At 54.2% G+C, this 264,636-nt stretch overlaps 19 protein-coding genes and 1 non-coding gene across 31 annotated transcripts; 10 read left to right on the top strand and 10 right to left on the bottom strand.

Annotated features, from left to right (window-relative positions):
• Window positions 1-35,209: 35,209 nt before the first annotated feature.
• LOC104326426 (uncharacterized) lies at window positions 35,210-35,542 on the bottom strand. Its single transcript, XM_009931207.2, has one exon. It carries the CDS (start codon window positions 35,540-35,542, stop codon window positions 35,210-35,212), a length of 333 nt encoding a protein of 110 aa, XP_009929509.2.
• A 38,717-nt stretch (window positions 35,543-74,259) lies between these two features.
• Window positions 74,260-86,099, top strand: LOC142365043 (uncharacterized). The gene is made up of 6 exons (XM_075445449.1): window positions 74,260-74,507; window positions 74,571-74,687; window positions 74,778-75,283; window positions 75,317-75,538; window positions 75,623-75,733; window positions 86,008-86,099. The coding sequence occupies exons 1-6, from the start codon at window positions 74,260-74,262 to the stop codon at window positions 86,097-86,099; spliced, it is 1,296 nt and encodes a 431-aa protein (XP_075301564.1).
• A 22,020-nt stretch (window positions 86,100-108,119) lies between these two features.
• Window positions 108,120-109,007, top strand: LOC142365034 (uncharacterized). Its single transcript, XM_075445438.1, has one exon. It carries the CDS (start codon window positions 108,120-108,122, stop codon window positions 109,005-109,007), a length of 888 nt encoding a protein of 295 aa, XP_075301553.1.
• Window positions 109,008-123,720: 14,713 nt separating this feature from the next.
• Window positions 123,721-124,524, top strand: LOC104326417 (uncharacterized). The gene has a single exon (XM_009931198.2). It carries the CDS (start codon window positions 123,721-123,723, stop codon window positions 124,522-124,524), a length of 804 nt encoding a protein of 267 aa, XP_009929500.2.
• Window positions 124,525-145,610: 21,086 nt separating this feature from the next.
• Window positions 145,611-147,404, bottom strand: LOC104326419 (protein MRP-126). The gene is made up of 3 exons (XM_075445248.1): window positions 147,359-147,404; window positions 146,584-146,742; window positions 145,611-145,940 (listed from the first exon to the last, which is right to left on the bottom strand). The coding sequence occupies exons 1-3, from the start codon at window positions 147,365-147,367 to the stop codon at window positions 145,755-145,757; spliced, it is 354 nt and encodes a 117-aa protein (XP_075301363.1). The 5' UTR covers window positions 147,368-147,404; the 3' UTR covers window positions 145,611-145,754.
• Window positions 147,405-150,814: 3,410 nt separating this feature from the next.
• LOC142364970 (protein S100-A8-like) lies at window positions 150,815-151,616 on the bottom strand. Its single transcript, XM_075445282.1, has 2 exons — window positions 151,413-151,616; window positions 150,815-150,979 (listed from the first exon to the last, which is right to left on the bottom strand). The coding sequence occupies exons 1-2, from the start codon at window positions 151,614-151,616 to the stop codon at window positions 150,815-150,817; spliced, it is 369 nt and encodes a 122-aa protein (XP_075301397.1).
• Window positions 151,617-154,726: 3,110 nt separating this feature from the next.
• Window positions 154,727-155,310, bottom strand: LOC104326415 (protein S100-A12-like). The gene is made up of 2 exons (XM_009931197.1): window positions 155,158-155,310; window positions 154,727-154,918 (listed from the first exon to the last, which is right to left on the bottom strand). The coding sequence occupies exons 1-2, from the start codon at window positions 155,308-155,310 to the stop codon at window positions 154,727-154,729; spliced, it is 345 nt and encodes a 114-aa protein (XP_009929499.1).
• A 5,144-nt stretch (window positions 155,311-160,454) lies between these two features.
• On the bottom strand, window positions 160,455-161,545 carry LOC104326414 (protein S100-A4). Its single transcript, XM_075445161.1, has 3 exons — window positions 161,456-161,545; window positions 160,813-160,967; window positions 160,455-160,713 (listed from the first exon to the last, which is right to left on the bottom strand). Exons 2-3 carry the CDS (start codon window positions 160,948-160,950, stop codon window positions 160,549-160,551), a joined length of 303 nt encoding a protein of 100 aa, XP_075301276.1. The 5' UTR covers window positions 160,951-160,967; window positions 161,456-161,545; the 3' UTR covers window positions 160,455-160,548.
• Window positions 161,546-163,273: 1,728 nt separating this feature from the next.
• On the bottom strand, window positions 163,274-164,441 carry LOC104326413 (protein S100-A4). The gene is made up of 3 exons (XM_009931195.2): window positions 164,426-164,441; window positions 164,039-164,189; window positions 163,274-163,438 (listed from the first exon to the last, which is right to left on the bottom strand). Exons 2-3 carry the CDS (start codon window positions 164,177-164,179, stop codon window positions 163,274-163,276), a joined length of 306 nt encoding a protein of 101 aa, XP_009929497.2. The 5' UTR covers window positions 164,180-164,189; window positions 164,426-164,441.
• A 3,302-nt stretch (window positions 164,442-167,743) lies between these two features.
• S100A16 (S100 calcium binding protein A16) lies at window positions 167,744-169,458 on the bottom strand. 2 transcript variants are annotated; one of them, XM_075445264.1, is made up of 3 exons: window positions 169,348-169,458; window positions 168,632-168,793; window positions 167,744-168,517 (listed from the first exon to the last, which is right to left on the bottom strand). In XM_075445264.1, exons 2-3 carry the CDS (start codon window positions 168,785-168,787, stop codon window positions 168,353-168,355), a joined length of 321 nt encoding a protein of 106 aa, XP_075301379.1. In that variant the 5' UTR covers window positions 168,788-168,793; window positions 169,348-169,458; the 3' UTR covers window positions 167,744-168,352. The 2 variants fall into 2 exon arrangements, with proteins under 2 accessions (XP_075301379.1, XP_075301380.1); XM_075445265.1 differs by lacking the exon at window positions 169,348-169,458 and adding an exon at window positions 169,227-169,329.
• Window positions 169,459-174,109: 4,651 nt separating this feature from the next.
• Window positions 174,110-177,069, bottom strand: S100A14 (S100 calcium binding protein A14). The gene is made up of 4 exons (XM_075445359.1): window positions 176,781-177,069; window positions 176,423-176,531; window positions 174,940-175,086; window positions 174,110-174,832 (listed from the first exon to the last, which is right to left on the bottom strand). Exons 2-4 carry the CDS (start codon window positions 176,453-176,455, stop codon window positions 174,713-174,715), a joined length of 300 nt encoding a protein of 99 aa, XP_075301474.1. The 5' UTR covers window positions 176,456-176,531; window positions 176,781-177,069; the 3' UTR covers window positions 174,110-174,712.
• Window positions 177,070-177,790: 721 nt separating this feature from the next.
• On the bottom strand, window positions 177,791-178,857 carry S100A13 (S100 calcium binding protein A13). Of its 3 annotated transcripts, none has more exons than XM_075445321.1 (3): window positions 178,793-178,857; window positions 178,145-178,325; window positions 177,791-177,962 (listed from the first exon to the last, which is right to left on the bottom strand). In XM_075445321.1, the coding sequence occupies exons 2-3, from the start codon at window positions 178,295-178,297 to the stop codon at window positions 177,828-177,830; spliced, it is 288 nt and encodes a 95-aa protein (XP_075301436.1). In that variant the 5' UTR covers window positions 178,298-178,325; window positions 178,793-178,857; the 3' UTR covers window positions 177,791-177,827. The 3 variants fall into 3 exon arrangements, with proteins under 3 accessions (XP_075301436.1, XP_075301434.1, XP_075301435.1); XM_075445319.1 differs by having other exon boundaries at window positions 178,733-178,814; XM_075445320.1 differs by having other exon boundaries at window positions 178,145-178,340; window positions 178,733-178,797.
• A 2,378-nt stretch (window positions 178,858-181,235) lies between these two features.
• S100A1 (S100 calcium binding protein A1) lies at window positions 181,236-183,696 on the top strand. Of its 2 annotated transcripts, none has more exons than XM_075445062.1 (3): window positions 181,236-181,398; window positions 183,137-183,285; window positions 183,416-183,696. In XM_075445062.1, the coding sequence occupies exons 2-3, from the start codon at window positions 183,145-183,147 to the stop codon at window positions 183,557-183,559; spliced, it is 285 nt and encodes a 94-aa protein (XP_075301177.1). In that variant the 5' UTR covers window positions 181,236-181,398; window positions 183,137-183,144; the 3' UTR covers window positions 183,560-183,696. The 2 variants fall into 2 exon arrangements, with proteins under 2 accessions (XP_075301177.1, XP_075301178.1); XM_075445063.1 differs by lacking the exon at window positions 181,236-181,398 and adding an exon at window positions 182,612-182,847.
• A 936-nt stretch (window positions 183,697-184,632) lies between these two features.
• On the top strand, window positions 184,633-193,024 carry CHTOP (chromatin target of PRMT1). 3 transcript variants are annotated; one of them, XM_075445060.1, is made up of 6 exons: window positions 184,633-184,811; window positions 186,034-186,115; window positions 187,582-187,735; window positions 190,627-190,810; window positions 190,927-191,064; window positions 192,169-193,024. In XM_075445060.1, exons 2-6 carry the CDS (start codon window positions 186,051-186,053, stop codon window positions 192,369-192,371), a joined length of 744 nt encoding a protein of 247 aa, XP_075301175.1. In that variant the 5' UTR covers window positions 184,633-184,811; window positions 186,034-186,050; the 3' UTR covers window positions 192,372-193,024. The 3 variants fall into 3 exon arrangements, with proteins under 3 accessions (XP_075301175.1, XP_075301174.1, XP_075301176.1); XM_075445059.1 differs by having other exon boundaries at window positions 190,624-190,810; XM_075445061.1 differs by lacking the exon at window positions 184,633-184,811 and having other exon boundaries at window positions 186,033-186,115; window positions 186,940-187,735; window positions 190,624-190,810.
• Window positions 193,025-196,080: 3,056 nt separating this feature from the next.
• Window positions 196,081-201,382, top strand: LOC142364915 (mothers against decapentaplegic homolog 4-like). Of its 2 annotated transcripts, XM_075445156.1 has the most exons (11): window positions 196,081-196,332; window positions 197,575-197,749; window positions 197,855-197,875; window positions 197,990-198,193; window positions 198,296-198,427; window positions 198,525-198,653; window positions 198,739-198,792; window positions 198,880-199,063; window positions 200,035-200,203; window positions 200,936-201,074; window positions 201,168-201,382. In XM_075445156.1, the coding sequence occupies exons 1-11, from the start codon at window positions 196,096-196,098 to the stop codon at window positions 201,377-201,379; spliced, it is 1,656 nt and encodes a 551-aa protein (XP_075301271.1). In that variant the 5' UTR covers window positions 196,081-196,095; the 3' UTR covers window positions 201,380-201,382. The 2 variants fall into 2 exon arrangements, with proteins under 2 accessions (XP_075301271.1, XP_075301270.1); XM_075445155.1 differs by lacking the exons at window positions 197,855-197,875; window positions 197,990-198,193 and having other exon boundaries at window positions 196,096-196,332.
• A 328-nt stretch (window positions 201,383-201,710) lies between these two features.
• Window positions 201,711-203,239, top strand: SNAPIN (SNAP associated protein). Its single transcript, XM_075444990.1, has 4 exons — window positions 201,711-201,841; window positions 202,197-202,243; window positions 202,355-202,473; window positions 202,584-203,239. Exons 1-4 carry the CDS (start codon window positions 201,732-201,734, stop codon window positions 202,686-202,688), a joined length of 381 nt encoding a protein of 126 aa, XP_075301105.1. The 5' UTR covers window positions 201,711-201,731; the 3' UTR covers window positions 202,689-203,239.
• On the bottom strand, window positions 203,223-208,176 carry ILF2 (interleukin enhancer binding factor 2). Of its 4 annotated transcripts, none has more exons than XM_075444986.1 (15): window positions 208,094-208,176; window positions 207,629-207,688; window positions 207,158-207,200; window positions 206,104-206,208; window positions 205,716-205,793; window positions 205,431-205,533; window positions 205,284-205,349; window positions 204,977-205,093; window positions 204,769-204,847; window positions 204,536-204,623; window positions 204,360-204,421; window positions 204,037-204,151; window positions 203,874-203,964; window positions 203,472-203,641; window positions 203,223-203,366 (listed from the first exon to the last, which is right to left on the bottom strand). In XM_075444986.1, exons 1-14 carry the CDS (start codon window positions 208,096-208,098, stop codon window positions 203,481-203,483), a joined length of 1,173 nt encoding a protein of 390 aa, XP_075301101.1. In that variant the 5' UTR covers window positions 208,099-208,176; the 3' UTR covers window positions 203,223-203,366; window positions 203,472-203,480. The 4 variants fall into 4 exon arrangements, with proteins under 4 accessions (XP_075301101.1, XP_075301102.1, XP_075301104.1 ...); XM_075444987.1 differs by having other exon boundaries at window positions 207,158-207,202; window positions 207,649-207,688; XM_075444989.1 differs by lacking the exon at window positions 208,094-208,176 and having other exon boundaries at window positions 207,158-207,201; window positions 207,647-207,685.
• Window positions 208,177-208,477: 301 nt separating this feature from the next.
• On the top strand, window positions 208,478-208,549 carry TRNAM-CAU (transfer RNA methionine (anticodon CAU)). The gene has a single exon. It is a non-coding gene; the product is annotated as a tRNA-Met (tRNA).
• A 755-nt stretch (window positions 208,550-209,304) lies between these two features.
• On the top strand, window positions 209,305-220,657 carry NPR1 (natriuretic peptide receptor 1). 2 transcript variants are annotated; one of them, XM_075444985.1, is made up of 21 exons: window positions 209,305-210,010; window positions 211,409-211,608; window positions 213,310-213,423; window positions 214,081-214,216; window positions 214,362-214,453; window positions 214,550-214,685; window positions 214,776-214,860; window positions 214,976-215,096; window positions 215,176-215,250; window positions 215,360-215,437; window positions 215,546-215,650; window positions 215,844-215,915; window positions 216,015-216,174; window positions 216,267-216,422; window positions 216,808-216,976; window positions 217,059-217,205; window positions 217,929-218,046; window positions 218,166-218,340; window positions 219,395-219,493; window positions 219,568-219,659; window positions 220,333-220,657. In XM_075444985.1, exons 1-21 carry the CDS (start codon window positions 209,332-209,334, stop codon window positions 220,393-220,395), a joined length of 3,072 nt encoding a protein of 1,023 aa, XP_075301100.1. In that variant the 5' UTR covers window positions 209,305-209,331; the 3' UTR covers window positions 220,396-220,657. The 2 variants fall into 2 exon arrangements, with proteins under 2 accessions (XP_075301100.1, XP_075301099.1); XM_075444984.1 differs by having other exon boundaries at window positions 217,854-218,046.
• Window positions 220,658-221,650: 993 nt separating this feature from the next.
• INTS3 (integrator complex subunit 3) lies at window positions 221,651-263,440 on the top strand. Its single transcript, XM_075445331.1, has 29 exons — window positions 221,651-222,247; window positions 226,139-226,222; window positions 227,351-227,434; window positions 232,657-232,770; window positions 233,014-233,098; window positions 234,654-234,720; window positions 238,200-238,344; window positions 239,289-239,418; window positions 242,701-242,798; window positions 243,509-243,700; window positions 244,328-244,415; window positions 244,917-244,996; window positions 246,247-246,338; window positions 246,935-247,041; window positions 248,397-248,516; window positions 249,905-250,034; window positions 250,820-250,874; window positions 252,051-252,154; window positions 252,720-252,764; window positions 253,215-253,334; window positions 253,482-253,635; window positions 255,685-255,753; window positions 257,359-257,434; window positions 259,022-259,135; window positions 259,221-259,269; window positions 260,252-260,419; window positions 262,485-262,585; window positions 263,197-263,268; window positions 263,351-263,440. Exons 1-28 carry the CDS (start codon window positions 222,152-222,154, stop codon window positions 263,265-263,267), a joined length of 2,838 nt encoding a protein of 945 aa, XP_075301446.1. The 5' UTR covers window positions 221,651-222,151; the 3' UTR covers window position 263,268; window positions 263,351-263,440.
• The last annotated feature ends 1,196 nt before the right edge of the window (window positions 263,441-264,636 follow it).

The raw sequence follows: 264,636 nt of genomic DNA, 5'->3' as shown, positions 1-264,636 counted from the left end.
AATAGTCACTTCAAAAGTACATGTTCAGATGTTTGAATATATGCTTTAGTCAGAATGTGGTTTTATAGCCTTCAAAGTTTTTATTCAAATGTGGGCCTGTACAAACAACCCTGACAAACCCTACAATTAGTTACTTTACCTTCTCATCCCAGAAATTTAGATTTCTTTCTAGTCTAATCTTAAGATTTTCTGGAACAAACATAAATGTGTGTGTGAATCCACAAATTTCTAACACTTTCTCTTAACTAGATCTCCTATTAAAGCAGCTAGGTCCATAAACAGTCTGAAGAACTACTGAGATATTAGCAATTATTTTAAGATAGCATTGCCTCTTACTTGTGCACTCTGAGATATGTAATACTTTCCAGTTTTTACTTAGTAACTGATGCATAACTTTCCATATTGTATTTAATAGATTTAGCTAATGAAAAATTTAAATTATGACCAGTTCCAGCTGAACGTATAGACCTTAATGCCAAGGTACAGATTGAACAGCGACTTGCACTGTCCTTCTGCGGGAAACGTCCGGCACAGAGGTCAGGGAGTGCTTTCCTAGGAGCAAAGCTCCTCGGAAGCCATGTGAAAGCTCCATCCAGAAAGCTGCTGGAAGTGTAACCCACAGCTTTACTTGCAAAGGTTTTCAGTGAATTTTGTACTCCTATTTTTTGTTGCAGCACAGTTGAGCTCTGTTCCCCTTGTGAGACTGCCCTCAGATTGCTGCTGTGTATGTTCAAAGGACAGCAATCACATTCACAATAAAGGTTCTAGGGTTTAATAGGGTTTTCAAAGCGCTTCACCAGCTGTTTTAAGCCTAGACAGTGTTACAGCATCATACTATTAAGAGGTTACTACTGCTGCCAGTTATGTACTCCAGTCATGAATAATAGAGTCACTTCGGACTTGCGTCAAGGGATCTCACCCTAATAATAACTGTGTGACTGTGCCGCCTGGGAACTTCACGTCATTTCTTTGTCAGTCAAATGGAGCCTTGCAGTAACATTTGCAAACACTTGTCCTTACCAACACTTAATAAGGTGAACAGAAAATTTGCATTTTTCTGCTCTGTAACAGATCAGGTCTCTAAATCCAGAAAGCGTCCCAGACACTGCCAGCACAAAAGCACTTAAGAAAGTGATTTTATTCCAGCTCCTTGGCTTACTCTCTAGCTAAAGGCAGTTTTCCTGCAGACAGTCTGTGCATTTACAAATCACTAATATGTGGTGCTCTTACGTCCAATGTCTGCACATGCACTGTGATGGCTAAAGCAAATTTAAAAGCATACTTCCAAATCCTTCCTAGGAAAATCCAGAATGGGTGACTTCATTTTCTGAGATACTACCAGGTTACTAGTTTGCAAAATGTGTGCTCAGGCTCAGCTGACAGTCATAAAAGCTCCAGGGTGCAGTACATCTCCGTGAAACATATCAAGCAGGGGACAAAAATCTGTGTACATCCAAGTCAGAAAAAGAAAAACAGGGACATGTAATGATGCTATAACATTTTTAATAAGAATAAAGCACACAGTCACAATCTAAAATCATACAGAAAGAAGAAGCAGAAAGAAAGCATACAGAGGTTAATTTATATCTGTAGAAAATCTCCCAGCTTCATTGGTACCATTTTTGCTGCTACAGGTGTAGCATTTGACTATCATTTTCCATTTTCAAACTTTTCCACTTGTTTTAAGTCTGATGACACCAATCAGGTCGTATGATTTACTCTTTCTTTGGTATAGCTTCAAAAGCAGTTAAGAAACATATCCATAGGAAGGCTAGTACAGGTGCACTCTAGATTTCATTAATGTTAGCAGGGAAAGATATAAATGAGTTAAGAAGTTATTTACCCATGTTAACCCATGTTAAGCCCAGCTTCATTTACACCACCAAACCCATGTAGGGTTAAGAAGCTGGTAGGGAAAAAGGAAGGCAAAACATTTTGGAAGAACGTTGAGGAAGTTTTACAGAAACACTGAGCTCTCCAAGAGACTACGGCTTTCAGTTGCAGTCCTGGTCTCAGAACACCTGCAAACCCTCCCCTTGACAGCAGCCGTGAAGTCGGTAATTAATTCTCAGTCCTTTTTTGCCACTAAATCCATCTGGATTTAGCAGGGGTAGCAGCTCCCATAGCTGTATCTACGGGTGTAGCGAGAAGAGTAGGGGTAGCAGTAGCGGGAGCTGTAGGAGGGGTAGCAGTCGCGATAACCGTAGCCCCAGTAGCCGCAGGGGCTCCTGCAGTCGTAGCTCTGGTATCTACACACAGTGCCGTAGTTGCAGGGAGAGTAGCAGGGATCCTCACACTGGTTCTGGTAGTAGTAAGTCATCTTGGTGCGACGGAGCGAGGCAAGCCTAAAATATCGCAGGGAAGAGAAAGCCGATCAAAAAATGCTCCCAACAACAAGCAAATCTCAAATAAATGTTGCAGTCATGCAGGGAGGGAACATAGAGCCAGCAGACCCAGGCACACTGCCTGAAGTCGTCTGTGCTCATTGACTGTTCTGTCCTGATTTTTAGTGCTGGGTCTTCCCCCTAATCCTCCATCCTGACCAGCCTTTCTGAGCTTTCTTGCCCAGCCCCACTAGCTGCAACCATGCATCATGATGGGAGATTGTGAACCGTGATGCCTGTGTCAAAAGGGAGCTGTCCGGAAATAAACAGGAAAATCCTTCAAAGCAATACTGAGATAGACTTTAAAGGAAAGGAGGGATATACACAGCACTAACACAGTTTCAAACACTCAAATATTAGTGAACATCGAGGAAGGGAAGAATATCTTACACATAAATAATTCTCAATCAAATCACAACCTTAATTGCCAACGCATTAATCTACAATATCTGTAGATTAGTAACTGGAAATGAAGGGAAAGAGGAGGAAAATAGTATCAAACACATCTCTTCATTATTCAACAGATTTTCTAAATCTATTCCAACTTACCCACTTCTGCAACGAGGATAAAGCAGGAGAAGCGAATGCTTTATTCTTTGCAGCGTGGGTTTTTATAGAGCACCCAGTCCCGCCCAGTGTGTGAAATGCATGTGTCTGCCCTGGGTCAGCTCCAATTAACAAACGCGTTTTGCTTCCCTCATGACTCCTTCTCATTGATATACCGGTTCTGCCCAAGGTTTCTGGTTATTGGTCCGGCACTCTGACATAGAGATACACCCTCCAGGTTTCTTTCATCTCAGAACTATATTGGGGCAATTAAGCCTTGGTATCATTTTGCTGAATTCACTTCTTCAGTATATTAACAAGTGAAAGAATATGCAAAGACGTAAGACTTAACAAGCACGTCGTTGTTGGAAGAACAAATTCACCATGCACGTTGGTCCATGCACTTTCTTGTACATTTTTTTCTGAAATATCTGTGGAAGGGGTAGCCTCTCCGATTCATGAATTGCGTAATTTTAGTGACACGTGAAACAGGGCGTTCTTACCAATCCCTTCCAACATTTTCCCTGAACAGCAAAGCAGGAAAGATCATTTCTATGATTTGATGCTACCAAGAAATAGAATATTGCTGTGCTGACAGATTCAGCTAGACAATTGGAATATAAGCATTAAAACGGTTTGTACGTGACGTATTTCTGGAGAAAAAACTTCCAGAGACCCAATGCTGAAGCCATAAATCACAACCTCAATAAAGCACAGAAACAGGATAACCCAATACACGTTTTTAGAAACTGTGTTACCTGGAATTGAGGCGTTTTCCAGTAACGTCGCATTAAGAGACAAATAATAAATCACGTTGTACAGGGAAATCTTTAATAAGTGTTAATGAAGGCTTTGACATTCAAAATTTAGAGAACGGCCCGGCACCTCTGACATGCCTGTTATTATCCTCCCAGCAGCTGCCAGTAAACAGCAATGTTTGGAGGTGAAGGTCACAAGGGAAGATGCTGCTGCTCACCAACTCACATCCACAGCGCTCAGCATTATTCACCCTCATTAACAACATTAAGCCAAACACCTCAACAACATTAAGAAGATGGCACCTTAAACTCTGTTTAGCATTTGGGAAACTTCTCAGGAAACTGCAGTTACGACAGAGAGAAGTTCACGTTTCTTTTATCTTGCTCCTTGCCATGAATCCCTGAGTGAATCATTTTCTAATCCAAGTGTAAACAATCACTACGGAGATCTCTTTGGATCCAACGCCTCTGGCCTCGCTTGCGCTGGCTCTCCTGAAGACTGAGTTTGTAAGTTTGTGTCATATACGGAGCAAAGCCTGGAAATTTCAAATCTCGTTATTTCCGCTTGAGAGCCTTTAGATTTATTACCCATTGCTACCTGCTGTACTATTCTCCAAAACTCTGGTCACTGACTCCTTACCCGATTCCAAACTCTTTCCACTCTTCTTACACCAGAAAGCACCCCAGTTTCCTCCCGTGTACACTTAGGAGGTGGCTGTTCACGTTTGCTAGCAGTAGTTGATAGAGCACACCACACAAGTACACTGGATGTTCTACAGCACGACTTTCTTGTGCCCGCTCACAGCATGCAATGAACACCTCCAGGCATATCTGACTGCAGCAAGGTATAGACCGGACTTCTCCTCTAATCCAAATACCTTTCTTGGACTTTTGCTTTTGAGCTGGAAATCATACTAACAAAGTGATTAAAAGAAAAACATCGTGCAAATATTCTTACCTGAAAATGACATTTTCAAATAAAAACAAAAAAAAACAGCAAGATATGCTTTCTAGGGTTTAGTAGTGGTGCAAAATAATTTGAAATTCTTCTCCCTCCAACCAATCCAGAGTCATCGCAGGCTTCGTGTACCGAAATGTGTCCATTCCTCCAAAATTGCCATTCTGAATGTCAATCAGTTCTGCTCTCAGTGTCCTGCCTTCCCTTTCCTCTTGTAATTCCGATTTCAGCACATGACTTCTACAACGATAATTGACCCAGGAAGTTCAAACATGAAAGAAACCCGCACTGCAATGTCACGCTTTTGGAAGCCAAGAACTGACTAATGATCACAAAACAAGAAAAACCATTACTTCAACTGAAGGAATGACATGCAGAAGAACATTGGGTTTGTGACAAATAGGACTTTGAAACACAGTACGCATGGTCACACAGACGTATAAAAGGGAGAGAAACTCAGGGCACTCTACTCGCATCTTCGGACTTACATTCTCACCGAACTTGGTAAGTCAGACGTACTACAGTGTCTTCGTGCTGTGTAGATGTTCTGGTTTGGCCATATTGTTATACAGACGGCAGTTCTATTTTAACAGCAAAGGCTCTGATTTCACAGCCATGCAAATACAATTCCTTTGTGTTAAAAATGGGATATCAGGATTTCTACCACGGCGTCTTCTCTCAATGCCAAAATCTGGCCGGGTCCCTGAACTGGTGTCTCTTCACTCAGGGTCTCTAGAGGAACATCGGACACGGATACAGACAACATAATCCTAACAATGTCCTCTCTAAAATACTGTCTAAACCTAGAATGACAGTTCTGAGCAATGGCAATAAGCAAAGCAGCATAAAATGCCTCTATGGAGAAAAGAAGGGGATAAAACAGAAAGGAGTGAGCTGGGCGAGAAGGAGACCGAGATGTTCGGTTGGTTCCCATGGTCGCCCTTCTCCTCTCTTTTTGCCCATGCTTACACGGCGGTTACTAGAAGAAGCAAGCTGCCGCTTGGTCACTAGGACAGACCTCATGTTCTTCTCTCCTCCTGTGTTTTAGGCTCGCCTCCCTCCATCGCACCAAGATGACTTACTGCTACCAGAACCAGTGTGAGGAACCCTGCTACTCTCCCTGCAACTACGGCACTGTGTGCAAGTACCAGAGCTACGACTGCAGGAGGCCCTGCGGCTACTGGGGCTACGGTTATCGCAACTGCTACCCCTACTCCTCTTGCTACACCCGTAAATACAGCTATGGCAGCTGCTACCCCTGCTACCCCTGCTACCCGTGGTAAACCCAGCCAGATGACCACCAGATCGGAAACCAAAGGCAAAATAGCGACTGATGGCTCCTTCTGAATTTCACCTTTGCTAAGCTCCCGTGACAGCCACTGCGCTCAGGAATCGTCCTGCGTGCTCAGCACCTCTCTTCAATGCCTGCAGCTATCTCAAATAACCTGCTCTTAGGGTCAGCTCTTCCTCCATAGCCTTTGGTGGGGGATATACTCTCTATTTTGATGTGTAGCTGTGCAATGGGAGATGCAGACCGGAGCACACATCTCGTCTTGCCGTATGCTGTGCCAACACCTCTGCTCTTCACCAAACACCACCATGGGCCCAAATGCATCTGCCATCAAATGTAGTAACTCTCTCTCTAAGGAACGGATCAATCTCTGCATGCTCTAGTCTGTACTACTACAAGCTGTAACTGTTGTCTGCAGTGCTTCTCACTCTCATTAAAAGATCTGGCATCGCACTACTGCTTTCTGTCATTTTGTTACGGTTTTATTCTTCCATATTGGACTTCACTAATTCTTTACCTGACACATGGCATAAAGGGACCCCCTAGCTTTTCCATGGGCAATTCCAAGCATCCTCTAGAGGCTGAGGTGACTGAGGACATATTGAACACTTCCATCTCCGTCTCCTCCAAGACAGCCCTGAAAACTCACTTCTGCCCTGTCTCAACTCTGCCCCTCAGCCACCACACACCCCCAATCACTGCTGCTTTCCAAAACACTAGCTTAGCAATGGCAAGATTGAAGAATTTAACCAGTATTTGCTGACTACATGCCAGCCCAAGATGTGCCACACTTGAGGATCCAAAATGCGCTGACACACAGAATGCCAAACTGCCTCAGCTTTCTGCAGCTCTCAGACAGATACCTGGGAAGAACACGGGGGAGCTCACGCTCACCTCTTCCCAACGTCTATCAACCTTTAACTATTGCCCTTTCTCCACCACACATTGCTTTGGGCAGCTGGCGTCCTGTGCGGGAGCTGTGAGCTCAGTCCTTCCTGGCACTGCCTGAGCCAGGATGGCTTATGGGCACGCGTCCTGCAAGCAGCTGCCAGCCCTCGCCATCACGAAGAAAAGCTTTACAAAGGAAGATGAGATGTATGCAGATTCCAGATAAGGTGAGGCTGCAAGGAGGAGCCGCTGCTTCCCCATCATTAAGAGGAGGGCACGTGACAGGGAGGGAGGAGAGCTGCTGCAAATAACACTGGCAGCTTGATGACAAAGGGATGAACCTGCTGCTTGGTTCCCAGGACGGACCCATCTAGAGACACAAAAATAATTGAGTTGTGGAAGGCATTTCCAGAGGGACATGCTTCTCCTCCCAGTCTGCACAAGCTTCAGCTCTCCAGAAAACTCCCCCAAAAAAATCTAAACTTCTATGAAATACCCTTCATTATGTGAAAAAAAAAGTTTACTAGAATATTTTTCAATAAATAGTGTCAGTCGTAGCATGTTGTCAGAGAAAACAGGGAAAAGTGGATCACATCTCAGGAAATTGTCGGGTTTTTTATGCACACACACAAACACACACTAATAGGTCTTCTATGTGTTTAGTACTACATGTCTTATTTCTATATCACCTAATTACTGACAGGACAGGAGACAAAGTGACTATGCACTTGATCAAATAAAAGTCCAAGAGAAAACAGGAACAACCATCTCGAGAGAATATATCATCATTCTTCATTAACCTTTTCAGAACGTCATTTTAATAAACACTTTTCCAATACTCATGTTAGTTCTGACACAAACTCCACCACGGCACAGCTGGAAAAATACATCAAATGAAGCAACAGCATCGGAAAAATCCTTTGACAAATGAAGACGAAAAAAAGCCACTGAAATCTTACAGGGATTGACACGCTTCAACCTGCAACATTCTCCCGAGTCAGGGCTCTTCACTAAATGTCTGCAGCTATTTTCCTCGGTCAATTTGACTCCCTCTTCCTATAACTAACAAGATCTGTTCTATCTTCTAGTTCCAGTGAGTGACTAAACGCTGCTAGGTGTCTTGAAGCCCAGTGAGAACTCTTCCCTGTGCTACTTTTGTCTGCAGGTACAGAAGTACGGGCATGACTGAGCTCACGCTGCCCAAGCTCAAGTTCTGATCTTCAGCTTTGGAGACATCAAAACCTTCCATCAATCTGGAGCAGTTGGGTAACTTCGAAAAATTGCATCCATGTGTTTGATTGATTCAGCGAGAAAATTGACCAAAAGCATTAAAATGGTTTGTACGTGATGTATTTTTGGAGAAAAAACTTCCAGAGACCCAATGCTGAAGCCATAAATCACAACCTCAATAAAGCACAGAAACAGGATAACCCAATACACGTTTTTAGAAACTGTGTTACCTGGAATTGAGGCGTTTTCCAGTAACGTCGTATTAATAGTCAAATAATAAATCACGTTGTACAGGGAAATCTTTAATAAGTGTTAATGAAGGCTTTGACATTCAACATTTAGAGAACGGCCCGGCACCTCTGACATGCCTGTTATTATCCTCCCGGCAGCTGCCAGTAAACAGCAATGTTTGGAGGTGAAGGTCACAAGGGAAGATGCTGCTGCTCACCAACTCACATCCACAGCGCTCAGCATTATTCACCCTCATTAACAACATTAAGCCAAACACCTCAACAACATTAAGAAGATGGCACCTTAAATTCTGTTTAGCATTTGGGAAACTTCTCAGGAAACTGCAGTTACGACAGAGAGAAGTTCACGTTTCTTTTATCTTGCTCCTTGCCATGAATCCCTGAGTGAATCATTTTCTGATCCAAGTGTAAACAATCACTACGGAGATCTCTTTGGATCCAACGCCTCTGGCCTCGCTTGCGCTGGCTCTCCTGAAGACTGAGTTTGTAAGTTTGTGTCATATACGGAGCAAAGCCTGGAAATTTCAAATCTCGTTATTTCCGCTTGAGAGCCTTTAGATTTATTACCCATTGCTACCTGCTGTACTATTCTCCAAAACTCTGGTCACCGACTCCTTACCCGATTCCAAACTCTTTCCACTCTTCTTACACCAGAAAGCACCCCAGTTTCCTCCCGTGTACACTTAGGAGGTGGCTGTTCACATTTGCTAGCAGTAGTTGATAGAGCACACCACGCAAGTACACTGGATGTTCTACAGAACGACTTTCTTGTGCCAGCTCACAGCATGCGATGAACACCTCCAGGCATATCTGACTGCAGCAAGGTATAGACCAGACTTCTCCTCTAATCCAAATACCTTTCTTGGACTTCTGCTTTTGAGCTGGAAATCATACTAACAAAGTCATTAAAAGAAAAACATCGTGCAAATATTCTTACCTGAAAATGCAATTTTCAAATAAAAACAAACAAAACAAACAAAACAAACACGACATTCTTTCTAGGGTTTATTGCTGTTGCAAAATAATTTGAAATTCTTCTCCCTCCAACCAATCCAGAGTCATCGCAGGCTTCGTGTACCGAAATGTGTCCATTCCTCCAAAATTGCCATTCTGAACGTCAATCGGTTCTGCTCTCAGTGTCCTGCCTTCCCTTTCCTCTTGTAATTCCGATTTCAGCACATGACTTCTACAACGATAATTGACCCAGGAAGTCCAAACATGAAAGAAACCCGCACTGCAATGTCACGCTTTTGGAAGCCAAGAACTGACTAATGATCACAAAACAAGAAAAACCATTACTTCAACTGAAGGAATGACGTGCAGGACAACATTGGGTTTGTGACGAATAGGACTTTGAAACACAGTACGCATGGTCACACAGACGTATAAAAGGGAGAGAAACTCAGGGCACTCTACTCGCATCTTCGGACTTACATTCTTACCGAACTTGGTAAGTCAGACGTACTACAGTGTCTTCGTGCTGTGTAGATGTTCTGGTTTGGCCATATTGTTGTACAGATGGCAGTTCTACTTTAACAGCAAAGGCTCTGATTTCACAGCCATGCAAATACAATTCCTTTGTGTTAAAAATGGGATATCAGGATTTCCACCACGGCGTCTTCTCTCAATGCCAAAATCTGGCCGGGTCCCTGAACTGGTGTCTCTTCACTCAGGGTCTCTAGAGGAACATCGGACACGGGTACAGACAACATAATCCTAACAATGTCCTCTCTAAAATACTGTCTGAACCTAGAATGACAGTTCTGAGCAATGGCAATAAGAAAAGCAGCATAAAATGCCTCTATGGAGAAAAGAAGGGGATAAAACAGAAAGGAGTGAGCTGGGCGAGAAGGAGACCGAGATGTTCGGTTGGTTCCCATGGTCGCCCTTCTCCTCTCTTTTTCCCCATGCTTACACGGGGGTTGCTAGAAGCACCAAGCTGCCGCTTGGTCGCTGCGACAGACCTCATGTTCTTCTCTCCTCCTGTGTTTTAGGCTCGCCTCCCTCCATCGCACCAAGATGACTTACTGCTACCAGAACCAGTGTGAGGAACCCTGCTACTCTCCCTGCAACTACGGCACTGTGTGCAAGTACCAGAGCTACGACTGCAGGAGGCCCTGCGGCTACTGGGGCTACGGTTATCGCAACTGCTACCCCTACTCCTCTTGCTACACCCGTAAATACAGCTATGGCAGCTGCTACCCCTGCTACCCCTGCTACCCGTGGTAAACCCAGCCAGATGACCACCAGATCGGAAACCAAAGGCAAAATAGCGACTGATGGCTCCTTCTGAATTTCACCTTTGCTAAGCTCCCGTGACAGCCACTGCGCTCAGGAATCGTCCTGCGTGCTCAGCACCTCTCTTCAATGCCTGCAGCTATCTCAAATAACCTGCTCTTAGGGTCAGCTCTTCCTCCATAGCCTTTGGTGGGGGATATACTCTCTATTTTGATGTGTAGCTGTGCAATGGGAGATGCAGACCGGAGCACACATCTCGTCTTGCCGTATGCTGTGCCAACACCTCTGCTCTTCACCAAACACCACCATGGGCCCAAATGCATCTGCCATCAAATGTAGTAACTCTCTCTCTAAGGAACGGATCAATCTCTGCATGCTCTAGTCTGTACTACTACAAGCTGTAACTGTTGTCTGCAGTGCTTCTCACTCTCATTAAAAGATCTGGCATCGCACTACTGCTTTCTGTCATTTTGTTACGGTTTTATTCTTCCATATTGGACTTCACTAATTCTTTACCTGACACATGGCATAAAGGGACCCCCTAGCTTTTCCATGGGCAATTCCAAGCATCCTCTAGAGGCTGAGGTGACTGAGGACATATTGAACACTTCCATCTCCGTCTCCTCCAAGACAGCCCTGAAAACTCACTTCTGCCCTGTCTCAACTCTGCCCCTCAGCCACCACACACCCCCAATCACTGCTGCTTTCCAAAACACTAGCTTAGCAATGGCAAGATTGAAGAAAATTTAACCAGTATTTGCTGACTACATGCCAGCCCAAGATGTGCCACACTTGAGGATCCAAAATGCGCTGACACACAGAATGCCAAACTGCCTCAGCTTTCTGCAGCTCTCAGACAGATACCTGGGAAGAACACGGGGGAGCTCACGCTCACCTCTTCCCAACGTCTACCAACCTTTAACTATTGCCCTTTCTCCACCACACATTGCTTTGGGCAGCTGGCGTCCTGTGCGGGAGCTGTGAGCTCAGTCCTTCCTGGCGCTGCCCGAGCCAGGATGGCTTATGGGCACGCATCCTGCAAGCAGCTGCCAGCCCTCGCCATCACGAAGAAAAGCTTTACAAAGGAAGATGAGATGTATGCAGATTCCAGATAAGGTGAGGCTGCAAGGAGGAGCCGCTGCTTCCCCATCATTAAGAGGAGGGCACGTGACAGGGAGGGAGGAGAGCTGCTGCAAATAACACTGGCAGCTTGATGACAAAGGGATGAACCTTCTGCTTGGTTCCCAGGACGGACCCATCTAGAGATGCAAAAATAATTGAGTTGTGGAAGGCATTTCCAAAGGGAAATGCTTCTCCTCCCAGTCTGCACAAGCTTCAGCTCTCCAGCAAACGCGGAGCTGCATCTAGCAGGCAGCATTATGGACCTCGGCGCTGATGTTTCCCTGCTGGGCAGACCATCAGCGAAGAGATCACTCTCAGGTTTCTTGCCTCATCCCAGAAGTGTCAGGCGCGACCAAGTCCCGGCAGAAGTGAGCTTCAGGTGAATTTGCATCCACGTACAAGCAGCGCATAGAAGCGAAGCAGAACCTAGAGTGAACATGTTATTTCAAGAGCTTGGCGGAGGAGACAGCAGAAAAGAAATATGAAGAAAACAAGCCTACGAGTCCCTGGGTGAGCTGCCAAAAACATCCAGCAAACCCCGCTTTCAAAATTCACCTTTCTGGTCTACAGTAACACACTTGGTACCGCTGGAAAAATAATTTGGGCTAATTGCCTACTAACATGGCCTTTTCATGTTCGCCGTGCCGAATTGTTACGCCGATTTCCTTTTACTGAAAATGTTCTCCTCTGATATAACAGTCTAAAAACAGGTAAATCAGTGTTTCCCTCAACTGGTCATGAAGTGCAAATTCACTGTCTGAAGGCATTCATTTCGTGTTTAAAAGTAGCTCTGCTTTATGCATAATTTTGTTTTCAAAGTATAAGGACAGTGATCAGCTGATGCAGTACATCATAGACCTTCCTATTTCAGAAGAACATAAAGAACTTGGAAATGCTTTGACGTGTCATTAGTACAGGCTGGTTGTTCACTTGTTCAGAATGTTCAGATCTAAATGTTGTACATGATGCAAAAAACACAATTAAAATATTGCAACTTTCATGAAAGATCCTTCATTACTTCAAAAAAAATTTGCTAGGATTTTCATCAATAAATATGGTCGGTCGTAGCACGTTGTCAGAAGAAACAGGGAAAAGTGGATCACATCTCAGGAAATTATCGGGTTTTTTATATACACACACAAACACACACTAATAGGTCTTCTATGTGTTTAGTACTACATGTCTTATTTCTACATAACCTTATTACTGACAGGACAGGAGACAAAGTAACCATGCACTTCACCAAATAAAAGTTCAAGAGAAAACCGAAACAGCCATCTCGAGAGAATATATCATTATTCTTCATTAACCTTTTCAGAACGTCATTTTAATAAACACTTTTCCAATACTCATGTTAGTTCTGACACAAACTCCACCACGGCACAGCTGGAAAAATACATCAAATGAAGCAACAGCATCAGAAAAATCCTTTGACAAATGAAGATGAAAAAAAGTCACTGAAATCTTACAGGGATTGACACGCTTCAACCTGCAACATTCTCCTGAGTCAGGGCTCTTCACTAAACGTCTGCAGCTATTTTCCTCGGTCAATTTGACTCCCTTTTCCTATAACTAACAAGATCTGTTCTGTCTTCTAGTTCCAGTGAGTGACTAAACGCTGCTGGGTGTCTTGAAGCCCAGTCAGACCTCTTCCCTGTGCTACTTTAGTCTGCAGGTACAGAAGTACGGGCATGACTGAGCTCACGCTGCCCAAGCTCAAGTTCTGATCTTCAGCTTTGGAGACATCAAAACCTTCCATTAATCTGGAGCAGTTGGGTAACTTCGAAAAATTGCGTCCACGTGTTTGATTGATTCAGCGAGAAAATTGCCCCATAAGCATTAAAAATGTTTGTACGTGACGTATTTTGAGAGAAAAAACTTCCAGAGACCCAATGCTGAAGCCATAAATCACAACCTCAATAAAGCACAGAAACAGGATAGCCTGATACACATTTTTAGAAACTGTGTTACCTGGAATTGAGGCGTTTTCCAGTAACGTCGTATTAATAGACAATAATAAATCGCGTTGTACAGGGAAATCTTTAATAAGTGTTAATGAAGGCTTTGACATTCAACATTTAGAGAACGGCCCGGCACCTCTGACATGCCTGTTATTATCCTCCCAGCAGCTGCCAGTAAACAGCAATGTTTGGAGGTGAAGGTCACAAGGGAAGATGCTGCTGCTCACCAACTCACATCCACAGCGCTCAGCATTATTCACCCTCATTAACAACATTAAGCCAAACACCTCAACAACATTAAGAAGATGGCACCTTAAACTCTGTTTAGCATTTGGGGAACTTCTCAGGAAACTGCAGTTATGACAGAGAGAAGTTCACGTTTCTTTTATCTTGCTCCTTGCCATGAATCCCTGAGTGAATCATTTTCTGATCCAAGTGTAAACAATCACTACAGAGATCTCTTTGGATCCAACTCCTCCCACCTCCTTTGGGTTGGCTCTCCTGAACACTGAGTTTGCAACTTTATGTCATATATGGAGCAAAGCCTGGAAATTTCAAATCTCGTTGTTTCCGCTTGAGAGCCTTTAGATTTATTACCCATTGCTACCTGCTGTACAATTCTCCAAAACTCTGGTCACCGACTCCTTACCCGATTCCAAACTCTTTCCACTCTTCTTACACCAGAAAGCACCCCAGTTTCCCCCCGTGTACACTTAGGAGGTGGCTGTTCACGTTTGCTAGCAGTAGTTGATAGAGCACACCACGCAAGTACACTGGATGTTCTACAGCACGACTTTCTTGTGCCAGCTCACAGCATGCGATGAACACCTCCAGGCATATCTGACTGCAGCAAGGTATAGACCGGACTTCTCCTCTAATCCAAATACCTTTCTTGGACTTCTGCTTTTGAGCTGGAAATCATACTAACAAAGTCATTAAAAGAAAAACATCGTGCAAATATTCTTACCTGAAAATGCAATTTTCAAATAAAAACAAACAAAACAAACAAAACAAACAAAACAAACAAAACCAGCAAGACATGCTTTCTAGGGTTTAGTATTGGTGTAAAATAATTTGAAATTCTTCTCCTTCAAACCAATCCAGAGTCATCGCAGGCTTCGTATAACGAAATGTGTCCATTCCTCCAAAATTGCCATTCTGAACGTCAATCGGTTCTGCTCTCAGTGTCCTGCCTTCCCTTTCCTCTTGTAATTCCGATTTCAGCACATGACTTCTACAACGATAATTGACCCAGGAAGTCCGAACATGAAAGAAACCCGCACTGCAATGTCACGCTTTTGGAAGCCAAGAACTGACTAATGATCACAAAACAAGAAAAACCATTACTTCAACTGAAGGAATGACGTGCAGAAGAACATTGGGTTTGTGACGAATAGGACTTTGAAACACAGTACGCATGGTCACACAGACGTATAAAAGGGAGAGAAACTCAGGGCTCTCCACTCACATCTTCGGACTTACATTCTCACCGAACTTGGTAAGTCAGACGTACTACAGTGTCTTCGTGCTGTGTAGATGTTCTGGTTTGGCCATATTGCTATACAGACGGCAGTTCTACTTTAACAGCAAAGGCTCTGATTTCACAGCCATGCAACTACAATTCGTTTCTGTTAAAAATGGCATATCAGGATTTCCACCACGGCATCTTCTCTCAATGCCAAAATCTGGCCGGGTCCCTGAACTGGTGTCTCTTCACTCAGGGTCTCTAGAGGAACATCGGACACGGACACAGACAACATAATCCTAACGATGTCCTCTCTAAAATACTGTCTGAACCTAGAATGACAGTTCTGAGCAATGGCAATAAGAAAAGCAGCATAAAATGCCTCTATGGAGAAAAGAAGGGGATAAAACAGAAAGGAGTGAGCTGGGCGAGAAGGAGACCGAGATGTTCGGTTGGTTCCCATGGTTGCCCTTCTCCTCTCCTTTTGCCCGTGCTTACACAGGGCTTGCTAGAAGCACCAAGCTGCCGCTTGGTCGCTGCGACAGACCTCATGTTCTTCTCTCCTCCTGTGTTTTAGGCTCGCCTCCCTCCATCGCACCAAGATGACTTACTGCTACCAGAACCAGTGTGAGGAACCCTGCTACTCTCCCTGCAACTACGGCACTGTGTGCAAGTACCAGAGCTACGACTGCAGGAGGCCCTGCGGCTACTGGGGCTACGGTTATCGCAACTGCTACCCCTACTCCTCTTGCTACACCCGTAAATACAGCTATGGCAGCTGCTACCCCTGCTACCCCTGCTACCCGTGGTAAACCCAGCCAGATGACCACCAGATCGGAAACCAAAGGCAAAATAGCGACTGATGGCTCCTTCTGAATTTCACCTTTGCTAAGCTCCCGTGACAGCCACTGTGCTCAGGAATCGTCCTGCGTGCTCAGCACCTCTCTTCAATGCCTGCAGCTATCTCAAATAACCTGCTCTTAGGGTCAGCTCTTCCTCCATAGCCTTTGGTGGGGGATATACTCTCTATTTTGATGTGTAGCTGTGCAATGGGAGATGCAGACCGGAGAACACATCTCGTCTTGCCGTATGCTGTGCCGACACCTCTGCTCTTCACCAAACACCACCATGGGCCCAAAAGCATCTGCCATCAAATGTAGTAACTCTCTCTCTAAGGAACGGATCAGTCTCTGCATGCTCTAGTCTGTACTACTACAAGCTGTAACTGTTGTCTGCAGTGCTTCTCACTCTCATTAAAAGATCTGGCATCGCACTACTGCTTTCTGTCATTTTGTTACGGTTTTATTCTTCCATATTGGACTTCACTAATTCTTTACCTGACACATGGCATAAAGGGAGGCCCTAGCTTTTCCATGGGCAATTCCAAGCATCCTCTAAAGGCTGAGATGACTGAGGACATATTGAACACTTCCATCTCCGTCTCCTCCAAGACAGCCCTGAAAACTCACTTCTACCCTGCTTCAGTTCTGCCCCTCAGCCACCACACACCCCCAATCACTGCTGCTTTCCAAAACACTAGCTTAGCAATGGCAAGATTGAAGAAAATTTAACCAATATTTGCTGACTACATGCCAGCCCAAGATGTGCCACACTTGAGGATCCAAAATGCGCTGACACACAGAATGCCAAACTGCCTCAGCTTTCTGCAGCTCTCAGACAGATACCTGGGAAGAACACGGGGGAGCTCACGCTCACCTCTTCCCAACGTCTATCAACCTTTAACTATTGCCCTTTCTCCACCACACATTGCTTTGGGCAGCTGGCGTCCTGTGCGGGAGCTGTGAGCTCAGTCCTTCCTGGCGCTGCCCGAGCCAGGATGGCTTATGGGCACGCGTCCTGCAAGCAGCTGCCAGCCCTCGCCATCACGAAGAAAAGCTTTACAAAGGAAGATGAGATGTATGCAGATTCCAGATAAGGTGAGGCTGCAAGGAGGAGCCGCTGCTTCCCCATCATTAAGAGGAGGGCACGTGACAGGGAGGGAGGAGAGCTGCTGCAAATAACACTGGAAGCTTGATGACAAAGGGATGAACCTTCTGCTTGGTTCCCAGGACGGACCCATCTAGAGATGCAAAAAAAATTGAGTTGTGAAAGGCATTTCCAAAGGGAAATGCTTCTCCTCCCAGTCTGCACAAACTTCAGCTCTCCAGCAAACGCGGAGCTGCATCTAGCAGGCAGCATTATGGACCTCGGTGCTGATGTTTCCCTGCTGGGCAGACCATCAGCGAAGAGATCACTCTCAGGTTTCTTGCCTCATCCCAGAAGTGTCAGGCGCGACCAAGTCCCGGCAGGAGTGAGCTTCAGGTGAATTTGCATCCACGTACAAGCAGCGCATAGAAGCGAAGCAGAACCTAGACTCAACATGTTATTTCAAGAGCTTGGCGGAGGAGACAGCAGAAAAGAAATATGAAGAAAACAAGCCTACGAGTCCCTGGGTGAGCTGCCAAAAACATCCAGCAAACCCCGCTTTCAAAATTCACCTTTCTGGTCTACATTAACACACTGGGTACCGCTGGAAAAATAATTTGGGCTAATTGCCTACTAACATGGCCTTTTCATGTTCGCCGTGCCGAATTGTTACGCCGATTTCCTTTTACTGAATATGTTCTCCTCTGATATAACAGTCTAAAAACAGGTAAATCAGTGTTTCCCTCAACTGGTCATGAAGTGCAAATTCACTGTCTGAAGGCATTCATTTCGTGTTTAAAAGTAGCTCTGCTTTATGCATAATTTTGTTTTCAAAGTATAAGGACAGTGATCAGCTGATGTAGTACATCATAGACCTTCCTATTTCAGAAGAACACAAAGAACTTGGAAATGCTTTGACGTGTCATTAGTACAGGCTGGTTGTTCACTTGTTCAGAATGTTCAGATCTAAATGTTGTACATGATGCAAAAAACACAATTAAAATATTGCAACTTTCATGAAAGATCCTTCATTACTTCAAAAAAAAATTTGCTAGGATTTTTATCAATAAATATGGTCGGTCGTAGCACGTTGTCAGAAGAAACAGGGAAAAGTGGATCACATCTCAGGAAATTATCGGGTTTTTTATATACACACACAAACACACACTAATAGGTCTTCTATGTGTTTAGTACTACATGTCTTATTTCTACATAACCTTATTACTGACAGGACAGGAGACAAAGTAACCATGCACTTCACCAAATAAAAGTTCAAGAGAAAACCGAAACAGCCATCTCGAGAGAATATATCATCATTCTTCATTAACCTTTTCAGAACGTCATTTTAATAAACACTTTTCCAATACTCATGTTAGTTCTGACACAAACTCCACCACGGCACAGCTGGAAAAATACATCAAATGAAGCAACAGCATCAGAAAAATCCTTTGACAAATGAAGATGAAAAAAAGTCACTGAAATCTTACAGGGATTGACACGCTTCAACCTGCAACGTTCTCCTGAGTCAGGGCTCTTCACTAAACGTCTGCAGCTATTTTCCTCGGTCAATTTGACTCCCTTTTCCTATAACTAACAAGATCTGTTCTATCTTCTAGTTCCAGTGAGTGACTAAACGCTGCTGGGTGTCTTGAAGCCCAGTCAGACCTCTTCCCTGTGCTACTTTAGTCTGCAGGTACAGAAGTACGGGCATGACTGAGCTCACGCTGCCCAAGCTCAAGTTCTGATCTTCAGCTTTGGAGACATCAAAACCTTCCATTAATCTGGAGCAGTTGGGTAACTTCGAAAAATTGCATCCGCGTGTTTGATTGATTCAGCGAGAAAATTGCCCCATAAGCATTAAAAATGTTTGTACGTGACGTATTTTGAGAGAAAAAACTTCCAGAGACCCAATGCTGAAGCCATAAATCACAACCTCAATAAAGCACAGAAACAGGATAACCCGATACACGTTTTTAGAAACTGTGTTACCTGGAATTGAGGCGTTTTCCAGTAACGTCGTATTAATAGACAAATAATAAATCGCGTTGTACAGGGAAATCTTTAATAAGTGTTAATGAAGGCTTTGACATTCAACATTTAGAGAACGGCCCGGCACCTCTGACATGCCTGTTATTATCCTCCCGGCAGCTGCTAGTAAACAGCAATGTTTGGAGGTGAAGGTCACAAGGGAAGATGCTGCTGCTCACCAACTCACATCCACAGCGCTCAGCATTATTCACCCTCATTAACAACATTAAGCCAAACACCTCAACAACATTAAGAAGATAGCACCTTAAACTCTGTTTAGCATTTGGGAAACTTCTCAGGAAACTGCAGTTACGACAGAGAGAAGTTCACGTTTCTTTTATCTTGCTCCTTGCCATGAATCCCTGAGTGAATCATTTTCTAATCCAAGTGTAAACAATCACTACAGAGATCTCTTTGGATCCAACGCCTCTGGCCTCGCTTGCGCTGGCTCTCCTGAAGACTGAGTTTGTAAGTTTGTGTCATATACGGAGCAAAGCCTGGATATTTCAAATCTCATTATTTCCGCTTGAGAGCCTTCAGATTTATTACCCATTGCTACCTGCTGTACAATTCTCCAAAACTCTGGTCACTGACTCCTTACCCGATTCCAAACTCTTTCCACTCTTCTTACACCAGAAAGCACCCCAGTTTCCTCCTGTGTACACTTAGGAGGTGGCTGTTCACGTTTGCTAGCAGTAGTTGATAGAGCACACCACGCAAGTACACTGGATGTTCTACAGCACGACTTTCTTGTGCCAGCTCACAGCATGCGATGAACGCCTCCAGGCATATCTGACTGCAGCAAGGTATAGACCGGACTTCTCCTCTAATCCAAATACCTTTCTTGGACTTCTGCTTTTGAGCTGGAAATCATACTAACAAAGTCATTAAAAGAAAAACATCGTGCAAATATTCTTACCTGAAAATGCAATTTTCAAATAAAAACAAACAAAACAAACAAAACCAGCAAGACATGCTTTCTAGGGTTTAGTATTGGTGCAAAATTTTTTTAAATTCTTCTCCCTCCAACCAATCCAGAGTCATCGCAGGCTTCGTATAACGAAATGTGTCCATTCCTCCAAAATTGCCATTCTGAACGTCAATCGGTTCTGTCTCAGTGTCCTGCCTTCCCTTTCCTCTTGTAATTCCGATTTCAGCACATGACTTCTACAACGATAATTGACCCAGGAAGTCCGAACATGAAAGAAACCTGCACTGCAATGTCACGCTTTTGGAAGCCAAGAACTGACTAATGATCACAAAACAAGAAAAACCATTACTTCATCTGAAGGAATGACGTGCAGGACAACATTGGGTTTGTGACGAATAGGACTTTGAAACACAGTACGCATGGTCACACAGACGTATAAAAGGGAGAGAAACTCAGGGCTCTCTACTCGCATCTTCGGACTTACATTCTCACCGAACTTGGTAAGTCAGACGTACTACAGTGTCTTCGTGCTGTGTAGATGTTCTGGTTTGGCCATATTGCTATACAGACGGCAGTTCTACTTTAACAGCAAAGGCTCTGATTTCACAGCTATGCAAATACAATTCGTTTCTGTTAAAAATGGGATATCAGGATTTCCACCACGGCATCTTCTCTCAATGCCAAAATCTGGCCGGGTCCCTGAACTGGTGTCTCTTCACTCAGGGTCTCTAGAGGAACATCGGGCACGGATACAGACAACATAATCCTAACGATGTCCTCTCTAAAATACTGTCTGAACCTAGAATGACAGTTCTGAGCAATGGCAATAAGAAAAGCAGCATAAAATGCCTCTATGGAGAAAAGAAGGGGATAAAACAGAAAGGAGTGAGCTGGGCGAGAAGGAGACCGAGATGTTCGGTTGGTTCCCATGGTTGCCCTTCTCCTCTCCTTTTGCCCGTGCTTACACAGGGCTTGCTAGAAGCACCAAGCTGCCGCTTGGTCGCTGCGACAGACCTCATGTTCTTCTCTCCTCCTGTGTTTTAGGCTCGCCTCCCTCCATCGCACCAAGATGACTTACTGCTACCAGAACCAGTGTGAGGAACCCTGCTACTCTCCCTGCAACTACGGCACTGTGTGCAAGTACCAGAGCTACGACTGCAGGAGCCCCTGCGGCTACTGGGGCTACGGTTATCGCAACTGCTACCCCTACTCCTCTTGCTACACCCGTAAATACAGCTATGGCAGCTGCTACCCCTGCTACCCCTGCTACCCGTGGTAAACCCAGCCAGATGACCACCAGATCGGAAACCAAAGGCAAAATAGCGACTGATGGCTCCTTCTGAATTTCACCTTTGCTAAGCTCCCGTGACAGCCACTGTGCTCAGGAATCGTCCTGCGTGCTCAGCACCTCTCTTCAATGCCTGCAGCTATCTCAAATAACCTGCTCTTAGGGTCAGCTCTTCCTCCATAGCCTTTGGTGGGGGATATACTCTCTATTTTGATGTGTAGCTGTGCAATGGGAGATGCAGACCGGAGAACACATCTCGTCTTGCCGTATGCTGTGCCGACACCTCTGCTCTTCACCAAACACCACCATGGGCCCAAAAGCATCTGCCATCAAATGTAGTAACTCTCTCTCTAAGGAACGGATCAGTCTCTGCATGCTCTAGTCTGTACTACTACAAGCTGTAACTGTTGTCTGCAGTGCTTCTCACTCTCATTAAAAGATCTGGCATCGCACTACTGCTTTCTGTCATTTTGTTACGGTTTTATTCTTCCATATTGGACTTCACTAATTCTTTACCTGACACATGGCATAAAGGGAGGCCCTAGCTTTTCCATGGGCAATTCCAAGCATCCTCTAAAGGCTGAGATGACTGAGGACATATTGAACACTTCCATCTCCGTCTCCTCCAAGACAGCCCTGAAAACTCACTTCTACCCTGCTTCAGTTCTGCCCCTCAGCCACCACACACCCCCAATCACTGCTGCTTTCCAAAACACTAGCTTAGCAATGGCAAGATTGAAGAAAATTTAACCAGTATTTGCTGACTACATGCCAGCCCAAGATGTGCCACACTTGAGGATCCAAAATGCGCTGACACACAGAATGCCAAACTGCCTCAGCTTTCTGCAGCTCTCAGACAGATACCTGGGAAGAACACGGGGGAGCTCACGCTCACCTCTTCCCAACGTCTATCAACCTTTAACTATTGCCCTTTCTCCACCACACATTGCTTTGGGCAGCTGGCGTCCTGTGCGGGAGCTGTGAGCTCAGTCCTTCCTGGCGCTGCCCGAGCCAGGATGGCTTATGGGCACGCGTCCTGCAAGCAGCTGCCAGCCCTCGCCATCACGAAGAAAAGCTTTACAAAGGAAGATGAGATGTATGCAGATTCCAGATAAGGTGAGGCTGCAAGGAGGAGCCGCTGCTTCCCCATCATTAAGAGGAGGGCACGTGACAGGGAGGGAGGAGAGCTGCTGCAAATAACACTGGCAGCTTGATGACAAAGGGATGAACCTTCTGCTTGGTTCCCAGGACGGACCCATCTAGAGATGCAAAAATAATTGAGTTGTGGAAGGCATTTCCAAAGGGAAATGCTTCTCCTCCCAGTCTGCACAAGCTTCAGCTCTCCAGCAAACGCGGAGCTGCATCTAGCAGGCAGCATTATGGACCTCGGTGCTGATGTTTCCCTGCTGGGCAGACCATCAGCGAAGAGATCACTCTCAGGTTTCTTGCCTCATCCCAGAAGTGTCAGGCGCGACCAAGTCCCGGCAGAAGTGAGCTTCAGGTGAATTTGCATCCACGTACAAGCAGCGCATAGAAGCGAAGCAGAACCTAGACTCAACATGTTATTTCAAGAGCTTGGCGGAGGAGACAGCAGAAAAGAAATATGAAGAAAACAAGCCTACGAGTCCCTGGGTGAGCTGCCAAAAACATCCAGCAAACCCCGCTTTCAAAATTCACCTTTCTGGTCTACATTAACACACTGGGTACCGCTGGAAAAATAATTTGGGCTAATTGCCTACTAACATGGCCTTTTCATGTTCGCCGTGCCGAATTGTTACGCCGATTTCCTTTTACTGAATATGTTCTCCTCTGATATAACAGTCTAAAAACAGGTAAATCAGTGTTTCCCTCAACTGGTCATGAAGTGCAAATTCACTGTCTGAAGGCATTCATTTCGTGTTTAAAAGTAGCTCTGCTTTATGCATAATTTTGTTTTCAAAGTATAAGGACAGTGATCAGCTGATGTAGTACATCATAGACCTTCCTATTTCAGAAGAACACAAAGAACTTGGAAATGCTTTGACGTGTCATTAGTACAGGCTGGTTGTTCACTTGTTCAGAATGTTCAGATCTAAATGTTGTACATGATGCAAAAAACACAATTAAAATATTGCAACTTTCATGAAAGATCCTTCATTACTTCAAAAAAAATTTGCTAGGATTTTCATCAATAAATATGGTCGGTCGTAGCACGTTGTCAGAAGAAACAGGGAAAAGTGGATCACATCTCAGGAAATTATCGGGTTTTTTATATACACACACAAACACACACTAATAGGTCTTCTATGTGTTTAGTACTACATGTCTTATTTCTACATAACCTTATTACTGACAGGACAGGAGACAAAGTAACCATGCACTTCACCAAATAAAAGTTCAAGAGAAAACCGAAACAGCCATCTCGAGAGAATATATCATCATTCTTCATTAACCTTTTCAGAACGTCATTTTAATAAACACTTTTCCAATACTCATGTTAGTTCTGACACAAACTCCACCACGGCACAGCTGGAAAAATACATCAAATGAAGCAACAGCATCAGAAAAATCCTTTGACAAATGAAGATGAAAAAAAGTCACTGAAATCTTACAGGGATTGACACGCTTCAACCTGCAACGTTCTCCTGAGTCAGGGCTCTTCACTAAACGTCTGCAGCTATTTTCCTCGGTCAATTTGACTCCCTTTTCCTATAACTAACAAGATCTGTTCTATCTTCTAGTTCCAGTGAGTGACTAAACGCTGCTGGGTGTCTTGAAGCCCAGTCAGACCTCTTCCCTGTGCTACTTTAGTCTGCAGGTACAGAAGTACGGGCATGACCGAGCTCACGCTGCCCAAGCTCAAGTTCTGATCTTCAGCTTTGGAGACATCAAAACCTTCCATTAATCTGGAGCAGTTGGGTAACTTCGAAAAATTGCATCCGCGTGTTTGATTGATTCAGCGAGAAAATTGCCCCATAAGCATTAAAAATGTTTGTACGTGACGTATTTTGAGAGAAAAAACTTCCAGAGACCCAATGCTGAAGCCATAAATCACAACCTCAATAAAGCACAGAAACAGGATAACCCGATACACGTTTTTAGAAACTGTGTTACCTGGAATTGAGGCGTTTTCCAGTAACGTCGTATTAATAGACAAATAATAAATCGCGTTGTACAGGGAAATCTTTAATAAGTGTTAATGAAGGCTTTGACATTCAACATTTAGAGAACGGCCCGGCACCTCTGACATGCCTGTTATTATCCTCCCGGCAGCTGCTAGTAAACAGCAATGTTTGGAGGTGAAGGTCACAAGGGAAGATGCTGCTGCTCACCAACTCACATCCACAGCGCTCAGCATTATTCACCCTCATTAACAACATTAAGCCAAACACCTCAACAACATTAAGAAGATAGCACCTTAAACTCTGTTTAGCATTTGGGAAACTTCTCAGGAAACTGCAGTTACGACAGAGAGAAGTTCACGTTTCTTTTATCTTGCTCCTTGCCATGAATCCCTGAGTGAATCATTTTCTAATCCAAGTGTAAACAATCACTACAGAGATCTCTTTGGATCCAACGCCTCTGGCCTCGCTTGCGCTGGCTCTCCTGAAGACTGAGTTTGTAAGTTTGTGTCATATACGGAGCAAAGCCTGGATATTTCAAATCTCATTATTTCCGCTTGAGAGCCTTCAGATTTAGTACCCATTGCTACCTGCTGTACAATTCTCCAAAACTCTGGTCACTGACTCCTTACCCGATTCCAAACTCTTTCCACTCTTCTTACACCAGAAAGCACCCCAGTTTCCTCCTGTGTACACTTAGGAGGTGGCTGTTCACGTTTGCTAGCAGTAGTTGATAGAGCACACCACGCAAGTACACTGGATGTTCTACAGCACGACTTTCTTGTGCCAGCTCACAGCATGCGATGAACGCCTCCAGGCATATCTGACTGCAGCAAGGTATAGACCGGACTTCTCCTCTAATCCAAATACCTTTCTTGGACTTCTGCTTTTGAGCTGGAAATCATACTAACAAAGTCATTAAAAGAAAAACATCGTGCAAATATTCTTACCTGAAAATGCAATTTTCAAATAAAAACAAACAAAACAAACAAAACCAGCAAGACATGCTTTCTAGGGTTTAGTATTGGTGCAAAATTTTTTTAAATTCTTCTCCCTCCAACCAATCCAGAGTCATCGCAGGCTTCGTATAACGAAATGTGTCCATTCCTCCAAAATTGCCATTCTGAACGTCAATCGGTTCTGTCTCAGTGTCCTGCCTTCCCTTTCCTCTTGTAATTCCGATTTCAGCACATGACTTCTACAACGATAATTGACCCAGGAAGTCCGAACATGAAAGAAACCTGCACTGCAATGTCACGCTTTTGGAAGCCAAGAACTGACTAATGATCACAAAACAAGAAAAACCATTACTTCATCTGAAGGAATGACGTGCAGGACAACATTGGGTTTGTGACGAATAGGACTTTGAAACACAGTACGCATGGTCACACAGACGTATAAAAGGGAGAGAAACTCAGGGCTCTCTACTCGCATCTTCGGACTTACATTCTCACCGAACTTGGTAAGTCAGACGTACTACAGTGTCTTCGTGCTGTGTAGATGTTCTGGTTTGGCCATATTGCTATACAGACGGCAGTTCTACTTTAACAGCAAAGGCTCTGATTTCACAGCTATGCAAATACAATTCGTTTCTGTTAAAAATGGGATATCAGGATTTCCACCACGGCATCTTCTCTCAATGCCAAAATCTGGCCGGGTCCCTGAACTGGTGTCTCTTCACTCAGGGTCTCTAGAGGAACATCGGGCACGGATACAGACAACATAATCCTAACGATGTCCTCTCTAAAATACTGTCTGAACCTAGAATGACAGTTCTGAGCAATGGCAATAAGAAAAGCAGCATAAAATGCCTCTATGGAGAAAAGAAGGGGATAAAACAGAAAGGAGTGAGCTGGGCGAGAAGGAGACCGAGATGTTCGGTTGGTTCCCATGGTTGCCCTTCTCCTCTCCTTTTGCCCGTGCTTACACAGGGCTTGCTAGAAGCACCAAGCTGCCGCTTGGTCGCTGCGACAGACCTCATGTTCTTCTCTCCTCCTGTGTTTTAGGCTCGCCTCCCTCCATCGCACCAAGATGACTTACTGCTACCAGAACCAGTGTGAGGAACCCTGCTACTCTCCCTGCAACTACGGCACTGTGTGCAAGTACCAGAGCTACGACTGCAGGAGCCCCTGCGGCTACTGGGGCTACGGTTATCGCAACTGCTACCCCTACTCCTCTTGCTACACCCGTAAATACAGCTATGGCAGCTGCTACCCCTGCTACCCCTGCTACCCGTGGTAAACCCAGCCAGATGACCACCAGATCGGAAACCAAAGGCAAAATAGCGACTGATGGCTCCTTCTGAATTTCACCTTTGCTAAGCTCCCGTGACAGCCACTGTGCTCAGGAATCGTCCTGCGTGCTCAGCACCTCTCTTCAATGCCTGCAGCTATCTCAAATAACCTGCTCTTAGGGTCAGCTCTTCCTCCATAGCCTTTGGTGGGGGATATACTCTCTATTTTGATGTGTAGCTGTGCAATGGGAGATGCAGACCGGAGAACACATCTCGTCTTGCCGTATGCTGTGCCGACACCTCTGCTCTTCACCAAACACCACCATGGGCCCAAAAGCATCTGCCATCAAATGTAGTAACTCTCTCTCTAAGGAACGGATCAGTCTCTGCATGCTCTAGTCTGTACTACTACAAGCTGTAACTGTTGTCTGCAGTGCTTCTCACTCTCATTAAAAGATCTGGCATCGCACTACTGCTTTCTGTCATTTTGTTACGGTTTTATTCTTCCATATTGGACTTCACTAATTCTTTACCTGACACATGGCATAAAGATAGGCCCTAGCTTTTCCATGGGCAATTCCAAGCATCCTCTAGAGGCTGAGGTGACTGAGGACATATTGAACACTTCCATCTCCGTCTCCTCCAAGACAGCCCTGAAAACTCACTTCTGCCCTGTCTCAACTCTGCCCCTCAGCCACCACACACCCCCAATCACTGCTGCTTTCCAAAACACTAGCTTAGCAATGGCAAGATTGAAGAAAATTTAACCAATATTTGCTGACTACATGCCAGCCCAAGATGTGCCACACTTGAGGATCCAAGATGCGCCGACACACAGAATGCCAAACTGCCTCAGCTTTCTGCAGCTCTCAGACAGATACCTGGGAAGAACACGGGGGAGCTCACGCTCACCTCTTCCCAACGTCTATCAGCCTTTAACTATTGCCCTTTCTCCACCACTCATTGCTTTGGGCAGCTGGCGTCCTGTGCGGGAGCTGTGAGCTCAGTCCTTCCTGGCGCTGCCCGAGCCAGGATGGCTTATGGGCACGCGTCCTGCAAGCAGCTGCCAGCCCTCGCCATCACGAAGAAAGCTTTACAAAGGAAGATGAGATGTATGCAGATTCCAGATAAGGTGAGGCTGCAAGGAGGAGCCGCTGCTTCCCCATCATTAAGAGGAGGGCACGTGACAGGGAGGGAGGAGAGCTGCTGCAAATAACACTGGCAGCTTGATGACAAAGGGATGAACCTGCTGCTTGGTTCCCAGGACGGACCCATCTAGAGACGCAAAAATAATTGAGCTGTGGAAGGCATTTCCAAAGGTAAATGCTTCTCCTCCCAGTCTGCACAAGCTTCAGCTCTCCAGCAAACGCGGAGCTGCATCTAGCAGGCAGCATTATGGACCTCGGCGCTGATGTTTCCCTGCTGGGCAGACCATCAGCGAAGAGATCACTCTCAGGTTTCTTGCCTCATCCCAGAAATTCCCGGTGCGACCATGTCCCGGCAGAAGTGAGCTTCAGGTGAAGTTGCATTCATGTACAAGCAGCGCATAGAAGTAAAGCAGAACCTAGACTCAACATGTTATTTCAAGAGCTTGGCGGAGGAGACAGCAGAAAAGAAATCTAAAGAAAACAAGTCTATGAGTCCGTGGGTGAGCTGCCAAAAACATCCAGCAAACCCTGCTTTCAAAATTCACCTTTCTGGTCTACAGTATCACACTGGGTACCGCCGGAAAAATAATTTGGGCTAATTGCCTACTAACATGGCCTTTTCATGTTCGCCGTGCCGAATTGTTATGCTAATTTCTTTTTACTGAAAATGTTCTCCTCTGATATAACAGTCTAAAAATATTCATGACTAAAAGCTGCTGCGTGTCTTGAAGTCCAGCTAGGGCACTTCTCTGTATTGCTTTTGTTTGTAGGTACAGAAGTACAGGCATTAGTGAATTCACAGTTCCCAAGTTCACGCTCTGATCTTCAACACCAGAGACATGAAAATATTCTATTAATCTCAAGCAGTTATGTAACTTTGAAAAATCTCACGCATGTGTTTAACTCCCTAGGACAATTATTGGCTATTTCTGTGTTCCTCAGCAGTTTGTGAAGGACCTGGCTTCAGTCGCCATGAAGCAGGTTGCTCGGTCACTCAGAAATGACACTCGTCTGAGCTGCACAAACATCAACATGGCTAAACTTTTTTGCACACGTCACAACTTCAATTAATATAATTGGTTTCTTCAACATCAAGGTTCATTAGCTGGTTCTCATCTCCACGTGACAATGCACTAGTTATGGGTTTCCTTCAGCTTAAAACTTTTTGGGCCATCCTCAGTTTTAATTATCAAACGAAGATACCAGAACAGACGAAAGAATGACAGATACTCAGACTAGAGATGACTGAGAATCAAAATTCATATATTTGGGATATTTTTAACGTATTAAACTTGTATGTAGCCTGAATTGTGTCAGCATGTCATAGAGGGAAAAAAGAACAAAAATATGTACACTTACATATACCTAATATACATTTAAAAATAAAACCAGCAGCTCCTCTTCCTCACAGAATAAAAATTCCTACTGCTAGAGAAGCAGAGGAGATAAAAATATTTTGTGCTACTTTTCTTTGCCTCCTACTTGTGCCTGTAAAGCTGAATTTGGTATTTGAGAAAAAAAAAGTAAATTCACCTCTTCTTCTAAAATACTTTAATTTTATACTGTTAATATTTCCTTTCTGTCTGGTTCACTAACGAAAACCAGGAAATTTATAAAAGTTCAGCATTCATTTGGGTAACTATTACAATCACATACATGTACAAAAAGGAGGGAGGAGAAATTCATCACTTGGTCCATAGCTCGCCACTGCATCTGCTCATACCACAAAAAAATTCTTTCAGAATACCACCAGAGCAAACGTAAATTAAGTTCTATAATACTGACATTAGCAGAATATTTAGAAGCTTAAATCATAAATATTATTTTACTGCTAATCTTATTGATATTTCTTTTCAACCTCATCTAACACTGTCTTCCCAAAGGAAGCAGAGCATAACACAAAGTCTTTTTTTTTGCTCAACAAATATCTCCTTGTGTGACCTTCACTGCAGTGAGCCATGCCTCATTTGCATATTAAATGAGGATAATAACAGACATTCTAGAAGTGCTGAGCCTCATCAGAATTTATGGTATCAATGCTCTTCCAAAACAGTTATTAAAGACTTACTTTAGCAATGTTTGTGTTATTTAAATATTAATGGTTTGTTACTGAATGCTGCCTCAGTGTTGTATAATAAACAACAGAATGGGGAAGGGAACCCCCGGGCTAAGCAATGTTTCTTATTATTAAAATTAAGGCATTACAGTCACCGTCCTCACACGGCGCAGGCTGGCAGAGATACAGCTGTATCTCACTGGGTAACACCACCACGAAAAATCAGAGAAGTGATTTCTCCTTTCCCGACTTGGAAAAGCCCCTTCTGTGGGAGGCAGCTTACAGCACTTCCCCAGCCTTTGGATTCTGCTAAAGCCCACCGCAAAGCAAGAGACTTCGCAGGACGCCTCGCTGCTAGCAAGGTCTCCAGCTGCCCTCCCCAGCCAAAGCTTCCCACCAGTCAGCAATGCATGGTCTCCATCCTTCTGGCTTCCACAGCCTTCCTGGAAGACTGCTCTCCTCCTTCTCTCTACTGCAGTCCCTGTGGTGGATCTACAGGAAGATTTGTTCTGCCCTACCAGATCCTGCAGCAACACTTGCCCCAGTATTATTATATATGTATATATGCATTTCATACATATATTTCATATAAATATATCGTGTGTGTGTGATATCATGAGACATTGATTCCAGTAAGATTTTCTAATAACTTCTTCTAGAAAAGAAAGAGAAAAAAAAAAAAGATAAAGACCATAAACCTTAGACATGTTGCTCAGATGCTCATTTAATTGATCCCGTGCCTTGGCCTGAACATCTCCTAGTGCGTATGCCAAATTATAGACAGTGGAAGGACCCAAAGGAATCAATGGAACGCCTGTCATTAATTGTGACGGACGTGAATCAAAATGGTTGGTAAAAGCCATAAGCACATAGCATAATGCCTGTTTCCGCCTCCAGCATTTCTGTCACCCCTCAATGTCCAGTATCCACCTCCCTTGCAGGGGCAGAACAAAGAAACAGTCTCCTTCTGGCCCAGCTAGGCAGGCAGAGCAGCTAGAACTGTTCTGTGCTTCCTCTAGTTTCACTCCCAGTTGTCCTTTGGGTGAATTCCAAGAAACCCATTTGTCCTGGAAAGTTCCAAGATGAAAGAATCTCTCAGGGTGTAATCACAACGTTTTGCCAGAGGAATTTGAAAATGGTCCTAAATGTGGAGGAAAACAATTATAGCAATTGGATTGGTGATGTACTTCCAAATTTTGTTTTGTGACTAACAGGCAATGGAAGCACACGGAGAATTGCCCTGACTTCCACAGGTCTAAAAAACCGTATAAAAGCATTCGCAGCCCCACACGGCTCACATCGCTCCGGTTGGCTTACTCTCCTCGGTGAACTTGGTGAGTTCAGATCCCATTCTCGCAGAGATTCCTTTACCTTGGGAATAAGTCCTTTAATAGCACGCTCTGAATTGTAACAAAGCTAGAAGTATATTATCCTGTATGCTTTTATTCTGTATAGTAAAAAAAGCGGGGACATTGATGGATAAACATTCAGGTATCCTTGGCAAGATGTGAAGCCTAGTAAGAAGTTTTGTCTTCACATGAAAGAAAGCACTATCTCTACTTCTTTGGCTTTTTAAATGGAACAGAAATTGTCTTTCTTTACTTGGTGATACTTCACACTGAAATTTTGGTTCGTAGATAGAATTGTACATTAAGCAACATGGAAATTACTTTTTAATGGAAAGATGTTGCAATGATGAGTGTGGACAGGTCACACGAATTGCCGTAGTCTCTCTGAGGTCACTGGAGCAGCTCTGATCCGCAGCAAGAAAGGACTGAAACCTTAGCTCTGCCCTGCGCAGCAGAGCATTCTCAGTATCCTTGTCAGAATCGGCACTAATGAGACGTGTGAACCAGTGTTACACAGGGAAAGGAACAGTTTACTTGCCGAGATGAAAACCAGACAAGGAGGCTGACTTTAATGAACTTGTCATGTTTTGTATGAATGCTACCGAGAACTTTTAAAAGCGCTGTGTGGGATTCAGGTCAGACTTTCGAACACTTGGACATGCATGTCCTGAGCTGCAGACCAGCTGTTGGGATTAACCTCAGCTGCCTGTGCTGGGAGCCTCAGCACCAAGCGCTCACCAACACGTAAGTGTGGAAGTACATCTGCAAGCTGAGCCTCCTGTATCCAAAGTTCAAAAATACAGGATATTTATGTTCACTTTTAAGAGGAGAAGCTTAAGAATAGAAACCATGTTTCACAGTCGACTCTAACGAGGAGGGAGCACAGAAAGGGTCTGGGTAAAACAGAAGCCAAAATCACATCCAAAGACTGAGGGATTTGCTCAATGTTACTTTCCAAACCCACCACCTTCACACCACCGCTACTGCTCGCTGAGCCCTTTACTGCTGCTTCCTTTCAGGTTTTCCTGCCTCCCTCCACCACACCAAGATGTCTTGCTGCTACGGGTACCCATGCTACAGCGTGTGCTACACTCCCTGCTACCGGACCACGCGCTGCTCTCGGACCTACAGCTACTACATCCCCTGCAACTACCAGACTCTGTGCAGCTACCGCCGCAGCTACAACTGTGGAGACTGCTGTAACTACGGCACCTGCTGCACGACCCGCTACTACTACCCTTCCTGCTGCAGCTACAGCTGCTGCTACCCTTGTTGCTAAACCCAATGGCAAGATCCCTGCCACAAGAATCAACTCCGACCCAGCAAGCAAAGTTGAACGGTTCATCTCGGAGGCGATGTTCACAGCAGTGTTGAGCCCCTGTGACAGCAACTGAAGTTACTTCAAATGGGGAGCTCGGCTGCTCGCTAAAATGTCTTGACATTTGTATTTTTATTGTTCTTTCTGCCTGCTTCTTCCTGTGTTTCTCAACTAGAGGTTCTCTGTTTATGTTCTCCTGCATTAAAACCCCCTTACACCCCTTCAGCAATAGGAACAGCAACCTGCAGTTGATTTGAAGCTTCTCACAGTTGCTGCAATGGTGCTCAAGAACTTCTGCAAAATTAGCCTTTGTGTCATCTGCATTTTCAATAACTACTTCCAGTAAGGTGCTGCAGTACTGTGTAATGGAGAAGTATTGCGGCTGTCTCTCCTTTGATCTGGATTTACAAGTACCTGAAGTGCAGAAAGGAGTGTTATGGACAGCATAGTGCAGTGACTCATCTTCTGTAGCTCTTTCCAGTGTCCTAAGACTATAATCTTTCTGTATCTGTGCCAACTCCTTTTCTTACTGCATTAAAAGTTTTCTGCATGAAAAAAAATGCATTTCCAGTTGTCTTCTTTCCCCTTTCCCTACTTTACATGAACATACTGCTAGCGGTGGCATCCTGAAGGGACTTTGTCCCTGATGCTGGCAAAGCACTTCATACCCCTCCACGTTCAGAGCAGCTGGTCCCAGTAAATAGACTCTTTTCTTCCCTTCTACCACTCAGAAATATGGTAAATGCCACAATTTCTCCCATTCTTTTACTTAATTGAAACTATTACCAGATTTAAAGTTAAGATATTTCAGCATAATAGGGCTGTAATAGTCTTTATAATAATGTTTTAAAACAGAAAGTAATTAGGGCCTCCATAGAGAGTATATAAAAATGTTCAAGTGAGCAGAATCATAGAATAGAATACAGTTGGGGTCGGAAGGGACCTTTCAAGGCCATCCAGTCTAACTGCCTGCAATGAGCAGGGACATCTTCACCTGGATCAGAGCCCCGTCCAACCTGACCTTGAATGTTTCCAGGGATATTGGCATCGACTACTTCTCTGGGAAACCTGTGCCAGTGTCTCCCCGCCCTCAGCATAAAAAATTTCTTCCTTCTATCCAGTCTTAATCTGCCCTCTTTTAGTTTAAAACCATTATTTTCCTATTCCTGGAAACCAAATTTCAATGTTCTTGCTCCAGTCGTGATTTCCTATCACATTCCAATCCAACAGACAAATTTCATTACCAGACAGCGGAACATAAGGAAAAACTAAAACCTGTATTAAAAGCAACGGGGAAAGCATCAAGGGGGAAGTAGTGTTTGTTCCTGTCTTGATGCTGGCCTGGAGAAACCAAAACACTGCCTTGATCTTCCACACAGACACTAGGTAGAACAAAATCCATTTCTACAGGTGCAGTTACAATAATTCACCAAATCTGGGGATGAAGAGCCAGAAGACAGAGAGAAAAGTGAAAAAATGAGAGGCAAGTAGTCCTTAAAAAAAAAAAAAATACAAGGGAAACAGTACTCAATCTCTCCAGGGCATTGTGACAGCTCTTGTCTGCCAACTGCCCCTGGCCAGGGAAGCGGTGAGAAAGTACTATCATCTTCCTCCTCGTACAACCACAGCCTCTGCCCGTAACATTCACTGGGAGGAAAAAAAAGTCAGTAAAAATTAGTTGTGACTCTGCTTGCTTCCAAAATGCGGGCTCCGAGTACATTTCTCTGACCTGATAGAGAAAAACGTCCCACTGCCGTGCCTCACAGGTGCTGGCCAACAGAAATCCATTTCTCCTCTCAAATTATTTACACTGAACAGGGCAAATTCCTCCGGCTTCTCCATCAGAGAACCCCTAACCTTTCAACCCTGATCTTTCCAGGTTCCTTCCAACATGGGCTGTTTAATGACTCTGTGATAATATATAAAACACAAACTTCTTTCAAAATTTAAAACCTGATGGGTCCACACATGTGCATTTACCTGTGACCTCTTCAATCTCAGGTCACCGCCAGCGACAGATCATGTCCTAATTGCATCACAGTAGCCCAATGGCCGCACTGCAGTATTTTAAATGAACCATTTATTTGGAAGACACCAAGCGAAAGCCCAGGACTGTAGAAACACACATAACCAGAGATACCACTGAAGTTTCCTGCAGCTACAAAAGTCCCCATGTCTCAGCCTGAGGAGGGTAAGTCTCTACAAGCAAATCCTTGAGTACACAAAGTTAATCAATTTGTCACTCAATCTGTGCAATGCTACCAATTTCAAGATATTTAAGAAATGCAAGTGAAAAATAAAACCGGAAATACAGTATGGATGCAGCATAATTTTTAATATAAGTGAAAGGCAGATATACATTGAAAGGCGTACAGAATGGAAAGACTACATTCCCAAGGACACATTACACCCTGCCAACACCATTCATTCCGAGTTCATGTTTTGTACATCATTGCAACAAACATAAAAGCCCGTTTACAAAGAACTGCAGCATCAAGCAGCAAGCCTTTGATCAAGAGAAGAGCCTGAGTGGCAAGAGAGCAAGCAAACACAGAGCAGAATACGGATAACTCATTGCAAGCACTTCAACAGCAGCGCAGAGCACTCCAAGCCTCCACGAAGGGGGGCTGTTGTCACCAGGGCTCTGCACGTCGGGGACCGCTGCGGCCAGAATCCACCGTCAATCCATGCTTGCCAGGCCTAGGTTGATCTTCATTTCAGGGACGTTCCAGGTTGGGTTTAGCACGTGTAGCAACTCCCGTAGCCAAATCTTTGGCCATATCGTGAACTGAAGGGGTAGCCATAGCGGCCAGAGTAAAAGCCTGGGTAGCCATAGCAGTCCCCAGAGCCATAGAAGCCCCTATAGCCGCCATACAGACCCCCATAGCCGTAGCAGTCCCCAGGGCCGTAAATGCCCCGGTAACCATACAGACCGCCACAGCCGTAGCGGTCCCCATAGCCATAGAGGCCCCGGTAGCCGTAGAGGCCCCCATAGCCCCGGTAGCCATACAAGTTCCCGTAATTGCAGGGAAAATAGCAGTCATCTTCGCACTGGCCTGAGAGGAAAGTCATCTTTCTGCGATGGAGGCAAACCTGAAACAGCAGCAGGGAGGAAAGCAAAAGTAACAAATACTTTCAGTTGCAGTAAGAGTTTCAGAGCCCAAAGAGTTCTTCACTGGCCCCCTGAGACCAAGGACAGAAGCCAAACTATGACCAAATTCCTCAGCTCCTTATCACATCCCATTTCTATCCTTATCTCATTTACCCACTGCTTTTAAACAATTTTTATGTCTTTTCTCACTTACTGAGATTGGTGAAAGCACTGACCATGGAATATACCTATTGCAGGTCAAAACCTCCTGACGCTTGTTCACAATTTTTCTTGAAGAATATTGTTAGGCCTTAACAATCCTGAACTTCTTTTAGTATATCAGCTCTATAAAGCTCTACGTTCTCAAATCCTTCCAGACAGTTTAGTTTCTGACGTTTGCCATGATAGCAAACTTCAGCTTTTGGGTCTTGGCTCCGTGTCCTGTTTCAGTAACCTACACCAATTTTGGACTGGCACCTGGAAACCCTGACCGCACACGCAAGAAAATACGGAGTGTTAGCCTAGACGAGAACATCTGCTGTCCTGCCCAACAGACCTGAAGTCCTCCCTTAAACTAAACCAGAAGGTTTATGGAAGAACCCACTGAAACCCTGCTCTAACTCTGCAGGAGGCAGCTCTGCAGATCTCGTAGCCAGCGATCTTTATCTGGTAGCCAGATACCCCAGGCACCAGCAGGACCAGGAAAGTTTCAGCCCCAGCTTTAAAACTTGAACCTGCCAGTAAGTCCAGGTACAAGGTACAGAGAAATCTGACATTTCAGAGAAGTCACAATCCTAACATAAATCATTAAACCGAAATTTCTAACCCTTATGAAGAGACCAAATGGAGAAAAGGCTTACCGAGTTCACCAGAGGAGGAAGGCAAGAGAGCTGATGAGGAGCCTACAGCTCCGAGCCCTTTTTATACTGATCCTTCACCCTCCCGGCTTATCTAAGACGCCCTGTTTATTCAAAACGTTTGTGGCCTCATTGGCTGGAAAACAAATATGTCTGTACACGTCATATCTTCAATTAATATAATTTTCTTCATTGTTTGGGATTATTAGCGTGTTCCTAGCTTCCCATATGTAACATATTACAGGTTTCTTTCATCTTCAAATTTTCTGGGCCAACTGCATTCCTGATACCATTTTATTTTCTTCACTGTCGAAACTAAAGTTTATTTTTTATATAATATAAAAACATTTATAAGTTCACAAAGCCATTGGCGGGAGAGAGGTTTTCAGCAAAAAAGGAAAAACTTTCCCACATGTTTGAAAATATCTGGTTTTCACCAGAAACTCAAACGTGCCACAGTACAGGCTTTCTGTTTAAAGGAAGTTTAAACAGTTTTAGGTATTTTATATGAAACTACATCGCAGCTTCAGGAAACATGACCAGCACAAGCTGCAAATAAATCATAATTGCATTCCTCCAAAGTGTTGATTGCAAATAAAAGTCATGTTGCTGCATGAACAGAAAATGTTTCCAACAGAAATACGACTGCGAGATTGTTTGCAGCTTCGTTCACTGAAGGGCTTGACTGTGAGTTCGGCGCAACAGAGCAGAGAATACACGTACAAACTTAGTCTGGAAAATAATGAATGATAAGGATTTTGTGAGATGTAATAAATGCTGTTTTCCAACGAACCGTGTTAATATTTTCTTCGCAAAGAATCAACCACACGTATCAAATACGGTGCCATAGTGAGGAATGCTGGAGTTTACTGCAGAACTCCTTGTATGACCTTCACCTCATTTCTGGCATTAATTTGAATATAAAATAAGGGTAATAATGAGCAAGCAGGATGTTGAGGCTTCCTCAGAATTTTGAATACCAAAGCACTTCATAAGCACTCATTAATGTTTTCAATTTGCAAAGTGTTGCAGTATTTTAATATTAATAGTTTGTCACCAAAAGACACCTCCAGACTTAATAATATGGTCACTTACAAGACACACCAAGGTGTCTTGTTTCTATGTCCTAATAAGGTTATGCATTGTATGTTCTATAAAAGTCAGAAACTATTAAAAAAACTCTTCTAAAATAGGAACAAATATTTGGGAACATTCATAACATAGGTGAAAAATTTCTTCAAAATCACTGTTGTAGAACACAAGACAAAAAATCCCCAGACCTGCTGGCAATAGATCCCCACCAGTATCACCAGGCGGTACGCACAGGTCATGACAACGCCGAATAGCAGCGCTACTACCTTTCGGCACACCAAAGACAAGCCTACTGCTCTTCTCCCCTGCGCGTTGCACCACAGATGCAAAAGCCAAGCGAATGGAGCACCTACAAGGAGCTTGCACAACCAGTAATGGTCTAAACATCTCCCAAAATTATTCCTATACATCCAGCTCCAAAGAATTCCACACAATTTTACTAGAAATGTGCTGAGACCATTTCTTCTCATTTTAAGATGAAAGAAATTCTAAAGGTATTACATGTGTCATAAGATCAAACTTTGAAAATATGAAAATCACTGACTCCAATTATATCAATTGAAGGAATAATGCACACATGGAGATACGTTGTATAACACCTAAGTTTAAGAAGGTATATATACGGACCTACGACTCCAAAATTTTATTCACTTCTATCAAGCTACTCCTCTCCGTGAACCAGGTAAGTCAATATTGACTCTGTTCTTTTTTATATACATCTATTTGTCTGTATGTATGTCTTTGTATAAATACTTGTGTGTGCGTGCATGGATATATATCTAAAAAAGCACTGGTGTGTACATATATACTACACACAGAGTGTGTGTCTATGTATACGTGCAGACATTCTGTAAGCAATTTTTTGTCATTTTGGAGCTAATCACACAAAGTCCTCTGCAACACCAAAGAACCACTTCACTGGAACTTGTTTGCTCTTCCTGTGCTTATTTCACAGTAGGCTTCAAGGCACTGAAAATCTGAAGTTTACTGCCACAATTTTGAAGTCCTAAGTAATCCTCCATTCCAGATTACTTTTGTTAGGTGTTGGGAATTCAGATCCCTAGATAAAACCTTTATGAAACCTTTACTGCCTTGAGTAGACAATCTGGAAGGAAAATCCTCCATTTCATTGTATGCTTTGGGTTTATCCCATGCTGAGCACGCAGCACTACGGGAGAGCAGGAGATGCAGGTGGTCCATCAGCTGTTGGTCTCATCTGAACTGGCATATTTTTCTTTAATTTAGTCAAATTTCGCTAGCTTCTAGTGTGGAAAAGTTTGGTTCTTGGTTGGTAAAAGCCGTATTTTCTATGTACAGTCACTCATTTTCAAAAGTTGAGGGGAAAAAATAGAAAAGTTGTTTGGGATTCAAGAGTTTAGAAAAATAAACAAGTTAGTTAAGGGGAAAAAGACTGACAGGAGAGAGCAAGTTACATTTCCTCAGCTCGGTCCAAGATTTGAGCCTTTCCTCCTGCTGTCAGCACCCCATTAACTCACCTCGCTTCTGGGTGTGTGTTCCAGGCTTACCTGCACCAAACAACGATGACTTTCTACAGCGATCTCTACGATGATGGAAGCTACTCATCCTTTGGCTATGCCAACCTCTACGGGCTCGGGGGCCTGAATGGCTATCGATTTGGGAGCCCATATGGCTACTACTTGGACCAGTACCAATATGGGAGCCCATATGGCTACAGAAGCTTTGGGAGCCTGTATGGAAACAGAGGCTTGATTGGTTATGGGGGCTACTACGGGTATGGGGACTCATACGGATTTGGGTATGGCTATCCCTTCTTTTCTCGTTTTGGCAACAGATACAGGTATTGAAACTGCTATCCATGCTGAACCAGCAGAAATAGCAACCAAGAAATGAAATGCAGGACACCGATCTGTGGCTAAGGTTGTGGCGCTGAGAAACACCAAGCACCCATGCCTCTGGCTAAGTTCAGTGGGACACGTGGGTGCCAGGCTGCATAAGACTACCCCACACGTAACCCTCTTTAATATCTCCTGTTTCTTCAACTATTACTCTAAAGGGCAACTTGAATTACAGCAAGTACTGAGGCATCTTTACAGCATGTTGATGGAGCAAAGCAAGACTTTCAGGTGTGAGTAAAGTGCCTTTTAAGTTAGTTCGCAGCCAATTTGTATTGCCATAGTAACAAGAGTTTCTGCAACCAGCATGAACAAGTCCACCTAGCTCAGCTATGAACTTCACCAAAGATAACATCTAGTAGAGAGGCTCCTGTTCTATATCCATGCTGTGCCTCAACTGGCAGTGAACACGATTTACAAGCAACGTGTCTGGACTGTCAAACTCCACCATTTCCTCAAGGAGAGAGCATCATCCAGCATTGGACACACTCTGCTTGCTGAAGAGCCTTTTGTAAAACTGCAAACTTCTTTCTGTTACTCACTGTTTCTCTTTTTCATTAAAATTACTCTGCTTAACAGTATCAGATGTTCAGTCTTCTCCTTTTATTTGTGCTCATACGCCACTAAAGGCACGGGCAGCACTGCCATTCTGACCAACCCTACAATGAGAGCGAGGTCTAGACTCCAGACGTTCAAGAGTATCACCACGTGTCCAGCTGCAATGTTCCAGCCCCAACTTGTTTCCCAGACTAGGAAGAAGCTCTACCATATTTTAACTAACGTGTGACCCTGGGTTTACACAAGTACTGCTCCAGAAAAGGGCATCACCTGACTCTGTATTACCAAACACAGACACTCCTGTAGCAAGCTGGGGTTTGTGCCTGAAAAATAACTTTCAAATGCAAGAGAACGAGTGGGAGTTTCATGGTCTGCCAAGGAAACGCAGCAATGACATTCAAGGTCAAAGACACCTAAGAGAAAAGACCACAGGCAGCCAAGCCATGACCATCTGCTGGAGACCTCATCTCCTTTGCAAACTGAACTGCCAGGTTATTCAGGGAGTTCCTGTCAGTCTCTACCATGTCACCTTAGGAGATTGAGTAGTCTTGATTTGGATTTATAATATTAAAGATTATAACCTGGCACGGAAGAAGGTAGTTCAACAAGCACAGCCTAGACAAAACTGCATGGATCCCATATGAGCCCAGTTCTACATCAAAGACACCACCATGAGTCAAAAATCCTGCTGCAGAGGCAACTGTGAGGGGGCACCTCTGGGCAGATATTTAAGAGGCCTCCTACATGGCTAGTCCTTCTCTTCTCACGGTGGCCACCTGCACAAGCATTCTGCACTCCTCAGCTGACGGTGCAGAGTGGAGGAAAGGGTAAAAAAAATTAATAGCAGAGCAGATTGGACTCACACTTTCCTAAACAGAAAGCCAGCCATAGTTAACAGGATAGTCCCCAAGCTGTAAGTGTTATTCCTCCAACATCCATTTCTTTACAACCATGTCATTGCTTTCACTTCTACCATTTGACCTTGAATGGGACTGTAGCAGAAGATGAGCACCACAGGTCCATCTCCTTGTCTGGGAAGGAGAAGCCACAGCCAAGAGATGGGCTTGGTCTGCTGCCTTGTTGCTCAGACCTCCCCTCTTTGTGTCCCAGTTTGAGCAAGACGAAGCCAGATGAGGATGTCCCAGGCAGAGGGCGAGGGCAGCAACCTCCACCCCAGCCTCCCAGCAGGGCACGTCAGCAATAAATCAGTACGGCCCTTTGAAACCGGCAAAGCTGTTAAGACATCTCTTGTAATCCTTCTGCTAGCTGCAGTCAGCAGCAAACAGGGCTGGGTTCCCCGGGGAAAGCATGAAGAAATGTTAAGCGTCTCCCACCACAATAAATTCGGTTTATCTCCCTCGGATGCCCTCTGGCACGCAAGGCTTTTCCTACCTGCGTGTACAGCGCAGAGGGGCTTACAGGTGCACAGGAAAAGAGACAGAATAAAACACAGAAAGCCAAATATTTGGGTGAAATTCTCAGCCTGACCAGGGTCCTTTAGACCCAACTTCACATCAGGTGCCTGTCCACATTTGCTGACGCAGCAATATTTATTTTCTTCCCTTCGCCACATGCCACTTGGTGCATTACCAGAGGCACCATCGCTTCCGACAGCAAGTGACATCACCACCCGGTGCCCAAGGAACACAGCCTACAGGCTATGGTTGCCCACCAACTCCAGACTTCCCAAACCTGCCACTCGCCTCCACCACACTGCTGCCCTTTCGGCTTTGAAGGTGCCACTGCTGCAGTCATGACTCCAGCTCTGCGCACAGCACTGGGGGTGCCCCGCTGCACCCCACTGCTGCCTCCCAACCTCAGCCTTTCCCTTGCTCCCCCCCTGCACCAGGGATCCAGGGCACAGCTGGGATCTCCTGCCCTGCTCCAGATCCACGTTATGCAGATACCAGCACCCAACCACCACACAGGGAGGGAAACAAATTGCTCATCCCAGGTGCCCCCGCCACAGGGCTCTTAGCCTTTAGTTACCAAACAGGGATGGGATCATTTTATTACTTCTTCATTCAAGAACATCAGGGTGATTCAAGAAGTCCCAAGTGACTGCAGGATTGGCATCCAGACCATTCCCCAGCTGCCCAAGCCTCAGTCCATAACACTGATGCTCATTTCCCACAGATCCATCCTAACATCTTGGGAAGCTTGGAGTTTCTCATACACCTACTCCATGGTCTGGAGAGCACTTTCCCCTTTTCATAGGGTTTTATGCCCTAAGGCTTAAGAAAAATGGGATGATTAGAGGAACTTTGTGGCTGCCCATGAGATATTATCATAATAAATGACAGATGGCTTATGCAGCTAACAGAAAACTAGCTCCTGTAATTTCATTTAAACTTCTGAATGCCAGTCTGAAGCAGGATGTATTTACTGCATGCATGTGGGAAAGCACCCATTTAAATGCGCCTTGTGAACAGTCCAGACAGGAGGCACGCTGCAGAACATGCCTCCAGCACAAGGATTCGCTGCAAGAGCAAGAACCATTTTTAGAGAGCAAACTTATCCCACATGATAAATTGGGCCCCTGACTATTGCCCAGGCTGGACTAGAACATTCTTCAAAATATTTCTTGAGTGCAATACTATAAGAAAACCTTTTAAGAGAAGGGAAATTGGACCATGACGTAGGAAAAATGGCCTTACTGGAAGCAATGAGAGAAACAAGAAGCATTGCAAAATTCACCATATTTAGATTAATATTCTTATCCCATAATGCAAGAATAAACCTAAGAGACATTAACAAATGCTTCCACTATCTTAAAAAGACATTGGTAGCTTCTTAGTAAGATACTTGATATCTTTAGTTCTCTGAAAGCCTCAGAGCATTTCACATGGGTAGTTTGTACATCAGAACGAATACATTGGGTATTATAAACAGTTGCATAGAAATCCACTGGCAAATTTTCCTAATTTTACTGACACTTGGTGTTTTGTGGTAACTGCAAGTCTCAAATTATTACAGGGAAAGCACAACTTGAGACACCTCAGCAATAAACTTCTGTTCATTTCCAAATATGCCATTAGCATGACAATAAAGATTCCTTCACCTGGCTGTTGAGGTTTGGGGGATTTCTCTTTTGTATGGAAGGATTTATGTGGTTGGTGAGAATCTGGTTTAATCACCTTGTCTGGGGCTCACCACAGTCAATTACACACTATTACAATGCCTGGTCATCTTTGTTTTCCTTACACATAAGGATAATAATTCTCCAAAGACTGACTGCTATGAAATGATCCAGCAGTCCCACATCAGCTGGTGATTGAATTATACCATTTCTGTAACAAAGCATTAATACGCTACATAACTTTTCAAACCTAAGGCAGCATGGAAAGCTTGTGAAATGTTTATTAGTGATACATTCCTGAAGAAACTCAATATTCCATGAATGAACATCACCACCCATTTCACACGCATAGGTTACATCGATGTAAAACATTGAGCAGAGCAGTGAAGCCAGAAATTTAGTTTTCACCCTCAAAAACAGCTGCTCTTATGCAACACTTGCTTCAGATTCTTCTTTGTAACATCAACTCTCCACACACTGCTGCCTGACGCCTTGTATCACTGCCTCGATGGGGAGCTGAGCCTAAAGACACCAGGTAACGGGTCACACGCACAGCGCCTGAAGAGCCAACGCTTCGGAACGAGCTCCACAGAACTGAGCAAGGCCAGACCAACGAAAGCAAAGATGCAAGCAGCACTTTCATGCAGGGGCAGCTACAGGATAGAAGTTGCTGTGGAAAGGAGATGCACAGACAACCCACTGCCAAATCTCTCGGTGTCGTCATTGTCCGGAAGCAGCCGGACAGCATCAGCGTGGTGCAGCAGGACAAAGGCACCTGAATTCGGAGGAGCAGAGGGGAACACACGCAGAGAGGCCAATAACATGTTGCAATGCCGTGTTTAATGAGAAAGAAGCAGCTCATACAGAGGCAGGATTACATAGTACAGATTACAAATTGCCCGCAGCCTGTGGTTCGATGCAAGATGATTCATGTAATAACTGATGTCGCTTCCCTATGGCAGCTGTGTTGATATACTCAGCCCTGATCATAGCAAGACCCACACAGCACAGAAACAGAGCACAAGCTAGTTGACCCTACAGCCCTTTTTTATGCATCAGTAGCCACAGCAAACCTGCAAAGGGATCTACACCAGATGTCATACCAGATCCCTTTACGTTGCCCCAACAATACCTACAAGCCCCCAAGCAACTGGCAGTATAGTCCATAGCATTGAGAACAGAGTACTTAGACAGGAAGGCATTAGAAAATCAGAAAAGGTAATATGAGAAGGATGCAAATGGATTTTTTCAGGAGACTGGAGCATCTACAGATGCATTTAATGGCAGCCCCAAACGCTTAAACCTTTCCCAAACACTGTGCCCAGGAGCTCAGCCACATATCTACATCCTGCTTGTCATCTCCCAGATCTCCTGGACCTGCTTCTTTCAGCAGCAACTCTCATTAAGTTTAGCATGGTCTACAACTTCCAACTGGGTATCCCCGTCCCCATCTGGCACCACCATAAACATGGGAGCCCCCAGGAGCACGGGCAGCACTAAAGCCAGTTCCAACTTCAGGGGTTCCTGCAGACCCGACGACACTCTGCTGCGGGAAGGTGCTGAGGATGGGTCCAGGGAAAGTCACAACCACTGGTGGAGGGTAGATCACCACCCTGGAGTCGGGACACTGCCGAACACAGGGCTCATTGCAGCTGTCAGCAACGGGCTGGGGCGCAGCCACCCCACACGGGGAAGCACTGCCACCAGCACACGGGTTCACAGAGTGCACCATTCTTCAGGGATGGTGAATCTGAAGCACAAAGGAATAGTGTAAAAACAAGGCATAAATTCTTACAAGTTTCACGATCAAGCATTATAATAAAAGACTGCAAACAGGCTAGAGGGAAAGGCAAAATTGTCGTAGCTTAGTTCCTAGGAGACACCTATAAATCTTGTATTGAACACAACATCAGCAAATGAGTTTTCATGAAAACTTAATTGGAGCTGTTCATCCAGATCTGCATTTACCAAAGCCAACAGCTGAAGAGTCACAAATTTTTTAGTTTACATCAAGAAAACTTCAGATTGGTATCAGAGTATTTGCACAAGATTCACCCTGACTCAAAACTACAGAAGAGGGCTTTGCTAGAAAGAGGAATTCAGATGAGACTTACCTACTTCACAAGAGAAACAAGGCAAGAGAAATGGTCCTACAAGATCTGATGCTAAGCACTTTTATACTTCCCCTTAGACTGCCCAAAGCGTGAATCACCTACACGCATAACATCCTAATCAATTACCAAACACATTTCTTTCAAGGCTTCACTTGGTTAATGAACGCCAATTGTTTGAAATAAATCACTCTTTGTAATTATTAGTTTGTCCTCCTACCCCATCTGACCTGTACTTTATTGCCTTCCAGTCTCTGCTATTTCAAAACTTTATATAGAGGGGACACTCTGCCCCTGCACGTTGGAGAAAGAAGAGGTTTATGTGGCTCATGCTTGATCTCCTCCATGGACTTGTTCCCAGGCAGGTGGCAAATAGCCATTTGCTTGGAAGAAAACGTACCTGACTCAGCCCAGGCAGAGTTGCAAAAGTGAGGGATAAGCCGTGTGCTTGGCCTAGGGGTAGCCAAGTTCATTGCTCTGTGATGAAATCAGGGTAACACGAAGTCTGGTCAAAGCGCTGGCACACTGCGCAAATCCCGAATTTCATAGAGTTATATGTCCACAGAAGTCAGTGCCCTTCTCCCAGTTAGACACCAAGCGCGCATTTCTTTAAAGATGCACGCTTTAAAAATCAAAGAGGAAAAAAGGGTAAGGCTATATTTTATATGATATTAAGTGTCCCATACTGTGAAGCTATAAAGCATGACCTGATTAGGGCAATGGCAAAAAGACAATAAATCGGGTGTGGCTGATGCAACACCTTGTCAGGAATTTTTTCCAGTGCGTTGATTCAATAAAAGGGCACCTAAAGCCATTATAGTAATAACACATGAAGCACCTATAGAAAGAGTGGAAGATGCCTTTTGGAATCTCAGTTGCTGACAAATTGCAACCGCCAGCGTGGGGTTATCACCCACGTTCAACAGCAGCATGAAGAGAAGGCTTTCCAGCTGTAGTCAGCAACAGATGCCAAAGATGGCAACGGCGTGTGCCAGTACAGCCACTCCCACCCAGCCATAGCGGGTAGTAACTTGTCCATTCCGATTTACATGTCATTTTACTTAAAAATAAAGATATTTTGCTGCTTCTGTAGCAATAGAGAGGACAAGTCTGGGCTGTTCTGTTACAGTACACCTCACCTCAAAGCTTGCTCTCTTTCTCCCAGCAGCGGCTTGTTCTTGCAAGAAAAAGCTTTCTTTTGGTGGAGTTAGAGACAAATGTGGTAACACTGCAAAACAAACTTCCCCCCTTCCAAGGAATCTCAGGAAAAACATCTTTATCACCAGAGTGACAGCAAAATGACCTTGAAGGGCAAGACTAGAGCCCATTGCCTTCTATGCTGCTGTGGAGTAGAAACGTCAATCCGGATTTCCACAGCAATGGGAGATGACTGGGATGCTTCCCTGCTTTAATTGCACACTGACATTTATCTTCATAGTGTCATGATATTTGAGGATGACATAAGATATTTGTAATTCCTCTGGAAAATGGGCTCTGCCTTTGCTATAGTTGAAGATAACCGTGTGAATTGCAACATGTGCCTCTGTCTCAGCTTAGATTGGGTAGCAATTTATCCCTACAGTAATTCCTCAGAAACATTGGCATTAAATACTTAATTACTATTTTCAAATTAGCCAGCTGAAGATAAGTCTTATTTTAGAAACATATTAATTCTGTCTCAAAAAGTCAAGATCTTCAGTCCAACACGAGAGGAATCCACTCTGCTGGCCTTTGTTTCCTTCTCTGCTGCAGACTGCTGGGGGTTAAAGCCACCGCAGGCTCCATTTATCTGAACAGAAAGGATGACAACACTTACTAATACTTTCTGAAAGCATTTTCAAAGCACCCCATAAAAGCTCATTAGTGTTCTACACAACTGATGTTGTCATATGCTTTTTTTTTTCAGAGCATTACACCTGCCAGCTCAAGCACTGCCGGAGAAGAGAAGGAAACAAAAGTGATGAGTCAACCAGGGAGCCACAGCCACAACTCAGTACCCGAGGACTGTGTCTGTAAGGAAATAATGCAACCAAACAGTCCACACGTCAGCTGAACTCACCAGTTAAAACAAGCTTAAGAATCAAATTCCATCACATTAAAAACTACAGATACTAAACACAAAAATCCTTATCTTTGTATCCATCGGGAGACAGAAGAACACACGTGAGCTGCAGACCAGCCAGCAACACCTTCGAGCACTCAGAAGGCGCTGACAGGACATTTATTCTGTGTTTAACAGAAATATTAACATTCTTCAAAAGACTTTAACAGTCCTTTGTCCATAAGGATATGCAGGAAAGATGTCTAAAACCTTAAAGGACCAAGCTAGAGCTCACCATCAGAGCAGGGACATCCATTTGATTACACTGTTAGAAGAAGCAGACAGATATCAAGAATCAAATCCATCCCTGAGACCAGCGAAACGTCACAGATTTACGCAGTTTAAAACCCAAAACTGCGTGTGGTTTAGTGCGCACACCACAGCAGGTGAGGCAGAAACCTTAGAAATAATAACATCAATTACATGTTGGCTTTGGCTAATAAGGGCTTCATGCCCAAAAAGGTGTCCTCTCCACCAGGCTGCCTAGGAGCGTATATACAAGGAATTTGAGGTTCAGAGCTTCATCCGTTTCTCTTGGTTTCTTCTCCTCAAACCAGGTACACGTGATCAGCTTAACAGCTTCATAGCTACAGCTGAATAGACTGTAACCTTGAGAGGTTTAGCACGTTTAATTTCATATCAAAGCATACCGATATGAGAAGCCACTGAGGGTCTTCCCACTTTGTCTTCAAGTGAGCAATACCATAGAGCTGTGAAGCGACAACAGTTGCAAGGGGAGCTGAACATATTTGTCACCTTGAAAATGTGGGATGAATAATGTGTATTTTTGAGAAATAAATCCTGCTGAAGCCCTGGTGTTAGTTTATCTTAGTCTGCTGTACTTCAGACAGCAACTGTGTACTCCACTTCTCCCTTGCATTAAAAGATTACATTTTACCGTTACATTTCATGCTTTGTTTCTCTCAAAGGAAAAAAGCTTTCTTACAAACAAGGCTTTAGATATCCCACGAGTAAAAGTCCAGGGCTGTTCTACTTCTGAATGACCCAGCCATGCAGCTTGGTGTCCACTTTCTAAAAAAACAGGAGAGGCTTGGAGGAGCACTGCAAGCTGCCCAAAGACAGCCTTGACGCCTGCTCTCTCCTACCAGATCGGCTCCAAAACTGTTGCCCTATACACTTCAAACCTATCACTTACCACTGGCCCAGCCTCAAACCCTCCAGCATCGCTACATTACTCTGCAGAGAATGATGCTTTCCCATAGCTTAGCCTTCCTTTAGGTGCTTTGAATTTTAGAAGTGTAAACAGCTCCAGAGACAACACGCTTTGAAGAACACCAGCGCCGGGCTCAGCATCACAAAGATCTGTAACTGCTCCCAGTAAATGGGGAATTTCCCACCCAGACATATCCTCCACTACACAGTGCACCACTACGAGGGGCTCAAGTTTTTTTATTAACTGGACCTGAGACTTCTCATTGCCTGTGGGATAGCTCAGGCATAGCATTAAGCCATGAGCCATAAATTCACCAGGAAAAAAAGAAATCTCCATTTTTCCCTTGGCAAGGGTTATTACCTGGCAGCTGAGGCTCTTCATGCTGCCTGATGAGCTACACAACAGAAAGGTGAAGAACAACGATCTGCGACACACTGGTACTAGACCAAGGTCAATGCAGAGACAGAACTGCTGATGAAGGCGCTTGCCTTTGAGCTTTACCTTCAAATTAAACCTAGCTAATTGGACATTGTATTATCTGCATACTCACCAGGAAAAATGTTTTCCCTTGAAGCAGATGGCACTGGCTATCGCTTAACATGTGATATCAAGATGCAGCACTGGCCTTACTGCCTATATGCATCATTTTGTCCCAAAACAAGGAGTTGCAACAAGAGTCAGTATTCATGGTCAGATCTCTATTCCCCTTTATAACATACAAACTTGTATTATATTTACTAGTTATGTAAAATCAGGGAGCTAAACTACTAAAATCTGCTAGCCTCTTTCTAAAGAGATATTCTGAGCTGGAAAAAAAGGAGAAAAATGACAAGAACATTGAACTTCATTGAACCACAGTCACGACTTGTGACAGCTCATCTCAGAGCCTATTCTTGACTCACCCCTCAGCTTTGCTCTACTGATAAATTAAGACAGTCCTTCCTGGTACCACGCTTGTGCAGACCTATGTTTACCTGTACATAAAACAAGAATAGCACTGACAGAAGCTTTTAAATAGCCTCTGCATGACAAGACCTCGTAACACTCCTCACAAACGCTCATTACTGTTTTACAGGAGCAAAGCTCTTCAAATTGGAATCCATTACCATGAACACCAGCACACGCCGAATTTAAAGGAAGCTCTTAAGACATCAAAGGCTGCTAATTGCATCACATGTAGGGAGCAGTTTGCCCTCAGATGGACAAGCAGCAGGCACACACACAGGCAGCACCCACACAGGCGCAGCTGAGGTCTAGGTGCAACCCAACCGTTGCTGGGATGGTCACAGGGTAAGATAATGGGGTCATAAAAGCACTTCCCCCATTGCTGTCACGGGGATGCCATAATCTAGTCCAACCTGGTAATTCCTTGTTTCTCATCCAAGGAACCCAACCAGATGTCACCAGAAATTGCTAATCAAATAAGTGTGCCTGTAGGACCACAGCTGGCTGTACAAAGCACGGCCCTCACAGCCAGCATCTAAATCCTTGGCAAAGCCACCATTCTTCACCAGTCAGCTCACCCAGTTTCCAAGCAGGTTTCAGTCTGCCACGGGACAAGTCCTGGACACAGCCCCGAGAGTTTTACACCCCACCAAAAGGCAGTGTCAGCTTGCCTACACACCGTCCACTGGCCTTGTTTCCAGCCCTAGAGAGCAACCAAATGCAAAGCCTAATAAAACCAGGGTACGACTCAGGCTTGAAGAGCACTGGATCAACTACGGAACGCATAGCTGTGCGCCAAGCTCCGGGTACATCTCTCCCAGCCTCAGTTTGCAAAGCCAGGTTCCTCAATGCTCCCAACCACCCACCCACCCACATTTAAACAAAGGGGAAGATGGAGTAAGGATGCTCATTGCCCGCTCCCCCTTGTTGCTTCCTGACTATCAGTCTGCTAAAAGAAGCTTTAAGAGCAGAGGGACTGATTTTTTTTCCTACATAACTAATGAGGTCAATGGAACAAAAGGCGTCTTTTACTTCTCCCATAAAGATCTAAAATGGAAAGAACCTGCAGGGCACAAGGTGCATTTTATGGTATTTGTGATTATTAGTATATTGTTATCCCCACGTGAGTAAAATTAATTACAGCCAATGAAAATGTTGCATATGAACATATTCTTTCCTGTATCTAATTAGGATTTGATACACAGTCAGTCTAAAAGACCATATAAAAACACACATTTCCAAGCTTTCCATCCAGGTCTTACTCTCCGCTGTGAGCTCGGTAAGTTGTTTGATTATTTCTATTTCTAACTAGCAAAATATCCTTTTGTTGGTATTTTGAACTTGAATCTAGATCCCGCAGAAACAGTCTGACACTGAATTAAGGAGGTTGTTTCTTCTGAAGGATCTTTGGTTGTTTGTTTGTTTTTTACAGGCATCGACATACTTAGGCTTTTAAAGTTGAACCTGATATTTACAGAACCTCACCCAATTTGTTCTGTGTTGTTTCCACCTTGATCTGGCCATTTAGGTACCTGTATCTTTAATTTGCTTTGAAAAAACTGAATTCTAGATTTCTCCTATATTAGAGGCCACTTATTTTAGTAGTTCAAATAACTATTTCTGTTGACAGCTGACCTTTACCATCTTAACCAGAGATTAATGTAGATTATTTCTATTATACCACTTCGGCCAAATTTTGTCTGGAATAACTGAAGGGAAGTTTGTTTTCTGCATACCTGAGACCCTCTTTATGCACATTTGGGGGGGGGATTCTTCTTTACAAGAGCTAATTTTACCTACTCGCTTTCAAAATACAGCAAGAAAACCCCAATTCCATCCCCCCAGCATTTCTCCTCTGCCTGAAGTTAATTGTGAGGTGACATCTTTGTAAACAAATTGGGTTGATCTACAGTAGCTGGGACCTGACATTTGAGAGCTTGTTCTTAGAGCAGTCCTGTATATCTGCAAAAGCAACTGCCACCAAACTGCAAAGTACAGACACCCAAGTGCCATTTGCTACTGCTGAGCAAAGCGGATTTGCAGCCAAATTTCAAATTTTAATTAGGAAACGCCAGGTCTCAGCACTTCTCCACTCTCAGTCACATCTCTGGAATGGACACCTCACGTCTTCCAAGCATGGCGGAGACAGCTCTGACATCCCACATCTCAGCAATGCCATCTCCACGCCCAGAGCAGGTCAGCCCTGGCAGCACAAGGTGCTCCACAGGGGAATTCAGGCAGCTGAGGTGCAGATGTGAGCAGACCCCTCCTGTGATCCGTGCAGCCCTTTGGTCCCCAGCTTCTAGTGGGGCAAACTGAGAGAGAGCGAGACAGCAGAGTACAGAGCAACCAGGAAAGCAGCTACACAGCTGCATGCCGAGATGCAGAGAGCTACCTTTGACTTTTTCGAGTCGCATGGGACACTGGCAACTTGAGCCAGACTTTCAAAAGTCCCTCTGCCCTTCATGAACATTCGGCTTTTAAAAATAGAGCTCTGCCACGTCACCCTGCCAATTACAAAGATAACAATCCTCTGTCCTGCAATTTAAATCAGCATAAAGGGCAATACTTTCTTTTGCTTTACCTAGCACCAGCAGAAAGTAATTCCAGATAGTTCAGTTGAAACTGGAAAACAAATAAATGATAGCCCTCGCCACAAACAGATGAGAACCTCAGCACGCGTCCCAGACGCGCCATCGCCTCACCAGCTGAAGCACGCACGTCACTTCTCAGCTACGCCTGGAACTCCCCTTCTGCTGGGGGCAATCGCTACCTGCTCCACACGACATCTGAAGCTACGAAAGAGATCATTAGTTAACTGCAACGCTGTGCAGTTTCTGCTACGGAGATGGGGGCTGAGAGCCAGGTGCAGTTTCTGCTACGGAGATGGGGGCTGAGAGCCAGAACAGCGAGCTCAAAGATCAGAAAGGCAGCTTGTCAGACACAAGCTGTGGTCTGTAGCAAATTCATTTACCTTTCTCCCCTACTTTGTTTTGTAGGTTCTTCTCCATCCCAGAACTATGGTTTATTATGGGTACCAATACAAGCAGCAGTGCTATGTTCCAGGTGGAGTGAAGTGTGCCACACCAGTCTTCACTCAGTGCCACGGGCCCAGAGCAGTGCGGTGTGTGTCCTGCACACCGTGTGCTTCCAAAGGTGCCAAGACGTGCACTGTGAGGAAGACCATGCAGAGCAGCCCCAAGTGCTCCGCACCATGCTCATCACGGTGTGTTGAGACACACTTTGTGGAAGGCCACTCTTCCTCCTGTAGCCCCAGCTCTCCTCATCCATGCACCATGGCATTCTCTCAGCCCCATCTGCAGAGCAGGGGACATCTCTGGGTGCCACACTGTGGCCAGCCAGGCGTCACAGCATGCCCTCAGATATGCACTCCAGCTCCCACGTGCCAACACAGCTCCTGTCCTTACTCGTACCACTGGTCCAATAGCTACCATTACAACTGTGGGCCATAAGCTCCATGGAGGTGCCCACAGCACAACCAAGCAATGAAGAGCAAGATGCACATCCATAGCTGAGTCCACAGGCACAGCTTTCCGAAGCACAACTCTTCTGCTGCAACCACCGGGGCTCGTGGGCAGCCCGACCCCTTTACAAACCAGCCTTCCTTAACCCTCTCCATGTTATACTCAGCATTAGATTTAAAGGTCTCAAAGCTTCATACCTGCAGTCTCCTATCACCTACGGTGGGCTCAGATCTCGACTGCATGAAGACAAGTTTTCCACGACTGCCAGTGTAAAGGGTATGCGAGTTCTACCACGGACATAATCGCTCACATGGATGGCATTGAATCAAAGTGTCCTCAGCTAGCCCAGTGTCAACAGAACTCAGGTCGTTCCGTGCTAATACTGCTAAGAATATAGATTTCTTCCTCCTTTCAACTTTGTTCCAGAGAAGATTTTGTAAAGAAACTGATTTTTAATCCTGCGCTTCATTCTATATGCAACCAACAGGAAAAAGACAAGTAAATGTGAAATGGTGAAAAACAGGACTGGACTTTCAAGTCAAGGGTGTCTACTGTGTGAAGCAACTCACTCTGGAAGCACTTACTACAATACCCACCCATGATGTACTAGCTGGGAGCCAGACAGTACTTGCTCTATAGTCTGCATTACTTTATTTGCTATGGTATATAACCAACATCTCACATAATAAAGCTTCTACTGCATCAATCTACCCACTTACTATTTTGGTTTTTTTCTCCTTCCATATTCCCACTTGACTCAGCACCAAAAATCCCTAGCTGTACAGCAGCCAAGAAAAGACAAGCAATGCTTCCACCTGTGCTGGTACCAAATACCCACCTCCCCACACTGGAGCTCAAATCAACTTGGAAAAGCTGAGAGCTGCAAGGTGACTAACACAGTGAATTAATAAGCTGTCAGCAGACACTGGAACCACCCAGGCAGTGCTCTAACCCCTAGACCACACAGCTGTATGCAGCAGGATGCTCAGCTACTCAGAAATTGAGGTGCTATGACCCCATCCACCAATAAATCCCAATTAAATTTACCCCAAGTCATTCCTTGTGCTTTTGGAAACCGTACCCCAGCAATTCCTTGCGCTCCACCATGTGGCCAACGGATTCAGGAGCCAGAGCAAGGCGAGCCCCAGGCAGGCACACGCTCCTCTGCAGCGCAGCAGCCCAGAACTCCCAGGCTGCCAAGGCCCCGCAGTACCAGGAGCACCCAGCCATTCAGACTACAGCATCAGTACCAGATCAAGGCAGAACAGAAATTTTGGATTTGCAGTGATATTTTTTTGCTGTTAGCCAAGACATGCATTGAAGCTGACGCTTCCAAATCTGTCATTTGTCACAAGGTTAGTCAGGCTACAGGACTCTGAATTCGGTTTGATTTGCACAGTAAGCAAGCAAAGAATAAAAGGTTTGAAGCCAAAAATACAGCAAGTAGACTGTCGTGGAGCCAGAAAAAAAAAGAATTGTAGACAGCAGCGCTGAAGTGGCACAACTTCCCTGGAGTCAGCAGAGGTGAGGATGACTTGCGTCTGCTCCAGGTCTGCCTACTAGGAGAGAAGTAATAAAGCTGCGCTCCCCACCAAGTAGCCAAAGGGCACACGTCTAATGTGGTCGCATTCAAAGGAGGGCAAAGCTGTTTGGCAATACCCAGCAAGGGGAGCGCTCTCCCATTCCCTCTCCTGGCCCCGACGCCACAGCCTGGGAACGCCGCACATCAGCAGACAGAGCTTACAGCAGCAGCAGGAACCGAGGAGCCTTTCTGCACCTCCTCATGGTTTTTCACCCATACCTTCACATTACACTCAGACTTTCAGAGGTCCTGGGTAGTCAGAGGTTTCAGTACTGCTCATTCATCTGGGGAATTTCTCTATTTAAGAGCTCATTGCCTCAGTCCATCATACTCTCTACACCATTTGCCTGCAAACACTTCCCATTTGGCCAGCTCTGCTGAGCTCCACCACTTCTGGACAATAGTATTGCAACAAAAATGCATGTGATTTGTATTTAAATACATCTGTGCAATACAGCTGTCTGCTCTTGTAACAAGCTGGGCAGCAACTGCCACATTTTTATTATTCCTAATTAAAAACAAAAAGGGTGAGAAATTAGGAAGGCATTTAAAGTGCCTCTGCTATTCAGAAGCCTCTATCACACTTTGAGAACTGCCTACAGAGGCAGACAGATGCATCAATGTGGTTGAATTCAAAATGCTACGCCATCAAGTCAGCCCAGCCCAGGGAGACGGGGAGCACTGGGTCAGAGCTGCACTGCAGGCACCACCGCCCGCTGGTCCAGCACCACCGCCCACCGGTCCAGACAAGGAGCACTGGGTCAGAGCTGCACTGCAGGCACCACCGCCCACTAGCCCAGCACCACCGGCCCAGCAGCAAGGCCAACGCGCCCCGAGCAGCTCAGCCTGGTCTGTGTCAGCCACCCAGCCCTGCCTTTGGGTGCTTGCGGGCTGAAAGCAAACAGCAACTCAGCCACCTAACACAAAATTTGCCCTTGACTATTACACATTAGGTCCCCTATAACTAAAGATTATAGAATTAAAGTGGACTTTCAAAATGAGAGACCTTTCAGCAGTAGCTGATAACCAGCAGTTTTAACTCAACAGCATCACAAAGAATAATTTTAGCGAATACTCCAATAAAAACACTGAAAGTAATTAGTATCAGTCTTTCCAGTTTCAGGTGGAAGGGCTTAGGAACACATTAGGAGCCTTTGTCCTACCCCAGATTTAAGTCTTACTGAGTCTACTTGTCCCCAGCCACTGTCCCACAGGACAACTCCGGGGCTTCTCAGACAACACCAAGCTCCCTGCAAGCATCAGCAGACCCTCCAGCATTTGCAGTCTGAAGCTGACTTCACAGGGTGAATTTGTTCTCTCCCGATCAGCATTTACATATCTACAGTTCAAAATCCAGCAGAAAGAGCAAGAGAAGGGCTACAAAGCAAAGGACAGAAGTGTGATTTAGTGAACAGTGGCATCCTCTCTACCAGGTAGGAGCTGAAGCCACCATGAGCATTTCATAGCCAGGGATTTGCTCTTTAGTCCCTTATTTCTGGTGCAATTCAAAAGCACAGTAGTTGTTGGGTTCACCCCATGCCATAAAAAAAACCTCCTGCCTCCAACATCAGCAGTAAAGCAGCCAAAGCAGCTTCCAGCACGCAGCAGCCAACAATTCACAGGAGAGCAGAGCCACAGGCTCCTCTTCCAGCCTCGATGCGACAGAAAGTGCTTCCCGTGCACATCCAAAGCCATCCGTGGCATCAGCAGGGATCAGAGCAGACATCCACCGGGAAGCAGTTCCCTCCGTGCTCCCCCAGAGCTGCATTCCCTGACCCCAAGCCAGCACCAGCTCCACAGCTGCAGCCCATCTGCTCTCCTCATTGCCTGCACCTGACCAAAGCCAGCCAGCACCTGCTGCCCAAAGCCTTGCACTTCGTACTGTGTCCCACGTGGCAGTCAGAATTTATTACTACTTTTCAAACTTTTTTTTATATTATAGAATCATAGAAAGTTTGGGGTCAGAAGGGACCCCCAGAGGTCATCTAGTCCAACCCCCCCGCAGCAAGCAGGGACACCCCTAACTAGATCAGGTTGCTTAGAGCCCTGTCCAACCTGGTCTTGAATGTTTCCAGGGATGGGGCCTCCCCTACCACTCTGGGCAACCCGTTCCAGTGTTTCACCACCCTCATTGTAAAGAATTTCTTCCTTATATCTAGCCTATACTTGGAGGCAACTTTGTGTCAGCTAACCTTACCAAGCACAGTAGCTGCGGTTATTTCAGGACATTATTTGAAGTGGGAACTCGACATTTAGTAGGATTTCGCTCTAGCTTTAGTTTTAGTCTGTTCTATAGCTCTGCAGCCGTGTCGAGGCCAGGGTTAACCACTGCCAAATGGTCTGCCAGCAAGGACTTGTGTGAGCTCAGATGCAAATCACAAGGACTGCTGCAAGACGGATGAAGGGAAACAGGGGTGGATAAGGACTGATAACTAGGAATTTATGGCCTATAGGGAGCATCCCTCTAGCTGAAACCAGTTTGGGACTCAGCCACAGACAACTCAGGAATTTTGAGCCAAAGGTAAAAAGTACACAGCAAGAAAGACTACAAGCCTTCGCGAGGAGGACTACAAGCCTTCATCCAGAAAACCCCCACAGACGACCACCAGACAACACTGCACAGGCACTGCAAAGGGGCAGAGTATGAGCATGAATCCTTAGAAATAATTATAATCATCACGCCTATTCCCAAGGCTAAGTGTAATAATCCCACCCACTTAGATAAACTTTGTAGTAAATGAGTGCGTGCTTTGTGACTCGGTGTGCAAGTTAGGAGCAGCGATCCCCCTTGCACCCGGCACCGTAATAAACATACCTCCTTTATAACTCTTTGTGAGTTGGGGAGTTTGTTTCTGCATGTCAACCTGGCTGCTCATTATTTTCAAAGTCCAGCTTGCTGCAGACACTAACTTGCACTGGAGCATCTCCCTGACGTGCTCCCAGCTGTCACCTCGTGGGTTCGCATCTGTACTTCACCCACTTGCACTAGAAATCAGGCTGCGGATTTCCAACAGCCCAGAGAGCATCCCAGCTCTCCCAACACATCTGCAGTCGCAGCCCAGTTAACACAGCTTCGCCATCCCCTCCTCTGGGCACTGCCAGTTTACACACAGCTCTTCACAGAGCTCCATCAAATCATATAGAACCCTTAAGGCTGGAAAAGGCCTCTGAGACCATCAAGTCCAACACCACCAACTCCAGCAGCCATGCAGCTCTCCTGCAGCGAGCCACGCTGCCTTTTCTCCTGCAGCCCACCCAGCAGCTCCTTCCCCCTCCACAGGGGTCAGGCCAAGGACACCCCTCAGCGCTGCCAGCCCAGAGCTGAGCAGGGACCCATGGCTGCTCAGCACCCACAGTCCTGGCGATAGAGGACACCAAGCAGAAGGTGCCGTGGCTGGGCCCCTGGCCACCGACAAAGGACTGAGTGGCCCCTCCATCGCCCCCCCCACCCCCGCTGCTGTGGGGAGGAGCCGGGAAAGAAAAGGGCAAAAACTCTTGGGTCGGGGTCAGGGCGGTTTAACAGAGCAGCAAACCAAGCGAACAGTAACAACCACAACACAGATAAGAAGAACATATAAAACAAATGGAAAAAGGCACAGAACAGCGCTCACCGCCCGATGTCCCGCACGCTCCGAGTCTCGACTGCCTGCCCCCCCCGGCCAGGCCCCCCCCCCCCCCCCCCCTCGGGAACGCAGCGTGACGTCCCATAGCACCCAATACCCTGCTTTCTCTGGCCAGTTCGGCTCAGCCCACCCGGCTGCATCCCCTCCTGGCTTCGGGTGAAAGTTAACCCTGTCGTGGCCAGACCCAGGGCAGCAGGTTAAGATGGGGCTCCCCAAAATGTCCGGGAGGTGCTCCGATGCCACGGAGGGGGTGAAGCACGGGTGGAAGCCTCTCCAAGCTGCTCCCGGCTGTCTCTAGCCCGGGTTTCAGGCAGGACCCTGCAAGCCGAGGCTTAAATTCGTTGAGAAACTACAGAGACAGCCACTGGAGAAACACAAGAGCCAGAGCCCCCCCAGGCTACCCCAGCTGGAGAAAGCAGCAGGGAAGCGCAGTCCTGCATAGCAGCCCAGTGGTTAAAACTCGCTCAAACCATTCCTTACCCCAGCTCGTGGTATGGAAGTTAATTACCTGTGGTGGTCTCCGGGCAGGGCTGCAGAGCCAGCTCAAAGCTTGCAGATTCTTCCCTCCGAGATGTTTTGCTGGGACGAGTCTCCCCTTCACTAAGAAAGGCAGCCTGGGGTGGGCTTCAGCAGAGAAGCAGCTCGCAGGTAAATGAGCTGATGCAGACATGGAGTCCTCTCTGGAGAAGGAGTCAAAGCAGAGTTCCCTCCACCAGCCAGCCAATACAATTGCTAGCGCTCTCTCAGTCCATCGCAAAGAGAAACAGAGTAGCAGAAAAGAGTTTGCTGCTGCATGCAGAGCAAGATTTTCTCTCCAGAATCTTCAGATACCTCTGCCAGCTTTATCATGCTTGCTGAAACACAGCACTCTGCTAGCAAGTGACCCCTACACCAACATCTCCCTTAGAAGACCTCCTGCACCAGAGAACAGCAAGGGTTTGGGGGGGACGGTTATATCTAGCGGGTGCCTGGGCCATTGACGAGGAAGCACGGGGCAGCTGTGGGCAATCTGGCCCCAGGCAGGCAGAAAGGGGGCAGGGGCTGGGGCAGCAGCTGGCTTTTTTCATGTCAGTGCGTGGGTGGGCAGCGCTGGAGCAACATCATTTGGTACTATTGGATTTTCTTCTTGAGGGGCTTTACTTTTATGGGTAGACACCCTGCGTAGGTCTTCCTTTTGGCTGTTAAGGTGAGAGGTGCAGTCTGGGTTTAGCAGCTTATTGAGTACATCGGATAGTATTAAACTAGGCCCTGTCAAATCTTTGATGCGCTGGGTTTGAGGAGAGTTCTGCTGCTCGTTTCTCTCTGGCATAGAAGCCTGTTCCCAGCTCCCCCTACTTCAGAAGCTGTTTGCAAATCTAAAACCAAAGCTGAATATGGGGGTCTTTTCTGCTCAAAACTTCTAGCTTCTAGAATGCTCTCATTTTCTATTGGAGTTAACAGTAGGCTTTGTTTTTTCTCCTGTTGTGGTGCATGTACAAAAAAAGGTGGGTGCTTCTGAGCAGGGCTGCTGTGCTTTGAAAGAATCTAAGAAGCAAAAATCTATTGGTTTTGCTAGGTTTGGGAGAAAGGGTAAAAGCTGGCTGAGCGTAGCTTTTGGGGAAAGTCTTTTCCTAAGTTCAAGGAATTATTTTAAATTCTTAATCATTCTAGCAGGTGTGGGAGCTTCTTAACTCTGGGATTGCAGAGGTCCTCCTTTTTGAGAAAAGTGATATAAAACTCTTCTTCAAAGCAAAAAATACGAGCTTAGGATGGTCCTGGAGCACCATCCTGTGGCAGTGCAGGTGCTGAGCTGGAGGAGTGTGCTCCCTCCTGACTCACCACCCCTCATTCCTGGGAGAGCTGCAGGTGCTTCTTGTAATTAGCTGATGCAGAACCAGAGCTCAACTGATCCCCAGCCCAGATCCTGCTGTGGATGCAAACCAGTGAGGAGTGAGACAGGCAGATGAGCCACTTGCACAATACTTGTGGAAGGTCTGGTGTTCTCCAGGGACCTCTGTAGGGCTCAGCCCCTGACTTGTATCAGTAAAAGAGGCGATGTTTGACCTGCAGCTTTGTCAGTTTTGGTTCCGCACCTTGCAGGGAGAATCTGCAATGTTGTGTAAAGTGATTTTGGCAGTTGAAGAATGAATCTGGGTGTGGGAAGGCAAAGCAGCACAGGAATGGTGTGCCTTGCTGTTGAAATTGCGAGCTGCTGCACTGATGACAAACCTCTGGCTGTAAAGTCAGCAATAAAGTGATGCAACACTTGCCAGCAGTGGAGATGTAGGAGAGCAGGTATATAATGCTGGGGACTCTGATGTGGTGGTACTGGCTTGTCTGTGACTCAGTGAAGCGGTGGAGAAATGGGCCAGCTTTAAAAGGAAAGAAGGGGTAAACCTGGCCAATGTTCATATTGGATTACTGTGAGAAACAAAGGGTTTCAGCTGCAAAGGCCAAATTCTAATCCTTCCTTGGCTGTGGTGGTCACAGACCTTTCAAGATCCCTGATCTGAATGGGCCAACTCCTTTCCACTCCTGAGGGCCTTGCTGCCCATACGTGGCTGTCTGTACCATCCGTTTATACGTGTGCCTGTCCTATCATTGCCCTCCTCATATGCTGTGGGGATGTCACCAGCAGCTGGAGGCTTTGAAAGGAGAAAAATCCTGTTTCATTGCTGCACTTGGTTGTGTATATCAAGTCTTCACTGCAGGGAGAAAGAAGGTTTTCTGCAGTCTGAAGAGACTGTATTCCTCCCTCTCCACCCCAACTCCCCGTAGCTTTCTCTGTGTGGTGCTGATAGGATGAGGCTGAGAAGAGTTAGGAGGGTTGACCTGCATGCCGTACAGCTGCTCTGTAGGCATAATTCTAGGAGGAAAATCTGGGGGGGATTGTCCCCCTGAAATGTGAGTCATCAGGAGACCTTCTTCAGGTGTCCCTACCCCAGGGAGAACGTCATGTTTCTGATGTGTCCTACTCTGTTTTATAAAACAGGTCATGGTCTTGCTTGTCCTCTACTGATGTTCTCATGTGAGTAACTAAGAATCAGCTGTTGGTGAAGGGGAAATTCTCCATAATCCTTAAAAATTTTGATGCCCTAGAGCCATGAGGTTTCCCCCTTTTCCCCCTGCTCCAGACTTGTCAGCTTAAAATCGGTGTTGGTTCTGGTGGAACCTGTGTACTAATTCAGGGTAGTTGCATGGTCAGTAAATGCCCAGGTGGGCTGGGGTCATTGGAAGGGGTCCCCTCTGTTGGCAGCATTCCTTTCTCCAACCGTCCTCACCTTACTGTCAGACCAGTTAATCTTGATTTAGTCTAAAACCTCTCTTGTGAAGCCTGTGGGGAGTTCCCAGGCAAATAAATCAACTGTCGGATATGACCACTGATGATAATGAATGGAGCAATTAAGACTTTCCATCTGATGACTGTAATTTTAATGGGCTGGTGCAAACCAGCTGAATAATATGGGAAGGAAGCTGCATCTGTGTCACAGGTAACAACTGGGCAGATGACCCACTAAACAGCTGGGTGGATCATAAAAATAGGAAGCTATGCAGTTAAACTTGCCAGATGATGAGCAGCTCCGGCTTCCCAAGGAGTTTGTCCTGTGCACAGCCATTGTCACCATGGATCCATACTGGACACCAAAATGAGGTTGTCCATGATGCGTTTTGAGTGCTGCTGACGCCCAGGTGACAAATGACATGTTCTTCAAGCAAACTCTCTTGACATCTCAGAAATGCTCCTATTCCCTGTTGGAGAGGAGAGAATAAGAAAAATGCCCACTGCTGAAGAGATTCTGTCGGGGAACAAGGTGCTGAGGCAGCGGTCATCACCTCATCACCACCTCAGTCTCCTGTAACCCAGTCCCATGAGGTGCTGTGCATGGGTTCTGTAACATTCCTGCACGTGAAGATCAAAGGTTTGGTGCAAAGTTGGTTAAAATAAAGACTTGCTCCAATGTTTAGTGTTGCAGATCGTGAAACAAGACAAAACCACGTGAGTTTCATGTCCCCCCTTTGCAGCTGATGCTGTTCCCTCTTGGAAGATCCTGAAATGTTGAGTTAATGAGGGCGTGATCTGCCTGCTTGGACTTACTGGGAGACAGCAGAATTCCCTTCTATGAGGAGAGCCTGCTGTGTAAATAAGTTGTGAACAAATGAAAGGCCTGGCTCTTCTCATGCTGCCACAACTCAGGAACAGCTACATTAGAGCCAAAGGACTTTGAAACATTGCTTATTTCCAATGCCAGCGTGTTGGACAGCAGGCAGGTGCCAGGTGCTTCCCACGAACATCCTGTCACGTGTCCCATTTCCAAAAACATGGATGTTTCTGAGCCACAGCATTAAACTGGATGAATTAGTCATCTCCAGCCTGGATGTCCCATAATTGCCTTGCAAACCACATTTTCCCTTATCGGGGCAGGAAGTCTGGCTTAGGAAGTGATGTCTCTGGGTTCAGCCACCTTGCAGGACTCTGGGGTGGGTGAGGGCTGGTGGTCCCTTCTGTATCTCGCTCCCCATCTGTAAATAGAAGGAAATGGTCGTCTTCCACCTGACAAGATGGTGATGGTCTTGGGGCACTCTCTCTAGCAATCATCCAACATGTGGGAAGTCCAGTGACAGAGATCATGGGCTCATTTGACTGGAACGGGAATTACACAAACGATATGTCCCAAAGATTAATGTTTGAAGGAAGGTAGTGGCTTTTTACTGTGGGATTTGGGTTTCTTTATGCCCAGGCTCTGCTGGGTGCTGTGCGTGCACAAGCAAACCAAGAACAAGCTTTCAGAAACCAGGTGCTTCCTGTGACGCAGGCTCTTGCGTAGGATGCACTGTTGGTTTCCTCATCACTCTCCGCCGTGAAGCTCGTGCCTGGGTCTATCTCACCCCATGGCTGCCGGCACCAGAGCCGTGGAGGGGAAGTGCAACCGTGGTGTTGGAGGGCACCGTGCCTGCAGCACCGCAGTGCCTTTCATCACATTCTGCTTCGTGCTCCAGTCTTTGCTGTCATTACAAAACCTCTCAGTGACGAGACTGTGGGTGTGATAAGAGATCTTCACACCAAATGTAGCAGGGCTGTTGCTCAATTTTGACTTCTACTCCTTTTTGCTTTATCTGCCTGTTGTTATCTTACTTGGTAAGACTTGTCTCTAGGTTGAAGTATGCCAGAGAAAACAGTAAAGACCCATGTATAACTTTTTTTCAAAATGTTCTTCCACTCTTTCAGAAACGTTCGACATTTCAGGTACTTAAAAGTAATCATTTCGGTTTGCCCACGCTGCTGTTTCTTATCACGTTCAGCAAACATTGATTGAAAAAAGTTAAATAACCCAAAAAATGTTTCCCCTCTTTTGTCTGGTAGAGCATTTCTCCAGTGATCTGAATTTGATATAGGTATGAGTCAAAGTGTACCACTTCCATACATAACCTGGAGAGCTAAAATTCCCTGGAGGTGATCAGCTTTCTGGTATCCAGCAGACTCCAGGTGCAGCATCCAAGTGTGTACACCAGCAGGTTTTGTCAGGCATTAAACAGAGCAGTTGGAAACGTTTTGATCTCAAGGTCATTTCTGTGATGTAGCCTCTGTGATACGCTGTGATTTAAAGCCGAAGCTGTGTTAGCGTGAGCTTTGCTTCATGCCATCGCAAAGCTGTGCTGCTGGGCAGGTATTGCTGCTACCCCTAGAGCCGGCCCAAGTCATCCTATTTCATATTTCCCAAATTCCAACTGTAGCACCAATAATTTCCCAACGAGCTTTGGAAGAATGAGGAACTAAGACAGGGGAAAGAAGAAAATCAAAAACAGGGTGTGCCCATGGCTTTCATGTATGTGGCAAACTGCGGGAGCCAGATAAAAGTGAAACCAGGAAAGGAAGCCCCAGGTGGACGACTGACTGTTCAACTGCCAGAACCATTGTATATTAATTACTGAGGAAAGTTGTTCTTGTTCGGGTGCGCAAACCCATCATTACTGCATCCACATTCCTTGGCAAAGAGGTACAAATTATGCCATATTTTGAAATTAGGATAAATACTCACAGAAAGAGCCCTAGCCAAGATCCTTAGTGTTGTAATAAGGGGAAAAGGGCAATTTCTCAGTGGACAGACCTGGGGGAAGAGCTGGCACTGAGGAGAGGAAAGGATTGAAAGCTCTGATCTCCAAAATAGAAGCAGAACCTGAGAGGTGGAGGCAGAAACGTTTCCAGGTTAAAAATAATCTTTCCCTTCAAGTTCCTGCACCCATCTGCCACCAAGGATTAAGCAAGTAGCGAGGTAGGCCGTGCCTTGTCTGAAGAGATGTGGAGTGAGGAAACAAGAGTGAAAAGGAAATAACACTGTGGGAAGAAGAAAGCATGGCGTCAATCCTGGCCACTGATGGGGACCGCCACCCCTCGATGACACACGTTGCACCTCCTGTCTGGGTGTCTGTCATACCCACCAGCAAGTCTTGCATCACCAAGTTGTCTGGCAGCAAGGGCAGGCTGCCTGTCAGGGGAGACAGGGTAGGTCTTGCTTTGGTGGCAGTGAGCTGCTGAAGTGAGAAAGCTGTTCTGAATATGCTTCGTGAGCCACTGCCCTTCTTGAGGACCACTGAGCCCAGTCCCTAAAGGCTCAGAGCAGATGGGGCCGCAAGGGAGGCACCATGCTCCCGTAGCCTTGAGAGTTGCCCAGGGTGCCCTGAGCTCTGTGTCTACCTCGCTGGCACAAGGTTGCCTGTGAACCCCCCAGTGCCTTGATTTATGTCATATGGGGATGGTAGAAGTCACAGGTATTTTGTGCATTATGCCATTTTATTAAATATTTTGCCCTATTAACCTACAGAGGGAGAAACTGAAGTCTTAGGGAGAGACGGCTGACATCAAGGAAAGGAAGATGAACCCCCGCCCCACCAGCCACATTGCCTTTACCTCCCCATCCTTACCCACCAACCTGCAATGTGGAAAAAACCACAGCTGGAATAGAGAATTAAACCTAAAATAATCTGAGGACTTCAGAAACTGGCTAGATCTCCAGCATGCCTTGGTCACACCAACATCCAACCCATCTGCTACCCATCATCCAGCAGAAGCGTGGCTGTCTCCTACAATCGGGACGGATGTGAGGATCACGCCTCTTTCGTAACCCACGCAGAGGATATAATCAGGAGGTATCAAGCAAACGCAGCATGAGAACACGTATGCCTCTGTGGCAATTACACTCCACCCTACTGATACAGCTTTGGTAGCTACAAAATGTGCTTCATAGCGAACAAAAATATTCAGGGCACATGGTGCTCTTTGGGATCTCTGCGTTGCCATCACGTGAAGAAGAGAGAGCTCTGATCCCCAAATGCCAGGGAGCTCTGCCTCTGCAATGTGATTTTGCTTTGGAAGCAGGGCTTTATCTGGGGATGAGGCACTAGGCAGAGATTTTGAAGCTGTGATTTAAGTCCCAGATTTGAGACTTTCCCAAATCACTCTTGCCTGTGCATAAAATGGGGGCATAATTCAGCTTTACCTGATTTCCAGTCTTGTGTACTGAAAGTCTCATTTATAGGTCTGGGAAAATGGACCTTCAGTAGCGGGAAAGAGCAGCTGGTTGGAAGAAAAATACTTGTGTAATTAAGATATGAAAGATCTCAGCTCAGCCTGGACTGAGACCAGCTGTGAAGCTATTTTTATTAATATCAGCATTGAGCTTTGCTGTTGAAACACAGGGATATGGTGTCAAATTTTGATTTTCTTGCTGCCTCTTGACAGTTTGCAAACACTACTCTTTTGCTGCTTGCAATGAGTCCTTTGACATAGGTGCAGCATCTGCTAGTGGCTCCATGTTGCTCTGACCTACCCAACCAAGCCAACGAGCCTCATTTAGAGCAACCGAATCAAGCTGTGTTACACCCCGCACATGCACCTAAAATCCCAGGACTCCTCTTTTACGTGCCAGAACACGCTAAACCACTTACTGCTGCATCCTGACTGCCCTTGATCTTAATAGCAGAGATACACAAGCTGTTCTAGATATGCTAAGCATCTGCTACAACCACAGCCCTTCATTTGGTTTTCAGACAAACAGGGAATGCCTTGACATCTATATTCCCTGCCCTACTTACCTCCCCAGTCCAGGAACACTACAGAGGGGCTTTGACATTACACGTGGTTGTGTCTCCATCACATTAGGAACTGTGTGGTCTCAGCTGGGTGTTTCTAGAGGTAAACATAGCAGTCGTATTTTAGGAAACAGTTCACCAAAACTCAGTGAAAGACCAGGTGGAAAAGGGAGGTGATTTTTATTTAGTCAACTTTATTTGGCTCTACCCACTTGGATACTCATCCGCATATTCTCAAGCAGCCAAGTGTGGATGGGTATCTTGGGCAGGACCACTTGGGAGTGACACAAGGGACACCAGGTACTGCAGTACTGCTTCTGTTGGGGTCCTCTTGATGGTCAGCAATGAACTGTGTTTTGGGAAATCCTTTTATAAAAATTAATAATTTTAAGGGGATATTTTGCTTCAGTCACTCTCCTTGGTTCCTGGACAAGCTTGCAACCTGATGTCCAACTTCCTTATTTTATACGTCATACATTTGCCATCTCTCTCTTTTTTGGGATACAAGATAGGGCAAACACACTAGTGATAAGAATAGTAAAGAGTTCTTGTTTTTAACCCAGAATATGGCTTTGTAAATTGCATGGGATTTAAAACTGTTTGAAAGCTCAGGCTGACTGAGAAATTTCCAAATGTTTTCTAATAAACAATGGAAATATCTTTTTGGACATCTTACAGGCGAAACCTTGCAGCTGTCCCATAAAATCTGTTTCAGATGAGAGCCTTCCACAGAGCACTACATGTTGGGGAGAGGGTCCCTTGTCCTCCAGCACCAATGGTGACGCCTCCTTCCTCCCAGGAGAGTGGCCATGTGGCGGCGGGTTCGGGGAGGCTGATGGGCACGGCCCATGGAGCATCATCTGAGAGGCATGAGTGCGAAGATGAGATAAGGCGCTGAGCAGGTCTCGTGCTCCAGGGCAGGAAACGCACATGGGCAAAGCAAAGAAGGAGGCACTTAGCAGAGCCTGCGAGTGGCACAGCCTACGGCTTTCTGTCAGGAAGGGTGGCTCTAAAATAATAAAGCAAGATATGGTTGCCTCAGCCAGCTATATCGGAGTGAAAGATCCTTCCAGCACTGCTGTCAAAAGCTTGCCTGGAGCTGGAGGGTTTTGTTGAAGGAACTTGCTGCTGCTATTTGTGATAATTCCAGTTTGGCAGAAGAAAGACATGAAAAGTATGAGCAAACTGTATATCCAGAGTGAATCCCCTGCGGCCCTTACAGTTCAGGGATGAGGTGCTATGAGAGGGGAATGGCAAAGATGACCCCTTTTAGCTCTTAACCCATGAGTAAATGCAGCAAAATACTGTGTGCAGCCTGCAAGAGGGGCTTTCCCTATTTTTATACTCTCCTGAGAGGTTTAAAGAGAGCCTATTGCGTGTTTATCTGCCCCTAGGATATAAAACTCTCAGTATTGCCCTGATCTTTTTCCAAAATTCATCCTTTTCTTTCATGTTCACTGCCTATGGCAACGCAGTCAACGCCCAGAGTATCCAAGTATCTCTCACTGCTATCATGTCTAGAACTACCAATGAACATAACAATGAAATAACTTTCGGACTTTCTTTAAAGCTAAAATTATGTCAGCTGTCCATCTCCCCTGGTATGTCAGGCACAGTCTGAGTGAAAACACTGGGATGTACTGATGAAGTTATGACAATCCACCATGATGAGGGCAAAGGCAGCTCTTCCAGTGCCTGCATGGCTGTGAACAACTCCCATGATGTGATGGGGTATAGTGGCCATGCTCTCACAGCGCCTCCAGATCACTGCCATACTTGTCAGGGAGGACATCCGGCCCCTCTGCTCTTGTGATGAGGTCTCTTCAGGCCAGCGTGATTAAAAATAAAAAGGTCACAGTCCCAACCCAGGTGCTCTTATACCACTGCAAGTCTGCATGAAGACCACTTCACTGCTGCTTTGGCTATCTGGGTTTCTTTCCTCCATTTCTCTGTAGGTCAGATCCTCCAAGCCTGTAAATCACATGGAGCCTCCAAGATTTGCACCACTTCAGCCTCTGGCTCTAGAGGTGTGTGTTGTCCGCTGGGGAGCTTAAACTCCTTGGGCCAGAGTCCAATATGTATCCCTACAGCCCCGGGCAATGATGTGGGTGTCATTGGAAACGTATAATACACTCCTACCAATCTGCTGGTTACAACACAATATAATGACATACCAGAGCCATATCTGGGTGTTCAGAAACAATTTCTAGAATGAGAGATAAATTACCTATGTCTATAAAGAGAAAAGTTCTTCTTTACCTGCTCACGTTTCCCCTCTGGAATGTTGGACCCCTCTGTCGGGGGGATGTGAAAGTAAATCCCTTGTTTCTTCTGAAAGTCCAAGAGCATGTCTGCTTTCCCCCATTTTTCCACTCTACTTGTAGTAGGTGGAGCCATCCAACGACTTTCATATAGCTGAAAACAAAGGAGGTGGTGGAAGAGAGATATCAATCAGAAATGACAAGCCCAAGATTATGCCAAGTAAGTGGGTAGTTGTGGCTGGGTTTGGCTGGTAAATAAGTCAATCATTGTTTCTTTCCAAGAGGAGGACTAGATACTATATAAAAGTTCTCACACACCGAGTCTCCTCGCTCCATTTGACTCCTTTCCACCTGTTCGTGCCGTGGGACACGGTAAGATATTTCATGCTACTGATGAAAACTAACTGGGCTGGTTAGCCTTGCAATGCTAAACTGGACAAGGTGGGAGTAAGTAAGGCTTCTGGGTCTCATGGTCCAAAAATTCCTCCTTATTTATAGTCAATTTTTTTTTCTAATGATTCGGTCTGTGGGATTACTTAATCACACAGAAAAGGAGGACAGCTGAGACACAGAAAACATGGTCTTCGGAGTCCCTTTGATTCCTCTGGGCCCAGCACTGTGTGGTACGACTGTCTACAGGTAGCTCCTAAATACTCTTGGAATATAAATCTTCAGAAACAGGACAGAAAAAAGAGGTTTTGCAGGTACTTAGCAAAGACTGGGAAACAAAGGAACTGTTCCAGCCTTTTATCTGTAGTGGAAAGGGTTCTCTTCTGACCACCTTTTTTCCTGGAGGAACCATTTTCTCCGCTGCTATGTTTGGACACCTCAGCCTGCTGACCTGTAGATCCTTTGCATTAGCAGAGCTGTCACTTTCCTGTCAGAGGAATATAAATTACTACTACTAACAGACAGAGATGGGGACTGTGGTGGGGGTGAAGTGCCAAAGAAGTGCTCAGACTTCACAGCATCCCTGTAGGTTTCACGTCAAGCCCTTGCAAGTGGTGACCTAGAGCATTCCGCTGACGTTTTTTGCCTTTCCTTTTTTCTTTTTTTTTTTTACATAGGTGATTTCTTTTCCACTTGTTGTTGCTCTTTCTTCTAATTTTTAAGAAGAAATAAAACAGTCACTCTGCTCTGTTGAAACTGAGACTGATGAATTTCAAAGTGCAATGAAATTACTGTTATGCCAATAATGACCCATGTTCTTTGTTTCTTGTATGACAGGGAATATGAATACCTATCCCTGAGCATTAAAGCTCTTTCAAATTCCCAAACCACATTTGGATAAGGGTAATTCTGGCATACTGTGGCCTTGTGTACGTCTTGCAGTGGCATGCCTCTGTGACAACTTGCTGCAAGAAGGAATTCGTAAGGAATTATTACAGTTACACTGGTCCTAGGACAAGAAGACCAGTTCTATCTGGATAGAGGAGATCCTATAGCAGACCTGATCAAGGGATATGGAATGAGCTGAAAATTTCCCAGGTCATTCCTGGTAATTGTTTTAAATTAGAAATTCCTGAAGTCAACAATAACCATTTGCACTAGCTATCAGAGGTGGATGGAGGGGCAAAAAGGGAACAGAAGACATTTTCATGTATCAGCCTGCCTTTGAAGGGGATGGGGAGGCACAGTAACACAAGCTTTCCTCCCCCTGGGTTTACTAAGGCCTGTTTTCCCTTTCATTTGTAGGACTCCCTGACGCTTGGGATGATGGGTTCCCATCAGCAGAAAGGTGATGGCCAAGGGATCTCTGGGCAGTCTGGTGGATGCCATGGCAGTGGCGGTGGAGGAGGATCCTGCCACAGTAGTGGTGAAGGAGGATCTCTAGGATACCAGATCCAAGGATCATCCTGCCATGGAGGAGGAGGCAGCGGCAGCTGCGGTGGCGGTGGCGGTGGCGGTGGTGTTATTTACCAGACCCACATATCATCGTCCTCCTTTGGAGGAGGAGGGGGTTCAGGCCACCAGAGCCAAGGATCCATCTGTGGCGGCGGCGGAGGTGGAGGAGGTGGTGGTGGGTCAGGCCACCAGGGACAAGGACCCATCTGCATTATTGGAGGAGGAGGAGGTGGTAGTGGAGGCGGTGGTGGTTCGGGCCACCAAAGTCAAGGCCCCATCTGCATTGGAGGCGGCAGCATGGGAGGAGGAGGTGGAGGTGGTTCTGGGCACAAGGGCCAAGGCCCCATCTGTATTGGAGGTGGCAGCATAGGAGGTGGAGGGGGGGGGGGAGGAGGTGGCAGTTCATGTCATCAAAGCCAAGGTCCCATCTGCATTATTGGTGGAGGAAGCGGTGGTGGTGGAGGTGGAGGTGGTTCTGGCCACCAGGGACAAGGTCCCATCTGCATTGGTGGTGGTGGTGGTGGTGGTGGAGGAGGAGGTGGTTCTGGCCACCAGGGCCAAGGTCCCATCTGCATTGGTGGTGGTGGTGGTGGTGGTGGTGGTGGAGGAGGAGGTGGTTCTGGCCACCAGGGCCAAGGCCCCATCTGCATTATTGGTGGAGCAGGAGGTGGCAGTGGAGGAGGAGGTGGTTCCGGCCACCAGGGCCAAGGTCCCATCTGCATTGGTGGTAGTGGTGGTGGTGGAGGAGGAGGTGGTTCTGGCCACCAAGGCCAAGGTCCCATCTGCATTGGTAGTGGTGGTGGTGGAGGAGGAGGAGGTGGCTCCGGCCACCAGAGCCAAGGTCCCATCTGCATTATTGGTGGAGGAGGAGGTGGTGGAGGAGGAGGAGGAGGAGGTGGTTCCGGCCATCAGGGCCAAGGTCCCATCTGCATTATTGGTGGAGGAGGGGGTGGTGGTGGAGGAGGAGGTGGTTCTGGCCACCAGGGACAAGGTCCCATCTGCATTGGTAGTGGTGGTGGTGGTGGAGGAGGAGGTGGTTCTGGCCACCAGGGACAAGGTCCCATCTGCATCATTGGTGGAGGAGGAGGTGGCGGTGGAGGAGGAGGTGGTTCCAGCCACCAGGGCCAAGGTCCCATCTGCATTGGTGGTGGTGGTGGTGGTGGTGGTGGAGGAGGAGGTGGTTCCGGCCATCAGGGCCAAGGTCCCATCTGCATTATTGGTGGAGGAGGGGGTGGTGGTGGAGGAGGAGGTGGTTCTGGCCACCAGGGCCAAGGTCCCATCTGCATTGGTGGTGGTGGTGGTGGTGGAGGAGGTGGTTCCAGCCACCACAGCCAAGGCCCCATCTGCATTGGAGGTGGCAGCATAGGAGGCGGCGGCGGAGGTAGTTCGTCCAGTTCTGGAGGTCTGTCCATTCAACAGCAGACCCAACCAATCTCCTGGCCACCACAGACTAAACACAAGTAGTGTCTGCAGAAGTGTATCTCTGATCAAGAAAGCCCCAGAAATAAACATGCCTCACATTTCTTTCTCTATTAAATTGAAGAATATTTGCGTTATTCCTTTCTCCTCTACCTTGGGATTTTACTGTTCATCTCTCCAGCTGACCTGAACCTCTGATGTTTTGTATCAAGAACATCCAGCTGGAGTTGTTTCCTATATCTGTTATCTGCCTCAATTCTCTAGTGCTTGCACAAGACAATAAAACTTGCAGTTCTAGAGAGCTTCAGTGTTTGAGTGGTTGGATTTTGCTTTATACTATGACATTTGAATTCTTTCCATTATAATGTTTTTATTCTGAGCAGATGGTGTTGTAATAAAGCTCCAGAGCACAAGTGCATTGAAAACTCACCCACAGAAGAGATGCTGGGTTCACTAAGTATTCTTAGGTCATCTTTCAATGTCTGTTGCTACTCATGATCCTGAAGTTTGCCCATCAGATATGGCATCTCATCAAAATGTCACGCAATGCCCCCGGAAGTCTTAAATGGGTTAAGAGAGGCAAGATGCAAAAACTCTAGTACAAAGGATTACAAGGTACTATTACACGTGTGAAGCTGAGGCCCTTGCACATGCGTGGTGCAAGAGCTCTTGGTGCTCACAGCAGCACCAAGCAGCTGTGGAAGAGAAATGTGGGGTCTCTCCAACCCTGACTCCAGCTCTGAGCCTCTAGTGGAACCAGAGGCAGCTGCAGGACTTCAGAAAGCCCCTTCGAAGTGCTGAGGTGTTAAGCCTGGAGTAACCAGGGATCTCCTTGTTCCCACAGAAACTAAACACCGTTCTGGGTATGAGTCTTCAGAGGGAGTTTCCCTATGGGAAATTCTTTCTTTGATGTGGTAAATTCTGGCAATTAGCAGGGAAAGGAAAATTAACCTTTCTGCCTGAACTATTCTATGTGTGGCAGATGACAGATGCCTGGAAGTGTCCCAAAAGAGACAAAAGTGACCTACACCTCTTACGGGTAAAAGAGCTTCACATTTACATGTCCCTTTACCCTCTGTCCTCTCACCCTTGTGTACCCCAGGAATGCAAGCATTCTCAAAACACATCCCGATGAGCTCCTCCAGCCAGTGCTGCCACTGGAATAGCTGAGTTACCTGGGATTTTATTATGGAAAGTCATAGGGTTCTAAAATACCGGTGACTGGGTACTGTCCAACACTGCTGTTGCCTGCATGGTGCTAACAGAAAGCTTCAGGTCTCTCTTCAAGGAGGTGGGATAGTTGCTGTTGAAAGTCCCTGCACCCAAAAATGGTCCAGGACCAAGAAAGTCAGAAGCCAAGTTTCAGAGGCTCTCAGGGTGACAACAGGAGCACAGTGCATCCTCAGATCTTCTTGCTTCTTCCAAAACGCCAGAGCCATCTCCCAAACTGGGATGAAATCATCCTTTTGGTTAATATCCATGAAGATGTTGATACACAGGGTGGGTGCTGGATCTGGTACCCTCTGCCTGCAGTACTTCAACTCCTTTCAAAAATAGGCATCACGCCTCCTCCCAGAGGCAGTGTAAAGCCTGCCTGAACTCCAGACTGTCCATAGTGGTGCACTCAAACAAAAACCATGATCAACATTTCGCTGGTGTAGTGGGGAAGTCCAGGCACGTGAGATCCCTTTGCTGCCCCAGCAACAGCAGTCCTACACAGTGCAGCTCTCTCCGTTGCCCTGGGCTTCTCCATAGTCTGCAACACACAATAAACACGAGTCTCCACGGCCCCTTCTGCTGTCAGCCACCACCCCAGCAACATCTCCCAGCTCACGTGGAGGGTGCTAGCTGGAGTCCCATTACCCTACCTTGAAAGTCAGCTGCGGGACCTGAGTTCACATGTGTTATCTGCATCCAAACCACAGGTAGCCTAGGAAGTGATGCACTAAAGAGACGTTGATCTGATCCGATGAGTCAGGACAAGTGGGCTGAAGGAGGACAGTTTGTTTAGTAAATAAACCTATCACCATTCCTTCGGATGCCTCACTTCCCACTTCGGAAAACTAGGAATGGTATAAAGGCTGCTGTTCTCTCGCAGTGCTTCATTCGCTCAGCTTTGCTCCATTGTACACGTCGTTGGAACCAAGAAGGGTAAGTCCACTTCTGCGAAAGGGAGCGATTCTTCTCTTACTTTCATGCTTGCAAAACATCAATTCATTGGTAAAGTACACCTGATGGGTGGTGGCTTGAAGGGCAGGAAGGTTGCTTTGATGAATTTAAATCTCCTGTGAAAGTCAGCAGAAGCAGGATCATCCCGTGCTACTGAAAGTCAGGTGTTTCATCAGTATAGATATTGAGATGGACCAGCTATGGGATAAAAGACTTTAAATGATGGGTTGATTAACCAGCGATCTGCTAATCTCCTGTTAGCAATGGGCTCTACGTTTGGCTGGGATCCATGGAGCACAAAGTGCTTAGAAGAAAGGAACTTCATTGGTTCTGGAGACTGTCTGCTAGTGCCATGAAGCTGTACACGGATCCTTCTGGTGGGGGGAAATTCTCATGATGGAGGTGGCTGTTCTTGAGTAAAAAGTATGTGGTTTCTTGTAGGGTCACTGCTCGAAGATGTGTTCCAGACAATCCTCCGGAGGCTGCCATGAAACATCTTCCCAGTCCAGCGGATGCCACAGCGGAGGCTCCTGCTGCCACGGGAGCAGCTCCTCCAGCTACCAGACACAGGATTTCTCCTGCTGTGGGGGCTCAGGCTCAGGCAGCTACGGTGGGAGCAGTGGGGGCTCTGGCAAGATCATTGTCAGTTCTGGTGGTGGAGGAGGAGGATATTCCGGATGCTGCAGTGGGGGATCCAGCGGTGGGTCTTCAGGATCAAAGATCATCATTGGAGGTGGAGGTAGTGGAGGTTCTTCTGGATGCTGCAGTGGAGGATCCAGTGGTGGGTCTTCAGGATCAAAGAGCATCATTGGAGGTGGAAGCGGTGGAGGATCATCTGGATCCTGCAGTGGGGGATCCTCAGGCTACAGCATGGGAGGAGGATACAGCAGCAGTGGTGGGGGATCAGGCCAGAAGATCATTATTAGCTCAGGTGGTGGAGGAGGTGGCTCGTCTGGATGCTGCAGTGGAAGATCTAGTGGTGGGTCCTCAGGATCAAAGATCATCATTGCAGGTGGAGGTAGTGGAGGTTCCTCTGGATACTGCAGTGGAGGATCCAGCTATGGCATGGGAGGAGGATCCAGTGGTGGGTCCTCAGGATCAAAGATCATCATTGGAGGTGGAGGTAGTGGAGGTTCCTCTGGATACTGCAGTGGAGGATCCAGCTATGGCATGGGAGGAGGATCCAGTGGTGGATCTTCAGGATCAAAGAGCATCATTGGAGGTGGAGGTAGTGGGGGATCATCTGGATGCTGCAGTGGAGGATCCAGCTATGGTATGGGAGGAGGATCCAGTGGTTGGTCTTCAGGATCAAAGAGCATCATTGGAGGTGGAGGTAGTGGGGGATCCTCTGGATGCTGCAGTGGAGGATCTACCTATGGTATAGGAGGAGGATCCAGTGGTGGGTCTTCAGGAGCAAAGATCATCATTGGAGGTGGAGGTAGTGGAGGATCATCTGGATGCTGCAGTGGGGGATCCAGTGGTGGGTCTTCAGGATCAAAGATTATCATTGGAGGTGGAGGTAGTGGAGGATCATCTGGATGCTGCAGTGGGGGATCCAGTGGTGGGTCTTCAGGATCAAAGATTATCATTGGAGGTGGAGGTAGTGGGGGATCCTCTGGATGCTGCAGTGGAGGATCCAGCTATGGCATAGGAGGAGGATACAGTGGTGGGTCTTCAGGATCAAAGAGCATCATTGGAGGTGGAGGTAGCGGAGGATCATCTGGATGCTGCAGTGGTGGTTCCAGCAGTGGGTCTTCAGGAGGGAAGATCATCATTGGAGGTGGAGGTAGTGGGGGATCATCTGGATGCTGCAGTGGAGGATCCTCAAGCTATGGCATGGGAGGAGGATACAGCAGCAACGGTGGGGGATCAGGCCAGAAGATCATTATTAGCTCAGGTGGTGGAGGAGGTGGCTCATCTGGATGCTGCAGTGGGGGTTCCAGCGGTGGGTCTTCAGGAGGGAAGATCATCATTGGAGGTGGAGGTGGTGCGGGATCTTCTGGATGCTGCAGTGGAGGATCCTCAAGCTATGGCATGGGAGGAGGATACAGCAGCCAGAAGATCAGGCCAGAAGATCATTATTAGCTCAGGTGGTGGAGGAGGTGGCTCATCTGGATGCTGCAGTGGGGGTTCCAGCGGTGGGTCTTCAGGAGGGAAGATCATCATTGGAGGTGGGGGTAGTGGAGGATCCTCTGGATGCTGCAGTGGAGGATCCAGTGGTGGCAGTGGCGGTTCCTCGGGCCATGCAATCATCATCAGCTCTGGAGGGGGCAGCGGAGGATCCCACCAGTCTGCGCAGCAGAAATGCCCCATTGTCATTCCCAACATCGAGCCTCATCAGACCAAGCAGGCCTGCCACTGGCCCCCCTGCCACCAGAAGTAACAGCCACAGCAGGCGCTTGTTTTCATTAAGAACAGCCCTGCCTCTGTCTTCCAAGCTTGCCTGTTTCCTCCCAGCATGTCTCCTTCCCTTCTCTTCCCTTGATGCTGCGTCCCTGTGCTGAGAACTCCAAGATGGCTCTTCTCACCCATCTATGTGAAAGGAAATAAAAAATACCATGTACAGAAAGAACTGGTTTTGTAAGGTTGCTTTTATGCTTTGTCAGTTGCCCTGTTTACTTTCAAAAAGTGAATAATACATCAAATCTGTTCAGCTGTCAACTCTTCTTTAGTCTGTCGAGTTGGAGTACATGAGTGTTAACAGATCTTGCCTGAGAGAGACCTTCTTGCTCAAGCAGATCGTCTGTGTCCCTCTTGCAAAGCATGTCCAGCAAGGCTGCAACTTTAACCTGGGCAAGAGCTCCACCTTGGTTTCCCCTTCCCAGAGAAGGAGAAGACCACAAGCTCTGGCTTTCACTGCAGGGACTTCCAGTGCAGACAGCAGCATCCTTTGGAAATAGAGTTGGGTTTTTATGTGCACCATTTTTCTAGATTTATCACAAGAAAACCATCAGTTATGGTGGGAAATGTTCAGTAGCATTTGTGCTGAAGTCTGCAGCAAGTCCTGTTCAGGACAGGTGTGTTACAGCCTTGCATTTAGTAAATTTTAAGCTAAGAGGCTTTTTTGTCCTTCTCACACACACAGCCAGTAGGCAGGAAAGAAAATCAGGAGCAAGAGGGATCACTGACTGTGCAAACGCTTGAGGGACCATGACTGACCCGCTCCTGCCTTTGGCGGAAAAATTGGAGAGTTCCTTTCACACCAGCAGTATCTTCACCGTGTCCCACACTATCAAAGTCAGTATTGCTGTGCAAGAAGGAAGCTGCTGGACAAAGCGATTGTCAGAAGCAGCCAAGCGTTTTCTCTCTCTCCTAACAATGCACACCTGTGCACCATCCTTTGAGGTCTTTGCAGTGACGAGACTGAAAGAGAACACGAGCTGCCAGCCCATTCTGAGGGCTGCTGTTCTGCAGGGCAGACAGAGCATCATCAAACAGGCACTGTGGCTCGAAGCTGGGGCAGCCTCCACCGTCAAGCCTTTTGTACCCTCCCTTGCCTTTACCCAACATAGGTATTAAAGCTGCTCTTTAACCTGGGAGGCAGTTGTGGCAATGACAACCCCTCCAGTAGCTGCAGTTCCAACCATGCTCTTCTGCCACTTGTGCATGAGCTACAGGTTCAGTGCTTCCAGTCCCTGCAGGGTCCAGCCATGGGATCTCTGCACACCAGTGCTTGCAGGAGCAGCTCTCGCCACCCCTGCTGAATGCCTCCACAGCCTTCCCTCGCACCCTGGGTGTCCTGAGGAGCAGAAAATCCTAGGTGCCCCTTCATGCAAGTCCCTACAGGTTAAATACACGGAGAGGATCAAGGTGTTGCGATGCTCAGTAGCACAACGCCCACACTTCATGGGTGAGAGACAGAATTGCAGTGACACCCTAGATTTGCCTTTGGTGTTGAGAGGGGAGCTTAAGCCACTGGAGGAAGTCCAAAGCAAAATGCAGGAAGCCCCCTGCACCCACGTTGCTGGTGCTGATGGTCCTGTCGTCATACCAGTGGGGTTCCGTGCATGTTCAAAATTACTTTCATGGTGACGGGACTGGGCAGCCTGCCGCTGCTGTCATGCATCCTCTTGGCTAAAAACCCCCAGTTATGCTCACCTCTACTCAGTCTCCCACGAGGGTGGATGCTGTTGTCAACCTCTAAGCATGCAGTGACAGGATGAAGCTGCTGCAAGATACAGCAGCCAGCGCTGTGATAACTGTGCTGACGAACTGTCATTCTCCAGCAAGCAAAATACCCAGAGGCCTCCCCAGCCTCAGGTGTGGGTGCGCTGGCCAGTGAAGCAGGACCTGCAGAAAATAAGCCCTGCTGAGAGACAGGAAATGTTTCATGTCCTAGAGTTCAAGGACAGGTTCTAGGTGGCCTTCAAATGCACCTTCTCAAATAGCAGGATTTCAAGACTTTCCCTGTCACTGCCTGGAGATCAGAAGCCCTGGGAAACTGGAGCTGAGCACAGACTTCTCTGCTCAGTCCAACAGCAGCATCCACCTTGGGCTCCCAAAAGTGTGGGGAAATGGCCCCCATGTCTCTGCCATCCTCATGGGGCCTTCTGAAATGGATCTGGGCTGAGGTGCTCCAAAGTGGTGCGCTGCCCCATCAGCAGTGGTACCTCTGGCCTGCTGAGCAAGTTGCCTTTCCCAGGGAGCTGGACGTGCTCTTGCTTCCCATCCAGCTCCCCGTCTCTCCAGTCCCTGATGAAACCCTCTTTCCCCCAAACTTCCTGGGACTCCCCTCCAGCACACCTTCACCCTTGTCCTTCTGTCATGCTCTAGCCTTAACTCACTCCAGCCTCCGTCCCACAGCATCTGCTCTGTCTCCACTCTCTGCTGAGTATCCGAGAAGATGCAGCCTAGCAGAAATGCATTGGGGAGCCCCCAAGGTAGACCCCCAGAAACGCTGTTCCCCTCAGCGTTTCAGAACAAGACTCTCGGAAGTGAATCATTGTCGCGAATGAGTGGTTACGTCGCAGAAAGAGTCACTGAAAGGTTTTCCAGGAAAATATTTTACTGAAAATTTAGAAAATGTGATCTTACAAAGTTCATTGGCAAGGTTCACTCTATTACTTATCAAATGAATGGAATACAAAATCAAAGGGGGTTTTGGGTGGAAAATGTTTTCTACAGATTTGAAGAGAAGTATAGGGGGATAGGGAGACCCTCTTGTTGAGTCACCAGGCTCAGACTGGACCCCCATTGCTTTCTAAACTACTTCTCAGAGAGGAGCCTGGGTGCAGCTGGATCCGGAACCGGCCTTAGACCACAACAGTTTATGTCTAAGGAATTGGTTTAGCAGCAATTCAGGGTGTGTTCACTGTTTAAAGAGAAAGAGAATCACAGGGATTTAGCAGCTATTAATCACTAGTTAACTTAGCATTTACTGAGTGATTAGAAAGAATTTTCTGTTACAACCACAGTAACAGAATATTATGTTTTGAATAGATTCACACACACGCACGCAATCATAAAAATTGCCCTGAGTTCAGTGAAATACTCACTTCAGATCGAATTATTTCTCAATGGGCAAAGGTCGATTCTCAGCGAGATCAGCCCAGGTAATGTTGACAGAGTTCAAGTTACTCTGAGAAGTGTCCCACTCAGAGGGAGTTACTGGCTGCAGCCCACTGGGGACCAGAATTGCTCAAAGGGCTTCCTTGGTACCGCTGTTTTGTAGGGTCTCCAGATGACTGACTTTAGGCACCAGTAATTTTCCATCCTGGTCCCAATCCACAGGATTCAATCCTGCTATTTAGACAGAAACTATACAATTCCAGTACCACCCAGAATGTACATTTCTGGCATTTACCAGGCAGGTGTGACTCCAGGCACCAGGAGTTTCAGGTGCGGTCAGGGAGTGCCTGATCCGGCCCAACTCACTGCTCTTGTACGAAGGCAACGAAAGTGCCAGGTCGTCCCGATTCACTGCACACCAGCTGGCTATTCCTGCGGTGCAAGCAAGAACACAATGTTGGTTCTGGGATTGCCAGGTGAGGGGGGGGAAAGGGGCTGCACCTTCACATTCGTTAAGTAGAATTAGCAATCGCAGTGCAGAACGTAGTTGATACGTCTCCTTCATATCACCTATCTGCTGCGAGTCAAAGAAGCGGGTAGCAAAAGCAAGGCTCAGTAAATAAATATATCACTGTTCTTTAGGGCGTATCACTTCCCTGGAGAGCACAAAGTACACAATATAAAAGCTCACCTACCCCAAGGTTTGTCATTCACCTGCCGCCAAGCCTTGCAAGCATTTCCAGTTGCGCTGAAGGTAAGGCCGTTGATACAGAAACTTTTGTAACTCCTATGCAGAGAGGTTGCTCCACCATTTGGTCTTTGAGCATGCTTTGAACAAGGGAAATGTGCTGGCTGGACATCAGCTGGGATTCTCTGAAAACCAATTTGGTGTGCTAACAGGACTGCCTTCCTAACAGCAGGGAGTTGTAGCTGATACTCTTAGGGCACACAAATATGGCTGAATTTTCAGCTGAGGTGAGTTCCAGCAGTCTGTAAATCCCAAAGGATCTACAGTGGGAGTAAAGTTTTTAGACTGCTGGCTCTGAGTGTGTTAGAGCACGTGTGTGAATCTCTGGAAGTATTCCCAATGTTCCCGCACACAGAGGTTTTCTGTGACTGTTATGATCTGCAGACCAGTCCCTGGGAGCTCTTCATTGCAGGTCTTTCCTGCTGGTTAACAAGGGTGAGGGAGGTGGTGAAGCTGCCATTCTTGTAGGACAGCAGAAGATGGGGCAGACCAGGTATTTCCTGGGTACTGCTCCATTTTTGGTTTGCTGTGAAGGTTCAGCAGCATCTACAAGGGGCTCCTTTCTGAAAGCACTGTTCCTTACAGGTTCACTGCTCAAAAATGTGCTCCAGACAGACCTGCGGAGGCTGCCATGAAACATGCTGCCAGTCCAGCAGATGTCACAGTGAGGGCTCCTGCTGCCATGGAGGCTGCTCCTTCAGCTGTCACACACAGGGCTCTTCCTGCTGTGGGTGCTCAGGCTCAGGCAGCTACTGCGGTAGCAGTGGGGGCTCTGGCAAGATCATTGTCAGCTGTGGCTGTGGAGGAGGTGGATCCTGCTGCAGTGGAGACTCCTCAAGCTATGGCATGGGAGGAGGATACAGCAGTGGCAGTGGGGGATCAGGCCAGAAGATCATTATTAGCTGTGGCGATGGAGCAGGAGGATATTCCGGATGCTGCAGTGGGGGATGCAGTGGTGGGTCTTCAGGATCAAAGATTATCATTGAAGGCGGAGGTAGTGGAGGTTCCTCTGGATACTGTAGTGGAGGATCCAGCTATGACATAGGAGGAGGATCCAGTGGTGGGTCTTCAGGATCAAATAGCATCACTGCAGGTGGAAGCGGTGGAGGATCATCCGGATCCTGCAGTGGGGGATCCTCAAGCTACAGCATGGGAGGAGGATACAGCAGCAGCAACTGGGAATCAGGCCAGAAGATCGTTATTAACTCAGGTGGTGGTGGAGGTGGCTCATCTGAATGCTGCAGTGGGGGATCCAGTGGTGGGTCTGCAGAAGGGAAGATAGTAATTGGAGGTGGAGGTAGCGCAGGATCATCTGGATGCTGCAGTGGGGGATCCAGTGGAGGGAAGATAATAATTGGAAGTGGAGGCAATGGAGGATCCTCTGGATGCTGCAGTGGAGGATTCAGCTATGGCATGAGAGGAGGATCCAGTGGTGGGTCTTCAGCATCAAAGATCATCATTGGAGGTGGAAGCGGTGGAGGATCATCCGGATCCTGCAGTGGGGAATCCTCAAGCTACAGCATGGGAGGAGGATACAGAAGCAGCAGCTGGGAATCAGGCCAGAAGATCGTTATTAACTCAGGTGGTGGCGGAGGTGGCTCATCTGAATGCTGCAGTGGGGGATCCAGTGGTGGGTCTGCAGAAGGGAAGACAGTCATTGGAGGTGGAGGTAGTGGGGGATCCTCTGGATGCTGCAGTGGGGGATCCAGTGGTGCATCTTCAGGATCAAAGCTCATCATTGGAGGTGGAAGCAGTGGAGGATCATCTGGATCCTGCAGTGGGGGATCCTCAAGCTACAGCATGGAAGGACGATACAGCGGCAGCAGTTGGGAATCAGGCCAGAAGATCGTTATTAGCTCAGGCAGTGGAGGAGCTGGCTCATCTGAATGCTGCAGTGGGGGATCCAGTGGTGGGTCTGCAGAAGGGAAGATAGTAATTGGAGGTGGAGGTAGTGGAGGATCCTCTGGGTGCTGCAGCAGAGGATCCAGCTATGACATGGGAGGAATATCCAGTGGTTGGTCTTCAGGATCAAAGATCGTCATTGAAGGTGGAGGTAGTGGAGGATCCCCTGGATGCTACAGTGGGGGATCCAGTGGTGCATCTTCAGGATCAAAGAGCATCATTGGAGGTGGAAGCAGTGGAGGATCATCTGGATCCTGCAGTGGAGGATCTTCAGGCTACAGCGTGGAAGGAAGATACAGCAGCAGCAGTTGGGAATCAAGCCAGAAGATCGTTATTAGCTCTGGCGGTGGAGGAGTTAGCTCGTCTGGATGCTGCAGTGGGGAATCCAGTGGCGGGTCTTCAGGAGGGAAGATCATCATTGCAGGTGGAGGTAGTGCGGGATCCTCTGGATGCTGCAGTGGAGGATCCAGTGGTGGTTCCTCGGGCCATGCATTCATCATCAACTCTGGAAGGGGCAGCGGAGTATCCTGTCAGTTTGCGCAGCAGAAATGACCCGTTGTCATTCCCAACATCGAGTCCCATCAGACCAAGGAGGCCTGCCACTTGCCCCCTTGCCACCAGAAGAAGTAACTGCCACATTTTGCCCTCGTTTTCATTAAGAACGGCCCTGCCTCTGTCTTCCAAGCTTGCCTGTTTCCTCCCAGCATGTCTCCTTCCCTGCTCTTCCCTTGATGCTGTGTCCCTGTGCTGAGAACTTCAGGTTTCACAGCATTGTGCTCTGCTGCTGGTGTTGGGACACCTTTGATAAGCTTCTGCTTCCTTTCTAAAGAGCATTTTTTATATCTAATAAATGTAATATCTCAAAGCTGCCTTTTTTTATTGGAGCTTGTTTGTTCTCATATTCTCAACAAGCATCTTAAGGTCTTGGAAGCTGGAAATCTATCTGATGAGACATTTCACTCCTCCTCTCTGTAAAGGAGGTGATGGATTCAAGAGTGCATTGCTGTAGATGCAGCTCTAAAGCCATCCAGTTTATAGCCCCAGAGGGTTTGCATCTTCATTCTTACACCTGGGGTCCATGATAGAGTAACAACACAACCTAAAAAGTCAAGCACCCACAGCACTCAGTATCCCTTTGGTGCCTGTTCATGGTGCAGCCGTCCCAGCTCACGGCTCTAAGTCCTCTGAGGCACCAGCACCCAATGACTATGTCTGTGGAGCAACAAAATGCTGCAGGGAGACATGACCAAGCCCATCAGGCTCAGACCTGCAGAGCAGGGACTGGGGCTGAGCCTCAATCGCAGCTGTTGCTGCCTGGGGTGGCAAATAACACCATGCCAACGTCCACATCCCTGCAACCTCACAGCAGCTCTACCCCGAGGGTAAATGTCACACACTGGGTTAGCCAAATCAGCCCTGGGCCAGGCAGAAGGGCTTAAAACCAGCAGCAAGTTCCTCAGGGAGCTCAACGTACTCCAAATGATGCCTCCAGGCCTTAATCCTTCCTTGCCCAACCTTCTGAAATCTGCTTTGGAACGCCGAGGGCAGCACCACCACTCTGTGTTCTGCTTCCTGCCCAGCAGAAGTGGCCTTTTGCCAAAGCTGGGACTCATTGTCCCAGAGGCAAAATTGCTCAGAGCTGAACAGACCTAGTCCAGCCTGCCAGAGCCGCGCTGCGGGGCTGAGCTGGAGCACCACGGGCTGCAGCACGGGTGTCACGCCAGGCAGCGCCGCCAGCACGGCCGCAGCACACATCCCCTGAAGCCCTCCAGATCAGTCTCCCTGGACTCCCTGGTACTTGGTGCTCTTCCCAAGCCGGAGGAAGGACACAGCATATGAAAGTGAAGAAGGAAGGAATTCGGAGGCATAATCCTTCATTAGAGGAGTAATCCAGCCACAGTGGCTTTAAGTGTTCGGACATTCACACCTCCACAATTCTCTCCAGGGCCCCTAAGATGTCCCAGAGCGTCTCTAGCATCCTTGCAAAATACCTGAGCAGGGCGCTTCACTTTTGATAAGCTTCTGGTAAGGATGCAAATGTCTTCTTCAGCAGCTCTCGCACTGGAGGCACCAGTAAGATGCTGGAGGGATCAAAGTGCTGTGTGGCAACTAGATTCTTTCGGAGTGTTCAGGTTCCTTTCTCTCGGGTACCCACTGATCACCCCCACCCTTACAGCGATGCCCTGAGCCACGAGCGCTGCCACACTGCTAAATCGCAGCCTCCCTGCCCTTTTCCTGAGCAGGACCTGGTCACCACCACCCTCTGCCCCACACTCGCTAATCCTCTTGCTCGGCATTTCCCTACACCCACACTCCCACCCACCTCTCCCGGTCTCCCCCAGTGCCGCAACCTCATTGGGGGCTGAAGAGATCCTCCATAGCTCAGGGCAGGAGCACAGGAATAGGATCATTAAGCAGAAGTAGCAATTACCACTGCGTGCAACACAACAAGCAGTGTGAAGGAAAGATATCGATCAGACGTCGTGAGTCAAAGCAAACACTGAAATCAGAGTTAGACTAGTAAATAAATCCTTGCCATTCCTTAGGGTGTCTCACTTCCCATATATGCTAAACGCCATATAAAAGTTCCTGTCTGTTAAAGCTCCTTGTTCAGTCGACTTTTATCTTCTAAATGTGTTTCCAATGGCTGAGGAGGGTAAGTCTGCTCTTTTCTGAGACTTTATTATTTCATATTCATGGCACATAGCTTCCTTTGATATCTTGACATGTGCTGGCAGCTGTACCCATGCTGCCTGAGCTTCCATAGCAAAGTTCTCATGATCTGGACAGTTTCGTGCCATGGTGCTGATCAGATCACTAGGAAGCAAGGGGAAGTCAGGTCACCAGACTGGGAGCTATAGGACTGAGCAGGTTAAAAACCCCAATGTATCTGTAGTGGCACCAGCACGTGGTGACCCTGTAGTCTTTGCAGTTTTGATTGTGTTTTCAGTGTGTGGGACACATTTTTTAATTTAATAACAAGCCTGTGCTGTCCTTCATAATGGTTACATATGTCCATGCCTGTGCCGATTACCTTATGTAAAAGACCTTTGGGGATGCTATGCAACGATGGCAGCAACATCATCTTGCATGGACATTTTGATCCACCGCTCTTGCAGCAGTTTAAAAACTGAAGCGAGGATAATCCTTGCTATTTTTACAGCTCTGTGGTTACGGTCATGATGAGTAGGGAAAACCATGGCAATTATTACAGGTTAAAAGAATATATTTCAGATTTTGATTCTCTGCAGATACATCCTGGAGGTAAGAAAGAGAAAAGCTATCCCAGTAGGAGTCTCTTGCACTCTTGTGTTTGAAGAACTGCTAGGGAGTACCGGGTTTCAAAACCTGGTACTGCCCCAGCCCCTGGCAAAGCTTTTCTGACCACACCATCTGAAGCCTCCCCACCTGCCATGGTGCAAAAATGAAGGAAAATGGTGCAGGTTGAGGGGTTTTTTTCCTCTTTCAGATTTATCGCTATCTCCGAGGGAGATGTGGCCGGCAGAACAGGGGCTACAACAATGAAATCTCCTCACACCATAGAGGATGCGACAGCGGGAGCATATCAAACATCCAGGGACACGGCTCCTTCTTCTGTGGTGGGGATGGCTCGGTCATCTACAGCCGGGGATCTTCATCCTACCAGCCTACGCCAACATCATCCACCTACAGCATTGCAGGGGGGTACAGATGTGGCGGTGATGGATCTGTTGTAATAACCAGCGGTGACAGCGGGGACACATCTGGTTGGGGCATTGCAGGGGGGACAGTCCCAGTCCACAGCACTGGAGGGGGAATGGCTGACTCAGGCCACAACATCACTGGCAGCTCAGGGGGTGGTGGAGGATCCAGCTGCCACAGTGGGAGGTTGGGCATTACTGCAGCAGGAGGATACGGATACAGATACGATGCGGCACCGAGAGAAACGGCCTTAACAGCAGGTGGGGGCAGTGGTGGATCAGGGCATTATCACGGAGGATTGGGCTATGGCGTCATGGGATGCTCAGGCCCAGAGCTCAGCTCTGGAGGCGGTGGGTGCTCCCAAGCCATGCAGCAGAAATGCCCAGTGGTTGTTCCCAGCATCGAGGCTGAACAGAGCAAGCAGACCAGCTACTGGCCCCCCAGCCAGAAGAAGTGACTGACCCAGCAGCCACCCTTGCTCAAGCAAAAGTGCCCTGGCTGTGTCATTATGGTCGGGGAGCTTTGCGGTCCTCGTGTTGGGCTATGCTAGTAGTGCTGCTGTGGGCATCGCTGGGAAAAGTGGTTTGTGCATTGGTGAAGGGAAAAGATTCTTTTCTCCATCTCCTTTTGCTCATGGGTTGGAAAATAAAGCTTCACAGTCTGTGGGAAATTCCAGTATCTGAATGATTTCTTTAATTTCTGGCTCCTTCACTCAAAACACAGATAGATACCCAAGGAGTCTACTTCACAACACAAGATTTATCTTCCAACATTTTTGATATATATTTTGCAAGCAACCTCAAATGCAATATTTCTTTTAACAGAATTAAAATACATAATTTTCAACAGCAAGAGAAGGTTGTCAATTTTTCTCTGTTCCCATCAAACTGAAACACTGAGCCCTGCCGAGACCCTCTGCACGGGTACAGGGCCAGAGTCTGCGAGATGCGTCAAGAAGATACGTGAAACTCCCGGGTGATTTCCGGCTGATGATTATTTACATCGTGACCTTGGGAGTGCAAAGTTATTTACTTGGAAACAATTACACGCCAGGCTCCTGTCCCAGAGATTGCAGGCGATGTTGTAAGCCGGGGCATGTAAACCTTATGCTTGCACCAGTGACATGAGGCAACTCGAACAAGCTCGTTTGCTTCTTAACCTGCTTCATGACATTTTTTGATAGAATTAGGCCCTAAATTAGGCACAGGGAAAAGAGAGTTCCTCTGTGCCGTGCTGATAGGACAGCACGGGGGAGGCTTGAACATCCATTGCTGGTTGTTATATGGTATTTGCCAAATATTTCGTGTCTTAGGACTGTTCTCTGGGGTCTTTAGACTCCTCCAAATATTGGTAACCAAGAAAAAACCCACTCTGTGTCCATTTGAAAGAGAGAGAACAGAACATAAAATTACGTTGTAAAATCTTTTTTATCACTGCTGCTTTCACCCACCTGTGGTGATTTTGACCCTTTCAGCTCAATAAAAATCGAGAAAACTTTACCCTGATGTTTGTAAAACACCAGAGTTTACACAAAACCAAAATCCTCTGAGCTCTGGCCCCGTGTTTGGTGCCACAATAGGTATCTTCTGTCCAGTAAAATGTTGTAAGATTGTGGTGCAGGGAACGTTACACACAAAAGGTTTTGTCACCAGCCATATCAAATTCCATTCTAACACTAGACAGTGTTATCATTTATTTGCATCTAATTGTGTTTCTAAAATCTACCACTTCATTATTGATTTCTGCTATTTTCCCTACTTGATCTGATGGCTTCAAAGGTAACAAAATAACTCAGACATCTCAAACAACTTTGAAGAGACTTCCAGAAAACCGATTAGAGTTTGGAATATTCAAAAACTTCTTGTCTATTCAACTAAAAGACTGAAAAACACACCAGAATTTCAGTCCTCCCCCAAAAAAAAAATCAAATAGAAAGCAGAAAAGACTTTAAAAGTACATTTCTTATTCACTGTCCCACCTGTCTGGTTCTTTGAGGCTTGTATCAAAAAGCACTCCACGAGCTTAGATGTTAAATGAGCCAGATTAAATAATCATATATTACACCCAGCAGAGAAGGAGAATGTTTCTGCATCCAAAGCTTGAAAACGAGGAGCTGGGGCTGCACTCCACTGCCTTTCTCCACAGACTCGAGCGGCTGCAGCTCACCTCCAGCGTGAGCCCAGGGCTGGGCCGAGGCTGGATTTTACACGCGGGCACACGCATGCGCACTTGCACGTGTGGATTTCCTCCCTGCTCGTTGTGCAAGGGGGGAGGAATGAGTCATCCCTCAGCGCGGGTGAACTGTGATAATGCAGGACTCTCGACCAGGAGCATGTCGGTGCTTGCAAAGGCCGTGGCCCCTCGGCTTCGGCTGTTTGCAGGCAGGCAGGCTGAAGGGTAAACATGAAACTGGCTGCGTGATGGAACTCACTAACTGGCACCTCTGGATAGAAACTAAAGAAACGGGTTTAGAGACAGCAAGTGAGGGCCACTCCTCTGCCTCAGGTGCTCAGTCAATCTCTGCCCAACAAAAGCGTGTGACTCCCACGTTTGCAGAGGGAGTTAAGGCACAAAACGAGTAAAAGCACAGAGTGAGCCCTTATGAAATTGCATGGTCGAGAGACTAATGGGAGGGCAACGGAGAAACCGGAGCTGTTGTAAAGCCATGGTTGCACAGCTGGTTGCACCAGGGCCAGCAGTCTGCTGCTTCACACCCGGGGTGCAGCCCTCCCACCCCAGGGAAGAGCTGGCTGAGCTCAAGACGCGTGGTGAGCTCAGGTACACGATCTCTGAGCTAGCACTTTACTCACGGCTTACTCATGAACTCAAGGTTTGCCCAATCGGCTGCTGTACACATGCATTTCCCACTATGGACAATGGCTGCTTCAGAGGCAGGCAAATAAAATAATGAGAAAATCAGGAATTTTAAGAAATCAATTCTGTTCGAGGCTTTTGGTATTGCCCAGAAAAACTGTCAGCAATGAAAATTCGTGGTAACTATGTCAATATCCATGAAATGGCTCTGAAATCAGAGTGAAGTAGATGGACATGGGCAGAAAAACCGCACTACATTTTCGGGGTATTCACAGGTATAAGTCAAAACTTCCAAAAGCGGCCTGTACCACTACCTGGCTTTGACAGGTCACCTTCCTGTCATAGCTCTTGGAGCCTGCCACAGTGGCCACAGGCTTCGTTATCCTGGTTTTATTGTTTTTATTTCTCAATGACACAGTCAGAGAAAGGAGATGAAGAGGGGACGCTTGGCTGCCAAGCTTCTGGCACTTGCAGATGTCTTGCAGGGTGAAGACGACTTTAAAGATGATTTCAGAGGACATGTGATGAGGATTTTCTAAAAACTTGCCATTTTTCATGAAGAGGACCTGAAAATGGTGGCTCTTGTCCACAGCGCAAGACCCTGGCCTGCCAAGAGCAGTTAGAGATGACTGGGCGTCATGACCTCTCCTCCCTGAGACACTTCGGACGAGAGGTTTCAGGAGGATAGAAACTCAAAAAAGCACCACCTTTGCCATCCATTTTGCAATATAAAACTCATCCTAGCATGACGGTGAGACAGTCCAGCCACCCACATGGTTTTCACTCTTCGTGCATTACAACCTGTGTGGGGCTGGGTGGCAATTAAAGCTGTGTAACACAAGGAAGACAATCTACTGTACGACATGTCAATCAAAGAAACCGGGTTGAAAAAGCTTTTGAAGATGATGGATAATGAGAGGTGTGGCTGTTTTGTAAATACCTTGGTCATTTTTCCCCAGGCGTTGATTGCATTTTCAGGAAGAGACTTAGGAACCGTATAAAAGTTCTCGGATGGGAGAGCAGCTCATTCACTCAACTCCTCTCCTTCTCCAGAGCCTTCACAGCCAAGGTAAGTTGCTCCTACGCCACTAATATTTCATTCCTATAAAAATTTGTTGAAGTGAGCTAAGCTATGTTCTTACAAAGACGGGTCTGTCTGCAGGTGCTGGGATTATTGAGAGCCAAGTTCTTGCCTCTGTGGCTGGGGCAATTTTGCACTATTAATACTGGTCTCAAGACTGCCTGTGCTAAGAAGCAGAATTTATTGTTCTTATCACATGTAGATATATTTGGATTACTTCAGTGCTCAAGACCCCTAACTGCCAAAGGACAAACCGGAAATAAAAAAGTAAAGGATGGGATTGGGGAATGAATGGGAGACAGCAGGCAGATCTTTCATAGGAAACCTTGTGTTAGCTGGGAATTTGAATTGCACTTCTGAGCCTGACTCCTTTACCAAGCTCCTTTGAAAAATGTAAATCTTCAGGAGCTGAAAGTATTAAGCTGTTCTTGAAGAAATTTAGGAGAGAACTGAGGAAGCGGGTTCAAACTGTGAGAAGCAGGAGTATCATGAACAGCTTTCAGCTCAGCTAGGCGCATCCTGGATGCCTTCTGCCTCCTTGAAACATCAGCTCTCCTCAGAAGGGGGTTTCATTGTGCACAGAGGATTTTCCTCATGCCTCAGGAAATTGAGGACTGGCCAGCCAAGGGTCTGCAGGGCACGGAAGGAACGGAAGATACGAGAAAGGAAGAAGGCACAGGAGTCTCTTAATTTTGAGCACCTGGCTTTGAAAGCGTATTTTGCCGAGGCTCTGATACCACCAGTCCTGGCTATAAATCCACTAGCTGTGCCAGGGCCCCTCTTGGCTGCAAGCTTTTCAGACCCTTGCCAAGATACCTTGTGTCAGCGCAGCGTAAACTGACAGCTCACAGCGCGTCTGCTGCTCCGTTACACAGACCGGAGATAATCCCAGGGTGTCCTGCATGAGTGGTTGTGGGATGCAGCAAGGAAGAGCAGGGAAACTGCTCATGGAGCCCAGCAGAAATGGAGATGGGGGCTGCTGGGGGGCTCTTGAGGGTGTTCAGGGGGTGCTGGCTGACTCAGCACTGCGGGAACGAAGCCCCAAGCCAGGGAAATGGGATGGGCAGACAGGCAAATCCTGCCGAGCCCTGGCAGGCTGACAAACACATCAAGCAAATCTGAACCCAAAACAGAGTGGGGAAAGCACGCTGCCCTTCATGCATCTAACGACAAAGGTCTCTCCTTCCCAGGTTTCGCCTCACCTACCGAAAAATGTGCTCCCGTGCAGATAGAGGCTGCCACAGCACTGAGAGCTCCTCCTGCCATGACAAGGAGAGGTCCTGCCATGACAAGGAGAGGTCCTGCCATGGCTCCGAGGAGGTCATCTGCCACGAAGTGAGCGCCGTGCAGGATGTGACGCCGGTGGTGGTCCTCCCTCCCCAGGTCCCCGTGGTCACTGTGCCCGGGCAGGTGCCGGTGGTCCCCGCTCCCTGCCAGCAGCAGCAGCAGATCAAGCAGCCAGTGCATTGGCCCCCACAGCAGCAGAAGTGAAGGGGCGAAGACGAGCCGACGGCCAGCGCACAAAGCGGGGCTGCGCCTCTCCCGTCTCCTCCGCAAGATGCAGCCTCAAGCTTGGGCAGGTCCTGCCCCTTCCCTCCAGCACAAATTACCTCTCCCTGCTCCTGACAAGGCAAAGGGGCATTAGCATGGCAGAAACGTGATTTGCCCTCTCATGCGTGAGAATTTGAATCCATTAATTTCTTGCTTCTGTCTGCAGTAGCAAAGATGTGATATTAAAACCTAAAGCTTACAAAACATGCTGGTGTCCTGGTGTTTTTTCACCATTACCCTCATAATTATCTTCAGCACCTTTCCCAAGCACACCTTTATTAACGAGAGCTGCTTTGCACAGCTTCCCCCGCTTCCCATTGCACTTCAACGGCAGCGATGCATTAAGGCTCAGTTCTGCGGTCCCCACACATTGTTCATCTGCCAGACAAATCCAGATGCTGAGTTTGGAAAAGCTGTCTGGGGTTGAAGGTGCAGATCAGCATCTCTCCTTAATCCCACCCCTTGGCTCTGCAACAGCTGGCCCTGAGCCTCAGACCTTCACAGGCACATTTTGAAGGAGCTAAAGGAGAAGCTTTGGCTTTGTAATACATACATGTCTGGTGAGCACAAAAGCAGACTGCATCTAGGAAGTCTGAAAATCACTGATCACCATAAACAAGAGGGTATAAGCAAAGGAAGGACTACGTCATTCTTTATCTTCCTTCTGACCTGTTCTAAACAGAGAATATGGGGTTAGACAGATATTTTGTACAAGGTAAATCTACCTTTGAAAATCCCAGCAAGAGTCCATATTGCCTAGATGAAGTAGTGGCTGATGCAAAATAAAACTGGGTTGAAGTCAGGCCATGGACTGCAGCATGAAGTCCCACTGTGAACTCTATTCCTGTAAACCCCATGTGTGTTTGCAAAACAAGAGAAAAATTGCGAAAGAAAAAAATGTTCCCAGTTCCTACTAAGGTTTAAGCTCACTCTTCTGAGCACAAAGCATGAAAGTTCTGAGCTTCCCTTGTAGATGTAGAAAAGGGGAATATCGAATGGACAGATAGCCACAAAAATTACCAACTGTATTTCCCATTGCACTAGTTGCATTCCCAAGTTCTCCTCCAGTGTCCATCAGCACGGAAGAAAATTGCTGCAGGATTCCCTGCCTCTGTGGGATGAGAGCAGTGTTATGTGTAATGCACTAGATATTTAATTAGCAAAGGATTTGCTCTGAACCTTTGAAAAGAACAAGGAACTTATTATTAGCACTTGTTTTATTATTACTGTTAATTAAAATAACGCGGAGCATCATTCCCATACGCAAGGTACATGATTGCAGGTGCAAGGAATGAACGTCAGGGTCAGAGACTTTCAGCTCTGTGCATGAAGGCATTGCATGGTGCCACCGACGGTCCCTGTTCCCCCAGACACCCCTCTGCCAGCGTCAAACCCATCCTGTGCCCATCAGAAGGTTGAAACCAAGCCAGGCTGGAGGCTCCAGGCTGGATTTGAGCCTGACCGAAAGCGTTTGGGTGAAGGGGAGATAAAATCTCCTATCTTTATTCTTTCTAAGCAGTCCAAGTTTTCACCTACGCGCTTGCTCTCGGCTAAGCTGAAGTGTTGCAGGCTGTGTCATTTGTTTAAGGAGAAACCTAGGAAGAGCCTGAGGAACAGAGACAGCAAATCTCTCCTGAGCTGGAGTTTTGTTATCTCAGCATGCATGTCTGGGAAGTGCAGCAGGAAAGCGGATTGCATAAATTCAGCAGGAAATTGTCCCCACCTTCCCCCTGCCATGAAGGCCACAGCATCAACAATGCCTGTGCTGAGGGCAGCCTCTGCAGAGGACATTTTCTGGACAGTGCCTCAATCAAGTCAGCAGAAGTGGGTGAGAAACAGACTACAAAAAGCATGATAAACCCAAGGCAAACATTCGAAAAGAGAGAGGCAAGGAGGCCCTGCATGCAGAGCACATTTCTCAGCATAAAACAAGTATTGGGCAAGTCTTGGGCTCCTACACAGCACTTCCGACTGTGCCGTTGTGGCTGCATACAATGATGCTGCAACGTGAGAGTCCTGGACCACACCAAGGTGGGGGTCCCAGACATTCTGCTCTCCCATTAATTGTAGCATCCCCCGTAACACCCCTCCGAGCACACCACATAGCTACGGCACGCCCCGCACGCCTCATAGCTGCTCACCAGCTCCCCGGCACAGGGAGAAGACCTGCTTCCCTGGCACTGCGCCAGCTCAGAGCAGACCGAGCGCTGGTAGCCGTAGTGCTGGTAGTCATGGCTGCCCCGGCAGGAGTCTCTGCCATGAGTGCAGCTGGGGCCATAGGCATAGAGGAGAGGTGTGCGCCGAGTGTCCAGCCAGGAGCCTGCCGGGTCATACCAGGTTGAGTTCCAGTTAAAGAAGGATTCCCTCCCAGAAGAGCAAGCCATTTCAGGCAGTGGGGTATCCCTAAAGGAGAGATAGCTTGGTCACGGAAGCAAGGCAATATCTTTTTTCTTCTGCGCTTTGAAATAATCAGTGTCAACCAGAAATTGAGGACTTAACTACAGCAAATTTGGACTTTGTTTTCCCCCCTGTTTTATCATTGTGTATAAGATATCTCCTGGATGACATATTAGATACTATAGTATTCTTCCTGCAAGAGAGATATTTCTTTCAAAACCTAAAGTTTGTTATTTCCAGTATTTAGATATCATTTATCAATGAGCTACAATAAATACTCCATGGAAAGTACCTCTCCCTTGCACTAATTGCAATAAACAGTTTGGATTCAAAGAGAGCCAAGTCAAGTGGGTTAACACAGAGCTACAGTCTACAAAGAAGTTTCCATCAATGTTCCAGACCATCAGTCAGATCACATACCTTGGCCAACAACAGGGGAGCAATAGGAGAAGCAAAGTCAAACTGAAGGGAATGGCCTGAAACAAGGGGATTTTATAGACTGGAGGCTTCAGCAGTGAGGCATCCCTGAAGAACAGGAACTCTGCTCTCTCCTGACCACAGCCAGTTTTCTTTACTGCCCTTGGCTCCTGACACTTACATCTGAGACACTTTTTTTATTTTTACCGTCTCCTCTCTACCACAGCAGATTTACTCCCATACACAATCAAAGATTTCTAAATGCGCTGCCTAACTACGGCCTAAATAAAACTTTACAGTAAAGTATTTATAGGTTCATTTTGTACCTCATGATACTGAAGCACAGATGTGAATGGACCTGTTTGAGGGATCCCGGTGAGTTAGTAGAGCATCACCCAAAATCAAGTGTGCATGACACCTAATCCACAAGGCTATCCCAGTGTTGACACATTCTTGCCTTTTATGGGACAAGAAAATGTAATTGCTGGGTTAGATGGGCATGGCCGGTACACAGACACGGGAAGGAAGACTGAAGTTCCTCTGTGATTCATGGGAAAATCCAGGCTCAGATGCATCTACCTCTACTGTATTACACCATTTTGTTTATTTTTTCTTGAGCTACAGCCCTGTCTAATGCGTATTTCCATAAGAGCTGCAGAGGTGCCGAGGCTGAGTAATGAAAGCAAGGCAGCAACACTAGCGCTCTATTCCAGCTAATAGTCCAAATCTCATCTTCAACATTAGTGTGAAATTAAAGATCTTAAACTTCATTCAGGAGGCAGGCACACGGTCCACCTTCTCAAAACCTCAGCTGCTAAAAATTTCCAGAAATTAAATGAAAGGCAGGTTTTGTTTAAAGTGTTGGGAGCAAAATTAGAAGTACATTAAAGAAGGACAGAGTAAAATAGGAACAGAAAAGAACTACACCTCTGGGAGTGTGAGCAGGACTCAGGCTGGTGGGTTCATCTCAAACCATTCTGCTCCATGGTTTGATATCACTGCCATCGGTACCATATTGCAGAAATAAACTAAAACAGCATCTGTAGCAAGAATAAAGTAAATCCTTGATAGGACACACCACGCAGACGGTTTGAAATAATCAATGAAGGATGTCTTTGGGCTAACTCTGAATCTCTCATTAGAATATCCGGTTCCATTGGGCAATTCAGGTAGAGTATTCCTGTCCTAAACATAATCTGCGTGAGTTAACATTAGTAATCATTTTTCCATCACATGGAGATGGGATCACGTTTAGCTCTTGGTCCACGTGACATCCCGACATAGCTTGAGGACTTGGTATTCCTGAATTACAGACATCTCTTCCGCTTGATACTTGTTGTCCATGACCAGATCCATTAGTTTCTTTGGTATTGGCGTCACTTTGCTTGAAATACCTTCCAATCTCTTTCATAGGGAGGAGAAATTAGAGTGCTATTAATAACCTACAGGACAATTACAACACTAAAAGCACAGTGCATCAAAGGGAAAATGTCGGAAGCTGAATACAGCGGATAGAAATTGGCTGGGATGTGTAATTAGGTTACACTTGCCAAGAGATGTCTCATGTCCCAGATAACCCTTTGGAACAGTATAAAAGCTCTTTCATCCCAGTTTCCTTCATTGGCTTCTCTGCTCCCACAGACCTTCATTCCTGTTGCTAAAGGGGTAAGTCCAATTTCTCTGTTTCTCTTGAGTTTCTTTATGAAACCAGATACTTTCATACAAGCTTTGGTAGAGCTAGAGTAGGATAGTCGCTCCTTTCTTGTGGAGCTCGGTCATATCAGAGACCAGGTTCTTGTTACCCACATGAGCTGTTTTATTAACGTAAATGACAAGTGGGCTATAGGGTTAACAGGCAGAGGCTCAAGACGAACCAAAGCAACAGAAAGACTGGAAAATACAGAGAGGACAGTCAGAGGACTTTATGGAAAAAAGGCTTCAAAGTTTTCAAGTAGAAGGCACTGCAGGGTCTGGGGCTGCATATGAGCAATGGATGTTTGAAGTTATTTTTCTCCGAAAAGCAAATTGCATTCGTAAAAGGTCATGTTTTTAGCGGATGATAGAAATCATCTCCCAATACCTAAGCAGCATTGAAATAAACTTCTTAAGCCTAAAGAACTAGAAATTAGGAAGAAAATGGGGAATTCCAGAGTAAATTAGGAATGAAGGTATGCTCGCGTGCATTGGGGTTGCTGTACCTGTTTGATGGTCTCTCTCTTCCCTACAGCTTTGCTGGTACTCGAGAAAGATGTGCTCCCGCGGTTCTTGCCACAGCCATGAAACCTCCTGCCATGAATCCCGGTCTTCTTGCCACAGATCTGGCTCCTCCTGCCACAACTCGGGGCTCTCCTGCCATTACACTACCCAGAGGCAGCCCCTGTACAACTATGTGCAGCCCTGCTGCCCTCCGGTGCAGGCCTACTGCCCCCCTGTGCAGACCTATTGCCCCCCGGTGCAGCGTTACTGCCCCCAGGTCCCCTACTGTCCCCAGTACACCAAGAACATCTGCCAGCTGCCACCAAAATGCCCCAAGTACTAGGAGCAGGATCCGGCCCCAGACCCGGACTCATCGGCTTGCTTCTTCCTTGGATGCTCTCGAAGCCTAAACCTTGGATCCCTGGGTCTCTTTTCCCAATTCTGGTTTGCGGGAATCCTCAAATATCTCATCTGTGATTAGAATGTTCTTCAAAACATAAATCAGATCTGTTTTATTTAGCATGTAAGACCCAGTTTATGTTCTTTTCCAAAAGACTGGGAATGATTTCTGCTGGTAGCGACTTACATGTGATGTGTCAACCTCCAAAACATGTAGATGAGACAATAAAATTTCATTTCCAAAAACAGCAAAAAAAAGTGTAAGATTTATATATTCTTTGACCTCTTTACTTGAGATTTATCTTTACCTCTGACTTCTTAATCACAGCTTCTCATTCTTTTCTTCTCAAACTTATGACAAAATGTCCATATCCCAAAGTTTCCAAATGAACGAAAGCAAATCATTCTGGATGCATCTTTGCAGCAGAAGAGTGCATTTATGGACAGCATACATGGAGCTCATCTGCACGCTGTTTAGCCTAGGACTGTCTTTCTCAGTTCCCTACTTCAGCAGCACCTCATACTTCATGTGTCACTGACTCAGAATTACAAGCATTTTGATGCGTCTAATAAATGCAAATAGGTACCTAGAGGTTTCCTCTAACCCTCCTTCTTTCACCGAAGTTCATATTACTCTTTTCAATGGAAATTGCACACACTTAAAAATAAATGCTAAGCCTTTCTCGACATTTTACAACCAAAGACTATCCTTATCTCCCCAGGCACCAGCCCATCTAGCTGAGACATCTATTCTAGAACAGGATCACTGGCTTCCTTCTGCCAGTACCTGTTTCTCTGCGTCGGTTTCACAAAGAGCTCAACAATTAGCTTCACCTCAGATTATTAACTCTCAGTATCTAGAAAAAGGTGATATGAGTGCACCCTGCACAAAGGAGAAATAACACAAGGTCCTTCCCCAAAAATACCACTTTATCAACCTAGCTGAACCGTTTCTACATTACTTCTCATGCATAGTGCTTTTTGGAAGACTGCAGGTGAGATTTTCCAAAACAAGGGCTAGCTCTAAAAGACTTTTAAAACCTCTTTTTTTGCTGAATAATGGCCTTGAAAAATAAATAAAAAGAACCCCAACCAGAATATAAAACCATGCTTTCCCAGGATGTATTTTCAAATTCAGAATGATTTAACACCTCACAGAACAGTTGGCAGAGTAGCAAATTTATTTTCCTGTCAAATTTGACATGAAATTAAACCCCGAAAGATGTGAATACCATCTCAACAGGGATAGTCTCTCCCTTCAGAACTCGGTCAGCAACTTTTAGGATCCCCTTGCTCTTGTTGCATCAGGACTGACCCACGAGATGCTCCAGAGGAGTTCTTTCAGCACCTGCCTGGATACAAGCCACAGGAAAGGAACAATTATCCGCTGTCCGAAAGTAAAGTCTGCTGTGAGAGAAACTTGGTAGTAAATAGTGAAGCAATGCAAAGAGTAAAAATCAGAAAACTGCTGAAGTAAGACAGGAACCCAAAGAGATTTGGGATCTGAAAACAGGATGGCAATAAATGATAGCTTCCCAGCACAAATGCTTCCTGCTTAGGAGCTGAAATCCTCTTCTTCCAGAGGGAATGTAAACAGGATAACATCATGGCACAAGGCAACAAGAGATGATGGCTGGTGGACTCACTGACGGAATGAAAAACATTGGAATTGGGGATGTCCTAGCGTCATCTCTGGCGTTGAGGTGTAGAGCTGCATTGGAGCTAGTCAACAGGATTTTCCTCTAAGTAAAGTCCATGTGAGTTGTGGCTGTTAATTACAGTCCCTGGTGTCACGAAAAAAACATATCAATCAAAATGTGAGTCTGCTGTGCGGACCAAGGGGCAGCATGCAGGGTAGGAGTCAACACTTCTGAATCGTATGTTGATGTAATACTGGTTGCCCAATGACAAATCACTTAATGACTCTAGGGTTAGGTTCGTTTTAATATGTAAATATGCAACTGCCTTCAAAATTCCCTTATAAAGCAGATTGGGAAATCCATTGCCTATTAACATGTTAAGGAAAAAGTCATAATTGTTTTTCCTGACTGTGCCATATTGGAAATGCTAAGCACTAGACACAGAAGATAAATATGAACGTGACAATTAATTGTCAACATTGCCAAGAGATGCATAATTTCTCGGACAACCCTTCAGAAACTATAAAAGTTCACCATCCCCTGTTCCTCCTTCATTCAACATCAGCTCTCAGTGCTCTTCCTCTTGCTTGCTCCAACAAAGGGTAAGTTGGATGACACTGATTTATCTACTATTGAGCAGCAGAAGCTCACATAGGATTTCTTGCTAACTTGTTCTATGTTTAGGCCTTGCCTTTGTCTTAGAAATTCCTTATTCTTAGTGATCAGGTGCCTGAACATGTAAGCTATGCCAAGGGTACTCATGTTTTGTTCACAGATGGGATAACAGAAAAATAGGAGTAACTGAAGGACCAGATCTGCAAAAACACAGAATCTTTGGGACCCAGCAAGGAGTTAGTTCCCAAACTAGCTGGTGATGGAGGGAGAGATGTCTCAGGGAAGTCTGCACAGTTTTGGAAGTAAATATTACATTAAAAAGCCAGCAGTAACATCTTGGGAGGGAAATTCGCATCGGAGCTGGACCAGCATAGACTGTCCCTCAAAAGACAAGGCAGCATCAATTTCAGGGTCAAGATATCTCATATATTACAAGACAGAGGAAAACATTTCCCAGACTGCTACAGTAAAAAAGCCAAGGAAAGTGCAGGAGGTTACAGTGGGGCAGACCTGCCAGCTTGACGGTCTCTCTCTCTTCCTTACAGCTTTTCCAGTACTCTGAAAAGATGTGCTCCCGAGGTTCTTGCCACAGCCGTGAAACCTCCTGCCATGAATCCCGGTCTTCCTGCCATGGATCCGGCTCCTCCTGCCACAACTCGGGGCTCTCCTGCCATTACACCACCCAGAGGCAGCCCCTGTACACCTACATGCAGCCCTGCTGTCCTCCCGTGCAGACCTATTGCCCCCCGGTGCAGCGTTACTGCCCCCAGGTCCCCTACTGTCCCCAGTACACCAAGAACATCTGCCAGCTGCCACCAAAATGCCCCAAGTACTAGAAGCAGGATCCAGCACCTGGACCCACCAGCTTGCTCCTCCCTTGGATGCTGTGACCATGGATGGTTTCATCTTTACAGAAATCCCTGGATCTCTGCCACTTGCCTCACCGCTCGTCTGGATGAAGTGTTCCTCTAATTATCATTCAAGGTGTCATTCTTTCTAATTATTCCGGAAATGTCCTTTCTAATTATTCAGTGCATAAGACTGTTGGGAATCTTTCCATGCCATGCACTTGTGTTTCAGACTCATCTGGGTGTGGGAAGCAATAAATCTTACAATTCATGAGACCCACATTGTCTGTCTTTATTCACTTTTTCCTTTAGACTGCTTCACTTTTTTCTGGATTCTTCAAATTTCCTCATATTATCAAAGTGCCCCAACAGTTGGTGGCCAATAACAATTCCCACATTCATTTCGGAAGAAAACAGACACACTAGTAGAGGAAAAAGTTCTCATCTACCAAAAGCCTACATGGACCTAAGGGCGGAGCAGAAAAAAGCTTCCCCTGCTTACACAGAAAATGAGCTAGTCTACACAGATTTTTGTCCCATCATTTTGAAAGCCATGAGATAACAGACATTTGAATGCAAACCCTTTTGTTTTGGAGACAAGCAGAACTCATTAAATGAAAGAGGAGCAAGAAGTTCACAGTTGCTAGTCTTCTCACTCAATACATGCAATCATTTACTGCAAGCTCAGCTTCAGAACTTGTGCATGTAAATATTTTCAAATCTCTGAAGACATCTTTGAAAACAGTAGTCACAAAGTTCTTGTTCATATTCTAGCATTGCTTGTCACTAGTATATACCTCAGAGCAGAGAAGTGGTTTAGCCCAGAGAAGGCCCATCTCATGTAAGACTCTTCTGCGCTCGCACAGCACAGATCTCAACATTGCAATATGTTATTATGGAGAGCTCGTAAACCAAACACTGCTGAATGTAAATGAGCAAGTACCAACCCCCACATCGCTCTAAAAATGACATTTCTTCACTGTAGGTTGGGCTTCCCTTACCTACTCCCCTAAAAGGACTGCAAGCAATGGATAATGAATCCTTAGAGATCATGTTTTCCTTAGCAAGGTCTGAATTTGAAAGACTGAAAAACATTTTTTGAGTGGGTGTAACCTAGGACACCCCACTTTTGGAATACTGTTGAGGAGGTAGAAAGATTTCAGAGGAACATTAGTGTGATGCTCCAGGCCAAAGCATGGAAGAAAGGAGAACTGTCACACAGACACTGGCTTCACCGACTGGGCAGCTGCAGCCTCTCTCGGTTTTGGACACACAACTGAGTCACAAAATATCCCTGAGGAACTCGTGCAATGCTCCCTTGCTACACAAAACTGACCACAAGCAATTATATCACCTCTAACCTTAAGAAAAGCTGTAGGACATCCATACTTTACACAGAGCTTCTCTTTAGCAGTCAGCAAACTGCTCTAATGGGTAGCGTTTTCCAAAGCTGACGAGCCTACAGGCTTCATTTTCTTACCCTTCAAAGACTGAGTTAAACAGGATTATAAATCCAGCTTTAGTGTCTGTAATTTTGCCACTAGTGACAGAACCCTATATTTGCTCAAACTTCAGCTCAAACACTTCCTTGCTCTGAATCCTTTTCTTTCCAGACATCTCTGCAGGTGAGGTCAGGTGAAAAAAAGTATAAGAAATCAGTTGGGCAGAGAGGAACCTGATCAGGTTCAACCAGGGCAAGGGCAGGGTCCTGCACCTGGGGAGGAACAACCCCAGGCACCAGTACAGGCTTGGGGTGGACCTGCTGGAGAGCAGCTCTGCGAAGAGGGACCTGGGTGTTCTGGGGGACGACAGGGTGACTATGAGTCAGCAGTGTGCCCTGGCTGCCAAGAAGGCCAATGGGATCCTGGGGTGCATCAAGAGGATTGTGGCCAGCAGCTGGTCGAGGGAGGTTCTCCTCCTCCTCTGCTCAGCCCTAGTGAGGCCCCATCTGCAGTCCTGTGTCGAGTTCTGGGCTCCCCAGTTCAAGAAAGACAAGGAGCTACTGGAGAGAGTCCAGCAGAGGGCTATGAGGATGAGGGGACTGGAGCATCTCTTCTACGAGGAAAGGCTGAGGGAGCTGGGCTTGTTCAGCCTGGAGAAGAGAAGGCCGAGAGGGGACCTTAGAAATATCTTAAGGGTGGGCGTCAGGAGGATGGGGCCAGACTCTTTCCAGTGGTGCCCAGCGACAGGACAAGGGGCAATGGGCACAAACTGAAGCACAGGAAGCTCCAGCTGAACCCGAGGAAGAAGTTCCTTCCTCTGAGGGTGATGGAGCACTAGAACAGGCTGCCCAGGGAGGTTGGGGATTCTCCTCTGGAGATATTCAAGACCCCCCTGGACACAGTCCTATGCAGCCTGCTCTGGGTGACCCTGCTTCGACAGGGGGTTGGACTAGATGACCCACAGAGGTCCTTTCCAATCCCTAACACATTCTGTGATTCTGTGAAGAGGAAAACTTAACATACTCCTACATTGCACAGAGCTCATCGTCAGAGATTTTTCTCTGATTTTAAGTACTAAATAATATTTGACACACAAGGAACAGTCTAATGGGGTCAACTAAGTCATTTGGCAAGTCAAGGCACATGGGAAGAATCAGAAATATTTTATTTTTTTCCTGACCAGGGAACCAAAGAGATCACCCCAGACTTCCCAGCATCGTGCCATACCCGTGAGTTGCAGCTCGTAATCCCATTTCCTCTTGGCATTCAGCAACATGTAAATTAAAATCCTGAGCTGTCACCTGCACAGAATGGTAGGCCTACCCCAGGAGTCAGCATTTCTGAGACATAAAGATCTTTCTGTCACTGATGCAATCCCGGTTGCCCATTGGCAAGCCAATTAACACCGATGAGATTAGTGTCAGTCTCCAGGAAATGGGAAAGAAGTGCTTTCCAAAATCCTTATAGGAAATGCATTAGGAATTACATATGGGACGAAACACGATGTGTCAAAAAGGAAGCACTAAAAATAGGATAGCGCAAACATCTACGGGATTGCGTGCGGAAATAATTAAATTGTCATTGCAAAGAGGTGTCTCACATCCCAGATAACCTTTTGGAGACGTATAAAAGATCGCTCAGCCCAGCCATCCTCAGTCACTCGCCTGCTCTTCCAGACACTTCTCCCTGTAGCTGAAGAGGGTAAGACCATTTTTACTATTTCTGTTCATGCTGAGAGAGACAAAGCTTCCACTAGAGGTTTTTTCTGCACCTCTTGGTAGCTAGGATTTGGCTAAATGCCTTCTGTTTGCACCCTTGCGGTGCTCTGAGGCAGGCATGGTGAATGGCTGATGGAGGGACGGGGATCACCGGGGAAAGTGCAGCAAAGGCACACGAAGAGATTCTCGGACCACACGAGCTCCACGATGTTCCACAAGGGAGATGGGGTTTGAGAGTGGCTCATGGGACTCATTGCATCAGCTTTCAGGGACCTAGCTTCACACAGCAATTTCCAGAGCAAGCCCTGCAGATTTGGCAGGATTGAGGGTGCATTTGATCTAGATTAGGCAGGCAAAAGAAAGAGAAACAGTTCGCTGGGAAGCTAAAGAAAAATATTATTTAAAAAAAAGGTGGAGGGAATATAAGAAGTGAATCTGGGCCTCCTCTCACCACATTGATCTCTTGCTCCTGACAGCTTTGCCGGTACTCTAGAAAGATGTGCTCCCGCGGTTCTTGCCACAGCCGTGAAACCTCCTGCCATGAATCCCGGTCTTCCTGCCACGGATCCGGCTCCTCCTGCCACGACTCGGGGCTCTCCTGCCATTACACCATCCAGAGGCAGCCTGTGCAGAAGTACACCTACGTGCAGCCCTGCTGCCCTCCCGTGCAGACCTATTGCCCCCCAGTGCAACTTTACTGCCCTCCCGTGCAGACCTATTGCCCGCCTGTGAAGCGCTACTGCCCCCAGGTCCCCTACTGTCCCCAGTACACCAAGAACATCTGCCAGCTGCCACCAAAATGCCCCAAGTACTAGGAGCAGGATCCGGCCCCCGAACCTGGACCCACCAGCTCGCTCCTCACCCAAAGCCTCAAGCTCGTCTCCTTGCTCATCGCTTGCCAGCCATGCTGCCTCTCTGCAAGCAAATGCTTTTAAATTGGTTGGAATGTAGCGTGGTATTAGGATAAGTCTCTCAATTTAACGAGCTTCGTGCTGTTTGCTTTCTTTTTTCAATGCAAAGCACACTGGCTGCTGAGAATAGCTTCTTTCTTGCTTTGCTGCTTCATTCTCCAGCAAGAAAATAAAAATAATATTTCAAGCTTACCTAACAGCTCTGGATGTTTTTAGCCATCACCCTGTCATATCTGCTTGTCTGGCAGCATCTGTTTTTTCTCGTGGTTTTGGAGCCAGGCTTTAATCACTGGTGAAAATGGCTAAAGTAGGAGGAACACCACGCAAACATGAAAGTCAAGGAAAATGCCCGCAGCGCCCACCAGTGATGCCAGGAGCGCTGCACCACATGCGGAGAGCTTGGGGAAACACGTCGGGTTAATTCCTGGTGAAACCGAAGATTTACACTGAGCTCAGCAGATGCGATGGGGGGTTCAGAGTTGCAGCCAGGAGCCTGGCCTGCACATTCATGTTTTTACTGCAGATGCAATCTTGAAAAGCCGCTGCTATATTTGGAAACAAAATGAAGCAAAACCTGCAGGGTTTGGAACCTGCCTTGGAACACCCTCAATTAAACAATTTCTACAGTGTAAAATGAAAGAAGGTTTCCCCAGTGTGAATCACCCATCCCAGGGCAGGCATGGGAAATAGGCTGGATGCGCTGGGCACTGCAAGTACCGAGTAAACGACCAGTTGGTATAGAAGTATTTGGAATTAGTTATTTATAGGTTATGGAGAAAATTGTCATTATAGAGGAACAGCCTGCTAAAAAGGAAAAGTTGCAAACAGGATGCAGAGAGCAATTAATTACTCACATGCATTCACGTTGTTGCCATTGGGAAGAGGTGGCTCATTTTCATGCGACCCTTGGCAGCTACTTTAAAACTCTTTTCCTTCTTCATTCTTTACCCCTCTGCAGCTGGGTATTGAGTCAGTACGGCTTTCTGTCCATAGGAGTGGTTTTGTCTTCAAGTATATGCGTTCACTTTCACTTGCTGCCCCAGGCCTCCAACTTTCCATTCTGTGATTAATTTTCTTTCTTCTTCCTTTTCCAAATCCCACGAAATGCACAAAGCCCCTGAAATGGTTACGCTTTCTGCTATGCTCAGCCATGAAGTTCCCATCACGTGAGGATGAGAAATGGCAGCAATAATGGGGAAGAAAGAACAAAGCTTATTTCATTTCTGTTCTGTTCTATTCTAAGCTTTTGTCAGCCCGTAAGAGGTTTGACACCTGGAACATCAAGGACTAAAGACTTTATGAACTGGTAAGTTTGTTCACTCAAAGCAAAGTTTGATTGGGATCTTCTTTTGGATATAATTTGAATCTTTTCTTTAGTAAAACACCTGTTGTAAAGTTGGTTATGGGTCGCCCAGCTGCCTATGGATCTGCTTCACATACACAGAATCACAGAATGGAAGGGGTTGGAAGGGACCTCTGTGGGTCATTCAGTCCAACCCCCCTGCCCAAGCAGGGTCACCCAGAGCAGGCTGCACAGGACCTTGTCCAGGTGGGTCTTGAATATCTCCAGAGAAGGAGAATCCACAACCTCCCTGGGCAGCCTAGTCCAGGGCTCCGTCACCCTCAGAGGGAAGGAGTTCTTCCTTGGGTTTAGCTGGAGCTTCCTTTGCTTCAGTTTGTGCCCGTTGCCCCTTGTCCTGTCACTGGGCACCACTGGAAAGAGCCTGGCCCCGTCCTCCTGACACACACACCCCCCCCCCCCGCAGATATTGATCAGCATTTCTAAGGTCCCCTCTCAGCCTTCTCTTCTCCAGGCTGAACAAGCCCAGCTCCCTCAGCCTTTCCTCATAGGACAGATGCTCCAGTACCCTCATCTTCCTCGTGGCCCTCCGCTGGACTCTCTCCAGTAGCTCTTCATCTTTCTTGAACTTGGGTCTTTAGAAATTTCTGATGTGCACAGCGGTAACAGCAGCAGTGGGTTTTTTTGACTCAGGGGAACACTGGATGAAGCAACGCACCAGATCTGTACAAAGTCATACAGAAAACCGCCTCATTTTGACCAACATCTCTTACTTGGTCTCCATGCTCAGGGTCCTCCACATTTCCAGTGTTGGTGTCTCCTGTCATTTCTCTGCAGGCTCAGAAATCTCCTCCCAGGTATCTCCCAGGTTGCCATGAGGCTCCTTTATTGTTAGCCCAGATGCAGGTACTCAGCTGGTGTAAATCTCTATCACTAATTAAATTACAGTGTGTGGCAGTGACCTAGTCTAATTGGGTCATTAGCATGAAGCCAAACTCAGTGGGGAGTAAAGCCCATGTTTTAGCGGACAGGAACATTGACCTTGGAAAGAGCTTGCCTGGAGAAGTGATGACTTCACGGTCCTTTGAATTCTTCGAAGCAAGACTGGGTAGCTTTCTAAAAGCTGGGATGTAGCCAAATAAAAACAGTAGCTACCCAGAGAAACTGGGTGCAAATAGGTGCTTTATGCCACCAGAAGTCAAAGTGAAGGTTCACAATGACCTATCCCATCCTCAGCATCTGTCTGTAGGAACAGAAGCAGCCTGAATCTTCTCTCATTCACCTCAGCAGAAGTCAGGACCTCTCCAGTGAAGGTGTATGCTATAGAGAAGGGTGGGCAAGGGTCCTTTGGTGCTCTGCTCCCACAGATGCACATCCCCACAGTTGCTGGAGCAGCCCTCCTCCCCAGTGTGATCTCAGAAAAGAAACATTTAATCACGTCAGTCATGGTCCTAGGTCCCGTGAATTACCTCTGACCGGAGAGAGAGAATTTTTCAAAAAGGCGTAGCTTAATTTGAAATTCTAAATATGCTCAGGGCATCACGTGAGGCCTGCAGGCTTCCATGCAAAATAAATATTAACACCATTAATGAATAATTGCAACATGATCATTAACATCAGCACTAATGACTGCCAATGGGTGACTGAGAGGTGAGCATAGAGTTATTCCAAAAATAACATCCGTAGGTGGATCTTTCATTACTTGAGGGCATATTAGAACTTAAAAAAATGGAATAGGAATTTTGCTCTTCAAGTTATACCAAGCAGAAACAGAATGTAAAAATTCCAGAAAAGTTTTCCATTTTGCTTTTATTTAAAGATGTCAAAAAGGAATTGGAAAAATATGGACTCCAATTTGATCCAAACTCTGTTCCAAATTTCCACGATGAATTTGCACAGTCCTTTGCACCTAAAATTTCTGATATTGGCAAGGCCAAGGGCAGACATTTTTCCATACATAGATGGGGTGAGGCAGCAAGGGATGAGATGACAAGAACTTTCTGTCACTTCTTTGCTCTTCTGATGACCAGAGACCCCAAAGGAATACATTGGGCTTCTCCATTGCTGCATTCAAAAACAAAACACAGGGCCATGGAATTAGACTTACTGGAATTCTGTTTAAAAAATATCATGAAGCGAGTGACGTCCAGAAGGCCTCTGCATGCCTCTGGAATCCACTGCTCCGCAATCTTAGTTATGATTTTTATGTTAATTGAGCACTCACTAGCTCTGAACAAGGCACCTAGCATCTCAATGTAACAGCTTTACCATATGCAAAATAAACAGAAACATACCTTTTAGGCAGTTCACAGGCATAACACAAGAATTAACTTGACATTAAAAAATTGTAAAAAATTCACAGAACATATTGATAATAACACAAAATTGAGGGGTTGGTCAAAAACCATGAGGCAAAGACTAAATAGATGAAGGCACATTCAACAAATAAGTATAGGCTTCATGCGTAAATCGTGAATTGCTGTGGGGTACCTCATTTCCGGCAGGACCATTTCGAGCTAAATAAAAGGTGTCCCTGTCCCTTTGCTCCTCACTCAACTGCACCACTCAGTTAGCACGGTAAGTGGTACCTGTTAGCAGTGTTCCTTGGTAGCAATGGTTCTCCTTCGGATTTGGTCAAGCAATGAATTGAAATGAGTCTTTGCATCTGATCTTTGTAGGGTGTTGGACTAGATGACCTTTAAAGGTCCCTTCCAACCCAAACTATTCTATGATTTTATTATTTTATGATCTCCATGTCTCTCTGAAATCCAGATTTTCCTAACCTGTTGGTCTATTTCTTATTGCAAAAGATGGTAAAGAGAGCACAGTTGAAAATAATCTTCTTGGGGTGGAAATTCAGGTAGCGATCTTCACGAATGAGCACAGGAAAGTTGGTTCCCAGGATAGTACAGAAGATGCACAAATGTCGCTGGGATAGTGCCAGGTGATTTTTGTAAGGAGATTTTTCTGCAACTCAAGACAAAGAAACAAAGCGGTGTGTGATATGGCTATCACCCATGGACCTAAACAGCAGCATTTGTACACCAAAACAAAACACACCTATGTAGTTGGAAAGTTGGGTTGTATCTGAAAGTACGATGTGTTTCAGGTCCTTGCTCCTTCCAGCTTTGACTACACTACAAATAACATGTGCTCTACCGGATGCTGCTCCGTCGTGAAGAGCAAAACGGTGTGCTGCAGCCAGCCGTGCCAGAAGACTGTCTGCTGCGACCCATGCCAGAAGACCGTCTGCTGCAGCCCATGCCAGCAGTCCATCTGCTGCGACCCATGCCAGAAGCCCTGCTGTGACCCATGCCAGCAGTCAGTCTGCTGCGACCCGTGCCAGAAGCCCTGCTGTGACCCATGCCAGCAGTCAGTCTGCTGCAACCCATGCCAGCAGTCGGTCTGCTGCGACCCTTGCCAGAAGCCCTGCTGTGACCCATGCCAGCAGTCAGTCTGCTGCGACCCATGCCAGCAGTCGGTCTGCTGCGACCCATGCCAGAAGCCCTGCTGTGACCCATGCCAGCAGTCAGTCTGCTGTGACCCATGCCAGCAGTCAGTCTGCTGTGACCCATGCCAGCAGTCGGTCTGCTGTGACCCATGCCAGCAGTCGGTCTGTTGTGACCCATGCCAGCAGTCCTGCTGTGACCCGTGCCAGAAGCCCTGCTGCGACCCATGCCAGCAGTCCTGCTGTGACCCATGCCAGAAGCCCTGCTGTGACCCGTGCCAGCAGTCCTGCTGTGACCCATGCCAGAAGCCCTGCTGTGACCCATGCCAGCAGTCCTGCTGTGACCCATGCCAGAAGTCCGTCTGCTGTACCAAGGTGTGCCAGAAGTCCTGCTGCTGCTGTGGCCAGCGCCCCTGCTGCTGCTGTGGCTGCCAGCCCTGCTGCTGTGGATGCCTGTCTTGCTGCTCCTACGTGGTGAAGAAGAAGCCCGTTGTGGTGTGTTGCAGCCCCGTGCAATACTGCTCTCCCATCAGGAAGTATTGCATACCCATCCAGCAGTGCTGCACCTCGATCAAGAAGAGCTGCTGAGCCAATTCCGGGTAGCAAAAGCAGCTCTGCTGGCTCCCATCTCTGGTGTGCAACAAGAACGAGCACAAGCAGGTGAAAACCTGCTCATTCGCTTCTGGTTCACATGATGATGGAGCAAATATCTAGCGATTTTCTTCTAGTTTTCAAATTTAAGCTGTCGTCTTCTTTCTGTCCTTTAATCGTTGAACATCTGCAATGCACTTGAATGTATCACCCCTTGTACAAGGCAAAGAGCTGTTAGATGTTAGTGTGGCTGTTAATTCTCTTCTTGGTGTATGGGACTTGGGACACCTTTGCTGTTAATGTGATCATTCTTCACTTTCTCCTTGACTTGTAGACAATAAAATTTAGCATTAAGCAAAACGCAAAATATCTTGTCTTTTGGTTCTTCTTACCTCACTTTGCCCAGACCATGTCCTCATTCTGGTGTTGTTTTCTGTGCCTTCAGCCAGCATCCTGCTGGCTAAAGGTGTGCTCCTGTGGCACAGCAGAACATTTCAGAGATGAAGAGCTGCCCAACCATACTTCACACTGGCAGAAATTAGGTCGCGTCTAAAGACAGAAAGCAAAGCGGTATGGTCCCTTCTTGCAGCTACTGATCATCTGCCTCAGCTCAATTTTTACTATGAAACTCAATGGTTAAGGTAAATAAAACTCCGAGGACACAGACTGGATGAAGCATGCATAATTGCACCATCTGAAAACACACCACTCCGTAGGAGGTACAAAACTCCATCCCTGATACTGGAGTAGGTATTTCAATAGGTACTGAGAGGAATTCACTACTCACTGAATAGCAGGCGCCATCTTCTTCCACTACCATCTTCAAAAATAAAACTTCAGAAAACAACATAAATTGGTGAATTATTTTTATGCGAGCGGAGATATTCCTATGTGGCGTTCCTGGATTACCAGCGCTGGAATGAAACCCAGGTGTTAGCATACAACTTAAAAGCTTCATTCCTAAAATAGCACACACATGAGTCAACAATACCCTTTCTACTTGGCTGGGACTTCCTTTACTATTTAAATTCAGGCCTCAGCTCTGAATTGCACATCTCAAGAAAATGCCTTGAGCACTCTCTTGATTGCTTCCCTCAGCCGAACCTTCAGAGCATACACAAAGTCTGCACTGGAATGATCTTCTCTACCACCTTAGACTCAGTTGAAAAGAGTATTCAAGTCTTTAGCAGTTTTTGATTAATAGGTAAATCGGGTAAAATACATTGGCGGAAGGATATCCTATACCATACCAGACTATATCAGAAGTGCATTCTGTTAAGGAAATCTTGTGAATATTTATTTCATCGTATGCTCGAAAAGTTGCCAGGACAGATTCCTCCCTGTTCACCAAAGTTCTGCAGCTCTCAAATTCACATAACCACCATGGAAGTTTACAAAGCCATTATGGCTTTAGATGTTATTTCTGATCCAGTTACACATTAAGTGCCAGTATCTCCTCAATACTTGTGTAAGACCCTGATCAACAACAGCCTTGCAGGGTTCACATCCGTTTTCTAAGAAAGACTTGTTGGAGTGGATCCAGAGAATGCTGTGGAAGTGATCTGAGGGCTGGAACACCTCCCTTATGAGGAAAGGCTGAGACTGTTGGGGTTGTTCAGGCTGCAGAAGACAAGGCTTTGAGAAGACGTTGTTGTGGCCTTTCAGTACTTCAGGAAGGCTTATGAGAAAGACGGGGACAGACTTTCTAGCAGGGCCTGGAGCAATAGGACAAGGGGCAATGGCTTTAAACTAAAGGAGGAGAGATTCAAACTAGATATAAGGAAGAGATTTTTTTATGCTGAGGGTGGTGAGACACTGGCACAGGTTGCCCAGAGAGGTGGTCGATGCCAATCCCTGGAAACATTCACGGTCAGATTGAACGAGGCTCTGAATAACCTTATCTAGTGGCAGAAGTCCCTGCTCACTGCAGGGAGGTTTGACTACATGGCCTTTAAAGGTCCCTGCCCATCCAAAACCATTCTATGATTCTAACACAGGGACCATCTTGGCCAGTATAATGACAATAAACTCCGATAAAAAGGCGATGAATGTCTTCTTCAGTGGACGGCATGACTGAGGATTTACACAAGGCCGGCATTACTTCCTGCAGGCAGGTATCTGGCTATTATCACATGACCGAAACAATGCTCCCCTAGGGACAATTCCAGAAGAGACACCCAACGTCATGGGAGGTCATGTTCACATCTTGGGAAGAAATTACGTGTTCCAGCCACGATGGATCACCTGCCTCACATTCAGTGTCTAATGAACATGATGGCAGCCTTTATTTGCCATGAATCGATGCTGCCTCAGCATCTTGGGACTCTCATCTTATATTTGATGTCTCCTCTCATCAGATGAAAACTCCGTCAGCACCTTCTTTTTCTCACGTTGGCCTGCTCTGGCTCTGCACGTGGCCACAATTCCTTCCTCCATCCCCAAGCCTCTTTCGTAACATCTGCCTTGACTCCAACCATCTTATCCATTCCCTCCTGACTGTTCGGTCAAGTTCTGCAGTCACAGCAGCCTTGGCCTTAGCACACTGCAGCCAGAACAACTCTAAGCAATTGCTGGAAAAGTCCTGTGCATCTGTGAACTCAGAGCATCCGTGAGAGACTAGCTGGGTTCCCAAGGTACACAGGACAGGCATGGAGAAATGCACTCAGGATTGGATTTCAAGTCTTGAACCTCACGCTTACCTACAGTGGCACAGAATCAAACGGTTAGTGTGAAACAGTCAAATGTGATATCACAAATACCATTAAATACCAGCTGTCTCAGTCTCACAGACCTTAGAAATAATCTCAGAAAATGGAGAGTATGGAAATGACACAGAAAAAAGCTAATGTGTGCACTACTGCTTTGAAAGCTGCTTAATTTAGACTTCATCCATCCCTTCCATGCATGAAAATGAAAAAAATTCAGAATAGTTTAGCAGAAATAAAAAGCAGGGCATGTGAGGACCAAACACCATGGAGGAAGACCCAAGAACAAGACTGAGAAAGGAGAAACTCTTCAGTCTTAAGTTTGACCACACAACCACTTCTCAGAGGCAGGAAAAAGGATTCACCTTGATCAATAGTTTCCATCAGTCCCCCAAAATCCCAGCCTAGTGCAGAGGGAACACGTGAGCAGCGACATTTCCAAGTTCCAGGCATGGTTCTCCCACTGCTTCAGCACCCGCGTCCCTCGGGCACATTGTGAAGTGTTTCTGTGTCTCAAGGTCGTTCCTTGGGAAGTGGATAGGAATACCTTACAGCTACCTCTGATTCCCATGAATGCAAATTCATTAGAAAACCTGTTGTTTACATGTACAAGTAATTACGGTGCAGAACCGAGGTGGTGAGCAAGCAGAAAGAGGTAAAGATTAAATACCGGAAGACACATGAGAGGCATACACTGGGTGATACACGGTGAAGTCAGAATTGCCAAAGAATGCCTCATTTACAGGGGGGTGGCGTTGAACCATATAAAAGGCTCCCCATCACAGTGGTCTTCATTCGCTCCTTTTGACTTCTCCTTCCTTGTCCTCACCGGTCAACAGGGTAAGTCAGAGCTCACTACTTGCCTTTTCATTTGCACTCTACCGGGCTTCTGTGCGTTCTTGCAGGAAGCCATCTATCATTTCCTGTATTGTCTAGTTGGGGATCAATTTTGAGGGATTGAGTTTGGGATCCACCTGGGTGGCTTCTTTCTGATGGAACCAGTGCTGGACAATACGCCAAATGCACTGGTGGCCAGTGCGAAACTGTGGCGATCTCAGAGACAGGTTTTTATGGGTTTCTGGAGAGTGGGGACTTCCCCAGCCAGTTTGAGATGTACTTTGGGAGAAGCATGCTTTAAGCTGCATAAGCAACTGGGAATTTCACGTAGAGAAACAGACAGACTCTCTCTGTTTCTTCCAGCTTTGCCTACACCACTACCAACAACATGGCCAACGGAGGCTGTGGATGCTGCGGTGGAAATAACAACAACAGCAGCTACACCGTGTGCTGCTACAGCAGCCCAAGAAGCTGCAAGACACCAATGTGCTGCTCGCCCATGCAGTGCTGCTACCCCAGGACCTGCTGCATGCCCATGCAGGCCTGCTGCTACACCATCAGCAGTAACAACAACAACAACAACGGTGGCTGCTGCAACTGCTGCGGCAACTAAACCCACTCAGCAAAGGGCGGGCAGGGCTGCGCTGCCTGCTGCTGCCCTCCTGGCTCCTGCGGTGTTGGATGTGGATATGGATATGGATATGGATATGTATACGGCCCTGAACGCTCCTCCTCTTTTGCTTAGAGACTGTAGATCACCTTTCCTCTTCTTTGTCTGCCTTTAGTTACCAAATACCTGTAATGTGCTGTGAAGTTGCTACCCAACTATCAGTGTGATTTCCCTTAGTAGGCACTAGTACTGCTGTTAATTTTCCTCTTGTTGTGGGGGAGGTTTAATTCTTTTCATCACTGTTTTCCTTCAATCTGTCTGAAAAATCCCAATAAAATCTGTACTTTATAACCCTGCAAAATTTCTGGTGGTTATTTTTGCTAGCTGGTGCATCCAGAGTGCATCATCACACCTGCTACGTTTTCTTTGCATTTTCTTCCAGTGTTGGGATCCTCCTATCTAGAAGGTGCTAACAGGGGAGGTTTGCCTACAAAGAAGATCAGTGCATCCCTGATGCAGCTCTAAGCCTCTACCTGGGTCTGTTCAAACACAAGCAGAGTGTCTGGCATCTCTGAGAGCAACATTTCTGCTCTCATTGTAAAACTACAAAGAAAGAGGAAGAAAATAATACACAAACTTGTAAAGTATGTGGATTTCTTCTGAAACAGTTTGACACAGGCACATCCAGACTAGGAAAGCTCCATGTATTTCAACCAGCTAGAAGTCTACTTCAGCACCTACAGACAGTCCATATAAATAGATTGACATTTATGAGATGGAGATCTTGCCTCTGCTAAAATGTCTGGGTTACCAGATCTCAAGCTGAAGTGTTAGAACAAATGGTGAGAAACCTCCACCATCTTCAGAGCAACTGGGTCAGTGAGAGCTGTCCCAAGACATAACATGCAAGATCAGCACTGCAGGGCTCAGTCTGTGTCTAATGCACTTTACTGACTGTTTCCACACTGTTTCAGTCCCTTCTTTGCATTAGGATCTGTAGCCCGCTCACCAAAGAGCATCTGAGTACTTGGGTTACACAAATGGCTGGACACGACCGTTGTGGGTGGGAAATGCCCACCTAGATCATCACTTCTTCTGACAGCTGCAGGATTTACCGATGAGAACTTCCCCTCTGGAGGCACAAGTGAAGTGTGCGTCTTTGATTCTACCCAATTAATTCCTTATAAATAAATCATTTCTCATGGGAAGGCAAGTGTACGCCTTCTCAGAGGGGACCTGTTGGAAAGGAAATGCCATTCATGTTCTTCTACCCTGTCTGGAGAAGTTGCAATTACATATGTTGCTGCTCCTGCATTTTGCTCAAGGAATTACTCTCATTCCAGGGATTTCTGGAAAGGAGCTGCCTGCATTTACTGCAGGGGCAAAGCAGCATTAAAATCTCAATCAGCTCCCCCTTGCACTGTGCAGAAAGCAAACCAAGGCCCCTGCTAGCATCCTCAGGACTAATAGAGCTCATTTAGGAGCAGCACCCTTTGGAGCACTCCAGGGATTCCAGAGGATGTCAGGCAGCAGGCAAGGAACTTGCCAGGCAGGCTCCGCCATCCTCTTATTAGGCAGCACTCCACTGGGGATAATGTGGCGAGGTCTTCAAACAAGAGCTGCAATTTTAGGCCGTGGAAAAAATTCCTCCCAAATACCCTGTGTTCCCGCCAGCATTCAGCCCCACAGCAAAGTGCATTGGAGGCAGTGGCTGGTGTTCAACAAGTATTCATCCACCCTGGCTCAGTTTCCCAAGGCTCTGCCTTACCTTGACCTTCTTCTCTTCCTCTCTCCCTCCCAGAAAATGGTTCCACCTCAACACCGTCTCTTCCTGCATCACTTTTGAGTCCCTGCCTCCCACTTACCTCCATGACCGCAGTTAAGACCAGTTATCTGGTCGTATCTCTTCCACCTTCAGCCTCCTCTCTCCCTCTCGGTCCATGCCGGGCTCCTCATTTACCACTTCCAACACCCACCAAGAGTCCTGCACAGCCTTCAACTCCACATCCCGCTTCTTCCCTGCTGAGGAGCCAGGCAGGGGTGGTCTGTTCAGTGCTAGGGCTCCAGCACACAAGGGGATTTCACCTGGTCGCAAGGAGAGCTCGCGGGAGGGAGATGTTGACTTGCAATGCATCATACCAGGCCTCAGAGCCATGGCTCCTTGCAGTGCCATTTGCACAGGCACTGCTGCCCCTTAACCTTTTAATTAAAATGCAACATATTCTGAAGTGAGGCAAATTCAATTCAGATGCTTAGGAAAGCAGTCCCAGCAGAGCAGAGCAGGAACTGAAGCACTCTCGTCCATCTAGTGATGGCTGCATGCAAACTTCATCCCTCAGATCCGAGGATTTGTAAACATTTAGGCAAGCCGAAAGACAGAGATGGTTTTGGCATCACGAAGATGCTCTTAGCATGCATGAGGGCAGGATGATCTTGCATGGAGTCACGTGTAGGTGACTGAGACCCAGGAGCAGGCATGACTCCCGACACGTCCCAGACACATGGTCTTCTTGCTCCCTCCTCACGTGCATGTCTTGTGACCGGGAACAAGCATACCTATTTCCTTGAAATTCTCCAAATATTTGTTTCAAACACGAGTCCGACGAAACAGCCCATCACCTGCCCGAAAGAGACAACCCAGGGGTTCAGTTTCGGCTCTTACACTGATTCAGCACCAGCCGCTGCTGAGTAAGTCACTTAGCATCTTTGGCCGTCACTGTCTGCGTTCGTCAAACAGATACGAGGACGCATTTTTTGGCTCCCTGGCAAGATTGCGGAGAGGACGAATTCATTAGTATTCACAGAAGCCCTTTGATTATCTGCAGGTTAAACAATTATGAGGCAAAACAAAGGTAGTGATCACAGGTAATAAGGCAAAGAGTAAATACCAGAAGACACGTATAGCTAAAAAGTATGGGTTTGGGTTAGTAAGCAGTGAAGCACGAATGGTCAATGGCTGTCTCACTTCCATGAGGAAGATGTCTAGGACTATAAAAGGTCTCCAGGCCCAGCTCACTTCATTCGCTCATCCTCTCTTCCCTTCACCTCTCCTCACTCTTCACCAGGGTAAGTGAGAACATTTAAATCTTCCTTCATTTTCACAAAACAAAAAAAAACGCTATGGATACTTTAGAATAGTATCCACATATAACCAAGTATCTGGACTGGGACTTTCACTGACGTTGGGCTTTTATCAACTGTATACTTGGAATTATGGGCACAAGCTATAAGCATAAAAGAATGGAGAGGCTACAGGAGTATCAGGAGGGCCATGCAGAGAAAGGGGACCAAGGACGTTTCAGGAGGGCCCAGACCAAGGGCTGTGTGCACTGTGCTGTGTGATTCTTGCTGAGATATTAGGGATGCCCTGGGACAAGTAGGTGGGCATCTACATTGCAGGAGAAAGACAGAGAGAAGAGTTATGAGCAAGTTCTTCACAAACACCTGGTTTCAACTCCTTGAATCTCCAAATTTAGCACAAACAGAGCTTTGAATTAACTCTGTATTTCCAAATGTCCTGCTCCCAGTCACAGACAGACTCTCTCTGTTCCTTCCAGCTTCGCCTACACCACTACCAACAACATGGCCAACGGAGGCTGTGGATGCTGCGGTGGAAATAACAACAACGGCGGCTACACCGTGTGCTGCTACGGCAGCCCAAAGGGATGCAAGACACCGATGTGCTGCTCGCCCATGCAGTGCTGCTACCCCAGGACCTGCTGCATGCCCATGCAGGCCTGCTGCTACACCATCAGCAGTAACAACAACAACAACGGTGGCTGCTGCAACTGCTGCGGCAACTAAACCTACTCGGCAAAGGGCGGGCAGGGCTGCGCTGCCTGCTGCTGCCCTCCTGGCTCCTGCGGTGTTGGATGTGGATATGGATATGGATATGGATACGGCCCTGAATGCACCTCCTCTTTTGCTTAGAGACTGTAGATCACCTTTCCTCTTCTTTGTATGCCTTTAGTTACCAAATACCTGTAATGTGCTGTGAAGTTGCTACCCAACTATCAGTGTGATTTCCCTTAGTAGGCACTAGTCCTGCTGTTACTTTTCCTCTTGGTGTGGGGGACGTTTAACGCTGTCGATGTATCATACTGCCTTTTCTTGCTTTAATCTCCAATTAATCATGAAAGACAATAAAAGTTGTAAGTTATGACACTGCAGACTTCTGGTAGATGTTTATTCATTTATCTTTGTCTTTTAAACTATAGCTCTTGTCTGGGACTTTTTTATTTCTCAACATAATGAATTTTTCAACTATTACTCATGCTACTGGTGACAGCACCCCAGCTCATACACTGAACTTCTTGGATCAGTCTCTCATCCAGGGAAAGATCGTGCTTGCTAGTGTCAGTACATTATCTAAGCTCCAGGAGTATCCTCTTGGCCATGCATTTTAATGCTGTCTTTCCCCTACCTACTACCTCGAAGGTGCACAGTCTGCAATCGAAGCATCTGTACAGTCGTAAAGGTCTTTTTTGTTAACGGAAATCACAAAAAAGAAAGATAATTTGCTGAACTTTAAAGTAGGCTTCTTAAAAGGCTTGATATCTTGTCAGTAAGATTAAACACACCAGCAAGCATGGTCTTCATGCTGCAGGGAGGGAGAGAGTAATTGAAAGATGTGGAGATACAAGTCTAGCCTGAAGGATTCAGGAATACCATCTAATTTCACCAGGAACTCTATTAAAATGTGCCAAATTTTAAGAGATCAGATTCAGAAATTAAATATTTGCACTTTGCGATTTCTAAAATCCTCCAGAAGGGAAGTGACTCCAAAATATCTCTTCTTACATGAAAAAAAATCAAAACCAGCATAATCCTGGGATTTCGGTAACGAGTCATAAATCTAAAATCCTTGTTGGCCCTTAACAGATACCAAGTTTTTCTTTTTTTCTGTCCTTACATGCAAGTCCTGTGGCTTCCTGCAAGGCAATGAAGTTTTTCCTGTAGCTAAAGAATAAATTACCTCAGCTGCAGCGAAGTCAGGTCCAAGCGCGTGCCCTGGAGTCACACCCCTGAATTCTGCACATGCTTTTCCCAGTGATTCAAACGCAAACGCCACTGCACAAACCTCTGAGCATCCCTACAGAGGTTCTACCACGAAGTGAATGCATGGAAATGCCTTTTGTGCTGACAGCCCCGGGGCTGCTGTGAGGGATACTTTGCTGGTACTTAAAAAATGCCATCACCGTCCACGTAAATGCAAAATGGAGCAGCTACACAGAAAATGAGTCAAAGCAGAAATGTCAGAAAAGTGGATATGGTGCTTGACGAAGCCTGAAATTGTTAGTTCGTGAGATCAGCACACCCCCGTGGCATCCTCATTCCAGATTTGCAGCGCATAAAAGGGCTTTCGGTGTTGTACCCACTCACTCGACCAAGGTCATTTGGAAGGGAATTAATTAATTTAAATAGGGGAATATATATTCCATCCACTGCCTGACGCAGTCCACCCCTGTGCTTGTTGTGCTGGTGTCCGTAGGGACCCTGTACTCAGAGTTCACCTCCTCCAGTCATCCGTACTACACATAGGGCAACATCTGCCATTCATCATGGTCCTGATGTCACCCTTGATTCTCTCACCATCTCACTGACCATCAGCTTTCTCTGGAAGGTGATGAGATCATGTCCAGATATCACAGACCTTCTCTGACAAACCAGGTCCAACCCGCAGCCCCATCCGCGAAGCCAGCTGGAAAACCTCCTGTGATTTCTCACAGAAAATTTCAACTTCCCGCCAGCAAATCAAAAGCCGGATTTTTGTGATGGAAGCTTATGCAAGAAGAAAAAGTCCCTGTTGACTGGTAACATTTTCCATGTCAGAAGATGGCTTTGTTTCGCGGAAATTGCAGTTTTTAAAGAATTGTGCCCTCCACGCTTTTTTAGATTTCTTCTGCAACTTCAGTGCCGAGGTACTCCATGAAGAAAGGTCATCATATCAGGAAAATGTTGTTAATTAAAACCTGAAGTCTGTTTTTAAAGAACAGGAGCATTAAAATCTAAGTTTCAGATGATGCTATTCCTGAACCTTGCTAATCCAGACTTCAGAATATTTCATACATGATAAAAAAAGTCCACTTAGAGTCCAGCTTTATGAAAGAAAAACACAATTTCGCAAAGCTAGCATAATGAAAAGAGGTTTTCCCATTTCTGATTGTATGTAAGTACAAAAGGTAACTGAGTGTAGCCCCTGCTCTATCATCAGTTGCTTCCAGCTGCAGACCATGGTCCATTGGCACAAAGAATGGGCAAGAAGAGGCAGTAAAATCATCTCATCTCTGCTGAGCATCAGGCTGGGCTTCCAGCTGTGCGTAAAACACCAAGAGAGCAATTTGCGGAAAAAAACCCAGCTCCGCGGAACACACCACAAACACAGCAGTTCCTGGTTTAGGGTGGGTCAGGGTCTTGTTAAGCTGAAATAGAGTTCAAAAATCCATCACTTCTGTTGAAAACAGTATCTCACTGTTCTACTAGTTTTTTCTTTTTTAAAAAAAATTACTGTTTATTTCAGCAGGAAGCTTGCTTGCTTTCAATGATAGATTTTTCTCTGTTTTCTTTCAGCCCTATGAAAAACCATTGCCATTTGCACACCTCTGCCTCAACTGCCTGTGTCAAGGAATGAGCCGCTGGGTACCGGGGCATGGGACTGAACACCAGGACTTCTGGGCTTTTCTGTGGTTTTCCCACTGCCTTGACAGACTCCTTTTAGGCACATCACTCAGCATCACGGCATTCCAGGTATCCTTATCCCAGGATCCCATCTGACTAACATTAGGTAATAGCGTATTTGAACATGACCGGTGGGAGAACTAATTCGATAATGGCCGCTGCATATGCAAAGAGCTAAGCTGATATTGCATCAAGAGACATGCTAATTGCAGCTGATTAATCCAATAGCAAGTGCCAGAAAAAATATACGTACAGACGTGGCACTCACTGCTCAGCTATTAATTCCCGTGGCATGCCTCATTTCTAAGAGAGCGCAGCCGCATATAAAAGCTTTCGGCCCCAGCACTGTCCTCAGGATTTGGAATCCCCACACTGCCTGTCTGTCACCGGTCACTGGGTGAGTTGGATTCTCTCAGCTGTCTCGGATTCCTCAATTTTTTTCATAGAAAGAGCGAAAAAAAGAAGTTAGTGGGTTTTTTTCTTTTTCCCAGACTGTTTATCCCCAAGGGCTTGGCCATCTCTGCCACAGGATGCACTACTGTAAAGGCGACAGTGACCAGGACTTGTGCCATGAAGGCTCGGTCTGCGGTGAGAAGGGCTGGACGTGGCACAGTTCCACAGGGTGCTGCCACGAAAGCCCTGTGGACCTTTCCCCTTGCCACGACCCCGGCAGCCTCAGCCGCGACATCGAGGGGTCCTGCCAGAGCGAGCCGCAAGCCTGCCAGCCCATGGAGCCATGCCCACCCCGGAGCTGCTGCCCGCCACAGCAAAGCTGCGATTTCGGCAAGCCCCGGCGGCGGGTGGAGGTGAGCCATGTGCAGCCCGTCTGCCCCCCACCCGTGAAAATCCATCGCCGGCCGCTGCAGCAGTACCGGCCACCCCTGCACTGCGAGGAGCCGGGTTGCTGTGGTAAACCCCGGCAGCGAGTGGACCAGTGCCCCATGGAGGATGTCTGTCCCCCCGTGATGCTGCATCCCCGGCATCTTCAGCATCGCTGCCCCTGCATCCCTTGCTGCTGCCCACCCGTCCAGCGCTGCTGCCCGGCCACTGTGCCCCTGCCGCCGCAGCCCGTTCAGCACCAGCAGAAGCAGGTTCCTCTCTTGCCACCCTGTTTGCAGAAGAAATAAGCACGGGGCCAGCGAGGCGCTGGGACCTCTCCCCAGCATGTGCCCACACGCTGCTCAGAGTGGGAGATGCTTCGCTCCGCTTTCAGCATGATGCAATGCTGCCGTGGCTAAAGGCTCGTTGTTGCTCTTCGCACACTGGATTCAGGGTCCACAGTCCCCTGCTTGACCCCAGCACTGGCACTTTAAATTCCCTGCAAGGGAATAGCCTTTAATCTTCCAAACATGACCTCTCTCTTCCTTAGGGTAGAGCAGCCGCTTCTCCCCTCTTCTGAGAAGATGAGCAGCCTGGGGATGGAGAAACCAAACAGAAAGAGCCTGAGCAAGGACAAGGAATCCACCTACCTTGGATTCACCATGTCCTGTGGGCTCACCCGACTGTGATTTCAAGATTGTTTGAAAACAGAGACAGGACCGTACTGCAAAAAAAGTACACACTGTGACCGCAAGAGCATCAAGGACTCCTGCAATTTTATTTTCTCCCTGTGTATTCAAGAATAAAGTTGAAAAAATTTAGTTGACACTTGGTTCCTGTATTTTTACCCACAAATATATTACCCACGTTACAATAGGAAGATGTTAAAAGTCATTAAAATTCTCACCAGGAATCTTGCAAATTTAAAATCAAAATAAAAGTTCACACATCGGGATTTCAGCTCTGGCTGTAGCAGTTTCACCAGGCTGAACTTCACCCGCGTGCTGGAAAACCCTCTCCACTGTGGTTACCCACCGCAGAATCAACGGATGGATTTCACCATGGTCCATCAGCCAGGATCTGGCTACAAACAGTTTGTTCCATCATGTGTGCCATCACCTTCATCAGCCGGATAGTAACACTGCACCGGGAGGCCATCCGTCATACAAACATTAATCACAGTAATGAGCGTGTGCCCCAGCACGTGAGGTGTGTCTGTGCGTGCCGGGAATGCCTTTTCACTCCGTGCAGGAACGTACAGGCAGGCTCTTCCCCTGCAGCTCCCCGTTGCTTGGCTCTTGCAGGCTCACTGGGAATGAGCTGTTTCTCTCTCAATTTGGAAAAATCCCTCCTTTTGGTGCGTTAAAATACATACTGCTGTTTCTTTGTGTTGCCTAAGCATAGCCCCAGCGTGTCCTCGCAGCCGCTAGCAACCACCAAGGAAAACCAGAAAGAAAAAAACAAATTCATTCTTGTTTCCTTAATGCAGAAAACCACAACAATTTATTTCTCTCACATCCAATTTTAACCAAACAAAAAGTCACTTACTTATGAACTTTAACTGTAGAAATCCCTTATTTTATTAGCTGTTCTCTTCCCAGCCCCTTCTCGCCAAAGCCAGTTCCCAGGCACGGTCCCAGCGTGGTGTCTGAAGGTCTGACCCAGAGCCCACAGACCAAGGCCCAGCTTAGCCCTCACGCCAGCGCTTACAGGTCAGCTTGGGTCCATCTTTTCTTCCCAGATGCTTTTCACCAGCCACCCCAGCCCTCGCATCCCAGTTAGCCCATCCCAGCCACAGGACTATTTTTCCAGCCTGCCCAGGTCCAGTCCTCTGGCAATTTCAGCTGCTCACCTCAATTTGGTGGCACTTGTAGATTTTCCAAGTCCACACCATGATCCGGGGCATTAAGGAAGATGTTAAACAGCTCCCTCGCCAGTATCAGCCAGTTTTTCACCCACCACGTAGTTTACCCACCCAGTCCATACCTCTACCAGTTTAACTACTAGGCTGTCATGGGAGACTGTGCCAAAAGGCTTGCAAAGGTTGAGGTAGCACCATCCATCGCACTCCACTATCTGCGGAGCAAACCTCTTCATCACTGAAACCCGTCAGCACAATTTGCTTTTGGTGACTGAGCTGGGTCTTCTCAATCACCTGTTTGTGCTTCAGGCACCTGGAAATGCTCCTCACGGGTAGCAGAAGGGGAAGGCCAGGACATTACCACTGTGCACATCATGGCTCCTGACTCACAGGTCACCCAGCAGTGTCCACTCAGTGTCTCCGTCCTCTGAAGATGGTGAATAAGCACATTATTACCCGCCTCACGTAGCCAATGTGTGGCTTAAACAGTGCGAATCCTTTATGTGCACCACTCGGTAACTCCATTATAATTAAGAGATGCTTATCAGGAATCATGAGTCAAGCAGAACATGTCAAGTGCTGGGAACAGCATCCAAATGGAGAAGATGTTTTGTCAATAAATAATTTAGTCCTCGTTCCTGCAACGTGTTTCATTTACAAGCGGAACACTTGGAACCATATAAAAGGTCTGCGTCTCTTTGCCTCTCACAATCTGCTCTCCCGGCCAGCATCTGCCTTCCCTCGTGAATTGGGTAAGACACATCCTGGAGCAGCCAGGTTCACTTTTGGATGGGTGTCTGGATTCAGGAGATCACGGACCTTGCACGCTTGCACTGTCCTTCAGGCGATGTCTACACAGAAGGGCTAGAGGACAGTGCGCTAAGCCAAGAAAGAAGCTGTTGGGGGACTTGGGTGTGGGATTTACTGTAGTGTCACTGTGTGTTGCAGTGCCTTATGTCATTTCTGTTCTTGGAGGGGAAAAAAATCACGGGTAAGGTCAAAAAAAGGGTTTGGGCGTAATATGACCAGTACTGGGCAACAGCAAAAATTTCCTTTAGATTCAGGCTTTCAGGATAAGCAAGGTTGACCTCTGAATGGCTCTCTAGAGCAGCTTTATGGGAAATGAGCAGAAAACAGAGGAGATGGAATTGCAAGACTATCTGGCCATGTGTTTTCTAGGTTTCTCCCTACAACTCAAACATGACATACTCTTCTGGAAGAGAATCATACTTCAACTTGAATTCAACCTGGTATGATCCTTCGGGGTCCTGGCTGGACACCCGGCGCACACCCTTCTGCTACGGCTACAACACCTGCTCCTCGGGGTGTGAAGGCGAAGGTGTTGAAGGCATGAGAGGGCACAACTACCGGCATTACGGTTATCGGCAGCCAGTCTGCTCCGAGAGATGCCATGGCTATGCTGCATCTGACTCATGCCATGGAGGCGGGGGCTCAAGCTGTGCCAGGAGGCCCACGTACAGCTATGGGTCATCAGGAGGATGCAACAGCTACGGGAGGTCGGTCTGCTCCGAGAGATGCCATGGGTCCTCAGGTTCATGCTCCGGAGGTGGTTCGAGCTGTGTCAGGAGACCAACATACAGCTATGGGTCATCAGGAGGATGCAACAGCTATGGGAGGTCAGTCTGCTCTGAGAGATGCCATGGGTCCTCAGGTTCTTGCTCTGGAGGTGGTTCAAGCTGTGTCAGGAGACCAACATACAGCTATGGATCATCAGGGGGATGCCACAGCTACGGGAGGTCGGTCTGCTCCGAGACGTGCCACGGATCAGGGTACCAGGGGGGCAAGCCGTGCTACAGCAAGCCAAGACAGCAAATCCCACAGTGCTGCCCGGTCCAGACCTGTCCCCCTCCAGTGCAGAGCTGTCCCCCTCCGGTGCAGACCTGTCCCCCTCCAGTGCAGCAAGGCTGCGTGCCCGTGACAAAGTGCATCCCAAGCCAGCAGCAGAAGCAGGTCTGCAAAGTGCCAGCCCAGAAGATAAAGTAGAGGACATGAGGAGTGGGGAGGAATGACAGAAACTTCTCACTCTTGCCTTGATAGTCAACGCGTCCCATGTTCCTCACAGATCTCCACTCTTCCTGTCCTTTTGCTTGTAATGTGCTTTGAAGGTGTAACCCATTGTCTCTGTGAAATATTAAGTGCTGTTCATCTCCTTATTTCACAGCAGATGTGGAGGCAATAAAAAATTATGGTTCATAATGCACTTGTATCAGTGTTTTCCACTTCATCCCTTCGAATTGCTGCAGTTCCTTCTTGTGGCCAACGCTGGTGTTTGCAGCATCCCCATTCACTCTCACACTGAGGTTCTTGGTTGATTCAACCTGGTGTCTTACTACTCCTACTTCAGACAACTTCCTCACTGAGAAGTAACTAACAGTTTTCACCACGGACTCTTTATACAACGCACCAATTAAATACTAATACACAATGTGAAAAAACCCACACAATTCATCCGGGAGTCATAAATGAGACGGTCTGCTTGACACATCATTTCATCCACTGACGAGGCAATGAGTGCAGTTTGACTTGTATCAGAAGTCTCCAAAACAAGCCCTGGGGAGAAAAGGCAGGAAGAGGATTTGGGAATAGGAATGGGCACAGCTCGTGCAGAGCAAGAGGGGATACCAAAGCTGGTGGAAGAGAAATGAAGGTCTATGGTCCATTAGACCTTCAGAGATCCCAAGTATGACAGATGTTGTCTCACCCCAAGGTAGGCAGCTCCTGCAGGACCTATGTGTCTTCAGCAACTGATACTCAGTGATGCTCAGTGCCATTCTGATGGCTGAGAGGTGTTGGTTAAGACCAGAGAGGGGTGAGACCTCTCAGAGCTGAAGACTTGACCCAGGGAGAAATGGGGATCATCTCACCAGGAATACATTTCAAATGGAAGTTAGAAGTGGGCTTGTAGACATCAGGTGGACATTTGGCTGGATCCGCTGTCTCTAGCAGGGTGAAAGGCCCCTAACTCCTTGTGAGTTTTGGCCTGGTAGGGTTAGAAGAGGAATCACTTGGAAGGATTGTTGCAGCAAAGCAGGGATCTGGAGTCAACGACTCACAGCATCATGTCCCCGGTGGCTCCCCACACCTCACCTAGCCCAGGTGAGAGCCTCCATCACCTCTATCTCCTGGTGTCCTGTCTGGCCCAGCCTGCAGGATGTGACACATCGCAGAACCAGCCACTTTGCAACATTAATGGCGGAGATATCTCCTGCAGCACAGTCTGGATAAGGAAAAGAAGTAACAAGAGGCACAGGGTGCACCTTCCTGGGATGGAGGTTTTATAGGTGGACACACGGGTCTGCCGAGATGCTCTGCCATGACAATGCAGCAAGCCTTCCTTGCCAGCCTCTTCCTCACCCATGTGCAGAGGCCAACGCCGGCGCACATTGCAGAGTACACAGTTCCCATCCCATGCACAGTTCAGTGGGGTGGCCCAGCCCCGGGGCAGCCGAAATGTCCACCCCACAGGCTGTGCAGTGGACTGCAGTGGCTCAGCTACCCCAGTGCATGCAACACCACTTGTGCAAGGTTTGGGGACCTCTGTGGAAAGAAAAATGTCAGCAAAACTATCACAGCAAAGGATGAGGGGATGGCAAAGGCATCCAAATCTGCTTTTGAATCTCTTCTGGAGCTTCCTGAGCTGTGGAAGAGAGGGTTGGAGGACACCTCCAGAGGGCAGCTCCCGCTTCCCACACCCAGCAGCAGGAGTTGTTCTGCTTAAGCTATTTTGACATAGATTTGGCTAACCTCTAACAAGAGGGACTTCACATGAGCAATCTAGCTGAAAAAAAAAAAAAAAAAGGAGAGATCTTATTTGTATTTAAATCAACTATCAGGGATTTGGAGGTTTGAACTTGTACCTGAGGTGTCCCCCAGATCCTTCTATGATCTTGGGTTTCTTCTGTGTTTCATTTATATCCTTCATAAATACGAAATCAATAACTGAGATATGGAAGAATCATGACCACATATCAGCCACCCAGAAACTATGATCCAAACTGGGGAACAAATACTACTTGTATTAGGACAATTCCTTCCAAAAAACTAACAAAATACCCAAAGAAAAAAACAGCCATCCATTCAGAACAGGATCAAGGGATGCAGGGAAGACTATCTCAAAAAGTAGGAGCTTTGCAGGAGATATGCGGGGCTCAGAGACCAGCTGTAGGGTCAGTACGGTCCTGTCTTGAACATGGGTCCAGGTCTCTGACACGTGAGAGCATCCTCCCCACCAGGCCGTGCTCAGGTGGATGTTTCTATCGCAGAGAGAAATGATAAACGTGTTTGTCACCATCCCTGTGATCTGGGGTGTAATTAGTGCATCGTGAATAATAGTTTCACAAGAGTTTTCATTCTTCTGATGTTTGTGAAATATCACCAGACACATTCTGATTTCCTCATGTATCAATTGTTCGAGTGATTCAGCTCCATCGGTTAGCAACAAATCTCCTTGACTCTGAATTTTATTTTAATTTAATCTGTGCTATTATTAATATTATAGTGGCCTCTAGAGTCCTGGATGAGATCAGGCCTGGTGTGCTCAGTGGGCAGAAAGACACTTTTCTCCCCAAAGCAGAGCGATAGATCAGTGGAGACACAGATCCTGATGCCCTACCCAATATAGACATGGGGACAGAGGCACAGACGGAGGAAAGATCTCAAAGAGTCACGACACTTTCTTCCCTACGTTTTTTTCCAATCAAAGCCTGATAAAGGCTATCGATAGCAGATATTAGGAACAGATATTGTGGGAATGGGACACTGTTGGAGACCTTTTGTCCTTCCGAGCTTCCTGCCTGGATGCTCTCTGTCTCCTATAGGGTTTTAAATTTCATCTGTTTGGGTTAAAAGTCTCTTTTTGAGCAAAGAAAGGAGTGACGTGAAATACTGCAATACTCCTTGTAGTGTTTCTTTGCTGCTTTACTCAGAAATAGGTTTCTCTCTGATACTTCTCTTCTGCCATGTCCCACTACCTGCGTTTGCCCACTCCCATCATTCCAACTGAACACGTCCAGCAGGAGTTTGCTTCAAAGTCTCGTGTTGCCGTCTCCCACCTCTAAAACCCAACCCCAAATCTCAGGGACAGATTTAGACCCCAGAGGTGACATGACCCCTTTTGTAACCTACCAGGGCCAAGCCACATCTGCCCGGTGCAGGGCCAGTGCTGGCCCCGGGGCTCAGCAGAGGATGCTCACACTCTTTCTTTTCAGAGCACCCCCCACATAGACCAGCCCCAGGCTCTGTGCTCGGCTTCTGCCGCCCCATTATGTGCTCATACCTGCATCCTTAATTCCTTTCGACTCCTTCGCCCACTCACAACCTAGATTTTTTTTCCCAAGCTGCCCAAATGCATTGATTTTTCTTACTCATCAACACGGCCTTATTTGTTCTCTTTCTTGCCCCTTTTATTTCACGATGCTTTTATTTTCTGGATCACTTTTCAACCCAATCCACCAGCCCACCCCACGCTCCCACTTTCCCGTCCGCTAATATTTTTGCATTGCCAACTTGGGCTCACGGCTGCTTTGCATTAGGCACAAGAAGCAGGTAGATGCTTTAGTCAAAGGCAGCAAGACCATCCATAAACCTCTCCATCCATGCACATGAACCACACCAGGCGTGGTGGGCAATTAACATTTTTATGGAGTAACGAGAGGAATGGCGATCCCAAAGGCGGGATATTGATCTGCTCATAACACCATGAGTCAAAACAACAGTGTAAAAACTCTCCAATTAACAAAGTGCTCAGGGTGGTGAACAATCAAGTCCCTCCAGTGGGAGCTCATCTTGTTTCCGGAGGAAAAACACTCGGCGCCCTATAAAAGATCTCGCACCTCAGTTCTCCTCATCGTTTCAGCTTCACGTCTCCTCTCGAATTCCTGCTGAACGAGGTGAGTCCAGCTTGATCAAACTTTTTCACTTTTAATTAAGACCAGCTTTGTCCTGATCGTGAGGTCTTGACCACTTCTCTTCTACACCTCATCTCTGTGACTGTCTCTGGCCACAGCTGTTCAGTCCTTCTGCCTAGGTTGTCTTCTTCATCCACATCTATACATAAATAGTAGAAAGCAACTTAAAACTTACTGGTTCAAATGTCTGAGGACAGGACTCTTCAGGTTTAGCTTTGGACTCTGTCTGGTCACCACTTCTCACTAATCTCTAAGTGCTTTAACTTCTATCTTACATATTTGCTAAACACAAAAGAGAAATTAAAGACTTGCTCAAAGGAAGAGAGCAGAGTCCTCTGTACAGGTCAAGGACCGCTACAGGCAGATGTGCATTGCTGATTTTTCTCTCTTCTTCAAGAACCTGACTTCTAACGAGAATTTATTCTTTATATATAATCCCATCTAACTAGACATCTATTACTGCTAGCTGACAGACATCACAGTGTCTCTTGCCTTTGCACCCACTCAAAGATGACAGTCTTTCCAGTAGGTCTGCAAAGATGTGCTCCCGCCAAGACAAAGACCAGTGTCACCGGCAAGAACGATCCTCATGCCACAGCAGTGAAGGGTGCCACAGGAGCAGCGGTGGATCTGGATGCCATGGGAGCAGCGGTGGATACGGTTGCCATGGGAGCAGAGGGTCCGGATGCCATGGGAGCAGTGGTGGATCTGGATGCCATGGGAGCAGCGGTGGATACGGTTGCCATGGGAGCAGAGGGTCCGGATGCCATGGGAGCAGCGGTGGATCCGGATGCCATGGGAGCAGCGGTGGATCTGGATGCCATGGGAGCAGTGGTGGATCCTGTCATGGAAAGCCACAGGATTGCCAGCAGCAAATTTATCAAGTATCCTCAAAGATGAAGTGATCAGGACATTATATGCATGTCATACACATGCATGTCCTTGATCTCATGCTGAGTTCAGAAAGCATTGCATGTCTCCCAGCAGTCTCCAAAGAAAATGTCTCCTCTCCCTCCCCTGGTGAATCCTGTACCTCTGCTGAGCTTATCTGTGGGTGCTAAAATAAACTGTGTACATCACATTGGCGCTATTTTCTGTGTGTCAGTCTGTGTCTATACAAGAGCCATTATACAAGAGCCATTACAATTTGGAGTTCGTGAGAGTTTTGTGTTCACAATTTTTCTTTCACCTTGTATTTCACGTCATAGTACAAGACACCTTGTTCTTGTTTAACAGCCCTGAAGTTACCCTGCCCCAACACGGGCAACAGGGGTAGGCACTGCCACAATCTCCCCTCTGGACTCCAAAGGAAAAGAGTGAGAATACAGATTTTTAAATGTTGACATTTTAGGAGGCCACCTGAGGCCTCTGCAGTGCAGGCAGCTCTCCTCCACACCACCTTCCCACAGAGCTGGAGACCCAAACCCCCCGACCAAGCACCCATGGGCTGCACTGCACAAGTCCTCAGGGCTGGCTATGGACACAACCGTGGGGCAGAAAATGTCTTATAGGCAAAGGCAGAACCCCCTTTTTTTGCCATCTGACCCCAAAGCACCATTCTCCAGGTAGGTATCTCCACATGCTTGAGACAAACCCCCCAACAAGCCTTTCTAGAAACCCTCTGCCCAGCATTTCAAGAGCCCTGGGTCAAGCCAGGGGCGATCCAAGATGCTAGCATTACACAATGAACTGATAGATTTCTTCTTGGCTTGTAATTAAAATTAATTGTGTAATTTATTGGTCGGGTATTGCCATTCATGAAATGGAAGTTGTTCTGATAAGATTATTCTCAAGTGTGTCACAATGATCAGAAATATCTGGCATTGCTGAAAAGGGCGCAGGCAGCGGCGAACTCCCTGAACAGGCTGCCTGCTTTCGGTGTAAGAATCGTTTGGAAATGCTGGTTGTGTGTCTGGTATTTGCCTTAAGCCCCCATTTTCAAGGCATGTTAAGGCAGACAGCCACAAAATTTAGAGGTGCCCAGGACTGCTGGTTGGGTGCTGCTGATCTTTAACGAACTCAGAATAATTAAAACACGAGGAACTGAATACAGTGCAATGCTGAGAGCCAAAAAATATTTTAAGTCTTTTTTCGCGGAGCTTACTTCCCACATTTCTTCTGAAGCCAGAACAAAACACAATTAAACAGAAGTGATCAAACCTGGGTACAGTTTGCCCTGATGCTGTTCTAGTTCACAGTGGCAATTAAGCAATACAAAAGAAACATTTAGGTTGCGTACCTGATTCATTAACCCTGCCCTGTCCACCTGCCTTTCCAAAAATCCTCCATGCTTCAGTAACAGCAAATGTGTCAAAAGTTTTTAGGGCTGCGGGAACCCCTCGGGGCTTGCAGAGGCTTTGTGATGGTTCAGGCACAGGCATTCAAAGCAGGAGCTCACCAGAGGCTGTTTAGTTTTCCAGCCACTTCCCCAAGGATACCGGGTCTCTCAAACAGGAATAGCAAAGGCAGGAGGGGGCGAAGCCTTCCTCTCACTGTGGTCTTCATCTGGGAATAGCATAAATACTGCATCAGCGTGAAGAAAGAAAAATGAAAGGCAAGAGAGGTGGACCAAAAACGTCAAATTCTTGAGCATCTCTGTGGGTAAGTGGTATATTTTTCAGCCAGTATTTTCCAAAGACTTTTGCACTGACAAAATCACAGCAGTTCCCTATTTCAGCTAGCAACACTGATTTTAGTCTTTTATTTGCTGCCTGTTTAATTACTGAAATGTCTTTCACAAGTAATGGCAGAAAAGGGCAAAACAAGACCCATGGTCCTAAGCACTTCCTAGCCCATGCAGCAGAGCTACAGGAAAGGTACAGGGAGTCTCTCAAATTACTGCTTGCAATTACCTCTCACTTCCAACGTGGTACCTGGCCTGGCCCGAAGGCTTGTGTGGGTCTGTGCGTTCATCCCAAGAACACCCAGATTTGTTGGCCAATTATGAGCTAATTGGGGAGTAGGGAAAATTGCTCCAAAAAGGATGTTCCCATAAGTTTGGAGAAAGTCCCCGGGGTCTGCCAGCTCCCCGCAGTGTGGCAGCTGCCCCAGGCCACCGTGCGTCACCGAAGGCAGCACCCATGGGAGCCCTTCTCCGCCACATGGCAGCACCGGAACTGCCTCACAACCTGGAAAAAAACCATCGGCACTGCCGCTCCAGCGTCACTCACCGGCTGAAAGTTCACCACATAATTATGTACCTCACTAATCCTGGATTACTACCTAGGGCAGCTCTTCCCCCTTCCAAAAATAAGAATCCCAACTGCTTTTGGTCCTACCAACGACAGCGGGAAACTTTTGACCAAAAAAAGCTTCTTAAGGGCTGTCTTTTCTCTCTCTTCACCACTCCCCTGGATTTCAGCTGGTGTTAAGAGAATCGAGCTGACAGTGGTACCAGTCAAACTGCAGCTAAGGAAGAGTTGTCTACCATGCCAGAGGCGTTATTCGTACTTACAGGCACATCTTGGGGTTTATGGGTATTTGCAGGACTAAAGCACCTCCGGATGTTTCAAAAGGATGGTGTGATTTAGGTATACGACATAATTCCCCCCCCTAAACGCAAAGCACTCTCCGTCTGTGATCAACACCAAAAACAAACTGGCGAAGCTGTGGAAACAGGGGCCACCCACGCTACTCCCCCATTGGAGCTAAACACAGGTAGAGCTGGCAATTAAATGTTTCTGCAGCACGGGAAAGACAACCGATAGCAAGAGGCGATAGCCGGTGCGGATGCAGTGAGTCACGCAAGCAACCTGAAGAGTGGGGAGGCAAAAAAAAACAAAGCCATCATCAAATTAAATGAACAGGTAGACCTCTGCAACAGGGAGGTGCTTCGTTTCCAGATGGGGTGCGCAGAGAGGGTATAAAAGCTCTCCCGTCCCGGAAAGGCTCACTCACTCCTTGCCCCTTCGCTACAAGAGCATCTCGGGTAAGAGCAGCGATGCTGCGGGGCTTTGGAGCTCGGCACAGCTTTGAAACTCTCTGGGAGGTGGATGGGTTTTGAGTGGGCTGAGCCCCGCGTCTTGTACTGGGTTGGGGCTTGTTCTGCAGGCGCTTGCGAGAAGGGAGGTGGGGTAAGGAGGGAGCGCAGAGGATGCCGAAAGAGAGCAGAGAGATTTGGACTTGGAGGGAGGCTCTGGGTTGTTGCTCTCCTCCCTTCGGCAGAAAGATCTCTCTGCTTTGGAAAGCCAGGTGTGGTCAGCCTGCCCAGCTGCTCTGGATGCTCCCAGAGTCTTCGTCTATGGCTTTGGGGGGCCGGTCCCGCGGGTGGTAGGAGAAGCTGGTGCAAGGTTTAAAGATGATTGTGGGATCTTGCACAGACTGGATAAATGTACTTCCAGATTTCTCTTCCCTGGAAGAGAAGAAGAGGGAAAGGAAAGTCCCTGGCAGCTCCTCTCTCTCAGCAGGTCAACCCAACACACGACGATGTGCTCCCGCCAGGACAAGGACCAGTGCCACCGGCAGGAGCGTTACACCCGCCAGAGCAGCGGCGGCTGTCACAGCTCCGGTGGCGGCGGCTGTCACAGCTCCGGCGGCGGCGGCTGTCACGGCTCTGGAGGTGGTGGTGGTTGCCATAGCTCCGGCGGTGGTGGCGGCTGTCACAGCTCTGGCAGCGGTGGTGGCTGTCACAGCTCCGGTGGCTCCAGCTGCCATGGGAAGCCACAGATCCAGTGCCAGCAGCAGCAGCAGCAGCAGCAGCAGGTCCACCAGCTGCCCTCGCAGAAGCTCAAGTGATGGCGTGTCCCGCACTCCCCAGCTCCAGCAGCAAAAGCCACACATGGACCATCTCCTTCTGGCCTCCCCAAAGCTTTGCAAGCCCCGGGGCTGCCCAGCTGCAAACCCTCTCCTCTGCCCTCCAGGACCATCGGTCCCTGGGGAAGGGGCATCACTTGTGCTTCCCTGCTGTCTCCGCCTGATGCACCAGGCTGTGCTTTGGCCCCGTGAGGTGCCCATGAGACAATAAAGCATGAAGTTCCTGAGATCTCTCTTGTGTTGGCATTTCCTTAAACTCCTCGTCCTTATTTTCCACGCACACCGTAGGGGTGCTGCTGGGTGTAGAGGAATATAGGCTCCACACAGTTACTAGCAGGCCATTATCTTAACCAGGGGAAGTCAGCCCTGAGAAAGCGCCCAGCCCTTCAGCGCACGTCCACCAGGAGACCATTCAACATTGCATTTTAGGGAGAATGATGTTTCTGTGTAAAACAGAGCTAGTGGGTTCAGCAAAGTCTTGACTTCTTGTGTTTTCTGAAGCGTCTCATGCATGTGCCAATGGCAGATGAACTCAGCAGGTATCGGCCTCCATGAGCTCCACTATGGGATGCAAAGAGTCAAGGGAAGAGCTGGCAGAGACAGAAGCCAAATCTGTCTCCCTGCACAGCCAGGAGCTGGCAGAGGTTCTGCTGGAAAGACAGGGCGGCAACCAGGGAAGGGGTTTTGCAGCTGGGAGCTGGGAGAAGCCTGGCCCGGATCAGTTACAGCCCTGCACAAAGGCGGAGTGAGGGGAGCCGGGGGTGCAGCCTTACCCTACTCTTAACCCCACTCACCCCAAGAAAAGCCTAGAAGTGATTACTAGCCATATGTTTTGAGATTCTTGCCTTTGCCTCTAAGTTCTTTATTGTTTAAAGATCTATTTATTTCCTGTAACCACAATAAAGAAGGGCAGAGGCTTCTCTGCTTCCATTTTGATGTGGTTTCTGCTTCTAACTGGAAGCTGAACAAACACATCTGAGAGGCTGGGGACTGCAAGAAGAACAATATCCGTTATGAAACTCAGTACATGGTTGGTTGCACTGGAAATACTCCTCTGTCCTTTCTCATTGAATGAATGAGGCCATCACCTGAAAAGCACATCGGCATTAAACTGTCCTGTGCAGAACATCGCCCCTGACCCAGGCAAGACCCAGCTGCTACTAATCTCCTCCTAAGGCAAAAACAGATTGCACAAGACTCTTGCACAGAAATGCCCTTGTCCTTGAGACTTTAGTCACTGGTTATTATTTTGGGTGGTAGGAGGGATGGATATAGCAATAGCAAGGAGCCCCGTGGACATCGCACTCAGCCTGCACAGGAACCAGCCCCCTCTGTGCATGCACGAACTTGCTCCAACAGCCACTTGCATTTTGCCTGCAGCACACACAGCTCGAAGTGGGTGTCTGCCCAGTTCCTCTGCTAATTACAGCGGCAGCCACCGGTTTCTATACGAAATTCTATGACATCAGTGGCAGTCAGCACAGTAAATCCCAGCTGCATTTCGTGCTGGGTGAGCCACAGGTCTGTGAGGCCAGAGGAAAGCTTTGCAATCCTCCCCATCGCTGACCCCTCGGATAAGACAGACAGGCATTGCCACCAGGTGGGAGGCCCATGGTGGACAGTCCAAGTATCCAAAATTTCGGATGATGGGAGCAGCGTGAGCCGCTCATGCCCTGCGGACACCTGTAGCCCCAGGGGAGGTTTCATCCCCTTGTCACCACATCCACCTTCGCTCAAGCTGGGCCATGAGCAGGACAGAGACCCTGGGGCCAGCTCAACTCCCTGCCAACGGGTGTTCACCTGAAGCCAGACAGGAGCCACCCAACAGCTTCCAGGAAAAGCAGGAAGGAGCTAATTTTCAGTGCCACTAGTGGTGCTGAGCAGAAAGAAGTTCTAGTTGACTAGCTGCTATTTTATGTCTTGGGAAGGACACTGGCTTTCAGCTCAAACAGCCCAAGCCCCAGTGCTACCCTCTCCTCCCATAGAGACCTGCAAAAGACCTTGCCATTTTTGGCAACAAGGTGGATCTTGTGTGGCTCCCAACGTTATCTTCCAAGTCTCAGAATTTTTCTTGCCTTTACCTTGAAAATAGTGATCTGTAGCCCTTAGAGGTCGATGCACTCTGTGGGGGGATGAAGTGCTGGGCAGCTTTTCAATCAGGGCAGGGACATGCAGAAGGGCCATCTCTGGAGCTCCAGCTTTGCTCCAGAAGACAGACCGATGAAGCAGGCAGCTCCAGATGGGCTTTTTAATTCCTCCGTCTTCATTTCCTGATCTTTGTCATTAAGAGGATGGAAATAGCTAGTATTTGTCAAGGAAGCACTCAAGGACCTTGCTCAGATATATGTGAACATAGCAGGGCTTGCAAGGCTTTCAGCGGTCCCCAAGACCGTCTTCTGGCTGCTCAGGTGCCTTTTGGGGGGAATTCACACCCTTTAGGTCAAGGAGAGGAGCTAGAAGACCCCTGCTGAAGATGTGAGACTCTTCTCTAGATGAAGCCTGGGAGGAATTTGTCCTTGGCCCGCTGGCTGTCCCCATGGCTGTGGCAGCCCTTTAGGAGCAAACATCAAAGGGAGAAAAGAGCACAACTTTCCACTCCTTTTTACCTGGATTATTTCTGGCTTTATCTGTGTCGGCTCAATAGCAGGGATTAGACTCTGAGAGCAGAGCCTCATGGGATGGGTCTATAATTATGCCTGGATTTAATTTAACAAAACAAACCCCGAACAGACGAGCCTTTGGAAACCCAGGCACCCACGGGTTTTCCTATTAAGAGCAGGTGAGGCTGGCAATTAGATACTTACGTGGTACAGGAAACAGATAAAAAAGGAATGATACCCATCACGAATGAGTCAGGCAAGCGATGTAAACAGGGGGCCATCTGATGGGGATTGGGTATTAAATTAATAGATTGCTATGACAGAGAGCTGTCTCATTTCCGGAGAAAAGGATCTCTATAAAACTGCTTCTGTCCTGGGGACCTTTATTCCCTCTTCTTGATTTCCTCTCAAGCTCAGGTAAGTCTGGCAGCACGGATGGATTTTCCTTCTTTGGGGATGCGCTTCCAAGCAAGGGACGCGGAGCACAGGTTTAATGCAAACCTCACTGCTGGGTTGCGGGAGATGCTCGCAGGGCAGCAGGATCCGTGGAGGCAGGCGAGGACCCGACTCGTGGCTGGGCCAAGACGTGCGGCTACATCCAGCTGATGAAATCAGTGGATGCAGGGCACTGCTCCACACCTGGGGATCTCCTCGGACCCTGCACAGCAGAGATGGGGAGGGGATTGCAAACGGGACAGGCACAGGGGTCCCAGGATCGGGGCGCTGGGGCAATGGAGGCGGTGGGACGTGCAGCAGCCCCCAACAGCTCCTCTCTCTCAGCAGGTCAACCCAACACACGACGATGTGCTCCCGCCAGGACAAGGACCAGTGCCACCGGCAGGAGCGTTACACCCGCCAGAGCAGCGGCGGCTGTCACAGCTCCGGCGGCGGCGGCTGTCACAGCTCTGGAGGTGGTGGTGGTTGCCATAGCTCCGGCGGTGGTGGCGGCTGTCACAGCTCCGGCGGTGGTGGTGGCTGTCACAGCTCCGGCGGTGGTGGCGGCTGTCACAGCTCTGGCAGCGGTGGTGGCTGTCACAGCTCCGGTGGCTCCAGCTGCCATGGGAAGCCACAGATCCAGTGCCAGCAGCAGCAGCAGCAGCAGCAGCAGGTCCACCAGCTGCCCTCGCAGAAGCTCAAGTGATGGAGTGTCCCGCACTCCCCAGCTCCAGCAGCAAAGGCCACGCATGGACCATCTCCTTCCGGCCTCCCCAAAGCTTTGCAAGCCCCGGGGCTGCCCAGCTGCAAACCCTCTCCTCTGCCCTCCAGGACCATCGGTCCCTGGGGAAGGGGCATCACTTGTGCTTCCCTGCTGTCTCCGCCTGATGCACCAGGCTGTGCTTTGGCCCCGTGAGGTGCCCATGAGACAATAAAGCATGAAGTTCCTGAGATCTCTCTTGTGTTGGCATTTCCTTAAACTCCTCGTCCTTATTTTCCACGCACACTGTAGGGGTGCAGCTGGATTAACAAACATGCTCATGCCATATGTGGAGAGCTGGTTTCTTTCTGAACCCTCGTGATGCTCTGTTGAGCAGCCACCGTCGGTGTGGATTATCCCTGAGCGCACACCAGCTCCGTCCTCCTCCATCAGCCAGGACCAACGGGTCCCAGGTCATGAGGAAAGCACAAGAACATCTCCCCATCCTAGAGCATGTCCTGCCTGGGCCTTACACCCGGACTGTGGCACTGGTCCCTGGGTGCCCCCGGCACCCCCAGACCCCCAGGGCTTTGTATTCCTGCCCTGTGCCCTTGGGGTTTCCCCACCACGACAGCTTTTTTTACACAGCTTTGAGCAAGCTCTTACCCAGGGAGGCTACTGGTCATCACCAAGCGACTCACAAAAAGCAGGCAGACATCCTCTTGTGCAGTTTTTATTGCTTTTTATGGTATTACAACCGTTTATGTAAGAAGGAGAAAAATAAGTCCTAAAATAATTCCTTTTGGATATTTACAAAGCAGAAACATCGGATTTAAGACATCTGACGTATTAACCCATTCAGACAGGTAGCAGCTGAAGGACCAGATCCTGCGCTCATTAGCTTGAGAGGCTGCAGAAAACGTCCATCCACGTAGTAAAGCGATCATAAAGCGAATCCTTGTCAGAAACTACTTGTCTTCCCCTGACTTTCCAAAAACTTGCAGATGGGAATATAAATTTTACAGAACCGATAACTATCTGCAATACATTTTTCCAGTGAAACTTGGGGTTTCTACTGTCCCTTCCTTGCTATTAAAACAGCCTTGTTTTTATGGTTTATGTCTCAGGAGCAATGTTTTAACTGACCATGGCTGAGGAAAGCAGTCCTGTTTCCTCGTCCTCTGGCCACTCACTGGCAGTAGTATTTCTTACATAGCTCTGTCCAGGTTAATTACACAAAGACATGAATAAAGGCTTTCCCAAAACAAAAAAGTGAGGGCTAGGCTTCCTTTTTTTTAATAGAAAAGAAAGCCAGCATGCTGCCCCAGCTGCAATTCTTAGACTGAAACGTCCTGAACATGAAGTGTATTTCTGGTCCCCCCCTGTACCCATGGGAATTTTGCCGTTCACTCGAAATGAGCTGGAGATGAACTCCCAGCCACAGACCTTTAATTTTCCCTGAAGAATTGCCACTCTTCATTCATTATTACCGTACAGCCTGAGTCAGCTAATTGTATGGGTCCTTCCAGCCATGTTGACTAGTGATTCTTCACTTTCTACTCATTAAAAGCAAAATGAGCTCATGGAGGAAGGGGTTGATACGTCAGCCATCGCTCTGCCGTTGTGTTTGCAAGAAGAAAACAGCAAATCTGCCCCCACTCACCCACCCCCCTCAGCCTTCAATCTGCATTTGCAAAGCACCCCAAAGAGAGACCCATGGAGTGTTGGGATGAAAAGAGAGACCCGGGGTGATTTTTGCCTCATGGAGGTAATATGTGGAGCGGGGCCGGTCTGCACATCTTCCCCACCACCAGTGCAAGGACAGGCATCGCCTGCAACGGAGGAGCAGAGAGCGCCCAAAAGGTGATCACACTGTGCCCACGTGTTGCCGGTGCTTCTGTCCTTCGCTGACGGGGCAGTTCAGGAATCCTACAGGAGAGGGAAGAAAATCCATGGGGGAGTTCGCCTGCAACCACCCAAAAGCCCTGCTGAAGCTGGCAGGCCCCATCGCCCCCCATCAGCCCCCATTTCCCCACCGCCCACCCTGCTTTGCACTAAGCTTGTGCCCGATTGTGCAATTCTGTTGGAGTTATTAGAGCTGATTAAATACTCTCTGGGTCCCCGCGGAGCTGAAGCTCAGCTCCTGGCTCCTTCCCATCCTCGCTGATGGAGTGGGCTTGCTGGGGCAACCGTGAAGGACAAAGCAGACCTGGGGAGCCATGCACCATCTCAAGGTGACACCAGTCCCGAGGAAGGATCTGTCCCCGCCTAACGAGGCAATGCAAACGCTGTTCGGGAGATTCACCTGAGTGCTGTGCTCCCTGAGCTCTCCCTTACCTCCTGGTCTCTGTGCCCCAGGAGCAGCGGCCGCCGTCCTTCAATACACACAGGGTCTGGCAGAGCCCCGCTCCTTCTTGTTCATGGGCTCGGTGTCCGAATCCGGCAGGCTGGTGATGTATCTGTACTTGCTGGTGGGTGACCTCTGAGAGGACAGGAGCCCATCAGACCTTCCCAAAGGGGCAAGGTGGGGAAGCAAGGGATGGGTCCCCTTCTTGCAAGGGGAGCGCAACAAAGAGAATAGTTGCAGCGGGCAGCGGAGGCTGCGTGGAGTCCGATGCAAAGGTTTCTTAGCATGGTATTACACCCGGATTTGCCCAGGGAGGAAATTGAGGCACAGCAGGACCAGGCACCCCTTCCTCACCCCCCACCTCCCCTTCCCTGCAGGAAAATGCGGACAGTGGGACCAGGAGGGGTGCACAGGAGCTTTGCTGCCTTGCAATATGAACCCAAGGAAAAAGTCCGCAATGCTCAAACCCAGGAAAATCAAAGACTGGGGAAATCCAATTCCAACCCTGGATGTGGTGTGAGTGTTGCAGGACCCCTCATCACCCCTGGCCACCCCTAAATGTCACCCCAGCACCTATCCCACCCATCTTTGTACCCTCAAGCCCATAAAGTTACCTTGACAGGAGCAAACTCCTGCTGGATCAGCTTCTTGAACTCACTTCTACTGAACGGCTCGGATTTCTTTCCCTTCCTGGCATTGCCCTGGTAACTCTCCATCATGTCAGTGATGGCTTTAATGAGCTTAGACATGTCTCCGGTCCTGGAGAGGAGCAAAGTGTGAGGACACAGCAAGTTGGCAGGGGCAGCTCTGCTCGCAGGAAAACCCCGGTGTTCCCTTCCAATAACTCAAAACATATTCAGTTCTGTTTCAGCCTTGCTAAATTTCTTTGCCAGGGGTAAAAAGAAACCTCCCTTTGCTGGATGCTGCAAGCTGGGCTGCCCACCGCCCTGGCTGCTCTCGGGACTTTCACCTTCCTTCGCTTCATTTCTCCACTTTCCCACTCCCTACTTAAATTAAAAGGACGAAGCTCCCTGTAGCCATCTCAGGCACTTGTCGGGTTGAATGAATCAGCTCTTGCAGCTAAGGAAAGTGCCGCGGCTACACATCCACTGCGCTCGGGGCTGGGCGGAGGGAGTCCGGGCAGCTAATCCTGTGCTTGTGTCTTTAGTCCCTGCTGCCCCGAGCCTTGCTGGGAAGAACCAGTTGCAAAATGACCCTGAAAAGATAAAAGCTCATTTCAAGTACAAAAAGAAACGGCGGGAGACTCACCCTGCTCACCTGCATCGACCAGTCGACGGGCGCGGATGGGACTGGTGGGAGCAGCTCCGTGCAAGCTCCTTGCAGGCTGCCGGGGAGTGGGTGGAGGGTAAGGATTTCTTCCGGTCAGTCCTGTTCTCTGGCTGCCTCTCCGCATTGCTGCACTTCCCAGGGAGCCTCCCTCATTACCCTTCTCCGGGGAGGATGTTTACCAGCACGCCTGGGAAAGACGTATGTAGGTCAGCGTGCAGCCCTGCTCTCCACAGGCATTGCTCAGGGACCCGAGCAGGGAGCACGGGGCTTCGCACGGGGGTTTGCACTGGAGACATCTCCTCGGATCACAACAAAAGCTAACCAGAAGTTCTCTTCCTATATGGAAGTTTGCTTTTAGCTTCTTCCAAAAGCATTTTTTTTCTTTGTCACTGAGGTGATTTTTGAGTTTGTCAGGTGTTGTGATGCCAAAGCTTAGAAAATGTCGTAGACAAAATAACTTCCTGTAGAAAAGGTAGGTTTAATCTTATATTTGAGGCTGTTCCACATGTCCCATACAGCCTGCCACCGAGCCCAGGCTGGATTCACATTTGCCCGGCTTCGACAACGGCAGCAGAGCTGTGGTTTCTTCTGCGAGAAAGGAGAAAGAGCACTGAGCTGCTTTTCGAACAGGGCAGCCTGCTCCCAAGGGTGATGGCAGTGTGGGGATGGCCGGTGACACCAGCTCCGGGTGGTCATGGCCAACGGGGTTGTGAGCTCCCTCCCGTGGGAAGGTCACTTCTTACACATCTCGATGGGACTGGGACAGCCACCGCCCATCCCAGCAGCGTGGCCTGGGTGCCAGGCTGCATTGCAACCCCGACAGAGCACACCGAGCTGCGCATGGGGTTGGGCTGCCCCAGGGCTCCCGGAGAAAGAAGCAGGCACGGGGGCTGTGGGGATGCTGCAGCGAGGCAGCCGGGGCAGGACGCCTGGCTCCGGGCCGATTCTCTGTGTGGTCTCCGAGAAGTCAATGACCCCAGGTTTGCTCACCTGGAAAGGGGGTGTAACGAGCCCTCCCTGCTATGCAGGGTGTGCCAGCTTTCATTAAGGGCTCAGGCACCGTCCCAAGATCGCCAGATACGGTACGAAGCCAGATGAGATCACGCTCCGCATCAACCTTCCCAGGCAGCGCTGGGTTCGTAGCAGCGTATTTGGGAGAGGACGGGTTGCTGGAGCCAACCTGTGCCGCCCACGTACAACTGCTGACACCGTCAGCGCGGCACAAGACAGCCCTGCAATTAAGTGGGTTGTAAATGAGATGCAGACCGTGGTCTGGAGCTAAATTTTACCCTGGCACTGTGAGGCGAGAGGCAGCAAGTCACTGCAGGCTCTCTGCAGCAAGGGCTGCCTGGCACACGGATGCTTTCTACAGAAGCTGGATCAGCCCAGGGGCTGCTTTCACAGCTTATGGTCCCCTGGAGCTGGAGCTTTTGGGAGAGCCCCAGCCCTGGAGGACTCACTTCAGGGCTGTATTTGGGATGACTGGGCAACTGGGCAAGGACGGCCTCACTATTTACCCCGCAGTCTTTTGGGGTACATACTTGTCACGTTGCTTAGCACAGTTCCCGCAGAGAGACCGACCCCCACGATGTCTCTCCCATGAGCTGGAGCACCTGCTGCTCCCGGCCATGCCCTTGATGGAGACACAGGCAAAGGAGTGTTTTCTTACGGGCTGGAGTCCCGCCGATGGCCAAGTGCTCAGGGTTTAAGGCTTTATGTTGGCAGCTGCCTATCTCTGTACGAACGGTCTTGGAAGAGCATCACTCTGCCATGGGGATGGTTCATGTCCAGGCGTGGGAAGGACCCCAGGACCAGGGATGGTGGGGGGTGACCAGGCATGGTGGTGCGGAAGCCACCGCACCGGGCAGGAAGCGTTTGCGGAGGAGAGTGGGATGGCAACGCATGGCAATGGCACCTACAACCGCTGTACTCCTCCCTCTGCTGCTGCCACCTCGATTAGCACACGTCCGCCCAGGGAATGGGGGGAATTAGGGAGAAAATTGCTCTGAATCACTCTGAGCCAGTTCCTTCCGCCGGCTACTCCCTCCGAGCCTGCTGCCACCACGGTGCCATCCCACAGCGGCACGTCCCCGTCCGCAGCGGCGTCAGGCTGGCTTTGCTGGGCTCTGCGCATGGGTTTACCCACAACGGTGGGTCAGTTCCTGGCCATGGGCCTCACCAGCACCCCAGGAATAACCAGTTTCACCCCACTGTGGCTCATCCCTATCAGCACGTCAATGCGCACGGTGCATCAAAGTCCCCAATTGCCACAGCACTGGGTATTGCACAACCCTTCCTCTGCGGACCCTGTGTGGAGGGGTCTGTTGGGGATGAAGGGGGTCTGCAGCAGGTGGAGGAGGTCTTCGGTGGGTGGGGAGGGTCCGTGGTGGGCAGGGGGACCAGGCAGGATGGTGAAGCTGGGGCTGGGCTGGGTCCCAGCTGGGAGGCACAGCTCAGCCCCAGCTGGATCGCATCCCCTCGTTGCAGAGTTGTTCATAAAACCCAGCCCTGGAGGCTTCAGCCTCTTTTCTCCAGCCTGGGAGCACTGGGAGGAGGTCAGCAGCGTGAGGAGCTGGCAGGGCCACCCCAAGGCTCAGGACAGGGTAGCAGATGGGAAGACGTAGTCCTTAGGCTGGGACCCTCGACAGGGTGCAAACGTGTTGGGGGAAATCTCAGGGAGAAGGATGTGGGGAGAAACTCCCCCTGCACAGGGAAAGGAGGTGAGTTTAGGATTTATCTGCATCCATCGTTTTCCTGCTGCTTTGAGCCATACCCTGGAGGAGCTGTGGTGCTTTTCCCTTCTCCTGCTCCCCGAAGGACACAGGTAAGCAGAGCTGATGTGGCAGTGCTGAGAAAGAAAGGAGCTTTTACCAGCAAAAGCGTGTGGTGGCTTAAGCAGAGGTACTAGGGGAGAGGAGGTTCGGTGTTTGCAGATTGGTGCACATCCTGGCGCTGCCAGCTGAGCCCAAAAATTCAGTTTTTGTTCCTGGCACCCAAGTCAGAATAATCCTACTTCTTGCAAACAGCACTGGTGGTGTGGAAATAGGGGAGGTGGTGAGCAGTGGGTCGTGAGTGGGGGTCTGGCTGTGAGCGATGGGCCAGGCTGCAACCCTGGGGAGCAGGGCAGGACTGTGGGGTTCCCCGGGCTGCTCCGGGGCTGGTGGCCAGCCCAGCATCCTCGGTGGCACGTGCCACCAGGTGGCAGCAGGAACCTGTCGCAGACTGCCTGGTCCTCAGCTTCCAAAGGTCCCATCCTGCCTTAGAACCTGGGGGTGAAGGCAGCTGGGGGCTGCCAGCCCTGCTGCTTCGTGCTGCTGGAGAGCTGCTCTTGGGGCAGCAAGGCTGGAGGAACCCAGATGACATCCTCATCCCCAAATGGGCAGCAGAGCACCTTGCCCACCGGCCTGACCGAGCACCCCTCTGTGGCACAGGATGCAGCACGGCTGGGGTGTATCCAGCACCTTCTTGCATTGCTTTGGCTTCTCCTCTGTTTGGGACCTGCGAGTTCTGTTGGGGTGAAAGGATGCGTGTGGGCTTGGGGACTGCTCTGCTGTGACGTGAGGACCTGGCAATCGCATCTGTGTGCTCGTAGCCCTGCATCTGTGTCCTCTCCCTGCTACACTCGGGGTCTGCGGTGGACAATTCTTTGCCACCTTCTATGTGATGGGTCAACAGCCCCGGCGGGTGACACAACAGGAGTCCTGCACCCTGGGTTTCAGGGGAGAGTGAAGTCCTGCTGTGTTGGCAAATATCCTATTGCTTCAGACCTGCAAGCTTCGAGGCTGGTTCCTGCCCAGATCCTGGGTGAAGGTCCCAGGATGGTTTGCGGGTGCCCCCAGCACCCAGATTTGTGTGCTTGGCCCCTGCATAGGGAGACCTCTCTGCTGCAGAGAAGGGCTGACAACCCATCAGCAGGGTGCTGAGCTCCTGGAAAGCTGACCTGTTGCACATGGGACCCAAACCGTGCTTGTCCCAAAAGCTGCCCATCCCTGGGGACCACTGGGTTCTTGGAGGTGATGTGGTTCTGCCCTGGCAGGGTGGTGACAACGAACCAACTCTGCTCTTTCTCCCGGGTGTGGGGCTCTTACCTGCTCCAGAGACCCTGAAGTGCTGTAGGATGGGGTGCATGACCCATGTTGGGGTGCAGGATTGCGTGTTGGGTGCAGGATCTAGCTCCAGAGGGGATCTGCCACCCTGTGCAGGCTCAGAGCTGAGTGGACTCTGGTCCCTGCAGCAGATTTTAGCTCCTAAGAAGGTGTTTGACAATTCAGATGTCAAAACTGACTCCAAAGGAAGCTGAAGCAACCTGGGCAGCAGCGGTGAAGCAAACTTGCGGCAGTCTTGTGTTACCCAGGGGCTTGCTTCAGCGCTGCTGGTTTGGGGAAGCTCGTGGCAGGTTCCTTCACAGAGCAGGGCGATTTCAGGGCTTTGGCTCACCCTTAGGAAATCACAACTGTTCCTTTTTCTCTTGTAAAAGGCACTTGCAAATCAGTAGCCAGTCTCTAAATGGTGGCAGGGTGCTCAGCAGCATGGTAGGCATTTCCAGCCACCCACTCCGGGAAGCAGCTATTGGTCATGGGCACCTTCTCGGTGCAAACTTCGGATGCTCCGAGTGAGAAGTTGGGGTTATTCTCAGTTCTTGTCCACACAAAACCCAGTGGTCAGACCTTGCTGCTGGCTGTAGCACTGATAAACTCACCCAGCCCCATGCCAGGGCCCTGTGGAGAAGTGCCCTAAAAAGGGTGCTGCTGCAGAAGTGCTCATCCCTCCCCATCCTTCCTTCCAGATCTTGCCTACAGCTCAGTCCTAGGAGACATGCAGAGTGTTGTCAGGCCAAGACAGGCTTTTGTTCTAGTTAAAAGTGTAAACACCTGCCCCACTGCAATGAACCCCGCTCTCCCCCCGCACCCACCTCGCCCCTGAGAACCTGCAGCCTGTCTCCAAGCTGAGTTTGCCTGGTTTAAAGCTATGATGAGAGAGCAAGGTGCAGGACTTGCCTCGAGGAAAACCCACGCAGACACACGGGAGAGGTTTGACAGCCTTAAGGCAAATCTTTATTTGGCAGCAAAACCATCAGACTTGAAGGAAGGGAAGGAGGGAGGTGGGCAGGGAGGGATGGAGGGGAGAAAGCCGGGAGCTGTGAGCACTGCCTGGGTGCCTTCGGCTGGGGACCACAGCCCAGCTCAGTGGTGGTGGTGCTGGTGCTTGTGCTGCTGTTGCTGCTGGTCCTCGATGTCATGGAGGCGTTCGTGGGTGGCAATGGTCACACGGGTGACCAGCAACATCATCTCGCAGAAGCTGATCTGCGCGTCCTTGTTGATATCCAGGTCCTTCATGATTTCGTCAATGGTAGCCTTGTTTTTCACGTGCTGCAAAGGAAGGGACAGGATGAGGGCAAAGCCCGGTCATCCACAGCTGAAGCTCCCCCCTCGCCTCTCCGGGACCCTCACAGCTGCCAGGTCCCCAACAGCCTGGCCTTGTGCATGGGTCCGTCCTCTTGCCATCATCACCCACTGCTTTGGGTACAGCAATGATTCACCCACGGTGATGAAGCAATCGGGGAGCCACAGGCTCGCACCACTGGCAGGACACCGTGCAACGTGCAGACTGATGAACGCAGCAGTGTTCTGCAGTCACAAACCTCTCCTTTAATATGTCGGATTAAAAACACTTTACCTTCTGCTTCAGTAAAGTGAGTTACAAAAAATGGGCTTTTTGGCTGAGATTTCTGACATCTTTGCTCCTAGATGACAGAGGAGCGCTTGGGCAACATGATCCTGATTTTTGCAGGTAAGGTGATGAGGCTAAATCTCTGGCTGGAGGTTTACCCAGACCGGGGAGGGTTTTCTTCATCTGCCTTTATGGAGCATGTTTGGAAAGCGGCAGTTGGGCAGAAGGTGTTGGGGCAGGAAAGGAGAATGGGAAGGGAGTGCATCCAGTCCCTGGGGGTATTCAGGCAATGGGGTCCAGCCCAGCTTCTGCCCCATGTGGGTCACAAGCAACTCCACTCACCTTGAGGTAGTTCACAAGCTGCTTCTCAATCAGGAGCTTCAGCTCCTTCTTGGTCAGGGTGTCTCTGTCCCCCTCCTGTCTCGAGTACTGGTGGAAGACATCGATGATGACATCCATGGCCTTCTCCAGCTCGGAGAGCGGTCCCTGGATCTGGGAAGTCTGGAAGAGAAATGGTTACACGGAGTAATGTCAGGAGCCACAATAGATGGGGAAGTCTGATGTAAACCAGCAAGGCTCTGGTACAGCCATCTGCTTCAGACCAGATGAGGACGCAGCTGGCTTTGTTCAGTCATTCTTTCAGGGGGATAAGATTGAGCTGTTTTGAGTTTGCTCTCATCTGCAAGCCAAAGGAGACTTAAGAGGGTTGCAGCCTTTGCCTGCTTCTACTCTGGGATGTGCAACTACAGATAATAGCCAAGAGATGATTTGCCCTCCAAAAAGTGCCTTCTGCAAGTCAAGCACTGTTGCAGCCAGGCTCCCAAAATAGCTGGTGGCACTGCAAAAACCTCTGTGGAGATAGAGTATGAGATCTGATGTCCAGGAGCCCCTTTGGTGGTCCGGTTGTGCTGTGGGGAGCCTCTTCAGGAGGAGACCTTTCTCCTTTTAGGTTGTGCTCAGATGAGCTTGAGCGAAGATGGTTATCCTCTTCCAGCAACTGATGGTAGCTCATATGGCAAGAAGAGGGTCTCCAAGGGTCCTTGCACCTATGATGGCCCAACCGGCACCTGGAAAAGAACATGGAGACCTTAAATGCCCAAGTCACTGCTGAACTTGCCTTGCTCATCTTGACGAAGTAGCGAGATCCACTCAGGCTGGAGCAGGGCTGGTCTCAAGTGTGGCATCTCTTATAGCCCAGCAATCTGCCTGCGCCACTCCACCGGTTGTGAAATGTCTCCGTTTCATCCAATTCCAGTCGATCTTCATGACATACTTCAGCATTGCTTAAGGCTCTGGGGTAGTTGCTTAAAAGGGGTCTCTGCGGCTTTTCCCGCAAGGTTGGTGTGTCGTACTCTGGTTGGGTGGCAGGGAGGTAGCCAGGGCATGGCCATGTCCCTGCAGCTGGGTCCCCTCCACCTGGCTATTTGGGCTGTAATTCTCCATCCACTCTCAACAGAAGTCCGCTCCCCTTGGCTTCTTCGATGTGACCTGTTTCATTCCTCTCCAGGGGTGTCTTTTCATGCCACGAGGCAAAGAGGACCCACAGCATCATGCCTTCACTTCTCCAGTGAGCCAGCACTGCTTGGCCCCATAGCATCCCCATCCTTGCAGACCTGGTGCCTGCAAGCACTATGTGGCCCTGTGCTCCAAAAGCATCCCACTGTTTTATGCAGCCCAGCCCTGACAGCATGGCCAGGGCTGTCTGTGTGACACAGGGACAGAGCTGGTGCTGCGGGCAGTGCCCCAGCACTGGGGAACCATCCCTTACCTGCAGCAAGCCGCTCTTCGTGGAAGGACAATAATACAGGGCAGGTTCCCAGCTGCTGGGACTCCAGGAACTTCAACTTTCAGCTCCTCAGATCAGCAGCTGCCTGTGCCAAGGGTGGTTTCTCCCCACCCAAGGTATGCTCTGAGCTGTGGAGACCAGGTGTGGCTGAGGTGTATTTTTACTTCTTAGGACTGTGTCCTCACTTTGTAGCTGCTTTTTGTCATTGTTTCTCAGTGTCACAGAGACCCAGCGCAGGCGCTGTGACTCAGAGCTGCTGGGATCAGGAGCAAAACAAGATTTTCCAGTGCTGCTTTATTAAAATTCTCTGCCTGATGACTTGTTTGGGGCTTAGTTTAACCTGCCAGACATGATACTAATCTCGGACACAAAGTGGAGGCCAACGCGGGGCCATGGGCAGGCCTCAGGCACGCTCTGGGAGCTCCAGATGAGCTGACATGGGGCAGCATCTTGCAGGGAGCTGCTCGGGGATGCAGCCCTGGTCCACGGGCAGTGGCCACCCGGACCCCAGCCCTCACCATTCAGGGTGCGCTGTGTTTCACAACAGGAGTGCTCTGAAGAACCAAACAGCTGGAGAAGGGCTGGGGCGTTTCACAACTGAGCATCAGGGACCATCCGCTCAGTTGCAGAACTTTGTAGCAACTTCAGGAAACCGTGTCTTTGGTCATTTTATCGTCTTGAAAGTGGGGAAGAGCAAGGACAGGTTACAGGGTGTGGGAAGGGCCAGGGATTTCCAGAGAGGGATGGTGACTAGACCCTCGGATGTGCCCACCAGGCAGCAGGGATGAGACACCAGGTGTCTGGTTCTTAAATGCCAGTGCAGTCATTCAGGTGACCAGGCAGCCTGGGTATCTCTTAGGGTCACAGGAACAAGTGCTAGCACAACTTTTTGCCTGGCTCTGCAGGTTTCCTTGCAGCAGCAGCATCCCCATCCAGCCATGCCTGTAAAGTGGCTGCAGCGAGCTGCAACTCTGGCCCCAAGGTCACCAGGGTTGAGCAAGGAAGGAGCGGGAAGCAGCCCGATAGCCACGGCGAGTGAAAGACCTGGTCTGAAGTGACAGGAGCTGGTTGTGCCCTGAGGAGCTGAGCCCTGTCAGGGCAGCCCATGCCTGACAGCGGTTGCAAAACTCTTTCAAAATAGACTTTTACGAGCAAGCGGGTGGCTGATGCGGGAAGAAGGCATGGCAGGGTTCATCACTGTGTGGTTTGCTGTGTTTCGCAGCAGGTTTTAGCCCGGGATCAGGGTAAGAGACATGTTCTGGTTCCTAGATGTGGTTTTAGCTTGGGGAAATGAGGGGATGCACTCCAAGCCCTGGCTCCTGAGCACCTTTGAGCAGCATCAGACCAGCGATGCTTCAGCTGTGGCCTTGCGCAAGCAGGAAGCTGCTTACAGGTTTTCCCATTCTGGAGCCACAGGGCAAAGGATTTCCCAGTCCTTTAGCTCGAGCCAAAAGCATTCATCAATCTCAGCCATATCAAACAGCTACAAACTCAGCTGCTTGGTAGGCACCATCTTGGTCCAGCCCAACGGGAGCTGAGAGCCAGCTCTGCTGCTGGCACAGGCATGGTGCGACTGCTCCGGGGTGCTGGACCCTCCTCGAGCCCTCCTGGAGCTATGGCAGGTTGCAGAGCTGGATCTGGTCATTGCACTTGCCCTTCCTGCCTGTGCTGCAACATGCAAGGTGTTGCTCTTGCGCTGGGGCAGCTGCCCGCTCGACCCCGTGGGGTGGTTGTATCCGAGCGTTCGGTGAGGAAAAGGGCTGGATCACAGCATGTTTGGCACTCAGAAACTGGCTTGGTTGTGCTGCAAGGCATCTCCCAGAGGGCTCAACCAGGGACAAGACCCTTGTGCACTGCTGGAGGCTGTCAGGATTTTGAGGAGAATATTTTACTGGTGGAAAGCTCCAAGATGGAAACCATCTGGGCGTTTCATCTTGGCCGGGTAGCAAGTGATTCAACATGGTTGGAAGGGAGTGTTCCAGATGGCTTGGCTGTGTGGGAAACCTCTGAATTTTGAGATTTCATTGAGTTTTAGGAAGAAAATTTTAAATCTCAGAATTTTCCATGGACTAGAAGCTATATATACACAGATAGTGACCTCTGTGTGTCTTTTTTTCCCTAAAAGCGCCCTGGATTGTTATCATGGTAAAGGCTGGGGTCTGTTGTGAACCACTGTTGTCATGGGTATTAATGCGTTTTTCCTGCTCATGGCTGATTCTGCATCCAGTGGATGCACTTGGCATGGCCAAGGGGAAAAAGCTGGATGAGGATGGGCAAAACAGGAGGTACTTCCCTGAGCTGGGCTGGCTGTGCTCTTCCCAGTCTGTGCAGAAAACTTCCTCTGCCAGGAGAAAAACCTCGAACACAGCTGCAGTGTGGTGCAGCTCATGGCTAAACTCCACCCGAGCTCAGGCAGTGTCTTGCACTGGTCTTCTGGTCAATAGTGCCCTCCTAGCCCACCAGTCCAGCCCTCTCAGCTTGGGCCAGACATTGAGCAATACAGCTCTTCCCACTCACTACATCATGATCAGAAGCTTTTTTTATGGGTTTTTTAGGCAAACCTTTACCCCATGGCTCTGGCAGGACCACGCACTCGGTGCAGCTGGTGCCTGCCCTCCCCATCTGAGAGGTGGATGCACAAGGAAGTGCTGAGATGAAGACTTAATGAACTTCAAGTGATGCTTTATTGTCTCACAAGCACAAATGATCCAAGCAGATAGAAAGCAGCCAGAGCCCAACTCCTGTAAGCAACCCCCTCCGAGATTTTCACGGGGAAGCATGGAGATTTCAATCCTTGTCTGGTCCGCAGCGGTCTTCGTTGTGGCTGATGTGATGGGCGTCGTTGGTAATCTTGGACAATACAGTGGTGAACTCCTCGAAAGACAGATCGTGGTCCTTATTTACATCCGTCTCTCTGAAGAGGTTCTGCAGGTAGCCTGGACGGTACCTTTCCTACAGTGGGGGGACAGGACATGTGTCAGCGTGCCCCCCTCCCTAGGCTGCACAGCCACAGGTGGAAACTGAGCCAGCTTTATTCTTGCATACCCTGGGAAGGGTTTGGAAGCTGCAGGACTGTTGTGACCCTCTTTTACCTTGCAGTTGGCCCCTAGTTAAAACCCCAGATGAGGAGGCTCTTGTCCCAAGTCCCCTTGGCTGCTCAGCAGCCCTGCGGTGGTGGGAGGGATGAGTGCAGGTGTCCACACAGCGCATGGACAAGCTGATTCTGATAGCAGAAACCCACTCCGTGAGCCACAGCCCTTGGTGGGGACTGTACCCCATTCCCCTGGGAGCATCCCTGGAGCCAACCTCAGCCTCATCGCACCCACCACCCCCCTGAGGAGACCATCACCCTGGGGAGTACAACAGAGGTCCTGTAAGCACTCACGCAAGCCTTCAGGAAGTTTGGTGCCTGCTCTTTCAGCAGCGTGTTGAAGTCGTTGAAGTTCAGTGAATCAGGCTTGCCCTCCCGGATGCTGTAACGGTGGTAGACATCCACAATGGTTTTCAGGGCCTTCTCCATTGTGCAGTTTCCAGGGAAACCACAAGCAGGCTTGGGAAGGGTGGTTCCAGCCTGGGTGCTTGCAGACATGGCTGAGCTTTTGAAGTACCTGCCGAAAGTGTTTGGAGAAACCTCAAGACCATTAGGTGTATCAAAAGTCAGGCACCCTGTGCCATGCTCTTGGCCCCCATCCCAGGCACCCCAAGGGAGGTTTGCATTGCATTCTCCCCAGCCTAGCAGAAGATCTGCAGCAGGAGCCACATCTTGCTAGGGCTGAGGAGCAAGCCAGCAGCACTGAGTGTGCCCAGGGGCAGTCAGTGGCTCCTCAGGGCTGAGCGGGTAATAAGTAGTTTTAGGAAAATCATCGTTTTACAGCATCACCCAACCGCCTCTAATTTTAGCTTCACCCAAGAAGTGGCTTGTTCTTACGGACCTGGAGGCATTTGCCAGGCAAGTTAGACAAACCCTTGAGGCTGCGGCTGTGTATCTGTACTGTGCCACAGACAGCAAGGATGAGTGAGGACGGGAGCACAGTTCAGGTACGGGCTTCTCTGCAGCTTCCTCTTTCTGTGAATCTCCCTTGCCTCTTTGGGCTGCAAACCCTTTTTACCACAGTCACTGAGCACAGAGACCCTGCTTTCTGCTGGATGCCATCATGCCGGTGACAACCCCAAAGGGCTCCCTCCTTGCCAGTGGAAACAATTACACCCAGACTACAGATGACACAGAAATACGATGAATTTATACTTGTATTGTTGTAGCCAAAACCAGCCTCCTACCCTGTCCCAAGCAGAAAGCATTACCCTGGAACAAAACAGCCACAGCATGAAGTGCCATATTCAAAATTCTTTCTCCCTCATCTTATTTCCAGTAAGAACCGTTGCAGTGTCACTTACCCTCGTCTCCAAGGAAGGTTTTCGAAGGATCGGTCTGTTGTAGTGATCCAAGAGCCTGGATGGCCCTTTTATACATGTCTGAGGTCCTCTTTCATCAGCGACGGTGACACACCTGCTGCAAGCAACAACTTGAGTTTCCCGTACCTGGAAATTGCAAGGTGGGAACTTCTGAACCCCTCCCGGTGTCATACCTCTACACATAGTTCCTGGTTGCACCCACCAAGCTTTGGAAATGCTGTCCTTCCACCCCACCGTGACCGCTGATGGGGATGAGCTGCTCACACACTGGGCTAAGAATGGCAAAAACGCTGTGTGTACCATCACACCTCAACGTGAGTGTGAAGGGCAAGTCCACCTTGGCAGGACTTGCCAAAAATCCGCAAGTTTTGCAGTGGGCTGAAAATTTTGCATGCTCTCATGCCGGTGTAGAAGAAAGATGGGCTGTTTCAGAGAGACATGAATGACTCATGTCCCTCAGTGGTTTTCAATGTGATCTCTATGTTTTCTACAACATTCACTGGTTGAACACTAGCAAAGATGAAGGCAACATCCACCTCTTAATGAATTCTTTTCCAGAGTATTTTCCATTGCTTTCTATTTTCACATCACTTGTACAAGACCTTTTCTCTTGCTCCAGAAACCTTGTGGAGGCATAAAACAAGAAGAAAATCTGAGGTCGGGGTCTTTGCTGACTGGAGCATTAACTAGCAAGTGTTTTGCAACAGTCACCTCTGTGCCACTTCTCTTGCGTTAGCAGAACAGGTACCAGAAGAATGAAGAGACTATAAGATGTAGTAAAAATCAGACAATAGATTCCAGGAAGAGGGTAGGAACAAAAAATAAAAGGGTAAACTTTCCTGTTTGAGGACGCTTCTTGCACGTCCCAGGAGCAGTATCAAGAACTGTTGCCTGAGCTGTATTCTGGTACCCCTGACTCACTTTGTTGCTTTTTTGTTTCCTGCTCTACTCCTTAGAGACGGGTGACAATCCGAAATTCCATCCTCGTTCCTCAGCTGGCCTTGCACAGCATCAGCAGAGGCTGGCTTTTGACCCGTGTGCTTGTGTAGTCCTCACGCAGACAGACCCGTGGGCTCTGAATTCCAGACTTTCCCAGCCACCCTCCCCAAAACCTGCGGGGCAGGCAGCCCAGCTCTGCAAGGGGAGCGATACCCAAGTGACAACCTGGCAGGGAAGTGAAGAAGATCTGTCTCTGAGGGACAAGGGCTGCTCCCCCACATCAAAATTGTGGAGCCAGAGAGTGATCCTGTGTTATCGACTGCGAGTAACCACGTGATAGCCCCATGCTTCCTTTCATGGCTCGGTTTCACACGGGACGGACCTCTAGTTTCAACTGACATTGGAAATGTTGAATGCTCCTGAGGGTCTGCCCCTCAGTGCACCATCACCAGCAGATGCAGGAGCTCTTTTCCACTCATGTATCCAGTCCCCAGGAGCCCACAATGGCTTGTAAATGTGCTGTGACCTGGGGGGCTGTTGGCCCACTCTAACAAAAACATCTGCCTTTATGGTGCAGAGTTAACACCAGCTTCCCCAGAGCCCCCCAGCCTCGTTCTTTGCTGTCTCGGGGTTTGCAAGATAAGCTCTGGTTGCTTTGCAGATTGCAAACGCATTTTCACGCACCTCCAGGGTGCTGCACCCCAGCTCCAGAGCTGGGTCTCGGTAGCCACCTGGGGAAGCAGCCTGCAGCTGGGCTTCACCCCTGACACGTCTTGGAGCTGGTGCAAAGAGGGGCCAGGAGAACCGGGGCTGAGGATGCTCTTATGCAGCCACCAGCCTCCCCTACCTGGGAACCCCACGAGTGTGAAGGGGTACTACGCACCCCACCGTCTGCTGAGGTGAAGGGTGCTGGGGCCAACCACCCCGTGCAGGGAACCCACCGAGCCTCGGCAAGGCACCAGGGAGGGTGCCAGGGTCTGATGTGCTTCAGAACGGGGAGCCCACACAGCCTGTGCTGCTCAGTTGGGACCCAAGAGCACTGCTGGCCCGGCTCCCCGCTCTGCTGGGAGCAGGGTCCCCCCACGCCGCCTTCCCTTTCCCACTGCTTCTCTGGTGCAACCTGCATTGAACCCCCCCCAGCCATCGGCTGAGTGCATAACGCATCGTCCCTGGACACATAACACAGATGCATTTTGTGCTTCAAGAAAGAAATTTTATTTCAATGCCATGGGCAGAAACAGATGACAGAGCTTTGGATACGGGTTTGTCTGTGCTTGTGGACAACAGGAAGGGATGATGCTGCTGGAGGAGTACAATCCCATGGGCACAGTCACCCTACCAACCACTTCAGTTGCCGTGATCGTGACCATGGTCTTGGCCATGGTCATGGCTCGTGTGACCCTGGTGGGACCTCTTGTGGGCTTCAATGACTATGAGACTCAGGGTGGTCAGGAACTCGGTGAACTTCAGGCGACCGTCACGGTTGTGGTCTGCTTTGGTGAAGAGCTTTCTTATGTAGTCATCAACAGTTGTTTTAGGCTGCAGCAGGACAAACATGAAAGAGTCAGCCTGAAGAACAGTGGGGTTCAGGGTCACCCTGTCAGCCCACAGCTGTGGCATGAGGCTCACCCAGCAAGGACTGCACAGTTTCAGGAAAACCCTAGAAAAATCCTCCCTCCCCCTTGGGAGGCTCTCAGGCACCCCCATGCCCCGAGGAGGTCACCACTCCTGCAAGCTCTCGCCAGTGTTAGGAGAGCTTGGCCATGCTTGGCTCTTACCGGCAGCGTGTTGTGGAGGAAGGGCTGGGCGGTCTCCTTCAGCAGGTCCGAGAACTCGGTCTTGCTCAGGTAGTCATCTATGGGTTTCTTCATGGCATACTGATGGTAGACGTTGACGATGCACTCCAAGGCGAGTTCCAGGTCGGTTTTCATCTTTCTAGGAAGAGACAGACAGCAAAACATTAAACCCCATCAGAGGACTCCCCTGTCCTCCGGGAGCCCCAGCCAGCCTCTGGCTGCCCAGCAAGGTTGGGTTCACTCATCCTAGTGGCAATTTCAGCAGCATGGAGCCTGAAGCCACCATTCGGCAAGGACCTACTTACCTATGAGCAGTTCTGGGGCTGACTTCTGCAGACAGTGGTGCACGGGAGGAGAGGAGCGGGCAGGAGCAGTGAAGGCACGGTGGAGGTGAGGTCTCTTTTATACTCTCCCTTAGCTACGATTTGTGACACCCTAAAATTTCCTTCAGGGCAATAACCCCAGGAATTGTGCAAGGCTACGCAGCACGCCCAGGCGGCAATTTCTTCCTTGGCTCCAGGAACTGGCTGCTCCCACTGTTAACGAGGGAGGGGACGCACAAAACTCGTTAGGGCAAAACAAGGTAACACCAAAAGAGACATTTGCAGGAAGCCAGCATCATAGCTCAGTGACGGTGCAGGGACTTTCCCAGGAGCCAGGACATTCCTGCAGAGTTTGGGGGTCTTTGCAGACATGATGGAAGAGGAACTTTTCCAGATCACACGGAAGGTGCTGGGTGAGCATCCTCAGTGGGGTGAAGCTGTTTTTTCCCAACGGATGGTGCGGTTCATCACTCCTGTATCTGCCCTGATGCTGTTGAATTTGGCTGGAGGTGTGGTGTCTGCGCCCAGAACACTGCTGCACGGGTGCTGGGGGATGGCCCATGCATCCCACCCGTCAGTCACCTCTCCAAAATCACAAGCAGCATTCCTCCTGAATCATTTCTTAACAGCTAGCCAGGGAGCCAAGAAAGATGTTATAAATCCGGGTGCACCAGCGTGCTGGAAACCTGCCAGCCAGTCTTGGGAGGTGGCACTTCCCGGTAGCCATAACTGCTGCCTGATGATAACCAAGGGTATTAGTAATCACTGCCTGTTCCTGGTGTTGGGGGGATGCTGCTCTTTGTGGGAGACCCCATGGTGCTCCAAGTGCCTGGCACTGGCTGCTAAACCCTGCGTGTCTTGGGGCAAAGACAGTCTGGGGGGGCTGGCGAGGAGTCTGTGCCTGAGGATGCCCAAGTGCTTCACCCCAAGTTTGTGCTTGGTGGGACTGGCACAGCAAAAAGCCCATGCTAGCCGTCGAGGCTTCTGGGAGATGGGAAGGACAGCGGTGGTGAAACTTCTCCCCACCAGCCTCCTAATCCAGGAGAATGAGGAACCGGTGTCAGGAAAAGCTAAAATTGCGTAAGAGTGAAACCAAGGGGCGGGTTGTGTGATGGCGGGAGACAGGCGTGTTCTCTCCGGGAAGGGGAGTCACGCAGGGCTGATCAGCGGGACACGGATGTTCCACCGGCGAGACGTGATGGGACACGCGTGGGGAGGTGTGAAGGGATGTGCCTGTACCATGTGGGGAGGTGGGAGGAGATGCGCATGCGCCGTGGGTGCTCATATGCTGCCGTTTGCTGCCCAGTCTGCCATGGAAGCCGTGTACCCGCACGCCGGGAGGTCAGGGCACGTACCCTGCCACGCCGTGGCAGCCCACGCTCCGGTGAAAGAGCCGCTGTGAGCTGTTGGCATCGGCCCCATGACCAAACGCAGCCACGGGGCTGGGAGTACTGGTGCTGCAGCGACTGAGCCAGTACAGCCCCGAGGGCACGGTGGCAGGGCGGTGACAGGGGTGTGGATGGGTGCAGGCAGGCTGGGATGCCTGCGAGTGGCATCACACCAGCTTCAAGTAGTCATGGATCAGGCACAAAAAGGGCAAAGGGCGTGCAGGGAGGTCCCTTTCACCTGCCTCTGGGAGGGCTACGAGGATGATGAGGGGCCTGGAGCATCTCTGCTACGAGGAGAGGCTGAGGGCACTGGGCTTGTTCAGCCTGGAGAAGAGAAGGCTGCGAGGGGACCTTCGAAATGCCGATCAATATCTGCGGGGTGGGGTCAGGAGGACGGGGCCAGGCTCTTTCCAGTGGTGCCCAGCAACAGGACAATGGGCAACGGGCACAAACTGGAGCACAGGAAGCTCCACATGAAGACGAGGGAGAACTTCTTCCCTCTGAGGGTGACGGAGCCCTGGCCCAGGCTGCCCAAGGGAGGCTGTGGAGTCTCCTTCTCTGGAGATATTCCAGCCGCCCTGGCCGCGGTGCTGTGCAGCTCTGGGTGACCCTGCTTGGGCAGGGGGTTGGACTGGGTGACCCACAGAGGGCCCTGCCAACCCCAACCATTCTGTGATTCTGTGATTTGCATTCTTGGGTGTTTCACTGATAGATATTTTCTTTTGCCCCCCCTAATATTGATGCTCAGGTGAGCATTGGATCTCAGAAGCTGGGGTTCATGGAACAACTCCTATGCCCTGCGTTTGGGGTGGAGGGGGATGAGCTTCAACCCCAGTCTCCTGGCAAACCAGCCCTTGCAAACCTGAGGGTGCGGTGCCTGGGTGGGAGTCATAGAATCACAGAATCATGGGTTGGAAAAGACCTCTAAGATCATCAAGTTCAACCATCGTCGGAGTCTCGGGCAGAAGGATGGGCAGAGCATTGCCAGCACCCAACAGGAGCTGTCTGCAGGGACACCAGCACTGGGTGCAGCCCCTCACCAGCTCCCTTCCACCCACCCCCGGCAAGAGAATAAACAGTGCCATGCATGAGGTTTTCATTTATTTAAGGTTCTAAAATGACCAGAAACACAGCAACAAAACTCTAGAATGTGAAACTTCGAAAAAAACTTCACGGCAGGCCCCCAGGACCCCTCACCCCACCGGCTGGCCCAGCTCCACGTTTTGCATTCCTCCAACGCATCGCCGCAGGTCGCGGCCAGGGCCCCCAGGAAGCTGACGCACTCCTAGAAATTCACTTCCTCGTCTTGGTTATGGCTCCGGTCCAGTCCATGCCATGGCTGTGGGCAGCGTGGGGATGGAGGGGATCTCGGGGAGCGACCAGGAGCTGGTGCAGCCTTGGAGCAGGGAGTGAGAGCACCCAGGGCATCGCTCCATCTCCATCCCGGGGGATGCTCTCCAACCCTCCTGCTTGCCCTGGTGCCAGCAGGGCAGGAGGGAGCAAAGCTCCTCCAGACCCAGCTCAGCACAGCCCCCAGGGTCTGTCTCTGAGCGGGCAGGGGGCTGCTCCGCATCCCACCATCATGTCACCCCGGGGCATTACAGAATCACAGAATGGTTGGGGTTGGAAGGGCCCTCTGTGGGTCACCCAGTCCAACCCCCTGCCCAAGCAGGGTCACCCAGAGCAGGCTGCACAGCACCGCGGCCAGGGCGGCTGGAATATCTCCAGAGAAGGAGACTCCACAGCCTCCCTGGGCAGCCTGGGCCAGGGCCCCGTCACCCTCAGAGGGAAGAAGTTCTTCCTCGGGTTCAGCTGGACCTTCCTCTGCTTCAGTTTGTGCCCGTTGTCCCTTGTCCTGTCGCTGGGCACCACTGGAAAGAGTCTGGCCCCGTCCTCCTGACCCCCCCCCTGCAGGTATTGATCGGCATTTCTAAGGTCCCCTCGCAGCCTTCTCTTCTCCAGGCTGAACAAGCCCAGCTCCCTCAGCCTCTCCTCGGAGGAGAGATGCTCCAGTCCCCTCCTCATCCTCGCAGCCCTCCACTGGACTCTCTCCAGTAGCTCTTCATCTTTCTTGAACTGGGGAGCCCAGCACTGGACACAGGACTGCAGATGGGGCCCCACCAGAGTAGAGCAGAGGGGGAGGAGAACCTCCCTCGACCTGCTGGCCGCAATCCTCTTGATGCACCCCAGGATCCCATTGGCCTTCTTGGCAGCCAGGGCACACTGCTGGCTCGTGGTCACCCTGTCGTCCCCCAGCACACCCAGGTCCCTCTCCGCAGAGCTGCTCTCCAGCAGGTCCACCCCGAGCCTGTACTGGTGCCTGGGGTTGTTCCTCCCCAGGTGCAGGACCCTGCCCTTGCCCTTGTTGAACCTCACCAGGTTCCTCTCTGCCCAGCTCTCCAGCCTGTCCAGGTCTCGCTGAATGGCAGCACAGCCTGCCGGTGTGTCCACCACTGCTCCCAGTTTAGTATCATCAGCAAACTTGCTGAGTGTGCACTCTAACTCTTCATCCAGGTCATTGATGAAGAAGTTGAACAAGACTGGGCTGAGTACATTGCGTCAGCTGGGGCCGGCAGCTGCAGGGTGACTCACGGGGTACAGCCCAAAAGCAGCTCCAGGCCATGTCCACACGCAGACCCCGGGGCTGGCAGAGGGGGCATCCTGAGGGGGGAAGCTGGGCCTGGATGAAGCAAAGACTTGGTGGCATCTCCGCTTGCCGGTGCCTCTGGGAGCAGCCCCGAGCTGACTGATGAAGGTCCAGCTCCCGGTGGGGTGGAGGCGGGGGACATCCACATCTGGAAGGGGCATGCTGCACATCTGGAGCCCGGCACGCAAGCCCAGGTTGGCCACAGATGTTCAGCGGGGGGGAAAAGGGGATCGGGGGAGGAAAGGGACCCTTACAGATGTGAGCAGGGCAGGCTCCGGGGAGGGGAAGGGAAGGTTGTGGCCTCGCAGCTCCTCGCATTTGTAGCCGCGGGCCGGGTCCCGCCATGCCGGCTGGCCGGGCGCACGGGCGAAGCCACTCCTCTGCGCGCCGCAACCCCACCTCGAGCAGGAACGCAGCCGGAACCCCGCTCCCCAAGGGTTCGCGTGGGGCGGGGGAGGGACAGGGCTCCTGGGTGACTTCCCGACGCAGCAGGTCCTGCCCCACGGAGCAGCAGGTTGGGGGGCAGATGGTGACCCCGTGTGAGCTGAATAATTACGGCTAAAAAAAGAGTTGTTCACGGTCCCGGTGCCGGATGGAATAGTTAATCCCTGTGAAAGCTCCTGCTTTCCCTTGCACGGCCGCGAAGCAGTTACTGGGGCTACAGGGCAGGGAGCTGCCGGGCAGCGCGCGCCGCTGACTCACGCTAACGTGGCTGGCAGGGATCAGCCCCGCGAGCAGTTTACGAGGGCTCAGGGAACACAATTTCCACGCCGCGGCAGAGCAAACTCCAGCTCGGAAGTGCCCTTGCTCTCCTTCGTTATCCGGTACCCGCAACGCACACGTGGAAGGGAAACGGGGGTCTTCCTCAACGTGGCTGCACCCCTGTCCCTGGGGCGAGAAACCCCCACGGCAAAGCACGCGGAAAACTTTAAAGCAACCTTTATTGAACGAGCACCAGGAAGACAGCGGGAGGGCGGCGGGGGAGGCGATGCAGCCCGGCGTCGGTGCCCCGCGCTCACTTCTTGCGCGGCATCTTCTCGGGGTAGTCCTGGAAGAAGTCGTTGCACATCATGGACATGCAGGCCAGGAAGGTCGCGTACTCTTGGAAATCCACCTCGTTGTCGCTGTTGTAGTCCAGGCTGTTCATGAGCTGCTGTAAACTGGTCTCACTGGTTTGTCCCTGCCCAGGGGAAAGAGCCGGTTAAAACAGGGGTTTGCATCAGTCCCGGAGTCCCAGCAGCACCCACGGGACATGGCACCCCCCCTGCCCCACACTTACGCTGAAGCTGGGCAGCTCCGCTCTGAGCATCTCCCTGAGCTCCTGCCTGTTGAGCTTGTACTTGTCCCCCTCCTTCCCCGAGTACTTGTGGAAGGTGGCGACCATCACTGCCAGCGCCTGCTCCAGCGGAGATGCCATGGCAGATGCCAGCCGGCCTGGAGGCACCGAGAGCACGAGCAGGTGAGGGCAGAGTTCGGCATCCCCGGGGACCCCCACGCCAAGGGGCCAACGGTCTCCCCCGGTGCTCCAGCCCACGCAGGCTGCTCCGGTGTCCGGCCCCACGGATTCCTCCCTGTTTTCACCCTCCCACGAGCAGCCGGGCTGGGTGTTGGCATCCAGTACCGGTGCTGAGCAACCTCTCAAAAAGCCACACCGATGGGGAGAAGGTGGGGGGAGGCAGCAGCCCCCTCCTGCCCAGCCAGGCAGGGAAGGGGCACAGGCGCTTTTCCAGCCCTCGGGGGTGAAATGCAGCCTCGGAGCTCTCGCTGCAGCGGGACCCTCGGGTTCAGCCCCAGGGGGAGAAGCTCTGCAGGGGGACCCCGCTGCGGGATGGGGCGGCCATGCTGTCAGCAACATCTGGAGGGCATCTGGAGGGCCAGAAAGGCAAGAGGGAACAGAGCACCGCAGGAAAAAATCAGCTTACCGACAGCTCAGATGAAACAGCCGAGGACGGGGCAGGGCGGGAGGCAAGCCGGCGTCGGGCTACGGCATTTATAGCCCCGCCTGGGACACCTCCCTCGCTACCCGGGTGGGAAGGCTCCAAGGCTGACCCTGCGCCGATCCGGACATCGGCTGGCGAAGGAGGAGCGGAAATTTTGGGAGCAGCCCAGGCCCCCCCGGACCGTCCTGCTCCTGCGCTGCCAAGGGGGCTGGTTTGGGTTAGAAAGAGCAAAATAAACCCCCGGGGCTGGATGGGGACCGCCTGGTCGAGGAGAATCCCTAGGGACAAGGGGTGGGGACCGCGTCCCACGGCTGCTGGCACGGGCAGGCGACGCCGGTGCGGGGCGAGATGCCACGCGCGGTGGTTTTGGCAGCATCCCCAGGGATATCTGGAGCCGCACGAACCCGAGCGGGGTTTGTCCGTGGCTTTGTCGTGCTGGGGTTTGGGTGAGGGGTTTTTTTTCTGGTTTTAGCTCGACTGCGAGCGATTTCTCTTCCCCAACGGCGAGCGCAGTGCGTCACGACGCCCTGTTGTGTAACGGAGCACTATTTTGGTGTCTGCATGTCCTGGGCGTGTGTCAGGGAGCTGAGAGGGAAAGTTGGGAGCCAGAGTCTGCAATCCCCTGCTGTGGGGCGAGGGCTGACAAGTGGCCCGAGTGTCCCCAAGCCTGGCTGAGACCCTTTGGGACAAAGGCACCCGCTGCTGCGGGGACCGGAGCGAGAAAAACAGGGGATGAAGCCCCTGCTGCTGGCCCCGGGTTGCTCCGACGCCCAGCGGGATGCGAAACCTCCCCAAACACCGCACGGCAGCTCCCCAGGTCAGGGGTTTCTTGAAGGACCATTTTGGCAAAAGAAATCCCCAAGCCTGAGCCTCGTCTCCCTGTTAGCGAATGCAAACTGGTGTTGATTACTGGGAGGGGCCAGCAGCTCATGGGGGATCTTTATAAAGACCCTGGGAAGGGGCAGAGCAAAGCCTGGAGCTGCTGGGGAGATGCTGGGAGGCCCTGAGGGCTTGGGGACAGGCTCTGCCAGGGCTCTGCTCTACCATGCAATGGTATGGATGCTTTGTAAGAGCTTTTTCTGCATCTGGAGTTGTTTCTCCGGGGTTTTGGGGCTGCTGGGGAGCAGCTGCAAACTAGCCCAGACCTGCTGGGAGCCGCTGCGGCTATGGGGAGGTGGAGGGGGGTGAGCCCCAAGCTTCCCAGCCGGTAGCGCAGGTTGATGTGACCGGGGAGCGGCCACTTATCTGCAGCTCTGTGGTAAATGTGGGGGGCTTGTGTTGACTTTCTCCGATGCAGTCCCCTAGCCTGGGCTTGCCCGTGTCCCAAGGGGGCTAAGGGTCTCCTCTGCCTGCTCAGAAACAGCTCCGTGCTGCAGGAACTGGGGACGTGCTCTGGCTTTCGAGCTCTGCACAGACCTCGCGTCTTGCAGCCTGGTTCCTCCAGAGCAGCTCTCTTCTCCAAACCCACTGCAGCTTGTGCCGACCCACGAGCCAAGCTGGACTCGGGGAAGCTCATGTGTTTTGAGCTCAACATGCGCCGAGCCTCCCTGAGCCAGCAAGAAGAGTTCAGGGGAGACGTCCCAGCGCTCGGAGGCGGCGCTGAGCTGTTTTGCTCAGCCCTTTCCAAAAAATGCCTCCGGGCGCTGAGTTGCACAGTGGAAAATCCCACGGAGGTGGAGGAAGGCGTGAGTCAGCCGGCTGCTCCCTAACCCGCGGCGCACAAAACCCTGCCGACGCACAGCCCGGCTTTGGAGAAGCTTTTATTGGAAGCCCCGCGGTGATGCTGGGGTGGGGTGGGGGTCACTTTTTGCGGGGCTGCTTGGAGGGGCTGTCCTTGAAGAACTCGTTGAAGGCCATGGTGATGCAGGCCAGGAAGCAGACGTACTCCTTAAAGTCCACCTCGCTGTCCTTGTCGTGGTCCAGGTCGTTCGTGAGCCTCTTGAACTCCGCTTCGTCCATTTGTTTCTGCAAGAGGGGACAGCGTGGTGGGGGTCAGCGGTTTCGGGGCGCGCGGAGGAGCGAGGTGCTTCCCCATCCAGCCCTGCTTCTTGCGAGGAAGGATGTAAAAAGCCTGGGGGCCCATCTCCCTGCCTTGAAGGAGGGGTTCCTCTTTGCTTTTTGAAGCAGGTGGCCCACAGCAAATAGACCTTGCAGTCACGAAAAAGCTTGGCTAAAAAAATTTCTCCCCCCAATTTAAACCACAAGCCAGAAGGGGAAGTGAGGGTTAAAAAAGGGTTAAAAAGTTGAAATCGGAGCAGGACTTTCTTTGCCAGTCAAAATATTTCTGTGGGTGTAAGAAAGCCAAGTTTCCTTTCGGTCTGAGCATGCTCCAGCTCTCTGGTCCTCCTGCCCTTGTCCCTCCTCCTCCCCAGAGCTTGCCCTGGAGCAGGAGGTCTCAGCGCGTCGCCCCCGGGCCGCATCCGTCGTGCGTGCTTTGGGGAAACTCGGAGACCACCTCAGCTCACCCCGGTTTCCGCTGTGCCGCGTGGAAAGACGCGAGGCTGGTTTGCTCCCGCTCGTGCCGGGGCACCTCTGAAGGACGCAAAGGGACGGGCCCCCACTTACGCTCCCGAAGATGGGCAGCTCCTTGTTCAGCAGCTCCTTCAGCTCCGCTTTGCTGAGCTTGTACTTGTCCCCTTCCTTCCCCGAGTACTTGTGGAAGGTGGCAACGATCACGGCCAGCGCCTGCTCCAGGGGACACGCCATCGCCGGCTCCCTGCGTGCCCGGAGGGCAGAGCACCAGGGATGGGGTCAGGGCAAGCTCAGGGTGGCAACCGGGGTCTGATCCCCCCCCACCCTGCCCAGATCAGTCTGTGATGCTGCGAAGGGGCAGCTGCAGCCCCGGTGCTTCTCGGGGAGGTGTTTTGGGGTGCAGCGACCGCTGGGTGAGTTGCAGCTGGAGAGCGAAGCTGCACAACGGGCGATGCACGGGGAAGGGGAGCAGAGACTCACCGGGGTCGGCACGGATCGGGCAGCAGCGAGGAGTCAGGGTGCTGCAGCCGGAGCACGGTGGCATTTATAGCCTGGCCGGGGTGGCACTGCCCAGCACGCCCCGCGCAGCCCCCTCGCCTCCAGGCTTTCCCAGCAGCTCCATGCAGGCAGTTTCGCCCCCGCCTCATTTTTGCCTAACGAGCTGTGTGATGCCATTAGTGGGAGATGGGTGGGTTTGGGTGCTGCCGGGAGGAGATACCCGTCCTACTGGGGACCAAGGCACAAGTCAAGGGATGGGCGCAGGGACTGGGAAAGGCTGGAGCATCCCTTGGGGCTCCCAGGAGAAAGCTGGTGACCAGTCCACGTCCCCCCCTGCTCCATCACTGCGCTGTCCCCACCACCACCAGCTCTCTGGGTGCCTGCGATCTCCCTGAGACAGATGGTCCCAAGCACTCCCATCCCAGTGACCCCACTGCAAACGAACAGGTCCCACAGCGGGGCTGGGGAGGTGACAGCAGTTTTATTCGAGCTATGGGCTGGGTCTAGATGCCGGCTGGCAGGGCCAGGAGCCTTAGCACACAAGTCATTGCAGAACACACAGAGGCAGCCCAGGAGGACCATGAACTCCTTGAGGTCCATCACGTTGTCCTTTTCCTCCAGGTCCTTCAGCAGCACCCAGAAGCTGCGCCCATCCAGTTGTTCCTGGCACAGAGCATCAGCGGGGCCAAGGACAGCACTCGTCAGCCATGGCACAGGTGGGCATCAAGCGCAACGGGTGGTTTCAGCAGAAGGGGGAACCTGTTTCAGGGAGGAGAAAGCCCCTCCCTAACCCCCACATCTTCCCCAGTGGTGGGGAGAGACATGAGGAGGCTGGTGGGACTCGGTCCTGGGTATCCCCATGCTCAGCTCCATGAAGCTGGGCAGCTCCTTCAGCTCGCCCTTGCTCAGCTGGTACTTGTCATGTGTGGAAGGTGGCAATGCTGGAGGCCAGGGCTTGTTCCAGGTTGGTGGCCATCCTGGAGGAGGGCTGTTCTTGGGGGAGCACCAGAATCAGGGTGGGCACCTGGCTTTTCCCTGCAAATCCCCAGTTATTTTTACATTGCCACCCATCCGCAAAAGCCTGTTTGGTTTGGAGGAGGGAGCCAGGAGAAATCGTTATCTGGCGAAACCCAAGGTGTCCTGGCCTTGAGCATCTCAAGATGGCCAACCCTTCAGTCTCTGGTGACTGCAGAAGCAGCCTGTCTTCCTCCTCCCAGAGACATGGTGGCTGGAGAGACCGTGGGGGAACACGTTTGGGTCATTTTCTGAAATCCTTCAAACCCCGCACGGTGCGGGACCTCGAGGCTGGTGTTGCTGCCAGGGCTGGGTTAGCAGCGGGCGCAGGGCGCCTAGAGCTGACCCCACCAGGGACGCGAGGACAGGAGCGCGGGTTCGAGCTCCCCAAATCGGGGGCCAGCTGCAGAGCCTGGCAGCCCCCATCCCTGTCCCACCGTCCCTCTCCCCGCTTGCCCTACGGTGCCGTGTGAATGGCCCCAGGGCTTTCCAGGAGGAGCACCCAGCGGTGCCGCTGCCGAGCCCACGGGCACACAAACCACCCCTGCCCACGCGGATGCCCATGCAACGTTCTCTCCGACACACCGGTCCCCTGTGCGCTGCAGCAGCCCCTCCTGTGCTCCCCGGGCTCCCCATGCACCCACTTTTGCTCCAAGCAGCTCCGGGGTGGGAAATAACGTGACCAGCACAGAGAGGGTGCGACTGCTCCGAGCCCCAGCCCGGATGCCGGGGTCCGTGCACGAGGAAGGGGAGCTGGGCTTGTTCAGCCTGGAGAAGAGAAGGCTGAGAGGGGACCTTAGAAATGCCAATCAATATCTGCAGGGGGGGTGTCAGGAGGACGGGGCCAGGCTCTTTCCAGTGGTGCCCAGCGACAGGACAAGGGGCAATGGGCACAAACTGAAGCAGAGGAAGCTCCATCTGAACCCGAGGAAGAACTTCTTCCCTCTGAGGGTGACGGAGCCCTGGCCCAGGCTGCCCAGGGAGGCTGTGGAGTCTCCTTCTCTGGAGATATTCAAGACCTCCCTGGACAAGGTCCTCTACAGCCTGCTGTAGGTGACCCTGCTTGGGCAGGAAGGTTGGACTGGGTGACCCACAGAGGGCCCTTCCAACCCCTACTATTCTGTGACGTGCTGAGCTGTTTCCGTGCACTGCAGTCGCTCTGCATCTAGAAAGGAGATGCTGGGGGCTGGTTACCCCTTACCATGAGGGATCCTTCCAGAGAGACCCCGAGACTCTACCCCGGATCCCGCCAGATGGCTGGGATCCCACGCGAGCGGCTGGGTGCAGCGCCCAGCCAAGCCCCGCTCACCCCATAAACAGCGGAGTGAGTCACCAGCCCTGCCCTCACCCGGGAGCGATTCCTCCGCCGTGACTCAGCCCCAGCCCTGCCCCGCTGCCTGTCCCCTACGGGGGTACCCCCGGTTTGCTCGGGACCCCCGGTTTGCTCGGGACCCCCGGTGCTGCAGGGCAGGGCTAGGTGGGCTGCGTGGGCAGGGGGACAGGCGGGAGCCAGCGATGCTCCCGCATCGGGGAGGGGAGCAGCAGGGTCAGCGAGGGGGGGCTGGCTGGAATTGGGTGGGGGTCCCGGCTCCGAGGCGCTGACATCCCCATTGCTGCTGGAGTGGGGGGTCGCGGGGGGCTGCCGCCATGCTGGTGGGCCTGGGGCCAAGTCCCCTCCCAGTGGAAAATCCCCAGCGGGCGCAGGCGCTGCCAGCTTGGGCTGCCAGCCAGCGCCGTGGGCGTCACCGGGCGTCACGAGCCCCGCTCCCCGCCAAGCCCTGGCGGACTGGGGTGTCCCGGCACACGCGGGGCCACCGAGCTTTGCCCCGTCCCCATCCCAGGCTGGGGGCGTGCAACGTGCTGAGATGCAGCCCGGGAATTGGGGGTCCCCCGAGACGCCCCGGGGTTGGGTTGGCCATGTCATTGCGGTGCTCGGATGTGGGGCTCAGGACCCCTGATGGGGACATGGAGAGGGTCTCCTGGGACTTGTGACGGCAGCAGCCGCACCCCACGCCCCAGACAACATCTTGGGGTCCTGCAGGGCCCGTGGGGTGCCGGGAGGCCACGGTGTCTGCTGACACCTCGTGGTGGCTTGGTCAGCCCCAGGGAGACCATCCCTATGGGGCCAGAGGGCTGGGATGGGTATTATCACCCACCCAGGGCCCCCCGCGACGGCGTGGGCGATGGGGAACAGGGCAGACCCCCTCCCTTGGCCCCCCGCGTCCCCTCAGTGCATGCACGCCATGGGGCAGCCCCTCGGGAAGGCAGAGCCTCAGCGTCACCCGCTGCTCCTCCAAACTTTATTGCTGCAATAAATAACCGCGGCGGTGTCGCCCGGCCGGGACCGTGCCGCTCCCCGAGCCCGAGGGACCGGAGCACCAGGCAGCGCAGGCAGGGCGGACCCGTCACCAGCGTGGGCAGGGGGAAAGGCACCCTTTTCCCAAGGAGACCCCTGACTTTGAGGGGGAGTTCCACAGGGAGAGGGGGGCCCCAGTCACGATGGGGTTTCTGCCAGTGGGGCCATGCCCTAGAGGTCTGAGAACGGACAGAATTCGCGTCCCAGGTGAGGAGAAGCCTCTCCTTTTGCTTCTTGCCCAGCAAGGACAGGGCTTGAGGAGGAGGACAAGGTCAGGGATGGCATGGTATGGGGCAAGGAGGAGTTCCCCAAGGCTGTGGATGGTCTCGCACCCCCCAACTCCCACCCACAGGGTCTTCCCGCCACGATCGCACCCTGGCATGGCTCGGTCGGCAAAGCCGTGGGAGACCGGGGTGCCCCGGGGCAAGATGGGGTTTGGGGCAGAGCTCGGCAGCGGGAGAGGCGAGAAGCGGGGAGCTGTGGAGAAGCAGGGGCTGAGCCCGGGGTGCTGAGCCCACGGAGGGTCCGGGTGCAGGCGGCTACTTGGTGTGCTTGACGCTCTGCTCCTGCTGACGGATGATCTGGGCGATGGGGCTGGCGATGCCGCCTATCAAGGTCCAGTACTCCTCGAAGCTGATGCGGCCATCTTTGTTCTCATCCAGGTCGCAGATGAGCTTGTCGGCCGCTCGACGGTTCCCGGTGTCCTGGGGGAGAGAGAGCGGAGCCGCTCACACCGGGACGGTGGGGAAAGCGGGGTGCGGGGTGGGGGGGGACCCCTTGCAAGCGGGAGGAGCTGGTCCCGCGCGCCCCGGCCTCACCGTCAGCATGTGGTTGAGCTCACAGCTCAGCATCTTGCGGAACTCCTTCTTGCTGATGCGCCGCGGCTTCTTGCAGCAGCAGCGGCGGCTCGAGTACTTGTCAAAATTGTTCACCAGCACCTGGACGGCCCATTCCAGCTCCGTGCATTCTGCCATCGCTACCTGCAGGGAGGGGGGGTCAGGGATGGGGGTCGTGGGACCCTCCACATGCCCGTGCTCGAGGACGGGGGGTGGAAGGGCGGGCAGCGTGCCGCCTACGCTCACGGTGCCATCGCTCCGGGCTTGCACGGGGGTCTCCGTCGCCGCCAGCCCTGGGGTCACCGCAAGCCCCCAGGCAGACAGAAAGCAGCCTCCATGGAAAGGCAAAAAGCTGGCACGCGCGGGGTGCTCGTCTCCCCACATCGCTGCTCCTACGGGATCACCCCAAAAATCCTCCGTGCCACCTGCCCCACCTGCCCCCCCGGGGCGGCCGCCCCCGCGCGTGGGACGGGGCAGCAATTATGGCGCTGGGGCCGCGGGGCCGCCGGTTCCCAGGGCTCATTAGGGAGGAATGGGGCTGGGAGCCGCACGGCGACGGGACGAGGGCAGGAATTACCGGCCGGCCCTCCTCTTGCTTCACGGCTCCGGGAACACCCCAGCGCGGCAGGTCTGGACCTGCCTGAGCCCCCCACAAGCCCAGCAAATGGCGTCCCCCGTATCCCAGGGTCTAATCCTGCCTGCTCGGTGTTCGGGGTCCCCTTCCTTTCCCCACGGTCCCGAGGCTGCCCCAAGCCAGGAAGCTCCTTCCTATGGATGGACCCAACAGGATGGTCCCCGTCACGGGGTCCGGCGTCCGCATCCTGGGCAGGACGCAGGCAGGGACGGAAACTGCGTCACCTTGGCCTTGGCTCGTTCCTGCCCCGTCGGTGGCAGGGAGAGGGGCGAGCCGGGGCGTGTTGCTCCCCATCATTTCATCGGAGCCATGCTGATTTACACCGGCCCTGGGTGCAACGCCGACCGCCACGGCAGCAGTGGGTGCGTGGGTCTTGGAGGAAGCCAACAGAGAGGCTTGCGTGGAGCCCAGAGGGGTGGCCCAGCACTGTCCCCCACGCCGGGGGCATCATCCAGGAGGGTGTCCGCAGCCCGGCTGCTCCCGGGGAGCCAGCAGGACCTGCCCGACGCCCCAAACTTGGCTCACATCCCCTCTCTCTTTGCACTAATCCTCCCCAAAGCAGCCCCAGGCCGAGGACGCCGGCACATCAGCGTGGTGACGAGAGACACGAGGCTCAGCCCTGGGCTCCCCGCGCTCTTACGCTTGTCCCTGTGTGCCTCGGCACGGCCGGGTGCCCTCCCGAGCCCTCCTTGTCCCCGCAGGAGCCTTCGCTGTGCCACGAGCCAGGGCCACCCCATCTCGGGACCAGGGACCGTCCTCGGTTTGCAGGGAGCTGAGCACCAGGGTGGCTTCCCACCAGAGTTGCTCACTGGGGACCTGTGGCTCATGCCCTTCCTCATCCTGGGCCATTAATTGCCAACAAAAGGTAATTAGCAGCCCCTGGGCAAAAGCACCCACTGCACGCTCGACCCCGCTGGAGTCCCCACACGCAGACCCCACGCCGGTGTCGCTGGTCCCCTGCCACCAGCACCCAGCCCATCCTCGGGGCATCGCGGCTGCTGCTTCGCCGCTGACTCACGGCACCAGCGCATCCGCAGCAGCGCAGCCCGCACGGCCCCGCCGTCGGCAGCGTCCCGGCCACACCGCGTGTCTCCGGGGCCAGCCTGCGGCACGGGGACGTTGTCACCGCGGTGGGACACGGCTGCGGCAGGGCTGGGCGCCGGGTAGGCGGTGTGGGCAGGACGGGGCTTGCTGGATGCTCCGCTCTTGTCGGCACCGTGCCCCCTCTTCTTTCACCTCTCCCTCTTCTTCCTCACATGCTCACCAGCACCAGTGCCCTCAGCCAGGACGCGCAGCCGGGCGCAGCCCCGGTGCTCCCTGCCCCCAGCCCCAGCATCGCCGCACACAAAGCAGGGGGCAAATTCCCCTTTTCCAGGGCCAGACCCCCCTGGCAACCCCACATGCCGGGCTCCCCATAGGCAGTGGAGGTCGATGGATGGTGCTGAGCCCCGTGACAGACCACCCATCCCCCAGCATCTGGCAAGTCCCCTCCACCCCGGCCCCACGCACGCGGGGGTTTCCACCCCCCAACCTGCCGCCACACGTCCCGGGGCTGCTCACGGTGGAACGTTCACCCCGAGGGTCCCAACGCCGACTTTCCCGTCCCCGGATCAGAGCTCACCTGGCTCCGTCCGGGGGTCCCGCTGTGTCTGTCTGTCTGTCGCCGATTTGGGCAGCACGGGCGGTGGGAGCCGATGACGCCCGCTCTCTTCTCACCTTGCACCCATAGCACCCGGCCCAGCCGGGCTTTTAAAGAGGCTCCCGCCCCTCCTTGACGTCCCCAGGGCGTTCCCGGGCTGGGGCTTACCTGGGAAACGGCTCTCTGCGATTGCAACACCCAGACGGGTCGGCGCGAGCAGGGACCCGCGGCGGGCTCCAGCTCCCGTGCGTGGCTGTGGGGTGATGGAAGGCGTTTGGGGACCACCCCAAAAGACCCCCACTGTCCGGGAGGGGTGGTGGGCTCCCAGCGGTGCTGGTTACCAGGCAGGGTGCAACTCCAGCTTGGTGGCAGGGTTTGCCAACCCTCCGGCATCCAGCCGTGCACCAGCCGAAAGCCTGGCTCCTCCGTCCCGCAGCTCATCCCCGCCACCCACCCTGCTCCAAACCCCCCCACGCACCCACCAGCGGCAAGGCCAGCCAGCCGGGTCCGGTGTGGCACTGGAGCTGCCCGGCAAGGTGGGGGACATCGTTTATTTGAACCAAAACCACTTGTTCTCAAGGGTAAAAGGGGCTGGTGCGGGTCTCTGTGGTCCTGGAAGCACAAGTGGGGCCCCAAGCAGGGCCATACCCAGTTCTCAGCCATCTCTAGACGCACTGGGACAGATAAGGCTCTTCTCAGCTGGTAGCTGGGCTTGTGAAGTCACATCTTTAATTAATCGTCCCAGCAAATTGTACCCCTGTATGTCTAGCAGAGCCATGGTGCAGCGATTTGATGCCAAGATTAGATACAGCCATTACTGGGAGGTGCATAGTTAAAGATGCAAAGTAGGAGGTGATACGCTACAGGCAGGAGCCACCTGCTCGGAGGACCTTCGGGACTCCCGTCCCGGAAAAAAAACGACGTGTGTCATCCCAGTTCTCCACTGGCTCCTTCCTAATCTCGGTTGGGAGGAAGCAAATCCATTCTCGGGCGAGATGCACCAGTGTCGTTGATGCAACATCTCAGGAGGGTGGGAATCCCTCCCCGACCCTGCAGGCAAACAGCTCACCTCTGAATCACGGGCTTTCATTACCCTCCTGTGCCTGGCAGATGTCACAACCACATCCAGGCCCTTATTTTTACAAGGCATCCAGGGTGTGTGCGTGTGCTCGGAGCAGCCACGTACCATCCAAACCTATCACCAGGCAGTTCCCAGCCATTCTGATCGCGCCGATGAGGTTGGTCTCTCCCCCGGTCTCCACCAGCTCCGAGTCTGAAGGACTGGGAGAAGTTTGGCTTCTCATGGACAAGCTCCATGGGACCCTTTGCAGAGGTGGGACGCTGAGCCCCGGCTTTGGGGGTCTTTGGTGACCGCCGTGATGGGTAACCTGGAACAACTGTGATGGGTAACTTGGAGCCACCGTGATGGGTAACCTGGAGCCACCATGACGGGTAACCTGGAGCCACCATGATGGGTAACCTGGAACCTTCCTTCCTGCAAGCAGCGGCCACCCCGGCACGGACAGATGGGTTTCTCGGCGTTTCCACCAGCGCGGTGCCGTGCCCACGTGGTCGGCACTGACTCACCGAGGGGCACCGACCGCCCCGGCGCGGGCTGAGCTGTCCCTGCCACCTCCGAGGACTTTCCAGATACAACAGATACTTATCGAGGGTGGCTCACGCCGCAGGAATTGTCGTCCTCCCGACAGCACACTGTCACGCTGGGGAGCCGGTCACCAAACCAGAAATAGGACGCAGGGATCCCCACTCCCACGGCACATTCCCAGCCTGGGAAGAGGATCCAGGAGCCCTGGCTCCCCTTTCTCCCCCCCATCACCCCAACCATTTGACACATTTCCTGTCTCTAATTAAATGCACACCACACCTTTCTGCTTAATTTCCACGTATTTATTTCCAAGGCAGGAACAATAAATAGTCATTCTCATTGTGAAATCCACCCCAAGGTGAGAGGAGACAGAGGGTGGCCTGTGGCTGAGCCACGGTGTCGGTGCTGCCGCGCCGGCCCGCGAGGACCCGCCACCCTCGCCCGGCCTCGGGTTTCATCACGTTTCTCTGGGGCTTTGTTTGGTTTTGTTCATCTTTTTCCACCGCAGCTCGGAGCCTGGCAAGGTGATGCAGGTGCTGCTGAGGTGCCCACCCCCTCTCCCTCTTTGGGGTCCCCGTCCCCATCGTGACTCTGGGGCTGCCCACGGGCTCCTCCAGGACACGGAGCTCAGCAGGAACGGCTTGGATGGCCGAGGAAAGGTGGGATAACCGGGCTCTGCAGGCACCCTGCACCCTCTCCAGCCCATTTCTTCCCCCTCCACGTGTTCGGTGCCTGAGCTAATTGCTCCATCCCAGCGAGCCACCACTTTGTGGCATTTACTGTTTTCTAATTTGTCGTAATTACTCAGAAATCCCACGGTCTCCAGGCACAGGTGGGATCCTGCTGCCGGCCCCAGCGCTCCCGGGTCTTTCTGAGCCCAGGATTTCGGGGTCTCCTCTGAGCTCCCTCCAGCCCAGTGTGGAGCCACATACCCAAAGCCTGTGGGGTGCCTGGTCCGGAGACACAGCCCTGGCTCTGCTTGTGGGGTCCCCGCAATGGGGACCACCAGGCACGAGCCACCCCGGGAACTGGGCACACGCACAGCCCCGTGCGCACCCTCGGTGCCACGCACACCCACAGCACCCGCACCCGCACCCACAGCACCCCAACCATCGCAGCACCGCACCCACCCACAGCACCGTGCACACTTGCAGCACCCCTTGCAGGCCTGCAGCATCCCTTGCACGCCCGTGCCACCCCTTGCACGCCCACAGCACCCCTTGCACCCTCGTGCTCTGCACTGGGGCCAGCGGGGCTGTGCAGCCCAGCAGCGACTGATGCTCAGAGCCACGACTGCTGCAGCCCCGTCCCTCCCTGTTCCCCACTTTTCCTCTCCCACAAAGGACAAACGAGGTCACCCCCATCCTGGCCGTGTTTTTTTTCCAGTGTTTTCCTTTATTAATTTATACAAAAATGGTTGCAAGTGACGGAAGCTGATAACAACCCGCCACCGTCCCAGCCCCGAGCCCAGCCGCCAGCTGGGGGCCAGCATCCCTGGAGAGGGGCAGGCGGGGGAGCTCCACGCAGCCCGCACACCCTGGCCATAGCACCCCAAAACGTGGCCAGGCACAGGGCACCGAGGTTCCTGCACCGAGAGAAGAGCAGGGAATACGCCCAGGCCATGAACAGCAGCGTCGGGGCCAGCCCGGAGCCCGGGATGCCCCCGAAGGTGCTCGAAGCACGAGGCAGAGCAGTGGCAAAGGGGCTCCCATGGAGTGGCAGGGCATGGGGCTGGGGGGACGAGCCCGCGCATCCAAGGGCTTTTGGGGGAAAGGAGTCGAGTCCCTCTCACTGCGATGCTCCGGGGCTGGGGGACCTGCAACCGGAGGGGTTTTGGGGCCAGAGGTGGGACAGCCCCGGGGTGAAGGCTCTGGAGGAAAGGACGGAGAAAGGCGGCTCCAGAGTCAGGGCCAGGAACCCCCTTGCCACCTCCCTCCCGCCGCGGCGTGGGCCGGAGCTGGGGATGGGAAGAGAGGTTTCCTGACAGGAAGGAGAGACAAGAGAGGGCAGGGATGGAGCCGGGGAGGGGGATCCCTCTGCCCCGGCTGGGGACACAGGGAGGAGACGAGCCCCAACGGGAGCAACGCTGCATTTTCCAGGCACATCCCACCGGGACCAGCAGCCTCTCGCGCTTCTCGGTGCAGAGCCTGAGGCCTCGGGCGCCTTCCCATCCCCCACCACCCTCTACTTCCTCCGACAGCCCTTGGCCGCGTCGCCCATCAGGTCCCAGTACTCTCCGAACTCCAGCTTGGCCTCGTCAGGGTCTCCCATGCATTCGATCTTCTCTTCCAGTGGTCCAACACACTGCAGTGGGGATGGAAAAAAGCATCAGGGTGACGAGGCTGCGGGGTCCCACAGGGAGCTCGTGCCCACCCCAGCTCCTCGTGCCCACCCCCGGGCTCTGCCCTCACCTTCCCCAGGTGGGGCAGCTTCTGCACCACCAGCTCCTGCATCTCGTTGGGCGTCAGGTACTCCTTCTGCCCCTTCACCGCGTAGCAGTGGAACTGGTTGATGACGGTCTCAATGGCCCGCTCCACGTCGGTGAGCTCCTGGCAGTCCTGCGTGGGGGGGAGAGAGGGTGAGCACCGGTGGGACACCTCCCCGGGGGGATGGGACGTCCCTGGATGGACAGGACAAGCCCCTGAGTCAATGGGACAACCCCGAGCAGATGTGCCAGTGCTCCCTGCAGCTGCTCAACCGCTCCGCCATGATGTGATAAACCTCCTTATCAACGTGATACCCCTCCGTACAGACGCAAGACCCCACTCTACAGACAAGAGACCCCCACTCTACAGATCTGAGACCCCACACAGATGTGCGACTACTCCATACAGATGTGCCACCACTCCCTACAGACGCAACCCCCCACCGTACAGATGTGAGAACCCCCCGTACAGATGTTGCAGCCCTCCATACAGGCTCTGCCCGGCTGCAACACCCCCCGACAGCTGCCATACCCCTCCTCCTCGACACGACAGCCCTCCCCACAGGCATGTCACCCCCCGTCTCTGCCTGCCCAGACTTCTCCCTGCCCGGGGCCAGCGAGGCTCAGCCACCCCGGCGTCTCCAGGCGCTACACCCACGGCGCGGGGGCCGCCGCGGCCGTCCGGACTGGTTCTTCCTCTCCTTTGCACAAGCGGAGGATGGCGGCATGAGTCAGTGCCCGGGACGACTCGGGCGCCCGCCGGGATGGGGCTTGGCAACGGCAGAAGCCCCTCTCCCTCCCCGTCAGGGCTGCAGACCCCTTCCCTGGTGAGGTGGGGGGGCAGAGACCAGCCCGACCCACGCGCCCGGCTCCCCGGCCACTGGTGCTGAGCCAAAGCTGCGTTTGAAGGGAAACGACGGTGATTCACTCGGCATCCGCGGTTTCCCCTTGACAGACTGTTCAACCACATCAGGCGATGCCCATTAGGAAGAACCCAGCAACCTTCAGAGCCTCAGCCCCGTGCCCCGGCTCAGCCGGCCGGGGCCAAATCCTCCGCAGGTGCAAAGGGGCGGGGGGTGGGCACCTCCCGGTTGAAAGCCGAGGAAAACAGGAGACTTTCTGCCCGTTGGGCATCCTTGGAGAGGTCGCAAGGAGTGAGTGCAGCTCCTGAAGGTGAGTCCGTGGGAGCTGGAGAAAGCTGCCTGGTTCCCCGAGCTTTCAAGCGGCTCCAAGCCTGCAGCACCAGGTTCCCCTGCCCAGCGCCGGGGCAGCATCGCCGAATCCCGAAACAGCCCCCGAGCTCCTCCTCTGGAGTCTGGCTCCAGGATGGGGCTGGCCCGGTCGTGCTGCTTGGAATCACCCTGTCCCCAGGGCTGTGCTCCGAGGGACGGGGCCGTGTGGGGTCACCCCTTCACCCCGCACCCCGCCGGGGTCCCGGCCATCCCAGTGCCGCGGCGTTGCTCATGGACCTTGCGCTTCTTGCGGCAGTTGCACTGGCCCATGCTGCTCCTCGCCGGGTCTGTAGGTCCTCGGTGGCAGCAGTGGTGGGGCTGTCCTCTCCGATGGGGTCTCGGGGAGCTGGCGAGGGAAGAAAGCCAGGCTCAGCTCTCGGCTTGAGGGGAAGTTTCCCCTCCTTCGGTGCCGGGACCGAGCACAGGGTGAGGAAGGAGCCCTGGGATGCGGTGAGCTGCCGGGACATGTCCCAGCAGTAGAAGCACCCCTGCTCCAGGAGCAAGTCTTGGCAGAGCCGAGTGTGGAAGCAGGAGGGGTGGCGGGACCCCCCCCGGGCACGGACCCCCATCCCACAGTGGCAGATGGGCCACTTACCTGCTCCACGGGCTCTCCTGGGTCTGGGCGGGCTGCGGCGTGCCGGGGTTTTATACGGCGGGGAGGTGTGAGTGGGAGCTCCGACGGCTGCGGTGTGGTGCAAGGCGTCTCATTCCGGAGCCTGGCCCAGGGCCAGCGTGGGGCCGGGAAACGCCTCCTCCCCGGCCACACTGATGGCTCCCCATCCATCCCGGCACGGCACAGCCGCGCGGCACCGCGTGGGAACGGCCGCCTGGGCACCGGGCCCCGGCCGGCTCGGGGGCGGCTCACCCCACGGCGGGGATTTCACCATTTCCCAGCAGCGCCGGGATTTTGGAGCTGAACGCTGGGGATGGGAGCTTGGTTAGGGATGGTGAGCAAGGGATACGCTGTGCCAGTGGATGTGTCCCCCCGTGCATGAGGAAGAACTTCTTCCCTCTGAGGGTGATGGAGCCCTGGCCCAGGCTGCCCAGGGAGGCTGTGGAGTCTCCTTCTCTGGAAATATTCCAACCCCCCTGGCCGCGGTGCTGTGCAGCCTGCTCTGGGTGACCCTGCTTGGGCAGGGGGTTGGGTTGGGTGACCCACAGAGGCCCCTTCCAACCCCGACCATGCTGGGATTCTGTGATTCTGTGCCACCCAAGACCACAGAGAGGATGGGCATTGATGCCACTTAGGTGGTGGCCACCATGGCGTCACTCCTGGAGATGCTCCTGAGCTACACCCCAGTCCCAGCCACATCCCTGCCACCCATCGGGGTGGCACTAAGCCACCCCACAGCCCGGCAGGAAGGCGTTTGTGGGGTGCAGGGTGGCACCCTGCAAGCCAGACCAACGCAAAGGCGATTTGGGAACGGCCCCAGCCATCACGGGTTCCCCGCAGCAGCCGCCCCAGCGCAGCGCGAGCCCCGACCCACCGCTCGTGGTGCTGGGCTGGTCCCCAGACGCAGGCAGGGGACAAGATGGGCTGCCCAAACTGGGACCCCCCCCCACTCAGAACAGCAGCGATGCTTGGGCTCAGGGAAACCTCTTTTATTAGCTCCACGTCGGCCAAGTCTCCCCACCAGCCCCCTCATTTCTTCCCCGCTTTCTCCCTCCGCATGGCCTTCGCCAGCTCCCCGATCAGCCGCCAGTACTCGCCGAATTTCAGCTCCTCGTCGTTGTTCACATCCAGCTCGCTCATCTTCTCCTCCAGGGAGGGGACGTCCTGCGGGGAGGACAGGGGACGCTCGGCCGCATCCCGGTCCCCAGCAAGCGGGATGGGGATGGGGGGGAGCAGGGGCTGCCGCTCGCTCTTGCTTGCAAATCCCAGGGTATGGGGAGCAGCCCCCCAGCTCGGGGGGACCCACGGGGATCCAGCCGCCCCACACGTGCTGCCCCTCGCCTCACCTTCATCAGGTTCGGCAGCTGGAGCTGGACCAGCTCCTTGAACTCGCTGGCCGTCAGCGTGCCCTTCTTGCCCTCCTTCCCCGCGTAGGTGAAGAAGACGGTGACGATCTTCTCGATGGCCGTCTCCAGCTCGGTCAGCTCGCCCGTGGCCATGGTGCCGGGGCACGGCAGCGACCTGGGGCTGCAGGGAGAGGAGCTGAGAGGAGGTCGGAGGCAGAGGGGTGTCCCGGGGAGGTGATGCCCGGGGTGCATCGGGAGAAGGGGACCCTCTCCCCTTCTCCAGCCCAGGGTGCAGTGAGTCTGCAAGGTCTCAGCTCTGCAGGGCTGAGCAGGGCCCCGGGGCTGGGGGCTGCCCCACTGCTCCCTGGGGACCAAGCGCTTCGACCGGACCCTCCCCGGCCGGCGCGAGGAGGGGGAGCAGAGCCGTTCGGTGACACCGCTGCCATCCGGAGCAGCGTGGCAAAATGCCACGGAGGCAGCCGGGACAGGGGGACGGCGGGGGTCCCCAGCGCTGCTCTCACCCCGCGAGCGCTGGAGAGGCAGTGGCCGGGGTGGGGCCGGCGCTGCGGGCAGCAGTTCCCTACTTACCCCCCTCGCCCGCGGGCAGAGAGCTGCGGGCAGGTCCCGGCCCCCCGGGAGGTTTCGTACCCCGCGTCGCAGGAGGGGAGAGCGCAGCACTTTGTCCCCTGTGCCACGGTGTTGGGTTTCCTGTTGCAGCCGGACGGACGCACAGACACCGCCCGAGCGTGCAGACGTCCTCCTCTCCTCCCTTCCCGTGCGGGCAACGGACCAAATCCTGCGCTCGGCCTCGCTGGTGCAGATCTGCCCCGGCATCCGCGGCACCGCCTGGGCTCTGCGGCCGTGGGGATGCTCCGGTGGGGAGCAGGGTGGGACCACGGGGCAGTGGGGAGCGATGCCGGAGGACAGAGTAGGTTTGCTCCAGCACCCACTGGGCTGGAGCATCCCGTGGGGCTCGAGCATCACCCGGATCTTTTTGGAGGTGCAGGGCAGGTCTCACCCCCGAAAGCATCCCCGCAGGGATGCAGGGGCTCGTCCCAGTCCATGATCCAGCAGCGCTGCGGACCCAGGGCTGGGCTCTACCCGCACCGAGTGAGAGTTGTGACTCAGCCGCCTGCTGACATCATCCCTATTAATAGTGGCCTTTGTAGAAATTAATTAATCCAATTAATTAGGGGGTTGGAACTGCCCAAGCACTCCCCTTTAATCAGCGTGTATTTATAACATGGCAGCCCTGGCAGGTTTCCACCCGGGAGACCGAGCAGCTCCGCGCCACGGCACCGCCGTTCCCGTGGGGCCCCCGAGCCCCATCCCGCGCCCTGGCACCGCGCCTCGGCCCCGAACAAACCCCGCGTGGTGCCCCCGGCACAGCCCCGGGGAGCGGCGGTGGGGCCTCCGCGGGCGGTGGCACGGGATCGGGGTGACGCTGGGGACCGTCTCTGCCCGGACCACGGCAGGGATGTCCCCGATCGCGACCCAACCCATCCCCACGCGCCATGGGGCTGTGTCCCGGCGTCCCCACGGCAGCGTGACACCAGCATGGCAGGGAGCGAGGCGGGGGCGAGCAGCCCCCTCGGGACAGCACATGGCAGTGGGGTCCCAGGGATCCCAGCACAGCCCAGGGACCCCCCATCAGCGGTGTTTTGGGGACCCGGAGCAGGGAGGTCCCCGGCGCAATGCCACCGTCACCAGCCCGGCTTCTGCTGAGCCCTGACACACTCACTCCACCTCTTCGCGGGGATGAGGAGGCTCCGGCCGGCACTGGGGAGCCCGGTCCCCACCCCACACCCATCACACCAGCTCACAGGGGAGGAATTGGCTTCCTGCAGCCCCATCCGGCACGGCTCCCTCCCCGGGGTGACGGGGGGACGGGGACGGGACTTCCGCCGAGCCCCACGTCAGGGGACCGAGATCGTCTCTTGGGAAACCACTGGAGCGCGTCACGCTCGGCAGGGACAGGGACAGGTTCGGGGTGAATCACCGGCCTCGAGAGCCAGGCGGGCCCGTGACTCGCCGCCCCTGGAATTCGGGGTGCCGGGACGGGGCGAGGAGGCAGCAGGCACTGCAGCGGGCCCGCGACAGGATGCGGCCAAATCACAGGTGGCAGGAGAAACGGCACCTCCCCGTCCAGCCCGGGATTCCTGCTCGGGGCCATCCCCGCGGACAGGGAGCTGTGACCCGGCCCCGGGGACGCCGGCGCTGCGGGGAGGTGGCAGAGCATCGCAGGACCCCGTGCGCCGGCGCGAGAGCTCGGGGTGCCGGTGCGTCGCAGGGGGTCGGTGCCCACTGCCGTGTCCTGGTGTTGTCCCCAACCTCTCGTGGCTCTACCAGGGACAGTCGCTGCGGCCACCACGTGTGCCGGCCCGGCAGTGGCCCCCGCCAGCCCACCGCGCCCGGCCGGGCTCGCCGGAGGGGAGCGTGGTCACCCGAGGCTGCGCAACCGGGCGCCCAGTGCCATCGCAATGCCCCCAGCCCTCGCACGGCGGGCGCCCGGCAGCTCCTCCTCCAAATCCCAGCGACGGGGAATCCTCTTCCATGCTCCAGCAATGGGATGGAGAGACAAGATCGGCCCAGCCCCAGTACCGGCAACTGGAGCAACTGGTTTAACTGGGTCGGAGTGGAGCATGGGGAGTCGCAGTGGCTGAAACCTGTTCCAAGCTGCATGTAAACCTCCTGGCATGTCCCTCACTGCTCCCAGTTTGGTAAGAGCTTGTCCTGGGGATCTGCCAGCGTGGACACGCCAGGCGTGCTCTCCCCACGGCCGGCACCGCAGCGGCAGCGAGCGGGGCCGTGGCACCCAGGGCCGAGCCCTCCGGCACCCAGGGTTCACCCCTGGGCAGCTGACTCCGGCCAGTTCCATCTCTCGGGAATGCCTGGCCAAATCCTGATCTCCGGGGAGGTTTGGGCTTTAACAGGAGCAGGGCACAGCCCCTCGGAGCCCTTGGGGAGCTCGGCACAGCCGGGCTGTTGGACACGTCGGCTGTGCCGGTGCCCGGGGCACGGCAGCGCCAGCTCCGTGCCCACTGCAGGGACCGGGGTCGGGTTATTTTTAAGCCCAGGACTGGGTGGCGATGCCTGTTCCCGTCACGGGCAGCTGCTGCCCAGCTGGGCAGGCGACACGGCCCCGGGGCCAGGCTTTCCCGGAAGGGGCGGCCGATCCTGCCCGCTGCTGAGCCGCACCGGGGACGGGGGCACAGGGGCTGCGCCGCCGCCAGCCCCCGCGCAGACGCCGCCGAGTGAGTGCCACCGGGGTCCCTTCCCGTGTCCCCCTGTCCCCTGGCTTTGGATGCTTACCAGCCCCAGGCCCCCCCTCCCCAAAAACGGGAGCTGTGTCCCACTGGGAAGCAGCTCCTGAGCCTCCATCGGGGACCCCCACTTCCATTTGGGACCCCCACCTCCAGCCAGAGCCCCCCTCCGCAGCCACCTCCGCGGCCCCAGGCGCAGGACAGGGGCTGGGCCCCCAAGACGCTGCACCGCACCCCACGGGGTCGGGGGACCGGGTGGCAGGGGGGTTTTGGGGTCCCCAGGCAGGGGGGTGCTGCGCAGTCGCGACGATTCCCAACCGCGGGGACAGGAAGTGCGGGAGATGGAAGCGGAGGGAGCAGGATATAATTAGCCCCAAATTAGGACTGGAATCCGGGATAAAGAGCCCGGCACCACCCGGCTCTTGCGAAAAGCCACCACGCCGGCAGCTCCCGGCAGCCCCCCTGCACCCTTGGCGGGGGGATCCCAAAAAGGAGGGGACGACGGTGCCCGCCTGAGTCGGGGGGCTCAGCACCGGGGATGGCGAAGCCGCGGCGGGCTCGGCCCCACGCTGCTCCGGCTGCGGGGCCGTAACGAGAGCCGCAGCGGGGCCGGGATTATCAGCATCGGCGATGCCAGCTCGGGAATCCGGTTTCTTGGCCGAGGCGTTGCTGGAGCAACCTCCGGCCTGGGATTGTGGGGCTTTTTTTTTAATTTGACAAGAGGCCTTTCTGTGCGCGGGGAGCAGGCGGCCCCGGGGGGCTGGAGCGGAGTCACCCGATAGGCCCCCCCGGACCCCCCCGGCCCCGGCTGGCTCCCGTTGCGAGGCCGAGGACACCGGATACCCGCGCCTTATCAGCCCAGGGGAGGAGGGCTGGGGATGGATCCGGCACGGCCCCGCGGTGCTGACAGATGGGGGATGCCGGCGGGCGCCGAGCCGGTGACGCCGCAGGGTCAGACCCTGGGCGCCGCGGTGCCGCGGGGGCCACGGTTGCGAGCAGAGCAGGGGCCCGGCACAGGATCCGACCCAGGGCCCACCCCACACATCCCCGTGCCCCATGGGGGCAGCTCCAGCCACGGCGGTGGCAAGGGACCCCCGAGCTTTAGCCCGGGGAAGGCCACAGAGCCCCCCAGAGCGACTCTGACCATCGCTGCCCACCCCTCCCCAGCCCACCGCCACGCCGTGAGCACCAGTGGGGCTGGGAAGGCTCCTCCACGGCATCCCCGAGCCGGAGCGGGGCAGCGTGGCTGTGCCAGATCGGGCTCCCCGCACCCCGGCCCCTGTGACGGTGGCACGGGGTGGCCCGGCGGTGCCAGCCGGGCTGTCCAGCCCCGGTATCGGATCCTCCCGGAGGGAGGGGGCTTGGAGCTTATTTAACATCCCCGGGCGGCCCAGCGCGGCACACCGGAGCGGCGGGCGGGCAGCACGGCGGGGAGCTCAGGTGAGCGCACGGCCCGGCCGGGATGCGGGTGCCCTGCGAGGGGGCAGGGGGCCGGGACCCCCTCCCGCAGCAGCACCCCATCCAGTGCCGGGGTGCCCCAAAGCCCCCCGCAGCCCCGCTGCCGGCTCTCTGCCAAGCGTTTGGACCAGAGGCCCACGGCACGCAACGCTCCCCAGAGAGCAATGGCGCAGGGGGTGGCTGCGATTTGGGGGCTGCCCCTCATGGGGGGGGGGGGGGGGGGCTGGAGGCTTCCCCCCCACCCTGTAACGCAGCGGGTGCCTCCCCGCAGCCGGAGCCATGGCGTCGCAGCTGGAAGGGGCGATGGAGACGCTCATCAACGTCTTCCACCACTACTCGGGCAAAGAGGGGGACAAGTACAAGCTGAGCAAGAAGGAGCTGAAGGAGCTGCTGCAGAGCGAGCTGGGCTGCTTCCTGGAGGTAGGGACCAGCCGTGCTGGGGTGCGGGGGCTGGGGGGTCCCCCCTTTCCTCCACGCCCGGGGGCAGCAGCGTCCCAGCTCGCTGCCGAGCCCCGGGGCTCACCCTGTCACACCCCCCCCACACACACAGACCCAGAAGGACGCGGGTGCCGTGGAGAAGATCATGCAGGACCTGGATGAGAACGGCGACGGGGAGGTGGACTTCCAGGAGTACGTGGTCCTGGTGGCCGCCCTCACCGTGGCCTGCAACACCTTCTTCTGGGAGAACGCCTGACCCAGGCCGGTCCCCACCCCGCAGCACCCAAGACGCAGAGCCCCTCACCATCTCCCCAGCTCACCCTCCGCTCCCCAGCACGCCCGGGGGATCCCACCGGGATCCAGCTCCACAATAAAGGCACGGACCCAGCCGGAGGCGTGTTGGCAGCTCCTTCATTTCCAGGGCTGGGGTTTCTGCCCCGTCCCCCTCCTTCTGCCCCCGGGGACATCAGGGAGCCTTCCCTCTCCCGAGCCATGGGGTCACGGGGAAGAGCCACCCCGGGTCACCCCAAGCGCCTGGAGACATCCCCGTCCCCACCCGGCTCCTGCTCCTCCATCGCACCCTGCGCCCCGCCCTGCCCCGGAGCCTGGCATCACCCCGGGGCACGGCACAGCTGGGGGGTGACCCCGGCCTGCGCCGGGGTGCCGGGCACGGGGGTGTGACCGTGGCGGGATGAGGGTCCGGGGAGGGGGGCGGCCGCCGGCCGGGACTCGCCGCCCCTCCTGCCCGAGGCGCGGGCACCGAGCCCCGCGGGGCTGGAGGAACCGGTTCTTATCTGCTGGCCCAGCGGGCCTCCAGCCAGCAGCCGCCATGCTGCGGCCCGGCCCGGCGCGCAGCCGCCAGCGCCATCGTCTGCCGGGGCTGGGGCCGGCCCCGGTGCTCCCTGCGCACCGCTCCGGGCCCTCAGCCCGCCCCACACCGGCGGCTGCCCCGGCAGAAAGCGGGGACACATCGGACACGGCCCGGCCCGGCCGCGGGGGGACCGGAGGCCCCTTGAGGCCTTCCTCAGGCCTTCGAGGCCTCCACCCCGGCCCAGGCCAGGCCCCACCGGGCGGCCCCGGCGGGATCGGCCTCCGCCGCGGGGCTCACGCCGATCGCGGGGGCGACCGGGGCCCGGGGCCCGGCGCCGCTGGAGCGCGGCCAGCCCGCGCCGGGCCCTCATCCGCCCCCCTCCCGCCCACAGCCCGGCCCCGCCCACCCCGCCTCGGCGCGCCAATGGCCGAAGGAGCGACGGCTGCGTCAGGGCTGCCCCGCCCAATAGGGGGAGCGTGGTGACGTCTGAGCTCTGCGCCTGCGCCCTGCTCGCCGCCGCCATTTTGGCTGGCTCGGCGCGGTCGGTGGGAGGAGGAAGGGTGTCTGCGGGTGCTGCCGCCATTTTGTCGCGGGTGTTTGAGTGCAGCGGGAGCGGGCGGAGGGCGCTGGAGCCGGTCCCACACCCCGCGCCATCCGCCAGCCATCCCCACCGGAGACCTGGCGACCGTCTGCTTCGGTGAGAGCGGTGGGCCCTGGCCGCAGGGCTGCGAGGGGGGCGCGGAGGGAGGCCGGGGGGTCCCCTCAGGAGGCCGGGGGGAGCTGATCGTTGCCCTTTGAGGGGGGGGAGTGCGGTGTTTGCCCCTGCCCGGGCTTTGCGCGCATAGGGCCGGGCTTTCCCCCCCCCGGTCTCGTAGGGCGGCTGTCGGACGGGGCTGGATCGGCGGCCCGAGCCTGGCCTGGCCTGGCCTTCCTCCCCGTCCGGCTTTCTGGGAGCGGGGCTTCCTCTGCGAGCTGCGCTGCGGTTGGTGTTGAGGAGAAACGCTTTTTAAGAACACTTTTAATTTAAAAAAATGGAGTGCGGCTGCCTGTTAGCTCGATTTCTAGCTGATGGACTGTAAAACCTTGTAAAGGAAGCGTTTTAGTCAGGGTATTTTGAGGGTGAGTACTTTCCAGCAGTCATTTAAGCGTTTAATTTAATACTGATTATCAAAAAAAAAAGAGAAATCGATCTGCATAGTTAGTGGGTTTGAGCTTCGCATGTTTTAGTAGTATTCATCACCGCCAAAGCACTCGGGCTTGAGCTGTGCTCCAAAGATCAGTAACAGCTGGGTTTAAATCCCTGTGCCGCTTTCGAGGGGCGTGTGGCAGGCTCTCATGTTGGAGAACCGCGTTAGGACTGCGGGTGAGCTGCCTGCCAGGGTATTGGATATTAAAAAGCCGAAGTGGCTGCTCCCTTACAGTTCATCTCCGTCCAAGTGGTAGCAGCCGCAATGGGGGGATGGAACCTAAATATTTTTGAAGTATATGGGACTTCTGTGGAGTGACGTTGGAATTTTATTGCCAAGTATATGGTATGTGCCTGTTTAAAACAACTGGGGGTTTCCATGTTGCTGATATTAAAAGCTTAGGAAGTGTGGCAGCATCACTAGGTGCTGTATTAAGGAAGATATTTGGGTTCCATCTTGACTGCTGACGGGCTGTGCGTTTATAGCATTACTCCTGGCAATGGTAAAATTTTCACTTTCGGAAAAGGCAGCTTCTTGGTAAGGATGAGTTAGCATAACGTGCTGATTTAGTAATCCTGCTGTATCATGGCAGTGGCAATACGTGAGTAGAATAGCCGTTACCTGCCCCGTTCTTGATTCTCTCCGCCAAAGGAGTGCAGGTTTTTTAATGTTTAGTCAAGTAAGCACAAGATCTCCAGGCTGTTTGTTCAATCTGGTTCTCGTGTTTTGCAGATTCTCTTGATCTGAAGATGGCTGCACAGTCAGCACCGAAGGTTGTGCTAAAGAGCACCACCAAGATGTCTCTGAACGAGCGGTGAGGAAGCCAACAGCAGCTTCAGCTCATAAGAAATTTTTTTACTTAATTATCACTGTCCGGTGTCCAAAAACCAACCTGGTTTCTGCCCTCTTTTAACCTCACTAAAACAAGCAGATGGCTATGCACCTCTGTCTTAAGCTGCAACAAATGTGGTACGCAAGGTTAAAAGGGCAAATGTTTTGGAGAAATTTATCCATAGCAGTTAATATTAAACTGTTCAACACATAAATATGGTGGGATGTGTTATAACAAAAGAGAGAAACCTCGCACCCTCCCTTTTTCTTCCACATGTTTTTACATTTATATAGTTAACGCTGCAGCATGGTAGCATGTTACCTAAGCTGCAGCAGGCTTGCTGCTTTGTCCGAGGCAGACACACGTGCATGTGGTCCAGCCTGTAAGAGGCATGCAGCAGGCCACTGGACAAGCCCGAAGGCCCCTTAACAATGTTTTGGGCCTTGTAAGAGGCAAATGCTTTGCTTCATCTCCATCTCTCTCTTTTTCTTGATTTCTTTCTTTCTTCTGTTGAGTATTCTTCTGTTTTCCCATGCCATTGAGCTTTTGTGGTTCTGCAGTTACGTTTCACTTCCTTACTAATCGCTCCTGGATTAACTGCGTTAGTATCGTTGAGCCAGGGATAACCGGAGCCCTTTGCACGCAGTTCCTGCCCTAGCAAGTGCTGCAGCAGCAGCGTCGCCCGAGCCGGTGCTCGGAGCTTACCCAGCGCAGACGAGTGGTGAGGTGCTCTGCAGGGACGGCTTGCTGGCCTCTTTCATTTCGGTCAGTCCACATTGCTCATCTGTAAATGTTTGCTTTTGCAGTCTTGTGTAGCTCCCAGGACACAGTAGAAAGCTGATGGCTTGCCGCTAAGGAGGCTTACCGCTCTGCTGTATGGTCTGCTCCTACCCAGCTCTTAAGGACAGAAGATTGTGCACCGAAGAAATTGCCAAGTGAACTTTTTATAAGTGAGCGCGCTTGGGTGGTGGCATTTCTTACGGCACCAGTTCCCTGGTGCGCCAGAGGCACACCGGTCTGTTCTCAGGGCAGTGCCTTTTGTAAAGCTGCCTTCTGGCATCGAGTTTTTCAACAGTTTTCTCAGATCTTTGAGGGTGAACTTGGCTTTTGCAGTCAGATTTCAGTTTGCTTTTCTGTTTCTGTGGTGTCTTCTCCCATCTGTCATGATCATCTCTGCTTATTGCTTGTTTTCATTCCTTCTGCCATTTCTAAAATCAGTAACCTAAAGCTTTATCACTTCTGAATTAATATACAGCATCATTTCTGAGTTTCCAGTTCTTGCACGCTTGTGGAAAACAAGGAACACGTAATCACATATGACGTGACCTAAGTACCACTCTTTGCATAAGGTTCATGGGATCTGGAGATCCAGTCTTGAGAACCATGAAATGCCAATAAATGTATGTAATAAAGCTTTATTTAAACACCCGTTTTATTCGACCTTGAAGCTTTACTAACATGCTGAAGAACAAACAGCCGATGCCAGTGAATATTCGGGCTACCATGCAGCAGCAGCAGCAGCTAGCCAGTGCCAGAAACAGAAGACTGGCCCAGCAGATGGAGAATAGACCTTCTGTCCAGGCTGCTTTGAAGCTCAAACAGGTGAGAGAAAGGGGCGTATTCTGGGGCGGCCCGTTGCTGCCTGTCAGCAGCAGATGGCTTTTCAGGACACGGTGGAATTTGAAAAATGCTCCTTAAAGTTTGAAGTGGGAGCCCTGGAAGGGACTTGCAGAAAATCCCCCTTTTTGCTTCAAATAAGTAATGCTTTGTAACTTCCTGGTTAATACGATTGAGTTGGATTTTTTTTTTTTTTTGTATTGGCTGTTCATATCTCCTCTCTGTTTTTTCAGAGAAATGCTCCCATTCTGGCTTTCTGGATCTGCCGAGTGCTTCATCTCGCAATCTAGTTGCAGTTACTATTGCTGCAGATTGTTTCCAGTCCTTGCTACCCAGTTGAGACTGGTTGCTCCCATCCCCACCTCCGCCCTCTGTGCGCTCCCTTGATAGGAACTGGCTGTGAGGAACAGATGAACAAGCTGATTTTTTGGGTTGCTTGCGAATGCTAGAATGCGGGCCTGGGTTTGAGGCATAGTGTTGCATGCTCCTTATGTAAAGACTCACTATCGTTCACATTTCCGTGCTGAGTTGTTCCTCAAATTGCCTTCTCTCGGTAGAGCAGAAGACTTGAGCAAATGTGCTAGATTTTTGTTTCTCTCCTGCCGTCAGTGTGCTTCTCCATAACTCTGGACTTGCAGAAACGGCAGGGGATGAAGTCTCGCTACGACAGAAACCTCAATAGCATACGGAGAAGAGCTATTTGTCTAGGGTCTGCTCATTGTCAGACTCTAGGGGGTTTTGCAAGTTTTCAAACTTATGTTTTAATGGGAAGGCTGGTAAGATCAGCTTAAAATGTACGTGTAGGGCACAAATTGAAGTGCCTGAGGGGTAGCACCTCACTGCTGTGCAGTGAGTTCAAATAGCGGCACTGCATGACTTAGTGTACAGAATTACATTTGACTAATTCTGTAGTCATCTTGCACACAAGGAGAAAGCCCTGGAAATTTCTTAGCTGAAGCTGCTGCACCAAATAGCTGGAATGCTTAAACCTGCCACACATGCTCGTATTCAGGGCTCACTCTCTGATAAACAGGAACGCAGCTGCTTTTTAAGATCTCTTGAGACTTCTGTTGTGAACACAGACTGGTGCCAGTTAGCCGTACAGAGCTTGTAAACAGAAGCTCTGGAAATGGCAGCCTGGATTACTTTCTGCTTGGGGAAAAAAAAAAAAGTTTGAAAAGCTATGAATTTCACAAGTGGTAAGTGAAACTGAGTTGAAAGCATGAAGTTTCTGCTTGCTGAGTTAAGGTGCAGCAGAGGAGCAGGGAAGAGCTAATCTTGGGGCTTAGCTCTTAAACCTGTTTGATTTTTGTGTTTGGCATAGGGGTACTTTCACAGTCTTCTGGAATTAAAGGCTCCAAGGGAGGGCCACAGAAGGGAACTTGGGTTATGTTGGGTTGCTCTTTGGAGATTGCAGGTTGCTCTGGAAGTTGATGTGGTGATTGGATTTTCACAAGCGCTGTGCTTGGTCTTACCAGGAGCTTTTCCGATCCTTCTGGACGTGCTCTGTCCAGACGTGCTGGGGAGCATTGATCCCAGTGATGGGTCACCCGTGCTTCAGAGGGGACTTCCCTGAACTCCTGCGGAGCGCTGCTTGTGCTAGATTGATGGGTTTGTGTTTTGCATCCTCTGTATCTGAGTGCGCAGAGATTACGTAAACCTGTGGTTGTTTTAATGTAAAAACATTTGTACTGACTCTGGTTCTAGACGTGCGTTTACTCAGTAGCTGGAGCAGACCAAGGTGCTGCCGCTCTGAGGTTGAGCAGAAGGGCGAGCACCCTTGGGCTGTTTCAGTGCAAAGTCCAGCAGCTTATCTTAAACTCTGGTGGTAAGTGACATAAACGAGTAGTTGGATGTGGAGTATACACGTGCTTTCTCATTCTTTTCTGCCAGGGAGGCTGGGCAGAAGGGAGAGGCTGACATTTTAGACTGCTACAGCTGTTGGAAAAGTTCATGACTGTCTAAACTCTGGGGCAGCAAAACTTTAAATGTTACTGCAGCTACAGAAGAGACTGATCTTAGAGGAACGAATTCAGCTGGCCACAGGTTTAGGTCGGGTAGACCTGTGAAGCTGACAAGCAATAAATTTAAGCAACTGTTGGAACCTGTAATAAAGTACAGCGTTTAGGCCTGCTTCCAGCACCTTACTTCAGGGCTGAGAGCTCTTGCTCTTAAGACAAGAGTGAAGGTTCCTGCTGTTGCTTCTTAGCTCCTTGTAGGGTTCGGCAGTGCCTGCAGAAGCTGTAGCCTGCTCTGTGGAGACCAAGTTGGTACCAGTGTGTGTTAACAATACTGGAATGTAAACTGGCAGTTCAGCTGCTGCTCCGTGAGCGGTTGAGCCATCGCTGCAGCACTTCTGGTGTTGGCATTTGAGGGCAGGAGACGCTGCAGCTGTCCCCAGGGAAGCCAGCTCTGTCTGCGAAGTGGAGTCTGGTGGCTGAGCGTGCATGACATGAGGTGGGGGGGGGGAAGCACAACCAAAAAACCCACTTCTAAAGCCAGATACACAAAGATGACTGTTCTGTTGCTGCCTGGTGGTTTAAGTGTCTGGTTTGGACAGAGCAGCGCTGCTAAAAATGGGAGAAAAATATTTCTTTTCAAACCTGCAAGCTTTCTTCTCTGTACAAACACTTGCTTCCCATAAAGGTCTCTGTTCTCTGTTTAACCTGCACAAATTACCCCTCCCAGAGCAGAATGGATTGTCGTCTTTTGAAGCTTGATTATATATTGAAGAGAGCTGGTGACCCTCTGTTTATTTTTTTAAAAAAAACCAGCACACCACTTTCCTTGGTGGGCAACTGCTGTGCTGTTTGTGTTGCACGTCTGAGATTGCTACATGAATTTCTTGTTTCTTAAAAAATCTTTTATTCCAGAAGAGCTTAAAGCAACGCCTCGGTAAAAGTAACATTCAGGCACGATTAGGCCGGCCGGTGGGAGCCCTTGCTCGCGGAGCCATGGGAGGAAGAGGACTGTCCATGGGGCAGAGAGGCTTGCCCCGAGGAGCCATGCGTGGTGGCCGGGGAGCGAGAGCTCTGCTGAGAGGAGGAATCCCACTCAGAGGTCAGCACCGGGGCTGCTCACACGTCGGCAGCGCGGTCTGTTTGACGGCGTGACTCTGGTTGTGTTGCTCGGTCTGAACATTTCTTTCTGGTTTGAATTCCCTTTCTCTGTTGAAGGTCAGAGCCTGCTTCGTGGAGGACGAGGGATGTCCCCCAGGATGGGCCTGAGAAGAGGTGGCATTCGAGGTCGCGGCGGCCCTGGACGGGGTGGTCTGGGCAGAGGCGCCATGGGCCGCGGAGGGCTTGGTGGCAGAGGTGAGTGCACACAGACTTCGGGAGCGACACATCGCTGCTGGATAATTCTTTAATTCTTTTTTGTGTTTAAAGCTAGCATGTGGAAGTACATGCAGCCACAAACCCTCTCTAGTCTCGAACTTGTGCACAGCGTAGTGCTAAATGAAGGCTTCCTTCCATGAAACGCTGTGCCAGGCCTTACGCCTCGCCAAGGGCCTCGGCTGTGTCAGTGTCGCTAGAAGGGTTCTGGGGGCTGTCAGCGAAGTTGTCCGGGCTGTTGAGGAAGACTGCGCTGTCTCCTCGCACTTGAGAAGGAAGTGATGCAGAGCCTCTGTAAACCGAGAGACTCTTAGAATAATTAGTGAAGGGAAAACTTGAACGGAAGAGAGCCTGAGCCCCTGCCACAAGTCTGAAGCTGAATCGAGTCTTGGGTAAATGAACTCTGGTGTTTCCAACAACAAATCAGAGCGGGAGTGCAAGAGGAAATACAGGAGACAGCTGTTGATGGTAGGGTTGTTAATGGTGCAGACAGATGTTTGGTTGGAACGCCAGCCAGACGCGCTCTCATGTTACTTTGGGATGGGCCCAGGGTTTGTAGGAGTCGGAGCAGACAGTTATCGGGAAGCTGCCCGTCTCCTGACAGCTTTGGCTTGTAGCTTTAGCCTGACAAACACACACTGATCGATGCGGGCTCTTGCGTATCCTACTTGTGAAGTAGTCTGAAAACCTCTCCGTTTGAAGCACTTCCCCGTAGGAAAAATTCGCTTGTAAGTGATGATGGCGCTGCCCAAAGCTTCAGCCCGTCCCAGGATCTCGGGGGAGGCTCCACGGGAGAGGCGCGTGCGGCGCGTCGGTGGGACTGGAGCACGGCAGGGAGACGGGAGCGAAGGGCGTAGCGCTGCGGCGCGGATCGGATGGCTGCCTGGGCTTCTGCACCGAGACGGAAGCGGCGCGGGGAGCTGACGCAGCGCGGCAGAACCCGACGTTGTGCGGGGGCTGGAGGCAGGCTGAGGGGTGGCTGCGGCGGTGACGCTGCGGGACTTGGTGGTGGAGAGGCAGTGGCTCTGCCAGACCCCCAGGCTGGCTCTGGTGGGGTGCGTAACCGTCATCTTGTCTCACTGCAAGGTCGTGGCATGGCGGGCCGGGGCCGAGGGGGCTTCGGAGGTCGCGGCAGAGGACGGGGACGAGGAAGAGGATCGGCGCGGCCTGCGTTGACCAAGGAGCAGCTGGACAACCAGTTGGACGCCTACATGTCTAAAACGAAAGGACACCTCGACGCCGAGCTGGATGCTTACATGGCTCAGACAGACCCGGAGACAAACGACTGAAGCTGGTTCCGAGAGACTGGGGCTGAGGTTGCCGTGTTGTGTCGATGCCCGTAAGCCGAAAACGGAAACCCTGATGGATGCCGGAAGGACCCGCGGGAATAGGGAGCGGCCCCGCTCTGCCCAGAGCTCAGACTGTAGTGTGTTCCTTTAACGTTTTGATACTATCTGTCCTATGAAACCTTTTCTGTTTTTTGGATTGTTTGTTTGTATCTCTTCTTTTCTTCCTTTCCCCGGGTACTCCCAACGTGAATGTGTCGGGTTCAATCCGCTGGCAGCTCGCCGTGCGGCGCAGCGTGGCGTCCGCGCTGCCCACCCTGCGTCGGCCGGAGGGCTCGGCGCTGCTGACGTCGCGTCTTTGGGTGCCTCTTGAGCTCCGTGGCTGCGATTTGGGATCCACCCGTGTCCCCAAGCGTGACCGGAGGGCCGACTTCCGCCCGCGGTGCCGTTTAACCCATCCGAAGCAAAAAAACAACCCCCTCCCAGCAGGGCGGACAGGCCGGGTTTCGTTGTCGCTCTCCTTGTAGACGCGCCGATCTCCTCGTTTCGCACCCAAAATTCCTCTGTTCGTGCCCGGCGCAGAGCACTTCCCAGGCTGAAAACTTCCTCGCCTTGTATTTTTTTTGTTGGTGTCGTTAGATAAAAGTTTGAATTTCTTTTGCCTTGTGTTTGAACCGCTGGCGCCCGTGGCTTCTGTATCTGCAAGAAAAGCGCTGTTGGTTTGGAGGAATTGGAGCGGGGACATAAAGTGACGGCTGTGACGGCAGAGCGGGGGTGCCACTGTCTCTTTTAAAACACGGGGTCCCCAAAACCGTGCCCTCGGGTCAGCCCCCCTGCCCACGCAGACCCCGAGGGGCCTGGGGAGGGGTCTGCTCCTCCCCACACCCCGAGTTCTGGGTTCAGCTGTTCCGTGCCTGTTGGGGGGCCCCCGGCCCCTCGTATTGCGGGTGGGGGTGATGGGAGGGACCCTCAGAAAAGCGCTTCCTCCTTGTTTCCTGGAAATCAGCGTTTTCCGTTCCCGTTCTGCCGGGCTCGGGGGTCGATTTCCTTCGCGTGGGGGCAGAAGGAAGCCGGGGGGGGAGGTGGGGAGGGGGTGTCCTGCCCCTCCAGAGGAGTCCGGCCGGGCCCGGGGGATGCTCCCCCGTGGGAGCGGTTGCGGGGGGGGGGTCGCAGCTTCTCTGTGCGGTACAGCGGCCTGGGGCTGGGGGGGGGGGGGTTGCTGCGGCTGCTCCCGCCTGCGTGCCCGTCCCCGCCTCTGTGCCCGGCCCCCCTGGGCTCTGCCCCTCCCCGGGGGCTGCCCCGGTCGCGGGTGGCCGTGGGGACCCCGGCAGCGGGGCGGGAGCCGGCGCCGGGCGGGCTGCGGAGGGGGGGGGGGGCGGGAGCCGGCTGGGCGCAGGCAGCCGCCCCGCCCGCCGTGAAAGCGCGGCCGCTATTGGTCGGCGGAGCGACAGCCGCTTGTCACGGCGCCTGCTATTGGCTGCGGCGCGGCTGCCCCTGACGCGCGGCCGGCTTCTCCTTTTGTTATTGTGGCGGAGAAGTTGGGAAGCGGCGGCGGGAGCGGGGCCCCGGGGGGAGCCGGGCCCCGGGGAGCAGAGCCCGGCGGTGGAGGTGAGTAGCCAGCCCGGCCCCGCGGCCCCACCTCGAAACCCTGCCCGTGTCCCCCTCCCCGGGGGGCTCGGGGACCCCCACCCGCTCCGGCAGCACCCTCTGAGCTGGGGGGGGTGGGCCGCTGCCCCACGAAGCCCCGGGAGCTGGGACTTTGGGGGGGGGTTGGCACCCGCTTTTCCAGGGGGTCCCTCCCGCTGCCCCCCCCCCCCGCCCTGAGCCAAGGCTTCCAGCGCGGGGAGCAGCCCCCTCCCCAGCCCGGGGGGCCAGAGCCCGGCTGGCAACCGGGAGTGAAGCCCCCCAGCCCGGCACCCCTCGATCCCTGCGGCCCCCCCCCGCCCGCCCTGGGGATTATCAGGGAGCAGAGGCAGCGGACGGGGAGGTGAGGCCGGGGCCGGGGTCCGTGCAGGGCTGGCATCCCCCGCCCCGCACCGCTCGTCCCCCTCCTGAGCCGGGGGACCAGGCCGGCTCGGCTCTGGGGCTGGGGCCGGAGCGCTGCGGGGTGGGCAGGGGGCAGAGCTCGACCCCCCCGACCTGACGCGGGAGAAGCCCCGGCGGGTTTGTGACAACCCCCAGCCGCGTCCCCTCGGCCGGGACGAGAGGCTGGCGCGGGATGGAGCGGGGCGAGGAGCCACCTCGTCACCCCCGGCTTCGCTCAGACATCGGGGCAGGGGGCTTTCGGGGCGCGCTCTGCCCGCCGTGCCGACGGGGACAGCCGTCCTCTCCCGGAGCCGGCCAGCGCGCCCGGCCGCCGCGTCGTGGGGGGAGCTGGAGCCAGGGAGAAGCCGTCTCTGGCCCCCGCTCACCCCCCGTTTCCCCCAGACCAGACTGGGCTGAGCTGCGGACGGGGCTGGAGACCACCCTGGCCCCGCGGGTCTCACCCGGAGCAGCCGGCGTTGGCCTTGGGGTCCGGCCACCGGAGCTGGGGGGAACCGGGACCAACGCTCAGGCTTCAGGGCGATCCTGGACGGCCCCTGCTCACAGGGAGTCCCCGCCACCCGCTTTCACCGCTTTTGGCCTCAAAATTGAGCCTTGAGGCAGCACGTGCCAGGCCGGCGGGGTCCCTGGGAACGGGCGGGCTGGCAGAGAGCAGGCGGGAGCGCGGCATCGGGGCAGCTCCGGGCACCCCGGGACGCGCGTTAGCACCCATGGGGTGACCCCCACGTTGCGAGGGGCTCGGCGGGACCCCTCCGGCGTCCCCGCGGCCGACAGCACCCAGCTCGTCTCAAGCTGGAGGAGCCCGGCCAGCGGCATCGCTGCGGCGAAGAGGGGGGCCGCGGCCGCGCGCCCGCGCCGGGGTGGGCGAGCGGGCAGGGCGCTGGCGGGACACCCTGGCTCCCGCCCCGCGGAGCAGCGGCCGACGGTTTGTTGTGTCTGCCGCCGGCCCAAGGCTCTTTTCCCAGGCCCCGGAGCGTCACGCCGAGCCGGGACCCCGCTGCGGCGGCACCACGGCGGGCGCAGAGCCCCGGCACGGTGCCGGCTGGCGAGGGGGGGATGCTCGGGGGGCCCCTGGCGCGTGTGTGCGTGCGGCTCCTGGCATCTGCGCGGTCTGGCAGGAAGGGGAGAAGCTCGGCAGCAAGCGAGGGGTTAAGGAGCGGCGCCGAGCCCGGCTCTGTTTAGTCTGGGCGATGGGACCAGGCAGCGCCGAGCGTGGGTCCGTCACCCCGGCTGGCACGGCCGCGCGCTCCCTGCGGTGACACGGACGGGGTCCCCGTACCCGTGCGCGCTGCCGAGCGTGACGCCGCGGCCCAGCTCCGGCTCTGCTGCCGTCGGAGCCGGGGACGGCGGGGGGCTGGGGGCACCCCGAGCGTCGCGGCGTCGCGCTAACCCCCTGTGCCTCTTCGCAGCGTGGAACCCAGGCGGCCGGGCTGTCCCCCGCGCTTGGAGGTGACGGACGGCTCTGTCCCACGTCCCCTTCGCCTCCCACGTGCCGCTTCGGGGGGGGCTGCTGCGTCCCCGGTGCCACGCTGGGGCCGCGTCCCCCTCTTGCTGGCACCCCGCACGGTGCTCGGCTCCCGGCTCGGTGGCCGCGGCTGCCGCGAGGGCAGGGGGACAGCGGGTCCCCTGCGGCGGGGTGACAGGCAGGGCCGTGCCGTGCCGTGCCTTGCAGGGGAGCAGCGCCATGTCCCTCGGCGCGCCCAGCAGCAGCGACGCGTGCCTGAGCATCGTGCACAGCCTGATGTGCCACCGGCAGGGCGGGGAGAACGAGACCTTCGCCAAGCGGGCCATCGAGAGCCTCGTCAGGAAGCTCAAGGAGAAGAAGGACGAGCTCGACTCGCTCATCGCCGCCGTCACCACCAACGGCGCCCACCCCAGCAAGTGTGTCACCATCCAGCGCACCTTGGACGGGCGGCTCCAGGTAATCCCCCCCCCCCCCCCCGCCACGTCTCCGGGGGCCTCAGCAGCCCCCCGCCAGCCTGGCAGCCCCCCCGTGCACCCCACGACCCTCCCCAAGCTGGGGGGACCTGCGTGTTGGGGTGCCCCGGGACCCCATAACCCTCCCGGAGCTGGGGGGGACCCAGCTGCTCCATGACACCCCATGCAAGCCCTCCCCAAGCTTGGGGAATGGGGGTGTTGGGATGTCCCGAGACCCCCCTGGCACTCCCCAAGCTGGGGGACCCAAACATCCCAGTGCTCCAAGACCCCCGCAGCACTCCCCAAGGGGACCCAAGCATCCTGGTGCCCAGAGACCCCCCCAGCCCTCCCCAGGGGGACCCGAGCATCCTGGTGCCCAGAGACCCCCCCAGCCCTCCCCAAGGGGACCCAAGCATCCTGGTGCCCAGAGACCCCCCCAGCCCTCCCCAGGGGGACCCGAGCATCCTGGTGCCCAGAGACCCCCCCAGCCCTCCCCAAGGGGACCCAGGCGTCCTGCTGCCCTGAGACCCCCCCCAAGCCCTCCCCAAGGGGTCCCAGGTGTCCTGCTATGCCGAGACCCCCCGCCAACCCCCCCCCGACCCGGGGGGACCTGCGCATCCTGGTACCCTGAGACCCCCCCAGCCCTCCCCGAGCTGGAGGGACCCAGGCATCCGGGCAGCAAGGGGCCCGGTGGAGGAGACCCCCCCCCCCAGGGAGGGGCACGCAGGGGGACCCCCACCGCGTCGAGCCTGCGGCTCTGGGCTGGGAGCCACGCTGACTTCAGCGTCTGGGCTTGCGCCCACCCACCCGCAGCCGCGACTGCCCCAGAGATGGGGGGACGGGGACAGGGTGGGGGTGTCCCCACCCCCAGTCCGGACAGGGGCAGCCGTAGGCAGCGTAGCCCCCTGCCCGCATTCCGCCCCCACCCCCCCCCAGCGCTGGCATCCCCCGGCGTCTCGGCCCCCCTTTCCAGCATGAGTCAGTGTCTGGCAGGCTGTGAGCCCGGGGGGGGGGCAGCGGGGGGGGTTGTTATGTCTGGAGCCGGGGAGGCGCAGGGGGAGCCCCCCTCCCGTAGGAGGGGGGGTCCCGGCCTGGCGCCAGCCCCCGCCCGGGGGGGGGGGATGCTGGGGGGGGTCCAGCATCCTGGCTTGGATGCAGTCAGCCATGGGGGGGGGGGGGGACACACACCCCATCCCTGCCCCCCCCCCTCCATGAGGTGTGTCCCCCCCCGTGTGTCCCCCCCCAGGTGGCCGGCAGGAAGGGGTTCCCCCACGTCATCTACGCCCGGCTCTGGCGCTGGCCCGACCTGCACAAAAACGAGCTGAAACCCGTCAAATTCTGCCAATTCGCCTTCGACCTCAAGTGCGACAGCGTCTGTGTCAACCCCTACCACTACGAGCGCGTGGTGGCCCCCGCCATCGGTGAGCCGGGACCCCCGGGACGGGGGGGGGGCACCCCGCTTCTGCCCCCGCCACCCAGCAAACCCCACCCCCCCACCCCGCTCCCCACCCGTCTCTCCCCGACAGGTCTGAGCATCCAGAGCCCAGGTGAGACCCCGGCACGGGGCCGGCGGGGAGCCCCCCCGGAGCCAGCACCCCCCCCCCGCAGCGGGTCCCCGTGCCCCCCATGGTCTCCGGTGTGTGTCCCCCCGCCTTCCCCAGTGCCCCCCACGCGCCTGGTGAAGGAGGAGTTTGTCCATGCCTGTGTGCAGATGGAGGTGCCGCCCGGCCGGGAGCAGGGGGTCAAGCGGGCGTCGCGGCTGCCCCCCCCCGAACCCCACCACCAGCCGCTGCCCCCCCTGCGGCTCCCCGAGTCCCCCCGCGTCCCCGGGAGCCTCTACCCCACGCTGCCCATGTCACCCCCAGGTGAGACCCCCACTCACCCCCCCCACCCACCCCCGGGGAAGGGTTTGGGTGATGCTGAGCCCCCCCCCACCCCATCTCGTCTGTCTGTGTCCCCCCCCGCAGTGGCCCCCGGAGGGTCCCTGCTCTCGCTGCCCCACGGCGAGGGGCTGCTGCGGATCGCCTGCCCCACGTCCCCCCCGGCCGCCCCGGCGCAGCCCCCCCCGCACAACGGCTGCCCCAAGCCGCCCTACCACAGTGAGTACCGGGGACTCCCCCTGTCCCCCCCAGCTCGGCCGGGGTCCCATCCATGCGGGGACACCCCCCCCCCCGGCCACCCTCTCTCTTGCCCCAGGTTCGCCAGCGAGCTGGACCAGCACGGCCATCTACGCCCCGAGTCTGGGGGGGCCGCAGCCCACCCCTCCGCCGCAGCCCGGCAGCCGCAGCCACCCGCAGCCCCCGCTCCACCACCCCAACCACTACTGTAAGTTTGGGGGGGCTTGGGGGGGGGCTCATCAGCAAGGTCCCGGTCCCTTCGCAGCGTGACCCCATCTCTGTCTCCTCCCCAGGGCCCCCACACCATAGCTCCGGGCCGTACCAGCAACCGGTGTCCACCCACCCCGGTAAGTGCCCCCCACCCTAATTAGCACCCTCGCTAAGCCATGGGTGTCCTGATCCCCCCGTGTCCCTATGTCCCCCCCCCTGCCCAGGGCCGGAGTTTTGGTGCTCCATCGCCTACTTCGAGATGGACGTGCAGGTGGGGGAGATCTTCAAGGTGCCGTCCAGCTGCCCCGTGGTCGTCGTGGACGGTTACGTGGACCCCTCGGGGGGGGACCGCTTCTGCCTGGGGCAGCTCTCCAACGTGCACCGCACCGACGCCAGCGAGCGGGCCCGGTGGGGCGGGGGGCGAGGGGGGGATGGGGTTGGGGGGGGAGTAGCTGGGGGTAGAGGTGTCAGTGGGGGATGAAGGAATGGATGGGGTAAATGGGGGGGCATGGGGGGTGAGGCAGTGGGCAGAAGGGGGGGATAGGGGGGCAGGGGTGATATATGGGGCAGAACAGGGATATAGGGGGGCAAATGGGGCATGTACGGGGCAGAATGGGGACATGGGGGGCAAATGGGGGATGTACAGGGCAGAATGGGGATATAGGGGGGAAAATGGGGGATGTATGGGGCAGAATGGGGACATGGGGGGCAGATGGGGGATGTACAGGGCAGGATGGGGATATAGGGGGGCAAATGGGGGATTGTACGGGGCAGAATGGGGCTATGGGGGGTAAATGGGAGATGTACGGGGCAGAATAGAGAAATAGGGGTGTAAGTGGGAGATATATGGGACAGAATGGGGATATAGGGGGCAAATGGGGGATGTATGGGGCAGAATAGGGACATGGGGGGGCAAATGGAGGATGTACAGGGCAGGATGGGGATATAGGAGGGCAAATGGGGGTTGCACGGGGCAGAACAGGGATGTAGAGGGGCAAATGGGGGCTATATGGGACAGAATGGGGATATGAGGGGGCAAATGGGGGGTAAATGGGGCAGTGGGGAATATGGGGGGGCAAATGGGGGATAAACAGGACAGAACGGGGATATGGGGGGCAAACGGGGGATGTATGGAGCAGAATGGGAATATTGGAGGGAAAATGGGGGATATGTGGGGTGGAAAGGGGGGTGTAGGACCCAGCTGGGGGGTGATGTGGCAGACTGGGGACGTAGGGACAGAAATGGGCAATGCACAGGACAGAGGGGATATGGGGGGCAAATGAGGGATGTGTGGGGCAGGTGGGGGGGGATTCGGGGGGCTTTTGGGGCAGGCGGGGCTGCTCGGGGGGGAACCGGTGCTGAGGGTCTCTGCGGGACAGGCTGCACATCGGGAAGGGGGTGCAGCTGGAGTGCCGGGGCGAGGGCGACGTGTGGATGCGGTGCCTGAGCGACCACGCCGTCTTCGTGCAGAGCTACTACCTGGACCGGGAGGCCGGGAGAGCCCCCGGCGACGCCGTCCACAAGATCTACCCCGGCGCCTACATCAAGGTGGGGGTCCCCGAGGGGACGGGGGATCCCGCATCCCCGGGAGGGAGGGGTGCCATGGGTGGAGGGACCGCCGTGCCCGTGTTGCAAGGGGTCAGGGGGAAAGGGTCCCCAATTCTGAGGGGCAATAGAGGGGTCCCAGGGATGGAGGGACCCCCGTGCCCAAGTTAAAGCGGGTGCTGGGGACAGGGTGACCCAATCTGGGGGGGAATACAGGGACCCCAGGGATGGAGGGACCCCCGTGCCCACGTTAAAGGGGGTCCTGGGCAATGGGTCACCCATGCTAGGGGGCAATGGAGGGACCTCAGGGTTGGAGGGAGCTGTATGTCCACGTTAAAGGGGGTCCTGGGTAAGGGGTCACCCGGGCTGGGGGGAATAGAGGAGCCAGAGGTGGAGGGACCCCCGTGCCCACATTAAAGGGAGTCCCTGGGCAATGGGTCACCCATGCTAGGGGGCAATGGGGGGACCTCAGGGATGGAGGGAGCCCCACATTCATGTTCAAAGGGGTCCTGGGCAAAGGGTCCTCAATGCTGGGGAGCAATGGAGGGACCTCAGAGTTGGAGGAAGCCCCACATCCACGTTAAAGGGGGTCCTGGGCAAGGGGTCACCCATGCTGCGGGGGAATGGAGGGACCAGGGATGGAGGGAGCCCTGTGCCCGTGCTGAGGGGGGTCCCCAGGACATCCACCACCCCCCGATGCCACCCGGCTGAGGGGTCCCTCTGCCTTGCCCCCAGGTATTTGACCTGCGCCAGTGCCACCGCCAGATGCAGCAGCAAGCGGCCACGGCCCAGGCTGCGGCCGCCGCTCAGGCAGCCGCCGTGGCCGGCAACATCCCGGGTCCCGGCTCGGTGGGAGGCATCGCGCCCGCCATGGGTGAGTGAGCCCCCGGGGCTGCGACCAGGGGGACACACGGGACCCCCCTGGCCATGGGGATCCCCCCACCCACGGCCATCCCATCCGGTGCAGGGCTGTCGGCGGCGGCGGGGATCGGCGTGGACGACCTGCGGCGGTTGTGTATCCTGCGGCTGAGCTTCGTCAAGGGCTGGGGGCCCGACTACCCCCGGCAGAGCATCAAGCACACGCCGTGCTGGATCGAGGTGCACCTCCACCGCGCCCTGCAGCTGCTGGACGAGGTCCTGCACGCCATGCCCGCCGCCGAGCCGGGCCCCCTGCGCTAACCCCCGCCTAATTTAATTATTTTTTTTGTAAGAAAAAGCCAAAAAAAAAAAAGGCAAAAAGTACCAAAAACGCGTGGCAGAGGGGGCTGGATTTAACCGTTATTTAATGAACGGGGGGGGGGGGTGGTTGCCTGGCTCTGTCTGCGCCTTCCGCGGGTGCTCGGTGCTGCGGAGGGCCGGGGCCGCGCCTCCAGCTGCGCACCCAGCTGCGCCCACCGCTGGGGTCACCGGACTACATTTCCCAGCATCCCCCGCGGCGCGGGGCGGAAGTTGCCGTCCCCGCCCGCCCGCACTCCGTTTCCCGGCATCCTCCGCGCTGCCGCCATTTCCCGGCGGCCCCCGCGGCGCCAAGATGGCGGCGGGGAGCGGCGGCCCGGCGGCGCGGGAGCTGTTCGCCGAGGGGCTGCTGCAGTTCCTGCGGCCGGCGGTGCGGCAGCTCGACGAGCACGTCCACGCCGTCAGGTCCGGGAACCGGGAGCGGGGACCGGGAGGAGGGAGGAGGGCCCGGGGCGGGGGAGGAGGGCCCGGGGCGCCTGAGGGGAGCGGCGGGCGCGGGGCTGAGGGGAGCAGCTACGGCGGCGGGAGCAGGGCTGAGAGACTGGTACGCCCGGGGGAGGAATTTTGGGGGGTGAAGGGCTTCAGGAGCACCCGGCGGGGGGGCTTAGGGGTGCCTGGGTGGGGAATTGAGGGGTTGGTGGCTGGGCTGGGGGGGGGCAGAGTCCCGGGGGCGCAGGCTCCTGGTCGGGCTGGGGTTGGGGCCGGGCTGGGGGGTTTTGTCGCGGCCATCGAGCCGTGTGTGTCCGTCCCCCCCTCGCAGGGAGAGCCAGGTGGAGCTGCGGGAGCACATCGACAGCCTGGCCACAGGTGAGATGCGGCGGGGGTCCCCTCGTGGGGGGGCGCGGCGGGGTTCGCCCCACGTCCCCCGGGGGTCCGTGGCTCCCTGGGCCCGCTCCCACCCCCCTGCCCTCTCCCCAGAGCTCTGCCGCATCAACGAGGATCAGAAAGTGGCACTGGACCTCGACCCCTACGTCAAGAAGCTGCTGAACGCCCGGCGCAGGGTGGTGCTGGTCAACAACATCCTGCAGAACGCCCAGGTCAGCGCGGGGACCCCAGGGCTTTGGGGGCCGCAGTGTTTGGGGGGGGGGGGGGGATCCAAGCTTTCTGCCCCTCCCCGAGTCCTGACGACTGCCGCTGCCCCGCGCAGGAGCGGCTGCGGAGGCTGAACCACAGCGTGGCCAAGGAGACCGTGCGGAGGAAGGCCATGCTGGAGGCGGCGGGCGGCTACCCCCAGGGCCTGCCCGGCAAGTGAGGCCGCGGCGGCAGCGCTGGGCCGGATCCCCCTTGCACCACGGCCGCGCCGACAGCACGGGGAGTGGGGCCGGAGCAGGAGCAGCACCGGTGACGGGCGCGATGCCGTAAGGACACGGACCGGAGCGGGCCGCTGGCACGGGGAGCAGGTATCCCCGTTTGTGGCAGCGCTCTGCTGAGCACCCACAGCGCGGGAGGGGTCCCAAGTCCTGCACAGTGAGGCCGCAGCTCTGCAGCTGAAGGAAGCGGGGAACCCCGAGTTGTGTTTCCAGGTTTGTAGGTGCCGTAATAAAAGCGACCGTGGGGTGTTTATGGGCCGGTGAAGCCGCGTGAGTCTGTAACGGTGCCTTGGCGCGGCCGCAGCCTTACGTTGGTGGGCCTTGGGGACTGCAGAACCAGGCAGCTGCTGCTGCCAGCGACAGGTTCAGCATCCTCAGGTGGGGTCTTTTAAGTTCTGGAAACCACCCTCCCGCTGTTCGGCTTCTTTCTAGCCCTTCTATAACATGCATCTTCTACCTAAAAAAGCAGGACGCGCTCAAAAGGAGGGGAACACTTTAATGTGCAACTTATAAAAACACACACAAGGGATGGGTCACGGCCGGTGGCTGCGGGCGCCGAGGACGGGCTCAGTCCTCTGCTGGGTTCTTCACGTCCTTCCGCCCGGCGGTGGGGAGTCTCGCTGCGGGGGGAGACGGGGGCTGCTGCAGGGGGAGCAGGCAGCCCGAGCCGCCCCCTCCCCTGCCCCGAGCTGCCTGCTCCAGGCAGCAGCACCGCCGGGCTTTACCTGGGCAAGTCACTCCTGCGTCTCCATGCTTTCCTCCTCCTCGCCTGCAGCAGGTTCTTCCTGATTCTCCTCTTCCTCTTCTCCTTCTTTCTTCTCTGGAGGCTTCTCGTAAGCCTTCTCGGAAGGCGTCACTATCACTCCGTCCCACGTGGACATTTCTGAAGCCAGGTCTGCAAAACCAGACGGGGGGGGTGACCCTCAGCAGCACGGACAAGCCCTGTCCCCAGGCCAGGCAGGGGTAGCGTGACCCCCTGTCCCCCCACCGCTGCGGGGTTTAGCAAGTTGCCTCTCCTTGGAGCCCTGAACTTTCTCCAGCAACGCAGAGAACCGGTCCCATTCCCCCACCGAGACGCTGACAGCCTGAGTGGAGGACGACCCACGCGTCGCACCGACCCCACTTACAGCTGGCGTCGCCCTCTTGGCCGAGGATTTTCCTGTAGCCTCCGTGAGAGAGAATTCGGACGAGCGTCTGCGCGGTGTAGCACACCATGTCCTGCCGGACAGGGAAGAGTTAGAGCGCGGCCGGGTGCCGGCCCCTTCCCCCGTGGCAGAGGAGGCAGCTCACCTGCTGCTCGAGGGTCATAACCGTGTGGACTCTGAAGTTGCCGCTCTCGCAGGGATCCGTGATGCCAACGGAGCCGGGGAGGAAGAGCCCCGCGGCCAGGATCTGCAGGCAGCGCCTACGGGACAAGATTTTGAGTTAGAAACTAGACAATTCTAGCACAGAAACGCAGCCAGAAAGTCTGCGATAAGCACATCTACGCGAGGAGTCTGCTTCGTCTCCAGTTCGGGTCCCATCAAGCCCCGAGATGCCGCCGGTTTTATTCAGAATGTTCAAAACCGAGACAGTAACAGGAATTTCTAGGGCTGAAGCAAATGGCGACAGACCTGTAGGCGATGTTGAGAGCCAGGGGCTGCCTGGTGGGGTTGTTCATCACGGCGTAGTGCCCCTGGGGAGGTGAGAAAGGGAAGAGGGAGGTGGGATGAGAGCACAAGAATCCGGGAGCTACCCGTTGGCTGCGGCACGCCTGGCACGGCATCAGCGTTCCGCCTCATGCGCTCACCAGCAGGTCCAGAATCCAGGGCGTGAGGGGCTCGAAGCCAGGGAATCGAATTCTCAGGTCTTTCAGCAGGCGGATTAAGACCTTCACCCTGGAGAAGACAGCAAGAGGAGGGTTCGTGAGGCGTCGCGCGCCTTCCCGCTGCAGGAGTGGCTCTCCTTGCTTTCCCCCTGTTCTGTGAAAGATTATTTTGACCCGGGCTCCGAGCGGCGGCTCCCGTTTGAGGCCAAACTCACGTGGACTGTGAGGCGTTCTCCTCGAACCAGCGAGCATGCCTGATGGCAGCCAGGGCGCTCTGCAGCACTTTGATGTCCACTGAAAGAAGCAGCAGAAACGCCCGTTTTTTCAACCAAAAGGTGAGCCGGTGCAGGCCAGGGGAGGCAGCTGGCTCCCCTCCACCCCGGCGAAGGTTCATGTGCAGGGCAGAGCAAGCTGAGCCCTTACGGTGTAGTTCAGGGTCCAGCTTGCGGAGATTGGGCGGCACCGTGGTGATGAGGATCTTCACCGTTGCGTCGGCCGAGCTGATCTCAAAGCCGGTCTCGTTGGTCAGCATGGTCAGGACTGGGGAGAAAGAACAAGAATTCCTCACGGAGGGGCTGCAAGACCTTACTGGGAACGCGAGACAGACCACGGAGCTCGGCAGCGGTGCTGCGGCACCCGGCCGGGCACCGACCCCTTCAGCCGAAGCTCAAGCTGCCTCGCAGCAGCCTGTGTCCGCAACAACCCCATCTGACCCGGGAGAGCGTCCCACCTTCGCTGGGGTCCTGCGCCCTCAGGCTTTCCACGACTTTGTTTCCCAAGGCTGCCACAGCTTCCACTGGGGAGAAGAAGCAGAGGAGGGGGTCGGAGCGGGGCCAAGCGCCACGGTGCAGTCAGCAGCCGCGCAGCTGATACTCACGGGTGGGTAAGATTTTCAGAATCACCACCAGATCAGCCACGTTGTGCCCCGTCGTCATGGTGCCCTTCTTGTAGGAGCCCACCTGGCGAACCTCCTCGATTTGCTGTTTGAAGGAGCAAAGCAAAAATCAGTGGATTTAACACGCGTGCGACGTTTCTGGGCGTCAGCACAACTCTTTAGTCCACTTTGAGCCAGGTTTGGTCACTAGAATGCCAGCATCCCTCATGCCGAAGCATCTGCCCCCATCGCTTTTTCCCCCCCCAGGCTCACCACTTTTGGACTCACCACTTCAAACGTTCCTGGTGCTACAATTAAATTGTCGATCACGTTGTTTATTTTGGTCACCAGCGAAAGAATGGAAGCCTGAAAAGGGATTGGAGAGGGATGGTGTTACCAGTCGGTTGTCCGGTATGACCTGAAATAATCTGATCTTGCACAGCGTAACGCAGACGGCCCCGATGCAGGATATACAATAAACAGATTTAAAAATCACTGTCCAAGAAAGGCCACCCATATTTCTACTGCAATGCTTATTTCAGAGAGAAGTAATTAATGTTAAGGCCAGTAATGGCTACTGCTAGCTGTGCTCTCTGAAGGACAGTCTGGCATTGCGTTCTCTAACGCTGCAGTTAACATTCAGCTGAAGAATTTAAGGTCATTTTCGCTACAAAACCTGTTCGGCAGCAGTCGGGGCAAGATCCTGGTTTCTCTTCAGCAAGGCTTCACTGAACGCAGTCTCATCGGCGGCAGGCTTTACGCGGGGGAAAGCCATTTCGCACTGAAACGGGATCAGATATCAGACTGCAATGCCCGAGAGAAGGATTTTGGCTCAACCCACATCAGCAAAATTTACTCCGGGTGGTTTTTCTTTCATTCTCCAGTGCTTGTTTCCTTTGCGTTTCCCCATCGTGCTTTTATTTCACCTTCAGGTTATCCTAAGGGAGGGAGCGCAGCTGCCTACTGCCTGTACGCTCTCACCGCGCTCCGGCAGGAAAAGAGATCCGGCTCTTCGGAAATGGCAGAGAAGCCACCAGCGCGCAGCTACAAGGGGTGAGACAGGGCGGATCTCATTAACAGGTCTGCCGAGAGGGTTTCTCCGGGCTGTTTTACAGTCCTTTAAGAGTAACACCCTCTGTCTGCAGATGGCTGGAGCTTTGCAGTTGCTGCGACGGGACTCGCAGCCACAGGGCCTGGGAAGGCAAGAGCAAGTGAATTTGTTTGCCTTGGAATTCACATGTCTGTAACACGCAGCTGCTCAGCAGAAGCAGGAGGAAATTATTTTCTCCTATAAAAGCTGGGAAACATGCATTGCTGTTGGTCCTTGTGAGGACCCACATGGCAAAGGAGCCCGGAGGAAGGAGGACAGGGGAGGGACCACTGTCGAAGCAACCCCCGAGGCTTGTGTTGGAGAGCTGACAGGACTGGGGGTCCGGGCGAGTGGGGTGCCTCAAAAAGCAGGAAAACCTCGATCAAGGCATTTATTTGTTGTGATTATTACTCAACTGCATCCCGTGTGACCCAAGTACTCCGAACGGAGACAGTAAGAAGATCTATTTCGGGTTAGTTACTGAACCAACAGCATTTTCAGTGAACTCCTTTACTCCAGCTACGCTAAAAGAAGTCAAACCATCAAAGTCAGCACAGAGGGTTTTTAAGATGCTTCTTTAAACAAGGAAAAGTCCCGCAGCTGTTGCCTGCAAACAGCTCCGTAGGAGAGGGTTACTCACGACATAGAAATCAAAGGGGATGTGCGGCACAAAGGGCCGGAACCTAAAGGGGGAAAGAAAAAAACAACTTTATTCTCCGTAGGGATGTCCGCCCGCTCGCCGCAGTGTTTGTCGCCGCCGAACACCCCCCCACCCATCACCACACGTGGAGATTTGTTCCCGAGAAGCGAGAAAGGCCCTACAGAAATAGGAAAGATTTCTTCATAATCCCCCCTGACGCTAACTACCCCCCGCCCCGGTGCCAGCGGGCAGTGGCCGTCACACCTAGGGCTTCCCCGCCACGCCGAGACCCGGCCCGCAGAGGCCAGCACCCCCCTCCCCGGCCTATGCCTCACCGCTCTCCTGCGCTACGCTGCAAGCTGGAGCCCCGCTCCCTGCGCCCCGGCGGCTCGCCCCGGGGGGCGGCCGAGCCCACCCCCTAGGCCTGACAGGCTGGAGGAGCCACCCTCGCTAAAGCAGAAACCAACTCGCCCACTGCCAGGGCCTCCCCTGGAACCAAAGCGTCCGCCACGGCCTCTGCCTCGATCGCCCCTGCGGAAGAGAGAAGGGAAACGGTGTGAGGGGAGCGGGGAGAGATGGCGGGGGGCTTTGCTGATCCCGGCCCGGGGGATCCCGGCACCCCCTCAGGGATCCCGGCCCGGCCCGGGGGATCCCGGCCTCCCCCCCTCAGGGATCCCGGCCCGACCCGGGGGATCCCGGCCTCCCCCCCTCAGGGATCCCGGCCCGGCCCGGGGGATCCCGGCCTCCCCCCCTCAGGGATCCCGGCCCGGCCCGGGGGATCCCGGCCTCCCCTCCTTAGGGATCCAGGCCCGCGCCCTCCCCGAGGGGCCCCCCAGGCGTCGGCCTCGCCCCAGGGATGCCCGGGCGTCCCCTCCCGCCCTCCCCGGGGACGGGGACGGGGACCAGGACCAGGACCAGGACCGGGCCCTCACTCACCTCATGGTTCCGCCGCTCCGAACAATGAACACCGCCGCTGTGGAGACCCCGCCGGCTCTGCGCTCCCCCAGAACCCCGCAACAATCTGTCCGCTCATTGGTTCCCGCCAGCCGCGAGTCTGCCCACTGGTCGCATTTCGCTGCGTGCCATTGGCTTAGACAACCATCAATCCAAGGCGGAGGAGGGGGTGGGAGGGATGAAAGCGGCCAGTCGCGGCGCAAGGCCGTGCGCGCGCACCGGGCGGCGGGCGGCCGCTGGAGGGGGCACGGAGTTCATGAATGGAGGAGGTGGCACGGAGTTCATGAATGGAGCTGTAGGCGTGCGTGGCGCGCATGCGCACAGGTGAATAGGTATGTACAGTGCCGATACAATGTTTCTACAGACAGCAGAGTGGCGCAGCGGAAGCGTGCTGGGCCCATAACCCAGAGGTCGATGGATCGAAACCATCCTCTGCTAGTTACAATTTTTTAGACCTTTTCCCACTGGTGTTTTTTTCCCCTTCATTAGCACCTTAATTAATCACATTAATTTTTGCCGCGGCCTCTGGCCCTAACGCGCCTCCCTGCCAAGACTGGCTGGGTGGAGCCCTTGGTGTGTCGGAGCGTCTCAGGCCAGCCAGGGTCACGCGTGTCCCCCAGCGCTGAGCCTGTCCCTAGAAGCCTCTCACCTCTCCTGGCTTAACCTCTCCCCCCGTTCCCCCACGCCTCCCGTGACCGCGACACGGAGCTCCCACGGAAGGAGGGGGAGTGGGAGAGGTGCCCGAGCCCCCCACGAACCCCCACCCCGGGGCGAGCACCCCGCCGGGACGGAGTCTGCGAGTGCGCGTTGTTCCCTACCCACTCATGAGTTTGTCAGGGCTCAGCTCACCCCATGGGTGGTCATGTCGTGGGTGGGTGCAGCGGCAGAACATGGGTGGTTGGGGTCCCCGTGGTGCGGCAGGAGACGCCGTACGGCCGTACCACGTGTCCCCCCGCGCCACGGGGACCCCAACCACCCATCACCAGTATCCCCCCCACCCACACCACAACCCACGAGTGGGGATTTCCCCACCCACCACCGGGCGGCCCCATCGTCCCTCGGCTTCTTCCGTGGGGGGTCGGGAAGGAAGGAGTTAAGCTCGGCGTGGATGATAACGGCCCTTTGTGTCACGGGAGGGAGGGGTGGGGGGAAAGGAAGGGCTTCGGAGTGGGGGGGGAGGAAAGCCACTCAACGCCACTCAACGCCACTCTCCGTGGGCGATGCTGGCGGTGCTGGCCGTGCTCTGCGGCGCGGTGACGGCGGCGGCGGCGGGACCGACGGCGCTGACTCTCGCCGTGGTCTTACCCGAACGCAACCTCACCTACCCGTGGGCTTGGCCACGAGTGGGGCCGGCGGTTCGTTTGGCCGTCGCCGCCGTCAACGCCCGTCGCGATTTATTACCGGGTTTTCATCTCCGGTGGGTTTTCGGGAGCAGCGAGGATCGACACGGCGTTTGTTCGGAAATGGCCGCACCGTTGGCCGCCGTCGACCTCCGGCTCGCTCATCACCCCGCCGCTTTTTTGGGACCCGGTTGTGTTTACACGGCAGCGCCGGTCGCCCGCTTCACCAGCCACTGGCGGCTGCCACTGGTGACGGCGGGCGCCGAAGCCCACGGCTTCGACGACAAGCAGGAGCAATTCGGTTTGACCACCCGCGCCGGTCCCAGCCACCGCAAACTGGGCGAACTGGGCGTGCAGCTGCACCGTCATTTCAACTGGACCCGGCGGGCTTTACTGGTTTACTGGGACGAGAAGGTGGACGACCGGCCGTACTTCTTCGCCGCCGAGGGGCTGTACGTCCAGCTGCCCACCCTGCGCAACCTCACCGTCATGGACATCGTCTTCCGCGACAGCGGCAACTTCTCCTTCATCATCCAGGAGATCAAGCAGAAGGGACGCGGTGAGTGCCGGGGGGACACGCACCGGCGACGGCGGGGGGACGGCCGTGCAGAGGGGACGGGGTGGCGGGGGGTGCCAGTGCCGGGCACGGCTCTACACGGCCGGGCACGGGTGCTCACGGCAGCACACGGGCGTGTGCAGCCATGCCCAGGTGAGCACATGCGTGTGCAATTCTACACGAGTGTGCGGCTGTGCATGGCTCTGCCCCACTGTACGCGGCTCTACCCGAGGGAGCGTGGGCGTGCATGGCTCCGCACGGCTCCACACGGGTGTGCACGGGTGTGCGGGGCAGGACACAGCTCCACACGGGTGTGCACGGGTGTGCGGGGCAGGACACGGCTCCACACGGGTGTGCACGGGTGTGTGGGGCAGGACACGGCTCCACACGGGTGTGCACGGGTGTGTGGGGCAGGACACGGCTCCACACGGGTGTGCACGGGTGTGCGGGGCAGGACACGGCTCCACACGGGTGTGCATGGGTGTGCGGGGCAGGACACGGCTCCACACGGGTGTGCACGGGTGTGCGGGGCAGGACACGGCTCCACACGGGTGTGCACAAGCATTTGGGGTAGCACATGGGGGAACACGGGTGTGCACGGGTGTGCAGGGCAGCACACGGGAGAACACGGCTGTGCACAGCTCTGCACAGCCGGACACGGGCATGCCGTGTGACCGCACACGCGTGTGCTGCCCCAGCACCGCACCCTGACCCCCCCGGACTCCCACCCTGCGTCGTGCCCCTCCATGAGCTGCTGAGCACGGCCGCCCACCCCGCTCCCCTCCGTCTCGGTGACCCAAGCTGGCTCCATCCCCGTCCCCGTCCCCGTCCCCGTCCCTGCCAGCGGCTCCGCTCGGAGCCATCGCGGGTGGCACCCGGGAGCGGGTGCCGGCGGGGCTGGCACTGGGTGGGTGGCATCCGGCCGTCCCCGGCCTCGCCATCTTGCCGCGTGCCCTCGGCGGGTGCTGTTTCGGGGCACCACGGTGCTGGTGGGCGGCAGAGCCGTGCCCCGTGCCAGGCGGCACCCCGGGGTCTCGCCAGCACCGCGACCCGGTGCCGACGGGACGGTGGCGGTGGGGCAGACGGCACCGGGGTGGCCACGCCGCCCAGAATCAATCTCTGCCGGCGATCTGGGCCGCGGGGAGGAGGAAACGGAGCTGGGAAAACAGGAAACCTCTGCCCGGCGCCCGCGGCCAAGGGCAGAGGCTGGCAGGGCACGGGGGGGGGCAGGCAGCGGGGTTCGGGACCCCCCGCTCCCCGGCACCCCGCTCGGCAGCACGACCCAGCGCCCACCCCCTCCCGCATCACGCCTTAACCGGGGCCCCCCCGGGACGCTGGGTCTTGGGGTCCCTCGGGGAGCGGGGCGTCTCGGGGTGCCACGAGCCGTCTCGCCCCGCGCAGTCGTCTACGTCTGCTGCGCCCCGGAGACGCTGCGGGAGCTGATGCTGCAGGCGGGGCGCGAGGGGCTGACCCGCGGCGACTACGCCTTCTTCTACATCGACATCTTCGGCGCCAGCCTGCAGGGCAGCCGCTTCCCCGAGCCCCAGCGGCCCTGGAAGCGGGGGGACCAGCACGACGCCAGCGCCCGGCAAGCCTTCGAGGTGAGCACGGGGCTCCGCACGGCACCCACCGAGGACGCGTGGGCACGGGCACCCACCCATGTGTCGATGTCCACAGGCACCCACCCACGTGGGCATGGGCATGAGCACCCACCCACGTGTCGATGGTCATGGCACCCAACCATGTGTGCACACCCTTGGGCACCCACCCATGTGTTGATATCCATGGGCACCAACCCACGTGGGCATGCCCTTGGGCACCCCCAGATGTTCACGGGCACCCACCCACGTGTATGTATGCATGGGCACCCACTCATGTGGGCATGGGCATGAGCACCCACCCACGTGTCGATGGTCATGGCACCCACCCACATGTGTATGTCCTTGGGCACCCACCCATGTGTTGATGTCCACGGGCACCAACCCACGTGGGCATGTCCTTGGGCACCCCCAGATGTCCATAGGCACCCACCCACGTGTATGTATGCATGGGCACCCACTCATGTGGGCATGGGCATGAGCACCCACCCACGTGTCGATGGTCATGGCACCCACCCACATGTGTATGTCCTTGGGCACCCACCCATGTGTTGATGTCCACGGGCACCAACCCACGTGGGCATGTCCTTGGGCACCCCCAGATGTCCATGGGCACCCACCCACGTGTATGTATGCATGGGCACCCACTCATGTGGGCATGGGCATGAGCACCCACCCACGTGTCGATGGTCATGGCACCCACCCACATGTGCATGTCCTTGGGCACCCACCCATGTGTTGATGTCCACGGGCACCTACCCATGTGAGCATGTCCTTGGGCACCCCCAGATGTCCATGGGCACCCACCCACGTGTATGTATGCATGGGCACCCACCCACGTGTCGATGGTCATGGCACCCACCCACATGTGCATGTCCTTGGGCACCCACCCATGTGTTGATGTCCACGGGCACCTACCCATGTGAGCATGTCCTTGGGCACCCCCAGATGTTCATGGGCACCCACCCATGTGTACGTATCCATGGGCACCCACCCATGTGGGTACGTCCTTGTCCACCCACCCACGTGTTGAGGTCCATGGGCACCCACCCACATGTGCACAGGCATGGACACCCACCACCGTGTGCAAGTCCATGGGCACCCACCCATGTGTGCATGTCCTTGGCCACCCACCCATGCGTTGATGTCCACGGTCACCTACCCATGTGTGCACATCCTTAGGCACCCCTAGATGTGCATGGGCACCCACCCACACATCGATGGCCATGGACACACACCCATGGCACGTTCTTGTCCACACACCCACCTGTCGAGGTCCATGGGCACCCACCCGCATGTGCATGTTCATGAGCACCCACCACACGCGCACAGGCGTGGGCACCCACCCATGCGTCGATGGCCATGGGCATCCACCCACGTGTGTATGACCTTGGGCACCCACTCACGTGTTGATGTCCATGGGCATCCCCCCATGTGCCCACCCCGGCATGGGGAGCGGGGCCACGGCGGGTGCCGGGGCTGGCGGAGGAGCCCCCGTCTGCCCCTGCTCGCTCCCCGCTGCTGGCAGCCACCGCGGAGGAAGGAGACGAGATTAACGGCCCCGGGTCGCAGCTCCGGCGCTGCCTGGAGCCGAGGGCCCTGCAGCCCCTGCCCGCGAGCCCCGGCCCCCAGGGGAGCGGGCAGGGTCCCCAGCCCCGGTGGGGTCCCACCGACCCTGCTGCCAGCCGCTCTCCTTCATCCCAGGCCGTCACCATCATCACCTACAAGGAGCCTGAGAACCCTGAGTACCGGCCCTTCCTGGCACGGCTGAAGGAGGAGGCACTCGCCCACTTCAACTTCTCCATGAAGGATGGCTTGGTGGGACACGGGGGGATGGAGCTGGGAAAACTGGGGGGCACGGGGGGAGCTGGGGCTGCCGAGGGATGTGGGATGGAGCTGGGGACATGGGATGGAGCTGGGGACAAGGGATGGAGCTGGAGCTGCTGAGGGACAGGGGATGGAGCTGGGGAGAATGGGACATGGGATGGAGCTGGAGCTGCTGAGGGACAGGGGATGGAGTTGGAGCTGCTGAGGGACAAGGGGGCAGAGCTGGGGACAAGGGGACGTGGGATGGGGCTGGAGCTGCTGAGGGACATGGGATGGAGCTGGGGACAAGAGATGGAGATGGAGCTGCTGAGGGACATGGGATGGGGCTGGAGCTGCTGAGGGACAGGGGATGGAGTTGGAGCTGCTGAGGGACAAGGGACAGAGCTGGGGACGAGGGGACGTGGGATGGGGCTGGAGCTGCTGAGGGACATGGGATGGAGCTGGGGACAAGAGATGGATGGAGATGGAGCTGCTGAGGGACATGGGATGGGGCTGGAGCTGCTGGGGGTCAGGGCATGAAGCTGAGAACAAAGGAACAAGGGGGGACGGGATGGAGCCAGGGACACAGGACTGAGCGGAGGCTGCTGGGGACGAGGGGACAGACACTCCTGGGGGTGCCCCATCCCCGAGCCACCTCCGCACCCCCAGATGAACTTCATCGCGGCCGCCTTCCACGACGGGGTGCTGCTCTACGCCCAGGCGGTCAACGAGACGCTGGAGCGGGGCGGCTCCATCGCCAACGCCTCCGCCATCACCCGCCAGATGTGGAACCGCACCTTCTACGGTGAGCCCCGTCCCCGTCCCAGCTGGGTGCTGCCTGCCAGGCGCCCACCTGCCCCACTCCCAGGATGACACTTTGGGATCAGAGCCCCCACCCGTGGGCTGGGGTCTCCAGTGCCCTCCCTCAGCCCCTCACCCTCTGTCCCCAGGCGTCACCGGCTTCCTGAAGATCGACGAGAACGGGGACCGGGAGAGCGACTACTCCCTGTGGGACATGGACCCCGTGCGGGGGGACTTCCAGGTGAGCCCCGGCGCAGGGGCAGCCGGTCCCGTGGGGCGGCCGGGGGCCTCCTCCCACCCATTTCTCGCCCCCCCCCCCCCCCCCCCCCCCCCCAAGATCGTGGCCAACTACAACGGCACCACCAAGAAGATCCAGATGGTGCCGGGGCGCGAGATCCATTGGCCGGGGAACACGGTCCCCTCCGACGTCCCGCCCTGCGGCTTCGACAACAGCAACCCCCTGTGCCGCAAAGGTGAGCGGTGTCGGGGGGGGGGGACACAAAACACGAGACCCCCACCCCGGGCACCCGCCAGCCCCTCACCGCCCTCCTCTCGCTGCGCAGCCAGCCTGTCCATCCTGGAGGTCCTGTCCCTCGTGGTCAGCCTGATCCTCCTGGCCATCACCGTCATCTCCTTCTTCATCTACAGGTAGGGGGGTCGGGGAGGGGGACCCCGAGGCTGCGCCGCTGTCCCTGGAGGTGGCGAGGCCGGAGGGGGGGGGGCACACACACATGGGGGGTCTCGCCCTGCCCTCCCGGCGCAGGAAGCTGCAGCTGGAGAAGGAGCTGGCGGCTGAGCTGTGGCGGGTCCGCTGGGAGGACGTGCAGATGAGCAGCTTGGAGAAACACCTCCGGACCGCCGGCAGCAAGCTCACCCTCTCCCTGGTGAGCACCCGTCCCGTCCCCAGCTCTGCCCCGGGGACGGGGACCGGGTACCGGGCTCACCCCACGTCCCTTCCCGCAGAGGGGCTCCAACTACGGCTCGCTGATGACCATGGAGGGGCAGTTCCAGGTCTACGCCAAGACGGCGTATTACAAGGTATGAGGATGCAGGAGCAGCGATGGGAACCCACCACCCCACCAGGCACCCACCACCCCACCGCGCCCCCATCACCCCACCAGGCACCCATCACCCCATGTCTCCCCAGGGCAACCTCGTGGCCGTGAAGCACCTCAACCGTAAGCGCATCGAGCTGACGCGCAAGGTCTTGTTTGAGCTGAAGCACGTAGGTGGACCCCGGCTCAGCGTGGTGGGAGGGGGATGCCCAGCCCAGTGTCCCCTGGGTAGGGTGGGACGTGGCGTGAGCCTGGTCCCACACCCTGCCCCACCGTAGATGCGGGATGTCCAAAACGAGCATCTGACCCGCTTCATCGGTGCCTGCACCGACTCCCCGAACATCTGCATCCTGACCGAGTACTGCCCGCGCGGGAGCCTCCAGGTACCGGCCAGGTCCCGGCGCCCCAGCAGCCATCCAGGGCTGGGACCTCTCCCTCCAGCGCCCATCACCCAGCGTCGGGGCTGCCCAGAGCCCGGGGTGGGAGGGAGATGACCACCACCGGCAGATGGATGCGATCCCCCATCCTGGGACCACCCGTGGTGGGGGGACAGCAACGTGGCTCTGATGTCCCCAGGACATCCTGGAGAACGAGAGCATCACACTGGACTGGATGTTCCGCTATTCCCTCACCCATGACATCGTTAAGGTAACGAGTTGGTTCCCACGGGGCACCCAGTTCCCGTCAGGGTCCCTCATTCCCATGGAGGAGGGGACAACAAGGTCTGACCGCTCTCTGCCCTGCCAGGGGATGCAGTTCCTGCACAACGGGGTGATCATCTCCCACGGGAACCTGAAGTCCTCCAACTGCGTGGTGGACAGCCGCTTCGTGCTGAAGATCACAGACTACGGGCTGGAGAGCTTCCGCGTGGCCTCCGACGCCGAGGACTCCCACGCGCTCTTCGCCAGTGAGCGCCCAGCCCGTCCTCAGCCCCCAACCCTGGGAGCAGCCCCAGCCTGGGGTCCCTGTCCAACCTGAGCCCCCTCCCTGGTGCCACAGAGAAGCTGTGGACGGCGCCCGAGCTGCTGCGGATGGAGTCGCCGCCAGCCCGCGGCACGCAGAAGGGCGACGTTTACAGCTTCGGCATCATCCTGCAAGAGATCGCCCTGCGCAACGGCGTCTTCTATGTGGAGGGGCTGGACCTGAGCCCCAAAGGTGAGCAGGAGAGCTGGGGAGATGGTGCCAGGGACCAACTGGTGGGTGCTTGGACCAGCTGATGGGTTGTTGGCCTCATTAATGGGTGCTTGGACCTGCTGATGGGTTGTTGGACCAGCTGATGGGTTGTTGGCCTCATTAATGGGTGCTTGGACCTGCTGATGGGTTGTTGGACCAGCTGATGGGTTGTTGGCCTTGTTGATGGGTGCTTGGACCTGCTGATGGGTTGTTGGCCTCACTTGATGGGTGCTTGGACATGCTGTGATGGGTGCTTAGCCCTGCCTTTGCATGGTTTGGACCAGCTGATGGGTGTTTGGACCAGCTGATGGGTGGTTGGACCTGCTGATGGGTGCTTGGACCCGCTGACGGGCGCTTGGCTCCGCAGAGATCATCGAGCGGGTGAAGAGCGGGGAGCGCCCCAGCTTCCGCCCTTCAGCCAACGTGGGGTGCCACATGGAGGAGCTGGGCCAGCTGATGCAGCACTGCTGGGCCGAGGACGTCCTGGAGCGCCCCGACTTCAACCAGATCAAGGTCCAGCTCCGCAAGTTCAACAGGTACCTCTGCCTCCCCCAGTCCCGTGGGTGATGGGTGACCCCGAAACGGGTCCCCAGGTGGGTGCTCACCCCTTGCCCGCAGGGAGAGCAGCAGCAACATCCTGGACAACCTGCTGCTGCGCATGGAGCAGTACGCCAACAACCTGGAGGAGCTGGTGGAGGAGCGAACCCAAGCCTACCTGGAGGAGAAACGCAAGGCCGAGGCTCTCCTCTACCAGATCCTGCCCCAGTGAGCACCGGGGAGGCCCCCACCCTCTGTGCACCCCCCCACTGCTGGGGACCCCAGGGCACCACTCTGGCATCCCCTGCCCGCCCTGACCTGGGGTCCCCCATGGATGCCCTGCATGGCTGGGGGTGCTTGGAGGTGCTGGGGACACCAAAGACCCCCCATGTGGCTTGGGGCTGGGGGTGCCTGGAGGGGCTGGGGACCCCCTGGGGACCCCAAGGATCCCCACATGGCTTGGGGCTGGGGGTGCCTGGAGGGGCTGGGGACCCCCTGGGGACCCCAAGGACCCCCACGTGGCTTGGGGCTGGGGGTGCCTGGAGGGGCTGGGGACCCCCTGGGGACCCCAAGGACCCCCACGTGGCTTGGGGCTGGGGATGCTTGGAGGAACTGGGGGACCCCCCAAGACTGCTGCATGGCTTAGGGTGCTTAAAGGGACCGGGGACCGCAAGGACCCCCCTGACGTTGTTCGGGGCTGGGGGTGCTTGGAGGGCTGGAGACCCCAAGGACCCCCTGCTATAGCTCTTTGGGGCTTGGGGTACCTAAAGGGACCAAGGATGACCCTGGACCCCCAGCATGGCTCAGGGCTGGGGACGCCGTGCCCCTGGGGAGGGGTTGGGGGGGCTGTGCCCCCCCCTCATACCCCCCCCTCAGCTCGGTGGCGGAGCAGCTGAAGCGAGGGGAGACGGTGCAGGCGGAGGCCTTCGACAGCGTCACCATCTACTTCAGCGACATCGTGGGGTTCACGGCGCTGTCGGCCGAGAGCACCCCCATGCAGGTGGTGACGCTGCTCAACGACCTCTACACCTGCTTCGACGCCATCATCGACAACTTCGACGTCTACAAGGTGAGGACACGCGCGCACACGCGTGAACACGCGCGCACCGCGGGTCACGGCAGCCATCCCAGAGCCGGCGTCGCACCCACGGCGCGTCCCCGCCGCCGGCGTCCCACCCACCCACCCAGGTGGAGACGATCGGGGACGCCTACATGGTGGTGTCGGGGCTGCCGGTGCGCAACGGGAAGCTGCACGCCCGCGAGGTTGCCCGCATGGCGCTGGCGCTGCTGGACGCCGTCCGCTCCTTCCGCATCCGCCACCGGCCGCAGCAGCAGCTCAAGCTGCGCATCGGCATCCACACCGGTCAGCGGGGACGGGGACGGGGCACCCGTACGGGTCGGCGGGGTGGGGACAGGGACGGGGACATGGCACCCATACAGGTTGGTAGGGACAGGGACAGGGACGTGGCACCCCGTGGGTCAGTGGGCATGCGTCAGGGACATGGCAGCCCATGGTTTAGCAGGGATGGAGACCTGGCACCCATAGAGGTCAGTGGGGACAGGGATGGGGACATGGCACCCACGTGGGTCGGTGTGGATGGGGACAGGGACATGGCGTCAACATGGGTTAGCAAGGATGAGGATGGGGACCTGGCACCCATGTGGGTCAATGGGGATGGGGAGATGGCACCTACATGGGTCAGCAGGGATGGGGACGGAGACTTGGAACCCCTACAGACCAGTGGGGACAGGGATGGGGACATGGCACCCATGTGGGCCAGCAGGGATGGGGACAGGGGACATGCCTCCACACGGGTTAACAGGGATGGGGATGGGGACATGGCACCCATGTGGGTCAATGGGGATGGGGAGATGGCACCTACATGGGTCAGGAGGGACATGGATGGAGACCTGGCACCCCTACAGACCACTGGGGACAGGGATGGGGACTTGGCACCCATGTGGGTCAGTGGGGACAGAGACATGGCACCCACATGGGTTACCAGGGATGGGGACATGGCACCCCGTTGGATCAGCGGGGCTGGGGACAGGGACATCGCACCCCGTGGGTTAGCAGGGATGGGGACAGGAACATGGCATCCACAGGGGATGGGGATGGGGACATGGCACCCATAGAGGTCAGTGGGGACAGGGACGGGGACATGGCGCCCGCGTGGGTCAGTGGGGATGGGGACATGGCACCCACATGAGCTCATGGGTCGGGGGGACATGGCACCCCACGGGTCTGTGGGGCGGGGGGACACGGCACCCACAGGGACCAGCAGGGATGGGTGGACAGGACACCCAGCCCTCCCAGGGACCGGGGAGGGGACACCGGCACCTGGTGGGACAGCAGGGCTGGGTTGGGACCCAGGTCTGCCGGGAAGGTGGGGGGGGACTCACTGGGGGTCCCACAGGACCCGTCTGCGCCGGCGTCGTGGGTCTCAAAATGCCCCGGTACTGCCTCTTCGGGGACACGGTGAACACGGCCTCGCGCATGGAGTCCAACGGGGAAGGTGAGGGGCCGGGCACCCATGGGTGCTGACAGGGACGGGCACCCATGGGTGCTGACGGGGCTGCCCCCCCCTAGCCCTGAAGATCCACATCTCGGAGGTGACCAAGGCCGTGCTGGAGGAGTTCGGCTGCTTCGAGCTGGAGCTGCGGGGTGACGTGGAGATGAAGGTGCGCCCCGGCCCCCCAACGGCCCCAGACCCCCCCCCCCCGATGGCTGCCCCGGGGGGGGTCCCGGCTCTGCATCCTCGTCCTGCAGCCCCACTGGGGCAGTGGGCCCCCCCTGCACCCCAACCCTTCAGGCAATGCCCCCCCTGTACCCCAAACCCCCTGGGGCAATGGGCCCCCCCTGCACCCCAACCCTTCAGGCAATGCCCCCCCTGTACCCCAAACCCCCTGGGGCAATGGGCCCCCCCTGCACCCCAACCCTTCAGGCAGTGGATCCCCCCTGCACCCCAAGCCCCCTGGGGCAACTTGCCCCTCCTGCACCCCAGCTGCTGGGGCAATGGGCTCCCCCTGCACCCCAAACCCCCTGGGGCAACGGACCCCCTCCTGCACTTCAAGCCCTGGAGCAATGGACCCCCCCCCCCGCACCCCGACCCTTGGGGCAGTCACCCCCCCCCCCAATCCCTTGGGCAATGGCCCCCCCCCGCATCCGAAAGCCCCTGGGGCAATGGGCCCCCCCTGCATCCCAACCCTTTGGGCAATGGGTTCCCCCCTGCACCCCGACCCTTCAGGCAGTGCCCCCCCCTGCACCCCAAACCCCCTGGGGCAATGGGCCCCCCCTGCACCTCAACCCCCGGGGCACCAGGCCCCCCGGCAGCCCACCCCCCTCTCTCCGCAGGGCAAGGGCAAGGTGCGGACGTACTGGTTGCTGGGGGAGCGCGGGAGCAGCACCCGGGGCTGACACCCCCCCACCCAACCCCCCCGCAGCACCCGGGACCCTGCACCTCCCAGAGCCCCCCCGGACCGGGGGGGGGGCTGGGCGCGATCCCCAAGCTGAACCCCGACTGCTCCCGGGGGGGGGGGGACCCTGGCCCCGAGCACCCCCCGTGGCCCGATCCGGGGAGCAGCGGGGCCCGGGGGGGGGAGGGGGGCCGGGGACACCCCCAGACCCCAGGTGGGGGGGGGGGGTCACGAGAGCTCTAATTTTTATAATAAAGCTGGTGTGGACACATTCGCCGCGGGTCTCAATGGGGTCCCCCTGCGCCCCCCCCCCCCCCCGCACCCCACAGCGGGTGGCCTCGTGCACCCCGGTCCCACGGAGCATTGGGTGGTCCCGGGGGGCGGGAGGGGGGGGCTGTGGGGCGTCTCCCCGAGCAGCACCCCGACAGCGGCGCAAGCCCCCTGCAAGGGCTCCGGGGGGGCTTTGCAAGGGGGGCACCCCTGGGGGGTCTTATGGGGGGGGGCTCTGCGGGGCCGGGGGAGCCAGGACGGGGCGGCTGTGAGGGGCAGGGGGCTGGGGGGGGTCCCGAGGGCACGGGACTGGGGGGGCTGCCCAAGGGGGAGGCTTGAGGGGGGGGGGGGGGGTCCCGAAGTTCCCGAAGGGGGGTCCGGGAGACTCCTGCGTGCCCGGTCGTGCCCGCCCAGGGCGGGGTCCGGGGGGTCCCGGCCGTGCCCGTCCCGGGGCGGTCCCGGAGGGGTCCCGGCCGTGCCCGTCCCGGGGGGGTCCCGGAGGGGTCCCGAGGCTCCCGGCGGGTCCCGAGGCTCCCGGGGGGTCCCGGCCGCACGCGTCGGCCCCGGGAGCGGGAGGGCGGAGCGTCCTCCCAGGGCAGGCCCCGCCCCCGCCGCTCCATTGGCCGAGCAGCTCGTGGTGGCCTCGCTCCCCCCCGGCCGGCTAGTCGCGCTGTCACTCCGAGCCGTATCGCTACTGCCATTGGCCAGCGGACGGGAGGGGCGGCAGCTTCCGGCCGTCCTGCGCTTCCTCTTCCCCCCGGGCCCTGCCGTCCCTCTCCCAGTGACTTCCGGTCGGCGGCGCTGGGCGGGGGGTGCGGAGCTGCCGCTCCCCTCCCCCCGGCACCGAGACCCCCCCCCGCCGCCCGGCCGAACCCCCCCCGCCCCGGCGGCAGCCGCCGCGCCCGGCCCGCCCCGCGGGACCTGTCACCCCCCCCCACGCCGCGGAGGGCCCCCTCCCCACCCGGGACCCCGCTTCCCGCACCGGGGGCCTCTCCCGGGGGCTTCCCCCCCCCCATCCCCCCGCAGGCCTCCTCTGGCACGGCCGGCGGGGACCCGCGGCCCTTCCCCGCAGCCCCCCCGGGATCCCTCCGCACCCCCCGCCCGCCCTCCAGCGCCCTCCCCGAGGGCCCCCCCGTGGCACGGCCCCTCCGGCCCGGCGCAGGCCGCAGGCCCTAGGCCTGCCCTAGTCGAAGAGCAGCCCTTCCACCCCCCCGTACTCCCCCCCGGGCCGGGGTGAGGCCCCTGAGGAGCAGCCGGGGGTCCCCCCGTCCCCTCCACCCCATCGCTTCCCATTGCAGGAGCGGAGGAGAGGGGGTGCTCCCGAGGGGGGGGGGGGTGTCCGCTAAACACCCCCTCCCCATCCCCCCAGGAGGAGGAGCTGGGTGGGGGGGATCGCCAGGCAAGAAGGGGGAGCTCCTGTCAGGCCAAGCCCCCCGGGTAGGGGCTGCTCTCCCCCCCTCTCCCTTCCCCCCCCCTCCCCCCCGGCCATGGAGATGCAGAAGGGGAAGGGGGGAGCAGCAGGAGGAGGAGGAGGGAAGTTGCTGGTTTCCACTCTTCTGGATGCCAAGGATGAGTTGGAGGAGGTAGGTGCCTGGGGCTCAGGGTAGGGGGGTTCCGGGGGAGTAGGGGTCTCAGCCCCCGCGGGGTGCGGGCAGAGCAGCGCCCGCTGCTCCCCTTGCCCGTCCCTGTGCGAGGAGGGGGCTCGCTCGCAGCAGAAACCCCCTCCCAGCCGGGGTCTGCCTGGCGATGGTTTCGGAGCGGGGTTCCGAAGCTTCCCTCGTGCCCAGGACCACTGGGACTCATCTTCCCGGCGTCTGGGAGACTTCCTGACCTGCGTTGGCCAGGCCCCGAGTCACGCAGCGCTGTCCTGCTTCCCACCGAGCTCTTCCACCTGCGCTGGGGAAAGGGAGCTGGTTCCTTTACAGATGGGGAAGGTTTGGGGTCTCCCCAGGACGACTGGGATCTGTTCCTGGTGCGGAAGAGCCGGTGGCGCGGGGGCCCGGGCGAGGCGGACGCATCGCTCAGGCCCTGGTTTACCCCGGGCTCGCAGGGGCAGCTCGGCCATCGCACGGGGGTCTTCCTAAATCGGGGAACCCAGCTTTGACCCCGGACGCGGGGCCGGCTTCGCTGGTGCCGCGCGAGCGGCGACGCTCTCGTGAGCTGCTGGACTTGTGGGAGCGACTGGTTATTTATTGCGTGATGGAAACGAGCGTATTTGGGGCTCGTGAAACAGTGCAGGCGAGGAGGGGGGGGAAAAAATCATGTTGGATTTCCATTGTGGGAGAAAAACAGGGTGGTAACTGGAATAGCTGGGTCTCAAGGTCTGGAAGCTGTCCTTTGCCATTTGGAGCGTATTTATATTCCTTCAAAGCACTCGTCGGTCCCCGTGTGTGTTTTGGGTCCTGTCCAGGTCTGGACAGAACGTTCCCAGCTTCGGGCCCGTGCCGCTCTGCGAGCCCGCCATGGCCGGGAGCTGCAGTTGGGCTTGGAAATGGGCTCCAGGCCGCCGAAGCGGATCTGCTGGGCGCCGGGTCGCTCTCACCCGCATCTTCCCCCGAGAGCGTCGGATCCGGGAAGGAGCTGCCGCGAGTCAGTGAGCGCGGTGGAGCTCGGGTTTGGTGATGGTGACACATCCAGGCAACCGCGGGTCCCAGAAGGAGAAGACTTTCTGGAGCCAAGCCTTCCTCCCGTCCCTCCTGAGCCCCTGGAACGCAGCGCTTTCGGCTGAAAGCCCAGGCAGCTGGGAGAAGCTGGTTGGGCGGCAGTTACGCTCCTGAGCGCTGATGGATGGACTGACACAAGTTTTGTGTTTCTTGGTTAAAGACTCCAGCAAACAGGAACCGGAGCGTACGTAGGAAAACCCACGCGTGATCGATGCGCGTCGAGTTTCCGCAGCAAAGAGGCTGCCGTGTTTAGGGAGAAACCTCCTCCAGTCTCTCCCATCGGCAGTCGTCGGAGCTGCTGGTGGCAGTGAGTTGAACACGTCTGTTTTGGGGAGGAAGAGGTGGTCGGAAGGACTAGAGCGCGTAAAAATACATCTCGTGCCAGGTGTTAACACAAGGAAACCATCGTCTCGATCCGCTGGGGGTTTTGGTGGAGGCAGCGGAGCTTTTTATGGGAATGTGAACCATTAAACTTGCTCAAAGGTAGAAACGCCGTTTGCCGACAGCCCGTGTGCCCGACAGTGCGGGTGCGTCGCCCGCTCGTCCCGGGAAGGGAATCCAAACCCCGATCCTGCAAGTCCGTCGGCAGGTCTCGGCTCGAAGACGGCGTCTGACGCCGAGCTTCCTTGCAGGGCTCTTCTGGTGGGTCCTTGGCTGCATTATCTGCCAGCAGGTTGTCTCATTTCTCTCTGGGAATTTTCACACTCTGTTTTCCAGCCACAGGATCTCGTCCTCCCTTTCAAATAATTCACCTGCTTTGGATTTGGGATTTTCATGGGTTTTGCCCCATTGCGCTTCCGTAACGCCGGAGCTTGGCCGGGAGCAGAGCCGGTTTCACCAAGGCGTTACCTCTGCGTTACTGACCGGTGCGTCTGCTTTCATGGTGACCTCTTTCTCAATAGCTTCTTCACTGCAGCCCCTTTGAGGAGTCGCTAATCAGTTCCATTATCGGTGGGATGCATTTGCATTTTAATCAAGAAGGGACTGTGTAGAAATAACCTTCTTGTAACCTGCTTATTGCCTGCCTTAGGCTGTGTTTGCCGCTTTTCCCTGGTGCAGAGGGGTCACTGCTCCGTTAGCTGTAGGCTCCAGGGAAACTCCAGGCAAGCGAGACCTCGTTTGCTGGCTGCCGGTGACCCTCGAGTCGCTGCCGTGGTCGAAATGATCCAGCCGGCTCCGCAGCTCTGGCGTGGAAGCGGTGGCACCGGCAAAGGAGGCAGGGCACGTCGCCTTCGCGTGGCACCACGGCTGCTGATGGAGGAGTTTAGTGGAGAAGAAGGTCTCACCGTGCGCGTCGTAGCGCGAGAGCCAGACCTCGGCGTGTGAGGAGCCCTGCAGTTGAGCGTGTGGTGAGTCTGTGAGGCCACGCAGCCCTTCTGTCACCGTCCCCGAGACGGCACCGCGAGGTGGGGAGGGGATGGGCCCGGAGCCACGCAGCTCTGCTCACGCTATCCCCGCACCGCAGGCAGCCATCGGCTGACAGCGTCGCCCAGCCCGCCGGACAGGAGAAACCGTTTCTGCTTCGTGCCTGACGTGAAAATGGGGCAACTCTGAATTCTCTCGAGTGGAAGCCTTTGCCATTTGCTTCTCCAGTATTTTCATGCCTGCGCTCTTATATCTTACCCGTTCTGACTTTGTGGCTCTTCCCATCACTTCATCCCTCGGGGTGCTTGCGTGCAAACATCTGCTCCTGCCCTTCGTTCTCGGCCAGAAGTTGCTCAGATGTGAAGTGATGAGAACAGAAGGTTTCCAGGCTGCTGCCCCGCAGCCCGGGGTTCCCACACGCCCGGGAGCGGTGGGTCTCGCGCTGTGGAGCTGCTGGGTGACGGGCTCCGGCTTCCCTGCGCTGGGGGCCGGGGACACCTCATCACCTCGGGGTGCGGCTCCGCTCTCGGAGCAAGGATTGACAACCCTGCCTCAAATTCAGCCTTTGCACGGCTGCGTCCTGGCCTCGTATCGAAGTGACGTCAGTATTGGTATCGCTGGATAATCACACATTTACTTTTTGGCTCTTCGAGCAGTGACAGCAGTGTTTGAAACCCAAACCTGTGAATAAATGAGCATTGGTGAAGCGGTAGCTTCTCCGGCTGGCGGGAGGTTCGGAGCCTTGACGCGAGCCAGGAACGGCTGTGGCGTCGCTGGCCGTTTGTCTGTCTGTTCGGGTGTTTGGGTGGGGGGCAGAGCAGCCTCGGCTGTGTCTGGTGTCGGCGAGGACGCGTACCTGTTCTCCTCCCCCTCTGCTCTGCCCTGGGGAGGCCCCATCTGCAGTGCTGGGTCCAGTGCTGGGCTCCCCAGTTCAAGAAAGATGAGGAGCTACTGGAGAGAGTCCAGCGCAGGGCTGCGAGGATGAGGAGGGGACTGGAGCATCTCTGCTGCGAGGAGAGGCTGAGGGAGCTGGGCTTGTTCAGCCTGGAGAAAAGAAGGCTGAGAGGGGACCTAATAAATGCTTACAAATATCTGCAGGGTGGGTGTCAGGAGGATGGGGCCAAACTCTTTCCAGTGGTGCCCAGCGACAGGACAAGGGGCAACGGGCACAAACTGGAGCAGAGGAAGCTCCAGCTGAAGATGAGGAAGAACTTCTTCCCTCCGAGGGTGACGGAGCCCTGGCCCAGGCTGCCCAGGGAGGCTGTGGAGTCTCCTTCTCTGGAGATATTCCAGCCCCGCCTGGACAAGGTCCTCTACAACCTACTGTAGGTGACCCTGCTTGGGCAGGGGGTTGGACTAGATGACCCACAGAGGGCCCTGCCAACCCCGACCATTCTGTGATTCTGTGATTCCAAGCTTGTGATGTTTGGCTTTTCTCTGTTTCAGAGGCTGGAGAGGTGCGTGGGCATCGTGACGTCGCTAACCAACGGGCTGTCGGAGAGAGAAGCTAACGATGCCCTCAATGCCCACGTAAGTGTCATCTCCTTCAGAGACAAGAAATCCTGCCTGGATGGAAGAATTCGTGGTCCGTTGTACCCGCGCGGGTCTTTGTCTGAGGGAGCGGGTGTGCAAGCTGGGAGCAAGGCACAAAGACCGGGACGATACGAAGAGGCTGGGGAGCGGAGCCCGCTGTGCGCTCGCTGCTCTCAGCCTATCGAGGATTCTCGGAGCTATTACAGTGAAAAGACAAAGCAGCCTCGTGGCTTTAATCCTGGTTTAATCCCCTTTTTGGAAGCTGACCCGCAGTGTGGTTTCTTGCTGAAATCTGGCTGGGTGCGCTCCCGGCGCGTGCGTGCTGTGCACAGGAGCACCCGCGCAGGAGTCCGGCACCGGGCGTCTGCTGCTGGTGTTTGCGTTTCTCCTGTATTTTTGTACTCCTGTGCTGCTCAGATCAGCTTCTTCCTGGCCTCCAAACAGCCAGAGCACTGGAAAGGGCAGGTTCAGCCTTTCTATTGAGGGATGGAGCATTTATTTCTAACTCTGCAGACTCTGAAAATGCTTGCCAGCAAGCTGCAGATGTTACCGTATAAGGAAAACCGCTGTGTGAGATGTTAATGGGTTCTCGGGCGTGTTGGTTGTGTTTTTTCCTCCCCAGAACACCTTGGGCTGTCGGGCTCAGTGGTACAGAGTTGCCTTCCCTTAACGGGAAAAGGTCGGCGACCCGGGCTGGGTTTCAGGGCTCTGAAGCTCGCGAAAGGCCTGCCCGCTCGGCTGAGCCGGTCGTAGAGCAGGCTGTAAGGAGAGCCTGGGCAGGTCCCCAGCTGCAGGGCAGGGCACAGGGGGCTGCTGCCGCCCTTCTCTGGGGCTTGGTTGCGAGATACCCCGAAATGGTCCACCTAAAGCCACGGGAAAGCGCTTGGTTCTGAGAGATTGCACCAGCGTTAACTTTGCGACGCGGTACAAATGTTGGCGAGACCCTGTGTGTGTTCTGTGTTCCCCCGTGATCCTGCTTTGAATTCCTCGCGGGCTGCTGGGTGCTCTGCCGACCGCCCGTTGGGTGGGCTTGAGGGGGGGTTCCTCCCCCTGTGGCTGTGCTGCCCTTCCTCTGCCCTCCCGGCGCCCCTGCTCACCGGTGGCACTTGCGTTTTTCTCCCTCAGATATGCAAAGGAACCCCCCAGCACGAGGAGATCTGCCTGGGTCTCTTCACTCTGGTCTTGACGGAACCTGCCCAGGCGCAGAAGGTAAGGCCTGCGCCCGTCGGCGAGCGCGGAAAGTTTGTCCTCGAGAGATTTTTGCTTTCCAGGCAGCCGGCAGCTCGGAGCTGTGGAAGTTTCGGGTCTCGTGCAGGCGTCGGAAGGCGCCTGGGCGGAACCCTCGGCGCTGAGCAGTGTTTGTTGTAGCCGGGCAGTGGCTTCGCTTGGACCATTCCTGGTGGTGTTGCGTCCGCGCGGCACCGGGGCTGCAGCAGCTGCTGCTCCGGGGAAGGGAGCTCGGCTGGGTTCTCTCACAGCCCTGGGATTAATTGTTTCTCGCTGTGGGAGGTGGGTACTCATTCTTCAAGAAACTGTAAGGCCTTTCCCAGTTTCTGTCTTGTCTTTGGAGGTCCAGAATGGATTTGCGTGCTGGGAGCCACGTGTAGATGCCTACAGAAATAATCACCAGGACTCTAGAGGAGGAACATGTTCAGTTCCTGGAGAAAATTGCCTTTTGGCAGTCCACCTCTATTAATTTCACGGACTGGATTTAATTTTTAAATAACTCTCTTGAACGCTGCTGTAAAGCATGATTTTTAAAATTGCGGTTACGTACGGGAGGATGGATGTTTTGTGTTCTGAACATCTTGGATCTGGATTTGTTGCTGTTGCTACAGAGTGGGGGTGCTCGGGGAGGGAGCCGAAAATGGTGTTTTGTTATAGAAACCAGACCTATTTGTAGCAGCTACAAGGAGAAACAAAAGCACGGTGGAAGGGCCGTGCGTGGCGAGCGGTACCCGGGGGGGCTTGTTTGGATGCGTCTCGGTTAAGAGGTGTTGCTTGGGATCTGAAAGGGTTGAAGTGGCCTCTTGAAGGCGGCTGAGCGGCGTGCCGTTAGGGATGCTCTGTAAATCCTGGCGCTGCTGTGCTGGACCGAAGGTGACTCATGCAATATTTCCTCTTGATTTAATCACTGCTACGAGGCCAGAGCTCTCTCCACCAAAACAATAGATGCACATTAGCTCCCGGAACTCAGAGCTGCCTTGGCCTTGCTAGATGAGACAGTCCTTGTCGATGAAGGCACGGCTCCGTTCTCCAGAAATTGCCTCCTGGAAGCAAAACGCGCTTCTCCTGGGAGCCTTCATCCCTGATTGCTTACGGTGCTGGTGCGAGTCGGGTTTCTCTTCGGTTGGGTGGCTGGGTTTTATTCTGTCTGCTTGGCTAAAGGCCTTCCCAAACCCTGACCGCAGAGTCCCCAGCCCCGCTGTCCTTAGGCTCTGCCCTGATTCTGCCGTGTGCTCTGAGCACAAGAACGGTAAAGGTGGAGAGGCTGAATCCAGCTGAGGCTCGGAGCACCGCTGGACACATCCTTGTTTCAAAGACACTGCGGGAGCCAAAGAGTATTTCCAGTTGCAGCGCTCTACGGGATGGTCTTCCAAAGGCGAACCTCCTCCACGTCAAACAGAACGCTCTGCTCCCCTCTAGGGTGTGGGGGACCACAGCTGGGATGCGGTGGGGAGCATCCAGACGGCGTGAGCTGAGCGTGAAGCTTCTGGGCTGGGTGCTTCCATACGCTGGAAGCGAAGCTTGAGCGAGTCCGGCGTGCTCCAGCTTTCCATCTGGACGGCACTCGCTGGGCGTGCCCCTGCAAGGGGCCGGGATAAACCAGCCTGGCACGTTCCCCTCCGTGGTCTCCTCTGGCAAAGGGGAGCTGGGGGGTGAGCGGCCGGTCCGGGTCCCTTGCGACCGAGCCGCTGACAGGCACTGACGCCGTCCCTCCGAGCTTGGCTGCTCATGGTCGCCTTAATTAGAGGCGGCTGGTGGTCCTGCTCTTGTCAGATCTGCTCTTGGGAGCACGTTACTTTTCTTAGGGAGTAATTGGATCTGCCAGTCTGCGGGGCTCTGATGTCATCTGTTGCTGCCACCTGCCCTGTGTCCAGACAGCAAGGACAGGAAGCCAGGCGGTGATTTTCTGCCAGGCCTTGGCGGGGAGTTACTCCTTGCCTTTGCTCCCTGCCTGTGAAGAGGGGCTAGCGCTTTCCTGACTTTGAAGAGCCTCGCAAGATGCCTCATCAGAGCTCTGAGGTCGTCACACGGAGGGGCAGAGCTCTGTTCGTCCTCCAGCGAGAAGCCCACGGGTCCAGGATGCTCGGTGCAGCCAGCCCCGGTCGTCTGCAATGACCGTTCCCACATCTGGTCACGGGTGGAGAGTCGCAACCTCGGACGTCGGCGTGGGAGTGTTGTGTCGGAGAGGTTGGTGTGGAGGTGGTGCTGCTCTGAACCAAGCATGCCCCATGAGGCTTCACCACCCTCCTGGGACCCGAAAAAAGGGGATATTGTAGCTGGCCGTGTTTGCAGTCAAGGGTATTTTAGTGCCTGTAGCCCTGAAAGCCAGGCAGGGGGTTGCTGCGGTCCCAGCACGCTGGCAGAGGCATCTCACGCCGTCTGCTCGGTCACCTCGTGTGTCTTCGGTCGATGTCCGTCCCCGGCGCGCGGATCCGGCTCGTCTCGCACCGTGCCCTGGCTGTCCCCCACCTGCATCTGCTGGTGCGCGGAGGGGAGGCGGAGGTACCCCCGCTCCCTCCCGGAGAGGCTGTTTAAAACACATCTCCCTCCCTTTTTGGGAGAGGGCTTGAGCTGCGCCGTGCCCTGGCTGAGCGGTTAAGGAACGGTGGCACAGCCCTCCCCTCGCTGCGGGGAGACTGGGCTGCAGCACGCGGGTCCCCTCCTGCCGCTTTGCTGCCTCGGCACTCCGGCCAGGAGAGATTAGCTGTGCTGAGCTCGTCCAGCTGCGAGGAGGGACACTTGACCACCTTCAAATATCAAAATGACAGCAGCTGATCTGTCAGATCTCCCTCCTCCGCCCGGCACCTCTCACTTTAATTAACGCCCTGCTCCGGGATCAGAGTGCACGGAGCCCTCCCCGCAGATGAGCCCAGCGCTTCCCTGACATCTCCTCCGGCGTCTGCCCGCCGTGTGCCTCTTCTGCCCCGCCGCCGGGCCGGAGGGGGCCTCTCTCCTCCACTCGATGGCTGTTTTCTATTTTGTTTGTTTTTATTTTTTCTTCTCCCCTCATTTAAAGCGAACATTTGTCATTTGTTCCTTCCTGTTAATTAAACGGCCTGTGCGAGCAGCGGCTCCAATCTGCCGAGCAGGGAGGAGACGATGGATTGTTTGCAGCCTTGGCAATAATCAAGAAATTCAGGTTTTCTCCCCACCCCCCAGCTGCTGGAGCCCTGAGGATTTGCTCCAGGCACCTTCCCTTGGATTATTGCTGTCCTCCTTGTGCCGGAGGCTGTCGGGCAGGGGTCTGCTGTGACCGGTGAAAGCAGCCGGTCGGTGACGCGCCGTACTCCCGTGACCCTGGTGGAATGGGGCTGGTTCTCCTCTGGCCGGTTGTACTTCGGGCCGAGGATCAGCGACGTCGTAGCCGCGGTTTGAGTTCTGGTTTTCTGCAGTGTTTGCTTCTGGGGTTTGAGGAGGTGTGCGGTGAGCAAGGTGAAGAGCTGCCGGACTTCCCTAGGTGAGAGGATTACGGTGTCCTGCCTGCTGGGACTTCAGTGCTCAGCCAGAATGAAATCCCTCAGAGCGTCCCTTCTAGCTGTTTGTCCCAGCCCTTCTCCTGAGGGTGCTGCCAGAAGCAGCCCGGCTGGTCGGGAGCTAATCCGCACCGTCGGGGCCGGATCGCAGGGCCTCTCGGTGGCCTGAAATGGAGACGTGGACACCGCACCTCGCACAAATCCGGCAGAAAACCAAAGCCTGGCTGTTTCACCCAGGAAAGCATGAGTTTTCTGAACACAGAGGAAGCTACTGGCCACCAAGGAAAGCTTCTAAGATGAAAGACGTTCATCTCGTGGCTGCTCCTGAGGGTGCAGAAATGCTCCCTCCTCTGAGGGAAGTGCCAGGGGCGATGACCATGGGTGGTCGTGATGCTGTCATCAAGCGCAGGAGGTGGGATCCGGGCAGGGCAGGGACCTGATGACACCAGCATTTTCCAAACGAAGCAGAAGCTCCATCCGAGTCCGGGCAGACCGCAGGGGAGCTGGCATCCCGCGTGCTCCCTGGCCGGCGTGTCCTGCGCCAGCTTTGTCCCCTGCGTTCTCCCATCGCTGTGACGTACGCGTTTCTTTTTCAAAACCGATGCATCCGAGGGAGAAGTTGTGCATTCCTGGCCGGGTTGTTGTCTGTGTGGAGGCTTTGAGTCTGGCTCTGCTTTGTGGGTGTTCATTTAGCATTTCAAAAGCAATTAAAGGCCCCAAAGACTCTCCACCTCTTGGATTCTGGCTTTTCGTTTGGGATTTTTTTCCATACGTGTTTCAACGCAGTGCTGTATGAAAAAGGGAGGGAGAAAGCCTGAGCACAGGGAGTCTAATCAAAGAGGTCTTTGGAGGCCTCATTAACTCTCTACAGGAGGATGCAGAGACCAGACCCCTGCTCTCTGGAATATCATGACATTTACTGGCACAAATTAACATTTGTGCAGAACCACTTAGCAAATTACTTCCTAATCACCCTCCACCCCCTGCTGCCCTGACCAGAGGGGAAGGGAGAGCCAGCACCTTTGCTCTCCGGCCAGCGTTTTATTTGGCTGTTGGTAGCAGATGGGAGTGGAGAGAGTCCTTCCTTTCCCCGTGGTAGTTCCCTCTTCCCACAGCACAGCCCCATCGACTCTGCCGGTGTGTGGATTGCCAACGTGGTAGCGTGGTTTTGAGCCAGTCTCCAAATTCAGCTCTGTCTGAGCTCGGAAGTCTGGTGTGAGCATGGGGACGATCTGCCTCCGCTCCTGCATCTCCGTGGAGCTCCCGTGGTATCGATCCCCCATCACATCGCAGCGACCCCAAGTTCTGCAGGCGTCTTCGCTGCGGTTCCAGTTGTCACTGGTGCCAGGGAGACTGGCACAGTGGGGGCTCAGCTGACCTGCATGTGACTGTTCATTAACGGATCCTTCCTGAAGGACTGTTCTCTGTCTTTCCTCTCTAGCGTCGGTCTCTCCGGAGCCGTGGCAGGGTGCAGGGCAGGCTGGGATGAGGGCACAGGGACACCCAGCAGTGTCCGTTCTGCAGCAAGAAACCTCTGGTGCCTGGGGCTAAATCCAGTGAATCCAGCTGTCAATTTATAACACCCCAGAGGGATGGGGAGTCTGCCTGCCTTGGTGATCTTTCTCTGAGATTTGCTTATCTGCTGTTATCTGGTCAGGTTTGATAAAACCGTTGTCTATTTTCCGTTATGGTGCTTCATCTGTAACCGTCTCCCGCTCTTCTCTGCTGCAGTGCTACCGGGACTTGGCACTGGTGAGCCGAGATGGCATGAACATCGTTCTCAACAAGATCAACCATATTCTCATGGAAAAATACTTGAAGCTGCAGGACACCTGTCGGACCCAGGTGAGGAGAAAGGAGGTCTTCTCCCCGGCATCGCTCCTGCCACACCAACCCGGCAGAGGACGTTTCGGTGCGGAGGGCTTGGGGAGCAGTCGGCACTGGTGGAGCTCCGTTGCTCCGTGTGAAGGACTCGCTTTTGGAAGGGAAACGTGGCGGCGTTCGCCAGCGGAGGCTGCCACGGTGTTGGGGAGCGGTGTCAGGGGGGAGGCCGTGGCGAAAGCTGCCCTGATCTCTCCCTCTGCCCAGCTGGTGTGGTTGCTGCGGGAGCTGGTGAAGAGCGGGGTGCTCGGTGCGGACGGCGTCTGCATGACCTTCATGAAGCAGATTGCAGGTGAGTGATGCCATGGGAGCGAGGTGATGGCTGCCTGCATCCCGCCCCTGCTCGTGCCAGCAGGCTGGGCACTGCCGGTGCCGTGCCAGGGCTGCCGGTGCCGTGCCAGGGCTGCCGGTGCCATTCCGACTTCCCGAGTGCCTCTGCACGCAGCTGCCAGGCAGGAGCAGGGCTCACTGGCAGGTACCAAGCCTGTCCCAACCTGTCTGGTGAGGAAATCTCTCCAGGGAGGATGGAGCAGAGGATAAGCTTTCGGGAGTCAGTTGCTCCCAACAGCCTCTACGAGGGGCGAATCGCAGAGAGAGCCAGGAGGCTTCTGGCAAACGCTGGAACAGCCAGGAAGCGTATTGGTTCCTGTTGCTGCCAGCTTTCACCTCGTAGCTTTGCGCAAGAGCACCAGGATCATCCCTCATCCCTGCTCTGACCTCTGGGATGGCAGAGGTGATTCATCAGAGACAGCGGAGGCTGCTTCACCCCACGTGAAGGCGGTAGCTCCTCCGGGGAGCTGGCCCAGCGGTAGCCTGTAGTGTGTTCCCCCAGCCCTCGGTGTGAGCACCCCACCGCCGCGCACACACGCCTTTCCGGCTCCACAGGAACGGTGCCTCTTCCGTGTTCTCTGCTCGGCGCTGGTGCCGGCCGCTGACGTCCACGGAGGAGGAATTAATGTCCCACCGTAAAACCTGACACTGTGTTTTTATTGTCTGTGCCTGTGACACGGGGCTGGGCAGCCTGGTTTGGAAATTGCCGTGTCTGCTCTTCAGGGGAGGAAGAATGAGGAGGGAGGGGACGGAGTCCTGAGCACGAGCCAAGCTGCCTTGGCCCTGTTGTCACAGTGTAAACACAGAACATTTTAAAAAACACTGGTGAAGGCATCCCCTGTTTCCCCTCGGTTGCACCTCCCCGTCCAGGGCCCCTTCTGTTCTGGAAGGACGCCGCTGTCTCACTTCTCGCCACTTTTACGATGCCTTAATTGTTATGATCCCATTGTTTTGGCTTGCCTGCTTTAGGCGTTTTCTGTGCCCCTGCGAGCAGGAGTCCCGCTCTGCTCCCAGCGACGTCAGCCAAAGGCTCCGGCTCCGTGCCGGCAGCCCATGCTGAGGGCGTGAGACGCAACTTTGACACCTGGTCTTTATTTCAGAGTTTGGGCATTCTTTGCAGATGCTGTTTCTCCTCTGTGGGCTCAGCAGCTGCAAATGTTTTCTCTTTTCCAGCTACTGAATCTCATCGCTTTCTGGCTTCTTTGCTTTCCAGAAGGATAATTACTGACTCTGTACAATCACAGTTTTTTTGCAAGAATGCTGTTGCAGCAAAGACCTCCCTGATCCCCTAGCAGAAAGGCACTTGTACCTAGAAATGTGCTGTACCTAGGAACAGCCAAGCACGTGCAGCAGGCAGAGCGGGACCACGGGGGAGCCTGACAGCGAGCGACCGTCTTCGTTAGCTTTGCCTTGCTGGGGACGCAGGGGTCGAAGCGGTCGGTGGTTCAGTTGAGCCTGGCGGCAGAGCCGCACCCGTCCGTCTGACTGGCTTTTCCCTGTTGCTCTTCCGCTTTCAGGTGGGGATGTGACGGCGAAGAACATCTGGCTGGCCGAGAACGTCCTGGAGATACTGACTGAGCAAAGGTACGGCTGGTCGGGAGGCGCAGGCGAAGGCTGGTGCAGTCGGAAGAGAGCGGCAGCCGGGCACGGCGCGAGGGAGAGCGCTCGGCTGCCTGCGGAGCGGGTGGTCGTCCTGCTCACGGCAAGAGAGGCGGATTTCGGGGCGCTGTGCTTGCGTGGATGGGGTTTCCTGCACAAAAACACTCTGTGTTCCCTAACCGAGCGTATTTTCAAGCCGTGGCATAAATTCCTGCCTCTCGGAGCCCTCCTGCTGCAGGCTGTGTGTGGGAGAGTGCCCCGGAGTCCCTCCGTTGGCAAAGCTCCGCTGCGGGGTTCGCAGCGGGGCCGCGCGGCGCCTCGGATGAGATGGGCTGCGCGGACTGGTGCCTCTCCCCGCGCCGCGTGCGAGGACACGGCGATTCCTGAGCATCGGGCACCCCGGGGGTGGGCGGCCCGCGCTCCGGGCAGCGGGGTGGCGTCGCCTCGCGTGGCTCCGGAGCCGCGTCCCGGGAATATTTTCTTCCCGCGTTTCCCGAGCTGCGGGGGAGGTGTTCCTTTCGGAGGAGGAGGACAGAGTTAATTGCCCAAAAAGCTTCCTGTGTTTAAACAGCTCCTGCTTCATCAGGGCTGCAACTTTAATTTGTTGTGGACAGGCCATCTGGGAAGTATTGTCCCATGGGCTCGGCATTGTCCTTTGTTGGCAAAGCAGCCGCTAATTGATGATAAGCAGAATTCCTAACCGCAGCCTTTGGCCGGGCAGAGTCGTTATTTTTAAATAGCCTCGAGCTTGTCTCCGAGCGCTGTCTATAACAGCAGCGATTCTCCTAAAATGACTGCAGTTAACAATCAAGTTGTTACAGCGTTTATTTGGCCGCAGCTGACAGTCCTAGCGATCTTTATTCCAGGAATAGCTGTGCGGGTGTGCGCTGCTGCGAGTGCCATCCGGTGCCGCCCCGCGCGCGGGAAGGAGAGACCCGCGGAGATCTTCTGCGCGTGGCCGGCCTTGGGTTCTTCGCAGCATCGCCTCGGCTGCCTTTGTGCTAAGCTCAACTCTCCCGTTCCCAGCCGTATTTGAGCCCCTACCAGTTCCTTCATGTGGTCTTGCTGTGTGCTGGTGGTGCTCGCCGCTGCCAGCCCGCGCCTCGGAGCGTCTCGGAAGTGCTCCTCAGCTCACCAAAGCACGTTGCAGCTCTTGTCGTGCGAACAAAGAACGGCAAACAGCTGGACTGTGGGAGGAACAGCAGCTTCTCAGCGGTGATCCAAAGCCACATCTGGCCGCGGGTCTGCAGGAGAAAGCTCCGTGCACTGAGTTAACAGCTGAGCTGTTGTCACTTGAGGAGTTTGTCAGAGGAGCAGATGTGAGAGGAAAAGGCTTGGCCCCTGTTGAAGGTATTGCTGGAGCGTCGATGGTACGGGCTGCAGCAGCAGCAGAAACTGAGCACGAGCAGAGCTGAGGGTTGGAAGCGAGCCCGAGGGAGAACCTGCGGCTCTTTGCTGGGATTTATGTGCTTTGATTAGGGGAAAGCCAGAGCTTTAATTAAAGCCACGCGTGTGAAGATCTGATGCCACGTTCAGAGCGTGGAGTGCTTGGTTTAATTAAAAACAGTGACAGCAAAGCTGCTCAAGCACTGCCTGCCTCGGTGAGGAGGCAAGTCCGCTGCCTCTCAAGCGCTGGGTACTAATTTAGCCTCTCGCTGCTAATGGCGGCACGAGCGCGACGCTTCCTCCGAGCGTTTGCATTTTCTCTGCTTGTCGGATCGATGAATCCTGTGGCTGTGGGCGGCTTTTGCCCCCCCACCCCCCTTTGACAGCATTTTTATTTTCTGCACAGCCCTCACTGGGAAAAGGGGGAGATGCTGACCTGCCAGCCCCCAGGGATCCCGACCTTAATTACTCCCACATCCTCCCTAGCGTAACCTCCGCTCAGCGCCGTGTGCTGCCGGGCCAGCCCGCCCAGCCGACTAATTAACCTGCTCCTAGCATCCAGCGAAACGCAGGGAGAAGAGCCTGGGAAAGCAAACACTCGTCACATCTTCCCAGGTTCCCCTCCGGTGATTTAGGGCGGCTGGCTCGCTCGCCGCTGGGCCGGTGGCCCTTCGGGTGGCCACGGCGGTGGCACTTCCCCGGGGCTGCTGATTTACAGCTCGCTGAACCAGGGGATGCCGTGGGCGATCAATCACGCTGGAGGCACCGAGACGGCCTGGCCCGTTCTTGGCATCCAGCGCAAATAACCGAGCTGACGAGGTCCTTTTTATGGACCGGGAATATTTATTGTGGCGCTTAGATAAGGGAGGTTGAGAACGCGGCACGCCCGGCAGACAGGGCAGCGCGGGCAGGAGGCAGCGGCGGAGCAGCCGCTGGAAACGCTTTGCCGGTGGGCTCCGCCGCTGCGAGGGAGCAGGGCAGAGCTGAAGCACCTGCCCACGCTCAGGACACGAAGCTGAGAAATAAATCTCGCTTCCAGAAAGCCGGTGCTGGGTATGGAGCCCCTGCACTGAGCAGAGCGCTGCTTGCCCCTGCCCTTCCCCGGGGCAGGAGAGATTCCGGCCGTGCCCACGATGGGGCTGCCATGTTTCTCCCACCGCAGACCCTCTCTATGCAGCTGCCCTCTCGCAAATCTCCCTCGTGTTTGATCTCAAGCACGTCTGTTTTGGCCCAGATTTTGCCATTCAGCGCGTCCAGCTTCCTGAGAGTCAGGGCTGCTCTTTTCCTTCTGCCCCACGCCCCGTTCCCTGGCCACGCCGGGGCAGTTCTTCTTCTGCCCCCAGTGCTGTGGGAGCTGCTTCCCAGCCCAGCGCAGGGCTCGGGAGCCGCGGCGTCTCGTTAAGAGGCCCTGCGTGACCTGCTGCTCAGGATGCCACCGATTTTGCTGGATTAATCCACTCAGCAGGCTGGTGGCCGGGGAGCACGAAGACACCGCTTGCATGGTTCTGTGTGAGAGCGTTTGGGGCGCGATCGTGCGGGAGGGTCCTTCGTAGCTCGTCCTGGTGCGTTGTCTCTTGCTCGGTGCTCTCCTGGCTATGGAGACCAGCGAAGAGGCTCCAGTGGTGGTCAGTGTTAGCATCAAACTCAAGTCTGTTCACGGAGCGGCTGCTCCCCGCGCTCGCTCCCGAGCGCTTCGTTGCTTGCAGTTGCAAATACCTTGGATTGCTGTGGCGGCGAACGTCTCTGTGGCCCTGGAAATCCAGGCAGGGCTGTGCATGAGCACGTCTGCCGCCCTGCCAGAGAGCCTGGGGTGCGAGCACCCGGCCGGCAGACGGTGACGGGACTGTCCTGGGGGAGCAGGAGGTGGGCCAAAGCGTAGCAAGCAGCTGGAGCAGGGAGTGGTCCGTGGATGAACGTTCTCCGTGCTGGCACAGCCGGCTGGAGTCCCTGTCCTTGCTGTTTCCTTTGTCCCTCGGTTTCCTCTGTCCTGAGTCCCCACGTTTGTATCACTTCTGGCTGTGGTTGCCTCCTCGCTCGGGTTGCTGAAGGTGTTTCTCTTTTTTTTCCTCCCATTACAGAGAGTGGGTGCTGAAAAGCAGCCTCTTGATAGCCATGGCGGTGTACACGTACCTGCGGCTCATCGTGGACCACCACGGCACGTCCCAGCTCCAGGTGCTTCGTCAAAAGGAGGTGGATTTCTGCATCTCCCTCCTCCGTGAACGGGTGAGCAAATCGGGGGACTCGGGGGGTGGCTGGGGAGAGAGACCTGCCGCTCTGGGGACTCTGTCTGCGCGCGGTGGCGTGGCCCGTGTTCCTCGGGCAGCTGGAAGCGTGGGACGCGCTGGGTCCTCAGAGGCAGCCCCCAGCTTGCACTGGGCAGGCAGCAGCGTGTGGTTTGTTGCCAGCGCAGGCTCTGAATGGCTTTTGAACCATTTACACCAGCTGTCCCGTCGAACTCCAGGCCGCAGGGAGGGGAGAGCAGCTGTTTTGGTGGGGCTGCCTCATTGCAGTCTCTTTTATTCCGGCCACAAGGGTTGAACACCATTCTCTTGGTGCTGGTGGCTTACCATACCTGCAAGGACATCAGTTCGTCCCTTAGGGAGGCAGCCAGTGTCCTGGCAGGCTTTGAGAGAACACGACAGCCAGCTCTAGGCCGCTCTTTGGCTCATGTCACGCAGGAGAAGCCACCAAAGCTGGGTGTAGCCAGAAACCCTTGCGTCTGGTGTCCTAGCCCTGCGTGCCACGCCGGCTCTGCAGCTCCCTGCTGCTGGTCTGAGTGCTGCCCGCTCTCCCCTTCCTCCTTGCTGGGCGGGAAGGACCGAGTGTCAAGTCCTATCTTCAGAGCCTGGCTGCAGTCCTGGAGAGAAAATGTGAGATTTATGGGCCGATTGTTTGCTTTACAAGAGAGAGAACATTTTAAAATAGCTGCTGACCTTCCCGCCTGTCACCCTGCCTCTCACAACCTGCTAGCTTCAAAAGAGGGGCAGGCTGCCAGGGCCAGGAGTGTAGAGATTGTACAAAGAGTGAATCATCTGGAGCCGGCCGTAAGGTTGAAGGACTGACTGTTCCTCCCTTCCCCTCCTGCCCCCCCGGTGCCTTCTCCCTTCCCCCTGCTCAGCAGCAGGTAAACAGTAAATGAGGTTTGTTATTTCCTCTCCTTTCCCCAGTTCATGGACTGCTTCATGATCGGCCGGGACCTTGTGCGGCTGCTGCAAAACGTTGCAAGGATACCCGAGTTTGAGCAGCTCTGGAAGGACATCATCCACAACCCGCAGGTCCTCAGCGCGCAGTTCACAGGTAGGCAGGGCCGGGGCCGCAGGGGCAGCCAGCTCCATCCTGCCCTGCCCGCCCGCAGGGAGAGCTTCTGCCGCAGCCCCGCTGGCCGCAGGCAGCCCCCTCCTGCCTTCGCACGCCCTTGTGGCAAGGCTGCCCTGACTGTCAGGCCCATTCTGGGGAGAGCTGGAGCAAAAATCCCGCACAGGAGCTGTTTTTCACTCTTCACACCCCATCTGGCCCAGGTCTCAGGACCGTGCTGGAGCCAACGGGCTCTATTACAGCCCCAGAACGCTGGGCGTGGGGCTCCTTCCAGCTGCTGTCTTAGGTGAGAGCATGCAGAGAGAGCTATGATTGCACCGTGTGATCCCACCTCCACCAGCGTCGGGGCCCGCGTGGCTGCTGCCAGAGCCCCTCTCGTCACTACCTGGAAGGAGATGCCTCCAAGAGCAGTTTTCTGCTGGCTGCAGGGAGCTTAGGAACAGGGGCAGGCCCTGGACCAGTCTCCCATGGTCAGCTCTAGTGCTTGGCAGCTTTTGCCATTTTTTTTAAACGCTGCAGAGGCCTTGTAGGTGTTTGGGCTTTAAACCATCCTGAAAAACGGAGACTTCAGGCTGCTGTAACGACAGATTGTGAGAATGCAGCTGGGCCACGACAAGGGTCATTAAATTCTGTTGCTTGTTCTGGATTTAACGCTTCCATAATTGTAGTTGTTGCTTCTTTTAATTAAGCTGAGATGAAGTTGGAGCCCAAAGATATAAAGTCTCCAAGTCCTTCAGACTCACCAGAAAAGAGCCTGATGAAGCAAGAAGTCCAGAAGATGCAGCAACTGACACTTTCTAAATGGGAGTTAATTTCTCCCGGTAGCCTTGCACGCTTGGTGCGGCAGACACTCAGCTGTGGAGCTCCTCTGCACAGTCTGGGTCAAAACAGACATGATGGAGAGAGTGTTATATTTATAATTTTTATTGATATAAATTATTCACTTCTCTAGGGGCTGTCACATCATTATCTGTCTGCAGCAATTCTAGTGAGTCTTTGGAAATGGAGCTTTAAAGTGTTCTCCCCCCACCCCCAGTGCCTGTTCTTCTCTCAGGGGCCATGTTAATGTCACTTTAAAGATCTCAGATTATGCTCGGGGAAACTCATGGCACATCATTTGATTAAATGCTCCTTAAGCTCTGTGATCTCTGGCTTCTTCTCCATCTCCAGAACTTGTCTCCTGTCATTGCTGGTCTCTGCTGAGACCAGCTGAAGGGCCGCAGCGACGCAGTTCCCCTCCCTGGGTACCAGAGTTAGCCTGTGGGGCTTGCGGAGGCAGAGGAGTCTCAGCCCTACGCCTGAGGAAGGCTCACGGTTCACATTTCCAGGGCTCAGCCCTGCCTCTTCCTGCAGCTCGACGTTCACCAGAAGCATTTCTTAGCTCTGTCTGGATCTTCCCAGCTGAGTGCTGAGCTTTCACGTCCGTGCTTGGAGCATCCTGGGGCACCTAACAAATGTCCTGCTTGAGTCCCACACCGGTAGGGGCAGCTGCTCAGGGTCATTTCCTGCTTTGCTGCCAGTTTTAGCCAAATAACCCAGCAAAACGATACCTAAATTGGGGCTAACGTTGGTGCTCCTGACTCCTTCTCTTCTGACAGCTAGCAAACTCCCTATGGCTTTTGCCCTTTCTCCTTTGATTCCCTTTTTTTTGACACCACAACCAGTGGCCCATGGCGTTGCCCAATGGTTCGTAGAGGTGAGACGGTGCCTGGGGAAGTGTCCGCACACACGAGCACGTTTCTCCTCGCCGTTTCGGCTTTCTCCTCGCCATATGAGCTGCAAAGCGTTGGAGCAGGCAGAGTTCACACGCGTCCCCGACCCCAGCACAGGCAGCTGGGCAGCCCTCGGGGCAGCAGGGAGAGGTGGGCTGTGTCTGGCAGAGCACCAGGAGCCTGCCCTGGGTCTGTCACTCCTCCCTGCTCTGGGTCTGTCACTCCTCCTGCTCTGGGTCTGCCACTCCTCCCTGTCCCGCAGAGGACTCCGCAGCTGGCTCTGGGAGCCGGATGGGAGGATTCTGAGCAGAAGCAGATCTGTCCAGGGGTGCCTTCATTCGTACTTCTTGCTCGTGTGGAGCCTGGAAGGTCCCCTCCCGACAATAATTTCCCCTGCAGTTGGTCATAAGGCTTTTTCTTTGCCCTCTTGCCTGCTGTTGAGAGCCTGTAATAATTGCTCTTCGAGGTGGCTGTTGTCTCTAGCAGCTACCGGTCCACGTGCTCTTGGGTTTGTACCACTCTGTAACCCCCGATCTGAGCCGGTCTTGCTGAGCTCCACTCCTGCGACCAGGGCCAGAGCTCAGCAGCACCGAGCGTGCGGGGAGGTGGCCGCAGCAGATGGCTGTGGGCGCAGGACCCAGCCCTCCCTCTGAGCAGCTGGGGGCTCTTAACAAGCGAGGGGCTTTTGTGGCTCTCTGCCCGTGACGTGCAGCTCGCTGCGCCCTTGCTCTGAGCTCCGCAGGAGCTGGCATCTGCTCTTTCTGCTTTGAAGCTTCCGTCCTCCAGCCATCCCCCAGGTGTGACCCTGGGGCTGCGCGGCAGAAGGACGAGCTTCCATCCGGCAAGAGAGCGAAGCGCAGCCCCGTGTGCGCAGCGTCGCTGGCGCCTGCCTGTCTGCGTCGGAGCTGGCTGCCCTGCAAATCCTTCAGGTCTTGTCAAGCAGCAGCGAAACCTCTCCGCTTGGGTCGTAAATTCCTCATCCTGCAGCTGTCTGGGAACGAGAGCGGATTTGCAGCCTCCCCTTCTCCTTCCCATCCTCTGTTCTCCACGGGCGCGTGCACCCACGGGTTTTCTCTGATGTCTGGTCTTCGTTGTCAGAGCTGGGTACCTTTACTGCGGGGGAGGGGTTGGACTTCGCGTGCTGGCACGGCCCAGATGGGCGCTCTCTGTGCCAGCTCTGCTTTTTGGTGCCCAGGCCGCGGCGTGGGAGACGGGGATCGTGCTCTGTTGGTTACGGCTTGGGACTTGGCGTCTGGACTGGCTCATTTCTCCTCCAGATCTTGTCCCAGCCCTGCTGTGCATCCTCGCTCCATTTCTCCACGCTCCCCTTCCTGGTATCCTCGTTAGTGATCTCGGACAAAAGCTTGCTCCAGACGGGAGATGTTTTAGGAGACCTTTTCCAGACAAAATCTTGATCCCTTTCCCCTGCCTGTAGCCTTGGGGAAACAGAGCTTAATGCTCCGAACTCAGCTCGCTGCAGATGTTGGCAGATCCCTTCCCGGATCCCGTTCGTGCCGTGCGAGCGCAGACCGACCTCTCTGTCTCTCCCCAGGTGTCCTGCAGCTCCTCCAGTCGAGGACTTCTCGCAAATTCCTGGCGTGTCGCCTCACTCCCGACATGGAAACCAAGCTGCTCTTCATGACCTCACGGGTAATTCCCTCCGGCTCGCCGGGGGTCCTGTGCCAGCGCGGAGGAGGAGGGCACTCGTCCCTGCCCGGTTCACGCTGCACCAGTCCCGTTCCCACGCTGGCACTGGGCACGAGGAGGGAGGGCAGAGCTTTACTGGTGCGAGCGTTTGTTGCTTCTGGCATCTGCTGGAGGAGAGGCTGCCCAGCAGGAGCTGATGTAGATGGGCCTGAGACATCCCTGGTATTCATTAAAAGGCCCCAAGCAGCTTTGCAGAGGAACGTTGCTCCTGGCTGGCCGCTTTCCAAGGCAAGCGCTTGCTCTGAACGGCCGCGCTGCGGTGGGTTATCGGAGCTCCGACAACAGCAGCCGTGTTCAGGAGAGGCCAGGAGCTGCGCGGTGACAGCACCGGGCTTAACTGTTATCTGTGTTCACACACCAGGCAGAGCTGGCTTCCCCCTCGCCCTGCCCCCGGCGCGGGGCTGTGCTGTGCCGCACGCCCGGGGCGTGTGGTCCGGCCGCTCGGCTGGAGACGGGCCCCGCGTGAGAACGCTGCACGGGGGCCTTTTTGCTTCCTCGGTCTCTCTGAAGGCGCTGCCAGCGCGGCGCTGACGGGGAGCAGGCAACGAAGCGGAGTTTGCTGGAAGAGGCAGCGTGGGGGATGGCAGACGGTGGTTCCAGCAGGCTTTCCCTCGAGCCTCGAGCAAAACCTGCGTCTTTCCCTTCCCCTCCAGGTCCGGTTCGGCCAGCAGAAGCGGTACCAGGACTGGTTTCAGCGGCAGTACCTGTCCACCCCAGACAGCCAGTCCCTGCGCTGCGACCTCATACGCTACATCTGTGGCGTGGTGCACCCCTCCAACGAGGTGCTCAGCTCCGACATCCTCCCGCGCTGGGCCATCATTGGGTGGCTGCTTACCACCTGCACGGTGAGTTGCGAGGGACAGACCCGAAGGCGAGCCACGTCGTCGCCGGGGATCTCTTCCCTTGCGGGGAAGGGGGTCACCTGCTGCTGCTGGCAGCTGCTGGGGACGTTGGGGTTAGGTGTTTGTGGGCTGGGCTGAAGGAGAGGGTTCTAGAGCTGTGGTCAGGACGTTGGCCTGTGTTCCATGCCCTGGATCTGCCGCATGCCGGATCCTTTGGGAAGCTGCCGAGCTGCTGTCGCTGTGCCCATGAACGCGTAGCAGATAACGCCAAGAGATGCGCGGGGCCCCGTTAGACAGGGTTCAGGGTTGTAGCCAGGCTGCGCCTCGCAGAGCTCCTGGCTGGTATCTGCGGGTCGTGGGGCTGCCTCGGCCTCTGCCGCTCCGCGTGCCGCCCTGGCTAGAGCCGCTCTCAAAGCGGGCAGGTTTGCTCAAGGATCTCCCACCTTCTCTGAAGAAAGAGCAGCAGTGGGTGCCCGGGGCGAGTTCTGCCAGCTCTGCCTTATCCTGCTGGTGGGAAGAGCGTGGCCAGCCCCCGCCTCGCAGCAGCAGGGCCCGGCACGTCAGGCGTGCAGAGAGGATGGGGGCTCAGCGCTGTATTCATCAATTTGTATTTTTTTTTCTTTCCTCTAGTCCAACGTTGCTGCTTCAAATGCCAAACTGGCCCTGTTCTATGACTGGCTCTTCTTCAACCCCGAGAAGGACAGCATCATGAATATAGGTACTCCACGGGGGGTCTCTCTGAACGGGCAGGGGTCGAAGAAGGGGTTAATGCCTTCCAGAGCTGGGTGGGGTAGGGGGATCTGGTGGGGAAAGCCCAACAGGTTATCTCCAAAGGGCATCAGTTCCCTCCCCTGCCCTGAACTCCTGGGATTTGCTGGATTGCAGGAGAGCTCCTTTGGTGGAGCTGCTTCAAACTGGGGCTTCCCGATCCCTGGTAGCAGCCCCCTGCGTGGTGACAGAGCTCCTGCCTGCAGGGCGGTGGTTCTGGGCCGTTGTTTGAAGCCTGGGTGTTACCGAGGAGCTGGGTGAGGGCAAGGGTGTGTACACGCCAAAAGGGGGTTCCCTCTGCGCCCCAGGGGCAGAAGGCTGGGTCTGCAGGAACTGAGGAGGGGGCCCTGGGGGCATGGGTGCCTGGGTCTGCAGGAACTGAGGAGGGGGCCCTGGGGGCATGGGTGCCTCCGGAGCTCTCGGCACAGGGCTCGCTGCTCTCTCCTTCCAGAGCCTGCCATTCTGGTGATGCATCACTCCATGAAGCCTCACCCTGCCATCACCGCCACGCTGCTGGATTTCATGTGCCGGGTGAGCTGCCCCTCGCTCTCCGGGGAGTTACCTGCCTTGCTTAATGAGTTGCCTGAGGCGGGGTTGAGTGATGAGGGCTGTGAAAGCAACCACTGGGGTCCACGCAGTCCCTCTGCCATCAGTGGGACAGAGACTGCTCAGGAGCATCCACAGAGGAGAGCGTAGAGGGAAAGAGCCGCTCTCTCCTCTGCTTCCACCAGCCAGCTCTGCGGAGGTCACGCTCCAAAGAGGAAAAAACCAAACAAAACCCAAACCAAAACAAAAAAGCTGTTCCCCCGTTTTTTTTTCCCCGTTCCTCAGTGCATCAACTGGTTTGTTCTGCCCGGAGCCTCTTGATTGCGAAACAGCCTGCAGAGTAGCTGGGTGTCTGCTGGCAGCCCTCTTGACCTCCCCTTACCTACGCGAAGTGAAGGAGGGATTTTCCCCTGGCTGATCTGGTGGGAGCACAGTCAGGCACAGTGCCGGATTATTTGCCTCTTCAACCCAGCCACCAGAGGCTTTGGTGAATCCCTGTGGTCTTTTGGTCAATCCTGGGCGGTTCCTGGAGGTCGGAGCGCTGGGCCCATGCGTTGCTCCTTAATGAGAATGCCACTGTGGGAAAGCATCTAAGACTTCCCAGCTCTGCAAATAAATCCTTCCCGAATGATGAGCCTTAGTAGGAAAAAGGCTTCTGAAGTGTTCCTTGTGCCCAGCACACTCTGGTTGCTCCTGGGCTGCCCAAGTCCAAAAGCAGCTGCTGGCTTCTGGCAGAGGAACTGGGTGGAACGTTCCCGGGATGACCCAGATCTCCGGGAGGAGTCCTCTGCCTCCTTCCAGAAGCAAAGGACTGTGTGTGGACAGAGCTGAATGTTGTTTCGGGTGCCCTGCTCGTATTCCCCCCGCTCCTGCAGCATTCGCTGCTGCTTGGAGCACGGCCCTGGCAAGCCCCAGGGCTTCTCGCAGCTCACGAGGCAACATCTGTGTGGTTTTTCTCATCCCTGGGAGATGCACCGCTGGCCCTCCGGGCTGGAAAAGCTGGAGGCATGGGCTGATCCCCCTTCTGTGCCCTGTCCCTGAGATGCTGCCCTCGGAGGGCTCTCCTGCTGCCCCTCTTGGCCAAGAGCAGCTGGGATGTGGGGCTTGAGTCGAGGTCAACCCAAGAAGCTGACGCGTGGCTGTCGCTGGTCCTGGCTGGGTCCTGCTGGCTGACGCAGGCCCGATGGTAGGCAGAAGGGTTCATAATGCTCATGTGGTCGTTCTCCTGTTTTCAGATCATTCCCAACTTCTACCCACCGCTGGAGGCTCACGTCCGGCAAGGCGTGTTCAACTCTCTCACCCACATTGTGGAGAAGCGAGTCCTTGCGTAAGACAGCCCTGAATTTTCCTACGTTTACACGACTGCGGTGCGCCGGTTTTCCTGGGTCTGTGAGCTGAAACGACCTCCAGGCTCTACGAGAGCTGCGGAGGGCATTTGTGTTGTGTATGGAGCGTGGAAGAAGCCATAATTGTGTCTTTATGGGGCTGAGGCTTGTCCTGAGAGCTGTTCCTTGAAGCAAGGGGATGGGTGGGTTAAGAAAGCCATCGGCACGCCGCGTCGGATGAGTAGAAATGTCCCCGGCCCTTTCTGGTCCCCGAGCTGAGAGGAGCAGCCTCGCTCATGGTGCTCCAGCTTGCAGCCAGCTCCTGCATCAGCCGGGTTCCCCTCCCAGGAGGTAGGACCTCTTCTCCCCTTCCCACGGGTCTTCTGGTGACACGAGTCCCATCAGTGGCAAAGTGAGGGAACCCTGGGTGAGCTGCAGGAAGGAAGGCTGGACCTTGTAGCTTGTGGTCCGTAACACAAACCAAAGCCCTGAGCTAAGGGAGGAGATCCCCTTGCACGGCCACCGAGGTGAAGCTACGCGGCGGGGCACTGTGGCCCGTCTCTTTCTCATCCCTTTCCCTTCCTCCCCTCCGACACAGACATCTGGCCCCTCTCTTCGACAACCCCAAGCTGGACAAAGAGCTCCGCGCCATGTTGAGGGAGAAATTCCCGGAGTTCTGCAGTTCGCCCTCGCCCCCCATGGAAGGTAGGGAGCGAGGGCAGAGGGAGGCTGCGGCGGGCGCTGCCTTCCCGGGGACGGGGCTCTCCCCGCTCTCCTGCAGCAGCAGCCACCGCCGTTCGGAGGGTCGGACTGGGACCCCGGGGAGAGGAGGGCTCTGGGTATTTGTGGGTGCTTGTGGTCTCTCTTCGTCACAGAATCCCAGCATGGGAGGGTTGGAAGGGACTTCTGTGGGTCATCCAGCCCAACCCCCTGCTGAAGCAGGGTCACCCAGAGCTGCCCAGCACGGCGTCCAGGGGGGCTGGAATATCTCCAGAGAAGGAGACTCCACAGCCTCCCTGGGCAGCCTGGGCCAGGGCTCTGTCACCCTCAGAGGGAAGAAGTTCTTCCTCGGGTTCAGACGTCGCGGCCCCGCTGTACGCTGAAGATGCACACTACCTGTTTCTGCTACTTAGCCTTCGTTCTCCATCAGCTAATTGATGGACATAATTAGTTTAAACATTTCTAACCTGTATTTAATGTGTGAGTGCTGCTGCTCTGCCAGATCTGCCGAAGGACCCTGCCTGTAAGCCGGTCTGGTTTTCCTGTTGCCACAGCTGCTGCGGCTGAAGGGACCGAGCTCAGCACCAAACCCTGCTGCCCCGAGCTTCTCGGCCTCGCGGCGCTGGCAAAGCTGTTGCTCTGCTCAGGGACTTGGGCTCGGCCATTGGCCTGGGTAAGGGCTGAAGCACGGAGGGTGCTGGGCAGCCAAGGTGGAGACCTAATAAATGCTTATAAATATCTGAAGGCTGGGTGTTAGGAGGATGGGGCCGAACTCTTTCCAGTGGTGCCCAGCGACAGGACAAGGGGCAATGGGCACAAACTGGAGCAGAGGAAGCTCCAGCTGAACCCGAGGAAGAACTTCTTCCCTCTGAGGGTGACGGAGCCCTGGCCCAGGCTGCCCAGGGAGGCTGTGGAGTCTCCTTCTCTGGAGATATGCCAGCCCCACCTGGACGCGGTGCTGTGCAGCTCTGGGTGACCCTGCTTGGGCAGGGGGTTGGGCTGGGTGACCCCAGAGGTCCCTTCCAACCCCGAACATTCCATGACTCTGTGACAACTCTGTGACTCTGTGACAACTCTGTGACTCTGTGACAACTCTGTGACTCTGTGATTCTGAGAATGCCCCAGTCCTGCCGTGCTTGCCACCTGGTCAGGACAGTTCAGTGTAGTCCCTGGAGTGCCCTTCCCCAGCTGGAGTTTTCCAGGGTCCATCACTTGCCTCGACCCTTTCCTCCCTTTTCAGAGGACTTTTCTCTCCATGTCGGAACCTGTTTATTGCTTGAAGCGACTCGGCTGTGCGAGGAGCCATCATAACCTCACTTTCTGCTCTGACCATCTTGCAGTAAAAATTGAGGAACCCGCTTCCATGGAGATAGACAATCATATGTCGGAAAAGGACGATGGTTGCTACGACAACGCCGAGGCCGCATTCAGTGATGATGAAGATGACTTGAACAGCAAAGGTGAGGAATGCAGTAAGCTGAGCACCAAGTGCTTTAAGTCCTGCACCGCCACGATGTGAATCGCTGCCGTTTGTGCCGGACGGCGTTTCCCCGCTGTCTTGCGGGCTCCCTCCTGCGTGGTGGAGGCTCCTCAGACAGCCACCTGGGAGCACAGTTCCCTCAAAGCCGCTCGCTCACGAGCTGCGCTCAGTGCTGACCCCCTTCTTGAGCTCCAGCTTTCCTTCCACAAGCGTGTTGAGGCCGATGCTTCGCTGCTTCCCGGGCCCCGACAGCCGGGCTCAGGAGAGCTGATACAGATCTGCGCTCAGAGGGAAAGGCTGTTGGCCTTTGTCTCCTTGCCTGGTTGTTCCCCAGAGCTCAGACCCTTCCAATGTAGCGCTTTCTCCACCCGTGTGTCCTCCCTAGATGTCTGAGTAGCCTGAAGCCCCGCTGTGCTGCGTGGCTGGGAATCCCTGCGGCAGGTGCTGTGCCGGATGGTTGGTTTGGGAACAGGGCGACTCTGTTCTCAGGCAGCTGCTGATGAGGCTCAGGCTTCTTAATTGCTCGGCCACATGGTTTTTCTTATACTTGCTCCCTCTCGAAGCCAGGAGGCTGTGCACGAGGCTGGAATCCCCTCTGGAGCTCCAGACATCTTGAGCCATTCCTGGCCTTGGTGGTTGGACCCCTGTGGGCTTCCTGCCATGCTGGAGGGTTCCCCCCGCCCTGGGAAGGAGACCAGGCCTGGGAGGGGGGAGAGGACGTGACACTGTGCTGTAGCACTGTCTTCAGTAGCCCCATCGAGCCCCGACAGCGGCCTGGGGCCCTGGGAGGCACACACAGGCTCAAAGGCCATGTGCAGAGAGGGTTTTTGCAAAGGGCATCGGCTACCTTGTCCCATCCCATCCCGTAGCAGCAGCTTCTTGGTGAGCGCTTGTGCCTTGGCCCTGGCTCTTCTGGCCTCTGCTGCAGTTCATTTTTGGGGCCTGGAATGGGCCTGGAGGAGGAGGGTGTGGAAGAGCAGTTGGGGTAGCTCAGTCCCAGAGTCTCGAGCACAAACGTTTGCACCTCGGGTGGAGCGAGCCTTGCGAGCCGGCTCCGTTTGAGCACGTTGAAGGACAGGCAAAGCAGCGGGTTTGGAAACCGGACTGAAGCAGAACCACATTTCTGACCATCTGCTGTGCATGGATCCCATCCCACCTTCCTGCTCCCTGTGACCTGGCCACATCTCCAAAGGGTGAAGGCAAGATCGGGAGCTGGACCGCACGCTGGGAGCATGCTGTTTGTCCAGGGGTGCCGACGGCCCCGCAGCCCCACACGACTCCCGCTGCGAGGGCAGAGATCGCCTCGAACTCCTGAGCCGTGGCTGCTTGGGCAAATGGACTGCTCCACTGCTGCTTTCTTTGGTGCAGGGAAGAAGAGGGAGTTCAGGTTTCATCCAATCAAAGAAAGCTTTGTGGAGGAGCCTGTTGATATCACTCCCTTCCTGGACCAGCTGGATGAGTCACTGAAGGATAAAGTCCTGCAGCTGCAGAAGGGAAGGTTGGTGTCCTTTGGTCGTGTTCCGTTTGGTGTTGGTCTCTTCAGGGCAGCGACACACAAGACCCTTTAGTCCTGTTGGGCAGTGCTGCTCGCTCCAGAGCCCTGCTCTCGGGGCTGATGCGACCGTGTGGCTGGTCTCCCTTCGTCACGGTGAGGTCCTCCCGCACAGCTTGTGCAGGGAACGTCCCAGGTGCTTTGGAAAGCTGCTGGGTTAAGAGCCTCGTAACTTGTCCTTGGAGCAGGCTCAGACCAGGACGGAACAGCCATTTGCTGGGGGCTACAGTGTTTCTCTGAATCAGGGACAGGAAGGCAAAGTGCCCCGAGTTTCATCCTTCTCTGCTGTTGGGTTGATGAGGGGAGGCTGCGTGGCCTTTGGGGCAGTTGCTGCCTGGGGCTTTCAGTGCGTCTCTACATGGGACGCGTTCCCTGCGGACAGAGACGTACCTGTGTCTGCATGTTCGCTGCACTTCCCCACCTCCACTCGCGATTTGCAGTGCCCTTGGAATCTGCTCCATCAAAAGAAGGTTAAAAAAAGCTCTCCCTTTTTAGACCTTGGCGTAGTAGACTGATTTAGTGTAATTTATGGCTTGAAGTGCATTTAATCTTATGCTTTTAGTCGTTTCATTTGCTCGTCTTGCTGCAGACAAGCAGAGCAAAGCAGAGCCTGCCCCACTCTCAGGTCCTGGGGGGCTCCCGAGCAGAGCCAGCTCAGCACAAAGCCCCCTTGTCCCTGCTCTCGGTATCTTCCTATGTAACTTGGATTTCCTCTTGTTTTTGTGCTCCAGCGATACGGAAGCTCAGTGTGAGGTCATGCAGGAAATCGTGGATCAAGTCCTGGAGGTAACGGCACCGACGCGGGGAGCAGCGCTGCCGCCTGACTGCAAAACCAGAGCAACTGGGGTGGTGTGGGCTGGGCAGCTCCCGCCCTGCACGGCTCTGCCCCCAGAGCTGCGCCTCGAGGAGGGACGCTGGAACGCGAAACGAGTTCAGAGTGGCACGACGCAGCTCTATCTGTGGTTGTTAAACACAGCCCCAAGCTGCTGCTTGCTGGAAGGGGAAGGTGTCCCCTTGTCCTGTCCCAGCGACAGGACAAGGGGCAATGGGCACAAACTGAAGCACAGGAAGCTCTGTCTGAACCTGAGGAAGAATTTCTTCCCTCTGAGGGTGACAGGGCACTGGAACAGGCTGCCCAGGGAGGTTGTGGAGTCTCCTTCTCTGGAGATATTCCAACCCCCCTGGCCGCGGTGCTGTGCAGCCTGCTCTGGGTGACCCTGCTTGGGCAGGGGGTTGGGCTGGGTGACCACAGAGGTCCCTGCCAACCCCTACCATTCTGTGATTCTGTGATCGCTCCGTCCGTGCTCTGTGTCCTTACACCCCGTGCCTAAGTGATGGTTGGACTTGGTGATCTTAGAGGTCTTTTCCAACCTTAATGGTTCTGTGATTCTAGCAATGTCCCAGTGCAACAGGGCCTTCGGCGCGTGCCGTGCAGCTGGGATGCTCCCTTGCTTTCGGCCCGGGGCTTTGTGCTCAGGAGAGGCTGCAGCAAGCCCTGCCCAGCAGAAGAGCTGCGGTGGAGAGTTGAAGAGGGGTCGCATCCCCTGCCTTTAATCAACTCCCTTTGGAGTCAAGTGGCCTTTTAGCATCTGAGAGCTGCCTCTGCCCTCAGCGGGAACACGGGGAAAGGGCTTGTCAGGGTGTGAATACCCATTGCCGAGTGCTTTCAGTCCCCCTTAGCCCTTTGCAGAGAGAGAGCCGAGATCAGAGAGTTACTAGCCATTAGAGGAGAAGTGGAGCACAGTGACTGAAGCGCTTCAGAGGTGAACATCGATTCGGGGCTTGGTTTGCTGATGACCAGCTCCTGGTGCTGCAGCAGAGCAGCGAAACGGCTCCTGAGCTGCTTGGGGTCCGTTTGCCGCCGCGGTGACGCTGCTGTGGCCCTTCCAGCCGTACCTGAGCCGGTCAGGCAGGGTCTGAGCTTGTGCTTTCTCCTCTCATTCCTTCCTTTCTCTCTACCAGGAGGACTTCGACTCGGAGCAGCTATCGGTGCTCGCATCCTGCCTCCAGGAGCTATTTAAGGCTCACTTCCGTGGTGAGGTTTTGCCAGAAGAAATCACGGAGGAGTAAGGATCTATTTTTTGTGCGTCTCATCCTTTCGCACTGGGACTTGGGCTTTTCCCAGTGAAATATTCCCCATTTTCAGAAGTCCATGCTGGAGCCAGCAGCTTCCCCGGCGAAGCAGTCCAGGGTTCGCAAGCGGTCGGTGTGGAGCTGGTCAGCAGTTGTCAGCTCCAGGGCTCAGCAGAGACCATCTCCCTCCTCCCCGCAAGCGCAGGGAGAACCTGCTGCCGCAGGGCCTGGTGTCAGAGCTCAGTTTAGGTGATGCTCTGGTGGCTTCTGACCGTCTGGCCGGGTCACCCAGGGTCTGAGATGCTCCCTCTGTCCCTGCTGTACTCGCACAAACCAGCACTCTACACTCTTCCTCCAGGATTTTGTTGGGACAGGGCTCGCAGTCGGAGCTGCTGGGTGCTGTTAGCAGGGCCGTTCCCGTCTCCCCGTTAGCTAGGGCGAACCCCTGGTGGCCCGAGGACCTCCGCGAACAAGGTCCAGGGCTTTTCCCCTGCCGTTGCTGGGGAAGCGCAGAGGGTGGGCGCAGGCAGAGCTCTGACGGTCGCGTTTGTCCCGCAGGTCTCTGGAGGAGTCGGTGGGGAAGCCTCTCTACCTGATCTTTAGGTATGTCTGCTCTGAAATGTTTGAGTAATCTAGGGCTTTCTTGTTTGCTTCCTGACCACCACTGTGGGTGAACCCTGTGTGGGTCTGATCCTGCCACGGCCCTGCTTGCCCCAGGGCTGATCCCAGAATTTATTGCTTCGCTCTACCTGTGCTGCGTTTTGTTCAGTAAAAAGACTTCAAATACAGGAAAGTCGCAGCTTGTTTGGCCCGTTGTGGCAGCCAGGGATCCCCGGTGAAGTCTGCTGGGTCCTGACCCCTTGGTGGCTGCGCGTCCCCTGCGGCAGGGCTGGGAGGTGGCCCCTGCGCCCCGTCCCGAGAGCGGGTGGCCAGGGCTGCCTGGTGCTGGGAGCTGGGTTTCCCTGCAAGCTGCCGGGCCTCGTCGTCAGCAGAGAAGCTCGTGCGTGGTATCCCGTGTTAACGGGGCTGTCTCCCCACCCTCTGCTCCCCAAGGAACCTCTGCCAGATGCAGGAGGACAACAGCGGTTTCTCTCTGCTGCTGGATCTCCTGTCGGAGCTCTATCAGAAGCAGCCCAAGATCGGCTACCACCTCCTGTACTATTTAAAAGCCAGGTAGGCTGTGGGGATGGTGGGGAAGCGTCTGAGCTTCGCCGTGGCTGGTGCTGCCTGCAAGAGCCAGCTCGGTGTCGCACCACCAGACCCCCAGCCCTCGCTGCGGTCCGGGGGGCTCCTCCCTCACCCGGGCACGTCTCCTTCCAGCAAAGCTGCAGCTGGGAAGATGAACCTGTACGAGTCCTTCGCCCAGGCCACGCAGCTGGGGGACCTGCACACGTGTCTGATGATGGACATGAAGGCCTGCCAGGAGGACGACGTGCGGCTGCTCTGCTACCTCACCCCCTCCATTTACACAGAGGTGAGGCCGCCGCCAGGCGCCGGGGACCCCGGTTCGGATGCACAGGGCATCCCCTCACCTTCCTGCGGGGCTGGGCTGGTTTGCTTCGGAGCTTGTCACGCTGCAGCAGAGAAGCCAGAAAGCCTAGAAAAGGCTGTGTCAGGCTGAGCACAACCCGGTCTCCGTCCACCGCCCAGCCCCGTGAAAGCCTGACGCGCTCCGTGGCTGGCGAGGCACTGGGCTTGCTGTCCCGGCTTCGTCTCCTGCACGTGCTTGGCTCCCGGCGCAGCGTTGTCTGTGCTCCCTGGTTAAAGAGGTTTTGCTCTCTGCTGCTTTTCCTCCTGGAGAGCGGCAGGGGAAGGCTCCAAGCAGATGTGTCAAAGTCTGGGGCAAGCAGCACTCGGAACGAGCTCTGCTGCCTGCCCCAGACCCTTGGGTTTAATGAAAGGTTTTATGGCTTTCGGCACTCGGTGCTGAGGCGGAGCCAGCTGGACGTAGCAGAGAGCACGTTTGGAACAGGGAGCCAGGCATCTGCACCAGACAGGTCCCAGCTTGGTCCCAGTTCACCCAGCGTGCCTGGGCCTTGGACGGAGCTGCTGTTCCCTTCCCACTGCCGGGACGTGGGCAAGCTCTCGCAGCCCGGTGCAGGCTGCAGCCTTTTGTCTGAAATGGTTGCAGGGTGGAGGCCGCTTCCAACAAGCACCCAGCGATCGCTGGGCTGCAGGGAGGGGTGCTGGGACTGGCGAGAGGGAGGGTAACGTCGCGCACTCGGAATAGATGGAGGGGTCACAGTTCTGCCTGTACTTTCTCATTCCCTGGGAGGAATGAGCTGGCCCCGCTCCTCCCTCCTTTCTGGCTGGGTCAGCAGGAACATCTGCTGGGCGTTGGGGCCGTCCAGCCCCGTTCCTCGCGAGCGCTTCCCGGGGGCTTCTGTAGGGAAAGGGGCACGGCAACAGCCTGGGGAGGGGAGAAAAACCTGCGCAAGAGCAGGCACCGTGCCACGCAGCAGCGTGGTGCGTGCTCCGGGGGGGGATCCTGGCACAGAGCAGCGGCCGGATCCCCTCCCCGGTCCTTGGGGTTTAACAGCTGCCCCCCCACAAGGGGGTCTGACTGTCGGTGTCCCCGTGGGCGTAGTGACCGGCTGAAGTCAGGCAGAATGTCCTGAGAGCAGCCTGTCTGGCCAGCCGGATCCAAGGGAAGCAGCCATGGCTTGGTGCTGCCGATTTCCCTGGCCTTTTGCCCTGGGTGCTGAGTTTCTGTTGATTTCCTTGCAGCGCTGCGTAGGGCCTGAGGCGCTGGAACGGCGAGCAAAGCTAGCGAGGACAGGGAAAAACGGGGAGCTTGAACCGCCCTGGGCTGGCTGACTCCTGCCACCCGCAGCGGAAGCAGCCTGGCTCCTCGCGCAGCTCCATCCGCTATGGGGATGGGAGATTTTGACCGGCCTCTGCCTCGTGTCCTTTCACAGAGTCCCAGAATCCCAGCATGGCAGGGGTTGGCAGGGCCCTCCATGGGTCACCCAGCCCAACCCCCTGCCCAAGCAGGGTCACCCAGAGCTGCACAGCACCGCGGCCAGGGGGGTTGGAATATCTCCAGAGAAGGAGACTCCACAGCCCCCTGGGCAGCCTGGGCCAGGGCTCCGTCACCCTCAGAGGGAAGAAGTTCTTCCTCGTGTTCAGCTGGAGCTTCCTCTGCTCCAGTTTGTGCCTGTTGCCCCTTGTCCTGTCACTGGGCACCACTGGAAAGAGTCTGGGCCTGTCCTCCTGACCCCCCCCTGCAGATATTGATTGGCATTTCTAAGGTCCCCTCTCAGCCTTCTCTTCTCCAGGCTGAACAAGCCCAGCTCCCTCAGCCTCTCCTTGCAGGAGAGATGCTCCAGTCCCCTCCTCATCCTCGTAGCCCTGCGCTGGACTCTCTCCAGCAGCTCCTCATCTTTCTTGAACTGGGGAGCCCAGCACTGGACCCAGCACTGCAGATGGGGCCTCCCCAGGGCAGAGTAGGGGGGGAGGAGACCCTCCCTCGCCCTGCTGCCTGCACTCTTCTTTCCTGAGCCCTGCTTTTGTACTCTTCCAGTTCCCGGACGAGACCCTGCGAAGCGGCGAGCTGCTGAACATGATTGTAGCTGTCATCGACTCATTCCAGGTGAGGAGGGGAGCGGTGTCTGGGCTGGGAGGCAGCACGTTCTTGAAGCAGCAGCACTCGGCTCCTCCGCTCCCGGGAGGTTTCCACCCGAAATGGCTGATCTGGTTTAGTCCTCCTTGCCCTGGTTCTTGAGTGAGGCATTGAGCTTTGCGAAGAGGAGCCCCAAAACCTCCGGGTATCTCTTTCCCACAAGGAGCTGCGGTGTCCGAACACGGAATCCCAGCTAGTGCTGCCGTGGGCCATCAGTAATAATAATTATGAATAACGACGCCGTTGGCAGGGAGGTGCTTAGTGCTGCTGGGCAGCCACAGAGCTGCGGGCAGCGTCACAACGGGAGGGCGCAGGAAAGGGGCTGGCAGGGCTGAGACGGCGCCCAGCTCTTCCCTTCCTGGTGGGAGATCCGCTGCGGGCTCCGTAGGCTAACGAGCGGAAGGCCAAGCCCTCGTTAGAGCCTCCTGGAAGGAACCTTTCCCCATGGTCACGCTGAGTTGCCATGAGCAACCCAAAAATAGTCGCAGCGAAAGCTGAGGGCGGGGAGGTGGGCACCGGCAAGAATGCTGTCCTGCGTGCTTCTGCTGTCGAGGCTCGTCTGGAGCGTGATCTGCCGATAACCCCTGAACTCGCCCTGTTTATGCTCCATTCCTGGCCAGTCGTGCTTTTCCCAGCTGCGCGGGGGCCAGAACGCCTCGCCGGCAAGTTTTGCTTGGCAGGCTGGAGCCGAAGCTGGGTCCAGGAAGGGTTTGAGTCCTGATGCCCTGACCCCCCCAGCTCAGCCCTGCTCTCACCCCTCTGCTCCCGGGCTCTGCCCCGGGCTGAAATGCGAAGGTTTTGTTTTTCCCAGCAGAGGCCTGTAGCGTTTCCTCTCCCCTCCCTCCTCCAATTCCTTCGTTCCTTCCTGTTATTCTTCATCTGTTTCCCCGCGATGCTCTGGCTGCGTGGCCCCCGTGCCTGGTCCGTGTGGGGTCTGCGAGCAGAGCCGTGGGGCAGAGCCGGGGCGGCTCAGCCTGCATCCAGAGCCTGCGCCCGAGCAGGCTGCACCCAGAGGCCGAGGAGCAGGGAGGAAGGCAGACGAGAGCCAAGGTGCACTCTGTAGCCGAGCCCGTCGACACGGGAGCCGGGAACGGGGCTCCCCAGCTCCTGTCCCCACTCCAGTGCACCCCGGGCAGGCTCCCCGCGTGTCCCGACCTCTCCCAGGGATGCAGGGGGGGAGTCCATGTGGGAAGCACCGTGCGTCTGGGCAGCGTCAGCTCCCGTCCTGCAGACCAGGGACGATCGGGGCCCCGAGCAGAGAGGATCTGCTCTCTGTCCTGCGTGACGCTTGCTCTCCAGCCTGGGTGTTGATGTGTGAAGCCATTCACCTCCCCTTGCTTCTCTGCGTCTGCCGGTCCCTCGCGGCAGCTGCCTCGCCCCCGAGCTGCAGCTCTGATTTGTGAGCCCTTGGGGTTTCTGGGGCTCCCCGCCGGATCCCTGCCTTGCGGAGATGGCCGGTGTGGGCAGGGTGGCAGCTTCCCTGCTGGCTCTCTGGACCTGCCTGGTGGTTCCCCGCCTAAGAGGGCTTCCGGGGAGCCCGAGCACCCCGCTAACCCCATTTTCTCTGCCGCCCAGTTGCAGGAGCTGGTGTGCCACGTGATGATGGGGAACCTCGTCATGTTCCGGAAGGACTCGGTGCTGAACATCCTGAGTGAGTCGCACTCCTTCAGGGACGAGCCCACCTCGGGGAGGGCGGGGGTGAAAGCAGAGTGGTTCCTGGGCATCCCCAAGCCTTCCTGCCCTTTGGGCCCCCGTTTTGCAGCGAGACCCTGATTCCCGGGAAAGGGAGGAGGCTGCAGCCTTCGCCACGGCTTTGCCCTTGCTGCTGGGGAGGGCTGTAGTCCGTGTCGAGCCTCACTGGGTCAGCGATGCCGCACGTGGCCACGCCGCCGTGGGCAGAGCCCTGCGGAAGGTGGCCGAGAGGGGCTCTTGGGCTGGCTGTGTTCTGCCCAGGTCTGGGTTTCCTCATGGCGTTGCTGCTGCTGCTTAAAGGATCCCTGCCCTAAACCGCATTGTTAGGTTTAGCAGCGTGGTCCAAGCTGTGTGCTCTCGTGGCATTTCCAGGCTGGCTTGGGAGCCCTGGCTCTCCGCAGTGCCAGGCAAAGTGTAATCCGGGGCTCCGCACATCTGCAGCCTGCCTGGGCAGAGGGGAAAAAAATAAACCACGAGAAAAAGGAATGTCCTGAGATCTCCCCCAGCTCTGCAGCCTCCCCACGTGGTCCCGGCTGCTGCGTCTCCAGGGATGTGAACTTGTCCTGGTGCAAAGCCGTGGCTGGTGCTGCGCGGTCGGTCGCTCCCCGCCGTGCAGCGGCTGAGCCGGCCGCCTTGCTGGGGACGGCCGTGACCTCTTCTCCCAGTGCAGCAGGGGCAGAGGCAGCTGGAGGCGATGGCAGAAGGGTGGTCAGAAAGGTTGGAATCGGGATTTCCCTTCATTTTCTGTTGACCAAGAGCAAAAAGGCCTTGGCTGCTGTTTAGTCCAGCCCTTGGACCACCCTGAACAGAGAGAGGAAGCCTGGCAGATGGACACCCAGCCCCTTGCCAGGACCACGGTCCCCTTAGCCACTGCGCAGGAGAAGGCTGGTGCCCGTGATCGCTCCCTCGCAGCATTCCTCGCCTTTCCCCCCAGGATCACCAGTGGGTGACCCAGTTCCCCTTGTTGCTTTTTGACTGCACTTCGGCTCGCAGCCGTGCAAGCCGCTGGCTGTCGTGCGGTGGGAAGCGCTGCCTTCTGCCTGCGTCTGCCCCGTGGCTGCAGCCCTCTGGGCCGGGGCGGTTTTGGGCAGAGCCAGCGTGGAGAGCTCGGCGCGCGGGGGCCAGCAGGTCTTTCTGGAGAGAAGCCCCATCGCCCTGATCCGATGGCTGCCTAGATCCAGCTTTGGGGTTACACGAGCTGCGGTCTAAGCCTGTTAATTAACAGAGCTTCATTAATTCTCTTCCTCTGAGCCCCGAGCAGCTGCTTTAGTGACTTTGCAGCTTTGCCACCCGTGCCTCAGCTGGCAGAGCCCACCCCGGTGCCGCCGGCCAAGTCCCGGAGCCCCTGCTCGGCCTCGGACAGCTGCCGGGGCCGCGGTCGAAGCCCGACAGACTCCGCAGGGTTTCGGGCGCTGTGCCCTTCTCCGGTGCCCGGCTCGGGGCTGGGGGGGTGGCTGCGATGCCGAGGGGCTGCGGCAGAGCTGGCCGCGGTGGCTCTGGCTGGTCCCTGCCATTTGTCCCCTCACCGTGCCGTGCTTCCCCCTAGTTCAAAGCCTGGACTGGGAGACCTTTGAGCAGTACTGCACCTGGCAGCTCTTCCTGGCGCACAGCATTCCTCTGGAGACCATCATCCCCATCCTGCAGCACCTCAAATACAAAGGTGAGCTGTCGCCCGCGCGGCAGAGGCACGGCGCTGGGCCGCGGCGGCCGTGAGCGCTGTGCTGAGGATGCCCTTCCCTTTGCAGAGCACCCAGAGGCCTTATCCTGCCTGCTGCTGCAGCTGAGGCGAGAGAAGTAGGTGCTGCGGGGCTGGGCGACGCTCTGCAGAAGGCCCTGTGGCCGCAGGCTTGTGGGGCTGTCCCTGGCACACTGGTGGCTTTCTCGAGCACCGTCGGCATGGCGGGGACCAGGGGATGCCACCGGCTGCGGGAGAAGCGAGGCGTGGGGAGACCCCCTCTCGCTGGCGCTGCCCATCTCGCTCTGGGTGCCAGTCCTGACCCCGGGCCCGTGGGGTGGACACGTGTGACGAGACCCGTAGCACCGTCCCCAGAGGCAGCAGCTCCCCGCTGTGCCCGGGCTTCGGCAGCACCGTTTGCCGAGCGCCAGCTCGCGTAGCCCATGGGCTGTTGGTCCGTCACCTCGCCCGTCCCGGCGCCCACGCCGCGGGGTGCAGTGTTGGAGCTGCCTTGGCGCTGGTCTGCGCTGTCCCTGCCTGCTCGGGCGGCTCGGCCGCGTCCCGCCGCTCCGAGCGAAGAGCGCTCGGTTTGTCTTCATGAGCGCAGCGCGTGAGGCTGGCTCATTGAATCCCGGCTCTGAGCTGCGTTAGCGAAAAGCCCGCGATGACGGCGAGCGCCGGGGCGAGCTCGGGCCGGGAGCGCGCAGCCGTGCTGTCTCCTGGTACGGAGGGAGCGGGGCTGGCGCGAGCGGGCGACGCGGGCTGGGCAGGGAGCACGGTGGGAGCTGGTCCCCGGGAGGATTGCTTGCCAGCAACCTCGGGAAGCAGCGGAGTCCGAACGCTGCCCGCCATCCCAAGCCTGGGAGCCAGCGCTGCTGGGGCTGCCGAGGGGCGTGCGGGGCCCGGGTGCTGTTCGGGGAAGCTCGGTGCCGTCCGAGCTGTGCCGGGGCTCCTGCGCCCGGTCCCCCGCAGCACGGCCGCTCCGCAGAGCTGGTGTCCGGCTCTGAAGCTTCCCGTCGGGCTCGGGTGGGTGGCAGCGGCTGCAGGGGGGGACCCCAGCTCGTCCTTCCCCTCTCACGCGCCCTTCCCCGCCTGCGTCAGGCCCAGCGAGGAGATGGTGAAGATGGTGCTGAGCCGGCCCTGCCTCCCCGGCGACCAGTTCACCACGAGCATCCTGCGGCACTGGTGCATCAAACACGACGACCTCCTGGCCGAGCACATCAAGTCGCTGCTGATCAAGAACAACAGCCTCCCGCGCAAACGCCAGAGGTGAGGGGCTCCCCGAGGCGCCGCGTGCCGTCGGCGCAGCGCGGGCGCGTGCCGCCGTCGTCTCCTCGAGGCCGGGCTGCCCTGCCCGCCAGCGGCACCGCTTTGTGCCGAGCCCGTCGCCCCGGCTGGGTGGGGACGCGCTTTCAGCTGCCGGCGCCGAGCCTGGGTGCTCCCCTGCCGCGGCACCCACCGGGCAGCCCCCGCTGCTCGGCCCCGCGGTGCCCGCCTGGGTGTTCCCAGAGCATCTTTTGGTGCCGGTGGCCTTCCAGGCACGGTTCCTTGAATGTCCGCCTCCGGGGCGGATGGGGTCGGGGTCCGTGAGTGCGGTGGGGCTGAAGGACGCAGCTGGGGCCCGCGGAGGTGAGATCCCAGCTCCCCACGGCCGGGTTCCCTGCGGAGGGAAGGGGCGGGGGGCTTGTTCCCGGGCGCTGTGCGTGGGCAGAGCTCTGGGTGCTGGAGGAGGCAGCTGAACCTCGGCACCGCAGGCTGGGGCAGAGGAGAGGGAGAGGAGAGGGAGAGGGAGAGGAGAGGAGAGGGAGAGGGAGAGGAGAGGAGGGAGAGGAGAGGAAGAGGAAGAGGAGAGAGAGGGAGAGGAAGAGGAGAGGAGAGGGAGAGGGAGAGGAGAGAGAGAAAGAGGAGAGGAGAGGGAGAGGAAGAGGAGAGGAGAGGGAGAGGAAGAGGAGAGGAGAGAGAGGGAGAGGAAAGGGAGAGGAAGAGGAGAGGAGAGAGAGGGAGAGGAGAGGAGAGAGAGGAAGAGGAAAGGGAGAGGAAGAGGAGAGGGGAGAGGAAGAGCAAAGGGAGAGAGGAAGAGGAGGGAGAGGGAGAGGAAGAGGAAGAGGAGAGGAAGAAGAAAAGGAAAGGGAGAGGAAGAGGAGAGGAGAGAGAGGGAGAGGAGAGGAGAGAGAGGGAGAGGAAAGGGAGAGGAAGAGGAGAGGAGAGAGAGGAAGAGGAGAGGGGAGAGGAAGAGCAAAGGGAGAGAGGAAGAGGAGGGAGAGGGAGAGGAAGAGGAAGAGGAGAGGAGAGAGAAGAAAAGGAAAGGGAGAGGAAGAGGAGAGGAGAGAGAGGGAGAGGAGAGGAGAGGAGAGAGGAAGAGGAAAGGGAGAAGAGGAAGAGAGAGAGGGGAGAGGAAGAGGTAGAGGGGAGAGGGAAGAGCAAAGGGAGAGAGGAAGAGGAGGGAGGAGGGAGAGGAAGAGGAAGGGGAGAGGAGAGGGAAGAGGAGAGGGCTGGAGTAGGGCTGGAGTAGGAAGGACATCTAGTGTGCTGGGAAAGCTGAGCAGCACCGCGCTCGCACCGCTGCCAGCGCTGCCTGTCCCCAGGGACCCCCCAGCCAGCACCCGGGGACCCGGCACGACCCCCGGCACCCAGCCGGCTCAGGGACGGGGTCCCGCCGGTGCTCCCAGCCGGGGAAGCCGGCGCCTTCCTCCGCTCCTCGGCGTTAAGGTGTGGCCTTCCCAGCGGGACGGCGCGGCGATGGGCGCTGTGTCCCGCTTCCGGGAGCCATCACCGGGTCTGAGCCCGCTAATTAACGGGCGGCCAAGGCCCCGGCTGCCGGCGCGGTGCTGGCACCGAGCACCATCCGGCGCCGAGGCTCGGCGCGGGGCGTTGGGCGCTCGCCGGAGCTGCGGGGGACCCGAGCAGGATTTATCCCCTCCGTCCCTGGGCTGGAGCAGCACGCGTGGTTGGGGGCCGGGGCCGAAAACAGGTCCTGCGCCGCTCGCCATCACAGAATCCCAGCATGGGGGGTTGGAAGGGACCTCCATGGGTCCCCCAGCCCAACCCCCTGCCCAAGCAGGGTCACCCAGAGCAGGGGGCACAGCACCGCGGCCAGGGGGGCTGGAATATCTCCAGAGAAGGAGACTCCACAGCCTCCCTGGGCAGCCTGGGCCAGGGCTCCGTCACCCTCAGAGGGAAGAAGTTCTTCCTCATAGTTCTTCATCCCCGCTCCGGGGGCTGGGGACACCCTGGGCAGCTCGAGGGGCAGGGTTATCTGTGCCCCACATCTGCTTGGGGGGTTCGGGGGGCAAGGGGGGGGTCACGCTAACGGGCTGCCCTCCTCCGCCCGCAGCCTGCGCAGCTCCAGCAGCAAACTGGCCCAGCTGACCCTGGAGCAGATCCTGGAGCACCTGGACAACCTCCGCCTCAACCTGACCAACACCAAGCAGAACTGTGCGTACCGCCGCGCAGCCGGGACCCCCCGGACCCCCCTCCCCACCCCGCAGCCCCCCAGCTCCATCGCAGCCAGGTGCCCCCAGGGATAGGGACGCTCCGGGGTGCTGGGAGCCCCTCGCAAAGCCTCCTGCGCCCAACGCCCCGGCTGCTGGGGGGTTCCCCTGCTTGGGGGGGGTTCCCCTGCCTCGGGGGGGGCTTCCCCCTGCCTCGAGGGGGGGTTCCCCCTGCCTCGAGGGGGGGTTCTCCAGCCTCGGGGGGGTTTCCCCTGCCCGGTGGGGGGGTTTCTCCAGCCTCGGGGAGGGGTTCCCCTGCCCGAGGGGGGGGGTTCTCCAGCCTCGAGGAGGGGTTCCCCCTGCCTCGGGGGGGGGTTCCCCTGCCTCGGGGGGGGGTTCCCCCTGCCTCAGGGGGGGGTTCTCCAGCTCTCAGGGGGTTTCCCCTGCCAAGGGGGGTTTCCCCTGCCCGGTGGGGGGTTTCTCCAGCCTCGGGGGGGGGGTCCCCTGCCCGAGGGGGGGTTCCCTGCCCGAGGGGGGGTTCCCCCTGCCTTGGGGGGGGTTCTCCAGCCACCTCCGCGGGGCTCTGACTCCCGTTTCTGGCGGTTTTTTTGACAGTTTTCAGCCAGACCCGATCCTGCAGGCGCTGCAGCACGTCCAGGCCAGCTGTGACGAAGCCCACAAGATGAAGTGAGTGGGCGGCCGCCCCCGCGGCTTGGGGACCGCGACGGGGGGGGTGCCCCGACATTGCCTGACCCCCCCCACCTCGCAGGTTCAGCGACCTCTTCTCCCTGGCCGAGGAGTACGAGGACTCGTCCAGCAAACCCCCCAAGAGCCGCCGCAAAGCCACGCTCTCCAGCCCCCGCAGCCGCAAGAACGCGGCCCAGCCGGCCAACACCGAGGAGGAATCGGCTTCCAGCAGCGCCTCGGTGAGCATCACCCCCCCCCCCGGCACCCCGCAGCCCCTCAGCCGCACGCACACCCCGAGGAGCTCCCCCGGGAGCGGGGTGTCCCCCCCCCCACAGGCAGTGACCCCCCATTTTCCCTCTCCTGGCACAGGAGGAGGAAGACACCAAGCCCAAACCGGCAAAGCGGAAGAGAAAAGGCTCCTCGGCCGTGGGCTCGGACAGTGACTGAGGGCTCCGGGGGGGGTCTTGGGGGAGTCCCGGGGGGGTCCTGGGGGGGAGTCGGGGGCCCTGCTGTGACAAAAGCCATTGCTGGGGAGGGAAGGACAGCACGTGGCCCCCAAGATGCCCCAGGGACAGGGCTCCCCCCCCTCCAGCCCACCCTCGCCGCTGGATTTTTTTGCCCCTTTTGCCCAGCAGCCAGGGAGGGCTCGGAGTGTGCCCCCCCCCCCCCCCCCCCCGGGAGGGGCAGCGTGGGTGGGGGTCCGTGAGCAGGGCCTCGGCAGCGGGAAGGGGGGGGCTCGGGGAGGGGGGGTTTTATAGAACGCCATAAACGTTGCGAGCTGGGGGGGATGCTTGGGGGGGGGACGATGACACGCTCTCCCCCTGTCCCCCCCCCGCAAAGAGCATTTCTAAGAGGGGTTTTATTTTAAAAAGCAGAAAAAATCCAACAGTAAAAAAACCTCAGACGTTTTGTACCCGAGGCCCCGCTTTGTGCCGCGGCTCGGGAGGGCCCCCCCGGGCAGCGACCCCCGCCCCGCGAAGGCAGCGGGCTGGGGGCCGGGGGTCCCCCGAGGCGGGGGGAACCGGGGATGGGGAGGGAGGGGGGTCCCACGTGAGGGGATGGGGATTGGGGGGGTGGGAACATGGCGAGGGGACGGGGCTGGGGCTGGGAGGGGGTCGCGGGGGGGTGGGATGGGGACTGGGGTGAAATGGGGGGGCGGTGCGGACAGGATGGGGGTTTGGGGTGGGGGGGCTGGGGGCTGCGGCCGGTGGGGTGGGGATGGGATGGAGGGGGCGGGGGTGCGATGGGGGGGGATGGGGGCGCGGTGGCGGGGGGGCGAACAGGGCTCCGGGTGTGGGGGGGGGGGGCGGGCCCGGGTAGGGCGTTGTCCCGGCGGGGCATGCGCGGCGGGGGCGTGGCTGGGTCTAG

This window comes from Opisthocomus hoazin, chromosome 30, assembly GCF_030867145.1.
Source record: "Opisthocomus hoazin isolate bOpiHoa1 chromosome 30, bOpiHoa1.hap1, whole genome shotgun sequence".
NCBI lineage: Eukaryota > Metazoa > Chordata > Aves > Opisthocomiformes > Opisthocomidae > Opisthocomus > Opisthocomus hoazin.
Note: the sequence above shows the minus strand (reverse complement) of the source record. Positions and strands in the feature narration are given on the sequence as shown.

Bases quoted from the DNA above. Each gene is read 5' to 3' on its own strand.
- LOC104326426 (XM_009931207.2), bottom strand. From the start codon at position 35,542: ATGACTTTCCTCTCAGGCCAGTGCGAAGATGACTGCTATTTTCCCTGC.
- LOC142365043 (XM_075445449.1), top strand. From the start codon at position 74,260: ATGTGTTCCAGACAATCCTCCGGAGGCTGCCATGAAACATCTTCCCAG. The intron at 75,284-75,316 runs GTGGGTCTTCAG...TTATCATTGGAG, and splicing joins CTGCAGTGGGGGATCCAGTG to GTGGAGGTAGTGGAGGATCA. The intron at 75,734-86,007 runs GTGGGGGTTCCA...GGTGCTCCCAAG, and splicing joins TGGCTCATCTGGATGCTGCA to CCATGCAGCAGAAATGCCCA.
- LOC142365034 (XM_075445438.1), top strand. From the start codon at position 108,120: ATGTGCTCTACCGGATGCTGCTCCGTCGTGAAGAGCAAAACGGTGTGC.
- LOC104326417 (XM_009931198.2), top strand. From the start codon at position 123,721: ATGACATACTCTTCTGGAAGAGAATCATACTTCAACTTGAATTCAACC.
- LOC104326419 (XM_075445248.1), bottom strand. The intron at 145,941-146,583 runs GTGAGTGGAGTT...CTTCCTTTGCAG, and splicing joins AGCTTGTGAACTACCTCAAG to CACGTGAAAAACAAGGCTAC.
- LOC142364970 (XM_075445282.1), bottom strand. From the start codon at position 151,616: ATGTCTGCAAGCACCCAGGCTGGAACCACCCTTCCCAAGCCTGCTTGT. The intron at 150,980-151,412 runs GTGAGTGCTTAC...CCCCCACTGTAG, and splicing joins CAAACTTCCTGAAGGCTTGC to GAAAGGTACCGTCCAGGCTA.
- LOC104326415 (XM_009931197.1), bottom strand. From the start codon at position 155,310: ATGAAAACCGACCTGGAACTCGCCTTGGAGTGCATCGTCAACGTCTAC. The intron at 154,919-155,157 runs GTAAGAGCCAAG...GTCCTGCTGCAG, and splicing joins TCCTCCACAACACGCTGCCG to CCTAAAACAACTGTTGATGA.
- LOC104326414 (XM_075445161.1), bottom strand. From the start codon at position 160,950: ATGGCATCTCCGCTGGAGCAGGCGCTGGCAGTGATGGTCGCCACCTTC. The intron at 160,714-160,812 runs GTAAGTGTGGGG...TCCCCTGGGCAG, and splicing joins CGGAGCTGCCCAGCTTCAGC to GGACAAACCAGTGAGACCAG.
- LOC104326413 (XM_009931195.2), bottom strand. From the start codon at position 164,179: ATGGCGTGTCCCCTGGAGCAGGCGCTGGCCGTGATCGTTGCCACCTTC. The intron at 163,439-164,038 runs GTAAGTGGGGGC...CCCCTCTTGCAG, and splicing joins AGCTGCCCATCTTCGGGAGC to AAACAAATGGACGAAGCGGA.
- S100A16 (XM_075445264.1), bottom strand. From the start codon at position 168,787: ATGGCAGAATGCACGGAGCTGGAATGGGCCGTCCAGGTGCTGGTGAAC. The intron at 168,518-168,631 runs GTGAGGCCGGGG...TCTCTCCCCCAG, and splicing joins AGCTCAACCACATGCTGACG to GACACCGGGAACCGTCGAGC.
- S100A14 (XM_075445359.1), bottom strand. From the start codon at position 176,455: ATGGGCCAGTGCAACTGCCGCAAGAAGCGCAAG. The intron at 175,087-176,422 runs GTCCATGAGCAA...CCCCCCACGCAG, and splicing joins ACTGCCGCAAGAAGCGCAAG to GACTGCCAGGAGCTCACCGA. The intron at 174,833-174,939 runs GTGAGGGCAGAG...TCCCCACTGCAG, and splicing joins AGCTGCCCCACCTGGGGAAG to TGTGTTGGACCACTGGAAGA.
- S100A13 (XM_075445321.1), bottom strand. From the start codon at position 178,297: ATGGCCACGGGCGAGCTGACCGAGCTGGAGACGGCCATCGAGAAGATC. The intron at 177,963-178,144 runs GTGAGGCGAGGG...TCCTCCCCGCAG, and splicing joins AGCTGCCGAACCTGATGAAG to GACGTCCCCTCCCTGGAGGA.
- S100A1 (XM_075445062.1), top strand. From the start codon at position 183,145: ATGGCGTCGCAGCTGGAAGGGGCGATGGAGACGCTCATCAACGTCTTC. The intron at 183,286-183,415 runs GTAGGGACCAGC...CCACACACACAG, and splicing joins AGCTGGGCTGCTTCCTGGAG to ACCCAGAAGGACGCGGGTGC.
- CHTOP (XM_075445059.1), top strand. From the start codon at position 186,051: ATGGCTGCACAGTCAGCACCGAAGGTTGTGCTAAAGAGCACCACCAAG. The intron at 190,811-190,926 runs GTCAGCACCGGG...TCTCTGTTGAAG, and splicing joins AGGAGGAATCCCACTCAGAG to GTCAGAGCCTGCTTCGTGGA. The intron at 191,065-192,168 runs GTGAGTGCACAC...TCTCACTGCAAG, and splicing joins CGGAGGGCTTGGTGGCAGAG to GTCGTGGCATGGCGGGCCGG.
- LOC142364915 (XM_075445156.1), top strand. From the start codon at position 196,096: ATGTCCCTCGGCGCGCCCAGCAGCAGCGACGCGTGCCTGAGCATCGTG. The intron at 197,750-197,854 runs GTGAGCCGGGAC...TCTCCCCGACAG, and splicing joins CGTGGTGGCCCCCGCCATCG to GTCTGAGCATCCAGAGCCCA. The intron at 198,793-198,879 runs GTAAGTGCCCCC...CCCCCTGCCCAG, and splicing joins ACCGGTGTCCACCCACCCCG to GGCCGGAGTTTTGGTGCTCC.
- SNAPIN (XM_075444990.1), top strand. From the start codon at position 201,732: ATGGCGGCGGGGAGCGGCGGCCCGGCGGCGCGGGAGCTGTTCGCCGAG. The intron at 202,244-202,354 runs GTGAGATGCGGC...CCCTCTCCCCAG, and splicing joins CATCGACAGCCTGGCCACAG to AGCTCTGCCGCATCAACGAG. The intron at 202,474-202,583 runs GTCAGCGCGGGG...TGCCCCGCGCAG, and splicing joins ACATCCTGCAGAACGCCCAG to GAGCGGCTGCGGAGGCTGAA.
- ILF2 (XM_075444986.1), bottom strand. The intron at 204,624-204,768 runs GTGAGTTTGGCC...TGTCTTCTCCAG, and splicing joins GAGAACGCCTCACAGTCCAC to GGTGAAGGTCTTAATCCGCC. The intron at 203,642-203,873 runs GTAAGTGGGGTC...CTGGTTTTGCAG, and splicing joins CCAAGAGGGCGACGCCAGCT to ACCTGGCTTCAGAAATGTCC.
- NPR1 (XM_075444984.1), top strand. From the start codon at position 209,332: ATGCTGGCGGTGCTGGCCGTGCTCTGCGGCGCGGTGACGGCGGCGGCG. The intron at 215,251-215,359 runs GTATGAGGATGC...ATGTCTCCCCAG, and splicing joins CCAAGACGGCGTATTACAAG to GGCAACCTCGTGGCCGTGAA. The intron at 219,494-219,567 runs GTGAGGGGCCGG...GCCCCCCCCTAG, and splicing joins CATGGAGTCCAACGGGGAAG to CCCTGAAGATCCACATCTCG.
- INTS3 (XM_075445331.1), top strand. From the start codon at position 222,152: ATGGAGATGCAGAAGGGGAAGGGGGGAGCAGCAGGAGGAGGAGGAGGG. The intron at 233,099-234,653 runs GTGAGTGATGCC...TTCCGCTTTCAG, and splicing joins CTTCATGAAGCAGATTGCAG to GTGGGGATGTGACGGCGAAG. The intron at 239,419-242,700 runs GTAGGCAGGGCC...GTCTCTCCCCAG, and splicing joins CCTCAGCGCGCAGTTCACAG to GTGTCCTGCAGCTCCTCCAG.